We start from the raw sequence: 279543 nt of genomic DNA on the forward strand, positions 1-279543 counted from the left end.
ACACACACACACACACACAAAAAAAAAAATAGGATAAATGGCTCAAAACACTGGAGCGTATGCTTTGTATGTGTGAGCCCAGTTTCTATTTCTCTACTTCATCATATAATGTGAACCACACAGGAAGTAGCAACTAACCTTGTGTGATCCCCAAAGCAATCATAAAATAAAATTTTAATTAAAATAAGGTAAAAATACGTTTCAAAAGAATATGCACTTATTTGACAAGATCCAACACCCATTCATGATTAAAAACTCTCAACAAAATGAGAATTGAAGGAACTTTCCTCAATAAAGTCAAAGCTATTTACCACAAACACAATACTAATGGGAAAAAAAATAAAAACCTTTCCTGTAAGATCTGGCTCAAGACAAGGTTGCCCCCTCTCTCCACTTCTATTCAATATAGTACTAGAAATACTTGCTAGAGCATTTCTAGCTAGAGCTAGAAAAAGATATAAAAATATCTAGATAGGAAAGGAAGAAGTTAAGCTCTTACTGTTGGCAGATTTCATGATACTGCACTTAGAAAATCCTAACAACTTTATAGAGCTTCTGGAAACCACTTATTTTATAGTAAAATATCAGGCTACAAAGCTAATATGCAGGAGTTCGTGGCTTTCCTATATGCAAATTATGAAAGAGAAGGAAAAGGAATACTTAAAAAAAAATTTTTTTTTTTTTTTGGTTTTAGGGCCACAACTGGTGACACTCAGGGGTTACTCCTGGCTATGCGTTCAGAAATCGCTCCTGGCTTGGACTATATGGGACACCGGGGGTATTGAACTGCGGTCCGTCCTAGGCTAGTGCGGGCAAGGCAGATGCCTTACAGCTGTGTCACTGCTCCAGCCCCCATTTAAAAATATTGGGGGGGGGGGCCGAAGAGATAGCATGGAGGTAAGGCATTTGTCTTTCATGCAGAAGGTCATCGGTTCGAATCCCGGCGTCCCATATGGTCCCCCGTGCCTGCCAGGAGCAATTTCTGAGCATGGAGCCAGGAATAACCCCTGAGCACTGCCGGGTGTGACCCAAAAACCACAAAAAAAATAATAAATAGAAAATTAAAAATATTTTTAAAACAATCACATTCACAATTGTGCCTCAGAAAATCAAGCACCTCAGAATAAACTTAACTAAAGAGTTTAAAAATCTATATAAAAAATAAAATAAAGGGGCCAGAGAGATAGCATGGAGGTAAGGCATTTGCTTTCATGCAGAAGGTCAGTGGTTTGAATCCCGGCATTCCATATCTGAGCCTGCCAGAAGCAATTTCTGAGCATAGAGCCAGGAGTAACCCCTGAGGGCTGCCAGGTGTGACCCCCAAAAAATAATAAAATTATATATATATATATAGATAAACAAAACACTCCTTCAATGAATGTGGGGAGAAAGGGACTCATTCACTACTGGTGAAAATGTTAACTGGTCCAGTTTTATTTTTGAAAATCAAGATGGATAGTCTTAAAAAAAAAAACGAAAGAAAGAAAGAAAAGAAACTGAGCTTTCATACAATCTAGTAATTCCACTTCTTCTGGAAAGTCTATAGGGACCCAAAAAACACAATGCAAAAAAAGTATCTGCACTCCTATGTTCATTGCAGTACTATTTACAATAGTAAACACCCAAGTGCCCATAAACAGGTAAGTGGTTAGAGAAACTATCTACTCCACAGAATACTCCACAGCTGTTAGGAAAAGTTAAATCATGAAATTTGCATATACATAGAAAGTATCATGCTGAGGGGCCGGTGAAGTGGCACTAGAGGTAAGGTGTCTGCCTTGCAAGCACTAGTCAAGGAAGGACCTCGGTTCAATCCCCCGGAGTCCCATGTGGTCCCCCCAAGCCAGGGGCAATTTCTGAGCACTTAGCCAGGAGTAACTCCTAAGCATCAAATGGGTGTGCCCCCCCCCCAAAAAAAAGGAAGTATCATGCTGAGTAAAATGAGTCTTAGGAGAGTGACAGCACACATTTGAGAGATGTTTATAAAAAAAAAATAGTATAAGAATAATGGCAATGACAATAGAAACGAAGGTGAGAAAAAGTGCAGTTAGGTCACTATGACAACGGTAGTTAATTGGACAAGAACTCTGGACACTCAGGAAAACAACTGGGTGCTAAAAGAAGGTAAAGTGATATGAATGATACACTTTCAGTAACAGTAATGAAAATTGTAAAATAAATCCCATAGTTGTAAGATCACCCCACCCACCATATATCTAACCCCAGACAGGACTGAAGAAGCAGGATATCCATGAAGAATTAATAAACCAAGCCAGTCAGGGAGAGTCATGGAGTCATGGAGTCAGTTTGCTTTTTGCCTTGTGGAATCTATGAGCACACCAAGCCAAAAACTGATTCTTTATTAAACCAGTTCCATTCACCAGGAGGAAGAAGGTTGAGAGAAAGAGAAAGAGAGATAAAAGTACCTATCCAGGTGGACTTATACATATCAAAAAGGAGAGATTTTAAGAAAAGAGGAATGGGGCCGGAGAGATAGCATGGAGGTAAGGTGTTTGCCTTTCATGCAGGAGGTCATCGGTTCGAATCCCGGTGTCCCATATGGTCCCCCATGCCTGCCAGGAGCAATTTCTGAGCCTGGAGCCAGGAATAACCCCTGAGCACTGCCAGGTGTGACCCAAAAACCACAAAAAAAAAAAAAGAGGAATATGGGGAAGGCCTTTATTTTGGCTTAATAGCTAACTGTCAGCTAACAGCAAATCACAGTGCCTGAAAGGAAAAAAGGAAGAAGAGAGAGAAGGAGAGGGGGGTGGGGGGGAAGAGAAGAAAAGTATCTGTCAGAGGCAGGCTGGGAGGAAGGAACAGGAGTGGGGAAATTGGTGGTGAGAAATGAACACTGGTGAAGTGATGGGTATTAGAACATTATATGACTGCAACTCAACCATTAATAACTTTTTAACTCTGTATCTCATGGCGAGTCAATAAAAAATATAGAAAAAAGAAGACACACTCAAAAAAGATACCTAGCATTGCTTATAAAAATATAAACCAATGAGGGGCCAGAGCAGTAGTACAGCAGTTGTGGCATTTGTTTTGCATTTGGCCAGTAGTGATCATTCAGTGAAAACCAAGGAATGAGCCCTGAGCACCGTGACCCAAAACCCAACCACCCAACAAAAAAGTAATCAATGAAAACCACAAAAGAAATTTCTCTCTCTCTCTCTCTCTCTCTCTCTCTCTCTCTATATATATATATATATATATATATATATATATATATATATCAGATAACTAAAATTAAGACTAACATTATCAGGTATCGATGAATAGACCACGTTACTAGTATTCTACAAACACTGCTGACAAAATGGTATAGAAAGTTGGAAAAGTTTTGCAGTTTCACATTAAAATTTAATACATGCTTATCAAATAATTCAGTAATTATGTTGCTATTTATCCAAGAGAAATTAGTGTTCATGCAAAGACCTCAGTTATTTACAGCAGTCTTGCTCATGGTAGTCTAAACAGTTGGAACTATCCCGGCAGTGCTCAGGGGGCTTCTCCTGGCTCTACGCTCAGAAATCGCCCCCGGCTCAGGGGAACCATATGGGATGTGGGGATTTGAACCACCATCCTTCTGCATGCAAGGCAACAATGCCCTACAGCTGTGCCTCCTATTTTTTTTTTGGGGGGGGGCCACCCCCGGCAGCGTTCAGGGGTTACTCCTGACGCTACGCTCAGAAATCAATCGCTCCTGACAGGCTCTGGGGACCATATGGGATGCCGGAATTTGAACCACAGTCCTTCTGCTTGCAAGACAAACGCCCTACATCCATGCTCTCTCTTCGGCCCAGCCTCCTCTTCTTAACTTCACTAGGAACATCATCACTGTGACCTGGGGTACAGTTAGTGAAGTAGATCCTGCTGGAAACAGGGCTCCTCTCCCTGGGTCTGCCTGGGAGGACTCACCAGCACTTTGGGCCCTTGCAAGACCCAGGGTGGCAAAACAGGGCGAGGTCAGGCAGAAGTGAGCTGCCCCGGCTAATCGCTGCCGTTCTGAGCGTGGAAGCAGGAGGCCATGGGCAATCTGGGGCCCTTTGGCAGTGGACTGTCAGCACCTGCGGCAGCTGCTGAGATGCAGGTGGCTCTGGGCCCACTTAACTCGAAGAGCAGTTAAAGAGGCGGCCAGGTGCTCCTCGGGGCAGGAGTAGCGACATGCGGTGATTGACTGCCGGGCTTCATAACCTGCTGCGGAGGTCGGGGAGGGCGCCCAGGTAGGAACACTCCGAGGAGGCGAGTCCCCCCTTGCCCCGCGACATGAGCCGTAGCAGAGCTTGCAGCTGGGCCGAGAAGACGGCCACTGCCTCCCTGTGGGGTGAGTGAGGTCGGGGTGCTAGCAGGGCCCCCTGCGTGGGAGGAAGAGGGGCCTCGCCCTAGGACCCCCTGCGCTCTCCTCTCGCAGGCTGTGAGCTGAACCAGGACGAGCAGACTTGGACCTTCCGAAGCCAGGGCCAGGGGAAGCAGGACTGCCAGCTGGTGCTGAACACGGTGGGTGCGGTCCCTGCACCTCGGGAAGGCGGAGCAGGGGGGCTTCTCCGTGCCCCACTAGCTACCTCAGGCTCCTCTCTCCCCTTGCACTTTCTTTTTTTTGTTGTTGTTGGTTAGGTTGGGTTGGGTTGGGTTGGGTTGGGTTGGGTTGGGTTGGGAGCCACAGCCGGCAGTGCTCAAGGTTACTCCAGGCTCAGCGCTCTGGAATCACTCCTGGCAGGCTCGGGGACCATGCAAGTAGAGGCCAGAGTTTCTAGTACCCGCTGTACTATCCCTCTGCCCCCCCTCCTCATTTTTCTTTCCCCTTTTAATTTCCTCATAGATCTGCTTGGGGGAAAACGCCAAAGAGGAGATGAACCTCGTGGATATCGTGCAAGGGAGCAAAGAAGACAGGAAGGCCAAGCCCATCACCATTGCTTCTCTTCAGCCCTCGGTGCTGCCCACGGTGAGTCCTGGTGCAGTGCGTTCTGGCCACAGTCAGGAGAGAAAATGTACCGGGTTCCCTCTTGGTTCCGCTCACCCGTGGACAAGTGAGACCTGCCACCTCGGAAATCCCATTTTTCCCTGTATGCTTTCTCTCTGGGTTAGACCACTAATGCTAACAAGATTTATCTTTTTCTTATATTTTATGTTAGCGTTTTCTAGAAGATCATTTGTAAATAATTGCATCTGTGTATTCTTTTTTCCTTCAGTTTTTATTTTATTTATTTATTTATTTATTTTGGGTTTTCGGGCCACAACTGTTTGATGCTCAGGGGTTACTCCTGGCTAAGCGCTCAGAAATCGCCCCTGGCTTGGGGGGGACGCCGGGGGATGAAACCTCGGTCCTTCCCTGGCTAGTGCTTGCAAGGCAGACACCTTGCCTCTAGTGCCACCTCGCCGGCCCCATTTTTTTCTTCAGTTTTTGGTTTTTGGGCCACACCTGGTGACGCTCAGGGGTTACTCCTGGCTATGAGCTCAGAAATCGCTCCTGGCTTGGGGGACTAGGACGCTGGGGGATTGAACCGTGGTCGGTCCTAGCCTAGCGCAGGCAAGGCCTTTCCCCTTTGCGCCACAGCTCCGGCCCCTGTATTCTTTCTTAAAATCCTACTATAAGGGGCCGGAGAGATAGCATGGAGGTAAGGCATTTGCCTTTCATGCAGAAGGTCATCGGTTCAAATCCTGGCGTCCCATATGGTCCCCCGAGCCTGCTAGGAGTGATTTCTGAGCATAGAGCCAGGAGTAACCCCTGAGCAATGCCGGGTGTGACCCAAAAACAAACAAAACAAAACAAATCCTACTATAAGAGACAGGACAGAGCTTATACTACTGAAGAGAATGCTATTGCTCAGTATCCAGGCTTTGTTTTTACAAAAGAATGTATCTCCGGCGGGAGATAAAGGACAGGAAGTAGGAGCCTACTGGTATGCAGCAGATTTGGATTCAAACCTCAGCACCAAACGCACAAGAAGGATCCCTGAGTATCATTAGGGCAACATGTGGAAACAAAATACCAAACAAACAAAAACAGGGAAATAAAAGAAACAGAAAAGGAATATTTCAAATATTTCTTCATTAAATAGTCCGTATGCTGAGCTGGAGATAGTAGGCCTTAAGCACAAATGGTGTGACCCAAAACTTAAAAATCTGTATAGTGGAGGTTTGTTTTGTGTTTTCTGTGTTTGAGCTACACCCAACTGTGCTAAGGAATTACTACTCCTTGCAGTGAAGGGTATCCTATGAGGTGCCAGGAATGGAACCAAGCTCAGCCTTGTGCAAAGCAAGCATCCTATCCTCTGTGCTACGTCTTTGACTTGATACAGAGTCTGCGAAGAAAGTTCCATGGAAATCTATTTTACTTGGAAAACTTGGAGTTTTGTCTTTTTTTTTTTGTTTGTTTGTTTTTGTTTTTGTTTTTTGGGTAACACCCGGCGGTGCTCAGGGGTTACTCCTGGCTGTCTGCTCAGAAATAGCTCCTGGCAGGCACGGGGGACCATGTGGGACACCGGGATTCGAACCAATCACCTTTGGTCCTGAATCAGCTGCTTGCAAGGCAAACGCTGCTGTGCTATCTCTCCAGGCCCCGAGTTTTGTCTTTCTAATGATGAATGGCTGACAGATGCTTTTTTTTTTTCTTTATTCTTGTACATTATTTGCTCTCTTTAAAAAGTTAATGTAAGAAAATATGTTAAAGAATGATATTCAGCCAGCCTTGGATTTCTCAGATAAACAACATTTCATGTTATAAATTTTTATTGTTTTTGGTTTTGATTCTATTCTGCTCTGTGGTCAGATGTTTGCTCTGTTGTTTTTCTTGTTTTCAGTGACACTGTTGAAGATAATCTTGTTTTCTCTGGAGTTCTCTCTCCAGATCATTACTGGAGTACTGGTGCAAGGCATGACTTGTTGCTGCCGGTTTAGTTCTATATGCTTTGCCATTGGAGCCAAAGCCTGGTCCAGCCCCAAGACATTTTTTTAAACTTATATACTCATATGTGAGGTTGGCTTGTCAATTTCTTTATCTTATTTAGATGTGAAGTTGAAACTCTCAAACTGAGGTCTGAAGTGTTGAATCCTGTGCTGAGGGGGATAGAATGATAAAAATTATCTGTCTTTGAAGATCTAGGCGATCCATCTATAAAACTACTCTGCTTTTCTTTTTCCTCTTTGTCATATCCTTGCCTGACTCCTATGAAGAGTTACAAGACCAGCTATAAAAATGAAGAGTTAAATTTGTAGTATTCAGGAACCAGGTAATTCCTGGAATCAGCCTCAAGTCTCCTACATGCCCCTGTGAACTCTCTCAAGGGCCCTTAACACTTATATTTAAATCTATGCTATCCATTCATTTAAAAATAGTTTTTGTATAACATGAAGAGTGAAGAAACATTTTTCCCAAATTGATGTCTGATACTCTGGTAGCATTTTGTTTTGTTTTGTTTTGTTTTTGGGTCACATCCGGCAGCACTCAGGGCTACTCCTGGCTCTATACTCAGAAATCACTCCTGGCAGGCTCGGGGGATCATATGGGATGCCAAGATTTGAACCCACCGTCCTTCTGCATGCAAGGCAAACACCCTACCTCCATGCTATCTCTCCGGCCCACTCTGGTAGCATTTTTTTAAAAAACTATCCTTTCCTTGTATAATACCCAACACTTTAGCAAAAAATGAATTCATCATATTTTGTGCATATATACTCTATTTGTCTATCTCTATATTTTATTTTATTTATTTATTTATTTTGGGTTTTGGCCACACCAGTGTTCAGGGGTGTCTCCTGGCTTTGTACTTGGGAATTCTTGAGGTGCTCAGAGGACCATATGGAATGCTAAGGATAGAACCTGGATAGGTAATATGCAAGGCAAACACCCTACCTGCTGTACTCTTGCTCTGGCCTATTTCTGTACTTTATTTTGCTTCATTGATTTACATTTACCCTATTCCAATGAAAGACTGATTTAACCAGCCAGGGAGATACCACAGGGCTTAGAACCAGATGCTTTACCTGTCTAGAACCTTGCTTCAATCCTTAGCACTACATGACCTCCTGAACTTTGCTAGGTCTAGCCCTGCAGGACCCTGGATCACCTTAAAGTGGCCCCAGTGGACTTCTGAACCACAAGGCCTAAGCAGCATCCTTGGGCCCTTGAATCATCAGCATACTGGCCTAGTATCAGGGGAAGACTTTAGATACACTCTCTCCGCCCTCACCCTGCAGATTGAGTATTGTCTTTTTATAGTAAGTCTTTACAGTTCTACAACCTTTGGCTGGAAAGATAGTATAGTTTTCTTGTGCGCAGTCATCTCTTGGTCAACACCTGGTATTGCATGGTCTCCCAAACATTGCCAGAAATCCAAATCTTTTTCTACAATTTTGTTATTTTTTTTCCAAAGCTATATTGGCCATTCTAGCTCTTTAGTTTTGGTTTTCTTTAAAAACAGGCCTGCTGGGGTTTTTATTGAGCTGGTATTGAAACTATAGAGTATGAGGGCAGAGAGCAATTAAAATATTACTCTAAAATTACCAATAGTTGTTCATGATGAATTTATCAATTTGTGTAGGTTCTTGATAGTTTTATGATTTTCAAAGTTTATAGTTTTCAAGGCAATGATTACATAATACTTTATACAATTTATACTTACATGTTGTATGATTCAGGTTTACTACTGAAAACAGTAGTACTATGATATCATATATTCATACCATAAGCTTTATCTCTTAGAGTATATTATTTACTGATTATTAGGAAATTCAGTTGTTATCATTACATTTAGAACATTTTCATCGCCCCGAGAAGAAAATTCTGACTTCTAAGTCCCCATCTTCCACCTACTCACTCTCCGCCCTGTGCAATTGCTAATGTGTTTTGTGTCTCATTTATATGAAGTCTATTTAAATGAAATTGTGAAATATTTCCTTTGTGAACAACTTTGTTTTTCAGGTTTATCCACCTAAACATAATCAACACTTCTCCCTTTTATTGCCAAATAATACCTATTGTGTAAATCGACCACATTTAGCTAGTTCATTCAGCAGTTAATGCACCTTTAGGTTGCTTCTACTTTCTGCCTAATTAAATGTTATGAGATAGTTGTATAAACATCTTTTAATTTCTCTTGAGCAAATACCTGGGAATGAAATTGGTAGGTCACATCATAGTTTTCTGTGAATCATTCCAAGGAACTCCCAGATTATTTTCCAAAGTGGTCACACAATTTTCCAATTCCACACTTAGGAGGATTCAATTTTCGCCACTTCCACCGCTTGTCTTCACTTGTGTTGATTAGTCATCTGATGGGTATGAGTGCAGCTCCCTCTGGTTTTTATCAGTATCTCCCTTCTAATTAATGTTAAATATCTTTTCCTGTGCTTATTTCTTATTTGCATATCTTTTTGAGAATTGTTTACTCAAGACTTTATTCTTTAAAAAACTTTTGAGTTAGAGTTGGAGTTATAGTGGGTAAAGCATTTGTCTTGTATGTGGCCAGCCTGGGTTTGGTCACCAGCATCCCGTAAGGTCCCCTGAGCATCACCAGGAGTGATTTCTGAGTGCAAAGCCTGAGCACCAATGGGTGTGGCCCCAAACAAAACAAAAACAAACAAAAAATCATTTTTGGGGGTTTTTCAGGCCACACACATTTGATGCTCAGGGGTTACTCCTGGCTAGCACTCAGAAATTGCCCCTGGCTTGGGGGGACCATATGGGATGCCAGGGGATCGAACCGAGGTCAAAATCTTTCCTTGGCTAGAACTTGCAAGGCAGACACACCTTACCTCTAGCACCACCTCAACGACCCCACAAAAAATCTTTTGAGTTCAATATTTCTTTTTTTTTTTTTTTTTTTTTTGGTTTTTGGGCCACACCCGGTAACACTCAGGGGTTACTCCTGGCTATGCGCTCAGAAGTTGCTCCTGGCTTGGGGGACCATATGGGACACCGGGGGATCGAACCGCGGTCCGTCCAAGGCTAGCGAAGGCAAGGCAGGCACCTTACCTTTAGCGCCACCGCCCGGCCCCGTGAGTTCAATATTTCAATGTTTGTCTTTATACTATCAAATAATATTTTATATATCCTGCATAAAAATTCTATTCTTACCCACCCCACCCATAAAAAATTCTTATTAGACGATTTGCACCTATTTCCTCCCATCCTTTTCTCTCTTTTTTTATTTTTATTGTGGTCAAAGTGAATTACAAATCTTACACAGTGATATTTAAGGTACACAGTGACAATAAATGAGAGCCTTACCACCACCAGTGTTATCCTCCCTTCATCCCTGTTCCCAAGCATATATCCCTTATCTCCCTCTTTTATCCCCCAGAATGCTAGTGTAACTAAAAGCATATATGTTAACACTAATATAAACCACATTTTTTTTTGCAGTTCCAGATATTTTTACTAGTGGTTTCTTAAAGGTTTAGAGTCAAATGAGCACTGTATAAACAATGTTAGAGTGGCAATTATCGTTTGCATGGGCCCACCAAAGTATGGGGGTCATGGAAAGGAAAAACTTTGGCCTAAGTACAAGGAGACCCTACCCCTGAAGTTTCCCGACATAAGACCATTTCTAGGCTCCAGGCAAACTAGTTTGTCCAATCCAGGTCATTGTCTGTAGTGCCCATACAGTTATATTTTTCACCGTCTCTGTTGGTATCATGTTTCTGTATTGAAGATCCTGGAATCTGTATATCCTACATTGAAGTCAGGATGGTGCGAAGCGGCATCTAATTTCAACTCACAATTAAAGGGCAATGCAAAAAGCCCTGTCAAGTACGCAGGTCGTTGTTGTTGTTTAAATCTTCTCAGTGTTAAGGGAAGACTCTTTTGAGTAAATCAATGTCAGAGCAGCAGTAGGGTCTTCCCTGGTAGAGGATTGCTTCCAGGTGATGTCATAGACAACTTTGGATGTTTCATAGATAGCTTCTCTGGTTCAGGGGTGACTGGAAAATGCCCAAACCTCTGAGGCTTGTGCCAGGTCATCATGTCAATGTTCAGGGTGTAAGGTTCCATTGCACCACAAGATTTGTGTGTTCCTATATCTATTAGATAAGAACTTATTTGTATGTATAGTATTTTCCATTTTAATGTGCCCATGCAAACAAGGAATAATGCCACCTGGCGTTATCAGCGCATAAGGGGGCCGCAAGAACAAGTCCACAATCCCCGTGACCTGGTTCAAACATAAGCATTAAACTGAGGGACTCTTTCACCAAAATTTCTTATTGAACAGTTCACAGAAAAAAAAGATAAAAAGTGTGGAAAATACGGGCCGGAGAGATAGCATGGAGGTAAGGCATTTGCCTTTCATGCAGAAGGTCATCGGTTCAAATCCCGGCGTCCCATATGGTCCCCTGTGCCTGCCAGGAGCAATTTCTGAGCATGGAGCCAGGAATAACCCCTGAGCACTGCCGGGTGGACCCAAAAAAAAAAAAAACCAAAAAAAAAAAAAAAAGTGTGGAAAATAAACAATCTAACTTAAGACAGTGGACACAATTGCCACCGTTTAAGAAAATTTGTGTGTTCCCATCTCTATAAGAATGTTTGTATATAATTTCCCATTTTAATGTGCCTATGCAAAGGAAGAACAGTATCACATGGTGAGATTGGTGCCTATGGGGATGCTAGAACAAGTCCAATAATCCAATTGACTTGGTTCTTAAACAAACAAACAAAAAAACACATTTATATGTTTTTGGGCCACACCCGGTGGTGCTTAGGGATTACTCCTGGCTGTCTGCTCAGAAATAGCTCCTGGCAGGCACGGGGGACCATATGGGACACTGGGATTTGAACCAACCACCTTAGGTCCTGGATCGGCTGCTTGCAAGGCAAATACCGCTGTGCTATCTCTCTGGGCCCAGTTCTTATATAAATGTTAAATGGAGGGACACTTCTACAAACTTCCTTATTTAACAAATAACAAAGGGAAGGAAAGATAGAGGGGGACTCTTTCACCAAAATACCTTATTGAACAGTTCACAAAGAGGAGAAAAAATAAAAAGTGGGGAAAATAAACTATCTAACTTAAGACAGTAGACTCAATTGTCACCATTTATGGGAACTAATCAGAAACCTAGTATGGTAGCAACCACAGTTACACAATGAAAGAAGGAAGAGGCCAAGAGGCCGCTGAGAGTAAACAAGTAGGTAAAGAGTACTGGCCTCTTCCCAGCCTGAGAGTCCATCCTCTCATTTTTATTTTGAAAATATATGGTACCCCCACCCGAACTGGTCTCTGAGAGTTCATCCTCCCATTTTTATTTTAAAGAGCGCCCCCGCGCGGTTTTTAAGATGGAGACCAATGAGAAAAAGAAAATACCAGTGAATGTCACGACGTAAGTCCCGACATGCACCAGTGCTGCATTGGCCCGCCATCCACCCCATGTGTCCCCCCCCTTAGTATCGGGAGAGAAAGGGGGAAAGCCTGAGGACCACAATAGAGACCACCTGGGCCGGCAACCAGGGTAGACCTGGAGTAGGGGTATTTCCTCCCATCCTATGAGTTGTCTTTTTGCTTTTGTGTTATCATTTGAAGCATAAGACATTTGTGCTTCAGTCAAACACTGTTACTTTACTGAATTCTTATGGGACCTTCTGCAACTCTTTGCTGCTCCCTTCTCTCCTGTTTCTTGCTTTGTGAGCCCTACATGCCTTATCTTCCTGGAGTGTCCTAGTTTCAGTTCCTCAGCTCAGGGAATCCACTGGCCTCTGCTTACATTCCTCTTTTTTTTTAAAATAGGATCATCATGACTTATAGTTACAAAGCCGGCCTCTATAGCAGGCACTTTCCCCTCCACCACTGTCCTAGTGTTCCTTTCCTTAACTTATCCCCTAGCCCAATGTAAGCTTCCTATTGAAAACCACTTCTTCAGTTCTTTGTTTCTATTGCCTTTTGGCATTCTCCTACTCAGTTTTTGTTTTATTTTGGTTTTGGTTTTGGGTTACACCTGGCAGTGCTCAGGTTACTCCTAGCTCTACGCTCAGAAATTGCTCCTGGCAGGCTTGGGGGACCACATGGATTGGCGGGATTCGAACCACTCTTTCTGCATGCAAGGCAAATGCCCTACTTCCATGCTATCTCTCCGGTCACCTACTCAGTTTTTTCTTTTATATTCTCCATCTCAGAGAGATCATTCTGTCTGTTCCCCTCCCCCTAACTTCACTCAGCATGATGCTCTCCAGATCCATCCATGTAGTAGCAAATTGCATGATTTCACCTTTTCTTATGGCCGATTAATATTTCTTTTTTTTTGGGGGGGGGGGGCCACACCCGGCGGTGCTCAGGGATTACTCCTGGCTATCTGCTCAGAAATAGCTCCTGAGGGGCCGGGTAGGTGGCGCTGGAGGTAAGGTGTCTGCCTTGCAAGCGCTAGCCAAGGAAGGACCGCGGTTCGATCCCCCGGCGTCCCATATGGTCCCCCCAAGCCAGGGGCGATTTCTGAGCACATAGCCAGGAGTAACCCCTGAGCATCAAACGGGTGTGGCCCAAAAAAACAAAAAAAAAAAAAAAAAAAAAAAAAAAAAAAGAAATAGCTCCTGGCAGGCACAGGGGACCATATGGGACACGGGGATTCGAACCAACCATCTTTGGTCCTGGATCGGCTGCTTGCAAGGCAAACGCCGCTGTGCTATCTCTCCGGGCCCCGATTAATATTTCATTGTGTAGAGGTACCATAATTTCTCTATCCAGTCGTCTATTCGTCAGTACTTCAAGGTGTTTCCAAATTTTGGCTATTGTGAACAGTGCTATATAGTAGACATGGAAGTGAGTTTCTTTCCAGGAAAAAAGTCTCAACATCCATCTATCTTCTTTGGTGCCTGGGGATTATTCTTTTTCAGTGAATCCTCTTTTGATTTTGTTCATGATTTTGTTTCCTTATATTAATTTTTGGGGTAATCTGATATGCCGCATTGTTCCTTTTTTTCTTATTTTTTCTTTTTTTTGGGGGGGGGGGGAATCACACCCAGCAGCGCTCAGGGATTACTCCTGGCTCTATGCTCAGAAATCACTCCTCGCAGGCTCGGGGGACCATATGGGTGCCGGGAGTCAAACCGATGACCTTCTGCATGAAAGGCAAACGCCTTACCTCCATGCAATCTCTTCGGCCCCTTCTTACTTTTTCTTTCTCTTTTTTTTTTTTCGGGCCACACCCATTTGATGCTCAGGGGTTACTCCTGGCTAAGTGCTCAGAAATTGCCCCTGGCTTGGGGGGAACCATATGGGACCCCAGGGGATCGAACCACGGTCCTTCCTTGGCTAGCGCTTGCAAGGCAGACACCTTACCTCTAGCGCCACCTCTTTCTATTTAGCCTAACGTGATGTTGCTTATTATTTCCAGGTACTTAAATTTTATTTTGAATACTATAACTTTTCTTTTTCTTTTTTTCTTTCTTTCTTTTTTTTTTTTTTTTTTTGGTTTTTGGATCACACCCGGTAGTGCTCAGGGGTTACTCCTGGCTCTATGCTCAGAAATTGCTCCTGGCAGGCTCGGGGGGCCATATGGGATGCCGGGATTCGAACCACGATCCTTCTGCGTCTAAGGCAAACACCCTACCGCTGTGCTATCTCTCTGGCCCCACTATAACTTTTCTTTTATGGCTATTTTTAACTACCCTCAACTTGTATTTCTCCTGTTTTAACTTTATTTCATTTAAAATATTTTCTATTTTATTTCTTTTCTTAGAAAGGTGTCATTTTGGGGCCGGCGAGGTGGCGCCAGAGGTAAGGTGTCTGCCTTGCAAGCGCTAGCCAAGGATCAGGACCGAGGTTCGATCCCCCCGTGTCCCATATGGTCCCCCCAAGCCAGGGGCAATTTCTGAACGCTTAGCCAGGAGTAACCCCTGAGCATCAAACAGGTGTGGCCGAAAACCAAAAAAAAAAAAAAGTGCCGTCTCTGAGCAAAGCTCTTAGGGCATGTACCGTTTTGGTGCTAGGACACCGCCAGCGCCACACCTCGAGGTGCTAAGGGGGCCTGGTGGTGCCAACATAGAATCCAGGGCTTTGCACAAGCTCAACATTTACTTTTCCACTTGAACCATATCCTAAGACCTCATTATGATTTTTTTTAATTTGATGTATGAGTTATTTAGAAGTTTTTTTCTGGGTTGGTATATATATATATGAATAGATATGACACTTTTTTTTGGTTTTTGGGCCACACCTGGCAGTGCTCAGGGGTTCTTCTGGCTCCATGCTCAGAAATCACTCCTGGCATGCTCGGGGGGCCATATGGGACACCGGGATTCAAACCAATGACCTTCTGCTTGAAAGGCACATGCCTTACCTCCATGCTATCTCTCCGGTCCAACACTTTCTTATTTATTGAAACTTTATTTGTGGTTTAATACCTAGTGTTATAGGCTTCTCTTGGTACCCATTAAATTCTGCTCATAGTGTTCAAACCTCTTTTGGTATCAGTTACCCCTCCAGTGAATTAAAATTTCTTATCGGTATAGATTTTCAGTAGATTATCTTTATGATTTTATTATTTGATTTATGTTTATTTTTAAATTGAAGACTCTATAAACTTTAAATTTGCATATAGGTGTAAAAAAATAAAAGGGATAAAGAAATAGCTCAAAGAATGGAATACAAGCTTTGCATTAAGGAGGTCAGGTTCAATCTTCTAAAACCCCACCAGCAGCCCTATTGCTCCCGTCTCTACTCTCAACTTCTGACATGCACCATTAAAAATATTTGGTCATAGGGGCCAGAGCAATAGCACAGCGGTAGGGTGTTTGTTTTTCATGTGGCTGATTCAAGTCAGATCCTGGTTTGATCCCCAGCATCCCATATGGTCCCCTAAGCCAGGAGCGATTTCTGAGCACATAGCCAGGAGGAACTCCTGAGCATCACTGGATGTAGCCCCAAAACAAAATAAAACAAAAATTTGGTCACTTCAATAATATCGTGCAAAAGTAACTTTTCTTCCTCAATCAGTGTAATTCTCACAGACTTTCCCCCAGTTGTGCCTGTTTGCTGAGTAGCTAGCTCTACACTACCCAACCACCACAGTCCAGTCATCATCCAAAGGTAGGAAACTGGGTGACTGTGAACAGTGCCGCTGTGCACATTTGCTGCAAGTCTTCATTTCTCTGGGATAAATGCCCAGAAATGCAATTGCTGGCTGCTTCTCTGGGGATCAGATGTTGAGTTTCTTCAGCTGTGCCAACCTGTTTTCGCAAGTGCTGTTTTTACTTTTCTGCAGTGATTGTGCCTGCTGGCGTTGCTCTGCTTTCTTGGCAACATTTCCCTCACTGTTTCTCGTTTTAGCCATTCTCCTTGTCTGTAGTGATAGTGATATCTCAATGTGCTTTGAATTTTCATTACCATGATGTGAAAATGATGTTGAACATCTTTTCATCTGCAAATTTGTAGTTGAAATATTCATCAAAATGTCTGTCTTTCACCCATTTTTTTGAATGAGATGATTTGGTTACTGCTGTGTTTTGCTAATTCTTTATGTTGAACAAATATTTCCCAGTATATAACTTGTCTTTTCATCTGTTTTTGCAAGAGCTTTGACAGGACAAATATTTTAAATTTTGATCTATTATACCAATTTGGTTTTGCTAGCAAGTTCAAGAGCTCTTTGTCTAATCCAAAAATCACAGACTTTCTATCCAAAAGTTTCTTTATATGACGCTGGGGTGAAAGACAATACAGCAGGTAGGATGCTTGCCTTGCATGTGCTACACCTCTCTGGGTTCAATCCTCAGCATTCCATATGGTACCTAGAGTCCCGCCAGGATAATCCCTGAGTGCAGATCTAGGAGTAAGCCCTGAGCACCACTCGGTTTGACCCCAAAACAAAACAAAAATAAAAGTTTCTTTATTTAACTGAATTTCCAACTCTGTAAGAAATTAGTTGTACGTGTATGGGCGTCAAGGTCTCTGTGTCTCTCTGTGTCCTGACATCACAGTCTGGCTTTGCTGTAACTATAATTAAGTCACATTTACATCCTGTAGTTGATGCATATGATTTAGAGGATTACCTTCCCTAAATAAATTTTTTAAGTAACTTCCCCTTTTGCTCTTCTTGTGGTGGTGGTGGTGTGGTGGTGTCAGGAAATACACTCTTGGGACTTGAGAGATAGCACAGCAGTAGGGCATTTGCCTTGAATGCGGCCAACCCAAGAGGGATCTGGTTCGATTCCCAGCATCCCATACAGTCCCCCAGCATGCCAGGGTGCATGCAGAGCCAAGAGTAGCCCCTGAGCGATACTAGGAGTGGGCCAGAAACCAATCAATCATTTAATAAATAAATAAAGTTTTTTGTTTTTTATTTGCTTTTTTTTTTTTTTTTTTTTTTTGGTTTTTGGGCCATACCCGGCGGTGCTCAGGGGTTACTCCTGTCTGTCTGCTCAGAAATAGCTCCTGGCAGGCACGGGGGACCATATGGGACACCGGGATTCGAACCAATCATCTTTGGTCCTGGATCGGCTGCTTGCAAGGCAAACACCTCTGTGCTATCTCTCCAGGCCCAATAAATAAAGTTTTTTAAAAAAAAATTTAAAAAAGTGAATACAATCTTGGTTGTAGCAGTCCCAGGGGTCAAACTTTCTGGTAGAGTTGTACCTCATTAGCTGTGAGGCTCATGCTGCAGCATGGTTGGAAATTGCTTGTGGCACTGGGAATTGCACAGCAGAGATTCCTGACTCGAACAGCAGCACTATCTACATGGGTCCCCATTGTAGGTGGGGTGCCAGGATTGAGTCTGAACCCTAACTCTTAAATGCCTCATCAGGTATCAGGAGGGCCTCAGACTGGCTTTCATAATCATCTTATTCCTAAAGTGGTTATTGCTCTAGACTTTATATTAGCTTGTTTCCCAGTTTTCTCTCAAGATTCTTTTATTTCTATGTAATAAAACTCATAACTTTCATATAACCAAAGATACTTAGAATGAGGACTCTGCTCTCAGCTATCCATGAGCCATGAAGTTCTGGCCAAAGAAACATAAGCAGCAGTCGTATCTACAAAGTCTGCAGAGTGTACTTAAAGTGTGTTTTGGAAACAGCTTCACAGGATAGAGTATGTGCTTTGTATGCAGGACCCTAGGTTTGAGCTCTGGCACCATAGGGTTTTCTAAATGTGCTGAGAGCAACCCTGAGCTCCTCCAAAAAAGTTATCAACCATTTTTGTCCCTTCTTCCTTCTTGCTGCCAAGAATGTGGATGTGATGTCTTGCACATCACAGATGGCAGCCATCTTGGACCAGAAATGAAAGCCACTGTGTAACCTCAGGGATTACTCCTGGCTCTGCACTCAGGAATGAGTCCTGGTGGTGCCTAGGTGGTTATATAGATGACAGGGACCAAACCCGGGTCAGCTTCATGCAAGGCAAGCACCTCCCTACCCACTGTGCTATTGCTCTGGCCTCAGTTTTGCTCATCTCTTTGTCACGCATCCTGCCTTATTTCTCAGCATGCTCAGTTCACTGATTTTTGCTCCAATGGACTTGTTCTCATTCTCAGCCCTTTGTTCCATTTATTTAGTCTGATTATGTGATTTATTTTGTGTTTATCATTTTCCTGTATAGAAGCAGCTTCTGGTTCTATTTTGCAAACTATCTTTTGATTCTGATTCCTACTTCTATTTTTATTGGGTTTTCAACCACCTTTGCACTGTAGCCTACATTGACAGTCTCATCTCAGCTCTGGGTTTGTCCTACTCTTCTCTTTTGTGCTGACTCTAGCAGGATGGTTTCTTGTGCATTTTGTAATTTTAGACATTGGGTTGTTGTCCTGAAGAAATTCTAGACTCCTGAGAGCACTTTGTGTTGGGTCTGCTGTTGGCCCCAGAGATCTCACCAGCCTGGGTCTGACACAGAGGCCCAAGTCAGTTCAGACACTGAGGAGAGGTCGTGTGTGTGTGTGTGTGTGTGTGTGTGTGTGTGTGTGTGTGTGTGTGTGTGTGTGCATGCATGCATGCATGTTGGTGACCACAGACATGTGGGATCCCCCACTCCCATGTTTCCTGTTAGTCTCCTCCTGAGGCTAGGTTCTTATTTTTGGTTGGGGTTCTTCCCCATTTCTCCTTACCTGTCACTGGGCCAACCTATCATCCTGCTTGAGTGAGGAAAGCAGAGCTGTAATGGGGCTGCTCCTTCCCTTTTGTGCCAGCCTCTACTTCTGATGACTGGGGCCTCTTTCTGTTTAGTTTTGGGCTGTACGTGGCAGTGCTCAGGAGCTGTTCCAGGTGATACTCGAGAGAGATATGGTGGCTAGGGGTAGAACCCAGGCCCTCACTCCTTAAAAAATCTTCCCCAGGGGACCCCAGACTTCTGCTTTTTGATGCACTGAAACAGGCAATAACAGGATCAGACTTTCTACAGTGTGTCTGGACATTTGCACTTGCACCACCTCTGCTGCCTCTTGCCCACCTCTTGTCAGAGCTAGAAGCTTTCTGTAAATCTGTAAGGAGATTTTCTTCTCTGGAAAGAAGCAGCATCTCTTTTGTGGACTTTTGAGGGATTGAGAGAGCAAAGCAGTTACAATGTTCAGTTTGGGATATGGCACATGGAATGTGATGTGACATTATTGTTTCTCCAGAAACTTTGGGAGATTTGGAAAATGGAAATAAAATAATTACTAGTGCCAGATAGCACAGCAGACAGGGCACTTGCCTTGCATGCAACCAGCCAGGTTCAATTCCTTATATCCCATATAGTCCCCTGAGCCTAACCAGGACATGATTCTTGAGTGCAGAGCTAGGAGTGGTCCAAATGCAAAAAAAAAAAAAAAATAAAGAAAAAGTAAAAGGGAGGGAAGGAAGGAAGGAAGGAAGGAAGGAAGGAAGGAAGGAAGGAAGGAAGGAAGGAAGGAAGGAAGGGAGGGAGGGAGGGAGGGAGGGAGGGAGGGAGGGAGGGAGGGAGGGAAGGAAGGGAGGGAGGGAGGGAGGGAGGGAGGGAGGGAGGGAGGGAGGGAGGGAGGGAGGGAAGGAAGGGAGGGAGGGAGGGAGGGAGGGAGGGAGGGAGGGAGGGAGGGAGGGAAGAAGGAAGAAGGAAGGAAGGAAGGAAGGAAGGAAGGAAGGAAGGAAAGAAAGGAGAGGGAGAGGAAGAGAAGAGAAGAGAGAAAGGGAGAAGAGAGGGGGAGAGAAGAGAAAATGCAGGGCCAGATACTTGATGCAGGAGGTCTGGATTCAATTTCTATTCTTTTTTTTTTCTTTTTTTGGTTTTTGGGCCACACCCAGTGACGCTCAGGGGTTACTCCTGGCTATACGCTTGGGGACACCGGGGGATCGAACCACGGTCTGTCCTAGGCTAGTGCTGCACCTAGCCAGCAGTAAGTAGTTCCTGAGCCCCACCTCGTAGTGAACCCCCAAACAGCAAGAAAGAAAGCCAAGGACCACATTGCCATGTGCTCCCCGCTGGACCTGCCAATGTTTTTAGTGTGGTATACCCTGAGTTCTGCTCATTCGCTCCAGCTGCTCTGGCTCAGGCTGCTCCACAGATGTACATTTCTCTCAGTTCTGAGGCAGAAGTCTAAGAGGAGGCCAGAGCTGTTGGGTTGGCTGACCGCCCACTCCCTGGCCAGCAGATAGCTGATTTTTATGGGGCTACCAGAGGGCTGGGGACTAGGGGGAGGGAGGAAAAGAGACAGACAGATACACTGACAGAATGAATTTGGGTACCAAGCACTTCCTAGGGCCATTCTCAGACCTCCAGAAGGTTCGGCTCCAACTTCAACCCTGGTGCAATCAGGCTGACTCCAGGAAACAGTGAAGTCAGCAACAGTAGCATTGTACAACCACCCTGCCTGGGAAGAGCCTCTGATCCCAGCAGGAAAGGAGATGGCGTTCACACTCCTGAGAGTAGGCCCAGGGCCCTGAGAGCTCACTAAAGGGCCAGACACCCCTGCAGTATGTGTGGTTGGGTTTGTTCTACAGGATGCCTATTCACAGCCTGAGTGACCTGTGCCCTTACCTGCAGGTTGTCATGCCAGAGCTGGTGCTTTCTCCTCCAATCACCTTTCAGCTTCGGGCTGGCTCTGGACCGGTGTTCATTAGTGGCCTGGAGCGTTATGGTAAGTCCATACTCTAAGCTGGGAAATATGAGCCTCACACAGGCCCTCTGTGACCACTTGGTCACATGAGTGGTCACATGAGTGGTCAGTCTTGTGTGGTCAGAAAAAATCTAAAGGCAAAGGCATTGCTGCTAGTATAGCCCAGAAGGCCTGCGGCAGGATCCTGGCCTGAGTCTCCTTCATCTTCTCCACAAGTCCTCCCTAACACTAGGGTGACCAAACTGTTGGTTTCATCTACAAAGAGTAGTGAGAAATAACTCGGGTATCAGCTTAGACACTCAAGTCCCTGCACATGTGTAAGTCTGAAGGTTGTGGCTGTGCTGCGATGGGAAATCACCTTGGAAGGGCTTCTCCCCAGGGCAATGAACTGCTCAAAGCCTCTTCCCTCAAAATAAGTCTGGATACCCCCCAACCTCACACACTCCCCACCCCAGTGCCCTGTGACTTCCCCTACCCAGTCAGCAGGCAGGCGCCCTCCCCTGCCTTCCAGCTCTCTCCCCCCATCCTCCCTTCCACCAGGAAGGCTACACAGGGCTGCCAAGGAAGTGGGCAGAGAGGCTGCCTCCCTTGCCCATCCCCTTCCCACACCACCACAGACACTGAAGACAGATCCTGGCAAGAAGAGGAACAAGAGGAAGAAGAAGAGGGGGAAGAGGAGGAGGAGGGGGAAGAGGAGGAAGATGATGAGGAAGATGAGGATATCGAGGTGTCCCTAGAAGACTCCCCTGTAAAACGCAGCAAGAGGCCAGCAATGCAGAAGCAGCTCAGTGTGGCTAAGGTGAGGAGGGGGGTCCTCAGAGGCACCTCGAAGCCTGGACCAAGCCTCCTGAATCATGTGTGTATGACCAGCAGAGGCCCAAGACCAAGGGACTCTCCTAATGCTTGTTCTTGGTTTTCAGAAGAAGAAGATGGACAGTGATGAGGAGGCATCGAGGTAAATCTTCATGTTCCTCCATGAACTTAGCCAACCCCTTTAACTGAGTTACATAGTGCTAGCCAGGTTGTGGCATGAGGGCTGTGTTCATGTGGGTACACACAGGCTCAAGTCACTGGGTGGGCATTACCCCTTTGAAAAACATTGGGGTTGGGGCCAAAACAATAGCATAGTGAGTGAGGTGTCTGCCTTGCATGCAGCTGACCCGGTTCAGTCCCTGGTATTCCAGATGGCCCCCGAGCCTGCCAGGATTGATGTCTGAGTGCAGAGCAAGGAGTAACCCTTGAATGTTTGCCAGGTGTGCCCTCCCCAAAAAATAACATTAGGGTTTTTATCTTGTGACCTAATTTCACCAAGGCAGTCCCTTCTAAAACATCCTATGAGAACCATGGAGATTTTGTGCTCCAAGAACTCTAGCATAGCCCAAAATTACAGTGAAATAAAGTGCATTCTCAAAGTCTCCTGCGTCATAGCTAGCCTCTGCACAACTACTCATGGAATATTCCATGACACCTCTGAGAATATATGTGTATATATATATATATATATATATATATACATATATATAGTATCTTGAGAAATTCTGAGTTTCTTTTTTATTATATAAGCATATTATATCTCTTTCACTAGATCTTTATATATGAGGGTGGGATCTTAAAGGAAATATAAAAATACACCAAAATGTTAGTTTCGGGGATAAAGAAAATTATAAGTAACTTGTTATCTACTATATTTTGTGCAATGTCATTAATATCACTTTAATAATAAAATAATCACATTTGTAATTAGTAAAAACAAGTTGATAGAAACCTAGGAAAGAAAATAGCTTAAAAAGAGTCAGAAGGGGCCAGAGTGATAGTACATTGGGTAGGACATTTACCTTAAAACATGGCATTCTAGGTTTAATCCCTGGCATACCAAATAATCCCCCCAAACTCACCAGGTGTGATTCCTGAGTGTAAAGCCAGGAGTAACCCCTGAGCACATCTAGGTGTGACCCAGAGTGCCAGGAAAGATAGTTCAGGAGTTAAGGTGCTTGCCTTGCACATGACTTACCCCAGTTCAATCCCCAGCATCACATAGGATCCCTTAAGCACTTCCAGGTTTACTTACCAGGCATGTCTCCCCAAAGTAAAATCATCAGGCTCCTGGAAGGAAGCTGGGGAGGTGAATTCTGCAGCCTGCCTCTCTGTAGGCCATAGTCCTTGCTTCTAGAATCTAGAAGGTTCCAGGGTACATCTTTCCAATATAGTCAGTATTAGGGCCCAGGGCTACTGGCAGTAGACTGAATTTTCTCTCTCCCTACCCACACCCGCAGATCCAAGGACAAGAGCCCTGTGAAAAAGGTAGGTCCCACTGGAATGGGCAGGCCTTGGGGTGGTGGGGGCAGGCTGGAACTTTGTTTTCTCTCTATAGACCAAAGCTCTACTCAAGTCGAAAAAGGTGGGGTCCAAAAAATGAGGAGCCAGTAGTGCCCTGGCTGCTGTGACTTCTTGAAGGCCACCAAACACGGAGTGCTAGCTCTCCCGAGCCTGAATATGACAGTGTGGTGGTAGCACAGGAGCCTACGCCTACCCACATACCGATCGCTCTCCAGGTTCAGCAGGACCTGTAAGGAAGAACCCTAATAAAATGTGCTTTGTCAAGACCTTGTTTCTGCTGCCTCCTTCCCAGGAGCAACCTTCTTGCTCGCTGCAGTAAACCCTTCTGGCCAGGAGAGGGCAGTCGTGCACTGGCGCGCCCACACCTGCTACCATTCTGCTGCTTCACCTCCTCCTCTTCTCAGCATCTGGTCCAAAAGCCAAAAAAAAAAAAAGAGAAATGCCACAAAATCTTCCAGGCCCCTGCGACGCTTCTCTTTGCCTTTCCCAAGGCTAGGCCTAAAATGGACTCATGGGAGCTGTTTTCCCCGGGACCACAAGCTTGGGTGCCAGCGCTGAAGGCGTCAGAGCACCTGTGTGGGTGGCAGCACAGGCTTGAGCACTCAGCACTGAAGGAGGCAGCAGAAGATAGGGCTGACTGGAACCCAGGCTGCACATATTGTTGCTTTGCTTAGTTTTGTTTTGTTTCTGCCACACCAGGCTGTTTTCAGAGCTTACCCCTTGCTCTGCACTCAGGGATCACTTCCAGTGGTGCTCAGGGACTTTGTGGTGCCAGGCATTGACCCAAGTTGGCCACATGCAAGGCAAAAGTCCACTGTACTGTCACTCCCTGACATTCCTACTGCTGCCTTAATTGATGAGAGTGACCCATCAGGTGTCCATGTGAGCTTCCTAGCATCTCACACCACCAGTAACTGGGTGTCAACAAACAAGGTTGTTTTCAGAGCACCCACCGAGGACAGGGTTGTGGGTGGAGCTTGAGGAGCCTTTCAGGAGGCTATTGATGACACAGGAAGGAGCTGGCAGGGACACAGTGCAAAGAGGTCAGGGGTGCAGGAACCCCAGGTTTGCTACTGGTTCAGCATGGTCCCCTGAGCACTGCTGCCAGTGATTCCTGAGACCCGGCACTGCCAGCTGAGTCCTGAAAGCAAAAAAGTTTGCTTTTTTTTTTTTTTTTTTTTTGAGACATGAACAAGCTTAGAGGTCTGGGCAAAAAGAAAACTGGTCATGTCATGAGCAGTGGCACTGTGGGTGCCTGCCCTACAATCATACCTGGTTTAGGTGGAATTCTTGGTCCCACAGCAGTGGAGAATGAGGTTGAAAAATGAAGTTGCGGGCCTGGAGAGATAGCATAGTGGTGTTTGCCTTGCAAGCAGCGGATCCAGGACCAAAGGTGGTTGGTTCGAATTCCGGTGTCCCATGTGGTCCCCCGTGCCTGCCAGGAGCTATTTGTGAGCAGACAGCCAGGAGTAACCCCTGAGCACCGCCGGGTGTGGCCCAAAAAACAAAAAACAAAAAATGAAGTTGCACAATTCACATCCGGCATAGGAACCATCTTCACGTCTTCATGCCAGGTGACATTGGTTACTGCCCTTTCCCAGCTTCTGTGTGGCAGTAAGAGTGTCATAGGTCATCCTATGGCATCCCTGAGCTGAGCCTTAGACTTCACCTCCAAGGACCTGAGTTGTGTTGCTGCCAAGCTCACCACTGACTCCAGGCCACTTCTCCAGGGCCCTACAGGTATCAAGTCCAATAGCAAAGATGAAGTCTGTCTGCCTGACCAGGGTGCACCTCCCTGGCTCCTTGCCAGTCTGCTTTTCCACAGGAAAAGGGTGGTCAAATGAAAGCAGGTGTGACAAGAGGCAGAGTTGCAGGTGGCACCTGCCTACAGTAGCTGGGCTATGAGGAAGAGCAGGTGTCAGACACCCCAGTTAGGGAGTGTTGAACTTGGCACTGAGGTGAGGATGTCCAGGCTATTTAGCACTTATTTATCTCCTCTTTTGTGTGTGTGTGTGTGTGTGTGTGTGTGTGTGTGGTTTTTGGGTCACACCCGGCAGTGCTCAGGGGTTATTCCTGGCTCCAGGCTCAGATATTGCTCCTGGCAGGCACGGGGGACCATATGGGATGCCGTGATTCGAACCCATGACCTCTTGCATGAAAGGCAAATGCCTTACCTCCATGCTATCTCTCCAGCCCCATTATCTCCTCTTGACTCAAATGAGTGTTAATGAATGCTCTCCTCCTGCTTCCTCTTGTCAGTGGAGTTTAAGGAAAATTTAGGTAAACTGAGGCCAAATTATATAAAATCGTTTCCCCTAGTTCTGATGGTGGTCAGGACTGTTGAGGATGTGTTCTTCCCTCTGCAGCATTTCTGGCTGCATTTCCCATGGTGATGGCACTGGAAGTGACCATCTCCTTTGTATAAATTAGGAACCAGAGACCAGAAAGGTGAAGGGATTTGCCACACACAACTATAAGGACCAAGTCCAGAAGATAAGAGATAAAAGCAGGTCCAGCACTGGGACCATAGCATTGATGCAGTGGAGAGGGCACTGGTCTTGTGCCAACCCAGGTTCTATTCTCAACACCCCAGGAGGGATCTCTGAGCACAGAGTCAGTCATCCCTGAGCACCATCAGGTGTAGCCATTAAAAAAAAAGTATTGAACAAAACAAGTCTAGGCCTGACCAGCTTCCCCCACTGTGGGTGCAGGCCTGACCTTCCTGGGAGACAGGGTGCAGAAGGGGAAGGGCAAGGAGCAAACAAAGACCTGGAGGCTGGGACTAGCCAGCATAGCCATCCCCTGGCACAAACACCCTGGCCGAACCCCAAGGCCAAGTTTGCTTCTGGCATCTGTTACCATGGAAACCTAGTCTGGGGAGTTGCCAGTGACAGCGCCCCCCCTACCCGTCCTCACCACTGATCCCACACCAGCATTCATGTTCAGTGGCCTGGAGCCCCACCTGGGGCACTGCCCTCATCCCCTCCGCCCAGGGTCTTTGCTTAACCATCACTCCCAGAACTTGAACAAATGCAACAAGTGAGAAGGATGAGTAAGCCTCAGGCTGAGCAGCAGTGTGAGGTGTGGGGAGCTCCTGGACATGACACCTGGTCACCCCCATCCTGTCCCTGCCACTGAAAAGCTTTGAGGCCTGCAATGCCTGCTGTGACACCAACTGAGGTGGTCCTCAGCTGGTCCCTTCCAGTCTGATACCTAAATGGGGGGGAATGGGAAGGGGGAGGTGGGGGTAGGCAGACAACCCTGCCCCATGCAAAGAGCAACCCGGTAGCCCTGCAGGGCAGCCCTCGAGAGGGTGGAGCTGGACAGGGCCCACTATGAGGTGAGTGCTACAGGTGAGGAGGTGGCAGACAACTTTGTGGATTGATATAGCTCAGGAAGGCAAGGAGGAGGCCAGAGGTGAGAGCTCCTCCCCCTGCTGGTAAACAGACCCACAGTTTCCCTCCCTTCCTGCTCTGGGGCTCCCAGAGGTGGGAGGGCATCCATCTCAGCATCTGAGATGTCTGCTATTGGGGTCCCATGAGACCGAGGAGTTTAGACTTGGGGAAACTGCCCTCACTACCCACTAGCTTCCTCATTCAGAGAAACTCTGGGCCCACGTGCCTCAGTTCTCTCATCTGCAAAACAGGGGAATAACTGGCACAGTGCAGAAGAGTTTCAGGCCAAGCAACTGCAAGGACACACAGGACGCCCAGCTCAGAGACACTCTGAGGGGCATGGGGTGAGTTTATTCTACCTTTTGTTCACTCCTAAGAGCAGTTTTCTCAATGGCCCCCAATAATGGACAGCAGCCCCAATTCTGGGGAAGAGCACCATTGATCAGCTCTTCTGTGACCATTGGAGCAGCTGCCCAGACTGTATCTGGTCACCCACCTGGCCCCTCTAGTTGCACCCACTCTTTGCTGCTGCTCAAGACAGAGTTGCTCCTTCCAGCAAGCGAGATGTGAGAATAGGAGAAAAGGGTGACAGAGCCTGGAGGACCCCAATATGAAGGTTCCTCCTTTTAAGGCTGCTTCTAGGAATTTGCACCCCAAGAGTCAGACCCAACAGCCTCAGGCCAGGGGAGCACCTGCATGGGGGGGGGGGGGAAACAAGCCAAACCTGAGTCTAGGAGAGGCTGGCCGGGAGGGGGACAGACCCTCCCCTTGGGTGGGGGTCTGGGGGTCGGGAGTAACACAGAGGGTTCTCCACAAGACTCCAGCGCATGTCCTTCGTGGCTCAGTGGCCAGGAAGGTGGACACCTCACACCTCAGTCCCCATTCCGCCCTCCTCCCCCGCTCCTCCTCCTCCCAGCTCTGCTCTCCTCCTCCTCCGCCCCCTTTCCTCCTCTCCCCCTGAAAACCTGGGACTTGAAGAGACCTTGGCTTCTGGGACTCTGCCCACATCTGCTCCTGGCTTGGGGGGCAGGGGGGCAACGGCCCCAAGAAATCTCTGCAGTGATGGGAGCCCGCCTGCTGCCCAGCCTCGCGCTGTAAGTGTTCCTGGGGACCCATCGCCTGGGACCCCTCTCCTGAGCAGCGGGACAGGGCCTTCTCACCTGGGTCTGCCTGTCTCCCCAACAGGTGCTTGCAGCTCCTGACCCTCTGCTGTCACACACAGGTAGGTTCCCCTCTTCTCCCCACCTGACAGCTAAGGGCAGGTATCTCCTTTGGGGGTGGATGGAGGCTTCTCCAGCTTCTTCCTGGGCACTAGAGATTCTGCAGTTTGGGGCATGAGCTTTGAAGGAAGTAGCAGGAGACTGGCAAAGTTGGGGACAATTTGGGGCTTGTATCTTAGTGCTCCCTGTTACCTTGTCTGCATCTGCTGGGGTCTCTTCTCCCTAATCTTTTCTGACCGGATTGGGGAGACAGAGTGCATGGGACTGGCAGGCTTGAGGGCTGGAGCCTGGGATAGCGGGCAGAGGGCAGAAGAGATAGCCCTGTGGAGGCCGGTCCTCTGAGTACCTGAGAGGCCAGTGCTCCCAAGTGCACTCAGCACCCTAGTGTCCCTGGGCGGGAGCTTGCACAACCGGCCTGGAGTTCAGGCTCACAGTACCCAGCCGACACGGGACTCCTTACCTAGAGGGCAGTGAGGTCAAGCCGGAAAGGACAAGATTCTAGCTTGCTTTTCCTCACCCCAAGTCCACCTCCCCTGGCCTCAGCCCCCCATGCAAGGCTCAGTCCTTTTTTGTGAGTCTCCATGAAAGTGCAGCTATTAAAATGCACTGGTCCAGAACCGCTCGGGCAGCCTCGGCGTTCCCAGGCCAGAGGCCCGCTGCTCTTCATAGCCAGTGGGGACTTTTTTTGAAGGTAAATGCCTTTTCTCTGGGAGAGCAGGGGCTGCCTTTGAAGCAGTGGGGGGGTGGGAGAGAGACAACTTGCCCCCCTCCTTCCGCTTTTGCTCTAGCCCCGTTCCAGGCCTTTTGCTTCACACATCCAGGGCAAGCAAGAAGAACGCCCCCAGCCCCGGGAGGGGGGGGGGGCGACCTGTTCTGCAGGGGAGTTCGCACAATGGTGGCTGGCCCGTGTTTATGGCCTGGCTGAGGCCCCATTCAGGACTCAGAGAAGGTGGCAAAGCTGTCCTTTCCCCCTTGAAGTGCCCCCCGCACCCCCTTGCAAGGGGGGCCAGCAGGCCGGACAGAGCCATGCTTGAGGGGCCCTCTGACAAGCAGCTGTCTGCAGCGGGGGGAATGGGAGGTCCCGCTGCAGCGGGAACATGAAAGGGACAGGCCAGGTCCCTCGGGGAGAGCGATTTGTGGGCTGTGGGCTGTGGGGGGGGCGTGGGCTGCTTTTGTGCAGAGCTGGAAGGAGGACAGGGAGAGGAGGGGGCTGCAGGGGGCCTCTCTGCTCCTGACCTGAGACAGACAGCAACAAGGAGGCTGCCCGCCAAGAGGGGTGGAGGCCTGAGCCTGGGCCAGGGGCATAGGGCTGGGCACAGGCCAGACCCCACTCCCTGGCACAGACACTGGCCCCCACTCCAAGGGCTGGCCTCAGACTTTCTCAGGGTGGACGTGGGTGGGCACTGCAGACCTCGAACACTGGCTGAGATAAGGCAGTGTGGCAGGGGATGCTCAGGCTGGCAATGGGCAGGACCTAGGAAGGGTTCACCCTGAAAAGGCTCCTTGCCTCCCAGGTCCCCAACCGCTGCAGGGAAACCAGGGAGCCAACCCAGACATAGCAGTCAGGACTGTGATTTCAACTGGGCCTGGAATAAAGGATGGCAGAGGGTTTGGCAGAAGGCAAGGTCAGGGATGGAGACTCTGAGCCACCTCTCACTGCACCAAAGGCCCCTGAAGTTCTGCTGTGGCTCAGGGCAGACCGAGGTTGGGTTGGGGAGTCATCTCCCCAGTGGGCAGAGGGCAGCAAACAGCCAGGAACCCCTCTGAGCTTGCCAGAGAAGTGCCAGGCAACTTGGAATTTGGCTCTGCAAAGGAGGGCGCCCCCTAGAGGAGATAGGAGGGGCCACAGGAAGGGGGCCCATGGTTCAGAGAGCAGGAGCCCAGAAGATGGGCACTGAGCTCAAGGTTCCAGGATTTGTGTGGTGGTAAAAATGTTCCCAGGGAACATCGTTAGGTTGTGAGAACCTAAAGAGAGAGATCACAACCCCCTAAACTGCTTTCTGGAGACCTGAATAAGCACAATGCTGTGTTCCAGGGTGCCATGCAAGCATTGGGTCCTCTCATAAGCATATGCCCAGGTGCTGGGATGGGCTCCTTCCACTGTGGAGCGGGCTGTGTGGGAGATCTTGTCCTGGCAAGGAAAGCCAAGCCCCTTGCGTACTGTCAGGGAGCAAGCTCAGTCTAAAGGCAAGAGAGGGTTCTCTCTGGCTCTAATTAGCTATCCATAGGCTTGGGGTACCATGACCCGCAGGACCCCTAATCCCAGACTCATGATTTCAGGTCTACATGTGGTGTCACACCAAGTGCCCTCCCAAACCCAGGCAGCCATCATCCTCTGTGCCCCTCTCTGGCCCCCACTGTCCCAGGAAGGTCACAACCAGCACCCTGCACTTGGCAGGACCAGTGGCCTCTCTGCATCACTCGCATCTCTGTACCCCTCCCCTGCATGGACCAGAGATGGTGTCACCCAAAGCAAATTGACACTATTTTTCCCTTGGTAACCGCAAAGGGGGAGAATCACCCGTCTCCTAATTTTAACCAGTACGTGAGGGACCAGGGCGCCATGACTGACCAGCTGAGCAGGCGGCAGGTTCGCGAGTACCAGCTCTACAGCCGGACCAGCGGCAAGCACGTGCAGGTCACCGGGCGCCGCATCTCCGCCACCGCTGAGGATGGCAACAAGTTTGGTGAGACCCGGCACTCCCTCTCCCAAGCCACCACCATCCGCATCCGGGCATCCCAAAGGGACAGCAAGGAAAAGCCTCTTGGGTAGGGCCCCAAAGACCTCCTCTGCCTCCCACCCAAGTTCTGAGGCCCCACTGGTTGGGGGAACCCCTGACAAACCCATGGGCTGGCAGCCCCGATGGACAGAGGTCTCTCTCCCCACTTCCACCCCATCACAGCCAAGCTCATAGTGGAGACGGACACATTTGGAAGCCGGGTGCGCATCAAGGGGGCCGAGAGTGAGAAATACATCTGCATGAACAAGAGAGGCAAGCTCATCGGCAAGGTGAGGTCACAAGCAGGGCAGTCTTGCTGGGGTGGGGCCTTATACAGGCCCTGGCTGCACCTCACTTGCCTCCTGCACCCCACACAGCCCTAGAAACTTCACCTTTCAGCCCACTATTCAGTCCTTCACCCCCACTGTACTGAGACTCTCCAGGGCATTGGACATCCAGAGGATCCTGGGTTCTGATTTATGGACTTTCCCCCCAACATCAACCAGTGAGTGTTTTAGAACCTGTATGTGATCTTACAGGCCTCGTGTTAAGGCTTAAGTTCTGACCAGGGGAGAGTGAGATGTTCATGTAAGGTTAGATTTCCTGTAAGGTCAGATGTGCCAAAGCAGTTCAGTGAGTCTAAGCAGCAGAGGAACACAACTCACCCACTAGGGTGAGCAGTGATCATGGGAGCAGTGCTCCCCACAGTGCCACCACTCCGCAGAGTGTGTCTAGCACAGTTGTAGACCAAGAATTCCGTTTCCTTTGTCATGGGCAATCCTAGTTTCATTATCTGGTGTTTATCACCAAACCCTTACGTTGGTCAAGCACTGAGCTTCTTATTTATAAAATTAGTCCCGGTTCTCTATGGAGTTAATGCACTAGCTGCTGACAGTGATTTCCATAAAAGTTTGCCCAGACAGCTGCCACCTTCTCTTCACCCAGATCCCCAAGGTGTTCAAGCCCAGTGCTCTGATCTATAGCCTTTATCCTTATGAGCCATCTGGTGAAACTGAGACTCAGAGTGGTCAAACACTGTGTCCAAGGCACCCAATTTGCAAATGATACTCAGGTACTTAAGTTTGGATCTGCATTTTCCTCCCGTTTCCCTCTCCAATAAAGATGCTGGCTCCCAAGCCCAGTGGCTCCCTTCTCGGTCCTATCAATGAGGCCCCAGAGGCACCTGATGGGCAGAACAAACTCCCCTCCTCTCCTTCCTGTCCCGCAGCCCAGCGGGAAGAGCAAAGACTGCGTGTTCACAGAGATCGTGTTGGAAAACAACTACACAGCCTTCCAGAATGCTCGGCACGAAGGCTGGTTCATGGCCTTCACACGGCAGGGCCGGCCCCGCCAGGCCTCCCGCAGCCGCCAGAACCAGCGAGAGGCCCACTTCATCAAGCGCCTGTACCAGGGCCAGCTGCCCTTCCCCAATCACGCCGACAGGCAAAAGCAGTTCGAGTTTGTGGGCTCAGCCCCCACCCGCCGGACCAAGCGCACTCGGAGGCCACAGCCCCAGACGTAGTCGGGAAATGGGGTCTTCACCAGCTCTCCCAGACCCTTTCCCCTCCTAATCCAAAATCTGGGACGGGTGGAGGGTGGGAGTGGAACCTGAGGACCCAGAGCCCCCTCCCCACCCCTCCGCAAGGGTCAGAGCCCCCACGCTGGGACGGGACAGGGCAGACTCTTCAGGATGCCCCAGGGACCCCTTGCTGGAATAGGGCCCCTGAGGTGTAGACAGAACCCCAAGAAGGAAACTGTAGTCCACTTGGACTCAGGCCCTCTGAAATAAGTGGACAGGTCAGCGCATTGCACAGTCCACCCTGCAGGCACTGTCGGGGGGGGGGGTGACCCGGGAGTCTCTCCACCTGCCTGCTCCCAATCTCCACATCTTTCCAGGCAGACTGCAGGCAGAGAGCTTTCTTTGGGGGGGAAAGAGGGCTGGTCATTCTTCACAATTCACTCCCGGGGCCTCCACCTCTACCCCTCAGTCCCAACCCCAGAATAAAACCATTTTCCTACAAATGGGTCATCTGAAGCGGGCGGAGGGCCCCAGCCGAAGTCGGCCGGTTTCTGCGAGAGCCATGCGAGGCGCTGGGCCTGGGCGGGGGCCCTGCAGGTGCGGGCGGCGACGCGGGGCTGCAGCGGGCAGCTCGACTGGCACCGCCGCCCGCCCGAGGCCGGCGCCCCTCCTTCCCTCCGTCCCTCCCTCCGTCCCTCCGCGGGCTCCGGTTTCCAGGTTCGCGCGACGCCCGGAGCTACCTGTGGGGCCCGCGCCGCGCCCGAGCGGCTGGGGACGGGCGTGCGCGCGGGACCCTGGGCCGGGCCGGGCCGGGCCGGCCGCGGCGGGCGGCAGGAGCGAGGCCGGGGCCCGCCGACGCCTCTTTTCTGGTGAGGAGGGCCCGGGGGGCCGGAGGACTGACCGACCCGGCGGGACGCGTGCGAGGCCTCGGACCGCTGGGCCCAATGAGAGGCGCCCGGAGGAGGGGCCTCCCCACCCCAAGCCCCGTCCCCGGTGGGCTTCGCGGGCGCCTCCAGTGTGCGCAGGGGATCCCTCTCTTCCCTGCCTTGCACTTCCCAGCTTGAGGATTGAGGGGTGCCCTTCCTATGGCGGGGCGCCCTCCTGGCCTGTTTCCTCTCTGAAAAAGTGTGTGTGCCTAGTGGGGGAAGAGAAGAGGGGTGACGGCGCCTGTTCCCCATTCTCCGGGCTTGGGCAGCCGGGCACAGTGGGCTCGGGGCGAGGCGCGCACACCCGGCGATGCAGGCTGGAGGTCCCGGGAAGCGAGCGCGGCAGCCGCCAAGAGGGAGGTCCCCCACCTCCAAGACAGCCCCCCGTTCCCCTCCCGCTGGTCATAATTGCTTTTCACCAGTTGCTTTCCTTTCCCCTCCCCGCCCCCCGGCACAAAGGGCCTTAATCCCGGCGGAGGCCGGGGCTGGCCGGCGGGGGGTCTTGCTCCGGTGGGAGTGTGGGAAGGGTGGTCCGCGGTCCCTGCTGCTAGCTGGAGAGTTCAATGGGATTTTAAACGCCGAGGCCCCGCCCAGCAATTACCTGAGGACAAAGGGCCGGCCCCCAGGTGTGGGGAACAGGACTTTGGGGGACCTAGGGGAGGGACGGGGAAGGAGGTGTACTGGGAAGAGGAAGCTCTTACAATTCCTCTGATTTCCGCAGGAATTTGAGACATTCTTTAAAACTCTAGACTGCCTCTGCACCCCCAGCGGGTCTCGGGGCCACCCCCACCTCCCTGGCCGGGTGTGAGGCAGCTTCAAAGGTGCGCAGGCCTTTGTCTCGCTGGCTTTCTTCTCGGCCTTTCTCTGGCCCCTCCCTCCCCCTCCCTCTGACCTCCCCAGCTCTGCCGGCCTCTGGGGGCTAGCTCCAGAAAGCCCTCTCTGTTCCCTTTCTTGTTTTCTGAGGTGAGACCTGGCAGACAAGGACAGGGAACAGGGAAGGACGAGAAGGAGGCCGGTGCTGGCCCCAGCCTTCACTCCAGGCCGCGCCTGGCTTGGCCTTGGCTTTTCCGCTGAAATGCCAGCTTCTCAGTGACTGTCCAAGCCCAAGCTAGATACCTATGATGCTTGATGCTTCCTACTTAGGGGAAGTCCATTTAACTCATTCCCGCAGATCTCAGCATTATTTCAAAGATGCCAGAAGGAAGAAGCTAACAGACATTATCAGACTAAGACTGAACCTAACCACCCCCCCCACAGTATGCCAGGTGCCCCGGGTGATTCTAAACCAATGAGGAATGGGGGGGGGGTTAGAGCAAACTGATGACTTTTGAGGGAGGATGGGTCAGTGGATAAGGCATGAGTCACACCCTATTTCTGGTGGGGAGCACTTCGAACTCTGGCTAAGAATAGCTGATGTATTGATCTCCTCTGTCCCATCCTGTCTTGTCCTGGGCTGAGGCTGAGGGATGTGCAGGTGGACAGCAGAACAGCCATTCACTTTCGAGTCCTCTCTGCACAGTCCTGTCCCTAGAACTCTCTCCCAGGCACCTTGTGGGTGCTTAGCCTCTCAGCCCTGTGCTTTCACCCCTCACCTATCACAAATTGCCTTTTTTTCTTCTTTTTTGCTGGCCTCTTCACAAAAAAGTTCCCTGAACTTCCTGCCATTCTTTCTCTCCTTGTCCTTCCTTCTATCTCTCTATGGGATCTCAGCGTCACAAATATCATGCATAGGTCTGCTTTCTTCCCAAATTGAGAAGCTGCCCTGAATGGTGTCTGCCCTCTGGCCTCTCTTGCCCAGGCCCCACACATTTACCTGCCTCTAGCAAGGCTGTGCCTGGGCCCAGCAGCACCTCCCCCTAGGGCTCTGCCTAGCTCTGTCCCTACAGCTCCTTCCAGAGCAAGGGCAGGACCACAGCCTTGGCACCCAGCACGTGTGCCAGCCACTGCATAGATTCTACTACCTCTCTAGAATAGGGTATTATGGGTACATGGTGCCCGAACAAATGTGACCTGATCTCCCCTCTTCACATGAGGACTGTGTTACTTTCATGCTGGGTTGTGTACCAGGGTTCTCTCTACCTTTGGTGAAGTCCACACTCTCTCTCTTTTATTTATTTATTTATTTTTTGTTTTTGGGTCATATCCAGCAGCGCTTAGGGGTTCCTCCTGGCTCTACACTCAGAAATCGCTCCTGGCAGGCTCGAGGGACCATATGGGATGCTGGGATTTGAACCACTGTCCTTCTGCATGCAAGGCAAACGCACTACCTCCATGCTATCTCTCCGGCCCCCACACTCTTTCTTGAGCATGCTATCCAGTTATCCATTACTTTGTCTCTTCCTTATTCTCTCCATCCTCTTCCTGAGTAGCTCCAAATAAAATCTGCTATTATTAAAAAAAAAAAATGAAAAGGGTGTCACCAGTCTTCAGTGGCTCTGTTCCCTCTACTCTAATACCAATTTCTTCATTGTGGTGGGGCCTTCTCCACTGCTGGTGGGAGACCACCTATGCTCCCTTGCTGGTGACACATAGAACACTTCACCCACACTGCACTGATCTGTGTGTGTCCCCCTCTCATGGCCTCACATGCATCAGAGCACTCACTGTAGAACTCTGTGCAGAGGCACTGGCCAGCACCCTAAGCCAGAGCCAAGATTGTCTCCACCCTCAGCCTCAGGTGGACTTGGGCAGGGTAGGGAACTGGGCCTAACCATCCCTCCAAAGAATCACTCTTGCTCTCATGCAGCACTGTGCTAGCCCATTAGTGACAAAAATGGGGTTAAGATATTTCTGTCCTCCCCCATCAAGCACCTTTGAAACTTGAAAGCACCCTTGAAACTCCTCCATCAATCTCTAACCAGCTTACCTGAAACTTAATTGGGGAACTAAATCTATAAAAGGCAAATGCTGAGCCAGAGCAAATAGTGCAGTGGGTAGGGCCTTTTCCTTGCACAGAGCTTTGCACTCCATATGGTCCGCTGAACCCACCAAGAGTAATTCCTCAAAGCAGAGTCAAGAGTAAGCCCTGAGCACCGATGAGCCTGGAGCACCCCCAAAAGGTGCTATTTTAGTCACATTTGGGGGGAATCTGTACTATCTTCTTTCACTCTTTCCCTCTTTCACTGTTTCTCTCCCCACCCTGACAACTCCCCCACATTCTATTTTTTCCTTCCTTCCTTCCTTCCTTCCTTCCTTCCTTCCTTCCTTCCTTCCTTCCTTCCTTCCTTCCTTCCTTCCTTCCTTCCTTCCTTTCTCTCTCTCTCTCTCTCTCTCTCTCTCTCTTTCTCTCTCTCTCTCTCTCTCTCTCTCTCTCTCTCTCTCTCTCTCTCTCTCACACACACACACACACACACACACACACACACACACACACATTCCTAAAAAATACAATGAGGTGAATAAGAACTGTTGACAATAAGCCCTGCCCATGACAGAGCTCTGCAGGAGTGCCCATGAACCTCTCCAGAGAGCTCACTGGGGAGACAAGACGGTTCCTGTGTCTGGAATGGTGAGCTCAGACTCAGATAGGTTAAGACAACCACAGTTGTGGCTCATAAACAAAACAGTCTAGATGCTTCTTCAATGCCTTGAGGGCGATCCTTCTTCCTCCCTAGTCTGACATGGTAGATTTTATAGTAACATTTGGAAAGGGCTGGAATATACCTCATCCTTAATAAGCTGGATTTCAGCAATTTCTGAGTGTGAAAACCACATGAAGAGAAAGATTTTTAGCAGAAAGGTGGCCAGGGGAGGGTGAGTGGGTTAAAGCTGAAAGTTTGCGAAGAGAAGTGACCAGACAGAGGTCACTGATGGAGCTTTTGGTCTTTTTTGCTGTGGTGGCAAAGCATGAGGGGTTTAGAGGCAGGCACATGCAAGCATAGGTCACTGATGGAGCTTTTGGTCTTTTTTGCTGTGGTGGCAAAGCATGAGGGGTTTAGAGGCAGGCACATGCAAGCATAGGTTGAGCTAGTGGCAGTGTTTAGAAATGTGGGGTCTGGGAACAGTCAAGTACTGTGGGGAGGCACATGGCTTCTAAACTAGACCCTGTCCTCTTAATTCCTCTGGTCAGCTCTCTGCCACTTTCTCTTCTCTGGTGCTGCAACAACCTCCCGGAAGTTAATATTTAGACAATACAGCCCAGGGGGTGGGGTGGGGGTCCCTGGTGCCCATTGCTCCCTGAAGGTTGGTGGTAAGGCGGGGCCAGGGGTGCTGGAGTGAGACCAGGAGGAAGCAGGGAGCACAGAGAAGCCTAGTGCAGACCTTGGGGAAGGGGGCAGGAGAGCGTCCTGGCAGGACACCAGCCACCATGACCTTGCAAGGAAGTGGAGCCAAAATCTAGGTGTTTGGGCCTGGGCTCTCCTACTGTGAGGGGCAGGTCCATTGCCCCCCCATCCTTGGAATCCTGTATTTTGGAGGTACACTCTCTCTGTTCCACTCTTTGGGCTAGTCTCTGTTCTCTGCTTGGGCTGTGCCTCTTGTGCCTGTCACCAGCTGTTGGGGAGAAGTCTTTGCCTCTGATACTTCTGATGGGGAGTTGGGTGAGCCATGGGGAAGGACTTTCCAGTGGGCCTGTAGTGGGGTGGGGAGACCTTTCCAGGAGGAGGATGACAGTAGACAGAACAAGGCTTTCTGGGGATGAGGCCAGAGATGATGTGTGCATAGAGCATGGAGGCAAGAAGCCTCTTCTGGGCTGACTGTGCCTTCCTGAGCCACACACACACACACACACACACACACACACTGTGCCTTCCTGAGATACACACACACACACACACACACACACACATATATGAGCAAATATATTCCAGGGTTTATCACAGAAAGGAATGACCTTGACAACACCACTCTTCCTGTCGACAGAGGGAGCCCTAACTCTGCAGTCCCTGAGGTTCCGGCTAGTGGCCAGAGAACTTCCTGGCCCAGGTGGTTCCCAAGGACAGACCTGGGCAGGGAGGGCAGTAGGAAGGGGCCTCTTGGATGGAGAGTTGTCTCAACTCAGACTCCACCCAGGTTGGAGAACCCAAGGGGCAAGCTTGGGGACATAGGAGGTGCTCAGAGATGACAAAGGTCAGGTGAGGGCAGGCTTGTGAGCTCACAGTCACAGGGCAGGCCTGGCAGGCCTGCCAAGCCCGGAGCCTCGCTACTTCCTGCCAGACGCCTCTCGTCATCTCTCTGACCCTTGGACATAGGCCGGTTCTGCTGTTTCTATGGCAACTCCCAATTCCAGGCTGAGCTTTCTGCAGTGGGGGAGCTTCCCCAGTGCTGCTTCTCTCTCCCATGCTGTCTGCTTTGGGCCCTGAATGAGGGTTCTCCTGAGGCCATCCCGGATGCTAATCACAGAGCTTGATAAAACAGAGGGGGCACCTTGTGGAGCTCTCTGGCTCCTGAAGCTTCCCTACCTTTAGCCAAGCATTGATGCTGACATCAGGCCCCCGCCCTCCATCCCTGAGAGAGACTCTAAGAGCCCCAGCAGCGCCTCCCCCTCCTGCCTCCGCCTAGGCTGAGCCAGCAGGTTGTCTTGGCAACGGGAGGCGGAGAGGAGATGCGCCGCTGAGGGATGGAGGTGTATGTCTCCCTGGAAGCTGCCTTGCTCTTGCTCCTGCCCCACGCCCCAGGCCCTTGAAGGTACCAGAGAGTCCTTCCTCCTCCTCCCCTTTCCCCTTGACCTCCCCACTTGACAGAGCATGATGGGTCTCCCCTAGGACTGTTCCCTCCTCCCAGATCCAAGACTCCTCAGTGCTCATCCCAGGGCCCTGTCCACAGCTTCTTCCAGCCCTATCTCTGGGACCTTGCCCCGGAAGCCAAATTTCCAGGGGTGGGATCTGCTAGGGAGAGCTGGGAGAGAGTAATTACGGCAGTGAGAAAATCAGGAGGCCTGGAGGGTCTGCTGTCTGCTGTCTGGAGAAGGGGAGGAGCCAGGTGCACCTCTCGCAGGACCTGCGCCAGGACAGCAGTGGAGAGAGGCCTGTAGGATGCCAGGAAGGCCTGCCCCTCCCCACCCCACCTCAGCAAGCAGTCCTGCATTTTCCCTCACCTTCCTGCTGGTTGGCCTGGTCCTTGTTGTAGACCCCATCTTGTCTTTCTCCCCCATCTCAGCACACGACACACACACACACACACACTTCACACACATACACACAGGCACATAGACACATATACACACACACACACTTCATTTCTCCTCTCTGGGTTGGTTCTCTGCTGTCATGACCTGCACCCCTCCATCTTTCCCTCCACTCTCCTGCCTCCCAGCACTCTCCCCCTGGACCTTTCCAAACATCCCAGAGCCCCTCCCCCGATTCTGGATTGCCCCCCAGAGATAGAAGCAGCTGTGGGCAGTGGTTACAGGGAGCATCAGGCAGAGCTGCCAGGTTTGCCAGTGTACCTGGGCTCTGTCCCAGTCCCTGGAGTCACAAATGGAGGCGCTAGGCTCAGAGCACCCAGAAAAGAGAGACCTGGGTCAGGGTCCTGGGCGAGTGGTGAGTTCTCTAGGGACACCGTTTCACCTGGGGACAAGAGCTGGACTTGTCTGGCAGGGAGCTGCCCTTTTGCAAGAAAACGGGCTCCCTGGATTGCTGAGCTCGCCTTGGACCCTCTTGGTCCTGCCCTGGAGAGGGAGAACACCAGGGCATCTAATCAACACCCCTCCGTAGCCCCCTGCCCCTTAGCACCCTGGAAGAAGGGACCGCAAGCGGTTAGATGAGCAGCAGATGCAGATGCTCGAGAAACAGGGCGGGGACACTGTGGCCGGCGGGGTGCGGGTCGGGGACGGCGGTGGGTCGCCTGCGATTCCGCTTCGTCATGGTGCCGCGAAAGCTCCTCCAGTGCACGGCGGAGCGCGAGGTGAGGCGCCGGCCCACACCCAGGCCGCGCCGGCAGCGGGGCCGCGGGGTCCGACCGCGCCGCAGCGCTCCCCGCGCCGCTCGCTCCCACCCACCGGCCGGCGTTTTTCCTGTTATTGGCTCCGGGGAGGCGCGGCTGCGCTCCGGGAAGAAACGCCTCGTACCTAGCTAGGCTCTGAGCGAGAGCGCGCGGCAGCCGATCGCCCGGATCCGCTCGGGATCCGGGATCGGCCGCGATCGACCCTGGCATCCGGCCCGCCGGCCCTGCCTGGCCACCCTATCCGGGCAAAGGTAGGTGCAGGTCCGGTCCCCCTTCCGTGGGCGCTGGCCACACACCTGCGAGGCGGGGGAGGGCCCGGTGGGAGCTAGGATCCCGGGAGGGAGGCGTCCGCCCTGCTCCTCGGGCGCCCCTCTTCAGCTCCAAGGCTCTGATATCGGGATGTGCTTCCCTACTGCCCTTTTTCCTAGCCGTGCTGATGGCAAGTCCCCAGAAAGGGCGCGGGTAGGTGGGTAGGTGGGTAGGTGGGTCGGTCTAGAGTGACCCCTAAGCTCGCAGAGTGAGGGAGAGGGGGGCTGCAGGAGGAGGGTACATCGACACTCCAGATTGGAAGCAGCTCCCCTAGGCTAAGGTTAGGGCCTGGGCTAATCTGAAAGGCCCCTGTAGCCTGTCAGGAGGGGGTTATGGGTCAGACACAGGCTGAGCTGGCCTAGGGCGTGGCTGTGTCTGGGACTGCTGCTGGGGTGTCTGGAGGGGCTCTCATGGATCCTGTGGTACCCTTCACTAGCCTTGCCCCTCCAGGGGCTGGCAGTTCAAGTCCCCTTCCCCAGGACCCAGCCCAGCTGGCACTTTCCAGCTGCGACAGGGAAGCTGTTCAGAGCTGGGTCCAGGTGGGATTCTTCAGTAAGGGTCTGTATGTGTGGCCAGACACGTGTGCATGTTGGGGTTCAGCACATGTGCGGCAACTGAGAAGCCAGAAGCGGTGCCGAGGGTGAATGGGTGGGTGGGGACCAGTGGGTGTCAGCAGCGTTGTGCGTCATTGCGGGGGGTGGGGGGCTGGCTGGAGAGTGGGGGTGTGATCCTGCAAGCAGGGTGCCTGAATTCTGCAGCTGCCTCCTTGTGGGTGAGGTGTTGTGCCACGTAAGTTCTGTGGGGGGCTGCCACTTCTCCCCATCACGTGTGCCACCTGGGCCCAGAGGCCCACCTGGCAGAACCTATCTGAGAACTGTCACAGAGCTCATGGATGTGTAAAGACCAGAATAGGAATGTCCCCAGAATTTAGTAAACAAAATTTGGGGTGCAAGACCATTGGGTCTCCCTTACCCTGTCCACTCTGCTTATACAGGCCCCTCTGAAGAAAGACAGAGCAAGAATATGCTCGAGGGCTGTGCTTAGGAGCGGGTACCTGGCAGGCATGGGCAGTGGGTTCTCAGGCCAGATCCAGCTGATTTCGGCCCCACATGCTGCCCTGCCTGACACTTCACCGAAAGTGACAGGCCTGGCTCTTGTTACCATTCCAGGAGCCTCAAGCCCTGTCCTATCACATATAGGAGGGCTTAAAAATGGGGGTGGGGGGCAGGAGCAAAGCATAGAAGTGAGTCAGGACTCAAGCTTGCTCTGAGATAGGCCTGAGTCCACCCTGTTTCCACCTCATGACTTGTGCCCTCTCCATACACACATCTGATGGGATCCCCTCTCCGAGTACCTGGGTCCTGCCACTCTGCTCCTGCCACCCTTCCTCTGTTTGCTCTGGGATGCTGTTTTGGGAACTGATGACCTAGCTGGATCCTGCCTTTATTTCTGGATTGAGTTGTTGCCACAGTAACTGCAGGGGTGGGGCTGAGAGCGGGAGAGGGTGAAAGGGAAACACTGGGAGAAAAGATGAAGAAAGCCAGAGGGAATGGAAAACAGATTCAGAAGGCAGAGGGGCAAGGCAGCCCCTTGAGGGAAAGCTAGAGGCAGGAAGGAAGGGGCCAGGTCCCTGCCTGCTGCCCCCGCCCACTTGGCCCCCAGCCCCATCTCTTAGTTCCTGCACTTGGCCTCTAGCCTGGCTGGCACTTCCAACGCACCCCCCCCCCTCCTTGTGCACACAGCAGTGGTGTGGCCTTCTGGGTGCTCTGCCATAGAAGCTTAGCATGGAACACCCCAAGCTCCACGTTCAGAGAGATTCTCTGGCTGGCACTGACCTGAGATAGACCTGGGCAGCAGATCCACCTGCTCTTTATATATTGCTTTTACAGGCAGTCTTGTCATCTCTAGCTGGTTTTATTTTTAATTTGTTTGTTTCTTTGTTTGGGGGTCCCACCATTCGGTGTTCTAGGCCCACTTCTGGCTCTATTCTCAGGGATCACTCCTGGCAGGGCTTGGGACCATATGGGGTTCCAGGGATCAAACCTGGCTTGGCAATGTGCAAGGCAAACACCCTCCCTGCTGTACTGTCACCCCAGACCCTGCTCCTCATCTTTTAGTGAGGAGACAAGGCTTGTGTGGGATGGGGATGGGGGTCAGAGAGAAGAGGCAGGGGTGGAGGATGAAGCAAATACAGCTGAAGGTGGAAGGCCCAGGACTGAATGTCTACAAGCACGGGTCACTGTTGGCAACAGAGCCAGCTAGGAGGGTGGGTACCTTATCACCACTTCCCAGGAGCTGGGGGTGCAGTGTGAGGTGGGACTGGGTGGGTGGCTGAGATAAGGCACACACAGCTGAGGGAGGGTGGGGCACAGATGGCAGGATGAGCGGCTGAGGGGACCGGGGGCAGCTGAAAGGTCCTTCCGCCACCTGGGCCAGCCTTCCTCCCAGTCCTCTCCCCTTCCTTCCATTTCTCCCTTCCTGCTGCAGCCTGCTCTTTGGGTTCTGTCCCTGTGGGAAGTAGCTGGGTCCTGGGGAACAGTGCATAGGCACTGTACACTGAGATTGTGGGGTGTGGGGGTGGGAATGAGGCCTTGTGCTTTGGGAGAAAGTTAGCTTTGGGGGAGAGAGCTTCACATGGTGTGGAAACATGGGGAAACAGTGCAAACATGGAAATGCATTTGAAATAAACCAAGGAGACCCCCCCCAGTCCTCTATCAAAAACATTTTTCCAAAAAAAAAAAGGGGCCGGGCGGTGGCGCTAAAGGTAAGGTGCCTGCCTTGCCTGCGCTAGCCTTGGACGGACCGTGGTTTGATCCCCCGGTGTCCCATATGGTCCCCCAAGCCAGGAGCAACTTCTGAGCACATAGCCAGGAGTACCCCTGAGCGTTACCGGGTGTGGCCCAAAAACCAAAAAAAAAAAAAAAAAAAAAAAAATTTTTCCTGCTGCCTAAAATTTCACCATGAAGACCTTAGGCTTAACCGGCAGTTAAAATGCAGGTGCAGGGTTTGAAGGAGCTAAAAGGGCTTCTTTGTGGCACCTCATAGACCACATAGTAGGTGTGGACCAAGGCCAAAATAATAATAATGACAGCAATAGTAATAGATGCAGATGCCCCCAAGACTAAATTATTCCGCTGCAGGCCAGAGGCAGGGCCGTGAGGCATGGCCAGAGCTAAAGGGCCTTCCAGCTAGGGTTGGGGGTTGCAGAGCACCTGAAGAGGTCCCAGAGGTTGTGCTTGGCTTGTGTGAGGGACTCATGCAGTCTGGCACTCTGACAGATAAGCATTGCCTTCTCAAGCCACAGTGGTGTTCAATGGGGAAGTACAGCCACCTCGCAGACTCTCCTCCTATCTGGGAGCTCAGCCACATCCCACCTGGTTCTTCCCTCTCATTCCTGTTTCTCTGTCAACCTACCTTTAAAGTCTAACCAGATGCTCACTTTTTTTGGGAACATAAAAATCTCATTCTTGTCCTTCCCTGGAGACAGATTCTTTCTCTCTAAACCCTCCACTTAGGCCAGCACCCAAGTTGCCCCCCCTGCTGAGGAAAGAGCCACTCCTCTTTCCACAGCCTCCAAACATACCTGCTCCCTTTCTTCAGCACCCTGAAGTCAGTCTCCCTACACCCAGAGTTGGCCCTGGTCCCTCTCACCTTCTGGTCACCCCATCAGTGCTGCCACCCACATTGTTTGCAAAACCCAAAGCCAGGTCTCTTAGATGGTCTCTCAGATGCTGGAAGGGTGCCAGCAACCAGCTGACCACTGCACTGGCCGGCTCTCCACTTCTCTAGACCCTGCTTCAAAGCATTTGCTTCCCTGGTGCCCCTCCTGTCCATAATACCACATACTAGACCAGGCCCTTGGCTGAAACACAAAGAATCCCCAAATGACCTGCTGCCCACAAGGAGCTGGCTGGCCATTTCTTCCCTCTCTCCAGTTCTTTGGGTACTCTGGCTTCTAGCCCATGTGTCTCAGGACACTGCTCCCATCTTCTTTCTCTCATGACTGGACTTTCTGTCCAGGCCTCCTAGAGTTCAATGGACTAACCAATCAGCAGAGTTCCTGCTGCCTGTCTCCCTCCTGTAGCCTCTCTGTATCCACTCACCACTCTCAACCTCAGGCAAAAAGTGAATGCATCCCCCCTCCTACCCCTTTTCAGAGAGAGATCTTCAGATGGGGGCTTTCTCCCATCACCGCCATTTCTATTATTGGCTCCTTGCGCAAGTCTAGGCCATCACAATCCATGTGGAACAAAGGCCGCAGACTCCTGGTTGTAGTCCCAGGGCTGCTTGTTCCTTCCTGCCACCTCTAGGCTTTACCCTAATACCCCTTCCTAAAGCTTGAACCTGTTTCCTTTGTTTCAAAACTTTTCTGAACATCCCTTGGTCCACCACGATCCACAAAACACAATCAGAATTCTTAAGGCCTCCATCATCTGGCCCCTAGCCTCCTAACTCAAACTCCTCTTTCCTTGTGATCTCTGGAGACCAGTCATCCTTGTTGTCCCCTAAAATGCCAGTGCTTTCCATGTCCCTACATGCAGCTTCTGCTTCTTGTTTCAAGAGTCCTCTTTCCAGTGTTTGCATGACCTCCCTTTGGGCATCCCCAGGGACCACCTCAAATACCTCCTGTTTGAAGAAGACCCAGTTTTGAAAAACATTAATTTTTATTAAGGCATTGTGAAGTGCAAAGTTGTTTATACTTAGAGTTTAGACATACAATACTCCAATACCAAATCCACCACAGTGTCAATTTTCCTCTGCCACTATCTCCTGGTTCCCTCCCACTCCCTAGTCTGCCTCTGTAATGAACACTTTTTAAAGTTTGGTTATTGTACATTGTATCTGAGGCATCCTTTCTCTTACCCCTCTAACCCTCTATAATGAGGCTTCTTTCTCGCAGCCTCTCCTAGCCCCTCAGACTATTTTCACAGTTAGGAAATTCTTTCCACGAATTCTTCTTCCACTCTCTACTCTCTGGAAACATTATCAGTTTCACTGTGAAGTGCAGATTAAGTGCTGGGAACGATTAACTAACTTTCACGATGGAGTGCATGATGGGAAGGTACGTGCCTTGAGTGTGTGAGGCCCTGAGTTCGAGCCTCCACATGTCATGCCCACCCCTAGCCCTGGTGACTCCTCAAGACTATCAAGATTTAGGCCCTTCCCTCCTCAAAAGAAACAACACATGACAGGGTAGATTGTGGCTGAAAGGGTGGATGGAATTGGTGGATGGCTTAGTATGATGGGTAAATACTGAGATAACTCTCTGGAGTTAAGCCAAGATTGTTACAAGTTTCAGCATAGAGGTTACCAAAATAAAGATTGGAGAGGAGGAAGAAGAGTAGAAAGAATCTATATGAGAATTTATTCTCATAGTTTTTTTCATAACTTTTTTTTTCATAAATTCTCATAGAATTTATTCTCATGGTTCTCAGAATCTAGCATAACAAAGTTGAGGAAAAGAGATAACTCAAGAACCAAGGGTGCAATCCTAGCAAGCACAAGGCCTCAAATTTAACCTCCAGTTCTACATCACCAAGCAAACACCAGGCATTGAATCATCCAGCCCAATTTGCTCAATTTGAGTGATGCTCAAAGTCTCTTGAGCCATGTTTGGGAAGCCCCTAAAATAAAAAACACATAAAGCAGATTTAAAATGTTAAAGTATTATATTTTTTTAATTTTTTATTGAGACCATTGTGAATTACAAGTCTTTCATAGTTGGATTTCAAGCATAGTAACAGTGAATTAGAGCCATTCCCACCACCAATGTTGACTTCCCTCCAGCATGCATCCCATACCTCCACCCTAAGCCCATTGGCCTGCCAGTGTAACAGGTCCATTTTAAGTTTAGATTGTTATAGTTTGAGTCTCTTCTTTTTTTTTTTTTTTTTTTTTTTTTTTGGGTTTTGGGCCACACCCGGCATTGCTCAGGGGTTACTCCTGGCTGTCTGCTCAGAAATAGCTCCTGGCAGTCACGGGGGACCATATGGGATACCGGGATTTGAACCAACCACCTTTGGTCTTGGATCAGCTGCTTGCAAGGCAAACGCCACTGTGCTATCTCTCCGGGCCCTGAGTCTCTTCTTTTTTTTTTTTTGTTTTGTTTTTTTGGGCCACACCCGTTTGATGCTCAGGGATTACTCCTGGCTAAGCGCTCAGAAATTGCTCCTGGCTTTGGGGGACCATATGGGATGCTGGGGGATTGAACCGAAGTCCTTCCTTGGCTAGCGCTCGCAAGGCAGACACCTTACCTCTAGCGCCATCTCTCCGGCCCCAGTTTGAATCTCTTGATTCTATTGTCATTGACTTTGACTTGGGTATTTAGTTCTGACTTTTTTTTTTCTCAACCAATGCACCTGAGCCCTAAAGAATTTTTTTCTTTTTCTTTTTTTGTTTTTGGGCCAAACCCAGTGACTCTCAGGAGTTACTCCTGGCTCTGCACTCAGAAATCACTCCTGGCTTGGGGGGGACCATATGGGATGCCAGGGGATCTAATCGCGGTCCATCCTAGTCCTAGGCACATGCAAAGCAAACGCCCTATGCTGTGCCACTGCTCTAGTCCCTTCAGAATTACTTTTAAAAGTGTTGCAAAGTGAGCTTTGAGAAGGAGGATAAAACGTTGGACCAGAGTATCTCCAGGGGCACCAGAACCTTGAAGTTTCCTGAGCACCTATCTCATCAGAAATATGCTTTGGACCCGGTATCCATAAAACCTGGAGAGAGGGGCATATTCTAGTCTGTCCCCCAATATGCCTGGCAGTGCTAGCAAGACCCTATGAATTGTACTAGTGCTAAAGAAAAGTATTTTTCCTTGTAAGTTTGTTTTTGTTTGGGGGCCACTCTTGGCTCTGAGGTCAGGAATCAGTCCTGGTTGGGTGTGAAGGACCATATGTTGTGCTGGGGAGTTGAACCTGGGTCAGCCATGTACAAGGCAAGTGCCCGACCTGCTGTACTCTCACTCTGGCTGAAAGAGAATGTTTCAACTGTTCAGAACCTCAGTTTCTTTCGTGCAAAATTATTTGTTAGAGAGCCCAAGGTAAGATATAAAATTACCCTCCTAAAGTACCTGGCATGAGCAGCAATGGTTCTAGTGAGGGTTCCACAAACTTCAGCCAGCTTCACCTATCTGGGGGCGAGATTATATCAAGTCAAACATGCATGCTAGGGCCGAAGAGATAGCATGGAGGTAAGGAGTTTGCCTTGCATGCAAAAGGACCGTGGTTCAAATCCCGGCATCCCATATGGTCCACTGAGCCTGCCAGGAGCGATTTCTGAGCATAGAGCCAGGAGTAACCCCTGAGCACTGCTGGGTGTGACCCAAAAAACCAACCAACCAAACAAACAAACAAACATAAAACATGCATGCTAGGACTCAGGAAAATTTACTGGTGTGGATGGAGGGAGAGCAGCGCAGGAGAAGCCTTGAAGGGTGGGTGAGATCTGGGCATCAGGAAAGGGTAGAGTCTGTGGAGAGTCGGTGCAAGGAAGTGAGGTAAAGGCAGCGCGTGCAATGAGCTGGACACAATTCACCACAGTGCAGGAGGTGATAGAAGGGGGGCACCAAGGACCACTTTCATGTTCCTCTGCACATAGAGAATATTGCTAATCCTGAGGAAGATGGAAGTGAATGACAGCAAACACACCATACAATTATCCTTTGTTTGTTTGTTTGTTTGTTTGTTTTGGACCACAATGGGTGACACTCAGGGGTTACTCCTAGCTATGAGCTCAGAAATCGCTTCTGGCTTGGGGGACCATTTGGGACGCCAGAGGATCGAACCGCGGTCCATCTTAGGTTAGTGCGTGCAAGGCAGACGCCCTACCGCTTGCACCACCACTCCGGCCCCACGATGATTCTGTTTTAAGCATTCCACATGCTACAAGTTGTCATACTCTGACCTTCCCCATGACAGATATATCTGCCCACTTAACAGATGAGTACTGTGTGACACAGAGAAGTTAAATGATTTGCCCAGGGTCACCCAGCTTCTAAGGAGCAGAATCTGTGCCCTGCCCAACTCACTCTTGACTGTTTGTAGCAGTAACTCTGACCATCTCTGGGCTAAAGGGCCATTATGTCCAGTGGGGGGCACTGTGGGGCTGAGGATTGCTGAGGATGGCTTTATTGAGAACCTGGAGAGTAGCCACCGCACACCAGTGACCTTCTGAGGCCAGAGGACCCACGCCTAGGAACAGGCTGCCAGCCGAGGGCTGCGGGGCTGGAAGCAGCGCAACAGAGGGCATCTCAGTTGGAATATGGCGCCGGAACAAGCTTCATCCCTGGGGAACGGGGCACCTGTCGTTTCCTCCCTCGGCCTCTGGGCAGTGGCCACTCCCGCTGGGTGGAGCTTCGGAAAGGGAGAGTGTCGCAGGACAGCAGATGGAGGGGAAGAAGAGGCAGCACCGAGCCAGGGGCAGGGGGAGTGAGGCCGGATTGGCACTGGACGGAGCTCTGGGCCAGGGCAGGTGTGACAAGGCAGGGACGCGGCTGATCCGCGCTGTCATTTCCTTTGCAGCGGTAGAACAATGGCTCAGACCCAGATCAGCCCCTTCCACATTCCGCCTGGCTCTGTCCACGTGCGCCGGCTTTCCCGGAACGCACGAACGGAAAGCCTGAGCCGGTCGGGCCTCACTGGCAACGCCCCGGCTTCCCCTTGCAGGTCGGCGGCCCGGAGAGTCACCGAGGGATGAGGACGCTACAGCCCGCGGGAACGCCCTGTCTGCTCTCACGGCCCCGAGCGCACGGTGCCCCGGAGCCGGGCAGAGCCTGACGCCCGGTCTTCTCTCCTCCACGCGCACGCACAGCCCTCCGGCCGCTGACCCGACCCGCCAGCTCCCTGCTGCATGGACCGGCTGCAAAAGGTGCGCGGCGACGCCCAAGAGTCCGGGGACACCGCAGGGCACGGGGTGGGGCAGGTCGGGAGTCGGTGGTACCATCTGGTGGTTGCCAGCAGCACTGCACCCCGGATCCCTCAGCAGTCCGCAGACCCCCTGCCGCCCTTGCACACACGCACATTCCCACCCGCCCGCCTTCTCCCTCTCCCTCTCCCCAGCAACCACTGACCTCCCCCGGGAGCGTCAGCTCCTCCAGAGACTCCAGTGGGCCCGGTTCTCCCTCCAGCATCGTGGTGAGTACCCCTCAGTCACCAGCACCCGCAGGCTGGGAGGGAGCGGGCCGCGCCTCCTGGAGGAGGACCCTCCATGGTGGCCCCAAACCTCACCAGCCCCGAGAGCCGCCTGCAGTTTGGAAACAGGACAATTGAGTCACTTCACAGCGTTGCCAGACCATTCCAGATCATTCCCACCATTCCCTCCAGGCCAAGATGGACAATCAGGTGCTGGGCTACAAGGACTTGGCTGCCATCCCCAAGGACAAGGCCATCCTGGACATCGAAAGGCCTGACCTCATGATCTACGAGCCTCACTTTACCTACTCTCTCCTGGAGCACGTGGAGTTGCCCCGAAGCCGGGAGGTGAGGAGGAGGGGCCCAGGTCAGCGGCACAGGACTGGGGAGGGCTGGAGGAGCGAGGGGGGCTGGGCAGGTTCTGATTCTGCTTCCCATCTTGGCCTCCAGATCCAAAGACTTAAGAAAGGGCCCAGCTTCCATCAGAGAGGCCACCAGCCTGCAGCCAAGAGTTGGGGTTCCAGTAGAGAGGGGCGGGTGGGAGCAGAGCTCCTGAGTACAGAGCAGGGAATCTTAGGACAGGAACAGGGTGGGACAGGTCAGAAGGACACTGAGCCCAGAGATCTGGTTGAGGGGTGCTCACTTTGTACCCCTCCTGTGAGGTCAGGTGCATGAGTCCATACTCTCTTCATCCTTTCTAAAATGCCTCCAGGAAGGGGCCGAAGAGATCGCACAGCAGTAGGGCATCTGCCTTGCATGCAGAAGGATGGTGGTTCGAATCTCGGCATCCCATATGGTCCCCGGAGCCTGCTGGGGGTGATTTCTGAGCTTAGAGCCAGGAGTAGCCCCTGAGCGCTGCCAGGTGTGACCCAAAAACCAAATAAATAAATAAATAAATAAAATGCCTCCAGGAAAGCAACAGAGCAGGGTGCTGTGGGGAGGGCTGATGTGGGCCTGAGGCCCAGGCTCCAGCAAGGCCAGGCCATCTCCCAAGGGCTTCAGCACAAATACCTGCTCCTCGCCCCTACTGGGGAAAGAGGTCTCTGGGGGTTCTGGAAGAAGGATGGAGGGGAAAAGGTGGTCCAGAGACTGGCCTAACCAAGACACAGTGTGGGGGTTCAGGGAAGCTCTAGGGAAGAGGTTGAATCCTACCTGTAGTCTGACCACCTGCCTGCTCTCTGTTTACAGCGCTCACTGTCGCCCAAATCCACCTCCCCTCCACCATCCCCAGAGGTGAGTCTGCCCAAACACACCTTCTCAGGATTCACACACTTCACACACACTTCTCTCTGGAGGGCAAGGGTGGCACAGATTCAGCAAGCCTTTTCTTGTCACTGGCCTGCTCTGTGCCTGCCAGTCCCTCTGACCCCAGCCATACTGAGTATTTTCCCTCTGTGGTGGTGGTGGTGGGGGGGGCAAAGGCAGCTTTGTGAAATGAGTTGGAGTGTGTCTGTAAGATTGGGACAGACCCAGGAGCTGCCTTTCTGCTTGGCAGGTGTGGGCAGACAGCCGGTCCCCCAGCACTGTCTCTCAGGCTGCAGCTCCAAGAACCACAGGGACCCCCCGGACCAGCCTGCCCCATTTCCATCATCCTGGTAGGTTTTGCCATCAGTGATTGGCATGGCTCCACCTTTGCCCTGGGATCACTTTCTCCCCCCAGGATCCCCTGTTCTTTCTTCTCACTCTGCCCTCCAAGCATGTGCTCAACCTGAATTGAGCATCCTCCAATGCCCGGGCTACAGGGTGGCTGCCAGAGCCAGTGGGCCTGCCCCATTTTAACTCCCACACCAGGGAAGGACAGGCAGTCTCATCACTGATACAAATCCTCTACTCCCACCAACATCGCCACTACTTCTTCTCTTCATTTCTCCTTGTAGAGACCACACGCCCTGATTCCAACATCTACAAGAAACCCCCCATTTACAAACAGAGAGGTGAGCATCCCAGACACCCCTCCACCCCAGCTAGTGCTCCTGATGGTGTTGAGGGTGGGATTGAAGAGGAACTTTCTAATTGCCTGTAGCATTTGCCTGTTGCTCTTGGGACTGGTGGGGTAGAACAGGTATAATGGGGATGAAGTGACAGGGTGCAAGGGACCATTGAGGCTGATCTTTAGTACCATTTTCAGAGTCCATGGGAGGCAGTCCCCAGAGCAAGCACCTCATTGAGGACCTCATCATCGAGTCATCCAAGTTCCCTGCAGCCCAGCCCCCCGACCCCAACCAGCCAGCCAAGATCGAAACCGACTACTGGCCATGCCCGCCATCGCTGGCTGTTGTGGGTAAGAGGGACTTGTTGGGGGCAGCCTTAGAGGACACCTTCATCTTGGGTCCTGCTGAAACCCAGTGAATTGCCTTTCTCCACCGTATGCCAGATCCTCTGGTGTTTGCTCTGCTTCCATCACCTCCAACTCCAGTAGCCCCTGAAGTCCTAGAGCTTGGGTTGAACGATCCTCCTCATCAGTGTGCCTTCGCATCCCAGCATTCATTTGCTCATACTGTAAAAAAAATATCAAACTTCTGCCTGTCTCAGGCACTGAGGAGAGAAAAATGGAGGTATTGAAGCAGAAGACAGAGTACAGAGGGTAGTGTGTTTGCCTTGTATGCAGCTGACCTGGGTTCAATCTCTGGTATCCTATATAGTTTCCTGAGCACCACCAGAAGTGCTCTCTGAGCAAAGAGTCAGGAGTAAGTCCTGAGCTCTGGGTGTGCCTCCCCTCTCAAAAAATGTTCTGAATATAATAATAATAGTAATAATAATAATAATAATAATAATAATAATAATAATAAAGTTCTGGGGCTGGAGCAATAACTCAGCAGTAGTGCATTTGCCTTGCACACAACTGACCCAGGACAGACCTCAGTTCAATCCCCAGTGTCCTATATGGTACCCCAAACTAGGAGCAATATCTGAGCACATAGCCAGGAATAACCCCTGAGCATCACCCAGTGTGCCCAAAACCAAAAAAAAAAGTTCTGAGGTGCAGTGCCCACACACACACAAGGCTGTAGGCCTGTCTGGGCCCTTCATAAACCAGTGCCTGGCAGCTACCTGCTGAACGTCTCTGTCCTGTGCTTCCCAGAGACAGAATGGAGGAAGCGGAAGGCATCTCGGAGGGGTGCTGAGGAAGAAGAGGAGGAGGAAGATGATGACTCTGGAGAGGAAATGAAGGCCCTCAGGGAGCGTCAAAGAGAGGAGCTCAGTAAGGTAGAATCCCTCTTCCCTGCATTCCCTCTCCTGGGGCAGTTGGAGTGTGCTTCTGTATGAGAACATCCCATCAGAACTGAGTAGGCAGGCTGTCCCTGTCTCCAGGCATTTTAGAGGGTAACATTAGGTTTGTCTGGGGACTACATCAGGTTCAGTACTGGGTGTCACCTGATAGTTTACCAGGAAACCACACAGTGCCAAAACCAAATCCTGAGCTTCTGCATGCAAAGCTTAAGCTCTAGGCCTCCTGCCCTCTCCCCAACCCCTAGATAGTCACTTTCATTTGATTTTCTATTTGGTCTTCCCCCTTCCTTTTGGTAGTTGCATGTGTGCTTGCCTTCCTTGAGACTCACCCATTTGTCTTTCATGTTTGCCAGGGCCCACACACTTCTAGATTCCACACTTGCTCACGTGCTTGCTGGGACATGCTCCTTAGCAATGGTGCTCACACACACTTGGTGTGTCCTGAAGGTCACAGTCTGTTGTGGTGCTCAATGCATGTGCACAGCACTGAGATCAAACTCAAGGCCTAATGTCTGCAAGGCTGACACTTCTGTCTGTGGTCTTCCTCACATTACTGCTTTTCTTTTTTTTTTTTTTTTTTTTTTGTGGTTTTTGGGTCACACCCGGCAGTGCTCAGGGGTTATTCCTGGCTCCAGGCTCAGAAATTGCTCCTGGCAGGCACGGGAGGACCATATATGGGACGCCGGGATTCGAACCGATGACCTCCTGCATGAGAGGCAAACGCCTTACCTCCATGCTATCTCTCCGGCCCCACATTACTGCTTTTCAACGGGCATCTGGTGCCAGAGTAGTAGTATAGTGGGCTTGCCTTGTACTTGGCCAACTCACGTTTTATCCTCAGCATCCCATATGGTCCTCTGAGATGAACAGGAGTAATTTCTGACTTCAAAGCTAGGAGTAACCAGAGCACCTGAATATAGTCCAGAAACAAATACAATCAAAAGACACCTGAATTTCATGTTGCTCTTTGGGGACACAACCTAATATTAAGGTGAAAAACATAGAATGGTCGAGAGTGCTGTCCACCAGGAAGCAGCTGCTGGTGATGTCATAGAGCCTAGGATGGGTAGACTGATGCCATGTAGCTAGGTCCTTTTCGTAACAGGGACCCAATGTAGCAGAGCAAAGAGCATTATGGGGGCAACTGGCCTCTGGGTCCTGCTTTTGTCTTGGCCAAAGAGCCTGTTGCTAGACCTGTCCTGATGTCTCCAGGTCTGAAACGTGTGAGGGTGAGAGATGACTCTTGACTCCATTATTCTTCTTTCTTCTTTCCTAGGTTACTTCCAACTTGGGAAAGATGATCCTGAAAGAAGAGATGGAAAAGTCATTGCCTATCCGGAGGAAAACCCGCTCGCTGCCTGACCGGACCCCCTTTCATACCTGTGAGTGCCCAGGGGGAGCCACTGACAACTGGTGAAGTTGGTCATCCAGTGGTTGGCACTGTGCTGTTGGCACTAGTGGAGGAGCCAGCGAAGGGCGAGTCATCAAGAAAGGCATTCCCAAGGCTCTACCTGTCATGGGTCAAGACCAGATGAAAAGAGGGCCAGGGTGGCCAGAGTGGTGGTGCAGTAGTAGGGTGTTTGCCTTGCATGCGGTTGACCTAGAACGGACAGCAGTTCGATCCTCCCATGTCCCATGGTTCCCCAAGCCAGGAGCGATTTCTGAGTGCATAGCCAAGAGTGAACCCTGAGTGTCACTAGATGTGGCTCAAAAATCAAAAATAAAATAAAATAAGAAAAGAGAGCTGGGGAGATAGGTCAACAGTTCCAGCCCAATTTCCACATGATTCCCCAACTATTGCTGGGGTAGCACCAAAGCCCCCCCCCCAGTACCACTAGATGTTGCCCTGGTGTTCTTTGGCACTATTGGGCTCAATTATTGAACTGTTGTGCCCAGTTGACTGAGTATCACCAGAAGTAGCCCCCCAGGACTTCAGAACACTGGGAGGCTTCCCCCACCATTGATAGTATCAACTAAGAAGAATAAGTATATTTGGTTAAATAAGCACTTATTAAGTGTCATTATAGTCAAGAGATAAGAAATACAGCAGGAAAGAATCAAGTCCTGGGTCAGAACTCAAGGGGCTACAGCAGGTGCTTGCATGCAGGAAGCCTCTTTTGATCCCTGCTTTGCAAGGGCCCTGTGAGTACCAGAAGCGATCCCCCCAGGGAATGTGTCAGGAATAGCCCTTGAGCAACTCTGGCCCAAAAACCCCAAAATAAATATATAGATAGTCCTGATGGAATTGGGGAGATAAGCCAGAGAGTTGGAGTGTATGCCTGGTATGTATAAGGCCTCAGAAATGTATGACCTTCAAGTACTGCCCATCTGTCCCCCTAGTACAACAATGCTAAGGCTTGAGAACCACCACTGTATTAGGTCCACACAGTAGGAGTAACCTTCCAGAGGAATATAATTCTGTATTCTGGTAATGTCTTGGGGTACTGAGTGTTTGGGATGGTGTAGCAGATTGTGGTAGGAAGAGAATGTTAGTTTATGGGCTGAGCGAGTAGAAAGAACCTTGAAGAATGAGCAAAATGTATGGAGATCATGGACACCAGGGCAGCACGAGAACAAAGGACAAAGCGTGGCAGTCAGAGGGACACTGGGTTTGTGCTGATGAGCCACACTAGCGGGCAAGGCAAGGCTTTGGGTCCTTGCCTGGGTCACTCCATTCTAACCAACACTCCCTTAACCCCAGGCTTCTAAAAGCCTGTCTGGGAATGTGAAGCACCCTACCTTTCACCAACCTGCCATGTTCTTTAGCCAGAGTGGCTGGATGGGCCACAGAAACACAGGAAGAATGCAGCCCACTTCTGATGAGGGAACAGCCCTGAAGAGGAAGGCACAAGGAGGGAGACAGGCAGATGGGCCATTCTGGAACACAACTGTCTCATTTCCCCAGAAAAGACAAAAAATAGAAGGGTCCAGAGAAAAGTGGATGAATTGGACTTCAATCAGCTTTCTTGGGGACACTTTGAACGTGGGCATGAGGGATAAATAATTGGGGTTTTGTTTTGGGTGTTGGAACTAAGGTCTTGAAAGAAGGGACATTAGGGAAATGTAAAGAAACTAGTTTGGGGGCCCGGAGAGATAGCACAGCGGTGTTTGCCTTGCAAGCAGCTGATGCAGGACCAAAGGTGGTTGGTTCGAATCCCGGTGTCCCATATGGTCCCCCATGCCTGCCAGGAGCTATTTCTGAGCAGACAGCCAGGAGAAACCCCTGAGCACCACCAGGTGTGGCCCAAAAACCAAAAACCAAAAAAAAAAAAAAAAAAAAAAAAGTCCTGGATGGGGGCTGGAGAGATAGCACAGTGGTATGGCATTTGCATTGCATGCGGAAGGTCAGTGATTCGAATCCAGGCATTCCATATGGTCCCCCATGCCTGCCAGGGGCGATTTCTGAGTGTAGAGCCAGGAGTAACCCTTGAGCACTGCCGGGTGTGACTGGAAAAAAAAAAAAAGTTCTGGATGGTGATAGATGGTGATGAGATGGATGGAGGGTCCTTTCTCTGCCAGCCCAGGCCACATGTCTGCAACCCCCTTCAGCCGATGGGTCTTCAGGTTCAGGATAGCGGGGAACCGACTCACAGGCAGTCAGGTTTCAGGAGACACCAGCTTTATTCAAGGCCCTAGCCAACAGGTGTGGCTTCTATCATAACCTTTCAAGCTGGATCCATAATCAGCCCTGCATTCAACATGTTACTTCTCCCTCCATCCTGCAATTTCTTCTCACTCAATCTATCTTCCAAATCCTCTTCCAGCCCCTGAGGCAAACCTTTTGATACTTCCCAAAGACCCCTCCCAGAAATGGGCAGGTCTTCTATCAAGTAAGGTTATGTGGAAGATGGGGGTGGGGTGATAGGTATAGTTGGGTTCACATGGCCTGCATGTGGGCATTAGATGGGCACTGAGTTTGAATACAAGCTTGAGGGGTCACTTGGGCCTCTGATGATGTTGTAGCATCAGGTATAATAAGATCATGAGAAAAGCTGAGAGAAAAAGGAGGCAGTGCTGAGGAAGGAAAGTAGAGGCCCCAGGTATACCTTGGCTCTACTCACACCAAGAGTAGTCAAGGGCCAGGGGTAGAGCATAGCACAGTGGGTGAGGCACTTGCCTTGCACATGGCTGACCTGAATTCAATTCCCAGTTCCCCATATGGCCTCTGAACACCATCAAGAGTGATTTCTGAGTGCAGAACCAGGAGTAACTCTTAAGTATTGCCAGGTATGGCCCCAAAACAAAAAGATCAGTTAGGGGATTTGCTGGGAGGAGTTCCAGTCTTAGGATATGGAAGACAGGTCTTGCAGAGGCCTCTTTCAGAAGATAGATCAGCAAGGGTGCATGCACATGCTTGCATGTATCAGGCCCTAAGTTTGATTTCTAGCACTGCCTAGCATTGCCAAGAAAATGCCAAAAGGAAGGCCTGCTTTTCTGTGGGTTGGGCATGGGCAGTGGTCCAGGAAGTAGAGGCTGTCTGCTGAGCACAAATGAGACTTGAAGTGAGTACAAGTCTGGAGGGAAAGGGACAGGCACCGAGTTTTGTGTTTGCAGAGGAGAGCTGTACTGTTGCAGTTCGCAGATCCTGCAGGCAGGAAGGCACCTGCACTAGTCCAGAGCATCCAGGGAGTTTCATAAGGAAGGTATAAAGGGACTAAAGAGCCAGGCCTAACTGCTAAGTGCTAGAGAAAGTAGTGAATAGATCTGACCTTGGGTCAAAGCTCATGGGTCATATATTGGGAGCCTCACCTCAGGTCCCTGTAAACTTGCTCCATGATTGGGTTGGGAAGAAGATAGGAGATAGGAGAGAAGCTGCAAACAAAGGCTATGGTTACAGAAGGGGAAATCTTGGTTTTAGATGTCAGATGAGGAGCCGGAGTTTTAGCACAGCAATAGGACATTTGCCTTGCACATAGCTGATACAGGAAGGACCTGGGTTTGATCCCCAGCGTCCCATATGGTCCCTCAAGCCAAGAGCAATTTCTGAGCGCATAGCCAGGAGTAACCCCTGAGCGCTGCCCAGTATGCCCCCCCAAAAAAAAAGCCAAAAACAAAAACAAAAAACAAACAAAGAAAAGATGTCAGGTGAATGAATCAGTGTGGATGAAAGACCCAAATGGGGACTGTTTGAGGGGTGGCAAAGGTGGTATAGAAGGGGGAAATTCAAGACCTAATAGTGTTCTTCTGTGGCTAGAATATCCACAAGGACCGACAACTTGAAGGGCAACACGTCCCCAGGAGTAGACAGAGTCCTGGTCCTTTACTATGGGAGGCAAGAGGTAGAGAGACCTCTGAAGTCATAAAAGTAAAATGATAGGGCTAGAGTGAAAGAACAGAAATAGAGAGGGCATTTGACTTGCACATGGCAGGCCCAGGTACCATTTTGGCACCCTTTATGGTTGGTTTCCTGTGTCATGCTAGGAATGATCCCTAAACACAGAACCAAGAGTAAACTCTGAATCCCACTGGGTGTGGTTAAAAACAAACAAACAAAAAGGTACAATCAAGGTTCTTTTATTTCTTACCAATCAAACTTCCAGACAAAAGAATTCCCTAAAGTGCCATTTCTAGGAACTGAAGACAAAGGAATTTTGAGATCTGTCCAAATGAAGACCTTACATTCATTTAAAAATTTAAGTTCATTTAAAACCTGCTATTAAAAACAAATTTTCTTGAGTTATAATAGTTATAATCTTCGATGAAATGGTAGAAAGCTTACTTTGCATGCTCTGACCCAGGATTTTTCTGTTAATCATTTTTTTTTTTTTTTTTTTTTTTGGTTTTTGGGTCACACCAGGCAGTGCTCAGGGGTTATTCCTGGCTCCAGGCTCAGAAATTGCTCCTGGCAGGCACGGGGGACCATATGGGACGCCGGGATTCGAACCGATGACCTCCTGCATGAAAGGCAAACGCTTTACCTCCATGCTATCTCTCCGGCCCCTGTTAATCATTTTTTAATTGAATCATTGTGAGATACATAGTTAAAAAGTTGTTCATGATTAGTTTAGCTACAATATTCCAACACTCTTTACCAATGGACATTTCCTGCCACCAATGAATGTTTCCAGTTTTTCTTCTGCCTCCCCTCTGCTCTCCTTACTGCCTATTGCCTGGATTTGAACCACCATCCTTCTGCATGAAAGGCAAACACCTTGCCTCCATGCTATCTTTCCGGCTCCTGCCTGCCTCAACTATGGCAAACATTTTTCTTCTCTCTCTCTCTCTCTCTCTCTCTCTCTCTCTCTCTCTCTCTCTCTCTCTCTCACTCTCCATAAATACACACATTTATATATTATATACATATCTTCCTTTTTTTCCTTTTAGACACTGTAGTTTGTTATATTGTTACTTAAAAAGTATCATGAAAATCACTTTATCTCCTTTCAGCACCAAGTTCTTGTCCAGAGTGATTATTTCCAACCCTCATTGCCACAGTAGTCCTTTTTCTGCCCTAACTAGACTCCTCTAGCTACTCTTTGTGGCAAATTCCTACCATGCTCTAGTCCTCCTGGCCCTCTTCTCTATTGTCCGACCCAGATTTAATCTCCAGTCTCATGAGCAACACTAGATGCTAAATCAAAAGAGAGTGGGGTGGAGCCAGAAAGATAGCACAGCGGTAGGGCATTTGCCTTGCACAAGGCCGACCCAGGACCATGGTGGTTAGATTCCCAGCATCCCATATGGTCCCCTGAGCCTGCCAGAGGTGATTTCTGAACATAGAGCCAGGAGTAACCTCTGAGCATTGCCAGTGACCCAAAAAACAAAAAAGAGAGAGAAAGAGAGAGAAGGAGGGATTAAGACACCTGCCTTTCTTGCATTTATTCATGGTTTGATCCCCAACATTTGAACCCTGATCAGATATCTCCTGGTGATTCCTGGCACTTCAGAGCCCAAGCAGCACTGCATCCCTGGGAGTATCCCTTCTAAGAATCTCTTGGGAGACAACCACAATAAAGGAAAAGAAAAGAACAGAAAACTTAGTGATCTTATGAATTGTGCAAGTTGCAAACTGAAATCACATCAGATGGTACAGACAGGAGTGAGTCTGCTCCAGATTGAGCATGCAGAGAAAATTGTGTGATAGTAATCGGTCATTTCAAATTTGTTTTGTTTGAGACCACATCCTGGCAAGGTTCAGAGGACAATAATGAGGCACCCTGGATCAAATCTGGGTCTGATACATGCAAGTTAATCACTCTATCTAGGGTACTACTAGCTTTCCAGCTTCTAAAGACACTTTAGTTTTGATCATTAACATTGTAATAACAAGCTCATAATGATGCCACAGTTTTTTTTTTAGCATGTTTGTTTTTGGGTAACACCCAAAAACTGTGGTGCTCAGGAGACCATATGGAATACCAGGAATGGAACCCAGGTTGGCTGTGGGCAAGGCAAGCACCCTGTTTGCTGTACTATACTCTGGTCCTGTTTCTATTGCTTTATCTGAAACATTAAAGACTTTTTTTTGTTTATTGTTTTGTTTTTGGGTCACACTCAGCAGCACTCAGGGGTTACTCCTGGCTTTACACTCAGAAATCGTTCCTGGCAAGCTCGGGGGACCATATGGGATGCTGGGATTCGAACCACCGTTTTTCTGCATGCAAGGCAAATGCCTTACCCCCATTCTATCTCTCTGGCCCCACATTACAGACTTTTTATGGGGACTACTCCTGGCAGATCTTGACTCTTAAGTTTTCTGGTGCCTGGAGCTACCAGGGCCCTACCCAGCAGATGTCAGGGCACAGCACACCATGCTGGGATCAAACTCAGGGTCTCACATATTATGTGTTTTCCCACTTGAACTATCTCCCTGGCCCAAGACTTAGATTTGTATCCTTGCGGTGAATGTCTTTTTATTTTATTGAATCACTGCAAGATAGTTAAAATGTTGTTGATGGTTGAGTTTCATGGGATATTCCAAAGCCCATCCCTTTACCATTGTTCCTTTTCTTCCACTAATGTCCCTAACTTCCCTCCCATCCTCCCAGCCTGCTTCTATGACAGACATTTTTCTTCTCTCTCTATCTTACCCTCACCCTTTCTTCCTTTTAGATATCATGGTTTATAATTCTGTTACTGAGAGGGTATCATGCATAGCACTTCTTCCAGCATTGAGTTCTTGTACGGAGTGATCATTTTTAACTGCTATTGTCCCTTCTCTGTCTTGACTTTACTCCCCCAATCCCCTTTTTGGCAAGCTTCTTACCATAAACCAGTCCTCTTGGCCCTCATTTCTATTATCTTTGAGTATTATTCGCATATTATGGCTTAAAAATGCACAAAATGTGTGTAGTCATTCTATGTTTATCCCTCTCCCTCTGATTCATTTCACTCAGCATGATACTCTCCATGTCTATATTCATGTATAAAAAAATTTCAGGATTTCATTTTTTCTAATGGCTATATAGTATTCCTTTGTATAGATGTACCATGGTTTCTTTATCCACTCATCTATTCTTGGACACTTGGGTTGTTTCCAGATTCTCGTTATTGTGAATAATGCTGCAATGAACATCAGAGTGCAGAGGGATTTTCTGCTTTATATTTTTGGGCCTCTAGAGTATATTCTCAGGAGTGGTATTACTGAATCATATGGATCAATTTCTAGTTTCTGATTTCCAAAAAGGCTGGACCAGTCTACGTTCCCACCAGCAGTGAATGAGAGTCTCTTTCTCCCCGCAAGTGTGCCAGCACTGGTTATTCTTGTTCTTTGTAATGTATGCTAGTCTCCGTGATGAGATGGTATCTCATTGTTGTTTTGATTTGAATCTCATGATGGTCAGTGATATGGAATTTTTTCATGTGCCTTTTGGCCACCAGAGATGAGTGCCTTGATGGGGAGCCTCAGCTTGAGCTCACTGTAGATTTTAACACTCAGGCATCTGGCCCAGGTGTGTGTGCATGCACGTGGTGTGTGTGTGTGTGTGTGTGTGTGTGTGTGTGTGTTTGTGCTACACTTCTGCATTTCTGCTAAATATTATAGGGTTTGGCATGTGCCAAAGTCACAGTGGCAGAGGACCACAGGCTCTCCTGAGTTTACCTGACAGACTGGAGATGTGGTCCCCTGAGGACAGCTGTAAGAAGTCAGGTCCCTATATGACATAAAGGTTTCCCTTCCAACTTAAAAGTCATAGATGCGGGCCCGGAGAGATAGCACAGCGGCGTTTGCCTTGCAAGCAGCCAATCAGGACCAAAGGTGGTTGGTTCGAATCCCGGTGTCCCATATGGTCCCCCGCGCCTGCCAGGAGCTATTTCTGAGCAGATAGCCAGAAGTAACCCCTGAGCAACGCCGGGTGTGGCCCAAAAACCAAAAAAAAAAAAAAAAAAAAAAAAAAGTCATAGATGCTTACGGTCTTCCCTCTCTCCTCCTGCACTTACCTACCCTACTAAAATGATTTGTTTTTAAAGTGGGGGTGTTGGGGAACCAGCAGAGAAACACAACCAAAGCCTCTTCACTGTGTTGGGGCCTGGAGGCATGAGGAGAACGACCTTTTATTGTCTGTGGAAGAGTCTCGCATTTGAAATAAAACATCTCTCAGAGCAGAAAAAAAAAAAAAAAAAAAAGAAGTCAGGTCCCCAGGTCTTACTGGGCCTCTGCTGTCTTTCAGCCATGCAAGCTGGAACCTCGAAATCTTCCTCTCTTCCCGCATATGGCAGAACCACCCTGAGCCGGGTAAGGTCCCTAGTGGAGCTGCAGGCTTCAGGAGAATGTCCCCATGGGGGCCTGAGGGTCAGAGGCCATGAGGCAACCACTCCAGTGCCTCATGCCCCTGTGGCGCTCTGTTCCTTTAGCTTCAGTCCACAGACTTCAGCCCATCATCGGGAAGTGAGGCTGGCAGCCCAGGTAAGTTGGTGAGCTGGCTGGGAAAGTGGGATGCTTAGTGGGGAGGGGGCCCTGCTGACTGATTTCCTGAACAAAGCTTTTCTTTCCACAGGCCTGCAGGTGAGCTCCTCACCCAGGGGAACCCAGAGCCCCAGAAGCTGGGACTGGGAATGTCAGGGGAGGGGGGTGTGGGGCTGTGCTGTGAGCAACTGAGGACACCGAAGCTCAGGGTAAGGCTGGGAGGTCTCCCTGCCCCACTCTGGCTCACTGCGGCTTTGGTCTCCCCAGAACGGAGAGGGCCAGAGGGGGAGGATGGACCGGGGGAGCTCCCTGCCCTGTGTGCTGCAGCAGAAGGTGAGGGGCAGAGCAGAACGGGTGGTGGTGGGGCACTAGACAGGGATTGGGGGGGTCCTCCAGGGGCAAAGGAGGGGAGGGAAGTTGGGGGAGAGGAATGGCAAAGCAGCATGAACCCCAGTGGCCCCTCCAGGCTGGTAAGGACCCAGGGAATTAAGAGGGGCTAGTGGGCAGGGACCTCCATGGATAACTCTGTTTCCCCTGCCCCCTAGATTTATCCCTATGAAATGCTGGTGGTGACCAACAAAGGAAGGACCAAGCTACCCCCTGGTGTGGATCGCATGAGGCTAGAGGTACACTGGGGCAGAGCCCTGGGAAGGAGCAGGCAGGGAAGCTCTGCAGCCCGACATTGCTGTGCCCAGCTTTACCTCAGCTGCTGTGTGCCCCACAACAGAGGCATCTGTCTGCTGAGGACTTCTCCCGAGTCTTTGCCATGTCTCCTGAAGAGTTCAGCAAGCTGGCCCTGTGGAAGCGGAACGAGCTCAAGAAGAAGGCGTCTCTCTTCTAGCCCCTCTCCTGCTACTGCCCTGCCTCTGCTGCAGGACCTGGAGCAGAGGGGCCTCCATCCCGGGCATCACCTCTTGGGGAGCAGCGAGGTGGCGCAGAAGCAGGCTTGGCTCCATCCCTCAGGCCGAGGGGGAGGCAAGTCCTCTGAAGTGCTGGGTGCTGGGACATGGCCTCTCCCCACAGTGAGCTGGGCCTCCCTTGTCTTTCCTGCTGTTAATGTTGGTGTTCCCTCCCCTGCCCCAACCAGGGTTCCCAGAAGAGTCAGGAGCAATGAAGGTGGCACTCAGTGGTCAGGACTGTCTGCTGTCTTGAACAACAGAACCTTTGAGCCTGTAGAAGCAGGTGTAGGCAGGGAAAGCCCCAGGCCCCTGTGTGCCCCAACACTTCTCCTGCCCCCTGGGAAAGCACCCCTGCACTGGGCATATTTCTGCCTCCAGCTGGGGCAGCTGGGAGCCAGGCCTCCAGCAGGGAGGGCCTATGCCCTCAGCTTGCTCTGCCTTCTCCCTCTGAACCCTGAGCTTCGAAGCCTTCTGTTCTGGCTTCCGAAGAAGCCTGGGCTTAGAATGGAGACATCTCGTATTCAAACCCCAGCCTGCCATCAGCCTCCAGGCAGCTGGCTAGAGTGCTACCTTCCAGCACCAGCCCAGGTCCTTGGTAGAAACCAGGTCTCTGAGACCTGGATGGGACCATGACTACCAGATTGTGCCCATATCCATGCACTCCCACCATGCTCTCTAAAGAATGTAACTTATTGGGGCCCTCAGCTGCTTTCCTGCCCTGCTGTCTGCCTGGTCTTGATCACACGCCCAGCTTTCCTCTCTGCAGACACACATATGTATATACTTAGATATTCTTTGCCTGGGTCTGGGTTTTGTTCCTGCCAGACCCTGGCATCCCTTTCTACTTTCTGTGTGTGTGTGCGCGCATGTGCGTGTGCACGCACATGGGCATGTGTGCATATGGTAATGCTGGAGGAGGGGCCTCTGCTTGGAATTAAAGGTTGCACTGGGTCCCCTCATCTATTTGTCCTTTATGAACCACCAAATTCGGCTGAGATGGACAGGGTGAGAATAGTGGAAGTGAGGGTTCATTTGGGGCACAGAAACTCTAAGGGGTGGAGAGATGGTGCCCACCCAGATCTCCCATCTCAGGCTATAGAAGCAGGGGACTAGTCCATCAGCACCCCTTCCGCAACTCCTCTCCTCTGGGGGCTGCCTGAAAGCAGCAAAGAAAGGTACAGAGAGCACCTGACCCCCCACATGAAAGCCAGCTGGAGACCATCTATCTACTCTGTCTTCAGCCGAGGGGAGGCCTTAGGGCTTCTTTTAGTGGTCAGATTCCTCAACACCCTTCTTGGATGCACACTTCAGGCTTTAATTTGCAGGTCACTGGGGATCCCTGTGGGTCTGGGCAGCAGAAGAGTAGCAGTTCTGGTCTGGCTGTGGAACCTCCACCCCAACTCCAGGGGAATCTGATAGATGGAACCCAGCAGTGTTTGGTGGAGAACCAGCAAGGAAAGGGGAACTGGATCTTGGTTGACTTGGCTGGGCCTCCCCACCACACAGTGGACATGGATTTACCTACTTAAGGGGTGAAGGGGATAAGAATTTGGCCTGAAGTTTGGCAGCACTCACCTGACTAGCACGGAAAATTATGAGGGTGCAGGAAGAGGCCAGCAGGTGAGTTGGAGGGGTTTGTATGTTTACTAGGCTTGAAGCTGATGCCTGACCCAAGGCTCCAATCCCCAAGACTAGTTTCTAGACCCTTTGGCTGAAACAAAAACAAAGTGATAAAACTCACTCCACAGTGAATGATGATCTCAATGATAGTTTTGTGGTGTCTATAATACTTTCGTTTTTTCCAACCCCCTGCAAAGTTGCCAGGAATGACTGTTTTTATCTCTAATGAATGTGAAACCTATGGATGAGGGACACTGCCGGAAGTCCCAAATGGTGAATACAGGAACATATGCACACACTTCTTGCCAGCTGACCCAGCCCGCAATCAAGGTCAATGCAGGAGCAGCAGAGAAGGTCTGAGAGGCCTCTCCATCTGTTTCTGAACATCAGGCATTCAGCACACTTTGGAGGGTGTGGCATACAAGTCACACAAGCTCAGCATCCCATTACCATGGAGCTCTGAGAGATACTGAAGGCAGCCTAATCACAGTTTATTGGGAAACCAGAGTGGGGAGCGTGGGAGATTAGACACTAATTCCCTGAGAATTGAGTGTCCCCTAAAATAAATTATCCCACTATATAAACACAAATACACACAAAAGCAGATGCCAGATCTTGAAAAATAGTCTAGTGGTTTTGAAAAATTAAAAAAATGTTGTTTGTTTGTTTGTTTGTTTTTGAGTTACACCCAGCAGTGCTCAGGTTACTCCTGGCTCAACTCGCTCCTGGCAGGCTAGGGGACCATATGGGATCCCAGGATTTGAACCACCATCCTTCTATATGCAAGGCAAATGCCCTACCTCCATGCTATCTCTCCGGCTCCTAAAAGTTTTATTAATTTAGAGGCGTGGGCAGCACTTGGCTATGCTCGAGGCTTAAGGGTAACTCCTGAGAGAATTTGGGAGACCATTTGTAATACCAGGGATTGAACCATGATCAGCTGTGTGTAAGGCAAGTCACTCTCTCTCTGACCTTTTTCACTATTACTTACTTTTTTAAAATTTTATTTACTCTTTTAATGTTTTAGCTTTGGGACAACCCCTATTAGTGCTCAGGGGTTACTCGTGGTGAAGTGCTCAGGGACTATGCAGTACTGGAAATAAATCCAGGGTTCCTGCATACCAAGAATATGCTCTACTTCTTTAAGCCATCTTCACAACCCTCCAAACTTTTTTTTTTTTTTTTTTGGTTTTGGGCCACACCCAGTGGCACTCAGGGGTTACTACTGGCTCTGCACTCAGAAATTGTTCCTGGCAGGCTCAGGGGACCATATAGGATGCCAAGGATGGATCCCGGGTCTGTCCAGGGTTGGCTGCATTTAAGACAAATACTCTACCAGTGTGCTACCACTCCAGCCTCAAACATTATTTTTGTTTGTTTTTGGGGGTCACACCCGGCAGTGCTCAGGGGTTATTCTTTTTTTTTTTTTTTGGTTTTTGGGTCACACCCGGCGGTGCTCAGGGGTTATTCCTGGCTCCATGCTCAGAAATTGCTCTTGGCAGGCACGGGGGACCATATGGGACACCGGGATTCGAACTGATGACCTTCTGCATGAAAGGCAAAGGCCTTACCTCCATGCTATCTCTCCGGCCCCTCAGGGGTTATTCTTGGCTCTATGCTCAAAAATCGCCCCTGGCAGGCATCATACATGATGCCGGGATTCGAACCACCGTCCTTCTGCATGAAAGGCAAACGCCTTATCTCCATGCTATCTCTCTGATCCCAAACATTTTTGTTTTTAATTCAGATCTTACTATTAATAATTAGAAGAGGGTTATAAATTGAATCATGAGGTTAACCATTATTAAATCAGTGAAAACAAATTATTTTCTGATTTATTTTATTTTATTTTATTCACAACCAGCTGTGCTAAGGGCTTATTCCTGAATCACCCTTGGTGCTGGTTGGGGGACCATATGGGGTGCCAGGAATCAAATTTGGATTGGCCTGGAACAAAGCAAGCACCCTGCCTGCTGTTCTCTCTGGCCTATCATGATTTTAAAATTTTAAATTTGGGTTGGGAATGTGATTTCAGCAATAAAGTAAGGGGGAAAATTCAAATCAAGGATTATTTATGACAACTGTCCTTTTATTAATGGAGGATCTGACCTTTTGTTGCCTTTTTTATTGTTTGGGGCCACATCTATCTGTGCTCATGGATCACTCCTAGTGGTTTTAGGGGAACCATATGGGGTGCCATTGAACTGGATGGAGTCAACTGGATGTGAGACCGTAGGGAATCTAATTTATTAATGTGTTTAGGTGCACGGTATCAAGGAAATCCTAATTCACACAGTTAAGTAGTTACAGAATCGTAGAGTTTATAAATATGTTCACATACATTCATATTCCTCTGAAGAGCAGCATCTTTGTCCCAGTACTTCTTGGATCTGAGCTCAGAGGCTTGGTCCCTATAAATAGTTTTACCCTGAAGCAAAATTCCTTTTTTTCCTTTATTTAAGCTGCTGGGAAAAGAGGTGTTATTCAAAGTTATCTCAAATTAAGTAGAATTTTTGCTGTTGTTTTCATTTTGGGGCCACACCTGGAGATGCTTAGGGCTTACTCCTGAGTCTACACTCAGAGATTATTCCTGGCAGTGTTCAGGGAACCATATGGGATTGAACCCAGGTCGGAGGTGTGCAAGGCAAGTGTCCAACCCTCTGTACTATCATCTCTCAAGCCCTGGCAGTGGAATTTTCAAGTGAGTCACACTCGGGCAATGTAGTTCCAGGGAGCAAATCCAGGGTACCCTTTGTTCATTCAACCATTTTCTGAGTGGCCCTCATCTAATTAAAGCTGAATTTTATTTATTTATTTTTGGTTTTTGGGTCACACCTGTTGACACTCAGGGGTTACTTCTGGCTATGCGCTCAGAAATCGCTCCTGGCTTGGAGAGCCATATGGGACGCTGGGGGGGGGGGGAAATCGAACCGTGGTCCATCCTAGACTAACACTTGCAAGGCAGACAGACCCCTTATCTCTAGCGTCATCGCTCCGGCCCCTTAAAGCTGAATTTAAATACACCAGTGAGGGACGGAGGACCCCCACCCCCGAGCCTGCCAGGAATAACCCCTGAGCGCCACGGTGTATGTCCTACAAACAAAAACCCACCAGTGAGTTCAGCCATTTCAAGCATGTGAGTCTGTACACAGACTTTTAATAAAGAATTCTAAGTTAGGGGCTGGAGAGATAGCATAGAGGTAAGGTATTTGCCTTTCATGCAAAAGGTCAGTGGTTCGAATCCCGGCATCCCATATGTTCCCCTGAGCCTGCCAGGAGCGATTTCTGAGTGTAGAGCCAGGAGTAACCCCTGAGCACTGCCGGATGTGACCCAAAAACAAAACAAAACAAAACAAAACAAAAAAAATCTAAGTTAAGCCTGTGTAGCTGACAGGATCTACAAGGGCTCTGGGAACAGTGCCGGACCTCTTCTCTCGGCCTCAGTTGCTCTGGGATATGAACAAGTTTGGTTCTTTCCTTTCTTTGTCCTGAGACATGGGGCTCAAAGCCTCCTCTCCCTTGCCAAGCCTTCCCCACTCAGGCACCTGTTTGCAGGTGACCCATTCGGAAGCAAGTCTCCTTCCCAGCAGCTGTTCAAGTGCCGGAATCAACAGTACTGTAGCCTGGGCAGCCGCCCTGGCCCTGCGCAGGTGACTCCGAGGCCTGAGCCTGGACTCCCGGTGACTCAGGAGGAAACAGACTGCACTGGGGCATGGCCAGGGCTCAGCCCACAGGAAAGTGGGGCAGAAACCAGAAGGGTGGATCCATAAAACCCCATGACCCCGTAGAGCAGGTGCTGTGTTCTGACAGGGGCTACACCCTTCCCTGGGGTTCCCCAGAGTCCCACACTCTCATCCTCCGGGGTCAGCGATCAGTAGACACTCATGGGCCGCTCCTGGGGGCTGAAGGAACAGCAGGACCCTAAACCGGCCACACTGCTCCTGGCTGCTCTGGGCCGCCCTAACCTCCCTCTGGACGTTCCAGAGCTCCTGTGTCCTGGCTGAGACTCCGCTGCGTAACTCTTGAGTGTAATTTTCCAGGGTGTGCTCCCTCCCCCAGGGACACTCGCCTTCTGTTTCTTTCCCCGGTGCAGCAACAAGGGCAAATCCAGGCCACCGAGCCTCTTCCCGCAGCTATCAGAACCTGCGCGCTGTCGTCGCTGCTGACAGGGGCCCAGGGACGGGAGACAAGGGACACCTTTGCCCTGATCTAATAAAGTATCCTCTTCGGTCGGCCTGAGGTCCGTAGAAAGCTGGGGGCCCTTTAAGGTGCCTGTTTGCAGGTGTCTCTGCACCCAGCTTGATTTCACGCTCAACGGAGAGAACCCACAACCCTGCCCGGACCCCCACTGGCGGCCCCGCGGGATCGCGAACCTGCGAGCCCGCAGCGGGGTCAGGCCAGCCGGGCGGGCCCAGCCGGGTCGGGGCGGGCCTGCCGCGGCTCCGCCTCCCCAGCCCGGGGCCGCCTCCTCCACGCCGAGCTCCAGCCTAGCCGCCGCCGCCGCCGCTGCCGTCGCTGCCCGGAGCCGGGCCGGGCCGCCGTCATGCTGAGCCGGCTCGGGGCGCTGCTGCAGGAGGCCGTGGGGGCGGTGAGCCCGGGGCCGGGGCGGGCCGCGGGGTGACCGCACGGCCGGGGCGCGCCGGGCCTAGGCCGGAAGGGCGGCGCGGGCCTGGGGAGGAGCCGGCCGGCGGCGGGCGGAGGGCACGGGCCGCCCGGAGGGACCCCCCACCCCCGACCGAGGGGCCTCCCCAAATTGTCCAGCTCTCCCCGCGGCCGGGGATGCCCCCGGACCGAGGGAGCCAGCAGATCCAGCTCCTCTCCCGATCGCCCCAGTCCCGAGATTGAGAAGCAATCCCCAAATTGCTTCCTGCTTGGTTTCCCTGCTCCCCTAGTCTCACCCAGGTCTCTGCTGAGCGCTCTGGTCACCCCCACGGTTTCTTCCCGACTCCCCCAGCTTTTCTTCCCTCTTCCATAGCCTCCCTTCTTACTGGTCACTGATTTAGTGCGTCTCGGCCTAGGCTCTGGCCCAGCCGCCCATTCGGAATGCTGCAAGGGGCCCTGATGCCTTTTTGGTCGAGGGAGGGCCCGGGGAAGTTTCACACGGATGATGTGGCAGAGCCCCAGCCCAGCAAGAGGCACCTTCTAGCCCACCTCATTGGCACACCTCACCCCAGGCCCCCGCTCCCAGGGCAGAAGCCACTCTGGGGCTTTGGCGTTTTCTACCTTTGAAAGGCAGGTCAGCCCAGGAAGGCCCCTTCATTAGATAGGATGGGCGATGCCCCACGTTTGCAATGACTTACCCAAAATGGCAAAATAAATCTTTCTTTTATTAACAGCCCCTGATCAGTTTAGTGTATCAAGTTTTCTCGGAAGAAACCAAGGACGTGTGCCTGTCCCTCTTCCCTCCTATACACAACACCACTTCCTGAGGAGCCTGAATCTCCAGCCTCTGTGAATCTTCTGGCCCCAATGGGAGGGAGTGTTCTAAGAGATCATTCTTGACCCCTTATTCCTCCGAAATGACTGTCACCTTAGAGGGCAAGTCTAGCCAACCATTCCCACCTCTCTGAGAAGTTCTGTGTGACACACTCAAAAATCCTGTTTCTTTTCAGACGTGTGTGTGTGTGTGTGTGTGTGTGTGTGTGTGTGTGTGTGTGTGTGTGTATTTTGGATACAGAAACAATGAGATGCTTAAGGCCATTACCATGGGGCAGGACACAGGGACACTGACCTTGAGCCTCCTGCACCTCTTTGCCTGGGCACTCCTTTTACCAAGGAAGAGGTGTGGTACTACCCAGTTACATGCCCTAGTGTATGCCCTTGGGGATAGCATCTTGTCACATTTCAGGTGGCACAGTCTAAGTTGAGGCCAGGTGCTGGCCTGCCCCAGAATACCCATACTCAGGGACGGCTGTTTTCAAGCATCTCGCACACTAAGTCTGGCCTTGCACCAGCCCCACAAACCTCACTGTTCTGTGATGAGCACTTTGTGATCCTTCAAATTTATAAAAGAGTCTCCTTCCAACCTTGAGCTTGGCTTAAACCAAACCCAGTAAGAATAGGGGCTGTGGGCCGGAGAGATAGCATGTAGGTAAGGCGTTTGCCTTTCATGCAGAAGGTTGGTGGTTGGAATCCCGGCATCCCATATGGTCCCCTGAGCCTGCCAGGAGCGATTTCTGAGCATAGAGCCAGGAGTAACCCCTGAGTGCAGCCAGGTGTGACCCAAAATAGGGGCAATAGGAGTATACATGTTAATCAAAATGATCATTAGAAAAGGATCATCTGGGGCCGGGAAGGTGGCGCTAGAGGTAAGGTGTCTGCCTTACAAGCGCTAGCCAAGGAACAGACTGCGGTTCGATCCCCCAGCGTCCCATATGGTCCCCCCAAGCCAGGGGCGATTTCTGAGCACATAGCCAGGAGTAACCCCTGAGCGTCAAATGGGTGTGGCCCAAAAACAAAAAAAAGAAAAAGAAAAGGATCATCTTGGGCCAGAGAAATAGCATGGAGGTAGGGTGTTTGCCTTGCATGCAGAAGGATGGTGGTTTGAATCCTGGCATCCCATATGGTCCCCTGAGCCTGCCAGGAGTGATTTATGAGCATTGAGCCAGGAGTAACACCTGAGCGCTGCTGGGTGTGACCCAAAGACCGCCAAAAAAATAAATAAATAAATAAATAAAGGATCATCTTTTGGGCAGAGTGTCTCCCAAATAGTGCTCAAGGAAGTTGAGGACCCCTCCGGGTTTACATAGCTAATAGGATTGGCATTTCAGTTCACTTTGGTCTGTCCCTCCCTGCCTCCCTCCCTCCTCCCCTCTCTCCCTCTTTCCCTTCCTTCTTTCCTTCCTTTTTCCCTCCCACTCTTCCCTCCTTTCTTCCTTTCCTCCTACTCTTCCCTCTTTCCTTCCTTTACTTCTTCCCTTCCCTCCCTTTTCTTCCTTCCCTTCTTTTTCTTCTTTCTTCCCCCTTTCTCCTTCTTTTCCTTCCTCCCTCCCTTCCTTTCCTTCCTTCTACCCTCCATCTCTTTCCATCCTTCCTTCCTTCCTTCCTTCGTTCCTTCATTTTTTTCTACCCCCTCCTTTCTTCCCTTCCTTTCCTCCTTCCCTCCCTACCCTTCCTCCCTCCCTTACTTCCCTCCCTTTTCTTCCTTCCCTTCTTTCTTTTTCTCCTTTCTTCCCCTTCCTCCCCCTTTCCTTCCTCCCTTTCCTTCTTTCCCTCTCCTTCCTTCCTTCCTTCCTCCCTCCCTCCCTCCCTCCTTCCCTCCTTCCTTCCTTCCTTCCTTCCTTCCTTCCTTCCTTCCTTCCTTTCTTCCTTCCTTCCTTCCTTCCTTCCTTCCTTCCTTCCTTCCTTCCTTCCTTCCTTCCTTCTTTACAGTGCTACTGGGATTCAGTGTTACTTCACTCTGATAGTTTTGTGCTCTGGCATGTTGATGTACTACTCAGGCCTATAGGTCTGGGATCACCAGAGCTATACCCAGTGATGCTCAGGGGCCACCAGTGCTATTTCTGACAATGCTGGGGGAAGGTATGCAAGTGCCATGGATTAAACTCTGAACCTTGCACACTCTTTCTTTATACTCTTTCTCTTTGAACTGTCTCTCTGGCCCTGTAGCCCTGTAGCTGGTTTATTGAATATCAGATCTCAAATAGCCTGGTCTTACTCCTAGCATTTAGCAAGGTGTTTTATAAATACTAGGCAATCAAAGATCCTTACCAAATGATTTTAAAACACAGTTTACTTGTGTGACAGAGCATGAGGTAGAGAAAGATGCATCCAGGATCCCTGGAGAGGGGTTATGGACCTGGTGGTCTTGCTGGGGACTGGTACATCTCCAAAGGCTAGAGGGACGCAGGCCTCTGAGTGACCAGAATAAGGATAGAAAGGGAGGATTGAGCACTTGTGGGCCAGGACAATTTGATTATTTCTTCCTGAAGAATTCTATTCTGCAGGGAAAGAGGATTTCAGGGTGGTGAACAGTTCAAGTCTTGCTTTAGCTGAAGTCTGGAGATGGAGAAAACACTTCTGGGCAGAGTTTGCCTTTAGCGAAATCAGAACTCTGTAAGGAGCTGGAGGAGGCCTGGACAGACACAGAGATAACTAAGGAGGAGTTGTGATACACAGGATGCAACTTGACACATATAAGTAAGGCACTTTGGGGCCAGAGAGATAGTATCAAGGTTAAGGTACTTGCATGTAGCTTACCCCTGTTCTATTCCTGGCTACCATAGCCATGGAGGACCCTACACATAGCCGCAGTGGCTCTGGCAGCCAACCAGGATTGGCCTAGTTGACAAAGAATTTCTGATTATTTGGGGGCTCCCCCAAATTAATAAGGTTCTTTTTTGGTTGGTTGGTTGGTTGGTTGGTTTTGGGTTATACACCCTGGTGCTCAGTGGTTACTCTTGGAGGGCTTGAAAGAATCATACCGGATGCCAGGGATCAAACCCATTTCATCTGCATGCAAGGCAAATACCCTCCCCACTGTTCTACTTCTCCATCCCCAATAAGACCATTCTTAGTATATTAATGTGCCTTACCTAATGGAGTGATGTCTGCCTAGTCTTGAATCCAGATATTCTTCAACTGTCTTGCTCATACTTTCCACATCTTGATTTTGTTTTGTTTTGTTTTTTTTGGGTCATATCCGGCAGCGCTAAGGGGCTACTCCTGGCTCTATGCTCAGAAATCGCCCTGGCAGGCATGGGACCATATAGGATGCCAGGATTTGAACCATCGACCTTCTGCATGAAAGGCAAATGCCTTACCTCCATGCTATCTCTCCGGCCACCCACATCTTGATTTTGTCATTTAGAACTGCTCTGCTGTTTTCTCTGTACCTCTATGAAAGAGTAACCATGTTGTATTGGGGTGACCTATTTCTATTCCCCCTACCAACATTCTCTGTTCCAGCAGGACAAGGATTATGAAATCCTGATGGGCACAGTTGGAGGGAGAGATGCCTAGTGAGAGGTGTTGACATGACATCTTGTTGGCTTGATAAGGGACAGTGCATGTGTATCCATGAGCAACTAACTACCTTTGAGAGCATCGATCAAGGACCAGAGCACCATCTCCAGGGCCTACAGCCAATCTGACACTTAGTTGATGGCAGTGTCTGAACCAGAACTACTGTATTTTTCGGCATATAAGACAACTTTTGAAACAAAAAAAAAAGTCAACTGAAAATCGGGATCGTCTTATACGCTGAGCATATCCCGAAAAATGTTTCACTATGCTGCTAAACGAAAATTGTCTGAATATTGCCACAAAACGAATTTTCCAACTTGATCCTGCACCAATCACTGCCAGGCTGCTCGGACTACCTCTCTAACTCAGCCAATCCAAGCAGGCTTTTTATGCATGCAAATTAGACAATGTTTTGTACCCGAATCTACACTGTAAAAAGCCTGCTCAGATTGGCCAGAGTCAGAGAGGACGTCTATTACAGTATATAACCTTTGAACCTTTGCTTGTTGTGATTGGCTTGCTGTGGTCCATATAGTTGCAGCACAGGAACATTCTGTCTGATACAGTGAATATAGGCCTAAACCTATGTTTTAACTGCAAAATTAGGGGTTGTCTTATACTCCCAGTAGTCTTATACGCCGGCAAATACGGTATGTGTTCTGTTAGGCTGTTCCTAAGTCATGTCTTTGCTTTCTCCACAGCGGGAGCCCAGCATTGATCTGCTCGAGGCCTTTGTAGAACACTGGAAGGGCATCACAAACTACTACATTGGGAGCACAGGTAGGCCTGATCACTGGTGCTGGGGCTTCTGGAAGAGAGTATGGGCAGACACTACACAGCTCAGAGATGCAGGGTCTTGGGGAAGTGTGGTTCCACTCCACCCTGATCTTTGGCCAGTCTTAACTAGGCCAACACTGTAAGACAGAGGTGGATCCCCCATTCACTGCAGCTTCTACTTGGCCAGAGCACCCAGACATTCCACCCCCAAGTGCTCAGGGTTTTCTGATTGAAAGAAAAGAGATGGAACTAATGCCTGTCTTTCTTGAGCCTACTTAGAAGGCACCTGCCTGGGGGCCAGAGAGATAGCATGGAGGTAGTGAGTTTGCTTTGCATGCAGAAGGATGGTGGTTCGAATCCCAGCATCCCATATGGTCCCCTGCCAGCAGTGATTTCTGAGCATAGAGCCAGGAGTAACACCTGAGCACTGTGGGTGTGACACCCCCCCCCAAAAAAAAAAGAAGAAGGCACTTTCCTCTGACGATCAGGGAGGAGGAGAGAAATGACATATATATGAGATGTAATGGATCCTTCTCTCCATGCTAATTCCTAGAGAGGCTACACCAATAGCCAGCATCTGGGCCACCAAATCATGACTGAGCTTGATATGTCAATCTGCTGGGAACTCTTTCCTGTACCACTAGCTGTCCACCTTCCCGGAGATGGGCTTCCCCTTTCCTAATATTTCTCTGAAGCCTCAGAGGTCAGAGAAATCAAAGAATATCCTCTGCATACTCTGTGGACCTGTGTGCCAACCAATGTCTGGACCATAGCACTGTTGCCATTGGGACAGGACTATTCCCTGTGGTGGGGTTTGTTCTGGGCATTGTGGTGTCCACTAGATGACAGTTCTGTTTCCCCTACTGTGATATTGCAGTGGTTTCCCCCATATTATTTCAAATGTCCTCCTAAAGTTCCCATGATCACTTTAGGCCAGTGGTCTCTCTCTTTTTCTCTTCCCCTCCCTTGTTGTTTCTCTTTCTCTTTCCTGTTCTCTTTTCCTCTCTTTCCCTCCTTCTCTCTTTCTGTCCCTCTCTCCCCTCTCTGACTGATACAAGTTAGTTCACCTCAGGTTTATTCCACTTTGCTCTGGTGTGCTATTTACTGAGACATCTAAAGAAGTCTAGTTGACATTCATCACCACAATTCTGGTTTCATTGTTTTGTGATGAGAACCAAGAATTACTCCCTTAATCATTTTATGTTTGGTGCTAAAATTGTTGCTATGAGCTCAAGAGGCACCAAGTTGTGCCTTATTTCCTAAAACATGTCACAGGACAAATGTGTGGCCTCTTGATAGCTGTAGGAAGAGGGCCAGAACCTGGGCTTCCCTTGGCTCATTCCATTCATTTCCAGAATACTTCTTAGACCTATACTCTTCAGAGAAGCCAGGGAGTGCTCCAAGGCTAGTCACAAGGTACCTACAAATCCCTCTTCCCTGAGCTTGAGAACAAAGCCTCTGTGACTAGCTTCTTTCATGCCGGTGCCCAAACCAGAGTGCAGGTGGGAGTGGCAGCTCCCTTACTGTCACAGTCTCTTGTTTTTTCTGCTCTGTGAGAATCAGAGGGTTGCCTTCCCTGAATGAAAATGGGTATCATAGACTAGAGATTTTCTGTCAGTACCTGCCAGAGACCCGAGTTCTTATCAGATGCAGAGCTGGCCAGCAACCACGCATGGCTCCAGGGTTTGGAGAAAGGAAGATGCAAGCCTAAGCTGTGCAAGGAGCCTCTGGCCTCTGTTGGAAGCAAAGTGTTCCCCTGGTCCCCTCCCCATGTTGCTCTTCCTTGGACCTAGGTCTGACTCCACAGCCAGAACTATCCTCTTCACCTTTTTACTATTGTTTCCTGCCCCCGACCAGATGAAAACACTCCAGCCAAGAAAACAGATATACCCTGGCGGCTGAAGCAGATGCTGGACATCCTGGTGTATGAGGAGCGGCAACAAGCTGCAGCCAGTGAGGCCGGGCCATGTCTGGAGTACCTGCTGCAACATAAGATCCTGGAGACCCTGTGCACACTGGGCAAGGCTGAGGTGGGCTGGACCAGGAGTCTCCAGAATGTTCTGTGCGTTCCAGGGACCCTCTAGTTCTAGACTCTTCTACCTGTGCCCCACTCCATACTGTCACTGCAGCGAGTGTGGGAGCACCTCTCTGTCTCACTCAGAATACTCACCACATCCCCCTCGGCCCCTGCCCTCCCATCTTGGCCTAGGGGTCATGTTCCTTTACTCGGCCACTGTCTCTTCAGCAGAAATGTCTGAGTTTAGCCTGGTGTCAGGCTGTGTTCCAGGTATTGTGGATGCCACTGCAATAAAAACAGACCATCATGGTAGTCAAGGAGGGAGAAGCCAGATGCCAGAAGGATCCCATGTAGCCCATGCTCAGTGGTGATGAGGCAGCAGAGAATGAGCTCAGGAGGGGCTGGCAGGAAGGTGTCCTCAGACACTGTGCTGAAGCACAGACATGTGCCTGCCTGCTGCCTGCCGGTGGCACTGAAGAGGAGATTTCTGGGCAGGGTCCTACTTCTGCCTGACTGCATCTGCTTCCTCCCCTAGTATCCCCCAGGCATGCGGCAGCAGGTGTTCCAGTTCTTCAGCAAGGTGCTGGTTCAGGTGCAGCACCCACTTCTGCACTACTTCCACGTCCACAGACCTGTGCAGGTGAGGACCTAGAAGATGGGGTAGTCTGTAGGTGAGCCACCCCCTACCCCATTCTCTGCTAGCCCTGTCCCCACTATCCTGCTCTCATTCAGAAACTTCTCCGACTTGGTGGGTCAGCTCCTGGCTCTCTAACAGAGAAGGAAGAGGTGCAGTTCACCACCGTCCTCTGTTCCAAAATCCAACAGGACCCAGAACTGCTTACGTACATCCTCGAAGTGAGTGACTCTGTGAGAAACAGAGCGGCAGAACCCCAGAGCATCCTGGTCAGGCCATGTGTGACAAAAGCCTTGGTGGGTGGTGGCATGGTCTGCCCCCACACTTTTCCTCAGCCAACCTCCTTCACAGGGTAAAAAGATGGTCAGCAGTAAGAAAATACCCAGAGAGACCACTGTCCTGCACCGTGAGGCAGCCAGCACCAGGGTCAACCCTGCGCCCAACACAGCTTCCTGCGGGCCCTGGGCTGAGCCCACCCAGTCGTCTGCTGAGACGGATGAGCCAGATAGAGGGCCTGGGGACAGCAACCTGGTCACCTCCCTGCTGGGGCTATGCAAGAGCAAGGTGCTAGCTACAGACGGCATGAATTGGCGCTAGGAGGGCAGGGCGCTGGGAGTTGAGTGGTATGTCCCTGACGGGGTGCTCCTCACCCCTAGAAAGGCCGAGTGGCCCTGAAGGCCCAGGAGAACCTGCTGCTCCTGCTGAGCCTGGCTTCCCAGGCGGCTGCCAGCTACCTGGTACAGTGCAGTCCCTGCTGCCCCACCATCGTTGCCCACCTGTGCCAGCTGTACCGGTCACTGCCTGCCTTCCTAGACCCTGCTGACATTGCTGCTTTGGAGGGCATCAGCTGGAGGTAGGGGCTTGGCCAGGGAAGGCCAGGCCACTGCTTCAGGGCCCGGGAGTATTGCCTATCTGAGACATGAGTTGCTCTGGGCTTCCAGGTGGGGTGGGCTTCAAGCCTCAGAGGAACAGTCTCTGACTCCTCCCATCTCACTCCAGGTTGCCAAGTGCCCCATCTGATGAGGCCTCGTTCCCTGGCAAGGAAGCCTTGGCCGCATTCCTGGGCTGGTTTGATTACTGCGACCACCTCATCCTGGAGGCACATACAGTGAGCAGGGTTGGGCTCTGTGCATGGTACCCCCAGCCCCATGCCCATCTTGCCCTCCTCCCCCTTAAATACTGAGTAGGCGCCAGGAAGGCCCTGGTGTGCTGAGTCCCTCTCTGTTGTGGGGTGCTGTGCAAGGACACAATCCTTTCTGGGCGGGAAGTGTTTGATGGAGAACTGTGTTTTAGATGTGTTCTTGGGACCCCAGGTGGTGGCAGATGCTTTGGCCAAGGCTGTGGCTGAGAAGTTGCTGGTGGAGATTCTTCAGCCGCAGCTAGTGCATGTGTAAGTGCGGGGCAGTGCCTGAGTGCTAAGTCCTGGGCCCAGCCACCCTCACAGCCCCTCTGCAACCTGGCCACTGCCACGTCCCCACTCCCTACTCCTACTTATAAGGGGGTGCGCGCTTGGCTCAGAGCCTCGAGTCCTAGTGGGAGTTGAGGAGTAGGGCCATAGGATTGACGGGGAGTGAGCAGAGAGCACCGGGAGGCAAAGGACCCAGGGAGGGGGCTCTCTCCTCTGCCTGCAGGTCTGAGCAGACCCTGTTGACCTCCACTGCGCTGCTCACCGCCATGCTGCGTCAGCTCCGCGCCCCTGCGCTGCTACGGGAGGCTGCGGCTTTCCTCCTGGGCCCTGACCAGCCACTACCTGTGGCTGCCACTGATGACAACCCCCCAGCACTGTACACCCACCTCATCAGGCACTGTGACCACCTCTCTGATGAGGTGAGGGGGCCTCTTCTGGGGACCCACATACACACAGTGAGAGACACACTGGTTTTCTTGGTCACATACTTTAATGGCACTGTCTGTGCTACAGACCCCCTTTCTGTAGGGGTCCTTCCTTTCCACAATTTCATCCTGCAGTCTCAGTTATCTGACTTGATCAACAAGGTATTTTAAAAGAGTGGGGTCCCACTCAAGACATACTGTGCATAGTTGTAGTTGTGACTGATTGTTGATGTTAATCTCTCCCTGGGCCTAATTTAAGCTTTATCATAGGTAAGTATTGGAAGAAGTTTATGCCAGGTGTGGTGGCACATGCCTGTAGTCCCAGCTACTCAGGAGGCTGAGACCGGAGGATCACTGGAGTCCAGGAGCTCTGGGCTACAGTACACTATGCCGATTGGGTGTCCACACTAAGTTCGGCATCAATATGGTCCCCCCCCCACCCCCGGTAGTGGGGGACCATCAGGTTGCCTAAGGAGGGGTGAACCAGTCCAGGTTAGAAACGGAGCAGGTCAAAGCTCCTGTGCTGATCAGTAGTAGGATCACGCCTGTGAATAGCCACTGCACTCCAGCCTGGACAACATAGCGAGACCCTGTCTCTTAAAAAAAAAAAAAAAAAAAAAAAAAGTATTGGAAGAAGTTTGTAAAGGGTTTGCTGTGATTTGGTTTCCAGCATGCACAGTGTTCCCCTGAAGACAAGGGGGACTGGCATGTTGCCATGATTCTTGGAGGCTTGCAAGGCTTCTGTGCTATGGGAGCCATCCATACTGCAGTTGTCATTGTCAACAGAGAAGCAGGCCACCTAGCTTGGTCTTGCACACTGTGTCAGACCAGAGACTACCAGACACATTCCCAAGCCAGCACCCATCTCTTCCCCCCAAATTGCCATTGGGATGCCATCCCTCCTAGGGAGACTTTTAATGGGGGAATAATTTCTAGCTACCCCCTACAAGCAGGGAGGGAGGGACTGGGTGCTCTGCTGACCGTTTCCTGCGCCAGATCAGCATTGCCACACTGCGGTTGTTTGAAGAGCTGCTGCAGAAGCCTGACGAGCGGATTATCCGTAGCCTGGTCCTGTGCCACCTTGAGGGCCGCCCCTATGTGGCCCGAGGCTCTCCCGAGCCCGAGAGTTATGAAGATACCTTGTAAGTGTCAGTCTGTTGCCACTCCATGCCCCACTGACCCTGCCCATGGTCTGAGTCCTGGGTCACTAGTGCTGTGCTTGCCTAATACAGAGATCTGGAGGAGGACCCTTACTTCAGTGACAGCTTCCTTGACTCAGGCTTCCAGCCCTCCGCAAAGCCTCTGCCAGCTCCTGCCACTAACTCAGATGGCAGAACTGCAGTGACCGAGATTGTCAACAGGTAGGACGCAGGGCGGGAATTCTGTGGTACCTGAGTGAGGTGTGGGGATATAGGGGAAAGCAGGGCAGCCCAGGGGGCCCGCCACAACCGGGTCCTGTCCGCCAGCTTCCTCTGCCTAGTTCCCGAGGAAGCCAAGACCTCTGCGTTTCTGGAGGAGACAGGATATGACACATACGTCCATGATGCTTACGGACTGGTGAGTAGATGCCCCATCACCTCCCATTCCTTGTCTCTCTGAACAGTGCTCCCAACCATGCACCCACTTTCCTTTATGGGGGGTCCACTGTCTGCTGATGCCTCTGGCCTTTGAGCTGCTACCTGAGCTCCTCTCCTGTCTCAGTTCCAGGAGTGTAGCACCCGAGTCAGCTCCTGGGGATGGCCCCCAGGTCCCACCCCACTGGACCCCCATGAACCTGAAAGGCCTTTCTTTGAGGGTTTTTTCCTCCGAATGCTGTTTGACCGCATGTCCCGGATCTTGGAACAGGTAACCCGAAATTGGGTTCCCATGAATGAAGCAGCCCTCTGAACTCCAGGTCCAACCACAGGGTCCTGTCCTCTCTATTGCTTTGACTCCAATATATCCTGGACCCCCTGCTTTCACTGGTGGGAAGCCACGTCTCGCCTCTCCTCCACACGCCCTAACATGTTCTGGCCCTCAGCCCCAGGGAATCCATGACACACACACATCACATGACCCTCCCACCCCCGCACACGTTCATACTGGCCAGGCACCTCGCTGGGGGAGTGCAGAAATGCTCACCGCCCCCTGCCAAGCCGCCTTGTCCACCGTGTTCCTTACAGCCATACAGCCTGAACCTGCAAGTGACCTCAGTCCTGTCCCGGCTCGCCCTCTTCCCCCACCCCCATATCCACGAATACCTCTTGGATCCCTACATCAACCTGGCCCCCGGCTGCAGGAGCCTCTTCTCTGTGCTGGTCAGGGTGAGGCTGCCTGGGCTAGGGGCTGTGCCAGTGGCAGGGGTGCACGATGGAGGGAGCAGAATAGCCTGGGGCAGTTGAAAGCAGAGGTGGGCATCCAGGCCAGTGCTGGAGCTGCGGAAGCCTTGTGCATGGCCCAAAACGAATCAGGATCCCTGTGGGGGTGTTGCCACTTCTGTTTCCTTCTTAGGTGATTGGGGACTTGATGCAGAGAATTCAAAGGATACCTCAGTTCCCTGGCAAACTGTTTCTAGTTCGAAAGCAACTGATGGGCCAGGTCCCTGGGGAACAGTGAGTAACTGTGGGAGGGGTGCTTCTGAGCTGGGCAGTGTCTCACAGGCTGGCCTGCCACTGGGTAGTCATGCTGGGCACACTGTCATAACCTACCAGCCCTCACTCCCCCCTCTCCCACAGGTTGGACCACCAGACCCTCCTCCAGGGTGTGGTGGTGCTAGAGGAGTTCTGCAAGGAGCTGGCGGCCATTGCTTTCGTCAAGTTCCCCCCACCTGGTCCTCACCTGAGCCTCTCCCCACTGCCAGGCCACGTCTGAGCCAGCAGGAGCGTGACAGGAGGGGAGACTCCTGCCCACACTTCCTCCCAGGGCAGGGCTTGGCTCCACCTGCTCCTTCCCAGGGATTGTGCCTCTGCGAGGCCTGAGCTTTGGCTCCCGGGCTAACTCAGAGCCCTGGCTGGACAACAGCCTCGGACTGGGTGTTAGGAAGTGAGTCTCGCAGGTGCCAGATACCAAGGTGCCACAGAGACAGCCGCCTCCTGGCAATATGACATCCTTAGGGCCTTTGGGAGGATGGGTGATGTGCCTGTTCTGTGCCTCCTGCCCTTCTCTATTGGCCACTTGTGGCATGGTCCAGACCTGTGACTCAGTGCCAGGGGCATGAAGAGCAAAGCTACTGGCTCCAAGGCCACTCACAACCCAAAGACATGGAGGCCTGTCTCCCACCAGGTGCTGTGGATGCTGCTGAGACTTGACACATCTCCATCCAGTCTTCCAGGATGGGCCTGTGAGGAAGGGGCCGTGAGACTGATGGCCTCTCTTCTTCTTTGGCCCTCCTAGAGACGGTTGCAAAATTTCCAGTTGCCTGATGGCAAATGCCCAAAGCATGCTCCGCACCCAGGCGGGGGCAGCTGCTAATGAGAACCTTGATGCAACTGTAGCCAGGGCGGGAGAGGCCTGGGGAGCTGGGGGCTGGGTGCCAGGCTCTGGCTCCAGCTGGTTTGTCTCTGGCGCCTTCTGAACCCGTCTCGGCAGGTTGGTAACACCTGGGCAGAGGGGTTCAGAGACACGGGGTGGCCAGACTTCACCCTTCATGTCCCGCCCAGCCCCCAGTGTGGCGGGCCCCTAGGCCTCTGTGCTGAGAGAACAGGATGTCCACCTGACCACAGGCCCCCAAGGCCTTGGCTGGGTATGGCAGGGGCCAGGCAGCCAGTCGTGTTCTCCTGCATGCCCTCCACGGCTGGGGCTGCCACCCCACCCTAGCGGATCTGTCTCGACCTGCAGGAACACACAGGCAGTGCCAGGCATTACCTCACGGCAGGGCTGCAGTTGCTGGCTTGACTCCTGGGCGAAGAGGAGCAGGCCAGAGCCCCTTTCACTTCCTTTTCCTGCCCATACTGCTTCTAGCAGCCGGCCGCAGGTTGCCAAGAGGTGACATGAAAGAGAAGGAAACTCGGTGCCTTCCAGCTCTCACTCATTCCTCCAGGATGGGGAGTACTTTACTGCTCAGAGGGCCTGGGCATGTGCAGGCACAACACCCTGCATCTCTGTGGTGGTTGGGGGTCTGGAGAGAAGAACTTGAGTGAAAATGCATCTTTTCAGTTTAGAAACAGGACATGGGAGAGGCACCGCCACATGTGAGCCTCACACTGGACAGCCTGGCAATAAAACAGTGTGTTTGCGTGGACACAGCCTCCCTCTGCTGTCCTCCTCCTGGACAGCCTGGCAATAAATGGTGTTTGCGTGGACACAGCCTCCGTCTACTTTTCCACCCTCTGCATCCTTCTGCTCAGGGCTCCACTGCTAAATCGAGCCCATCTTCCTCCCCAAGGAACACAAGTTCCTTTTCCAGCACCAGACCGTCCCATGTGAGGGAGGGTATGGAGGAAGATACTGACAGATTAGACCCGAGTCCTCCACACCTCCACGAATCAGCCTTTCTTGGCAGGGTGGCACTGTTTCTGCCCAGCCTGCCTCCTGCAGAGCCAGCAAGCCTGGCAGTACAGGGAAGGCCAGACCATGACATCTGCATGGAAGGCGCTCTTTGTAAGTAGTTGGCAATTGTGTGATGTTAGTTTGTGGGCCTCACACAGCAATACATCGTGCTCGGGGATCAAACCAAGGGCCTCAAACATGCAGATTCTCCCACTGAGCCACACCCCAGTCCAGTCCTTTGAATGTATGTGCTGTTCTGCAGAGCAAATTGGAGAGAAGGTGATCAGTGCACTCTGGTGAGTCATTCGCTTTCTAAAATAACATTTATGCCATGGACAGACAATATATAGTCTTTGTTCACCTCTGGTTTCCCTGAGATTTTAGTCAAGTTTTTTTTTTTTTTTTGAATCAGTCCTAGGACCAAAGTGATGTACAGTGGTAGGGCATTTGCCTGGCATGTAGCCAACCTGGGTTTAATCCCTGGCACTTCATATGGTCCTGTCTGAGCACAGAACCAGTAGTAAGTCCTGAACAGAGTATGACCCCAAAAGAAACCAAAAAATATCATTCCTGACAAAACTCAGATGAAGAGACAGAAGGGGGTTGGGTCAGGCTTGGGCTCAAGCCAAGGCTCAAGGGGATAGGAGTGGCCAAGAGAGAGCTTTTAGGGCAGTTGATCCCATCCCTCATATACCCGAGTCTTTCTACATTCTCATGGCTCTGACCTGGAAGAAGTATACATTCCATTTTCCCTGGGGATATGGTGACATCCCAGCTGGAAGATAGGGTTTGCCCTGTCCTAGTGCCCAAGTTGGTGACCAGCAGGAAGACAGATCCAGCCCTCCATGGAAGCAGCCTGCAGGCAAAGTCTGGGTGAGTGCAGCTGGGCAACAGTATCCCTCCTGCCCACTTCTCACAGACATTTAGGTGGGGAGACAAGGTGAACAGTAGCCCTTTACTTGGCAAGGGGCTTTTCCTGGGAACGACACCCCCCAGTACTCCTGCCACATTCAGTGCCTGAAGGTTCAGAGACCAGCAGAGAAAATGATGAGTAGATGCATCTCAGTTCCTGAAAGTTCTGCCACCCGCTTAGGGAACAGTCAAAGTGTTCTTGGTGCACAGAGATTCTAGGGCTTGGAACCCTTGCTAGGCAGAAAGCACTATCTGTTTTAGTGCTGTGAGGAGACCTGGGCAACACCATATCTGGACACTAGTCTTCCCTGCCAGGTGAAGCCAGCAGACACCTGCCCAGTGCCTACTGATGAATATTCTTATCTATAAATGGGGACGACTGACGAGTCCTGAAGTCGCTGTAAAAGCTGGTGCTTTAGGTCTTCCTCCATGACTTTCCACCAGGAGAAGTTCTCTCCCTGTACCTTTGGGGGCTCTGTGTGGAGTCCTTGGTCCTGAAAAGCCACTGACACCAGCACATCGAGGCAGATGCCATCAGTCTGGTCTCTGCCCAGGTGCTGTAGTCCAAGCAGCCCCTTGGTCTCCACAGCCAAGTTGTGCAGGCTCAGGCACTCCTGTAATAGCCTCAGGATGGCCATCTTGATGCCACCCCTCTGTTCCACGGGGGTAAAGCCACAGGCCGTGATGGGCAAGTGAGGCACCCCCTCTGTGCCCACCAAAACCCAAATGGCCTGCACACTGGCAAAAGTAGCCACGAGCCGCTGACAGACCAGTGTGCATGGAAGTTCCTGGGGCAGGATGGGAGGGTGCCTGGCTTGCTGGTTGTACGAGGCAGCTAGCTCTATTAAGTGGAGGATGTCATGGGCTCGCAGTGGAGTGGGCAGAGAGGTTCGCGGGTACCAGGCAGCCTGCAGAGATTCCCCATCAGCCTCTTCAGCAGTCTTGAGAATTCCACCTAGCAGGGTTGAGGCCGGGAAGGGGAAAGGGTCTCTCTGAAACATGCGGGGCTGGCAGTCTGTTCTTGGGAGAAGAGCCTGGAATCTGATGAGGCCAGGCTTGGACCTACTAGAATAGGGCTCATCTCACGCAGTGTCAAACTGGGGATCACAAAGCAATAGCCTCCCTGACACATGCACCCTGCCACCAGGTGGGCCGTACCTGTATGCTGGGCCAGGAAGGCAAAGCGAATCCAGGCTGGGCCACGCTCCTCTACCGCCAGCAGAGTGAGAGGCTGGCATAGAAGACCTGCCTCCTCCTTGACCTCCCGCTGCAGGGCATCCACAATGCTTTCCCCAGGCTCCATCCTCCCTGCTGGCAAGTACCAGGCCCCCCGGCACTCCCTCTTGGCCTCTTGGATCAGCAGCACTTCATCCTGGGAGGAGAGATGGAGATCCTCACGCCAACACTGCAGGGTTGGGCCCCACAGGAGCCAGCAACCTTACTGTCCTATTCGGACCCTGCACCTGCAGCGAACCCCTCCAGTGGCTGAGGTCTCAGACCTCAGTGTGTGCTGGGATCACCGTGGCTTCCATTTCTCCTGGAGGGATTTCATTTCAGAAAGGGTGTGTGATTTCTGGGAGCTGCATGGGGCAGGGATCTGGGCCCAGTGAGGCCGGCACTGGTTCGAGTCTGCCAATCTCTCGTCTGCTTCCTGATTCACCCGCCTTCCTTACACCAGGCTCTGGCTTGAGAGCCTCCACCCATGACCATCCCTGCAGCTTCTATCTATAGTCCTGGCCCTGTCCAGCTGCTGCGGGAGAGGCCTGTACGGGGATCAGAAACCAAGAGAAAATTAGGTGTGGGAGCAGGGGGAGCTGAGGAAAGGTCACCTCACTGTTCAGGGGCCTCAGGCACGAGTCTGAAGCACAGAACAGCAGATCAAGAATTTGGGGGGCACGAAGGAGAACCGCCCCACCTTAAGAAAGTGGCCTGGGCCTCAGTTTCTCAGTTTCCTCTGTGTACAAAAGCAGCAGCAGGGCTGGCTGGCGTGTCCGTGCAAAGTGCTTTAGACAAAACTGGCAAGTGAGGGCGGTGGCCCCCCAGTGGGTGGGCCTGCAGGTCTGCGGGGTGCGCTGGGTGGGCTCACCTGCTCGTTGAGGAACACGGCCAGCACCACGTAGCAGACGCTCTTCCGCAGCCGGGCCGGCGGCAGCGGCTCCCCGGGAGGCCCCGAATCACAGCCCTGCACGTGCAGCCCCTGACCCCCCAGCACGGCCGCCAGCGCCCCCGCCAGGTCTGTCGAGGCCATCAGGGCACGGTGGGAGGCGGCGGGGGGCGGCCTGGGTCCGGCCGCTCAGAACGCGGAAGCTCCCAAGGAGCCCCGGACGCCCATAGGCTGCGCGGCACTTCGGCCCGCCGGGATTGGCTAACAGACCCGCGGAGGCGGAGTCTGTCAGGGCCCGCCCATCAATCAGGGCGATCGCCCGGGTTTGGTGCCGGGGTCTCCTAGCACTCCCCTAGCACTTCCGGCTCTCATCAGGCCGACCGGGGTGGCCTACCGGAGAAGTCTTGCAGCGCAGGCACACACGCACGCACGCTCTGGTTCCAACGGTGGTGTCATCCTGCTCGCAAGCTGCGCCGCTATGGCCAGAGACGATGACGTCAAGACTTGCCCCATGACGTCATGACTTGCCCCCCATGGGGACCGTGTCCTCTGCTTGGACCCGCTTTCCAGCTTTTATCCTAAACAGACCCACAGTGTTGCTCCAAATGACTGCTTCCCAAATATTCTTATTTTTTCTCACTCCTTTTTTTTTTTTTTTTTTTTTTTAGCGGAGGGCACCCCTGGCTATGCTGAAGGGTTACTCCTGGCTCTGTGCTCAGGGATTGCTCCTGGCAGGTTTGGGGACAATATGGTGTGCCAAGTGATGGAACCCGTATTGTCTGCGTGCACAGCAAGTGTCCTATCCGCTGTACTACTTCTCCAGCACAGTAGCTTTTTTTTTTTTTTTTTTTTTTTTACTTTTTGTTTTTTACTGAAATGTACTGAATGTTGCCATGGTGGTGGGTCTTAAACTTCTCATTTGGAGTGTGATCTAACTGGATGGAGATCATGGAAGTCAACTCAGTCAACTGCCAATTGATTAGTTTGGGCTGCCAGTGTGACAGGCCCTCAGAGGAGGGATGAGAGGGAATGAAATTGGGATGGTCAAGGTGACCCCTGGAGGTTAGGATTTAAGACCAAGAATTTATTAGGCTGATGCAGGCCCTATTAGCTTCTGGGCCCTGCCCACAGCCTTTCTCAGCAGTCTCTGTGCCCTTCTGCCTGCACAATGTGAACCCAGGAGAGGACAGGGCTTGGAACTGGCTCAGTTATTGCCTTTAGCATCCAGGGTGTGGATTGTTTGGGCGTTGTGACAAGCTCCTGAGTCTCTCCCAGCCTGACCTTTCCTTCCTCTTTTAAAAATATTTCTCGGGGCCGGGCGGTGGCGCTGGAGGTAAGGTGCCTGCCTTACCTGCGCTAGCCTAGGAGACGGACCGCGGTTCGATCCCCCGGCGTCCCATATGGTCCCCCAAGCCAGGAGCGACTTCTGAGCGCATAGCCAGGAGTAACCCCTGAGCGTTACCGGGTGTGGCCCAAAAACCAAAAAAAAAAAAAAAAAAAAAAAAAAAAATATTTCTTTCTGGGCCAGAGCACAGCAGGTAGGGCGTTTACTTTGCACATGGCTGACCCAGGTTTGATCCCCAACATCCCATATGGTCCCCCAAACCTGCCAGGAGCGATTTCTGAGCTCAGCGCCAGGAGTAAAATATCCTTCTTTTCTTTCTTTTTCTTTCTTTCTTTCTTTCTTTCTTTCTTTCTTTCTTTCTTTCTTTCTTTCTTTCTTTCTTTCTTTCTTTCTTTCTTTCTTTCTTTCTTTCTTTTCTTTCTTTGTCTTTCTGTCTGTCTTTCTTTCTTTGTCTTTCTGTCTGTGTCTTTCTTTCTTTTTTTCTGTCTTTCTCTTTTTTTGTTTTTGTTTTTTTGTTTTGTTTTGGTTTTGGTTTTTGGGCCACACCCAGTATTGCTCAGGGGTTACTCCTGGCTGTCTGCTCAGAAATAGCTCCTGGCAGGCATGGGGGACCATATGGGACACCTGGATTCGAACCAACCACCTTGGGTCCTGGATTGGCTGCTTGCAAGGCAAACGCTGCTGTGCTATCTCTCCAGGCCCTCTTTCTCTTTTTTTTAATTTAATTTTATTTATTTTTGTTTGGGCCACACCCAGTTGTGTTCATGATCAACTTCTGACTCATTGCTTAAGAATCACTCCTGGCAGTGCTCAAGGGATCATGCAGTGGGTTCTGGAAGTCAAACCCAGGGCTTGGGCATGCAAAGTATGAGCCAACCCTCAGAGCTTCTTTTTGTTGTTTTGTTTTAGGGATGGTCATATTCAGTATGCTCAGGGGTGACTTCTGGCTCGTACTCAGGGATCTCCCCTAGCAGGGACCATGGGACCATATGGGATGCTAGAGATTACCCCTGGGTCAGCCATGTACAATGCATTCACCTTTCTCTCTGTACTACCTCTCTAACCCAAGCTTCTTTTTGAACTTCTTCACTATCAAGAAGGCAGGACCAGCTAGAGTGCAGTGACTCTGAAGCAAGCCAATGTGAACTCCTTGGCACCACATCGGGCTTCCCTTTACACATTCCTGCTGACCTTATGCACTGCCATTTACCAAGGACAGTGGCTCAAAGGAACAGACAAAGACTGGTCTGGCTGCTGCATAACTGGCTCTGCTCCCAGACGAGTGTCATTGCTGGGTCCCATCAGGGAGTCATCTTCCTTCCTAGGATTGCTGGCAAGGCAGAAGTCATGCAAGAGGCTAAGGGACTGTCCAGTGAGCATCACTATTAAGCTCTTCCAGGCTGGTCCTCCCAGCCATAGCACTGCTGCTTACACTCAGAGACCCATAGCCATAAAATGTGTCAGCAGGTCACCATGGAATTACTCAGCTCTCAGACACACAAGATGTGCTCCCCCTCTGACCCTGGTTTCCAGTGCGTAGAAACAGGGTAGGTCACAGGGTATCTCCAGTGGGCTCACAGGCATCTGCAATACTGCTGCCCAGACCTCTCCCCCCTGAACACGTAAAAGCAGGACTCCAGAATGATGCAGTAACTTGTCAACGAATTTGCTGTGTTCATGCGTGAATGTATTTATCCCTTGGTTTTCCCATCTGTGAAGTGGGAACAGGGTTGGGTCCCAGACTCCTTTCTGCCTCCCAGGGATGATTGAAGGGAGTGAGATCATGTCTGGGCCAGATTCTGGAAGCCTCAGAGACAGCCTCAGATAAACACCAGACAGCTTAACTGCCTGAAAGAGCAAAGATAGCCACAAACCGCAGCTCCAGGCCCCCATTCTCACTGCAAGGGCTCAACTTGAGGCAAAGGGGAGCTGACCATCGCTATGGTGTGGCGCACATGAGAAGATGTAGTAGATTGTGAGGGACACACAGGCAGAGCCCAGCATAGTGGGTCCTTCTGGAAGTGGGGGCGGGCATGTCCAGTCCTCCCGAGAGCACTGACACAAAAGAAAAAATACATTTTCAAGACACTGGGAAGGACAGTAGAATTAAGTCAGCCAGACAGGGGAAACAGAAGGGGAAGAGTTGAGGGGTTTGAGATAGAAACTTCCAGAAGCAGAGACAAAGACAACTTTGCCACATTCTTCCAAGAGGCCAAAAGCACCAGGGAGAGGCTGCTTCTGCATCTGGTGGACAGAAAGACTGAGCCTGCATGCAGGACAGTGCTCCAGACTCAAGCCAGGGACCGCGTGTGTGCCATTTCTGGGCTTGTGGCACCAGGCAGACAGGCTTGGCATGGAGTCCTGGGGACAGGGACAGCCAACAGGGTGAGGCAAGGGCGCCTGTGATTAGAGGCATGTTTGAGTGGCCAACTCTGCCTCTGGAGAGGTGAAAAGGGTGAAGAGGACAGGTGCAGAGGGGGTGCTGCCACCTGTGTGGGGGCGCTTGGAGGCTGCTGCATCTGCGCTCCTGCCTGTTTGTGGGATGCAGGCATCTTTGACTCCTGAAGTGGGAAAAGGACTTTAACGGGAAACTGGTGAAAACCTACTCAAGTCCGCTACCTCCTGCATGGTGCTGTATCTGTGTCAAAGTCTGTTTTGCTCACTCTGCCATGGTTACGTAAGACAGAAACATGAGAGGAAGCTGGGTGAAGGGGAATTGGGAACTTTCTGTCCTATCTTTGTGATGTGACTGTAAATCTAAGCTTATTTCAAATTAAAAGTAAAATAATGTGCTTTATAAGGAAATAAAGTACTGGCTGCATGCCCTTCCAGCTTCAAGGCTTGGGCTGTCTGGGCAGAAGCAGACAGTGGGGCTACTAGGAGGAGCCAGGACAAGGGCACAGTGGACTGGGTCCACTGCAGGTCCCAAATGGACACTCATGCTTAATCCTCACCTAGATTGGCTTCACTCCCTGGGCCAAACTTTGCAACATGGCCTACCTGCTGTTGGTAGAGGTCAGAACAAATGTGCCCTCGTGGGTGCTGTGACAGTATGAAAATGGGGAAGGGCCAGAGCTACAGTATAGCAGGTAGGGTATTTTCCTTGCATGCAGCTGACCTGGGTTCAGCCCCCAGCATCCCATATGGTCTCCTGGCCCACCAGGAGTGATTCCTGAGTGCAGAGCCAGAATTAATACAGGGACAAGCCACATACTGCCTGGTGTGGGCCAAACCCTCCCACCACCACCACCACCAAAAATAAAAGAACTGGGAAAGAGACCAGTTGCCACGCCTTTCCTGTCTGCCAGAGGAAGGACTTGATTGGGGATTACTGGGTGACATCAGGACACAATTCCATCAGTGAAGTTTATGTTAGAGTAGGTCACACAGTGCTACTTGGAACCTGGCCAACTACAAAGTACCCATGTTGTAAGAAGAAGCCAGCAAACAGGACCATAGTCCACTAAGAGCTATCACAGACTTGCAAAACGTGCTTTGAATCCCAGTTTGGGCACCAAGTGTCAGATGGCCTTGGTAACTCACCTACTCCGCCTACCCCATCCCCAAAAAGCTGCTTCCTCTTCTGTACATAAATGAAAATAGGCATCTTTCTCCAGTAGTGCTCAAGAAGGAAATGAGAGCGATTAAATGAAAATAGTAGCACAGTAAAGTATAAGAGTTCCGTAATTTTTCTTTCTTTCCTGCCTCAAGAAAAAAAAAATAACTGAGCTTTCCAAACCATAAAGAAATCTGACTTTTTTTTCTTTTTGGGCCACACCCGGCAGTGCTCAGGGGTTACTCCTGGCTGTCTGCTCAGAAATAGCTCCTGGCAGGCATGGGGGACCATATGAGACACCGGGATTCAAACCAACCACCTTTGGTCCTGGATCGGCTGCTTGCAAGGCAAACGCTGCTGTGCTATCTCTCCGGGCCCTGACTTTTTTTTTTCTTTCAAATGAGGGCTGGGTTTGTAAATCACAACAAAATCATTTAAAATAAAGATTTGGGGGGCCCGGAGAGTGTTTGCCTTGCGGTGTTTGCCTTGCAAGCAGCCAATCCAGGACCAAAGGTGGTTGGTTCGAATCCCGGTGTCCCATCTGGTCCCCCGTGCTTGCCAGGAGTTATTTCTGAGCATACAGCCAGGAGTAATCCCTGAGCAACGCCGGGTGTGCCCCCCCACCCAGAAAAAAAAAAAAGATTTGGGGCTGGAGAGATAGCATAGAGGTAAGGCTATCATGCATTTTCTATCTGCTTGCATGCAGAAGAATGGTGGTTCAAATCCTGGCATCCCATATGGTCCCTCAAGCCTGCCAGGAGTGATTTCTGAGTGTAGAGCCAGGAGTAACCCCTGAGCGCTGCTGGGTGTAACCCAAAAAACAAAAATAAAATAAAAATAAATAAAATAAAGATTAGATACATAAAAATGACCTCAACACTGGGGTAGAAGGAAAAACCAGGACTGGAGTCATAGGACAGCAGGTAAAGCACCTGTCTTACACAAAGCAACCTGGGTTTGATTCTTGGCACCACACAGGGTCCCCTGAGCCCACCTGAGCACAAAGCCAGAAGCACCTCTGGATGTAACCAAAAAAATGAAAGGGAAGAAATCAAGGTTCCAAACCACCAATTCAATCAGGAATAAACAGTTCTTTAGAGAAAATGCTAGAAGAAAATACACCCATATATGACTCACATTTGGTTTGGGAATGAGAATATGGAGGCTTATTTTTATAGGTGACCTTTTCTAATTTTCTAAAATTATATTACATTTAGAATACAAAATTTTATTTCATAAAAAATATTTCCCCAAACACCACAGGAACAATGAGGAACAAAAGGGACGGGGACAGGACAATGGAGCAGCATGGAAGGGGGGGTGCAGCTGTCTGGGGTAGCAGGTGGGATCTGGGGTCCCATGGGCAGATAAATGGTCACGTTCCTGGGATTCCACAGCAGGTCAGAGGAGAGATGGGCTCATCCAGAGTCAAGCCGGCTGAAAGAATTGGGGCTCCCACGGGACTCCCACACCCCTGCAGCTGACACCGCCCAGGGAGGCACCCTGTCTCAGGATCCTTGTTTGCTATTACATTGGGAGCATCTTGAGGGGCAGCCCAGAGTGGGAGGTAGGAACCCAGGTGCCCAGAGAGCAGGCTGGGGTGTTTTCGATCCCTCCCCATCAGACCAAGTTGTACCACCTGTTTCTGTGCCTCTGTGCAGGTGACCAACAGGCATCGTGTGGCTTCCCAGAACCATGGCCAGTGGAGATAAGGATGAGAAGCAAGGTAAGCTGGAAAGGACACAGCTACTCTCAGGCCCAAGGTCCCCCCTCACTGTCCAACTCTCTGAAAAAAGGGCAGGAGCCCCTAGCCATTAGCCCTGCATGCCCACAGGAAGGATGTAGGTGTGAGTGTAACTTGGAGCACAGGCAGGACAGCAGGGAGGAGGAGGCAGCAGCAGGTGTTGCTGAAGTCAGAAAGTTTCCCGAGATTTCCCCCAAAGAAGAGCTTTTGGTCTGCTGGGTTAGGGTAGGGGCCAGAGGGAGTCAGTCACCCCCAAATGAGCCTTGTACCATGGGCAGAAGAGAGGCAAAGTAGGGGCAGCTTTGGTAGCACTGTGATGCTACAGGTCAGGTGTCCCAGAGTGGTGCTCCTGGGATGGATCCAAGATTCCTATGCTCGCCTGAGGCTGTTCCAGGACTGAGCACCAGCCCCAGACACCTGAGGCCCCCTATTTCGCCTCCTGCAACGTTCCCACAGCCAACTTCACTGCTTGAAATACAGCCCAGTCCATCTAGAAAAAAAAGAGAGGACAAGTTTCAAGCACACTCTGCCTAGGACACCCTGCTGAGCAGAGCTGAACGTCCCTGCCAGCCAGCTGGGCCCATGGGAAGAAGCAGCCAGCACACTCTCTAGCCAGTATCACCCACCTGGGCACAGAGCAGGTGACTGTCAGGGGGCAGGCTGTGTCCCCGATGGCAGAGTTGAGCAGAGAGCGCTGCAGTCTCAGGGGACAGGAAGTGCTGGGTGACACTCACGGTACTCACCAGGCCCTGAACCTGTACCAGGGAAGATGGGCAGGAGTCAAGGAGGCTCTGTTCACGCTATCCCATGCCCCTCGACCCTGAGGTCAACTGTCGTGAGCCACTGCCCAGATGGACCCAACACCAGGTGTCATAGACGTAGCTAAAAGCAGGTCAAAAGGATACAGTTGGCATCCAGGGGCACTAAGCCAAGTTGGGGTTACAAAGACACACTGGAGCGAGTTTCAGGTCAAGTGGGTGATATCTGTCCTCAGTCCCCTGACTGGGACATCCTGCCTGCCTCTCACTGGGGCGGGGAGTGCTCAGGCCTGGGCTGCTGCCCCACCACTCCTAAGATAAGGGGTTCCTGCAGTGCCCATTGGGTAAGCACCTGGTGAGGGGCTCCTGCAGGCACCAGCACTGCCTCTCCGGGGGCCTGAAGCAGGGTCCAGCAGTTCACGCCCCACTCCTCCCGCAGCCGTCGCCGTAGCCCTGCATCCAGATAGCAGCTTCCGGGGGTCCCAGGCTCCAGGTTGCCTGCCCCGGCCGGGCAAACCTCGAAGAAGAGAAAGGGAAATGATCAAAAGAGGATAAGTGCAGGGCTGCAGAAGATCTGGTGTGGACAAGGTCTGAGAAATAGGCCAGTGGTTAGCATCAAGGTCAGTTGGGTCAGTAGCAGAGCTGGTTGGAAGGTGCTGAGAGCCATGGATGAAAGAGTGATACTTGAATTAACTCCCTGCTTTTCCTAGGGGTGGGGGTGTGTGTGCTAATATCCTGCATAGGTCTGTACCTACAGTTTCCTATTTCAAGGGAGGGTGCCCAGCAGCCATTCTGCATGGCATTCTATGCCAGAGGCTCTCAGCTTAAGGTCCTGGGAGCACACAGCCATGTGCCACATTATGGGGGTACCTGTGCCCTGAAGGGACAGTCCCAGTGTTTAAAACCCCAGCCCCTCAAAGATCTGATGCCTGTAATGGACGGATTTAGACATAGTTGTGGGGACTTTCACTGGCCCGGACAGAGCAGAGAGAGCCTGGGGTGAACAGAGATAGCTGAGGCCAGAGAAGGGGATCCCTGGATCCCAACATCCAGAGCCAAACAGCAAACAGCTGGGTCTGCCCCTTCTGCTAAAACTCCAGCAACTGACAGTGATGGAGACAGGGAGGCAGAGCCAGGTGGGGGTGCAGGAAGCCCTGAGCAGGTGTCAAGTCCATTTGTCCCCAAGGTTTAACTCTCCTAGAGCAGAGCAGTGACTACCAGGCCACCCCAGGATGTTTCTGATTCAGGGGAATGGCGGGTGGTGGATGGTGTCTGCTTGCATGCTCTTGGAACTGATATATCCAGAAAGACTTCAGGCAGGAGGGCTGAGGAGGCTTTTTCCACCTCTCCTTGTCCTTGTGTGCATGTGTGAGATCAGGAGATGCTGAAGTGTCTTTTCCTCTAGATAAGCAGCACTCAGGGGACTTTAGCAGTCCTGGGCCTGCCCTGACCTGAATGTGGCCTCTACGCCACACCCTGGTCTCTCAGTATTTCCTGCTCCAGCTCATCCCTCCTCTTTCTTCCATGCCCCTCATCTCATCCCATCACCCACTCACTTGCCACTTCAAAAGGGGAGTGGCAGGACAGCACCCAGAGGGGCAACTCTGCCCTACCACTAGGCCCTACAGACCCCAGAGGAACACAGCCTGGTCTACCTCACAGCTAGACACAGCCTTCTTCTCTGTGCGTGTGTGCATGGTATAGGCATATGAATGCATATGGAGGACTTGTATGTGTGCATGTGTGTTATGGAGGTAAGTTGCATGGGCATGTATGTGTGTGGGCATGTGTATATGTGAGGGAAGGTATGTGTAGGCATGTGTGCATTTATGTACAAGTTTGGGTATGTGTGCATGTCTATGGGGGCATGCCTGTGCAGACATGTATTATGGGTGAGTGTGTGTATGAGAGCGTGGGAGAGAAGCAGGACTATGGGCTAGAGAGTCCCAAGGTACCTTACTCACTTCCCACCCCCAGGGCCCTTGCTAGGCCTGCCTCTCTCCTCTGGCCCTTTGTTTTCTGACCTCTGTGAGTTGTAGGGAGGAGTTTTGGGTACACACACAGACAGGAGTCTTGGGGAGCTCCTACTTGCAGGAGCTGTGAACTGAGCAGGGCTCTGGCTGCCCTCACCATCTGGAGGAAACGTCGGATGCGCTGGGCGTCCTGGGCCCGGAACACGTGCCACACGGTGCTGACCTGGCTGCCTGGTGACCAGAGGCCCTCCCCGTCCAGGCCTGAGAGGAAGTCTGGAGGAGAGAGACAGCTCAGGGGTAGCCACCAGTTGCTAGCCCCGCCCCAGACCCTGGTCAGGCACCCACCTTTCTGGAGCCGGTGCCAGGCAGGCAGTGGCGCTTCAGCACGGATCAGAATACTGACCAGATCAGTCACCTCCACGCAGAGGTTCTTGATGCCCAGGTGTCCCCGGTGTGGGCTCACCCCTACAGGAGACAGAGAAAGGACCATAGGCAAGGGCTCCAGTTACCCACAACTGGGGAGTGCTGGTGGGCATGGGCGGCCACTCACCATAGGCTGCCCACAACTGGGGCTCCAGAGGACGCAGGGCAGGGCCAGGAGGAAGGTAGGAGGCCAGGTTGAGTGTCCCCTGACGCCCGCAGTACTCCGGGAGCGGCAGGCTAGAGGCCAGATTCTCTACTCTGCAAGAAAAGTCACAGTTCCCACTCAAATAAGCATCAAAGTGCCCACTGGCACTCCCTGACACTCCCCACGGCTGCCCACTCACCGGCTGGCATCCTCGGCCCCCAGCGTGCGGCGCAGCAGGAGCACGGAGCCTTCCTCTGTCTTGGGGCGAACTAGACAAGAGACACAGGTTACTTGCCCTGGCCAGAAGCTAATTGGCCCAGATACTTATGATTTGTGGCCACAGCAGAATCAGTGTTTGTGCTGGGCTTTGCTCCCAATTGCCCCCAGCTTTCTGGGGCCCTACTGTCCACCCTCTCAGTCTTCCCACACCCTGACCACCATGCTGGAAACTCTTACTCTCTGGCCGGGAGAACCCCTCCCAGAAAGTGATGCTGCTCAGGTTTGTGGGCTGGGGCGGCCCCAGAGGGCTCAAGGCCTGCACCTGGCCTCCAAGCAACCCCAGAGCTTCCGTCTCCCACAGGTTGCCTTGCAGTGTCCTCTGAATCCCAGACACCAACACCGGCTGTTGGAAAAGGAAACAGTTGTATAGAATCATGACCAGAGCACCCTCCTACTCCAGATCAGGCTGCGAGCGAGGTGGTGCCTAGAACCACTTGGGAAGGGGATGTGTTGTTCCTGCATCGGCCAAGGACCTGGAGTGGGTGAGGGTGAGGGTGAGGGTGAGGGAGTCAGAAGACTCACCTGGCCCTGCCTCCAATGCTCCTGAAAACGGTGAAAGCCACATGGTGGTCTGGGCTCCTGCAGCCACAGCAGAGCTCCAGAGGGAGGCAGCCGGGACCGCACGGGCGGGAGGGGCAGGCCCAGACCCTTGCGCAGGCCTGGCCCCAGGGCTTTCTCCTGGATCTTCCGTTCCACGACCTGAGCGATGATGCTGTCGAGGATGTTGGTGATGCGATCATCCTGCGGGGAGGGCTGAGCGCTCAAGACCCATGCAAACCTGTAGGGGAGGTGGGCCCCACCACGTCCCCCACCCCAGCCCCTCTGGGCCCTCACTCACGCTGGGCAGGGCTGGAGTGACGGGGGCAAAGGCCATGTGGACCCTCTCGTGACCCAGGCAGAGTTTGACAGCAGTGGAGGCCAGCAGTTCACAGAGAGAAGGGCAAGGCAAGGGCCCTTGGCCAGTGCGGTCCACCCCCGGTGTCTCTGTCAGGGAGGAAAGGGGTGAGGGGGTACCCTTCGCCTCCAGGCACCAACCCAGTCTGCTCCTTTCACAGCTCCTCTGGTCAATGCCCTCTTTTTTTTTTTTTTGGTTTTGGGCCACACCCAGCGGTGCTCAGGGGTTATTCCTGGCTGGCTGCTCAGAAATAGCTCCTGGCAGGCATGGGGGACCATATGGGACACCCGGATTTGAACCAACCACCTTTGGTCCTGGATTGGCTGCTTGCAAAGCAAACGCCGCTGTGCTATCTCTCCGGGCCCCTCAATGCCCTCCTTGAGGAGTGGGCTCCTGTCTGGCTGCAGGGAGTAAGGGATGGATCCTAGATTTACTGAGAGGTTTCTCTGGAATAATTAGAGATAAGGGACAGAGATTAAGGAGTTTGGGCTAAGTCCTATCCTTGCATTCTTTCCTGCCTCCTGTACCTTGCCCCAGCAACCTGGGTGGATGGGGAGCTGCTCACCCTCTTTGCTGTCCTTGATCCTGTTGGTGTCCCCATTGCAGGAAGGTCGGGATGTTGCTGGTGTTTTCTCTGTTGGCTCCTTCTGTTAAACCCACGCCCCCATGCCCCAGTACACTCAGAGATTTTAAAGCATCAAAAGCAACACAATTACTAACAATGGCCTCCTTTACATCCTGGCATCATATTTGTAAGGAGCAAAACACTACAAAATGTTAGGTGAAAAGAAGCAGCTTGTGGGATTTACAGGCAAGATGGTCTAAAGCAGGTTAAATAAAGCACACATGATGAGACAGATTCAGGCAAAAAAGCTGCTAGGAGCTTGTCAGCCTGAAGCCAGGGCACATTGACCTCTCTCACTTGTTGGTCTCTTCCAAATTTTCCACCAGAATCTTTATTATAACATATGTGTGTATAAAACACATATATGTTTATACATACATATGTATATATTTGATATATATATTTATATATAACATGTGTGTGCGCATATATATATATAACACAACTTCCTTCCCTCCTTCCTTACTTCCCTCCCTCCTTCCTTCGTTCATTCGTTCCTTCCTTCCTTCTTTTCTTCCACTTGGGGTGATTCCTGGCTCACTGGACTTATGCTCCAAAATGGGACCCTGCAGTTCTCGAGGGTCTTCAGGGCAGCACACAGTGGTGTCTGGGACAACCTCGTGGTCCCAGCCAGGGATCCAACATATAATCTCCCTACTCCTTCTACGAGCTCTTTCTTTCTTTTTTTTTTTTAAATATTTTTTATTTAAACACCTTAGTTACAAGCATGATTGTGGTTGTTTCAGTCATATAAGATAACACCCCCCATCACCAGTGTAACATTCTCATCACCAATGACCCAAATATCCCTCCTCCCCTCCCCGCCCCCACCTGTACTCTAGACAGGCTTTCTATTTCCCTCATATATTCTCATTGTTAGGATAGTTCGCAATGCAGTTGTTTCTCTAACTAAACTCATCACTCTTTGTGGTGAGGTTCATGAGGTCGGCTATAATGTCCAGCCCTCTCCTCTTTTGTCTCTGAAAATTGTTGAGAAATGTCTTTCATTTTTCTTAAAACACATAGATGAGTGAGACCATTCTCCGTCTTTCTCTTTCTCTCTGATTTATTTCACTACGAGCTCTTTCTTAAATGAATGACTTTTGTAAGAAAAGCCTGACCTTCCTAGTTTTGTAAAATGCAGTGTGCTGCTAAGGTGGCCAAGCTCAACCTGCGGAGCCTGAGTCCAGGAGCAAAGAGGCTGCTCTGCTGATGTGGCAAGTGTTCAACCTGGCTTCAGAAAGAGTAGAAGCTCTGGACAACCAGGACATAGCAGTTCTGCTGGATGGGAGCAGGAAACAGATACTGGGGCTCCAGATATTCAAGCCCTAGGGGAAGGCAGGATGCCACCCAGCCTGAATCCACCCAGCTCCTGTGGCCCTCCAAAGGTGCAGAAATTCTCCTTGTCATGTGCCCTGTATGTCTTACCTGCTGGCTCCCATCCCCAGGAGCCCACACCCGGGCATCAGCTTGGCAGGCACAATGTCCTCGGATGTCAAACTTAACCCAGACCTGGTGCATGGCAGTGCTCAGTTCTGCCAAAGCTGCAAGCGGGAGGAGGGGAGAGTGGGGAGAGTGGGTCAGTGCAGAGGACCACAGGGAGCAGCTGGGGGGGGGGGCACTCAGGGGCGGAAGACATGAAGTTGGGCCCTCTGCCCTCTGCATACTTCCCCTCCCCTGTATGGCTCACCCTGGCTCGAAACAAACTGGGTGAGCATCAGAGAGCAGGTGTTGTGGCCGGTCTCCAGAGCACACTCCTCCACGGACTGCTGAGGGCCTGGGCAGGAAGGAACAGCAGTGGGTCTGGGAGTCAAGACAGCCTGGGGCTCAGGGCAGGCCAGGGCAGATCTCAGTCAGGAGCTTGGCCCCTCACAGAACTCAGCTTTCTCAGAGTCTTGTTTGAGGAGCCCAAAGGCTGACCCGGGGAAGGGAGAGTGGGTGTATCGTGGAGTCTGAGGAGGTCATTAGGAATACAGTGTTCTGAAATGTTTCTGACCCAGGACTCTTCGTGGCTGTGTCTACGGGAACACTGGGAAATTTCAGGTTATCGGAAGTGAGCTAACAAAGAGAAAGCTGAGAACCGTGAAAAGAACAAGACTTGAAGTCAAAGACCCAAATTAGCTATGTGACCTTAGACAAGTCACTTGATCTCTCTGAGTCTTTATATTTTGTTCTGTTTTGAGCCACATCCAGCAGTACTTAGAGGTTACTCCTGGTTCTGAGGTCTGTGATCATTCCTGGCAGTTCTTAGGAGATCATATGGGAAGCCCGAAATAGAACCCAGATCAACCACTTGCAGGGAAAGCACCCTATCTGCTGTGCTATTGCTCGAGCCCTCTGAGCCTTTCTTAACTGAAAAATAGAGGCAATGGTACCCACCTCTCAATTCTGTAAGATTTAAGGTGTGAGCTGAGCAAAGCGGGAGGCAGAGAGCAGACCCGCAGTTCCTTTTAAGGGTGGCCCAGGACACAGGCATGGCCCTCTGATCTGGGGAAAGGGAGAGGTCTGCACTAAGGGGCATTGAGCAGGGGTCACTAGGCTGGGCTGACCAGAGGAGCCTTTCTTAAGGAGACATTGCCAAGAAAGGCCCACCAACCTTGACAGCCTGTCTGAGCCCACCCCCCTGAAATCCCCCCTTAGTACCCAGCACCATCTCTACCTGCTCTCTCCTGGACCCTTCCAGCACCCAGTATGCGGCCACAGGCCACACACAGCCGGTGGCTGCAGCGGGGGCATCTCCAGTGGGTGTTGAAGAGTCCGTGGTGGCAGCGGCTACAGCAGCGCGCAATGTCTGGGCTGTCCTCCGTCCCTGCTGGCCCCTGGCCTACTGATCACAGGAGAGAACAGCATCAGAGGGGGCTGGGGTCACAGGTGTCTTGGTGGGGGGGCTCAAGAAGGAGGGCCCCAGGTAGGACGACAGAGGAGAGGGGTTTCCAGAGGGTCCCTGGGGAGGGTGGCAGGCAGGCCCTGCAAACACCAAGTACTGCACATATGACTTTCCAGGAGCCCTCCATACAATGCTCAGGCATGAGTCCTGCCTCGAGATTTCTCCATCACCCCAGTGATAATCCACAGCACTTCCAACATTGCATCTTCCAAGTACTCTGTATGGAATTGCTTCCTCCCAGTGTCAGCTGGCTACAGGGAAGTGAGCAGCAACTAGCACATTCACAGCTCACACCGAAAACTCTGGTCCTACTTGTACACAAGGTTGGGGTGGAGTGGTGTTGGGGGCTTGGAACCCTGCCCTCTCCAGCGCTCCCACCGAGCGGGCTCCTATGGTTGTAACCCTGCCATGGCTCTAGCATGAAAGAAGATGGTAAGAGGAGGGCAAGAGCAGGTCCCAGGCAATGAGGGAACTTTCATTTAACAGGAAGAGAGGAGGAAAGAGGCATTCCCTATAGCGGGCACAGAAAGGTCCAGGCCCAGAACCCAGGTACACCATGGGGAGTGACACAGGGCAGCAGAGGACAGTGGGGAGGTAGGAGCAGGCCTGGGGGACAGTGAGGAGGTAGGAGTAGGCTTGGAGAACAATGGGGAACAGTGGAGGATGCAGGAGCAGGCCAAGGGGACAGTGGCAGACAGTGGGGGGGGGGTCAGAGGCTGGGGAGACAGTGGGGGAAGTAAACAGGTTGGGGGAAAAGTAGGGGATAGTGGGGGAGGCAGGGGCTGGCTGGCTGCAGAAAGGTTGAGATCTGGCTTTCTGGGGCAAGCAGGTTCCCAGCAGGAAGAGAAGAGTACAGGTGTGGGCCGGAGAGATAGCATGGAGGTAAGGCATTTGCCTTGCATCCAGAAGGATGGCGGTTCGAATCCCGGCATCCCATATGATCTCCCGAACCTGCCAGGAGCTATTTCTGAGCGTAGAGCCAGGAGTAAGCCCTGAGTGCTGCTGGGTATGACCCAAAAACAAAAAAACAAAACAAAACAAAAAAGACTACAGGTGTAAAATTTGTAAGACCACCCTGGAGCCCAGTGGGGACCCAGAAGGATTCCTACAAGCTATTTTCTAGTCAGTTCCAGACCAACCAGCCCAGGAGTGAGCAGGTGCTCGGCCTTGCTTTCCCAATGAAGGCCTTTCCTAAGGCTGAAGCAGCTGAAATCAACATCTCCCAGAAAACAGAATATGTGGAGCCTTGGGGCCTGTGCCAGGGAAAAGGACAGAGTGGGTGGGGAAGGGGGTTCTGAATGAGCACAGGCAAGTGTGGGCCCAGTTCTGCAGGGGAAGCTGTGACTGTCAGAAGTGTTCCTCGGGAATCCCAGGACCCTCCAGTCCTGCTCACCTTCTCGCAGCGCCCGAGCTAGGGCTTCCCGCTCCCTCCGCAGCAGGCGGCACAGCCGATCCCCCAAACCACTCAGCAAGTGCTTGGCCAGGCGCAGGCTGAGCTGGGCTTCTGGACCAGACCCTCCTTCCTCCTTGGAGCCAGCGGCCAAGTGGTCCTCCTGTTGCTGCTCCTGTCCCACAGGTGATCTGGAGACAGGCCAGTGGAGAGTGAGGAGAAGCCCCAGAGCGGGGTCCTGGGCCCAGCCAAGGTCAAAGGCTCACCTGGATGCTTGCTGGGAGTGGCAGGCCTGCCCGCTTGTCTCTCCTGCTCTCTGGGCACAACTTTGGCACTGAGCAGTGCCTGCTGGGGGAGCCAAACAGGGTGTGTCCTGTAGCCCTGTGTCCTGCAGGCTTGTCTTGCTGTCCTGGGGTCCTGAGAGGACAGTACAGATGGTCAAGTGTCTGGGTTTCCTGGACTTAGGCAAACCCTTGCTTTTCTACCCAGCCCAACCACACACTGCCAACCTGACCCGCAGGCCCAAGTCAGAACCACCACCACTGACCAGGAAGCTAGAAGCTTCACAGAAAGGTTGGGCAGGTGCCCAGAAGATAATTCAGTAGCTTCAAGAGCTTTTGCCTATGAAGATCAAGGGGAGAGTCCAAACTAGTGCCATCATGTTCAATGAGGTGATCCTGGAGGCGATCCTGACAGCCCCCACATCTGGGAGGCTCAGAAGGAGAAAATAATCACTCCCTGCCTTCACAAATGCATATGGTTCTGCTGAAGTCTAGAAATGCCAATGCACACTGCGGCTGAGAGGAAAATCTGATGTGGGTGTACTGGGCCCAAGGAGCAACCGTTCTAACAAAGTGTGGGATCAACCATGTAGACCACAGTAGGTTCTGCTGAGGCTTAGAGCTGCAACTGGCTTCATGACCATATGAGGAGGCAAATCCCACATAGATGGAGGTATCGGAAGGTGAGAATGTCAAAGAGCTTTCAGCACAGACTGGCCAAGGTGCAATAACTAAAGGCGGTAGAGTGGGGTGGTGGCAGCTGGGTGGACAATAGCCTCCCAGATGGACAGAGACTTTGGAGAATGTAGCCCCTTCTTACACCTCCCCCCCCAACACATACATGCAAGTGTCTGAGCAAAGCTATGGGAGTGTGTTCCAATCAGTCCAACAATCTAGGAGGCCAAGAAACTAAAATGGCCTATAGAACAGAGGCTAGGCCAGCAGAAGGGCTGACTGAGAAGGTCACAAGACAGGGGTCCAGGATGAGCCCAGAGTCCCAACACTATAGAGTCCACACAAGTGTCTGTAACCTTGCCTCAGACAGTAAAGGCCATACATCAGACAGGAATTTGTGGCACAAATAAAGGTGTGCATTTGCTGAGCACTGACTAAGTGCCAGGAATTCTTCAAGGTCCTTTATATGAATTAGATCATCAAACCTTTGCAATTGTCTCATAAGGAGGTGAGTCCCAGTTTTATCCCCATTTTATAAAGGAAGAAACTGAGACTCAAAGAAGTGAAGGGATCAGCTCCAATCAAGACCCAGATGCTGACTCTAGAACCCGTGCTCAGAGCTAGCTCACTGCACAGCTGCAGTGTAGCCTGTGATGGGGCAGTGAATGTGACCAGAAGGGTTCGTGGGAAGCTTTGTCAGGAGGTGCGAAGGAGACTTTCAGAATCCACCCTGTGCTGGGGGAGATTTCACCTCTGGGTGTGAGTCACACCCACTGCCCTGCTGAGCCCTATCCTGGTTCTCCCCTCTCAAGCAGGGACCCCACAGGCCTCCCCTGCTCCCCCCTTACCTTTGTGGCTAGCACGTTGTTCTGCCTGTGTCTTGTTCCCAAGCGATGAATTCTGCGCCTCCTGCCAACCTCTGGACCCAGGCCCTGCACTGCCTGGGAAAGGGGCAGGCGGGCGCTTGGGGGCTGGGCTGCCCACTGCTTCCTGGTCTTCAGGGCTGCTTGCCCTTTTGAGGGCCCCTAGCGGGACATCTGGTCTCTCCTCATCCCTGCCACAGCCACCTGGGCACCCAAATTGCTCAGAATGTCGAGTGAGCCATGTCTTCTTCAGCTTGGTATGGTGGCTGGGCGGGCAGGCCCTGGGTGTTGAGGCCTTGTTAGCTTCCTCACTGGACTCACCCGGCTCACTGCTGACCAAGTCCAGGCCATCTTGGCACTTCCCACAATGACCCAGCCCTCCACTGAGAGGTGGGTGGGATGAGCAACAGCCCAGCTGGGAGCCAGGAGGCCCAGGAGAAGGGCATCCTGATGTGACTGGTGGCCCCAGCGGGTGGTGCCCAAGGCCTCCACTGCCTGGCACAGCCCACATGTTGCTAAAAGTATGAACCAGGCCTGGAGGGCACATGGGCCAGGGGGCGCGGGGAGCAGCATCTGGGTGCCCCAGGAAAAGTGGGCAAAGATTGGGAGGCTGGCCAATTCCCGGCTCTCCGTCCTGCTGATGGAGTGAAGGTCGTTCTATACCCGCTGTTCTCGGGATCGGGCCACTGGGTGCTAAACCCAATAATCCAGGTTCCACAGATGTTAGTGGCTCCTTTGCCAGCCTGAGAATGCTCGGATCCTTATGGGAAAAGCCCTGAAGAGGGGAGAAAGAACTCAGCTCATGCTGTTTCTGAGCACAGCAGGCCTGAGCACAGGTGCTTTGCAGCCATCAGGCTGGAGCTCTGTCCAGTCCCCCACTGCTCCTAGGAAAGCAGCTGCTGAAAGCTGTCACTGGGAAGAGCCCAAACATCTCCCAGACCTATCCAGATGGTTGGTTGGATGTCCTGTACCAGACTGACTGTAGAATATTTTAAATCTTGGTACAGCAGGTAAGGTGCTAGATTTGATCCCCAGCACCCCGTATGGTCCCTAAGACCACCGGAAGTGATCCCTGAGGGCAGAACCAGGAGAAACCCCTGAGTTTCACCAGGTGTGGCCCCCCAAAACAAACTAAACCAAGAAACACTAGTTTAAATTCCTGGATGAGGGTCTACCTGAAGGGGGCAGGCACAGCCACATTCACACAAAGGCACTCAGGCTTGGTCCTTGCTCCCTACAAAACAAGCCCACACTGGAGGTCAAGCTCAGCCCGGCCCTGGGTGAGTCCATGGGAGCCAGTCCCTGAAACGGCCCCATCTCAGAAGGAACTGAGTGTGGCCCACAGTTTTGAGGGCCCTGTCTCCCGGGGGTGGGGGGGGGGAGCCTATTGCTGTACCAGAGTGCAAGGTCAAGTCTCCAACACTTACCTTGCCACCTAAGCTGAAGGCAGAGGGCACTTTGGGCTGGCCCCCTGAGTGTAGCCAGGGGTGCGGAGCCAGAGGCCAGTCACATGGGCGCTCTGGGGGCAGGCCGGACACCAGGTATGGTGGCAAGTATGTGGGCACCCAGAAGGGAGCTCGCTCCAGGATCTTGGTCTCCAGAAGGAAGGGGCAGTGCAAGGGCCGGAAGGCTGTAGGGTCACTCTTGGGCTGGCTCCCACTCTGCTCAGGAATCAGAGGCCCATAGCGGGGTGGGCATGCTGCCCCACAGAAGGCCAGTGGGTGGGTGAGCACAGCCTCCTTCCAGCGCAGCCCCTCCTTGCTGCCCAGCCAGCCAGTCTTCCACTCCCCATTCCGGGAGCCATCGCCCTCCACCAGTGGGAGCATGTCCTTCATACTCTGGGGACAGCCAGGGGGCAGCCAGGACTCTGGGGTGCTCAGGACACTCCTCCAGAAGGGAGCCGGTTCTCCCAGGCACAGGGTCCCACGGCGTGGGCCATCTCGCAGTGGGCTCCCCAGCTCCTGTCCCACGAGGCCGTTCTCAGGGATTGTCTTCTCCCAGGTGCCACTGTCCTTCCGGAAGCTGGGCGTACTCTCCATCACTCTCCTGCCCTCATGGGGTTCTCCCAGAGGGGGGCCCTGCACAGACCCACCATTGCATGAACTCCTTGGACATGAGTCTCAAGAACCCTGTGCCAGGTCCCACGTGGGTACTGCCCTAGCCACACCAAGGTAGTTTGGACCTGTAAGGCAAGCGCCAGCCTCGCTGGGCTGCCTGTCACATGCAGCCTAAAGGGTCTGCCTGGGTGGAAGCTCAGAGCATGGAGGTCTGTCCCTCCCATCCCCATAAATGCCATGGATTTGAGAATCCGTGGGGGCCAGAGCCCCAGAGCAGAGAAGGCCATTCCTGGCATGATATGTCCAGACTAGGAAGGGGCAGGAGGCCAGTCATAAGCCATGAGAAGTATGAGAAGGGGGCGTGGAATCCCAAAGGTGAGCTGGTGAGAGCCGCAGGGGGAGGGACATAACAGGGGGAGTCCCAAATCCTTGACCCACTGGGCCACCCTGTCTGGACAAGTCAAGTCAAGTCACTCTCCCCAGCTCTGTGTCCTTGTGTGCAAAGTGAGACGGAAACAAGACAGTCTGGGCTCTCATCCCACGCGGTTGTCAGCAGTCCTGGGGGTGCTTGCCTGCCCATCCCACCCCTAGGCACCACCCAGACTAGCAGGGGGCGGTGTCAGACCAGCCAGGCGCTGCCTCCACACCTGGGCAGCGGCGGTGCTTCCCGCGCTCCAGTTTCTTGGCTCTCCCAGAGCAGGCAAAGTGACAACAGCTGGGGGCAGGGCTCTCCAGCGCTACCAGCCCTGGAGAGCCACGGGGACTGACTGGATGGGTTAAGAGCCCTTAGGTGGGGTGGGTCAAGCTGGCCCCAGAACAACTGGTAGTGAGTGCCAGAGCCACCAGCGGTCTCTGGAAATGCAGTCTGTCACGGGAGGACGGTGGGAGGCGGGGAAAGCGAGCGGTGGCAAGGAGGGAAAATTGAACACGCGCTGGAGGACCGGAATGACAGGTGTCACCCGCCCGCCAGCAGCGCTGTCCCTGCGCGGGCCGGCTGGGACGAGACGGGGAGGAGCGAGAGCCCGGACGGACAGGGCGCTCCAGCTTCCCACGGGGGACCCCAACTTTCGGATCTATGGGCCAGCTCTAGGGCACGCGGGGATCCCCCTCACTCGCACGGGCAGTGGACTACTAGTGGCCCCCAGAGGCGCGGCCCTGGGCCCGCTTACCTGGGCTTCACGCGCCGGGCGCTGCGCTAGCGACGGTCGTCGTGGCCGGCGCCGGGAGCCAGCTCCCCATGGGCCGGCTCCGGGGCGTCCCGGCCGGCGGGCGACGCCTCGTTTTCCCGCTCTCTCAGCTCAGCTCAGCTCAGCTCGCTCGCGCTCTCTTCCCCCCGGGGCGGCGGGGGCGCTCTAGGGCCGCAGGTTGGAGGGGTCGGACTCCGGGATCTGCAGGATGCGGCACACGGCGCGGATCGGCCGCACCAGCTTCTGGGCCGAGGCCGTGGGTTGCGCCATGGGACGCCGAGACTCCGTGCTGCGCCGCGGGGAGGGCCGGGCCGGGGCGAGGGAGCGGGTGCTCCCGGGGCGAGAGAGGGAGCCGGGCCGGGGGCTTGGTCGCGCGCCCCGGGTCGGAGGTGGCCGAGCGAGGGGCGGGGGAAGGGGGTCGTGCCGGGCAGCGGAGCCCGATCCCTGCTGGAGAGCGAGCGAGCGAGCGAGCGACGAGCGCGAGAGGCACCGGCGAGGGCGCGGCGGGGCGCGGCGCGGCGCGGCTAATGGAGCAGGAGCGCGGCGGGGAGCGCAGCGGGACCTCCGTTCGCCATCGCCAGACGCGCAACTGAGAGTGGGGAAGCTGCTCCGCCGGTTTCCTCCTCCAGCACCCTAAGGGAAACAGGAGCCCGTGATTCGGCGGCTCCGCCTGGGCCTGCCCCCGCCCCGGCCCCGGGGGCTTCCGCCAACGCCCCGGCGATGCCACCGGCTGCGCACGGGGAGAATGAGCCCTTTGTTCCCCCTCCCCCCCGCGGCACCCGGGCGCCTGCCGAGAGAGGCTCCCCCGGGGCAGCGTGCCAGCTTCCCAGCCGCCCCACCCTCCCGTGGGCCCGGCCCCGGAGCCTGGCAGGCGGGCAGCACCCCCACTATAGGTGCCAAGCCCGGGAACTGGAGCAAAGGGCGGGAGGGGCCGGACCGGGCCGTGGAGGGGCGTGGTGCCCCCCGGGGTGCTGGGGCGGAGCAGCTGGGAGGGGGCCGTGCCAGAGCTGGCAGGGGCAGTCGGGTTCTCACGGGTCAGTGATGGGCGCCGCGACCCAAGCCAGCCAGCCAGCCGGCCTAGTGCCTGCTGGACCATTTGCCTCTGAGCCTCTCCAGCACTGGCACAGGGGCACACCTGGAAGGCAGATCAGCCCTGCTTGGTGCTGTCCTAGCCAAGGGACTTCTCACGCCTCGCCCAAGCCCCTTTCCAGAGGCCGATGCACAAGATGTTGGGGAGGACCGGGAAGGCCTAACCCAGTCGGTTCCAGCCCCAAGGCCCCTGGTTTTCCTTGCCTGCCCTCCCACGGCAGCCCCCCAGCAGGTGACCCAGCACATCCTTTCCTGCTGGGGGTCTGGTCCTTCCCATCTCCAGGCTCTCAGACCCACCCATAGAGGAGCCCTTGGGAGGGCCTGGAAGGAACAGAAGAGGAAATGGGAAGCGGGGCACCCTCCTCCCGAGGAAGCACCCGGCTCCTCTCCTCTGCGGGGGTGGTTCCAGAGCGCAGACACAAACAGACAGATTCAAACACACACAGACAGATTCAGACACACACAGAAACCCACACGCCCAACGGGCGCTTCCCTTCCCCTCAGGCACCCACCTCCCACCCCGAGACTGCTGTACCTCCCGCCGGAAGAGTCCTGGGCTTCACAGGGCGGCCAGGGACTGAGCAGCACCCAAGCCAGCCACCCATCATCCCTGCCAGCCCAGGGAGGTCTGAGCCTCTGGGGCGGCCACAGGGCCAGGATGGGTCAGAGTCCCAGCATGGGGCAGGGGCCATCCAACTCTGAATAGCAGGGTGTGGAGGGGCCGAGACCCCCTGCCTTATGCTGGGTCAGTGCTGGGGCTGGCCAACTGAGGGGGGATGCCTTCGTGACCAGTGACTAATGCTTCCCTAAGGGGGTGGCACCAACTGCTATATCAGGAGGCATCCCAGAGTCCAACACAGCAGATTTCAGGCCCCAGTGCCTGCTTCCAGGCTCGCCCCAAGGTGCAAACAGGAGCTGAGGTGTGCCTGAGGCACCCTGCCTGTGTCCTCTGCTAGCAGCAGTTTAGTGGGCAGGAGGGCAGGGAGATTCCTAAGACTTGGGGCCTAGCAGATGCTGGGCCTCGGGTTGGGGGCTCTTCTGTCCAGTGGGGATGAGAACTCTGGGAGGGGGGAAAGGACAGACACTCCCCACTCAACCCCAGTCCTATATCTGCTCTTTCAGGTCCCGTTTCTGAGCTGTAGCAGGAGTCTCAGGACACTGTGAAGCACCCGGAAAGGGACCCTTTCTCCCCCTCATAGCTCCCATCAGTTCTACCCAGTGCAGGCCCACAAAGCCAGCCCGATTAGTGGCTGCTCTGAACCTGAGCCCAGAGCCCAGCCCAGAGACACAAAAGATACACACACACACACACACACACACACACACACACACACACGACTGCCTGGGTGGACTCAGTGCTGGGCACAGGGACAAAGGCCAGCTGGGCTCACCCCCAGTCCTGCCCCAACCCCTTACATTCACATTCGGACACACGCGTTCAAAGGACAAGACAAGCGCAGCTCGATAACCCCCACCCTACTGTTCCCCAAACCCCTTACCTGGACAAGCTCAGGACCCTTTGGTGGACCGGCCCCCTGCCCACGCGAGGGCAGCAGGCGGGGGTGGGGAAGGAGCCCTAAGCGAGAGTCAGGCCAAGCTGCCACTAATCCGAGAGGGAGGGGGGGCACTCACGTCAGAGCGGGGACTGCCGGTGGAGGGCATCTGAGGACAGTCCTCCCACACACGCGGCCGGCTGGGCACCCAGCCCTGCTCCCAGCCCCTCCATCCTCACACAGCTGAGACTGGCTCTCCCACCGCCCCACCTGGGGGGCAACGCCCTCAGCGAGGGGCTCAGGGGAGGGGGGAATTCTCCCAGGGCCCAAGGGGAGGGGCAGGAGAGAAAGGGAAGTACATAGATGCTTCCAGAGACAGGAGGAAGCTGGGTGCTGCCCCTTCCCCTCTCACCCACCCACCCACATCCCTGACCTAATTCCTCTTCTCAGCCCCCTAGCCCCTCCCATCCCTAGCAAACTAACCGCCTGCCCAAGCTCAGGACCTCACAGTCCCAGTCTGGTCCCCAGGATTGTCCAACCAGGGGCTTCCCTCCTCCTGGGCTCTGGTCCCCTCCCTGTTCGCCACCTGTGTGCTCCTGATGTTGGGGAAGTGGACAGTGATAGGGAGGGAGGGATAGGAGAGTCAAAGCAGCCAGGAGTCCCTCACTCTGCCTAGCTTCAGTGGTAGGAGGGGGACCAGGTCGTGGAGAGGTGCTAGCTGCAGGTGCAGAAAGGATCACCTGCTCCAGAGCTCAGGGGGCCAGATTAGGACCCCCACCAAGAAGCATTCAGGACTTCCAGGGAAGAAAGTGGTCATGAGCCCAGGGCAGGAGCAGTCAGCTATCCCTCCCTGAGCCTGACTGCAGAGGGCTCTCCATGGGGTAGGCACAAGACCTGAGAGGTGAAGCATGGGTCTTCCACTAGCTGGAAGGGATACACTGACAGGCTCTCAGTGATCCTCAGAGGGCCACCAGCCTGGAGAAAGTGCAGTCCAGTAGCCTCCTGTGTGTGAACCCCAGAATTGATCTGTCCCCTGCAGCTGCAGGGTGCCGGAACCTGAGCTGTAGCATTTCCCTGAGGTGTATTGGAGAAAGTCAGACCTGCAGATCCAGGGCAGCACTGGGGCCCTTCTAAGGCTCAGACATCCCATCTCTGTCCATCAAACAACTATTTTGTTTTGCATCAGCAAACACTATTCAATCCACAGCAGGCCTCTAGGGTGGGGTAGGGGGTAGGGGTGTGTTTCTTAGGTAACAGAAAATTTTCTGATCCATTCTGGGGAGGGAAGCTGGGAATCAGGGAGTTGCCGTGGGAGCTGGGAAATTTGGAATCAGCAGGCCCCAGCCCCAGCCCCACATTCAACAGTCTTCCCTTGGGTTAAGCCATCATTGTTCCAGCTGGGATACAAAAGGGAATAAATCAAGTCTGTTCTTTATGAAGCCACAGCGCCTTCAGGCACTATGGCAAAAAACAGAAGTCTTTGGAGAACTGACTAATTGTGGTCCGGGTAAGCATCATGTCCAAGGAGCAGACAAAGGCTCACAGGCCTTCCTGGAGACAGTACTGTAAGAATGGGAAGGATGCATCGGGTTCAAAGGACCAATAGGAATGCGACTGATGTTGCAGAGAGGAAGGCACCAGGATGCTCACAGGGAGAAGAGGATAGCAGCAAGGCCTGTGGCTCTGGTGCTCATATTGGATGAGTGAGGAGCTTGGAGCCGGGGGTGTGGTGGGGTGTCATCCTCACTAGGAAAGGTTCCCAGGGCCAGAGTCTCAGTGCTTCCACCTCAGTCCTCACTGAGACTCTGCCCCACTGCCCCTCATGGCTGGTACCAAGTCCTTCCTGTGCTGACCCTACCAGTCACTCACTGGGCAGCCCTGGGAGGAGGATCAGAGACAGGCCCTATCATGCAGCACAGTCCAGAAGTTACTTTTCCACTTCAGGTTTTCCCATCTGTAAAATGGGATGTACCATATTTGAGAGTATTTGAGGAAATCACCTCTACAAAATGTCCCCCAAGGTCAGGTCCACATTATCCTCTGATCCAGGCCAGGAGAGTGCCAGTGCCCCGTTCAGAGCCCAATTCTGTCACTGGTAACTGTGTGACTTTGGGCACATGGTTTGCCATCTCAGAGCCTGTTTGTAAATTCTGAACCTCTGAGATTATGGAGGGGGTTAAATAGATTATTTGTTGCAGCTGGAAAGGTAGTACAATAGGTAAGGCGATTGCCTTGAACACAGCCAACCAGTTCTATCCCCAGTACCCCAGATGGTTCCCCCAAGCCCCACCAGGAGTGATCCCTGAGCACAGAGCCAGGAGGAATCCCTGGGCACTGCCAAGCGCTTCCAGAAAAGTAGGTATGTCAGGAGCTAAAAGCAACAAGTCCCTTGTCAGAGTGGCTTGGAGTCATCGGTTTGCATGCAGAGAGCCCTTCAGCCTATCTGATCCTGATCCATCTGAGACTATTTAAATGGATAAAGAAGGCAGCATGTTGTCAGCCACTGGTGAGGAGGAAAGCCCTGAAGATCCCTTCTCCCATAAGAGCTTCCCCCAATGAAGTCGGGATAACCCCCTACTAGGAGCCTATCCACTGTTCTCAGGTCACTTAAGGCTCTCAGCTAGTAGTGAGGAGGGAATTCTCTCCTTCCATTCTTTCTCCCCAGGAAAGAAGAGAAGGCCTGGGGTGGGGTCACAGAAGGGTGCAGCCCTGGACACTGCACTTCCAGACAGGAGAGGACAGAGCCGGCTGCTCCAGGAAGTAGAACTGAAGGTGGAGTGAACTGAGCCAGGCAAAGAACCTGGATCTCAGAACAGAGACAGGAAGATGCTTCACCGATGAAGACAGAGCCAGAGTCGAAAGCCATCCAGTTGCCAGCCCTGCAGGGTGAGGTCCTGGCCAGTCTCCAGGCCCCGCCCTCCCCCATCTGGAAGTTGGGGACAGCCCAGTCCCTGGCAGCTGCTGCCCTCTAGTGGCCACCCTAGTAATTGCTTCAGCATTCTTAGAAACAAGCGCTCCATGGGGTTTCTCTTCCTCCAGCACCCAGGCCCACAGAGGAAGGTGATGAATCTGTGCACTGCTCCAACCACTTCCTCTTAGCCTCTGACCCCCTAACTGGTGTTTTGTTTTGTTTTGTTTTTTTCGTTTTCTGGGGTCACACCTGGTGGAGTTCTGGAAACATATGGGGTGATGAGGATTGAACGCAAGTCAGCTGCATGCAAGGAAAAGTACCTTACTTGCCTACTCTACTATCTCTCAGGCCTGTCCCTCCACTTAGGTGTGTGTTCTCATAGGTCCCTAAATCCTATGATATTCTCGCCTACTCGTTGATTGGATCCTCTCCCATAACTGGGTCCTGCTGGCAGGTGGGGCTATTTAATGTGATCATGAGGACAGAAACGTGAGCAATAGGAGACTTTTGTGTATTTATTTATCAAAACTTACACAAATCTGATCTCATTCACCAACAAGAACCATACAGCCAGACACACAGAATGCCTGAGAGAAGGCAGTCAAGTACTTTAAAGGACAGGAAGGAATTCATGTAGCCCAAGGGCTCCTGGTTTCATTTGCAAGGCTCTGTGGGGGCCTATGGTCCCAAACCTTGGAAGGCACAGAAGGGGAAAGGCAATAAATAGAACTCTGAGCCCAGCCTGTTTTGGTTCACAGCAGGCAGGGATAGCCCTGCATGGGTCCTGGTGGCCCCTTGGTCCCTGGCCCTTAACCAACAGCAGGAGGCAGGAGGGCAGAGTCGGGCAGCTGATCTAGAGAGGCTAGACTCATTGGAGCCTCCAAACAGTCCTGGTGCCTTGCAGGTCATGAGGTAAGACTGAGCCAGGTTCCACAGAACCTAGCTGTCCAAATCTGAGGGCACCGGCTTTTTTCTTGTTCGAACCTTGAGGGAACGCGAAGTGCCCTAGGTGAGAGAAAGTGGGCAAGCCATGAGCTGTGGGGGCCCAGGTGCTGGGCAGACCCCTCCTTTGCTTCTCCACCACTGACCTCCCGCGTCAGTGGCTTCCTCTTGACCAGACGCAAACTTTGGCTTCGGCTCAGAGGCTTCTCTCGGGGCCGGGCTGGTGGCTCAGCAGCTGCCTCCGTATCCAACCAGCACTCCTCCTCGGTGTCACTGTCATGCAAGCCCCCTGTACGGTATCCTGTGCAGAGGCCAAACCAGGCATTTCCTTGGACTGAAGGCCTAAAGGCCCAAGCCAAACCCTGGGGAAACAACAGCCTTCCTGGAGGAGGCCCCCCACTCAGGACCCAGGACCCACTGTCTGCTCACCGATGGGAGGCCTGTGGCGGGGCATCTGTTCCTCCAGATAGAGGGGATCGTGGTAGGTAGGGGCAGGGTCATCAGGGATGGAACGCAGGTCCTGCATGGAGAAGCTTCGCAGCCTTCCAGCCAGTGCACCTTGACTCTGTAAGAGGGGCCAATGCTGTGGAAGGAGGGACCTGAGCAGGGCCAGAGAATTCAGTGCTGATGTGCATTGATGTGCTCCCTGAGGCAGTCTCAGCATGACTGAAACTGGCAATCTCTGGCCCTTTGTGCACCAAAAGAAAACTGAGGCACAGAGAGTAGGAGGGACTGCTCAGGGCCCTAAGCATGTCTGAAGTTCCATTGCACGCTACTGTCACTTCCTTTCCCCATTTTCTGGCATGGACAGCTTCTTGGCTTCCCAACAAAGCTGAACTCTGCCTGTAAGTACTGGGGCTTGGGCCAACTTAGTAGTAGAGGCCTGGGGTTCCAGGTACCTTGGTAGCAGCCTGCACAGCTGCTGAAGCAGCGATATTGAGGCCCCGCTTCCCAAAGCTGAGCACTGTCTCATAGCTGCGCTCCTTGGCCTGCACGATGTAGGTGTCAATCTCCTGCAGGCAATGAAGGAGGAGAGGTCAGAGGGCAGCGGAGTCACTCTGGGCCTCTACCAAAGGCCTGTGTTTCTCATTGTGCCGACCATCATATCAAGGCAGAGCTCCCCTCCCCACCTCGATTGCCAGTCAGCCCAAACACCCTAAAACTAACATCAGCCCTTTAACTTGTCCCAGAAATGTAAGAAAACCGGCCTGGCTCCCCTCCCTATCTCTTCTCCCCAGCAGACACCTTCTCATGGCGGGACAAGGATGGGTGGACAAACTTGCGGTACAGCAGGCTGGACCCCTTGGTGTAGGGCGAGAGCAGCCACAGCACGAAGGCCATCTTGATCTCATAGTAGAAGGGGAACCTATCAAAGCCCAGGGGGCGGGGGTCAGCCTGCTTGGAAGGACCAGCCGCCTGCAACCTCCCATGTGCCGGGCACAGACCAAGAAATGAAGATGTCGGTGAAGATCTCCACTGCCATGAAGAGTGCAAAGACGATCCAGTACATCATCCACCGAACCTAAGGGGTGGGGCAGAGGTCAGAGCCAGTCAGCACAGCTAGCTTACCTGACCGGGGCTGACCCAGTGCAGATGCCATAGAGCCTGTCCTGCTGCATTCTCACAGCACCTAGCTGGCCCTGAAGCTGCCACTCATTCCAGTGCCACCCCAGCATGCTTCACCCACTAGTTCCCACACAGACACCCTAGCAGCCTGCCCTCCCCTCTATCCACACCCACACCCACTCTACTCAAGCCCTGGGGTGGGGGCTCAGACTCCTCCCCACATCCAGTCATCCCTTAGCCTAGGGCTGGCATCCCACCTGGGCCAAGGCCCTCTGACCACACACTCACATACTCCCGGATGTTCTTGGTCTTCACTGCCTTGTAGGAAGCGTAAGCCGGGTAGAGCATCCCAAACACCAGCCTGGAAGAACAGCCAGGGAAGCAGGACAAAGAGTCAGGGGTAGGAGCTCCGCTTGGCCACCTCCCCAGCGGGTACGAGGTGGCAGTGCCTGCCTTGTTTGTTCTTCCAGCTCAGCTTGCACAACCTGTGTCTGAGTCAGTGCCCTGGGGCCGCCTCCCCACCCCGCTGTTTACAAACACCCCAAGCCTGCCCAGGCCTGCACCCGTGGCCCATGGGTGCCTGAGGGAGACAGAGCACACAGGCCCTGCAGTGAGGAGGTGGAAGACGAGTGAGTCTCCCTGCTGGAGACATCACGGGGCTGTTCCCTCCCACAGAGATGCGATCAGGCCCAAGGCCACTAGGCCTGGCATTGCCAGGCTGGAGATAGGGATGATAGGGACGTTCAAGCCAGGGGTTGGAGAGCTAGCTGAAAGGTGACAAGCAGACCGAGCAGGGAGGCTGAGTTGGGAGCGGTGATAAGGGGAGAAGCACTCCCGGCCCACAACGGGGCAGGCACAATACACTGTGAAAACCAAGGGGCAGTGGGCAGGCTCTGGGCACCACAGGTAGCTGTGAGTCGGATGTGTGAGTCCTCCGGTGACCCCTCAGCCAGGGATGTTCGGGGAGTGGGATTCTGGTGGTGGGTGTTCCTTGCTGGGGGTCGGGCCAACGTCTGTTAACCCTTGCTGCCAGTACCGGGAACTCAGAAAGTCCCCTTTCCCACCAGATGTTCGCATCGTCCATCCCCAGGGCTTGCTGCTGCCACCGGCCATACTCACACCACCAGGCGACAAATCATCCAAGACACCATCCTGCAGCCTCAGGCCCAACGGGCCGCTCACGAGGGGGCTGCAGAAGGAAGCAGATGCGGGGGCGGCTGCAAAAGCAGGGTCAGCCCGCCGGCCCTACGACCTCGTCGGCGTCGCGAACCTGAAGAATGAGGAGGCCAGCGGTCAGGCCAGGCGGACAGCTTGGGGCAGTGCCCGCTACCGGAGCCACTCGCTCCTCCAGCCGCGGAGACCCTGCGTTCGGCCCTCGCCTCCGCCCCGTGGAGGGTCCCCGTCGGGGCGGCGGGTCCGGGCCTTCGCAAGCGTGGAGCCCCCCAAGTTCCAGCGAGCCCGGCCAAAGTACCGGACCCGGGGCGGAGTTTGCAACTCACTTGAAAGTTGCACGGAACTGCATCCTGCCCAACCCCGAGGCTCGGACTCGCCGCGCAAGCGCACTGCGGCCCCGCTGGGAGGGCGGAGCGAGGTCAGAAACGCCCCGGACCTGCTTCTTAAAGGGGCGACGCGCTCTGGGTCGTGGAGGGGGGCCCCTCAGTCTGAGTCGCAGTCCTAATTCAAAATCGTCTGAAAGGGGAGGGTTTGAGAGGAGGGTGGCAGCAAAGAAACTAGGTCACGAAATGGAGAACAGTTGGACTGCTGTTTGCAAGGCCCTTCAATGACTTCTACCTCTGTTTCTCCCATCTGTGAAATGGGAAAGGGCCCGAGATGGTGAGGGTTCCCTCTTTACAGGTTCAGGCAAAAATGGGAAGGTTTGGTCTTCTTCCAAGACCTCCAAATTTGCTACCGGTGGGCCAGCAATTCAGTAAAGATCTGGGAATGCTAAAGAAGCAGAGGAAGAGGGGACAGGCTACCCTCACACCCCTGAGTCCTGTGTGTGGAGTTCCTTTCCTGAGCTATCTGTCTGGCAGGCTGATGCATGCGGTTCTGAGGTTCTGGGGCAGAATTCCTTCTTCCAGTCCTCACCCAGAGTTGTGAAGCCCACTTCTTTCTGGGAGACAAGGCCACAGTACCTACCCCTGGGTCCCACAGTACCCAGCCTGGCATCCCGCAGACATTTATGGGCTCCTGCCCCAGATCCTCTTCCCACGCAGGAAGGACGCCCTGTGATGAACACTTTGTCCAGGGTCACCTGGTATGAAGATGTAGAGCTGGGTGACAGGCATCTGCATGTTCCATCTTCTGAGGGAGGCCTGGGTGGCTGTGTGTGTGTGTGTGTGTGTGTGTTAATGAGAATGAGAAGCACATAGCCCTCATCTCCCTCAGCCCAGAGCTGTGGGAGGGCAGCTATTACTTTTTATTAGAGTAAGTCGAGGTTTACACCACCGGAAAGGTAAGGAGGGGCAGGGAAAGGAGGTTTCTGGGGGATAAATAAACACATGGTGATTACACAGTCTTAATTATTATCATCTGTTTTATTAGTATTGCTGGGTGTGAGAGCTAGCAGTGAAACTGGCCCTCAGGAGAAACTCCCTCAGGCCCTGATGATGCTTCTCTGTCCCCTCCAAGCAGCCCCTCGCCCCCTCACTCCCTCCTGCTGGGCCCAGAAATGCTTAGGACTGGGATCCCCTCAGGCAGGTCCCATCCATTCCTGCTCTGGGCTCAGACAATGTAATTGAGGTGAGACTATCCTCAACCCTGAGCAGCCCTGGAAGTGGAGCTTGCAGAGGAGGGAATGAGGGCTTGGGGGAAGGCTCCCTGGAGTCAGTTTCCTGTTCCCTACCTGACCCTCACATGTCAGGTTGAAGTGGGAGTCCACCTGAGGATCCATCTCTCACGGAGCTGTTTTAGGAAATCTAAGGGACAAGGTTGAGAGGTCAGTTGCTGAGAGCCAGCTCAGTGGAGGGCTCTTGAATCTCACTGTCCCCCAGTTCTGGCAGAGCAAGTGAACTCTGCCTCTCACGGCCTTTGGTCCTGAGCTGTTGACATAGTCACCTGGTTACACTGGGTTGCTAGGCAGCTCTTGGACAGAGGGTGACCCCTGGGGCAGGTGACCAGGCAGCCAACAGCAGCCCCATTCCCCAGGGTGCTGGACTTTCAGGAGGATGTCCAGACCCCAGCTGTAGCAGTAGCCAGCCAGTGATATTTATCTTTCTACTGTTCAACTGAGTGTCAGCATGTCTGGGAGCTTCAATCCCTGGCAACCTCTACTGGCACTGCATGAGGGCTCATTCTCAGAACAGCGTACAGGGTAACGGTGGGGAGGGTGAGGGGGCAAAGGAGGGGGACCTGCTAAACCCAGGGCATAGGTTTGAGGAGACAGAAACCCTGTTCCCTGAGCCTCCTGTGATAAGAATGACCTTAGCAGAGGTGCTAAGGCCACAGGTCACAGGCAGGCAGGGTCCTGGAACTCAGAGACTATAGAGGAACCTTAATCCTCACACTGATGTCCCCCACCCCAGACCAGCCTTGTCCTCTCTACACCACTGTTGCTCATGACTCTCTGAACAAGAGATGCCTTTGGGCCTCTTCTAGACTGTGGGCAGAGGAGCTGGCCATAGATTTGAGCATTATCCATATTTTACAGATACAGCTACAAAGAAGTGGAGGAGCCTACATGACACACAAGTGTGAGTCAGGGCTCCACATTTGCTTTCCAGAAGAAGCAGAAACTAGGGACACAGCTGGAGAGACCCGGGGGGAGGGTTTGTGGTGGGTCTATGTGGAGAGTGAGGGAGAAGGACCTTCCTGTGGGAGGTGGGCTACAGGCTCCATCTCAGTGACACCAGAGCTCCAGGGGACACACTGGGACCATGAGAGCCCCCACTCCCACCCTTTGCAGGATGCTTGCTGCCCATGCTACCTAGCCCTGAGACCCTTAGTGGCCCCCACCAGATGAGGAGGGGCTGCCTACTTCATCTCATTCCCCCAAAAAGCAGCAGGATCTGGAGGAAGAGTTCCTGTGAGCATCAGGGACACAGGTTGGGCGCTGGCTGTCTTGCCTGAAATTGCCACTGCCTGTTTCCAACAAAGGACACTGAAAGAACCAACCATGGTGAGAGCTTTTTATTTAAAGCAAAGGAGTCATAGCATTGCCCCAGGAAACCTGGCATCCTGCCCCAGAAGGGCTGGCTGCCCCAAACTCCTCACCAGGCCCCCTGGAGCTGTCAGGTCAGCACAGCAGGGGGCAGCAGAGGGCAGCTCTGACTCTCTACATGCCCTGGGCCCTGACAATCAGCCCACAGGAGGCTGAGTTCTTCCAGGGATTGGGGCGGGGGGGGGGGGGGCTGGGGGGGTGGGGGGGGTGGGTCCCTGGGCAGAATACTCCAGCCCAACTCCACTCTTGAGCCTGCCCAGAACTTCTGCTGCTGGCAGGGTTCCTGGACTGGCCAGCTCTGCACAGCACAGGGTCTTCATAGAGGGTAGGCTCAACAGTCTGGGTAATGGAGCTACCAGCAAGGAAAGAGAAGGGCTTTTGTCACCACCAGCTGAGCTATACTTGGAGTCAGAGGAAGGCTTGGGGAGAAGAGAGATGGCACTAGAAAGCAGCCAGGTTGTGGGGGCTGCTGTCATTGCTTCCGGCAGAGGGGCTTTGCCCCCAGTAGTTCAAGCTGGTGCCCAGAGACTAGCATGATATTCTCATCCTTGTCAGCTGCTGGGTGGGAACAGCATGTATGAGGGGATGAGGAACAGGTTCTACACGCCCTCTTAGAGAAGAGAGGCAAGAAGGGAGGCTCCTTTAAGCATCTGAGTATGTGCAGGACTGGCCGGAAAGAGGCATGGGGACAAGTTTGAAAGCACATGGCTGCAGGTGTCTGTCAGGAGATGAACATGCAGAAAGTGTGGCCTGGTGAGTGTTCTTGGAGGGCCCGGGACATGGCTGTGTGAGTACAGAGTGGAACATGAGCGTCTACACAGACACATGAGCACCAACAGGAAATGGCAGGGCACGCCAGCCCCTGCCCAGCCTCCGTCCAGGACTAGGTCACATGGACAGGGAACAGGACAGCAGGTCTTCATGCGATTACAGCTGCAAAGTGACTCTCGGGGCTGCTCCAGGGTGCGTGCCCAGCTAGCTGTGGGATGTTGGTGAGGGCACAGAGCCAGACTGGCTATGTGTGTCTTAGCATGGACACGTGCTGCTCCCACAGGCTCCCACGCACGCTCCAGTGACCATCGGAAGAGCCCCAAGCCTCAGCACCCTTAGGCACTGAGATCTACCACTACGTGCCGGTACACGAGCGTCTGTCCCTTGAAGCTGGGGGCCAGGAGCAGCTGTGCATCGCCAGCTGGCATGTAGCAGAAAGCCCGAGGGGCTTGCACAGCCAGCTCCTGGAACCTCACAAACTTCTGTCTCCCTTCATCCCATTGGTAGATCTGGGTGAAGGAGAAATCGCTGCCCAGTGCCAGGTAGCGGCGGCCACCTACCAGGAAGGGTTGTAGGGCCAGTGAGCCCCTGGAAGGCAGCGCCTGTACCTCCGAGAAGCGGGCACCCTCCCAGCGCAGGATCTTGGAGTCGCCAATGTAGCGGCTGAGGCACAGGTAGCTGTCGCGCCCCGCTCGGAAGTGCTTCACGGCCTGGGCATCAGGCACCTGGGTCACTTCGCCCTGGGCTACAAACTGTTTCTGCGAGCGACTCCACTGGTAGATGATGGGCGCCTGGGAGCTGCTCGACACGATCAGTCTTGGCTTGCCCTCCCCGTCCACGAACTCCAGGTCAGTGTCGCGGTGCCAGGCGTGCAGAGCCTGGTGGGAGTAGAAGCCGTTCTGGTGCCAGCGGTAAAGGCTGGTGGCCCCTGCCTTGGAGCTGTCTGCCACTGCGAAGTACCAGTCGCCGTCAATTCGGAAGGCCTCCAGGTCATTGGGCTTGCGCACACGCTGAGGGTCAATATCCTGCAGCTTGGTGAAGCGGGTGGTGTTGGGGTCCCAGTGATAAATGTAAGAGCCACCGAACAGCTGCGCGGCGACTACGTACAGCTGGCTATCCACCACCATGGGCTTGCAGTGCACTGCGGAGGGGGCTGCCAGAGGGGGGTGGGCAGGTCAGGCAGGTCCAGTATAGAAGCATAGAAGGGCATCAGTGAAGGGCATCAGTCCCTGCAACTCTGGACCAGCTCCACCCACCACCCCCACCTCACTCCTGCTGCAGTTTCCTCGGCAGTGTGGGTGTGCCCTGCTTTTCAGTTGTCTCACAGCTATGATCAGCCTCAGCAGCATCACGCCTGCCCCCCCCCACCTGCCTGCCCGCTCCAAATAGAAACGACACTGAGCACAAAATAGGTGTCCCTGCATCTTCACTCGGGTTTAGCTATCATGTCGCTGCATTTGTGACTGTCACTATGCCGAGTGTCAAGGCTTCATTTGGAAAAGGACCCTATTATTATACTGTGTGACACAGAAAGAAGCTGAAGCACCAGATGGCCTGCATGGAGCTACCCCACTAACCAGCAGGAGAAGGAGAGTTAGAGCTAGATGAGGGATGGGGCCTCCCACACAAAGTGACACCTGCTGTATGGTCAGTTCTCCCACTTTTGCAAGGGCTTTCATGTTGGGCAAAAGCATACTTATGCTCACAGTGCAGGCACCTGGGAACACATTCTTGACCCAGCCAGGGGTCCCCAGTTACCCTCTCTCATCTCCTGACCAGCTCTGCTATACCTCTACTCTCCACTCCCCCATGTTCCCAGGCAAGCTAAGTCTGTCCTGCCTAGACGCTAGTGACCCGCACGTCTCTTCTGTGTGCTCACCACTCCCTAAGCTCCAATGGGCCCAAATTGAGTACCATTTAGATTGGAACTTGCTTCTGCAACTTTCTCCTTTCTTCTCCTGTGTTGTCACTCTGCCTCCCCCACCCACACATACACAGTCGGTTCAGTCTCCAGCTCTGTCAATCCCCATTGCCGCTCTACAGCATAATGTGAGTGCTTGACGGTGCCTCTTTAAATGTTTGCTGGATCGCACCAGTTTGCGAACCATCTGGACCTGGAATCTTCTTTGGGGAAAAGTTGTTTGTTTTGGGTTCTGTTTTGCTTTTCAAATATAACGACTTCACATTCTTTCATGGATTTGGGATGTTTCTATTTCCTGTTCCCTCCTATGTTGTTCAGTCCCTCTTCTAAACAGACCTCTCTGGCCCAGCTCCACTGGATGTCTTGGCACCCACAGGCCTTGTCCCTCCTCAGCACCCATTATGCTGCTGCTCCAGGGGTCATGTCCTAACAGCTGCAGGGGTCGTTCCTACCCGAGCTCCTTGTTCAAACCTTGTGCTCGAGCCAAACAAGCTGTGTAAAATTCAAGTAGCTACACTGCATTTGCACATCTTCTTTCAGTCGGAGTGAGGGGAGCCTCTCTCTTACAGTACTGAGGGCCACCACTGCAAAAGTGGCCTTGCAGTGGTAGTTTTTGGTCCCAGGAATTGCCCCCATGCTTTGAACCACCTTTCCTCCCCTGTTGTTTTTCTTCTTGACTTCCTCATGCTGTTCCTCCTGACCCAACACCTCCTCTAGATTTTTTTCCTCCTAAGTCTGTTTGGCCACAGAGACTAAGCTCAAGGTAATGGATCCAGAGCAGAACTCAGAACTACTCCCATTCCCCCATGCTCAATTTCACACTGATGCCACCAGTTATGTAAGCTAGCAACCTGGGCATCGTCTCCAATTTTCCTCTCATCCTTCAAGACTTGCTGTAAGTATTCCTTTAAACCAAGTAGGCTTTCTTGGTTGCTTCTGATCTGCACTCTCAGAAAATCATGCTCATAGTGCCTTCCTAGCACTATCCACATTATGTAGATGCTATCAATGTCTGTACCAGACTCTCCGCAAAGACTGGAAAGTTCTTACGGCTACATACTAGGTCTCATCTATCCCCCTATTGACAGTAACCCAGTGTAGAGGGATGATGGAGCCTGCTTCCCACCCCTCAGCAGGGACCCACAGCCAGGTGCGGCTCAGCTACCTGGGATTCTATCATAGTCTCGAAGTTGCCGTTCTACATAGTCCCACTTAAGGATGGTGCAGGAACTGGCTCCTGGCTGGGCCAGAGCCAGGTAGAGGTCGCTGGAGTAGATGAAGGGCTCAGCGGACACAGCCGGGAAGGGCAACGTCTGGTACAGCACAAAATCTGTGGGGGTAGGAGGGATGGGGATTATGCAAGAAAAGGGAAGAGAGGTGTCTGTTATTCAACAAGCGAATCTGGATGGGGGTCTGGGCCAGGGCATCTCATACCCGTGGTGATGCAGTCGAACTCTCGAAGGGGCAAATCCTGCACCTTATGCTCCTGGAAGCGGGGTGGGCTGGCGCAGTAGATGGGGGCCACTGTGGTGTTGGTGTGTGCCAACCACTCCACCAGCCACTTCACCTTGCAGTCACAGTTGAGTGAGTTGCCTCGAAGGTCCCTGGATCATGGGGAGTGGAGGGACTCAGAGGGGGATAGGCTGTGTCAGTAGCCGTGCCCACCAGCCCAGAAGGTGTTACCAGCAAGACTTCTGCTAGGCCCTCTCATGCAGCATTTCTGTGCCCATTAGCAAAGGTGCCCTTGAGGGTTCATGCAACACTGTGGATGCATGTGTGCCAGCAGGTTGGAGAGCCTCAAGCTCTGTATGCTCTTAAGAAGGTGCCTTTTGCAGTATGAAAGCTGCTGTTAAGGTTCAACTGTTAAGGTCTTGCCAAATGTCCCAATGCCAGAACCTTCCTGTCAAAATAGTGAGGAGTAACCCCGACTCTGCTAGGTCTTTAGCACATATGCAACCAACAAGCATGGAATGAACATGTACCCTGAACATTTAAAAATGATTCTCAGATTCCCTGAGAAGCCCCCCAACTGAAAGGTTCCCAATCTGTGTCATTTCTTCTTCATGATGACCCCAAACCTAAGCCCTTCCAATTCTGCTTCCCCCACCCACGACATAAGGGGCCTGATCTGCCAATGTGAGACTGGACCTTACAAATCGGACAGGATGTCCAGGGGTCGGAAGACATCTCTTGGCAGGGTCTGCAGATTATTATTGGCCAATGAGCTGCAAGAGAGAGTGATCACTGAAAATAGTGATGGGAGCACACAGCTCTGGGAAATGGGGAGTTTTGTGTATCAAGTCTTTGGGGGTCATGACTCACAGGTGTGTCAAAGATTTCAGTCCTCGGAAGGTGAACTTGGACAGAGCCCAGATGTCATTGTTCTCGATGAAGCTGAGGGAAAGAAAGCTTTGCTTCAGTACCACTCAGGGTCCCAGACTCTGCTCCTTCTGCCCCCTGGTTTCAGCCCTTGGGGTGTCCCAAGTTGTACCCTAGGTTACTATTTTTCCCCAGTAGCACACACTGATCCAGTGTTCTCTAGGGGGACCCCCTGCTTACCCTAATTAGGGGACTCCCACTCTTCCCTCCCCTCCCCTGGCCCTTTCCCACACACAGGTACTGCAGGTGGGATAGTCCCGCGAAGGCATTGTCTCCAATCAGCGTAAACTTGTTGGAGTTGAGCAATCTGCAGAAACAAAGGGACAATTCCAGTTTCTAAAGGTTTCTGCCTGCTGCCCAGTGCTGCTCCCTCCATTCCTACCCTGGGAGAGCTCAAGACCTGCCTGGCACCTGTTGTGGTCCCACAGTTTAGGTCGTTTTTGCTCAGAGGGTAAACAGAGTCAGGGCCAAGTCCTCCCATGCAACAACTCACTCCTCCCAGCCTCCCTCTGCTCATCCAGTACTCCCAGAACTGACAGTAGGACTGAGGATGACCTCTCAGTAACTCACACACACTCTGACTCTGGCTTTAAACTTAGCTACTTCTAGAATCCCATCTTTAAACCTGCTTGGCCCCTCTCTTCATAGCCTGATCCCTGAGGTCACAGGTTTCTCGGGCTTGTCCACTCCCTGCAGTCATGGAGTCACTGCACCCCACTGATTTGGTGTCCAGATGAGGTGAGTTCACTCCTAACAGTCACCAGGACACCCTATCCCATTCTTGTATGCAGCCCCTTTCTCCCTCCTTCCCTACTGATCTCCCTTCTTCCCTCTCTCCCTTTCTCCCTATGCCACTGTTCCCTAAACCCTGCTCCAGGATGCTCCACCCAGTGTCTCCTGGTCTGCCCCCATGTGCAGGGTTCCCCTGATATGCAGAGCCCTTCATGTGCATAGTCCTTCCCCTCCCCCCCACCTCCACCCCCCCACCCCTCGCCATGAGACTCTATCCTACAGAAACTGCAGCAGCGGCAGGTGTGCAAAGGCTCCGTCCTGGATCTCCGAGAAGGCAGCATTCACCAGCGTCCTGCAGGGGACACTGAGTCAGGCACAGGGCCACACTCAACCCAGAACACCCCATTTCATCATGCTGGTTTCCCTCCCAGAGTTGTCCTCCCTTCTCTCAAATCACAGCATTCTCTCAGTTCCCACAGTCCCAGAGACCCCAGACTGGGGTTTCCCTCAGCCCAAAGAAGTTTTCATTGCCCAAACCATGAGGATCTCCAAACACAGTGGATCTCCAAATCCGCGCAGGGAGCTGGCTGCTCTTGAGGGCTGGGACCCTGGAGTGAGATCCACACAGCCTCTCTGTCCCGAAGGTGCCAATGCTGCAGAAAGGCATCTGGCAAACTCTGGCAAGCATGACCAGGGCCAGGGTCCTGTGCCCTCTAAGTTAGCTCCACCCCCAGCCATCATCCTCCTCCGCCCCCAGCCACTTTGTCTTTGGTGTGACTGGTTAGGTGAGGCTGCAGTCCCTGTCACAGGCTAGCACATAGTAGGTCTCTGGGACGACTGAGAGTGATGATTCATTCTTGGCTCCCCTGCTGCTGAGCCTGCAGGCTGCCCAGCTCCCTCCAGCTCATGAGTTCTGCCTTCTCAGCAACCCCGCTATAAAGATGGGGGACAGGTTTCTCCCCACACAAGAGGTGGCTCTTGCTTTCCTCACCTTCTCTACCCACCTCCCCAGGCCAGGGCTGGACACTCACAGAGAGATGACCTCTGAGGGCAGGTTCCTGGGCACAGCCTTGGAGTCCACGCAGAAGGCGGTGTCCCTAGTGCAGGAGCAGCTGGGCGGGCAGGGGGGCGTCTTTGAGGGTCTCTTGGCACTGGCCTGCAACATCAGGCCAAAGCCCAGCATGGACAGCGCCAGCATCCAGGGCCGAGCGCCCCACCCAGTGGGCAACCGCGCCATGCAGCTTGTGAGCTGTCTGTTGGTCCTGCCGCCTGGATTGGCTGCTCTACGGTCACCTCTAAACGGGCTAGCACCTCGCGGCCACCGCAACTACTGCCGCAGCGAGGGGCCCCACAGCCAGCAGACGCGCAGAGAGCGGCTCGCCCAGGCGCGGGCCCTGCCCTGCTCGCCCCCGTGCGCGGCTCCTCTGGGCTGCGCGGAGGAGCGCGGAGGAGCCCGGAGCCAGGATGACCCGCTGGGCGGACGCAGACTGCGGCGCGGGCGGGCGGGCGGGCGGGCGCGGGGGCGCGCAGGCAGGCAGGCGGAGGGGGAGCCCAGGGCAGCCTTTCGCCAATGGAAGGAGCAGGAGCTCGCTGGCCACGGGCCGACTCCAGCGCTTCCCTGACCATCCAGGTCTGTGCGGGAGATTTTGGCGTGCAAGGCTGTGTGCGGGAACACGTGCCATCCCTGAGGCCACCTGGCTCTGCCCTGCGTTCCCTGTGCATAGGGCCCCTTGGGGTGGGGGGATCCTAAGTCACAGCCCCGTGTCACTTAGGGGACCCTCCGGGCAACAGTCTACGGGTGTCGTGCCCACTTTCACAGGGTTTCTACGGGCCGGTGAGCAGGAAAGCAGCGTGCTGACGGCGTCATGTCATTGGGGACCCGTGAGGTTCTGAGATATTTCTCACTATACAACCACGCACTGTCAGAATTAGGAAGAGTTCAGTCATCCGGTTAACACACGAGGAAACGGAGGCCACCTTGGAGGGCTGCCACATTTGCTATGCTGGCCGTTTACTAATCCTCTCGGCCTTTGAGATCTGCAAGAAGATAAGCACAGCCAAGGCGCACTGGGCAGGGGAGTCCCGGACTCGACACCAGCACCCTTGAGCACACAGAGGCTTGTCCGGTGTGGCAAGGGGAAACTTTCAGAAAATCTTTGGGCTCACAATGACTGAGAATTTTTTAGAAGTGACATGATCCATTAAGTCAGAAATTGACGGGATTTTTTTTTTAAAGATCTCACTGGTAACCTCATGTGTGCTCTTCCGTGGAGCTCCTTCAGGCCCTATTACTGTGGTTTTCAGATCATATGAACTTACCAGTAAAGAGCACTATGGCGAGGAACAGTAGACATGACCCTCACAAGCATTCTTTCCAGTCCTCAGTACTGTCTAAGAGTGTTCAGGGGCTCCTGAGACTAAAATATTTAAGTGCTACTCACAGCAGGGAGGGCGTTTGCCTTGCACGCAGCCAACTGGGGTTTGATCCCTGGCTTTTCACATAGTCCCCCTTGGCCTGCCAGGAGTACCACTGTCCCTGAGCACCACTGGGTGTGGCCCCCCCACCCCCCAAAAAAAAAGAAGTGCTGCTCTATGCTTCACTACCCAGCTCAGCTCGGTGTAACAAAACAGGGCAGCCTGGAAGTCAGGGGGCTGGACTAGCCTCATGCTCATTCCACAAGGTTCCCAGATTTCTGGTTTTGATACTGCCCCAGTTGTCTCCAAGCTCTGCCAATAGGAAATTCTCTGGCCAGAGCTTCAGTTCTGTTCCCTAGCCGGGGATCCCCCTGTCCTGAGACCCACTTCTCTTCCATCCTGCTGCCCCTGCTGTCTCCCTGGCCAGTTGGTGAGAAAAGAAGCAGCAAGGGTGGGGAGGGTGACAGGGGCAGCTGGGCCACTGTCCCCACCCGTCCCTGGCACGACTCTGCCCGACACACAAAGGGCAGAGTGAATCTTGTGCCTCTCCCGCAGCTGAGCTCCTGGCAGGGGAAAGGAGAGGCACAGACACAGGGAGGCTCCGAGGCTCACTACCCTTGAGAGGTGGAAGAGTTTAAGCCAAAGGCAGACAAAAACTGGGTGTCTGGTCTGGGTCCTTCTCTAAACTAGAGAGAAGAGCCATGCTGGGGGTAAAATAGGAAATGACAGTTGGGATGGTCAGACCTGATGTCCTTACGTTGTCCCAGCTACTCAAAGAAGGAAACAGGATGGACAGAGCTAGCCTCATTTCACAGATGAACACATAAAGCTACATAAAACACAAAAAGCAACAAAAGGGGCTGGAGAGATAGCACAGCGGTAGGGCATTTGCCTTGCAAGTTGCCAACCCAGGACCAATGGTGGTTCAAATCCTGGCATCCCATAAGGTCCCCTGTGCCTGCCTAGAGCGATTTCTGAGCAGAGAGCCAGGAGTAACCCCTGAGCGCTGCCAGGTGTTGCCCAAAAACAAAAACATACAAACAAAAGCGACAAAGGCAGAATCACTCCTATGACTAGAGCTGGCCAGCAAGGCAGCAAGGTTGGCACACCCTGAGGCAGTGACCATGTCTGAGGCCAAGAGCACCTCAGATTTGGTGATGATTTAATCCCTGAATCGGACACATTGGCTTCAGGTGTGCTGGCTGCACTGTCAGCCCCAGGGTGTGGCAGGTGGGAAGCAAACTGACCTAGGATGCTTGTAGCTAAGAAAAATGCAGAGATAAATGGCAGGTGACCATGTGGCCCAGAGGCTGACAGATCCCAGAGAAGGGATGGGCACCACAAAGTTTCCAAGGTATCAGACCCCCACACAATCAGCAGAACATCTCTGCCGAGTGCCAGAAAAAATCTGCCAGTTTGTTGCAACATTAAAAAATTAAAATTTGGGGCCGGAGAGATAGCATGGAGGTAAGGCATTTGCTTTGCATGCAGAAGGTCGGTGGTTCCAATCCTGGCATCCTATATGGTCCCCCAAGCCTGCCAGGAGCGATTTCTGAGCATAGAGCCAGGAGTAACCCCTGAGCACTGCCGGGTGTGACCCAAAAACCAAAAAAAAAAAAAATTAAAATTTGGGGATTGGAGTGATAGCACAGTGCTAGGGCGTTGCCTTGCTCACAGCCAACCAGGATGGACCTAGGTTCAATCCCCAGCCATCCCATATGGTCCCCTGAGCCTGCCAGGAGTGATTTCTGAGCGCAGAACCAGGAGTACCACAGGGTGTGCCCCCCCAAAATAAAAAAATCAAAATCAAAAAATCAAAAGAAGAAAAAATGAGCAAATGCTGTAAAGTTTATGAGAACTTCAACTTTTATGCTGGCTGCAGAGGAGGCTGAGGCCTGAGAACAGAGGCTTCTAGACTCCCAGGGGCCCCTTTCCAGCTTCAGTGGGAACAGCAAGCCCTGCTCACAATGCCTGCTCAGAAAGAGCCCCACAGCTGGACTGGATGGCCCCCGAGATGCCCACAAAGATCCCGGGATGCCTGTACTTCTCTTTGGCACTCCCACTGGCATGCTGCCCACCTGGCTCATGCCCAGTACTCGTGAGTCAGCCCATCAATCCCAGAGTTGCCAGGACAACTGGGGGTGGGAGTGGGGGCACTGTAGGCGGCTGTTGCCTACATCTGGCACCTGCACACAGCTGATGGAAGGATGAATGGTGGTGCCCTTTTCTGCACCCCCTGGCTGGAGCTTCTAGAACACTGGCTGCTAGGGGCTTAAGCAAATATTTAAAGGGCAGCTGAGGGTGGAGGCAAACACTTGCCTCCCTTTCTGTTTCCCTGAGGAACACTCATTCCAATGCTTGGCCTAATGCAACCTTGAGGCTGAGAGCTTCGGTGGGCACAGGGGCACTGGCTGGGACTAGAGAGTTGGGGCCAGCATATGATTAAAGGTCAGGGTCAAGCTGCAGAGGACAGGAAATGGGCTGAGTGTTGAGGAGAACCAGAGAGCAAGCTCAGATGAAGAGATGGGAGGAAGGGAGAATATACCTCCTCATGGATGTTTGGAGAGTAACTGCAGCTCTTAGGTTTGGATTAGTAAAACAAAGCCACTGAGCTGGTTTTAGGGGGAAGAAATGATCCCTAGTCCATGCTTGGGTGCACAGTATTCTTAGGATGAGGAAATATAAAAAGGGGAGTACCGAGGGCTAAGAGGCAGCACCATATGTCGGATCTGAGACTGGGCCACACCAAGCCCTGTTCAGGTCATCTAGGCCTGTTACGGGCTGCACAATGGCTGAGAGGGTCAGAGCATAGATTTTGCTTTCTGGAATCCTGTGTCCAATCCTTGACATCGCATAGTGCCCTGAGCACAGAAGGTTCCCTAAGTATTGCCAGACATGGACCAATAAAATAAACTGAGAAAAAGTGTCAGGCATGAACAAGCATCAGGCATGAATATAAGAAGATGCTGTCAAATGCTCAGCACTAGTGTGAAATAGCCTGAGGCCACTGTGAGAAATGGCTCTCGATTCCCTTGACTCAGAAATCCCACAAAAATCATGCCCAGCAAGAGATGCTCACTTTTTTTTTTTTTTTTTTTTTTGTGGTTTTTGGGTCACACCCGGCAGTGCTCAGGGGTTATTCCTGGCTCCAGGCTCAGAAATTGCTCCTGGCAGGCACGGGAGGACCATATATGGGACGCCGGGATTCGAACCGATGACCTCCTGCATGAGAGGCAAACGCCTTACCTCCATGCTATCTCTCCGGCCCCAAGAGATGCTCACTTTAAGAACAGTCATTGAACTGCCTGGTCATTAATGAGATATATTTGCAAATCCACCTGTTTCTACAAGACATCACTTTCAGAAGCAATATGGAGGAGTTAAAAGTGTTATTGAAGCCAGGTCAAACAGAGGGGCTGGGTACAGGGCTGAGAACTCTGAAGGTTTACGGAGCTTGCTTTCTACACAGAGCAAGCTGCCTATCATTTCCTTGTAGAGTCTAGTCATGGACACCTCCCAGTGGACACAGCCCCCAGAGATAGTCCCAACCAGACAAAAGCAGATGATTCCAAAGACAAAAGAGGAGGCTGCACGAAAGAAAAAGATATTTGAGAAGAAATCAAGGGATGAGGGACCAGAGAGATAGTATAGCTGGTAGGGCTCTTGCCTTGCCTGCAGCCAACCTAGGTTCAATCTCTGGTACCCTATATGGCCCGTGAGCACCGCCAGGAGTGTTGCATGTGTAGAGCCAGGAGTAACCCCAGAGCATTAACAAGTGTAGCCCCAAAATAAATTCATTTAAAAAAGAAATCAAAGGGGGTCTGGAGTGACAATACAGTGGTAGGGCTTTTGCCTTGCATGCAACCGACCTGGGATGGATCTGGGTTTGAGTCCCAGCATTCCATATGGTCCCCCCGACCACCCCCCCCCCCAGTCTGCCAACTGTGATTTCTGAGCACAGAGCCAAAAGTAAACCCTGAGTGCTGCTGGGTGTGACATCCCCCCCCCCAAAAAAAAAAAACCAAGAAATTTAAAGACAGAGTAGAGGGTCAGGAAATAAAATGTAAATAGAAGTAAAAACAGAAAGAAAAAAAAGCCTTCACTTACAAACAAGGCCTCCCTACAAAAAAAAAAAAAAGTTCTATCCTCCCAGACAGTTAGTAAGAAATTATGACTAGAGGCACCAGCTTTTAGGATCAGAAAGAGCATGACTGGGGGCAAGTCTGAGGCTGGATTCCAGCTGTGTGGGCGGAGGCAGAGCAGGTAGAGTTATCTCAGGAAAAATTGGCGGGTGCTCCCGGATGGCTGGTCCTGGATTCAGAACATCCCTGCCAGAGTTGTGCAGTCCCCCACCACTTCCCTCTCACTTCTGGAGTTCATCCCCTGCTTGGGGAAAATGTGCAGGACACTAAGGGAAGTTGGACCTTTGGTTGTCTGAAAGTAGCCGCCGCTGAGCAGATCAGGGAAAGCCACAGGACTGAGAGGCAGGTGCCAGCAAGAGAGGCAGGAGCGCCAGGAAGACACCCACGGTGAGAGGTTCAGATTGCCCAAGGCTGAGTGCGCTCAGCTACCCACTCCACTCTCTACAGGGCCAAAAGGACTCAGGTGCCAGAGCCAAGGACCCTTAGGCACTCTTGCAGCTTATCAGGGCCTCTCTGGCTGTAGAGGCAGGAACAAACAGGCTTCAAAGCCAAGGGCTTGGCAGGCACACAAGGGCCAAGTCCTTCACCTCTGTCCCCCCTCTCTCCAGCACATATAAGATCCTGGTTACACATGGGGGCTGAGAAGACAACGGGGCCTGCAGTAAGATGGATATGGGTAGCAAAGAGGTCCTGATGGAGAGTCCGCCGGTGAGTATGGGCAGATACGTATACATGGTGTGTAAATGTGGAGCAGATCTGCATGTGTGCAGTGGACCCTCCCTTCTCCAATTTCAGGGCCTGTTTCTGCATTTGAATTCCTCCCACCCCCATTCACTAACCCAGGACTATGCTAAGTTAGGCCAGAGGCCCTGTGGGAGATGGACATGGCAGTGGACATGAGGTCAGTGAGAGGAGAGTGGAGAACAAAGGACCAATTAAATACCCAGGCTGCAGATGCAGGGAGCTGCAAGAGAACATGACCGTTGAACTGGCTCCAAAAGAATAAGTGGTATCCAGTGGAGAAGGACCAGGCAAAGGGTCACCCATCAGGACAGCATGGGTTTGGAAGCAGGGAAGGAAAAGAAGGACTGAACATAGGTGCCAGAGCTTTGGGGGGAAACAGCAAGAGACTGGGGAAGCAGGCTCTCTGGAAACTTAATCTTGGCAATCATGTACTTATTGGACATCAGTCCATCTTCTCCAAGAAGCCTTCTAGGGTCCCTTGAGCCCTCTGCACATTCATAGCACCCATTGTTCAGAGTAGGAAGTGGGGTTGGAAGATGTCTTGTTTGTAGAGAAGAGGGAGCACCCCCAAGTCCTTACAACTGGCTCCTTGTTGTCTTCCTCACCTTAGGACTATTCAGCAGCCCCTCGGGGCCGGTTTGGCATCCCCTGCTGCCCACTGCACCTCAAGCGCCTGCTTATTGTGGTCGTGGTGGTGGTGCTGGTGGTTGTGGTGATTGTAGGGGCCCTGCTCATGGGTCTTTTCATGACCCAGAAACACACAGAGATGGTAAGCTGGCCCGGAATGGGTGGGCAGCGGGTGTGGGATGTGCCAGAAAGAGGCTAGGTGGGCAGGCAAAGGGCAGGAGTGGGGCAAGGTTGGACACCAGCCAGCAGCACTGTGCCTTCTGCAGGTCCTGGAGATGAGCATCGGGGGGCCGGAAGCCCAGCAGCGCCTGGCCCTGAGTGAGCATACTGCCACCACAGCCACCTTCCCCATTGGCTCCACTGGTCTCGCTGTCTATGACTACCAGCGGGTGGGTATGCCTGGATCACTGCATTCTGGAGCCAGGCGCCAATGACAAGCCTGTGCCACTTCAGACACTCCATCTCTCATCCTCCAGCCCTCTTGTCAGCCCTTTTGTGGGGGTGGGTGCCTGACTCTCTTCCCTGTCCAATCTAGGGGGGAAAGCCAGGGTGGAGGGTCTGAGCAAGGAGAGGTTCTTCGGAATGAACTTGGGGTGTCTGTGCCCAGCTCCTAGTTGCCTACAAGCCAGCCCCAGGGACCTGCTGCTACCTCATGAAGATGGCAGTGGAGGACATCCCCAGTCTGGAGGCCCTAACTAGAAAGTTCCACAACTTCCAGGTAGGTGTGTGATGAGAGGGGCAGGTTCTCTGCCAGGGCTCTTTGTCACCTGTTGGGGGCCAGGTGAGTACCACACTTTTGCAACTCACTACACACAGAGTCCTCCAGCTCTTCTGCTGCCCTATCTGGACCCCCTCACCTCCTAGAACCTTCTGATGCCAATATAGCTCCTCATTCCTGGTGAGGAAACTGAGGCTCAAGAGACACTGCCCAGCAGACCTGAAGTCCCAGAGTGAAGGCCACAGGGGACACAGAACCTGGTTGGTTTCCAGGCTTCATTCAGTTCAGGTGCTTTTTTTCCCAGGGCAAGCCCGAAATGCCAGCCTCCAAGCTGGGTCAGGAGGAGAGCAGTGGCTCTGGCTCAGCATCACCGGGGGGCCTGGCATTCCTGGGCGCCGCTGTGACCACCCTATGCGGGGAGGTTCCCCTCTACTACATCTAGGACCCCTCAGGTGAGGAAGTGAGGGCACACCTGGGCAGGAGGGCAAGGGCATGCACACCTTCTCGCGCTGACAGACACAGGGGGAGCCCTGGGAAGGGGATGTAGGGACACCACGTTTCTTCCTTCATCATGGAAAGCGTTTCTTTCCTTCACAGGACCCCAGGAGCCAGGGAGGAACCCCTACAGCCTCGGAGGATCTTTGACAGACACGGGAAGCTGCTCCCCGAAACCAGGGGCCCAGGAAACGGGGGTGGGGAGGGTTGCGGGGGGATTCCTACGGGCTTGGGGCTCCGTCCACGGAAAATAAAGCGGCCTGATTCCAAACAAAGGGTGTCCTCTTCCTTCCTCCCGCCGCCCTGCGTCCGTCCCGCTCTCGGGGGGGAGCCCGCGGCTAGCGGAAAGGCAGGGCCCGGGGATGCAGACGGGGCTTCCCCCATTCGATCACCGGCCCGGGCACCGCGGCGAGGGCGAGGGATGGCAGCGATCCGCGGGCTTCAGGCGCCCTCCAGTGGTGTCCCCGAGGGCCCGGGGCGACGGAGAACCGAGCCGGGCCGCAGAACGGGTCTGGAGCCCTCGAGGGAGGTGCCGGGGGGGGGGGGGGCGCGAAGGCCCAAGCGAGGGTCAGCAGTGGGCTCCGCGCGTCCCCCGGGAGCAGCCGCCGCTAGAGGGACAGCTGGAGGAGCGGCTCGGGCGGGCGCGACAGACAGACACCCCGGGCCCAGCGCCCCTTCCGCGGCCCGCCACCCCGCGCGCCCCGGGGCGCTCGCTCGCTCGCTCGCTCGTTCGCCCGCGGGCCGTGCAGGGCGGGCCGGCTCCACGGCACCGCCGCCGCCCGGGCCGAGGGGGGCCGAGCTCCGGGCGAAAACCCGCCCTCCAGCGAGCTCATTTCCCTAAAAGGGGGGTCGGGCGGCGAGCGGGCTCGGAGAGGAGAGGCCGGGCAGGGAGCGGGGAAGCGAGGCTCGGGGGCGCCGGCCGCGGGCTGCGGGGCGGGCGGGAGACAGGAAGGAGGGCCGAGCGGAGGGAAGGGGGAGCGGCGGGGAGGAGGGAAGCGCGGCGGGCGAGCAGGGGAGCGCCTCCCTCCCGGCCTCCAGTCTCCGCTTCCCCCTCGGCTGGCTCCCGCGTCCGGGCGCGACCCGCCGCCGCCGCCGCTGCCGCCGCGCCCGCGTCCCGCACGCCCGCCAGCATGCCCGGCTCGGCCCGCCTGCCGCCGCTGCTCCGGCTGCCGCTGCTCGGGCTGCTGCTGCTGCTGCTGCTGCCGCGTCCCGGCTGCCCGCTCGACTTGGCGGATTACACCTACGACCTGGGGGAGGAGGATGAGCCCGAGCCGCTCAACTACAAAGACCCCTGCAAGGCGGGTAGGCGCCCCCCATCCCGCCGCCGGACTCCGGGCACCGGCGCCCACGGGCGGGGCGGGGCGGGGCGGGGAGGCGCGGGCTGTTGGTTGGGGTTTGGGGTTGGAGGAGGACGGTCCAGTGCGGGAAGCCCGGAGCTGCCTGGTTGGCAATGCCGAGGGGAACAAAAGAAAAGAGGGAGAGAGGGAGGGGAGCTTTTGGGGGGGACTTTGAGGAACCAAGTTTCGGAAAGCCGCTGTTTGGGGGAAAGCTGCCATCGCTTCCACTCGTCCTAGGGTCCGAGAAAGTGTCCGTGTCCCCGGAGAAACCTGCGGCGAGAACGCTTTTCCTCTCGCAGGAAACTTTTCTGGCCACGCGCGCGCGCGCGCACCCGCGCGTGTGTGTCTGTCTGTCTGTGTGTGTGTGTGTCTGTGTGTGTTGCCGAGTGAGAGGACATTGGTGTTTTCCAGCCTGTCCGTCTCGGCTGCGCCCGTGTCACATCTGTCCCACGGTCGAGTTGGTCCCCAGACAGATAGTCAGACAGATACATACAAACCGTCTCAGTGGAAAAAAGAAAGTTTTTCCGGGATCCTCTGGAGCTCGTGCTCCTTTGGGCATTCCACTGAAGCTGTCAAAGTTAGAGAAGCTAATCCTAGAAGCTTCCTCTGCCTCTGTGCCCCTCCCAGAACCAAGTTGTGGTACAGAGGGGAAGGGTACAGCTCAGGTACTGCATCGCTGCCCTTTTTATAGACCTAAAGCTGAAGCCAGGGCCCTTTACTATGAGTGTAGGTATGTGTGTGCAAAGGATTGCATGTGTACAGGTGCAGGTGTGTGCATGCACGTTTGTAGATGACCATGTGTGCTTGCATCTGTTCTTTGAGCCTTATGTCACCCCTTTAACTCCTGCAGTGCTCACAGGAGTCCTTCCTTTGAAGTGACCAGATGGCACTATCAAATGACCCTAAGTGAGCTGTCTGGGACAAGAACACACGGTGCACAGGAGAGCAGAACTTTTCTTAGCTTCCTGCCTGGCTGCAGCCTATCTCCACAGGCAAGGCTGGGCAGAGCAGAGTTCCTGGAGTTGTGCATGTGTGTGCTGGATGGGGAGTGAAGGCGAGGTGAGAGGTCCATCCAGTGCTGACTCTGGGGACCCATATTGGAATGGGTGGGATCACAGCAAACTGCAGGAAAACTTGTTCTTCAACTCTGAGGTCTGTGCTCCCACCTGGGTGTCAGCCATCATCTTGCTCACTGGACATGGGCTGAGTGGGCAGTATGGGCTCTCAGAGAAATCCTGGACCTGGGCTCTTTAGCTGTGCCACCATAGGCCTGTTAATGCCCACCTCTGACCTTTGTCTTCTCACCAGTAAAGTGATGGTGATAATGTCTCTAGAGTCGGTGGTAAGGCGGAAATAAGAGAAGATACAGGAAATAGCATTGTGCTCATAGTAAGCCGGAATAAACGCTGGTATCCAACGTGTGCTTTCTGCGCTTTGGACTCCATCAGTTTTACTGAGGCTTGGTTTGCAGGGACAGGGAGTGTCTCCCTGACATGTCCCAGCGTCTCTTATTCATCCAACTGATCTACATTTCCCTAACACCTATAGTGCTAGCCAGGACTGATGCTATTGAGACAGTGAGAAGTTGGGTGGAGGGAGCTGCTTCGATTCCACAGGCATAACAATCAGCTACCAGGGAAGATGTTAAGAGCTGTCTTGGGGTCTGGAGAGATATTATAGGGGTTAAAGTGATTGTCTTGCACATGGCTCTCTAGTTCATTCACAGGTACCACATATGGTTGCCCAGCACTGCCAGAAGTCAGCTCTGAGCACAGAGCCAGTAGAAAGCCCTGAGCACTGCTGGGTGTGATTCAAACCAATGGTCTAACCAAAGAAACCATCACAGAGGGAAGCCTTCAGGTTCCCAGAGCACTGGGGTGGTGGAGATAGAAAAATGGGTCATGTCCAGTTCGAAAGATTGGGGGTATCCATGGCAAAGTTAGGATAGGGCAGAGTGTAAGAGGAAGGATGGATTTCACACTGGTTGGAAGTGAGTGAGTTTCACAATGGTGGGATCTTTCCCCCAGATTTCCTGCAGAGTTGATGGACTTGGAACCTCAAATGAAGGTTTCAGAAGGAGGTTAGTGAAGAGCTGGGTCATTCCTGGACCCACCTGGGGTGACCTATCTGACAGGCCGAGTTGCAAGTGCCATCAGGTCTCCGTCTACCTTTCTGCGCCCTCATATGCAGCCCCCGGCTCTGCTGCCATCTGCCATCTGACAGTTTGCCCATTGCCTCATCAGGCCTGGCCTGGCTCTGCTTCCCCTGCTGGCTGGACAGCACCCTGCACTTCCCCAGCCCCACTCCAGAATGCAGCCTCATGGGTCCTGTGTGGTATCCAGCTCATCAGTGGATGTGACCCCTTGCTACTATGGTTCCCCTGGGCTCTTCTGTCTTCTGGATGAGGCAGGAACAGTGGGCAGCCACCTGCCATGGCTCTGAGCTGCTTCTCTGCTCTTCTCGTGCTCTCCCTGGGGAGTCCGACTCAGCCCTGGCTGTCACACCACTAAGGTTCCTTCCCTGAGAGGCCCAGCTCCTTTGGGCTGCCTAGTGACTTGATAGACCCGAGGATCCTGAGAGTGTCTGGAGGCAGAAGGGAGCACTTCACCCTCACCAGGGGGCCCTTTGGCACAAGACTTAGACTTCAGGGAGCTGGAAAACACCCCTCTTCTCTCAGCAGATTGCATCCTTGTCAGATGGGGCTGAGTCACCCACCACCCAGGCCTCTGCTCCCTGAGTCACCTTTGCTTTTAGCTGCCCCCAGGGTGGAGGAGAGCCTCCTCAGGCCCAGAGGGTAGGAACTGAGGAACCTGAAAAAGGAGAAGCCTAGAATTGGGAGAGGAAGAGCAAGGAGTACACTCCTTTTAGACCTCTAAGGCTGTCCTGGGGAATCAGCTGGACTCTCCCTTCTCTCCCTCATCTGCTCTCATCTCTCTTCACCCTCTCCCTTTGGGGTTGTTGCCTGGGTAGTGGGATGTATGTGCATGTGATTATTTGAAAACTTGATTTACACGGGGAAGGAGCCAAATGTGCTGATGAGGAGCAGCATGTGCAGCGTTCTCTGTGCCCACACTCTCTGGTCCACTGGGCTTTGAGAGTCTCCCCCAGCATCTGGGGGAACATGTCTGTGTTGTGCGGGTGAGGCCAGCCTGGAGGGGCACAGGACTCAGCCAGACCAGCGGTCCAGATCTGGTCACAGGCAGCTGTGTGAGCATTTCTGGCTTTTGGCATCCAGAAAGCAAACAGCTTCTTCCTGACCCTGACCCGGGGCTGCTTCTGGAGCAAGAGGAACACCCAGGTCCCCTCTCTTTTTCAGGGGAAATAGCAGAAGGGCCAGCCTCAGGCCTCGTTCCTGCCCATAAGGCTCGCCTGCCCACCCCCAGCTCCCACACATTCTTCCACGGTGACATCCCACAGCAGCCCCCGCCCATTCCATGGAGCTCATGTGCTCTCTCTCAGTCCAGGGCCAGACTGGCCTGTGCTGTGCCCAGCCCCCATCCTGGGCTCTACACTTGGAAACTGAAATTGTGTTGTGAGTACTCAGGGTTTCACTCTGCTGGAAAGCCAGTGCAGTGAATGGGGATGCAAAGTTGAAAGATGAAGATACAGAGCAGTAGATGAATATGCAGAGTTGTTAGATCAATATGCAGAATTGGGAGGTGAATATGCAAAGTTTAAAGATGAATATGCAGAGTTGTAAGTAGGTGATATTCATTGCAGCCAGCTGCAATTGCTTGCTGGGCCACACTGGCTGGAGGTGCCTTTTGATTGTACTTTGTTTTGGTTTGGGAGTCATACCCAGTACCCCCACCAGTCTCTACTCTGCTCATGGTCATTCCTGGCAGTGCTGGGTATTAAACCCAAGCCTCCCTGACACAGCAGAGTGTGCTCACTTTTAAGCCATCTCCCCAGCCCTCTAGTTGCTTTACTGACACACCTTCTTCCAAGCGAGTGTCCCAACAAACAAAATCTATTATCAACTCCTTTTTATGTTAGTGTGAAGGGAAGATAGGTTCATATGGCCTGTCAGCTTGAATCTTGGTAGTTTCCAAGATTCAAAGAAAGGTCTGTCTGGTTCAAAGACCTTGTTCATAGGCCGTGTCCAGTGATACACCTAAATGTACATCTCTGTGGAGATAGCAAAGCCCATGGGGTGGGGTGGGAGCAGGAAGTGCAGTGTGTGCGAGAGGTGTGGGGACATTTGTGCATCAGTAGGCAAGTAGGAGCCCCTACTCCCTATTCAGAGAGAACTTTCTGTCCCCCTTCTTGCTAAGGGCACTCTTGATTATAAGCTGAGAAGTGACTTCTCTTGCTGGTTTATCAGTCGCTGAGCCCAAACCAGCAAGGATGGCATTTTAAGTAAGGCTCTTTTTTCGGGCCCGGAGAGATAGCACAGCGGTGTTTGCCTTGCAAGCAGCCGATCCAGGACCAAAGGTGTTTGGTTCGAATCCCGGTGTCCCATATGGTCCCCCGTGCCTGCCAGGAGCTATTCCTGAGCAGACAGCCAGGAGTAACCCCTGAGCACTGCCGGGTGTGGCCCAAAAACCAAAAAAAAAAAAAAGACTCTTTTTTCGGTAGTGGAAGATTTTGAGCTGCTCACCAGTTGATGACTTTGGACAAGTCATTTCCTGTCTTCAGCCCAACTGTTCTGATTTCTAAAATCAGGAAAGTAGGCTGGAAGTTAGCCACTCTATCTTTTCAAGAGTTTGTAATAGGACACTTCTAAGCAAATGCATTGATGGCGTATGCTTTACTGGGCATGTCCTGGGTGGGCCACGATCAAATGTGAAAGCACTAAAGACTTGGAAAGCACTAGAGACTTCTTAAGGCTCCATTTCGCACTGTTGCTAGTTTAGTTTGATGGGTTGCAGCTTGCAGATGTCTGTATGTGTTGGAGCTTGTACATGTGTGTTTTAGGACTCCCTGTGACTACAGGCATATTTATTTGTGTTTCTGAATGTCTGTTTTCATGGATGTGTATTTATAAAATACTAGAGATTATAAGACACTAGAGATTATGAATTTGAGTGTAGTGATTACTCAACTGGGAACCAGGAGGCTGGAGTTCTAGATTCAGTCTTTCAAGGCTAACAGAACAGTTCCCATTAAGATAATGTTCTATGGGTTTCAGTTTCTTTATCTGTAAATCGGAAGGTCAGCCTGGGCACTTTTGGAATCCTTTCCTGTTCTGCTGATCCAGGTCTCAGTCCCACCTGAAATATGGTATGTCGATAGGCATATGTTATAGGCCTGAGGAATATCATGTGAATGATGAACATCAATGTGAATAATGTGTCATGCCAACAAATGTCATTGTGTACATGTGTGGCTTGTCTGCAGAGGGAAGACTGCTTCTGCTAGCTCTGTTAGCAGAGGGGAGAACGCCACATCTGTATGGAACTCTAACCCCATGTGTCTGCTTCTGTGCGCATGATCACATGTGTGTGTCCACCCAGCAGGCCACATAATGAACTGCGTGTGTTTGTGCGTGTGTGTATGCGCACGCGCACCCAACAGGCCATCTGGGGAAGAGAAACCTGTGTGCAAGGCCTCAAGGTTAAAACAATTTGTGTTTGCTGCCTGCCAGGCCTGTGCTACACTCAATGAGAAGCAGATGTGTCCCTGGGCGGAGCTGCAGGGAAGCTGCTGCACCTCCGGCTCAGCCAGGCCCCCCAGCCCAGCATGAAGTACACATCTGAGCTCCTCCCAAAGCGCTCAGCTCTAGGCCTCATCTTGCTCTTGTCCTCCATGTCTCAAAAAAAAAAAAAAATTTGTGGAGTCCATCAGCCCTCTGGAAACATCAAAATGTTTCCCTAGCTCCAGAAATCAGAATAATGCATTATTTCCCCCAGTGTCTTCTCCCCAGTACTTCTCTCCTTGGGTTATTCATCCTTCAGGGAAGGAAGGGACCCAAATCTCTGAATCAGCGCCCCTAGAGATCAGTGTGCTCCTTCCCTCTTGGCTGAGTCTCGGTGTCCATTCCTAGAGTTGTATACTCCTCCCCTGCAGCGGAATGCAGAGGACACTAGCTGAGAACACTAGTGTGAGATCTGCCTGGGGCAGACACTATGGCCTTGTCCTTGTATTCCCTTCATAGTCTCCGTCTCCATCTGGAATCTGTTTGCTTGTGTATTGTTGAGGGTGAGCCCTTTGCAAACAGGGGTCTCTTCCATCTTGTGAATCATTAGAGTAATCCCTACCCAAGGTAGGCGCTTCCTTAATCCATGAGGAAGAACGATGGCGTCAGCACCACGCCCATGAGCATCTGGGAAGTGTTGGCCATTTGACGCATTTGAAAATTCAAGTTGCTGAGTGGTTGCAGGTTGTGCACACGTGTCTCAGTCTGTACTGCGTAAGAGGACTGAAGGGCCTCTTCTGTTCTTTCTAGCTGCCTTCCTTGGGGACATTGCCCTGGATGAGGAGGACTTGAGGGCCTTCCAGGTGCAGCAGGCCACAGCTCTCAGACAGCATGCCAGCCACAAGTTTTCCGCCAAAACTGCAGGTATGGTGGGTACAGGCCAGCCCTCCTATGTCCCAAAAATGGGTTCCAGCATTGGGGAATCAAGGAACTTTCCTTTTTCCAGCCAGACCCCTACAGATCAAGAGCTTGAACCCATTATAAGGTTTGTTTTCCCTTGGGATCCCTCTCTTTTTAAAAAGGGCTACTGGAGGGGCCAGAGAGATAGCACAGCGGTGGGGACGGGTGCCTTGTAGGTGGCTAGCCCAAGACGGACCTAAGTTTGATCCCCAGAATTCCTTATGGTCCCCTGAGCCTGCCAGGAGCGATTTCTGAGCACAGAGCCAGGAATAACCCCTGAGTGCCACCGGGTATGCACCAAAATAAAGCAACCCCCCCAAATATATATATATATATATATATATATATATATATATATATATGAATTTATCTTTTTTTTGTTCATTTATAATATTTTGGTGTTGACATAGTCCTTGGGAATCCCTTTATCCTGCTCCCAGAGTGCTAGCACATATTAGACATCCTTGGGAACTGAGGACTGATATTTTCTTTACTTACAGTTTATAAAGGAATTTCAAAAGTATTCTCTCAACTTGATGGGTCACAACCTAGATGAAGGACAGCTCCTGCTCTCCAGAGAATAACAGTGGGATTCAAAGAGAAAATAAGACTTGCTCAACATTGCCAACTAGTTGGGACAGAGCTGAGACCCCAAGCTCTCTCACCCCAAATCTAATATTTGAGTTCAGCACAACAAGCTTCTCTACTCTTCTCTCCGTGCAAGCTCCTCAATTTCAGAGCCCATATGAAGAGTTTCTCCTGTGCAATCTTGTTTGATTATCCCTCAGACATGACAACACCTCCATTTTCTATGCTCTCTTTCTCTATCTTCACTATTAGACTTCTTTCCTTCCCTTTTTTTATTCTTTTTGGCTACATTCATGAGTGCTCAGGGTCTTCCCTGGCTCTCTGCTCAGGAGTGACCCATGGCAGGACTTGAGAGACATACTGCTAAGGATTTATCCAGAAATCAGCTATGTTGCATGGCAATTGCCCTATCTCCTGTACTGTCTTGTTTGCCCAACCCCATTAATTTTGCACTCATCACACCATATTGCAGTAATTTCTTTATGTCTGTCTTCTGACTCATCAGTGGTCTTCAAAATCATGGATTGTTTCTTCTTCTTCTGGTTATGGGCAAATACCTAATGTGGCACCTTTTTTTTTTTTTGGTGGGGGCACACCCATTTATGATCAGGGGTTACTCCTGGCAGGCTTGAGGAACCATATAGGATGCCAAGGATAGAACCCAGATTGGCCACGTGCAAAGCAGGTGCCCTACCCACTGCAATTGCTCTGTCCCTCACCTGGCACTTTTGAGTGGGTGAGGGAAAGGACTGTGAAGGCCTGAGCTGAATCAGTTCTGTGTACACTATCCCAGCTCTGGAGCATGGGTTTGCTCACAACAGGGCTTTCTTGGCCAAAGGGTAAGGAGTCTCATATGGACACAATGCCATGGTCTTTCCTGTGCAGCATGAGTAAGAATAATGAAAGTCCAGCCACTTGGGAGTAGCAGGTGGTGGTGGGTGGCCTGCTCAACTGAGTGAGGCCTGGGAGACTTGGAGAGCAGGTGGAAGAGATGAAACACCATCCATAAGCTTCTTTCCTTTCCTTTGTGGAGGGCATGTCCCAAACAGTGTTAGGGGGGACCTCTGGGCTGTAGTTGATGAAATTCAACCCAGTGCTGTTTGTGTTCGGCCTGCTGTGGACCATGATGGTCCTGGGGGCATTTGGGGACCAGTACCATTTGATGGTCCCAGGAATCAAACCAGGAGGGCCTCTCATGCCAAGTGTACACTCTCGCCCCTTTGCATCATCCCCAACCACTCACCATATTTCCTCATACACCAGATTCACCAGTTTGACATTTGCCATCATCCCAGAGAGTCCCTGTGTCACTTGAGAAAAAATACTGGGAACTACTTCAAGAAGTCAACCAGTCCACAAATAGGGATTTGCATTAGATGTGGAGGTCATATTTCCTGTCTCAAAGCACTATATATCCTAGGGAAGGAAGGAAGGAGAGAGCCTAGTGGGCCCTTGAACAAAGGTGCACCCATCAGTCAGCATCTGTTTAGTTAGACCCTCGAGGAGGAAAAAAAATTCCATATCCAGCCAGAGCCTCTGCCCAGGTGGACGCTCTTCCGCATCATCATGGAGGAACCTAGCTTTTCCCCCAAGTTCACCAGCATCTCAGTCATCATAGAGAGGTACTCTCTCTAGGTTGACCTTGACCTCACATTCTTAACTCTGGTGGATGCTCCAACCACCTGGCAGTGGCACCCTGCCTGGGAAATGAATGGATGGACACAAATTAGAAGAGCCTTTGTTACAAGTTAGGTGATATTTCTGTGACCAGAAATGTGTCCTAGGAAGTTAACTTGTTTCTGTTATTGGTCTGTGGTAAAGGCTGATTTACTGTAGGTCATTTCACTTAGTATCACAGTTTCCAGGTACCTATGACCATACGAAGTGAGATCTATGGTTTTTTGTTTGTTTGTTTCAATTGCTGTTTATTCTTGTTCTTCTTAGCCAGAATTTTTTTTTGGGGGGGGGGGTTTGGGCCAAACCCGGTGACGCTCAGGGGTTACTCCCGGCTATGCACTCAGAAATTGCTCCTGGCTTGGGGGCCCATACAGGATGCTGGTGGATCGAACCATGATCCATCCTAGGTCAGACGCATGCAAGGCAAGTGCGCTACCACTGCGCCACCCCTTTTTTTTTGTTTCTTTTTTTTTGTCCCCCAAGTCACAATACAGACCAGGCAAAGGGCTTGTGTTGAGGTGTATATGGGTGCATTTACTGTACCTTCTCTTTCTATGCAGTCAGTGTAAAGAACACAGCCTGTGGTAAGAATTGGGAGGCCTTATCTTTTCTTTTCTTTTTTGATTTTTTGTAATATATATATAAAAAATCCTTCACCAGTGCAACATTCCCATGACCAACATCCCAAGTGTCCTTCTTCCCCACCCCACACTGGCCTGAACTCTAGACAGACTTTCTACTTCCCTCATTCAGTCACATTTTGTTATGATAGTTCTCAGTGTAATTATTTCTGTGACTGCACTAAACGATCCCTGTGGTGAGCTTCATGTTGGGAGATGGACCCTCCAGTCCATCTTTTGTCTCTGAGAATCATTACACAAATGTTTTTCATTTTTCTCAAAACCCATAGATGAGGGAGACCATTCTGTGTTCATCTCTCTCCCTCTGACTTATTTCACTCAGCATAATAGATTCCATATACATCCATGTATAGGAAAATTTTATGACTTCATCTCTTCTGATGGCTGCATAATATTCCATTGTGTATATGTAACATACAGTTTCTTTAACCATTCTTCTATTGAGGGGCATCTATATTAAGCTGAGAAGCTTCTGTACCTCAAAGGAAATAGTGCCCAGAATACAAGAACCACCCTCTGAGTGGGAGAAACTATTCACCCAATACCCATCAGATAAGGGGTTAATATCCAAAATATACAAGGCACTGACAGAACTTTACAAGAAAAAGACATCTAACCCCATCAAAAAATTGGGAGAAGAAATGAACAGACACTTTAACAAAAAAGAAATACAAATGGCTAAAAGGCACATGAAAAAATGCTCCCCATCACTAATGATCAGGGAGATGCAAATCAAAACAACTATGAGGTACCATCTTACACCATGTTGCAGAGATTGGCACACATCAGAAAAAATAAGAACAAACAGTGCTGGCGGGGATGTGGAGAGAAAGGAACTCTTATTCACTACTGGTGGGAATGCTGTCTGGTCCAACCCTTGTGGAAAGCGATATGGAGATTTCTCGAAAAGCTGGAAGTTGAGCTCCCATACGATCCAGCTATACCACTCCTAGGGATATATCCTAGGAATACAAAAATACATGACAAAAATCCCTTTCTCACACCTATATTCATAGCAGCGTTATTTACAATAGCCAGACTCTGGAAACAGCCTAGATACCCCCTTTTTTCAGAATTAACAAAATTCTTGACAGCTATATAGGAATTTTATCATAATAAAAATGGACATACTAAAAATACATGTGAATAATAAATTATTTGTGATTAGAATAGTCTGATGTTGTATATTTGTTTTTGTTTTATTTTGTTTTTTTTTGGGGGGGGCCACACCTAATGACGCTCAGGGGTTACTCCTGGCTATGCGCTCAGAAATCACTCCTGGCTTGGGGGGCCATATGGGATGCCAGAGATTGAACCAGGTCTGTCCTGGGTCAGTCGTGTGCAAGGCAAAATGCCCTACCACTGCGCTATTGCTCTGGCCCCCATAGCCAGAATTATTTTAAAGTCCATGTGAACCTGAAGAACCATAGGATAAGGGTCGAGACTGTCATGGTCACATCAGTACAGAGCCCTGCCTTCTGTGTTTCTACTGAGTGCCGCCTTCACTGTGCAGTGGGCTTATTGGCCAGGTTCTGACTGGCAATGTTGCAGTGTGCCCTGGGGGGACTTGACCAGCATATTTCCTAAGGCATATCATGCCTTCTTTACCCTGAAGGTCACTCTGTGCTGCTCAAGCACAAAATACGGGGCTGGAGAGATAGTTGATCACTTGAGCACATGCTTCCCAGGCAGGGGACCTGGGTTTAATCCTTGGCTCAGAGCAGAGCTGGGAATAATCCAGCATTCCCTGTTAGGTGTATCCAAAAGCCACAAAGAAGGCAGCACTTCATCCTGACTTCCCCCCACCTCAACACTTGAAGGATTCCAGCTTTTCCCTTTTCTGTATGTGCCAGCAGATGACCTCAAAGAGTCATGGTCATTGAGTTCCTGCATTTCAGGAGTGGGCACATCTCTAGCACCTTGATGAATGAGGACTGTTACCTTTATCCCCTCTCTCCTCCTCTCCATCACTTGCTACCTCTTCCTCTTTTGATTCCAGGGAACTCCTCTAGCCTGGACAGCCCGAGCTCCAGTGGGCAGCCTCAGAGGAGAAGCCAGGGGAGAAGGAGGAGCAGGTCCCGCACCCGACGGGCAGCCACGTCCAGGCCAGAGCGGGTGTGGCCGGATGGGGTCATCCCCTTTGTCATTGGGGGCAATTTCACTGGTAAGTGTGCTGGTGAGCAACACGGCCCCTGCCTGGAACTTGCTGATGTGGCAGTGGTTGGAGGCCCCCAGAAAAGGGGATAGCAGCCTTCTGGTCCTACAGGCAGCCAGAGGGCGGTGTTCCGGCAGGCCATGAGGCACTGGGAGAGGCACACCTGTGTCACCTTCTTGGAGCGCACAGACGAGGACAGCTATATTGTGTTCACCTACCGGCCCTGCGGGTGAGCAGGCCCCTGGACACGTGCCCCAGCAATGCCCCAACAGCATGCTAGGCACTGTGGCTTCCCCAGTTGTGTCATCTGACCCCACTTTGCTGGGGAGCCTTTCCAAGGCACGGCACCCAGATATGACCCCAATAAGCAAGCTGAGCATCTCAGGCCCAGGCCACCTCGCCCTGCTCCCCTGCCCCCCAACCCCCACAGCCTCGCCCGGCCCCTGAGTGGATGCACTCCCCCAGCTCGGGACCGCCCCCCTGAGCTGGCCCCGCCCTCCAGGTGCTGTTCCTACGTGGGTCGTCGTGGTGGGGGCCCCCAGGCCATCTCTATCGGCAAGAACTGTGACAAGTTCGGCATTGTGGTCCACGAGCTGGGCCATGTCATTGGCTTTTGGCATGAGCATACAAGGCCCGATCGGGATCGCCATGTCTCCATCGTGCGTGAGAACATCCAGCCAGGTGGGTATCGCCACCCCGCTCTGCCCTAGGTCCCTGTTGGGGAGCGGGAGAAGAAGGATCCCCACCTTGTTGGCTGGGAGAGGGAGGCACTCCCAGCTGGTGCGCTGGCTGGTCCAGACACACCACTCTAGGCATCCCCTCCAGGAGCACAGATGAGTGTGGAGTGAATGGGGGGGAATGGGCCCAGGCCTGGTTGTACCCATGTGCACTTGCATCCAGACCCCAGTGGGTTTTAGGGTAGGCCTGGGCAAGCTCTCCCAGCCTTTCTCTTGCCTCCTTCAGTCCTCCACTCCTCTCTGTCTTCTAAGGGGTTCCTCTCTTCTCCTCTCTCCCTCCCCAAGTCTCCCCAACTCTTCAATGCCTCTGTCTCACTCTGGTTCTAGAAATGGCCCTTCCTTCCCACACTCCCTTGGGCCTTCTCCAGCAAGTGCTCATTCACCCCACCCTCTGCTGAACAGATTCTTCTAGAGACCCTCCCTTCCCCTCAGACTTCCCTTGGCTACTCCCTGGACCCTCAGGTAGGGGGGCACCTCAAAAGCCTGGGGAGAACCCCATTACTACTCTGACAAGGTGGCACTGCCTCTGCATAGACAGCCTCCCCACTTCTGGTCTCCACAGGGCAGGAGTATAACTTCCTGAAGATGGAGGTACAGGAGGTGGAGAGTCTGGGGGAGACTTATGACTTTGACAGCATCATGCACTATGCCCGGAACACGTTCTCCAGGTGAGAGATGTAACAGCCTAACCCTGCCCTCTTTGACCACTCACCTATCTGCTGGACTTGGTGCACAGGACAGATGCCCCACACAGCCTGTCGGTGCTTTCTGGGTGCTTAATAGGAAGGTCTAAGCCAGCTCCCTTGGACCAAAGAGGGATTCTTTGCAGCTGGAAACTAGGCCCAGCCTCCTCTGTGTCTGCCTGAGGAAGGTGAGGGGTAGGGGAAGCATTTTTCAGAGTGAGCACTCCCTTTGCTCATTGATCTGTCTTTCTGTGACTGTTTATTTTGAGCTATCTGACCACCACCCCACCCCCCTGTCTGCTCCATATCCTGCAGCTCACAATCACACATACAGCTTCTCTGGCTTAAGATTCCCAAAAGTTACAGCCTGAACCCACAGTGCAGTGTTGGAGGTCCTGTACCTCCTCTCAGCTGCTTTCCCAGGCCTGCCTGCCCTTCCTAGCTTCCACTTCTCCTCTGACTCTCCCATACTGCCCTCCTCTTCGGGACCCACTTCCTGCCTCCGCATCTGAGGGAGTGACCCAGAGAAGGGTGATGAGATCATTCTCACCCCACAGCCCCCACAGGACCTTTCCCACTACCTTGCTGTGTTCCACCCGCTGTGGTGAGTCAGGCCCTGGGGGGGGGGGGTTCTGGGCAGCTTGTCTGTTTCATTCTGCCACCCCACCCTGATGGAAACACCCAGGGCTAGCAGGGAGAGGCTAGCAGGAGACAGTGGCAGCTTGGATGCTGGCATAGCCGGCCGTGGTCTGCTGTGGCCATGGTGGAACCTGCCCTTTGGTCTTATTCCAGGGGCCATGAGCAGCAGCAGCTACACCCATAGTGGGGGCATTGGCCATGCGGACTCCTGGAAGACACCAGTTAGCACTGAGTCAGTGGAGGGGTCTGCAGGTGCTCCCCCGCTCTGGGAGTGGGCCTATACAGCTGGGACTCCACTGAGTGCCCAGTGCATGCTGGGCTTGCCCCTGACCTCCCAGAGTTTTCCTGTGGTGTGGCTGCCACGGAGCAGGGTGGCTGCTGGTCAGTGGGCAGTGTAATGACAGGGTAAGGAGTCTCCGCCCGGCCCTGACCCTGCTGAGGAATGTCTGGGCCCGGCAGGGTCATAACCTGGAGTGCACCAGGAGGATCAGCCACCTTTCCTGCACACTCACCCAGTTGGACTTTTCCTTCTCAGGGGCATCTTCCTGGACACTATTGTCCCCAAGTACGAAGTGAATGGGGTGAAACCTCCCATTGGCCAGAGGACCCGGCTCAGCAAGGGAGACATTGCCCAGGCCCGCAAGCTCTACAAGTGTCCAGGTCAGGGTGGGAATGGGAGGCCAGGATGTGAGGCAGGTTCTACCAGCTTAGAGGAGGCCTAGGAGCTGGAGGCGGGGCACTGAGGGTGGGTGGCTAAGCCAAGGTCAAATCCAAAATGAACCACAGGTCAGGTGGTAAAGAGGTTGTGGGTAGGGGAGGGGGAAGCTGAGTCAGCCAGGGGCAACCAGAACAATTCCCATGGGGGAATGGGGTCCTCAGAAGAATCTCTGTCTTAGCTCTGGCTTGCAGCCTTGCATCCAGTCCCACTATGCAGAGGTAACCTGGGCAGAGGTAACCAGACTGTGCTGTGTGGTGGAGAAGAGCATGTGGCTTAAAGGGGTGTTTGTCCTAGACCTGTCCCCTCAGCCGTCATCTCCCTTAAAGGACTCAGGGCTCAGGGAGGGAAGCCAAAAAAGATTGGGAGGCAAGGGGGCATCAGTTAGACATCAGGTGTTCTTTTCTCTTGACAGCCTGCGGAGAGACCTTGCAAGATAGCACAGGCAACTTCTCCTCGCCCGAGTACCCCAATGGCTACTCAGCCCACATGCACTGTGTCTGGCGCATCTCTGTCACCCCTGGGGAGAAGGTAACTGCACACTCAGCTCTCTGTCAGGACCCCCAAGTGAAGACCCTGGTTCTGGGGTGTGGATGAGTACCCTGGACAGAGGCACAGCCAGCTCTCAGCCTTCTTCCCAGCTTGCTCTGGCTGGGACAGAGGAAGGTAACCTCACCCAGGGCACCAGCTCTGGGGCTATGCCCCTCTGACCCACTAGTTGATTCTTCAGATGGAGTTGAGCCTTCACCCACTCTGGAGCCTAGAGTGGCTCTACCCCAGTGGTTATTTCCCAGGTGGCTCTGAGACCAGTGTCAGGCCTGATGCAGCTCCAGCTGGTTCTATTTTATTAGGGGCCCATTGTTCAGTTCAACAGCTGACAAGACCAGTTTGAATTCAAATTAGATTTCCTGTAATGGACCTACCCCTCTGCTGAGAGCTCACAGTGTCAGCATGCCTCCTGAGCCTGCTCTTGATAGAACAAGGCACAAGCCAGAGCAAAGCCTAGAGTCTCCCACTTGGATGGCCTGTTAATTTGGGAGTGGTTATCCTACCAGCAATGACACCTCTTATGGTTACTGCCTGTCACAGGACCCCACTTGTCATGGAAAACTGCTTCTGTGACCACATCTTGGTCATCTTAGGTCCCTGATGCAGGAAGTGGTTAAGAAATGCTGATTTGGGAAGGGTGCCCTACCAAATCAAAGCTACAGTCGCCATTCTGTACAAACCTTTTGAAATAATGCAATGGCTCATAGTCATCAAATTCGTTCCTTTCTAAATGTTCTTAGACTGTCTTTTTAGTTGAGGATTGACATTTAGCTAAACAATTTGCAATTTCCAGAATCCACTCCAAAAACCCTCCCAACACACATACACATAGACACACACACACCCCTTTGGAAGGTTGGGAAAATACTTGTGTCTGATTTCTTAAGATTACAGACACTGATCACATCTGTAAGTTATTTGAGTGTCTTCTGATGTCATTGTCGAGCCCAAAGATAAAACCAATTTAAGAGGTGTTATTGCCTCTCCTTCTGTCATACTGAATTATTCCCCAACTATGCTTAGTCTATTTTTTGTAACTTTAGGGTCCTTCTTAGTTATGATGGACTTTTGTTTGGGGGTCACACCCAGGAGTGCTCAGGGGCCACACCTGTTCAAGGGACCATTTGTGGTACTAGGACCTGAACTAGGGTTGGCAGTTGCAGCCGCATGCAAGGCAAGAGTTTTATTTTAACCTTTGTACTATCTCTCCGGACCTACAATGAACTTTTGGATAATTCCATCATCACTCATGGTCAACTTTCTGCCATCTTCCCTCGAAAGTGGATCCATCCCTTCCTTGTTCTGACTCTGACTTAAAGACTACTATCCTCTGCTCTTCCTGGACTACCTTCACCCCTCTGCCAAGGGTCTTCATTCTTTAGAAATCTCACCCCAGGTAATAATAACTAATAAATGTTGAACATATTATTGACCAGACACATTTAGTTTTTATTTGACAGAAGAACATTGTAGGCTGATTCCCCCACTCAAGAAATTTGAAGAAAAAAAAAAAAAAAAAAAGGTCATTTGCCCAAGCTTCTGTAGAGCTGGAGAAAACCTAGGATTGGTTATAATGCTATGTGTATTCTAGAGTTCTGTTCCATTTCAACAATGACCAGTGTCCTTTAGTATGTCCATATGCCCACTATATATCTGGCACTGGGCATGGGAGTAGATGGGTTAGCCCCAACCCCATAGGGCATAGCATGGGCAGGGGGTATTACCTGCTTTCCTGCTGGGTTTTTGCTCGGTAGACAAACTGGCAACTGGGTAAGGATCAACTTATTTCCCAGGGACTAGCCCAATACTGTGGTGGACATGTGACCTTGCCCTAGGGGCCTCACTCTATGTTGTCCTGTTCCTTCCATAGCTTTCCCTGAATCCTCCATCTTTCAGAGGTCAGTCTGGAGCTTCTGGGAGAGAAGGAGGCTCTAATAAAAAGTCCTGGTTCATAAATAGGTAGTTGCGGAAATGCAAAATATGTTTAAAAATCCATAACCCTGGGGGCCGGAGTGGTGGCGCTAGAGGTAAGGCACCTGTCTTGCAAGTGCTAGCCTAGGATAGACCCTGGTGTCCCATATGGTCCCCGCAAGCCAGGAGCAATTTCTGAGCACATAGCCAGGAGTAAACCCTGAGCGTCACTGGGTGTGGCCCAAAAAACAAAAAAAAATCCATAATCCTTTATGAAACTATGGAGTTGAACATAAATGGACCTTAATGGATATAGAAACATTTTAGGGGGCAAGGGAGCCTAAAAGATAATGACCAGTCTGTTATTCCAAAGATATGTACTAGACAAAGTATTGGGCGTTGTCTATGTTCTTTCTCATAGTTCCTCACAATAGTTCTGCAGTAGTAATACTGGTGTTCTCATGGGCTGGATGAGCTTTTCAGGGGTGGTGGTGGTGGAGCCAGCATGCAGACTCCAAAGTCTATGCTCTTTGAAACAGCAAACTCTAAAGAAACCTGTCCATGTCAGTGGATGGACTTTGGCATCTATTTTGGCTGCTGAGAGTTTGTTTTCCCTTTGCTCCCCAGTTCTCTGCTCATTGCCAGAAAAGTGAGTGATCCATAAATCTTATCTTATATAATTACACAAGGCCGAGGTCTGTCTGACAAGAGGAAGGCAGCTTTTGTCCTTCCAAGTTTCTTGACTGACTCCACATCATTTGCAGTTGCCCTGATATGAATTTTCAGTGTTTTCCGAGAACCAAACCTGCTTGTTTATGAGCAGGAAAGTGGCTTCAGAAGATGACAGTTTGATATTGCAGAAGAACATAAAATTTATTTCAGGTTAGGCAGACTCTCCTTTCCCATTCCTACTATTTATCTGATTCAGGGGAAGCCCAAATTTCACCTCCTCTTATTGCCGTGACCCCAGCCAACGTAGGGTCCCCAATAAACAGCATGTGATCACACTTCCCCCTCCTCCACCAGGCCTGTTCTGGATCCTATCCCAGCCCCCTATTCTAGTGTTGCTCAGGGTCCTGAAAACAGGTAAAAGTGGTTCTGGTTTTTGGTGCCACCATTGGCAAAACTGACTGACAGGTCCAGGGAGGCCTGAGGTTCTAGTGCTGAGTCTCACTGACATGCTGTTTGCTGGATATGTCAACTTGGGGAAGCAGCTTAATTAACCTCAGTCCTTTGATTTTCCATATGTAAACTGGACCATCATAAACTGGGAGATAGAACCTCCCTCGTAAGGTCTGAGAATTAAACAAGTTGATACACTTAAAACAGGACTAGCGTGTTAGAACTTATCGTCATTAGCTGTGATTGTCAATCAGGTTAGCTACTGTGGACCTTTCTATACTCACATGTTAAACAAATAAACTGTGAACTTCCCTGCTGCCCGTTTTCCTCCTCCTATTGCCAAGAATCTAGTCTGAGCTGTGTCAAAACATCTTAAGCATAACTTAGAATGAACCTCCCTGAGATTTGTACACTGTTGGCATATGTGACATGTGTGTCATGTGCTGGGCACATATGATCTTCTAAAGCCACTTTTCTGCTCATCAGAGCTTACTTTGTTGCTCTGAAACACCTGGCCGAAGTCCACATAGGATTTTGTGGCCCTGACTCAGGGTGCTGCCTCCTAAAGGCAGCTGCTTCCTACCACTCCCCACTGAGACTCAGATTCTGGGCCTGAGTATATGGATTTCATCCTTCCTGACCAGAGATGAGGTTTTCGAGGAGGGAGGGAAAGTCACTGCTGTTTCAGCACAGCTAGTGAGCAAAATTGAACAGTGGGCCCAGGTAAGCCTCCTACAGGGAGGCAAAGCTATTGGCTTCAGAGCCCCGAATCCTCACTTCTCTGTTTGCTTTCATATTTCTTCCATCTAACAACTCTTCAATGATGTTTTTGTTTTTTTGTAGGTAAAAGACATATGCATGTTATAAAAATGTTGATCAATATAGAAATAATTAAGTGGTGGCTGGAGAGATAGCATGGAGGTAAGGCGTTTGCCTTGCATGCAGAAGGACGATGGCTCAAATCCCAGCATCCTATATGGTCCCCTGAGCCTGCCAGGAGTGATTTCTGAGCATAGAGCCAGGAGTAACGCCTGAGCACTGCCGGGTGTGACCCAAAAACAAAAACAAAAACAAAACAAACAAAGAAAAAGTGGACATTCTTTCCTTGATCGTCCTCCAAATTCCATTACAAAGAGCTTTGGTCAGACATGATGTGTCCGTCAGGCTCATCGTGTGTGTGTGTGTGTGTGTGTGTGTGTGTGTGTGTGTGTGTGTGTGTGTGTGTGTGTGTGTGTGTGTGTACACAAGAATTATCTACACATATGCATGGGCTTCTGGGACTTGCTTTCCCTCTAGAGCAAGGGTCTCAAACTCGCGGCCCATGGGCCGCAAATGGCCCTCCGTACAACATTTTGTGGTCCTGCCCTAGAGGAATCTTTTTTTGTTTAGTTTTGTTTTAGTTGTTTGGGTCACACACAATGTTCAAGGCTTACTACTGACTTTGCACTCAAGGATCACCCCGACTTTGCCTCCTGTGGCCCCCAGGTAAATTGAGTTTGAGACCCCTGCTCTAGAGTAAAAATGATCTCTATACATGGCAGTGCATTAACCATCTACCGCAGTTGGTTTCATGGCTGTTCAACTTCCCATCATCTTAATTTTCCTTGTTTTATCTGTTCCCTCATCCTCACTTGCATATATGATTTAAATTTTTGATATGATCAAAGGTTTTATAACAAATGTATTGAAATTTACTTTTTTTGGGGGAAAGAGTTTTGGAGACTACACCTGGTGAGTGCTCAGGTACTGCTTCCTGTTTAATCCTCAGGGGTCATTCCTGGCATTGATTAGGGGACCGTGCAGAGCTGGGTATTGAACTTGGCCCTCCTGCATGCAGAACATGTGCTCCTGCCTGTTGAGCTCTCTGGCCCCAAAAAACTTATTATCTTCTTACATCTTGATAAGTTGTCTATGTCGTAGATTCCTTAAAGCAAATTTTATTCAACAAATAGGCAATAAATGAGCAAATTAAGTGGCTACTATATATCATGCAGTGAAGAATCCCAGAAGATCAAACCTAAGGTTTATTTACAGATGGTTTACATTTTGGTGGTGGGATGAGGAAACAGACTATAAGCAAGTAAACAAATACAGCAGATCAGATGGTACAGTTGGGGAAGAAATTAGCTCTGGAAGACAGTGAGTTGTGAGATGCTCAGGAATTGGAGTAAGCCAGATGAGGTGGAACAAAAACTTACAAAAAGTGAGACATCAGGGGCCGGTGTGGTGGCGCTCAAGGTAAGGTGCCTGCCTTGCCTGCGCTAGCCTAGAACGAACCTGAGTTCGATCCCCCAGTGTCCCATATGGTCCCCCAAGCCAGGCATGATTTCTGAGCTCATAGCCAGGAGTAACCCCTGAGCATCACCGGGTGTGGCCCAAAAACAAAAACAAAACAAAACAAAAAAAAAGTGAGACATCAATTAAGCAACTAGCTGGGAAGAACTTCCAGGCCACATTGTGAGAGTCTGAGGCAGGAACAGTATTAGTATGTTTGAGGAGAGGACCAACCTGGTGTACATGTCAGTAAGTCAGGAGAGTGGAGGGAGTTGGGTCAAAGCTAATGAGGGATCAGATCAGAAATGATTTTGGAGGCCACAGTGAGTTATCTGCTTTTCCTTTGAGTTCTGTGTATTAGAGGATTTTGAGCAGAGGCAATGTGATTCAGCTGACTCAAAAGATCTATATTGGAAAGAAAGATCAAGAGCAGGGACTTTTGCACTTTTGGAAATAATCAACAGCAGGGCTAGGACTGAGAGCAACAAGAGCATAGGAGGAGGCAAGTGGGGAGCAGAGTGGGGGATAGTTCTGATGGTGCATGAGAACAGTGAGTGCTGTCCTTTCCAGAGGCATTGTCAGCATGGCAATAGCTTCTTCTCCAGCCAGAATTTCCCTTCCAGTACTAGTGCTGAGCAAGGGGAAGTCACATGGGACAGTTTGTAGATTTCAGGTGAGTACAATAAAGAGAGAAGCAAGTGAGGGGCCAGAGAGCTAGTACAGCCTGCAAGGTCCTTGCCTTGCACATAGCAAGCAAGTTTGATCCCCGACAGACACCCTGTGAAGTTCCCCAAATTGTGCCAGGCATGATCCCTGAACATAAGAGCCTTGAACATATCATAATATAAACTATCAATGTTGGTTAATGATCAAGAATAATATAGAATACTTTTCAAATTGGATTTCTCTCAATGATATCTCAGCCTAGCACAATTAATAAATGGTCCCCAAACTCAGACATACTTTAATACATGTGCAGATCAAAAGAGAGGCAGGAAAATAAATATGTGGTTCCAAACTAGTGAGTGCTGGAGTTGAAAGGCAGGAAGATACCATGGGCTCTGTGGATTGAAGGTGGACAGTAGCCTGGACTTAGTGAACAGATGGGGAGTGGAGACCTAAAATTTCAGATTAAGGATATTGACAAGGTCTGACAGCAACAGTCTTCAACCACCAGCTGGCAGACTTGTTGATTTGCCATTGTAGTAAGGTTTAATATTCACTGCCTTGTCCATTAATTGGTATGCCAGACAGTTGCCAATGTACAAAAGTGTAAAAAAGATTGAAAGCAGGTCTAGGATATAATGAGGTTTATCAAGGAAGGGCAAGGAGAGGGGGTCATGGGAAGAAGATACTGAGGTAAATGTTGAGCTCCCCAATTCTGCCAGGTGGGTGTTAGAAGGTGACTGAGACCCTACCTTTCTCTGGGCACAGCCGCCAGTGCTGGCTGGCACAGTACAGACCCACCCTAGGATCTTTTTCATCCTTCACCTTCAACTCTGTCTGCCTTGAACACTAACTGGTAAAGAGCCAGAAGGGACACAGGCCTTGTCTCTTACCCTGAAGGGAATCCAGTAGTAGGGACTGGTGGCCTCCTCAAGCTTTTTTTGTTTTGTTTAGTTTTTTGTTTTGTTTTGTTTTTTCGTTTTTTCGTTTTTGGGTCACACCCAGCAGTGCTCAGGGGTTACTCCTGGCTCTACGCTCAGAAATCGCTCCTGGCAGGCTCAGGGGACCTTATGGGATGCCGGGATTTGAACCATTGTCCTTCTGCATGCAAGGCAAATGCCTTACTGCTGTGCTATCTCTCCGGCCCTCCTCGAGCTTTTGTGTCCCCCGATGGGTCTGGAGAACCTCCCCAGAGTCTGTGTGTACGCAAACCTCAAGGCTCACTCTGGGAACCACGAAGGAAGGATTCCCTCCTAGCATCTGTGCTTCCTCCCTACGGGTGCCTGCTCACTGTTAACAAGGAGACCTGATACTGACCAGGGAGTATAGCATGCCCAGGGGCAGTTGCCCATGAATGAGGCAGAGCTGGGCACAGGGGCCCTGGCCGGAGGGGGTTCTGCCATGGGGAGGTGCTGTCCTCTGCATACGGAGGTGAGCTTCTACCTGAGTGTGTTCCCCCATCTCTCTATACTGCAGGGTTTTGCAGTATGTTTCCATGAGTTTGTTTACCTGCTACTAGTGTCTCTGTGCTCAGGGATCACTCTTGGTGGGAATTGAATCCTGGTCAGCCTCATGCAAGACCAGTGCCCTACCTGCTGCACTATATCTCCAGCCCTCATGCTTCTTTTTTACATTTGGGATATAGCCAGTAGTACTTGAGAATCCCCCCAGAACTTTTCTAGAGGTTCACTTCTAAGTAGTGCCAAGTTCCTTCCTGGCAGGAAGGAAACTCAGCCTCTGTCCCTCCATCTCCCCTTCCTTTCCAGTTTATGTCTCAGGCTCACACCTTTCTGCCACCTTCCTGTCGTATAGCCCCTCTTGTCCCAGAGAGGGTCTAATATTGTCTATAAGAAGAGAAAACCCACATAATGGTTCTTTACTGAGGAAGGGAGGGTGGGTAACCCCTAAAATGAGACCCCTGGCCTCATGTTAGTACGCAGGGCCCACAGAGAGACTTCATGTGGGGACATATGTTTTCTGTGCCAGGAGCAACTTTTTAGAGCCCCAGTTTCTCATGGCAATGCACTCCAAAAAGGTGGGCAGCTGTCCTGGTGTCACCTGGAATGGCCGGACCTGTGGGGAGCAGCTTAATCCTCCTCTGCCCCGTCTCCCCAGATCATTCTGAACTTCACGTCCATGGACCTGTACCGAAGCCGCTTGTGCTGGTACGACTATGTGGAAGTCCGAGACGGCTTCTGGAGGAAGGCGCCCCTCCGAGGTAACAGCATGACCTCCATCTGCCTCCTCCTCCTTCTCCCCGTACCCAACACTTGGTCAGGCCAAACCCTGGCAGTGGGTCCAGGAATCCTGCAGGACCACTGAGGGCAATTCAATTCTGCCCTGGGGGTCTCAGGGTCTTGTAGGCTTGTGGACTCTCTCAGAAGACAGCTGTTCGGGTTCATGCTTGGGGACACACAGGTTGATAGAAGGAACCCGCCAGGGTATCCCCACAGCTCTGGACTTTCTCTTAGCCGTCTTAAAGGCTCTGTTTTCTGTCAGCAATGAGCCTGAGGCACTCTGGGGTTCCCCATGAATGGTAAAGTGGCCCAAACTTGTATGCACAGGATGCTTTGTTCCTGGTGGGGAGGGCATGAGTAAATGGGGCATGGCTGACTAATAACCTTCAAAGTAGGCACCAAGAATTGACATCCCAGGAAGGTAAGTGCAAGCTTCCAAGGGGCTACTTGTTTTCTTCCTCCAACAGCCTCACTGGTTGCTTGGGAGTTTTAACATCTCTGATAGCTCCTCTGACAGGTCTGAACTGTGCCTGAAGTTGATTAACAGATTCTCCCTTTCCTCTCCCCTCCTCATTCTACTATAGAAATATTTTATATTAGTCACCCAAAGCAGCTGTCATTACAAGACTGCCTCTGCAGATGTGTTAGTGTTTCCAACTTTGCAACTTCTTTCCCATAATTTACATTTCTTGGGCTGTACCGCCTGTCCCTGCTGGGCAGTGGGAAACACTCAGACTTATTAGGAACTTATTATAAACCCTCCCTTGCCAATTCTTTTTGTTTGTTTGTTTGGTTTGGTTTTGGGCCACATCCAGCAGCGCTCAGGATTTATTCCTGGCTCTGTGTTCAGAAGTCACTCCTGGCAAACCAAAAGGGATGCTGGGATCAACCCTGAATAGGCCCTGTGCAAGGCAAACACCCTACCCGCTGTTCTATCGCTCCAGTCCGCCCTCACCAATTCTTGACTATGCAGCATCCCACACATGGCAGCTGGCTCAGCTTATGTAGGTCCCTGTCTGGTTTTATTTTGAAAGGGGACATTTTCAGACACAGACCCCAGATTGGAGGATTTATTTGCAGTCATGGGGTTTTCCTTGCATTTGATCAAATGCAAACAGTTTCTAATATACAAAGAAAGCCATGTTTGTTCCCGATGATTACATCTACCTGTGGCATCTGAGATAACAGTGGTGCATGTTGGGGGGAGCCTTTGTCATTGAGAAACAGACCCATGGCCTCTCCTAGAAGGAGCCTGAGATCCTCAGAAAGTGTGTTATGGCCCTTCAAGACCAAGCTGGACCTTGGGCCAGACTCTGGCCAGCTGGAGGACATGCAGTCTGTGTGCCAAGTGCAGCCTGCCAGAACTCTGGGCCTGAGAGAGGCACACAAGCTTGGGTGGGGAGGGGGTGTCAACCTGCTACATGAGTTGAGGAGAAAGACTCACTTATGACATTACTGCTCCATCCACAATACAGGTCGCTTCTGTGGGGGCAAACTCCCTGAGCCTATTGTCTCCACTGACAGCCGCCTCTGGGTTGAATTCCGCAGCAGCAGCAACTGGGTTGGGAAGGGCTTCTTTGCCACTTATGAAGGTACTGGGGCAGATGGATGGATGGATGGATGGATGGATGGATGGATGGATGGATGGATGGATGGATGGATGAATGGATGGGTGGATGGGTGGATGGATGGATGGATGGATGGGAGGAAAGAGATTGGGGTGCCTGAGCATGCTGGAGCCACTGCTGCTCTATCCTGACACCCAGGAGCAAGACTGAAGTCCCTCAGAGGGAAAGTAGAGATCCTGTTTGGACTGGGGTAGGAGAACTGAAAAACTGGAGAGTCTGGGAAGGACTGGAGGACAGAGGGACTCTTAGCAGCCAGAATATTGAGACACTCCCCTTTTGTCCACCTCACCTTTGACCCCCACAGCCATTTGTGGGGGAGATGTGAAGAAGGACAATGGCCACATCCAGTCACCCAATTACCCAGATGATTACCGGCCCAGCAAGGTCTGCATCTGGCGGGTCCAGGTGTCTGAGGGTTTCCACGTGGGCCTCACCTTCCAGTCCTTTGAGGTAGGTCCATCCATGGCCCACAGTCACCTTCCTGCCCTCTGCCTCCTGTGTGCTGGGCCTGCAGCCTGAACTCTACCTCCTCCAGATCGAGCGCCATGACAGTTGTGCCTATGACTACTTGGAGGTCCGTGATGGCCACAGCGAGAGCAGCACCCTCATCGGGCGTTACTGTGGCTATGAGAAACCTGATGACATCAAGAGCACGTCCAGCCGCCTCTGGCTCAAGTTTGTTTCTGATGGCTCCATCAACAAAGCTGGCTTCGCGGTGAACTTTTTCAAAGGTGCCTTCATCCACTCCTCTATCTTGTATAAAGTTTTGTGCTAGGAGCCTAGTGTGGGCTCTGCCCTCAGATCATTCTGCCCTCAGAGCACTAGTGGATGCCTAGAGTAGAACCATAGATTTGTGGCTCTCCTTGTAGACTCAGACTTTCTGCCCTTTCACCCTGTTTCCTTCCTATCACCCTTTCCTACTGTTCCACTCTACTACGGTGACTTGGGTTATTTTATTTGTATATTTATGTTCATGTTTATTTTATTATATATTTATGTTTATTTTTAGTTTGGGGCAACACCTGACTGTGATCAGGACTTTCTGTTGCTCTTTGCTCAGCGATCACTTGTGGCAGGGATCTGAGAACTGTGTGTGGTCCTGTGGGTTGAACCCAGGTCTGCTATGTGCAAGGCAGATGTCTTCCCTGATGCACTGCTGCACTCTCTCAGCTCTCACTTGGGCTCTCTTAGGTGCCTCAGATAGTATTTGCCTTTCTGTAATAGCCACATTTTCCTTCCTTTCCTGAAGTACATTCATGTAGTCACCCAAGGTAGAATTTTCTTCTTTAAGTCTGAGTAGTATTCCACGGTGTATATACATCTCATTCTTCTGGTTGAGGTACATTTAGGCAATTTCCACATTTTAGTTATTCACAGTAGTAATGTAATGACCTCAATCTTCTGGTGTCCTCACTTCCTCCAGAGACTTTATGAAGAATGTGTAGACCCTGGCACTCTCTACCCTTGACTGAGGAACTAGTAAGAAAAATCAGCACCACTGAAAAACCGCATGCCTCACCAAGTTCATGACAAACTATATCAGAGGAACTAAGGAACTTGACTATGAATTGAAATGACAGTCCAAAAGTTGTCAAAACTTAAAGATTGTACAGGAGACATACCAGTGAGATGTAGGGACAGGTGAAGTGTTACTGAAACTCTGGGAGGAAGCAAGGTGGCACAAGCTTTCTATCTTTGTGGCACTGGTCAGGGTGTACCCCTGGACCCCATTTCCTATCAGTGGGGACAGCCTTGTCTCTATCACATGCTTCCTATCAGTAGTGAAGGAGAAATGAGAGAATAATATAGGAAATGGCACACAAGGGACCAGTGGATGATGGTGGCTATCAGACCTGCTTTTGTGGTCAGGAGGAGGGCCCTGTGGGGTCTGCCAGCCCCCCTTTAATTTTCTAGTGTCTTTTTGAAACTCCCATATGTGGGGTTCTTGAGATTGTGTGCTTCTGGCTATGGGAGGGAAGCTAGTGACCTCAGGGCAAAATGGCCCAGAGCTGCCTTCCCCCTTTCATGGGATTTGGGTCATCTCAGGAATCATGAGAAACCCTGCCTTGACCTTCAAGCTGAGGAAGGAGACAGAGCCTGGCCTGGTGTCTCACACTTTCTCCCCCTGGCAGAGGTAGATGAGTGTTCCAGACCCAACCGTGGAGGCTGTGAGCAGCGCTGCCTCAATACCCTGGGCAGCTACAAGTGCAGCTGCGACCCTGGGTATGAGCTGGCTCCGGACAAGCGCCGTTGTGAGGGTGAGTCTCCCCGCAGGGTCTCAGGACCCTACACACCCCACCCTAGACCCAGCTGGGATCCTCGGGCTTTGGATAGGCTCCTTGGAAAATCTGGGGCTCCCTAGCACTTCCCTCACCAATAGGAACAAGGACTGCTTTTATTCTGGTCCCCAAACATGCTGTTACCAGGTGTCAGGCACTCTGCCCTTTGTTTTTCATTCCTGTTCTTTCTCATACTGATCTTGACCTGCTAATTGACTTCACCACCCACCAGAAGGTCGTGAACCGTAGGGTGGAAAGCAGTTCTTTGACAGGCATGTTTGAGTCTTTCCCTCCACAAGTGCAAGCTCTTGGCTCAGCCAGCCTTCCAGCAGCTCCTCTTCTCTGGGTGGCCTCTTTAAGCTCTTGACCCTGTGCACCACTGAAGCCCCTGCCCTGTCCTCTCACTCTGCCTTCTCCCTTCTGGCACACAGCCTCAGTGAACTGAGGGCTGTGTTTACTCATCTCCAACTCCCCTGCACTACTAGAGTTGGGTTCCTGCTGTGATGCCTCCCCATTTTTTCCCTTAGCTGCTTGTGGTGGATTCCTCACCAAGCTCAATGGCTCCATCACCAGCCCTGGCTGGCCCAAGGAATACCCCCCAAACAAAAACTGCATCTGGCAGCTGGTGGCCCCCACCCAGTACCGCATTTCTCTGCAGTTTGACTTCTTTGAGACGGAGGGCAATGACGTGAGTGCCTGCCTGCCTGGGATGTGGGTCCCTATACAGCAAGGTCTGAGTATGGTTGGTGTAGTTCAGGGCCAGCTTCCTGCGCCACATGATGGAAGAGCATGTGGAGTTGGGGCAGGGGGCTGAAGGAGGAGGGTCCTAGAGGCTGCACATTGGGGAGTCAGTGGAGCAAGGGTCTTGTGTGGGGGACTCAAGTGTGCCATAGGGACATGGCGACTCCTTCATGAACTGTTAGCTTTGGAAAGCAGGTGACCCAAGGTAGAAGGATCCCAGACCAGGGCGTGTCATGGAGTGGGAATGCTGAGGAGGTGCTCCCGGTGCTGTGTTGTCTTCCAGGTATGCAAGTACGACTTCGTGGAGGTGCGCAGCGGGCTTACCGCTGATTCTAAGCTGCATGGCAAGTTCTGTGGCTCCGAGAAGCCCGAGGTCATCACCTCCCAGTACAACAACATGCGTGTGGAGTTCAAGTCTGACAACACGGTCTCCAAGAAGGGCTTTAAGGCCCACTTCTTCTCAGGTAGCCCCAGCTCCCGGCTTGCAGTGCTGCCTCCCCAGAGGCATGCTTAGTCTCCTGCTCCCCAACCGGGCCTCCCCCACCAGGCCAGCCCCTCTGTACCGAACCTCTTATTCCTGAGCTTTCAGGGCTGCCTAGGAGCAGTCTGAGGATGGCAGGTCCTAGAAGTTCAGGGTAGGAACTTTCTGCCCCCTGTGGGATACAGAGGCTGGCCCAGGCACCAAGAGTTGGGCATAATAAGAGCATGTGGTGACTGTGCTGATGTGGGAGGCCTGAGGCCATGGTGCCATCTTGACCAGACCCTGCAGAGTCCTCCATACTCCAGCCAGGCCTCCTAAGAGAAGTTTCCCCTCATGTGCACTCATGCCAGCCTGTACAGGGCTCAGCTTCTGATACCTTGTGCTAGAAAGCTGTAATTGAGGCCTTTAGTGGCCACAGTACGAGGCCTTGCTTTCGTGTCAGCCATCACTCACAGACTCAGGTTAGCAGGTCCTGGGACACAGGCAGTATAGGCAGATAACCATGATAATGAGCCTGGGAGAGAGGGGGGAGGTCCTCTCTAATAAGAGCAGCTGGTTTAGAGACTAGGGGACCTAGGGACCCCCATCCCCAGCATGCCTGGTGGGCCGGTCCTGGGGCAGCAGGAAGACTGGATGGCCCTCGCTGAGCCTTTGCTGCCTTCCTTCCCCGCCTTTCCCCAAGGGGCTGCATTCAAGTGCTTCCCCAGGGACCTCCCTGCACCCTGCCTGCCCCCTGGATGCAATGCTCTGTCCCTGTGTCCTGGTTTCCCACTTGGTACTACCCTCCTCCTTGCTTGGCTTAAAGAGGCCCCAGCAACCCCTTGCCGCTATCCTAGGCCTTCCCTTGCCCTGAAATTTTCTCCCGTCACTTCTATACCTGGAGCTCCCTGAGGGCCAAGGGCGCATTGCCCCACCCATTACCTGCTTATTCTTGTCTCTTCCTGCCCTTCTGTCACGCCCACCCTGGAGGAGGGAGCACACATCAGGCTCAACACCTGCGCTCTCCATCCAGGCTTATGGTCCCACCCCTCATGACCCTGAGTGCCCGCAGCCCCACTTAGAGATGCACACACGTAATCTACACACCTGGGCACTCACTCCTGCATACCAGGAACCTGCAGAGGGCCCGGTGTGGGCCAGGTTCAACCTGCCTGCTGGGGGGCTTCTGGTCCTCAAGAGAGGGCTGGTTGGCATTTTGGGACTCTCAACGTGGAGACCCTAAGGCAAGAAGAAGGAAGAGCCTGAAGACCTCAGTCTGGCCCTGGCCACCTCCCAGGGCTCTTGGCACTGGAGGGTGAGTGCCATCCCCTGTCCAAGCCTGTGCCGACCCACTCCTACTCTCCTGCATCCTGCTGGTCTGGCTCCAGGAGAAGCTGTCAGTCTTACCCAGTGCAGCTCCAGTGGGCTTTCCCACTCCACTTTTTTTTCACCTGGCGTGCTCATCCGCACTCAGCCCTTTATTGTGAGTAGCCATTGCCCCCTCTAGTTTACCCCAAGATAAGGCGACTTGCTCTACTGTGCCTTTCAAATAGAAAACAAGGAAGGGGTGCTGGAGTAAGTACAATACATAGGGCACTTGCCTTGCATGAAGCTGACCCAGGTTTAATCCTTGGTATCCTATATGGTCCCCCAAACTCATCAGGAGTGATTGGAATAACCCCTGAGCAGTACTTGGTGTTCCCCCCCCTCCAAATAAAGAAAAAAGGAAGGCTTTTGTTCAGTTCATGGACTCAGAGCCCTGAATGATCTACAGTCCCAGAGAGCTCCTCGGGGGAGCCAGAGACAGACCTACAGGGCTGGTGTAAAGGTGGGTGCCCACAGTCATGCCCCTATGCCACATGACCCAGAAGGTCACTTCTAACAAGGGAAGAGGTTGGGGAGGCCTCCTGAGGTTGGGATCCTGCAAGTACCTGGGGGTCTAGCCCTTTAAGAACAGCTGGAATTGGGGATCAGCCTTCTGCCCCTCCTGAAGGAAACAGGACCGAGCTTCCTTGGTACAGACCATTGGAAGGTGCACTTGGCAGCTTCCTACCTCAAAGTTCATCTCTAGATTTTGGGATACCCTTCACACCACCTAATCTCACTGAAACCTGAGAAGGCCACAGCCCTCATTGCGACCCATGGGGTAGAGTGTGCGTCCCAGGGCCTGCAGTCTCAACTGGACACACGTGGGCTCAGAGCACACATGTGGCTGCTGTACTTGCCTTGAGCTAGTTAGTGACCATGGGTATCAACCAGTGTGCACGATCCAGACGTGCGTTGAGCATTTCTGGGGGTGGGGGTCCATGTCATAATGAACATACTCCAGAAGACTACTGGTTATGTGTGTGTGTGTGTGTGTGTGTGTGTGTGTGTGTGTGTGTGAGAGAGAGAGAGAGAGAGAGAGAGAGAGAGAGAGAGAGAGAGAGAGAGAGAGAGAGAAGCTGCTGCAGCAGTAGACAGCCCAGGTCTCCCTGGGACTCCTTCTACCCCTGCTTTCCCCGTGCTGGGGGGCCCTCCACCCCTTCAGGCCACCCTCATGTAGGCACTCTGTCCCCTCCCTGCTGCTAGCCATTCGTGACCTGGCTGCTTGGACATGGCCTGCATGCGTGTCCCCTGGCCTGCCTGCCCCGTGGCTAGGCTCTGAGGCTGGTTTTCACTGCTCTCCTTTCGTCCCTGCCCCCACCCCTTGGTCCCTTTCTCCTTGTCTCTCTCGTTTCAGAAAAGAAGCCAGCTCTGCAGCCCCCTCGGGGACGCCCCCACCAGCTCAAATTCCGAGTGCAGAAAAGAAACCGGACCCCCCAGTGAGGCCACCAGGCCTCCCAGCCCCTTGTTACTCAGGAACCTCACCTTGGACAGAATGGATGGGGGGGCCATGCCCGTCTACCCCACCTCACACTGCCATCCCGGCCCCTCCTCCCGCCGGACAGAATTGGTGCTCTCCGCTGCCCCTGTCCCACCCATTTTGATGGTGTCTGTGCCATTTCCTGTTGTGAAGTAAAAGAGGGACCCCGCGTCCTGCCCCTTTCTCTCGCAGTCTGCTTGTCCGTGTGTCTGTTTTTCTACTTGTCCGTCTGTCCAATAAGCAGGTAATGGTAGTGGGTGCCCGGTGCTCAGCTCCAGAGCCTGGCCTGCCCTCCCCCCACCTTCCTTCTCTCCCTGCAACTGGGCCCCCTTCAGCCAGCCTTGCTTGATGCCAAGTGCAGGACCCCTGGTCCCCTCAGCCCCACCTTGCCCACCAAGCCCCATTCCCAGGGTGCCCAGTATCTGCCCTGCACAGACCCAGTACCCTTCTTGCCCTGCAGACAAGGACGAGTGTTCCAAGGACAACGGCGGCTGCCAGCAGGACTGTGTCAACACCTTCGGCAGCTATGAGTGCCAGTGCCGCAGTGGCTTTGTCCTCCACGACAACAAGCATGACTGTAAAGAAGGTAACGAACTGACTCCCGCAGCAGCTCTGCCTTTCCTCCCGTCTGCAACCCAAGGTTGGGAACCTCAGGTCAGAGGTGTCACTTTTGGGCCATGTTGAGATTCAAGAAGTTGCAGAGTCTGTAAGGTCAGTTTTGTCCATCCTGCTGGTCCCTTGGACATCCACCCCTACTCTTGGAGCCAGCTGGACTTCTGCTGTCTCCTGCCACATCTGGACAGGAGACTCTCTCCTGCCGAGATGCCACTTCTCAGCTCTTCTGTGACAAAGATGGTCTTCTGGCAGGTAGGCAGGACAGCACAGGGGCAGCTGAGTGACTTGGAACCCAGTTACCTGGCTCATTCCTGCCACTTAGATGCCCTCTATGCCTGCTTCCTCCCTGGTCACAATAGATGATAATATCTCCAAGTTGTTTTTTTTTAAAACTTTATTTATTATTGATTGATTGATTGAGGCACTCAGGGACCACTCCTGGCTCTGCACTTAGAAATCGCCCCTTGTAGGCTGAGGTACCATATGGGGTGCCAGGAACTGAACCGGGTCCCTCCCGGATTGGCCACATGCAAGGCAAATGCCCTACCGCTGTGCTATCTCTCCGACCCCCCAAGTTTGTTTGTTTTATTCTTTAATCTTTTTTTGGCCACACCTGGCAATGCTCAGGGATTATTTCTGGCTCTGCACTCAGGGACATTCCTGATGGGCTGAGTACCATATGGGATGCTGGAAATTGAGTCTTGGGTCAGCCGTGTATAAGGCAAATACCCTATCCACTATACTCACCACTCACTCTGAGAATGTCTCCAAATATACAGGATGTAGCAGTACCTGTCTCAGAGCTACTCTACCCATGTGACTAGCTATACTTTAGAATCCCAGCACATATAGAGCAGGGATTCTGTCCCCCCTGCCTGGCCAGTATTTAAAGGCTGCCCTCATGCCATCACTGCTGTATCCCAGCAGCTCTGGACCTGCCTTACCCCAGCCTTCCCAAGTTGACCAATCCATCGTGACCTGTCTGGCAGTCTTGCTTCAGCACTGTGTGTCTGACTGGGTGAGGTACCTCACCTTTTTGAGCTTCACCCATGAAATGATAAAAGTGTCCTCCACTATGCAGTCCTCTCCAGTATTGACCTTGCTTTGAGCCCAACACATTGCCCGGCAAATATCTCTTCCCAGCATTACTGGAGGATACGAAGGTGCAGCCAGAATAAACAGAATGGGGAAGCTGTAGCATCACTTACCGTCAATCACTTCCAACCCAGTTATCCCCTGCACCCCCTACCAAGTGGAACCTTTCACATCCTTGAGGAAGGCAACCTTCCACTGCTGTTGTCTAAACTGCATTTCATCTTTGTAGTAACTGTAAAGGAGGTTTTTGCTCTTCTGTGCACTTCAGCAACATCAACAAGAAGCTTTAAATTGCTTTCTAAGAGGGCCTGAATAGTTTTAAGTTATTTAAAAGCACACATGCTCCTTGCTCAAGCTTGGGACTAGTCACAAATCCAGAGCACCTGCTCAAATGAGGATATACAACACAGTACAGGGACCATTGAGGTTCATAAGAAGAGGGGTGGCCTGCTGCTGAGGAGAGCTTAGTCCAGTAGAGGGGGGTGGGAGTATGCACCAAGAAGACCAGGGCAGAGTTGGGTGGGCAATGAGGCAAACTTGGGAAACAGCAAGTGGGTGATGGGAGCCGCTCCCAGGGTCCATGTGAGTGAATCTGCTCCACCAAAGCACTGAGCATCCTGTGGGCCACTGTCCCCCTGAGATTCCCACAATACTACACAATCTTGACTGCAGCCTCATGCCCTTTTCTCTCCAACCCATTGATGCCTTTGCTGCTTGGAAACCATGGATGGGATTTTCCAATATGATGCATCAGAAGTACCCAGCATTTTGCTGCAGCATCAGGGTGATCGGCCACATGGCCCAGCTGGACAGGGAAGCAAATGAATTTAAGGATCAAGATCCTGGAGATCTCTTTCAATTTTAGAGTTGGAGAATCATTAAGAGACAGTGAGGACCTGAGCAACCAGGATGAAAGGGCCACAGAGAGGGTGATGGATTTGTAGCATCCAGAAATGTTCACAAAGTCAAGGTGAAGGGAGACTGGAGGGACCATCTGTGTATTTGATGACATCACCTGGGATGGACAGAAGAAGGGTGGTAAGAACTGGGTCGGGGCCAAAATCTTGAGTGGATGTGGAGGCCTGGCTTGATACCAGAGGAAGTCGGTGCTACCCTGTACTGGAATTCCCGGCATGCAGAATTGAGTGGCATAGGTGTAATTCCTACCTTTGTCCAGTTTCTCAGTGGGGCATAGGTGTAATTCCTACCTTTGTCCAGTTTCTCAGTGGGAAACTTTGTCCAGTTTCTCAGTGGGAAACAAGAGACAGAAGATGGGAAGAGGGCAGAGGGCTCCCTGCTGACACCGTGTCCCTCACTTCTGCACAGCTGGCTGTGACCACAAAGTAACATCCACCAGTGGCACCATCACCAGCCCCAATTGGCCTGACAAGTATCCCAGCAAGAAGGAATGTAGTTGGGCCATCTCTAGTACCCCTGGACACCGAGTCAAGCTGGTAAGTTGCCCCAACCTGTGCTTGTGCCGTGACTCCTCTGTGTACTTGGCCATCACCCACTTCCCATTGTCACCTCTAGAGCCAGGGTCATTCAGAGGATTGCTGAAGGCTGAGTTCACTAGGCTACCACTCCCGTGAGAATCCCTGAGATTGGTAGAAACAGAGACTCTTCTCCAGGATATATTGGGGATGTCTTTTCTGATACCCAATTCCTGGAGTTGCCCTTGTTACCATCCACCAGCTGGAGCCTTTCTCTGCTATCTTTGAGCTGAACTTCAAAGCCCTGTCTCAGGTTTTGTCCCAGCCTCATTCCTAACTCTTCCTGTGGGCCCCCAGACCTTCATGGAGATGGACATTGAGTCCCAGCCTGAGTGTGCCTATGATCACCTGGAGGTGTATGATGGCCGTGATGCCAAGGCGCCTGTCCTGGGGCGCTTCTGTGGGAGCAAGAAACCAGAGCCAGTCCTGGCCACAGGCAGCCGCATGTTCCTGCGTTTCTTCTCCGACAACTCAGTGCAGCGGAAGGGATTCCAGGCAGCCCATTCCACAGGTGAGGTGCCAGGCCAGGAGCTGGGCACTGCCTTCTTTCTGGGCACTCTACAGCTCGGGCTCTGAATGCGCCCTGTAAAGAGCAGCAGGTGCAACTGGGTGTCTAGGCTGTGTGAGAGGCTACAAGGTGTGCAGGGAAACAAGGAGAAAGGCTAGGGTCATGGAGGAGTCTCAGGGGTCAGACACCCATTTGCACCTCCACTCTTCTGCATATATTTATAAGCATGTTACTTGTAGGATGCTGCTTTTTTGTTTGTTTGTTAGTTTGCTCATTTTTTGTCTTGGGTTTGGGCCACACCCGGTTGTGTTCAGCGTTTACTCTGGTTCTGTACTCAGGGATCACTCCTAGCAGTGCTCAAGGAACACATGTGGTACCGAGGACTGAATCTGGATAGACCATGTACAAGGCAAATAAATGCACTATGGCTTCAGCCCCAGGAGGCCACATTCTGAGTGATTGTGAAAAGGAACCAAGTAAATAGCCTGGTCCTCAAGGCTTTGTAGCACCTAGGCTCAACACTTTTTTTTTCTGAACTCAAATTTTCTTCTTGAGTTCGAGTCCTCTGCAAGAAGAGTTCAAGGGATACCCAGAAATAAATGAGACTTGGGCCCCCCATACTAGCCCCCTACAGGAATTCAGACTCCAGAGCGAGATAAGATATGACCAGATAATCACAACAGTGATAAAAACAAACAGTCACTGGTTACTCTGGCCAGGCCCGGCCAGGCTCCAGAATGGCTCCTTTAACTTGGCCAGAGCAGTGGGTATGAGGACAGCAGTGGCGAGAAAATTGTGGCTGCAAAGGCTGATTCATGGGGGGCCTTTCGGCATCCTAGGGTGGCTGCCTGCCTGGTGGGGTTCTGTAGCTCTTGTTGGAGGCCTGGGTCTTAACAGGGTCTCCCTTCCTCCCTTTGCCTCCTCCCTGACCCCTTCAGCCTGGATAAGTGAGCCCAGGTGTAGAGACAGTGTCCAAGGGTGTTGGGAGGAAGTGACCGCCTGCCCCCACTACATGCTTGTACTTCCCCTCCCAGTCCCCAGCACTAGGTTCCAGCGAGAGACCTAGAATGCCATCTGGCCTCAGATCTGCTATGTTTGGCCCATGCTATGTTTTTTAAAAAATCAAGCCAATTAAAAAAAAAATCAGGGGTTTTCTTTTCAATTTCACTCTTAAGAATGGAAGCTCTGGGGCCGGAGAGATAGCATGGAGGTAAGGCGTTTGCCTTTCATGCAGGAGGTCATCAGTTCGAATCCCGGCGCCCCATATGGTCCCCCGTGCCTGCCAGGAGCAATTTCTGAGCCTGGAGCCAGGAATAACTCCTGAGCACTGCCGGGTGTGACCCAAAAACCACAAAAAAAAAAAAAAAGAATGGAAGCTCTGGCAGTACATCGCCCACATTCTTCTATGACTAGCCGTGTCCTCTTTGGGCAGGCAGGCCCTCCTGGACCTTGATTCTGAGCTGCTCTCCACCCTGCTGCTGCCTGGGCCTCCATGGACAGCTGCCCAGAGCAGAGCAGCTTCCTTGGACCCCAACTGGGCCAGTGCATACCTACATATCCCCAGGACCGGTGGTGGGGAGTACCCAGCTTGCTTCCACCATGCTCAGGAGGTCCTTCTTGTCACCCTCAGAGTGTGGTGGCCAGGTGCGAGCAGAGGTGAAGACCAAGGACCTTTACTCACATGCCCAGTTTGGCGACAACAACTACCCTGGAGGGGTAGACTGTGAGTGGGTCATTGTGGCCGAAGAAGGCTATGGCGTGGAGCTGGTGTTCCAGACCTTCGAAGTGGAGGAGGAGACCGACTGCGGCTATGACTACATGGAGCTGTTTGATGGCTACGACAGCACAGCACCCAGATTGGGGCGCTACTGCGGCTCAGGGGTGAGGCCCCTGGGGATGGTGCCCAGCTCTGACCTTCATGCCTGGTGGGCGGTTGCTCCTGATGACCCTGCAGGAAACCTGGACAGGCCCTTAGTTGATAGCAGCTTGACTGTCTGGACAGTACTGTTGGCCCACCTCATTCCCACCTCATGTCCCAGAGTAGCTCAACAGGCCTGACTGGGGCCAGAGGCAGGTGGGCCAGGCAGTCTCCCTTCCCCTCAACTGTCCCAGGTCACTGCCCTCACTGGCCCTGCTTCTCCCTCTCTACGAGGTGATGATGAAGCCTCCCCTTCTTTGGCAGTGGGTGCTCTTGCTGGGTGGGGCTTGAAAGCTGCTGCTGGGAACCACAGAGGTGAAATCACTTTCCTTGGTCAGGAGCTTGAGACTTCTCTGTTTTGTTTTCTTTCTTGTTCTTTGACCGCCCACACAGCCCTCGGGGGACCCTCAGGGTCACTCCCACTGATACTTGGCCAATTGGGCAGAGTGATTATATGCTCTGGCCGAGCATGCTCCCTGGGCCCTGTAGTGCTGGGGACTGCCAGCGCCAACCCTGACCACTGTGCTGTTGCATTGGCTCCATCTCTTCTTTTGGTTCTTTTCTCCTTCAGAGAATACCCTCTCTCTTTCACATGTGTATACACAGCACACAGACATGTTGACCCCCCCACCCCATCATGCCCCTAGACCCTGCCCTGCCCGTGGCAATGCTCAGGGCTGAACTTCTGGGAGCTGTAGTAGCTGCTGGACCCAGCTGTGACCTCGCCTTCCTATAGGCATAGAGCTTGAGGTCTTTTGAATAGCAAAACCCTGGCAGGACAGGGATGTGAGGTAGATAGTTCCCTTGTCGTCCCGTCCAGCTAGTATCTCTGCCTGATGTGTTTTATCGTCCACATTTGGTGATTCATACACCAAATTGGGTGTCTGAGGAATGTGACGGACACAGCAGTGGAGCCTAGGGGGAGAACTGGGGAGGGGACTTGTGCTATCAGCATTACAGGACATGGCCCAGATTCAGGACAGATCTGTCTATGCCCAGGCATCCAATGGGAGATGTGGACAACAGAGTACCATGAGGGGTCACGGGGCCAGAGCCAAGCAGGGCTAAGGCCCATGACTTGGGATTTGGACAGGACAGTGACAAGGTCTCCATCCCCACCTCCTCCAGGACCCAAGTCTAACCCCTGCTTTAAGTGGTTGGGGGACCCATGAAAGTCAGGAGGGGACACTGGCTCAGCTTCAAGCCCTTCTCTCACCCCCAGCCTCCTGAGGAGGTGTACTCGGCAGGAGACTCTGTCCTGGTGAAGTTCCACTCGGATGACACCATCACCAAGAAAGGGTTCCACCTGCGCTATACCAGCACCAAGTTCCAGGACACACTGCACAGCAGGAAGTGACTGCAACCAGTGCTCACAGATGGGGACAGGACCCTGCTGCCCTCAGCCACCTGGACAGAACAACAAGAGCAGGCAGGAGTTGGGCACCCAGCCCTGGCCCCTGAGGCTGCCTGCAGAAGACAGGGACTCCTTCCAGAGTGTACACACGACCCTTCAGGCCTCATGTGCCGGGAGCAGGCGCACGGCCAGAGCTCTCACTGACACACTTGAAGTGGCCCTTCCTCTGGGCCACTGCGGAGAGGGCACTGTCAGCTGCATTGTGTATAGCTACATTGTACCGCGCATGCCTGCCCTTCTCCAACCGCCATGTGGTTCTCTTTTAAGCCTCCATGACCCTCTGTTTCCAAGAGCATGAGACCCTTTCCATGCTCCCTTGGAATGAGGGTGGGGAGAAGTAAGGGTATAGGGGAGGGGAACGACAGGGCTGGGTGGCTGGCCTGCCACACCAAGGCACCCAGCCAATAAACTGAGTGTTACAGCCACGCTCCTGTGCCAGACGCTGTCAGGGTGGGGCGGACTGCGTGGCTATGGCTCCAGATGTGCTACTCCACGTGGGCCTGCAGCCAGAACACCTGGTCTTGCTGGCCGCTTTCCCCTCCCTGCACTCCAGTCCCCCTGAGGGTGTGATTTCACACGCACATCAGCACAAACAGGCACGAGGGTCTTCTGTACAGGGCTGCTGGGCAGGAGGAGCAGGATGGGAAGGTTGAGTCAGGCCTATTGGTGCCGCTGGAGATTTCTTTCCATGTGTATGGAAAAGAGGGGTGGGCTGGGCAGATGCCCCTAGAGGTGGTGTCTGTGTGCCAAATACCCAGTGTTGGCAAGAAAGGGTCTGCTCATGGTCCCAGAGCCAGCATTCTTGAGGGTCAGGCTGAGCTCCAGCCCCCTCAGCCCTCCTGGCTCATGGAGACAAGAAGCAGATGCCCACCAAACAGACATTTCTGCTCCAACATCTTCTTGGAGGCAGCCCAACATGGGTGCGGATGGTCTCCTTCCTGCCTTCATCTTCCGCTTCCCCAGCAGACAGAGGAAAGTCTGCCATGTCCTGCCCCTTCCCTGCACATGAACTGCACAGGGAAAGGAAGTCCAGAGGCACACGGAGTGTCCTCCGTGCTGGCTTCTTGCAGATTCCAAAGAGCCAGCAAGCCAGAGCCTTGAGAACTTAGGGAGGGACTGGAGCCTTGACTGGCTAAGCTCCTCCCTATACTGGGACAGAAGTGCCCAGCATGCATAGGCCTGGGGCTGGCATGAGCTCTGCAGCAGAAAGTGATGGGTGGTGGAGTGGGATGTGCTCCTGGCTGGTCACATCCCTGAGCTCCATCCTGGCTTCAGCCAGGTCTGGAAGCCCAGCAGAAACTTCTAGGGGCTCTGAGTCTTGCTCCAGTGACATTCTGGCTACCTTCTCTGTCCCCGCACTCTGACTCTGGTCCGGTGCTTAGGACTGTAAGGGGTTTGCTCAAGAAGAAAGGAGAGATCTCCCACTACTACTAGGCCTCTAGCACCTAGACCACTTAGGCCCCTCTCCCACACTTTGTCCCCAGACCTCATCCTCAATGGCAGAATTGTGTGTCAGTGATCATGTGCTCCTCACCAGCTCCTTCAGTTCCTGAAACTCAGGACCACCCTGGGGCAGACCCCATTGGACAGCCCAGGGAGTACCCAATCCTGCAAAACCATAACAACAGTTCAGGGAGGTCCCTTGCAGCCCTCTGGGCCATGGTCCCAGAACTCTTTGAGCCCTGAAGACTTGGAACCTGCTCTCTCCTCCCCTGGGCTCAGCATTTGGGAGCCAAGAGGGAGAGGCAGGTGTAGCTTGGAAACACACCCCAGCTCTTGAATCGCTGGAGTTCTTGTGGGGGTCCCAAACACATCAGGGGTCTAAAGACCCAGAGTAGTTCAGGGTCCTCTACAAGGAAACCCAGGAAGTGGGGGTCATAGCCTCTGTCAGGGCTCACTCCAGACCTTTCCCTCATGCAACACAATACCTGAGCACTGGAGCACTGATGGCTGATGGCATTGATGGGCTGGGAGAAGAGGCAGGGGTATAGGAGAGAAGAGGAGGAAGCAGTGCTGGCATAGGGAGGCTTTGGATGGGCTGCTGAGACTGTCCAGAGGTCAGTGTGTTCTCTCTGGCAGGTTTCTCCCTTCAGGCTGCTTCAAGGTTCTGAACAGACCAGCACCATCATGGTTCCAGTCACCCCAGGCATTCAGTCTGAGGAAGGAGCCCTTTTTTTTCTTATCTCCACTGCAGTGCACAGCACTACAGGTTACAGCTGTGGACCCAGTACTGGTCTCAGCCCTGGAGAGCATCTCTCCATTCCCCAGGACAGGGATTAGTCCTTCCATGCTCAGCAGTTCTGTTGGTGGGCTGCCCCTTTCTTAAGCCTCTGTTTTCTGAACTTGCTGCCCTCCTGCCAGGCTGAGGATGGGAGAATCCTACAGCCTCGTGTCTAGGCAACCAGAAATGGGGGTAGGGGTGGCACCCCCTGGAGGGTGGGAGTCTAGATCAGCAGTAGGGAAGTGGGCGCCTTGTTTCTCTCCCTCCATTTCCCTACCTCCACCATGGACTAGTTTCTCATGAGAAGACGCAGGCCTGAAAGCAGAGCTGATCTGGTGCACGGGCCAGGCACTAACTTCTTTCAGGGAGTCACCAAGCCTCTCAACACCTTCATTTGGACACATGTCATGCATGGATACACATCTGCCTCAGTTTCTTCATCTGGACGTGTCGCGTGGCATTGGCTCCCTGGGTTTGAAGAAGAAATGAGATGAGCCTCTCTGAGCCTGTCCCAGTGACTGACTGGCAAACAGAAGTCTCCCATAAATAGACCTTTCATTTCCTCTGCCACACAAGTTTCCAGGAGCTGGACTCTTCTCTGCTGGAAGGAAACTTCTGGTACCCTCATTGCCAGCCAGCTGAGGAGCTAAAGGAGACAGGGCCACACTTTACCCACATCAGGGCAGGGCTTGCGGGCAGAAGGGACATATTTCTGGCTAGTGGGTGGCTTTTCTGGGCACCTCCAAAGACATGCCCTGTGCTCGACTGTCACTGCACACAAAGGAGATTCTAGAATCCATGAAAAGCTTCACTGCTCCAGTTTGTAAAAATAGTCATGCCTGACTTGGGAGTTGGGAGACAGCAGCCAGATGTTTTCCCAGGAGACCTAGAAGGCCCCATCCCAGATTCCTGCTGACCAGCCTGCCCAGCTTGGGGGTATCTCCACCCCCCATTCTAGGATAGCTGGATCCAATCTCCTGCTCATGCTGTGACCAGGCTGTTTAATGGTCACTCACCTCAGCTCTGCTTCCTAAAGGCGCCTCCATTGGGGAAGTGGTCCCACCCCATTCCTTTTCTGGGCTCTAGATACCTTTTTACCTAATACAGAGAGGAAACATGTGAATTAGAAGCCAGAACCAATAGTGAGGGTCTTTAGTACTGGGACCCCCCACTCACAACCCTGGACAGCCTAATCCACTGGGTCTGACCCAGGAGGAATGGAAAAGGGAGGCAGGCATGAATGTAGGCCTGAAAGGAAGAACAGGAAAGGGAGAAAGAAGGAAGAGAACGAGGAGGAAGGGATGGGGTGATATCAGAGGTAACAGGAAGAGGAAGAAGGAGGGAAAGAGGGAGGAAAAAGAAGGGAAGGAGAGGAGAGGGAGAGTGGGAGGAGGAAAGAGGAGGAGTGCAGGAGGGCGTGAACACATGTCTGCATGTCCACGTTGGCACATCTGTTGCATCTGTGTGGTGAAACACCCAGCCATAACCCATGAGGCCATGGCCTTTTTCCTCTCCCACCATGTACCAGAGCAGACTTGGCTCTGGCTTCTTCCACTGACAATGGCAGCTACAGGCCCTGTGGTCTCTCTCCTTGCAGGGAGGTTGTATTCTAGCTCTAACCAGGGCAAAGGGGGTCTATGAGGACTCTTTCCTTCCACCAGGTTAGGATAGAGGAACATGTCATAATGAGCCGTAGGCAGATACCAGCACATGCCTACACCCAGATCTGTCTGACCAGCGTCCAGCAGCCCACACTGGCCATTGGAGAGGTGAGAGGAGTCCTGCAAGCAGCCCACCTTCAACTACCCCATCCCCAAAAAAGTAAGAGCCAATCTCTTCTCCTAAGGAATCCAGAAATATCACCCAAAATGACTGGTTTGTCACTCCAGGATTCTCATAAGACCCTGAGGTCAATGCAGTGGGCTGTGTCCAGACAGACCCTGAAGGCCTTAGAACTGGGGTCTCCAAGCTGGTGCCCACTCTATTAAGAGTAAGCCTCCAGGACACCTGCAACTCCACAGCGCCCCCTGGTGTCACTCAGAGGTATGGCCTAGGTCAGCAATGGTACTGTGAAGGTCCTGCCAAGTCACTGTCCCCAGGGCCCCTGGTGTATAGTGGGGGGTGGAGTGTGTGTAAAACCATCAACTGGGAGAATTCTCTCTGCAGAAACAAATCCTGGGCATTGAGCCTGCAGTCAGACATGGGCAGGCCTACAGCCTCACAGCTTTGGTCTCTTCCTGCTCAATGAGAGAGATACAGCCTGGGTACTCTGAAGGTGTTGGCATGTGCAGAGCAGCCAGCCACATGCTGGCACAGAAAAGTCACCAGCTCCCTCCTGGTGTCCTTGCTGGCCCCAACACTGGTTGGCACATTGGGCCTAAGTCAGGCAGTGTCAGTGAGAACTGGTTTTCTGGAAATTTCCCTCTAGCAGAGGCTCACGGAATCTGTCCGTGACAACAAACAATAGTGACTCAGATCTGCTGGGGTAGGAGAGACACTGAGATCTGGGCCATTTGAGCCTGAGGCCGTGGCAGGATGCCAAAGGGAGCCTTGAATTCTGGTTGGGCCTCCAGAGGGTCTTGGGTTCTGCCCTGAGAGGCCTCAGTTTCCCACCTGCCAGTGGAGGGAAGCACTGAAGAGGCAGGCAACTGATGCAGTGCAGTTTGGTGACCCTCTGAGTACACAGCAAGCAACCTTCCTGGGGGCCACCCTGGCGCAGCCCACCCCTCCAGACACACACAGAAGCATGACTCAGGCCTTTATTGTTGCGGGTTGCAAGCACAGCACAGGCGGGTGCCCCAGGATTGGGGAGGGCAGCCCCCAAAGAGATGCTGACTGTGGCTGAGGAGAGCAGGGGTGCCCAAGTCCTTTCACTCCTCCTCCATGCAGCTAGCGAGCGCCCAGACCTTCTGTGCCTGCTGTGGAGACAGCCTGTGCCCTGTTCCCCACTGTTCCACTTGCCTTGCCCAGAACTGGCCTTGTTGGCCTGTCAGCCCTGTCTGTCTGTCACTCAGGAGTTTGATCTCCTCCACCCACATGTCTCCCATCAGGCCCACACCTCCCCATACACTGAATCCCAGGCCCTACCCTCAGGACCTGGAAGGAAATGAAAGAAAAGGCAGAAAGGAAGGCTGGGCCTAGTGGGACTGCCCCAAGAACTCCCCAGGGAAAGTGGTCTTGGCCAGGCAGGGCTGCTGGTGGGCGGGCACGGAGCAACAGTCCAGGTCACACACGGGCACAGTGCTTAGGGGCCATGGCAGAGCAGGAGCAAAGCACGCAGCCAGGGGGCACCAGGGCACAGGGGGAAGACCCCACTCTCAAGCCAGCTTGAGCCCTCCACACCAGGCAGCGGGCTCCTGGTGGAGAGGGCATCTCTCTGGGTCTCAGGGGTGTCCACCCCCCTCCTCGACCCCAGTGGCTGTGATTCCAGATCCCAGGACTCTGGGTAAGGGAGAAGGTGTGCCGCAGTAGAAGAGAAAAATTTCTCTTCTTTAGGTAGAAGACAAAAATCCCAGTGAGCTGGAAACCCCAAAGTAGAGTGGGCCTCCTTGTTGGGGTGGGGTGAGGGACTCTCCCCATGCAGGAAGAGGGTGAGGGTGCTGCGGCAAAGGGATGCCGGGGTCCAGCGGTGCAGGAGACTATTTATAGAGGGAGAGGCCAAGGGACCCCTTTTTCTTCGGGGGGGGGGCCCTGTGAGGGGTGCAGCTCAGGAAGAGCACCCACAGTGCTCTGCTCCTCGCCTGGCGGCAAACAAACACCACGCGGACTTCCCAGGGAATCTGAGGCAGCAGGTCTCCCTGAGATGGGGCCTGGGATGAGGCAAGAAACAGTGGGACAGGAGACCAGAGGAAAGGGGGACATCTCCAGCAATGTCACACACCTCCCCCCTGACTGAGTGGAGAAGCCTTTTTGACTCCCCTCAGGGCATGAGCTAGCGGTGCCCACCTTAAGGCCAAGCTCTGCGGCCTCTAATGCCAAGGGGTGGAGAGGGGAGACTAAGGTGCACAGGGAGCAGGGGGCAGGAGAGAGAAGCCAACTCCCAGGATCTGTGCCGCCCATGCCGTCCTGCTGGTAGGTCATCTCCCCCTGCCCCCCAGCTCCCCAGGAACCCCTAGCGGCCCACGCTGATATTGCAGGTCTTGCAGCTGGGGTCTTTCTTGGCATCAGCAGTGGACAGACTCATGAGCTGGTGCCCACTGATTTCCCCCAGTGTGCCCAAGGACAGGTCGACCGGCTCGGTGTAGATGATCTCCAGGATGAGGTCCTGGGCGTGGCGGAAGACCAGCTCCCCATCCTCCACGTTGCAGGTCAGGAACTTGTTGCAGGCAATGTCCAGAAGGGGCAAACGGTCACGGCAGAAGCGGTCTCCCAGGGAGCCCTTGGGGGCCAGCACCAGGATGGCATAGTGGTAGGCCGTGTACATACAGTAGAAGTCTGCAAAGTAGAGGTTGGTGCTGGGGTTGAAGAGACGCTGGGCAGGGATCTGGAAGCGCCAGCGGCCATAGGGGGAGTCCTGAGGGGGCTGGCCTGTGTTGAACTCCGTATTGCAGCTGAAGAAGACCCCATGCAGCATGCCGCTGGTCGGGGAGCCGTGGCTGCCGCTGTTGTCCTTCAGGTAGGGCCGCAGCATGCTCCCGCAGTGGGTCCTGACATGGGGGGGCAAGTGCCCAAAGGAAGAGAAAATGCTGCCCGTTAGCTGAGCTGAGGCTGCAGTGGTGCAATGGGGCCCAGCTCCCAGCTCTCCCACCCGCTGACGCCTCCAACAGTCACAAATAGAACATTCCCGAGTGCATGAGCAGAGATCCCTGAGCCGGGCTGATGCAGCCCACTCGTTGAGGAGGGATCTGAGCATGCCACTCCCTGGCTTTGACAGGATTTGCATGAAAATCAAGGCCACCGGAGCTGGTCTTTCTGGCTCCACCTCTCTCATCTCTGACCACACCCAACTCTGACCTGCTGGGCCAGACTCTCTCCCCAGCTCTTCCAATAAGGCCTCTGCATTGCTCTTGTCACCTTCTCCACTAGACTCCATTCTTCAAGCCCCAGCACAGCTCTCCTCCTGAAGTTTTAGGTACTTGCCCTCAGCAAACCGCCCTATCTACATCCAGGATATGAAATTCCCCACAGCACCTGCTGGTTACACTGTGTCTGGGCCATAGATGACCTAGAAAGGCTGTGTCTTCAGGTGGGCCTGTGCCTTTATTCCTCTTCCCATCCTGGCACATGTGTTCCCTGGCTCTCACTGGCTTGCTGGTAGGAAAGCCAAGTACTCCTACTGTAGCCTCACTGTCTTCTAGCATAAATACCAAGACCCATTGTGGTGCCCTGCATGGTTGAAATGGCCTCTTCCTGGATTCAGAGTGAAAGGGGCCATGCCAGCAGGCAGTGCTGAGTGGAGCAGGAGCAGGTCCTGGCCTGGTTCTGAGAGTGTTGATCTCAAATTTTTTTTTAGAATTTTCTGGCTTTGTTTTGGGGCCATACCTAGCTGTACTCAAGGATTACTCCTAGCGGAACTTGGGAATCAAACACTACCTGCTGTGCTCTCTCTGACCCCATTTTTGGGCACTTTTGGAATGCCCAAATTTTTTTTTATCAGAAAAGTGATATATAGTCAAGCCAAAGGAAATAAAACATAAGATGCACTGGTTGAATGACAGACGTGGGTGAGTTGGGCCAGACCCACCCAACTTCATTCTCTAACTTCCTGGCCAGTCGCTGTCATCCAACACCACTCTAAAGGTTTCCCTTGAAGCTTCCTTGGTGTGCAGGTTTGTAAACTAGGAACTTTACTATCTGCCTTTGGGATCCAGGCCTGAGCAGAAAAGGACACAGCCCTTCTGAGTTATAATTCAGTAGTGCTGTTCCAAAGGAAGGCCAAACTCAGGCCCATGGTATCCAAGAGCATCATCCTGAGCCCTGGAGACTGATTCCCAGCCACCACCTCACCCTGGAGCCAGCCTGGACTCTAGAGGAGAAGCAGCTGGGCACAATGGGTATGTGGAGAGAGGAGCTGCAGGAAGCAGGTACCTGGCATGCTGGAAGTACTCCTTATGGTGGTTGCGGTAGAAGACAGAGAAGCGGAGCATGCGGCCTGCGATTTGCTCCGCCTTCTCCTGCAGCTGTGCCAGATGCTCCTTGGCGTAATCTGCAAGAGTCCTGGGGATGAGCTGAGGGCCAGGTGGGGAATTATAGTCTCCACGCCTCCACGCCCAGACCCCTCCTCACCCCCCTGCCGATTTTCCCACCCACCCATCTCTGTCCTCAGCTCAGGGGAGCCAGCTGGCCTGCTTAGAACAAGAAGAGCCAGCGCATCTGTCCTCTGTAGCACTTGGGGTAAGAGACCATGGTGGGGCTCCCCAGTTACAGTCATGGCAGGGACCTCAAGGCTGAGTCTCAGCATCCTTGTGTTAAAGGAGGATCATCAAGAAAAGGATTGAGAGGGGAATATCTGAAATCCTTCATAAGCAGCCCTGCACAGGAGGGCAGAGGCTGTCCCCTCTTTGGCTGTCACTACACAGGGAATTGGCTGAGCCCCACAGAGGTGAGTATGGAGACAGCAGTGACAGCTTCCAACCCAGAGAAGGCTAAACCCTCACCTTGGACAGACCTGGACAGTGCCTGTGCACAAATCAGGAAAAGAAGTCTCTTTTCCTGATAATAGTTTTCTGGCCAGTAGGCAAGATTAAAGCCACTCCCAGCTTCCCAGTTTGCAGTCTTGATGGGTTAATCCAGAGGCTTTCCCACAAGATGAAGCACCTCTGGAGAATGGGATTTTGCCACAAAGAAAGAACATTGCTCCAAAGTTGGGGGGAGCTCAAAGAGAAGTGGGGCAGAGGACAGAGCCAGCAGCCTTAAACTAGAGGCAAAGAATGTTCCTTCTTTGTGACAAAGAGCACCAGAGCAGTCTGTGTGAACACCAAAAGGACTGAATATAATCCTGGTTCCTCCATGACTAAGCACACACAAGTCAGCTGTTCATGCCGATATTTTCGAGCTAAATTCTGCTAAGAGCCTACAAGACCAGAGAAGACAGATAATTTTCCAAGTGTACATTGACAGAAGATCAATAACAAAGCGGGATCGACAAGCCCTGTGTGATATTACTGAATCTCAAAAGAAAGGAAGCTCTCCCAGCCACAAAACAGAGGAGCTGAAGCCATCACATTAATCAGATAACCTAGCCAGAGAAGCACACATACTGGAAGAATTCTCTATGTGGACTTCTCAAAGCAGTCAAACTTATGGAGAAAAGCAGTGAAATGGGGCTGCACCAGTTGGTAGGCATGGAGAGAAAGGAGGGGTGTTGTCTAGCAAAACTTAATTTGGGAAGATTCAAAAGTCCTGGAGGCCTAGGCAAAGAAGTATTTGTTGGGTAGCATGGACCTGTATCGTAAGTGTGGTGTGGTGAAGACAGACCAGAGGCACTCTACCTTCTGGAGCTGATAGCACAATGTTGAAGAACAATGTCTCCCCAAGTTTCAAATATTCTGAAAGGCCGAGCTCAAAGGGTTGGAGTACAAACACTAAATGTAGCAAGACCAGAGTTCAATTCCAGACATTGCAACAGCACTAAATCCTGTTAGGGAGTTGTCACCCCCTCCACCCCCAATAAAACATTCTGGAGATTGATTGCATAAGAATGTACATGAAGGGGCCCAGAGAGATAGCACAGCGGTGTTTGCCTTGCAAACAGCCAATCCAGGACCAAAAAGGTGGTTGGTTCGAATCCCGGTGTCCCATACGGTCCCCCGTGCCTGCCAGGAGCTATTTCTGAGCAGACAGCCAGGAGTAATCCCTGAGCACCGCCGGGTGTGGCCCCCCCAAAAAAAAAAAAAAAAAAGAATGTACATGGAGGGGTGGAGTGATAGCACAGTGGTAGGGCTTTTCCTTGCACACAGCCAACCCGGGACAGACCTGGGTTCAATCCCCAGCATCCCATGTGGTTCCCTGACCCTGCCAGGAGATATTTCTGAGCATAGAGCCAGTAGTAACCCCTGGGGCCAGAGAGATAGCATGGAGGTAAGGCGTTTGCCTTGCATGTAGAACATCAGTGGTTCAAATCCCGGCATTTCATATGGTCCCCCGAGCCTGCCAGGAGCGATTTCTGAGCATAGAGCCAGGAGTAACCCCTGAGTGCTGCTGGGTGTGACCCAAAAACCAAAACCAAAACAAAACAGTAGTAACCCCTGATTGCAGCTGAGTGTGACCCTAAAACAAAACAAAAACAAAACAAAACAAAAAGGGTAAATATGCCTAGCACTATTTGTACACAGAGAAATGATTAAATGATGAGTTTTATATTACATGCCTTTACTACAATCCATAAATTAAACATATGCTTCCCAAGCTAGAAAAGTCATTCCACACCTTTATAGAAGTGGGATTATCAAAGGATCCAGTGCTCACATCTGCTACAAATGCCAATCTGTTGGGTTGCCGGGGTAGGTCTCCCATTTGTATCTTCCCAATGCCTAGGCCTGGCATACTACAGGCACTCCCCAGATGAGCCCTTCATGACTACTAACTACTAAGCCACTGTGTGTCACAGTGGCAGGAGGCAGGCCTCACCTCCGGTGCAGAACTCCACAGTCTCGCTCCAGCCTGACACCAGGTACTCCCCATCACTCTGCTTCACTGCTGTCTGCACCGCCACGCTGTACTCTGTGCGGGGGCTCAGGAACCAGTGACCTCTCACTGTCATGGGGAGTGGCACAGCCTTGGCCACCAGCTTGGTGGGAACATCCTAAGAAATGGGATGCAGTTATAGAACCTAGGGGCAGACTAGGGTACAAACACCCAACTACACCTTACATCTGATGCCCAACTTCCCAAGTGAACTCCGACCCTCCCAAAGTGGGCCAGAGTGCCAGGAGTCCATGGCCCCTCATCCTTTCACCACATTCCTGCAGATGCTAACAGCAGCTCTGAGGAAGGTATGAGGGACATTCCCCTATCCCCAGACCTTTTGCTCCCCATAGAATATTCTCTTGGAAACTAGGGAGAAAGGCCACAGGGTGTAGGGCCACCAAGTTGCAAGCTGAGAGACCTTAGGTTTCGAGGGAGACTTCGAGAGCTGCGCACAAGGCAGTGCAGTCTCCTAGGCAACAGCGAATGCTGAGAAGCCAGGGAGGAAGGGAAAATATGCCTTATTCTGGGGCGGGGGGACTCTAAGGGGGTGGTGTTGAACATTCAAGTCACCGTGGCAACTGGCCTGCCAAAAGACACCCAGATCGGGAGAGCCAGTTCCAAAGAAAGAGGGGGTGAGTAACCCACATGATGCAGCAGTCGTCCTGGGAACCAGCTCCTTCCCACCTCACTCTCCCCCTTCCTCTGCCAGCTGGGTAAGGGAGAGCCTTCCTCCCACCCACTCCCATGCTGGCTTTAGCCCAGGGAAGGACACTCTGGCCAGTGGGTGGAGACATCACTCAGTCTTTTTTGAGACCCTTGATGATAAAGATAGGTGGGAGGTCCACAAGGGCTCGTGCAGGGGTCACAGAACACCAAGCAAAGGCCCTTATCACCCACCAGGTGAGTTGGGGGCTTTGTGAACCCTTTGAGGTAGTGTCCTCAGATGTGCTTGGTGTTTCAGGCTGGGCTTCCTAGCCCTCTAAAGCCAAAACAATGTTTGCTATACACGGGCTCTGAGTCAAGCACCACACAAACACTACCTCAAAGAAACTCCCTCAGAGCTTAGGGGGCACAGACGAGATTCCCTTTTCCCAGTGAAGACCTGGTTTGGGAGAGGCCAGGTGAGGTGATGGCCAGCACTTCCCAGAGAGTAAAGTCTGGATTTCTGCCTTACTCCCACCTCCCACAGTCAATCCATTCTCCTTCCTCCTTCTAAACAAGGCAATGGGACAGGCCTGGTCACCCCAGCCTCACCCGGTGCTTGAACTTGTTGGAATTTTTGTTCTCCTTCTTGTTGAGGTCGATGAAGTAGTGGGTGACTCGTTCCAGGTCAGTGTTCTCCATGGTCCAGGAGATGCGAAAGGAGTCACAAGTGATGTTGTTGACCTCGATGCTGTGGGGCGTGGACAGCAGCTCCATGATCCCTTCTGGTGTGGCTCCTGCAGGGACTGAGAGGAAAGGAAGAATCACCACCTCCTCTGCACTCCAGAACTTTCTGGAACATACTGCTCCCAACATTCCTTGAAAGATAGAGCTCTGAGGATCTATGGATCGTTCCTACTTTGTCAAACTTGATGGGAAGATTGCAGGGGAGTCTGGGACCAAAGGTGGGCTGGCTGCCCTGGGTGGTTCTTGTCTCTCTTGCAGGGGTCCACAGAGCATATGGTACTTGACAGGTGGTGGCCCCAGTGGGAATGCTACAAATATGGGGTGGGACAGATTTGCAGCAGATGGAGTCAGGGCGGGGGCCCTCAGCCAGCAGGCATGAAGAGAGAAAGTGGGGAGAGAGAATGGTATAAGGAGAGGCATGAGAGAGGTAGGAAGCATCCAGTGGGGGCTGTATGTAGGGGTCAGGGTGGGCAAGGGTGTCTGGCCATGGGACTCAGGCCTCCCTTCTCTTTGAGTGTGACTCCACAAGAGTGCCCCTGCTCAGGAGAGTGCACATGCCAGAGAGCTGCATGTGGATCTGCAGATCTAAGGCACTTGGTGCTGGACCACAGTCCCACTCAGGTTTCCCTCACATGTTGACTCTGCTCTTCAGCAGCCTTCATGGCTTGACTCTTACATAATCAGTTTTACTGTTGGCATCTAGTGTGGTCTAACTGTGCTGTTATGTTCATAGCATCTCATATAAACCTCACACAGGATGGTTCTATATCATCCCCATTTTACAGATAAAATGACTGAGGTTGAGATGCCAAAAGTCACAGAGCCAGCACATGACTTGGGTTTAGTTGAGTCTACTGTGGAACTCAAGCTCTTTCTCATGAAGCAAATATTTCACACCCTAATTGCTTACGTGAATATAGGTATGGAATGTAAACACATGTGCATGTACATATGCACATATGTGTGGCTCAGGCTTCTCACCACTATCTCTTTTCCCTCCCACCATCCTCTCTCATCCATTCTCTCACTCCTGTGCTTTTACCCTTGGGTGCTCTTCAGCTATGAGGGGCCCCAATACCCCACTTTGGAACACAGCAAGGAAGAACTGACACTTTGGTGCTGCAGTCCTGGGCTCTGAGGGTGGGGAAAGGGCCTGCTCAGGGGTAGACGGGGAGTGAGGTTGAGCATTGGCTTCATACCCATTTCTCATGCACCCTTAGCCCTCTCAGAGCTCTCCACACACCCCACTCTCCCAAGATGTCTGCTTTTTTTCCCTCTTGCCCAGGAGCTAAGGGTGAAGATACCTTGTGCTTCCAAAGCAGGTACCGCTATTTAAAGCTTCAATAAGATCCAACCCACACTTTCCTGTCAATTATGCTATAATCTAGAGCCTGGCACCTCTCAATTAATCCGTGGGTGGCAGGTACAGGGCAAAGGTATAGGTGATGGTCTTAGCTATCCCACTTTGACATCTTGGTCCTTTTCATCTTAACTGTTTCCCCCAAAAAACAGCTTATGTGCCTGCTTGTTGGGAGGTTCGATCAAATGCCAGCAGCTTTATGCAAAGGGAAGTAAGCTGGAGATGCTACCAGGTATACCCCAAAATGAAACAGAATGTAACTGGGTGTTAGGAAGAGGGGCTGGAATAATAAACCCCTGTGGCGTAGTTCTGAGGGACAGAAGCCATTGCCCCTCTGCTCCTAGGTGCAGCTCCCCATGAAGACATATGCAGGCCCCCACACAGCACATGCCAACACTTACCCCCCACAGGACCAGAGTGGCTACGCCCCCACAGTCAGTACCCAGTCCCACCTCTGAAACAGAGGCAGCTGCTGCAGCTGTTGGGGGGGGGGTGGTCCTCTGGACCAGCGTTGCCTTCTCTCTCTGTCCCTCCAGGAGAGCTGAACCGCACCCCCACACTTGCTGGGGAAAGTGGCAGTATTTGAAGGGAGGAAACAGTCACAGTTCTTCAAGGTAGGTGGTGTGAAAGGGCAGGGTGAAAGGGACAGGTTGAGGCAACACCTGAGGAACACCCGTGAATCCACCCGAGACAGGAATCCATACACCCACACACAGGCAGGCAGGCACAGGCGCCCAGAGATGCCCACACTGGGCTGCTCGCAGCCCACACTCACTCCCACCCTCACCCCCTTGCCACGCAGGCACCTTCTACCACCTGCCACATTCTAAGAATGTTCCAGTTTCCCCTCCACAAGCTCCACTGCCACCCAGACCCACAAGCTCTCATGCACTTGCTCACGCACTCTCAAAGGCTCACACACACCTCACAGCCTTATTTGGAGAAAAGGGGAAGCTGCAGGCGCTTCATGCCTCTGTGCCACCTCCACAGAACACATGCCAGGAGCCAGCCAGCTTGGACATGCATGTCCACTTACATACATGCTCACCTCAGCGCTTGTTCTCGCTCATGTTTTCTTTGAAAACATGCCGGCGTTGCCCTGATGCCAGCACTGACACCCCACCTCTTCACATGCCAACAGGTTTGCACATCTACGCAGGTCTGCCTGAAGACAACGACTCTGCCCACGCTTTCCACCCCTGCTCTTCTGTCTGGGGCGGCATCTCCCCACACAGAAACCCTCTGATCACATACACCCCCACATGATGGGGGATTTGGTCGCCCCATAAATAGACGCCTAGCAGTACTACCGCCTGCGCACGACCACTCAGAGAAGTGACCCCCACGCAGACATGTCCTCACGTGTACGGGGACACCTGTTCTGACATGGCACACAGAAATCTGCAAAGGAGCACACTCCACACACACACACAGAGCTCCCATACAGGCAAGGCTCCCTCCTCGGCACACATATAAGGCACACACCATTCTGGGCCCCTGGCTGTTGGGAAAGCCCCCCCACCCCCACCTCGTCCCTGCTGGCATTGTTGACTGCAGCAGAATGGCCATGGGGTGACTAACCCTGGTGCCCCAGAGACTGAACCCAGCTGTTAATCCTTTCACCAAAGGCTTGGCTGGGGAAAAGGGGACAAGGTCGTTCCCTGGGTAAGCAATCCTGGTGGGCATTACTAGCAGTGCTAGGACCCTGGTGCCCCATTTCTCAGCTTCTGACCATTCAAGGCTCCTCTGTACCCTCGTAGGATGATCTGGGAAGCAAGGGAGCAAGGACTCTCACCTGGGTCCAGCAGCTCTGCAGTGAAAGACTGGAGGAGAGGGAGGAAGAGACAGTCGTCTGGGCTACCCAGGCAGGACAGCAGCTGGGGACTGGGACCCTGACGCCTGAGTCAGTGCCGGCTTGGTGCTCTAGGTATTCTCACAGATGCCAAAGCAGCTTCTTCCATGCCCTGCAGGATGCTTCTGTCAGGCTCTGCAGTGCACTCTGCTATCCCCGGGAGGGTGAGTTATTCCCTGGTGAGCAAGGAGAGAGGCAAGAGGAAGATCAGAGCAGCGTGGAGAAGAGGGAGGCAGAGAAGGCGAGAAAGAACAGAGAGCCAGACCGAAATCCAGCTCCACCAATGGGATCAGCGGCTGCCCAGTGTCAGGTGACAGCCAGCAAGCTCGGTCTCTGCTTGGCTGGGCTGGAGGGAGGAGGAAAGGGCAGAGGGCTCCCTGGGGCTGCGCAGATGCCCTTGGAGACTAGGATGCGGGTACTGTCCTCCCAGCCCTTCTAGAACCGGCTGCCCTCCGGAGCCCCTCCAGAATATCCTTAGTAGAAAATCTCTCATTCAAATGCAGCCCCCAAACTTTAGGATGCTGGGAGAGGGGTGGGGCTTGCCTGTAGGCTTCTGAGCCCCAAAGGCAAATTTTTATTGGAAAAAGGGGAGGGAGGCTGTGAGAAGGGAGCCCAGAGGTTTCTGCTTTCATCCTACCAGGAGGGCTCTGGATCCCTTTTCTTACTTCTGCCTGGAAACTCTGGCTGCTTAGGGGTCCCCAGGGTTATGGAGCAGTCAGGATGTGAGAGGCAAGAAAGCTCTCAGTGCTCACAACCCAACCAGGAGGATAGCTCCAGGAGCCAAACCTAAACCTGGCCAGAGAGAGGACAGTCTGCTCCCCTCAACAGGGGCTCTTCTGCCACTAGGGAGCACAGACTCCAGGTCTTTATGAGGACAACACTCCAGGAAGTCTCATTCTAACAGCCATAGGAATGCATGTGGGCTTGAAAATCATGCTGTGCAGTCAGACACACTGGGTTACAATTCTCACTCTGTCACTTTCTAGCTCGGTGACCCTAGACAATTCATCAACCTTTCAGCTTCAGTTTCTTCATCTGACGAATGGGCCAGGTTCACTGGCATTCTCTTGTGAGATAATTATATAAACCACTTAGTGTTTGGCTGGCAGATAAGTGCCTATCCTTTCAGCCACAAAAGAGGAGACCCCAAGAAGCAAAATCACAGGCAGACCAGTAGGGGGAAGCAGGAGGGAGTGTCCTAGAAGGTCTGAGCTGAGTAGGCGAGCACCTCAGGGGCTGCTGACAGGAGGTCAGAGGAGGCACCAGTGGACAGAAGAACAGTTCACAGAGGCAGACAAGCAGAAGCCAGTTTTGCTTTAGAAGGGTGTGGAGAATTGAGCTAGTCTGGTCAGATCCTGAATCCCACAGAGGATTAGCCACTCCCTTGGCCAAACAGGAGGTGGCCCGCCCTCACACACCTCCACTGATGTAGAAACTCCAATTTAAAAAATAGAATCTCAGGAGATGGCCATCATGGCACACAAACCAAAACACACCCTACCACCATCCTGAGGGTGACATGAAAGGAAGTTAAGTCCTCTGTGGCTGTTTCCCTTCCAAATACCTGAACCTTTTCTTCCTCCTCCTTTACAGAAGGCATGCTGAGACCTCATGAGCTCATGTGTCCCAAGCAGCAGACAATGTGCTTTTGTGGAGTTGGGTGTTGGTGTGAGGTGAAGACACAGTTCTCTCATCCCTCCACCCCTGCTTGCTTACAGGACCCACCACAGGCACTTGAGAAAACATCTGGGCACAGGAGCAGACTGTGCCCCCAAGATGAACTGCCTCAGCTTCTTTTGTTTATTTTGTGGTGCCAGGGATCCAGGGTCTTACACATCCAAGCCAAAAGCTCCAGGGAGGAGCTACGATCCCAGCCATGTTTCCTTTTAGCTTACTTTTATTTGTCCTTTTCTTAGTGAAGTAGTTAATTTTATTAAGGAACTATGATAGATGAGAGGGAGAGAAAATGTCCCATAATGTATAGGAAGAGAAATTCTGTACATCAAACTGGCATATAATGATATCAGAATGGAGTACCACATCTTTAGTTTTAGTAATTTCTTTTTTTTTTTAATTTAAACACCTTGATTACATACATGATTGTGTTTGGGTTTCAGTCATGTAAAGAACACCACCCATCATCAGTGCAACATTCCCATCACCAATGTCCCAAGTCTCCCTCCTCCCCACCCGACCCCCGCCTGTACTCTAAACAGGCTCTCCATTTCCCTCATACATTCTCATTATTAGGACAGTTCAAAATGTAGTTATTTCTCTAACTAAACTCATCACTCTTTGTGGTGAGCTTCCTGAGGTGAGCTGGAACTTCCAGCTCTTTTCTCTTTTGTGTCTGAAAATTATTATTGCAAGAATGTCTTTCATTTTTCTTAAAATCCATAGATGAGTGAGACCATTCTGCATTTTTCTCTCTCTCTCTGACTTATTTCACTCAGCATAATAGATTCCGTGTACATCCATGTATAGGAAAATTTCATGACTTCATCTCTCCTGACAGCTGCATAATATTCCATTGTGTATATGTACCACAGTTTCTTTAGCCATTCGTCTGTTGAAGGGCATCTTGGTTGTTTCCAGTTTTAGTAATTTCTTTTTTTTTTTTTTTTTTTTTTTTTTTTTTTTTTTGTTTTTTGGGCCACACCCGGCGGTGCTCAGGGGTTACTCCTGGCTGTCTGCTCAGAAATAGCTCCTGGCAGGCACGGGGGACCATATGGGACACGGGGATTCGAACCAACCACCTTTGGTCCTGGATCGGCTGCTTACAAGGCAAACGCCGCTGTGCTATCTCTCCGGGCCCCCAGTTTTAGTAATTTCTTATGACAAAAGCCATCCACAGTCATTGCAGAAAGATGAAAAGGCTTAAGACCAAAGAGATAGCACAGCAGGAAGTGTGTTTGCCTCCCATGCAGCCAACCTAGGTTCAAGTCCTGGTACCCATATGGTCCCCTGATCCCTGCCAGAAATGATCTCTGAGTGTAAAGCCAGGAGTACTTCCTGAACTCAACCATATGTGTATGTGGCCCAAATAAAGAAAAACTGAAAAAAAGGAAAGAAAAATGAAAAGATTGAATTACAATTTTTTTGTTTTGTTTTTGTTTTTGTTTTTGGGCAACACCGGCAGTGCTCAGGAGTTATTCCTGGCTCCAGGCTCAGAAATTGCTCCTGGCAGGCACGGGGGACCATATGGGGCTCTGGGATTCAAACTAATGACCTCCTGCATGAAAGGCAAATGCCTTACCTTCATGCTATCTCTCTGGCCCCCCTGAATTACAAATTTTAATAGAATTATATTCCCTTATATTCTACTATTGAGAAATACTTTATTAACAAGTAGAACAATAATATAAATACTATTTTATAGTCTGCTTTTTTCACACACTAATAATGTTCCTATTAGTTACAAGCCATTCCTATAACATTTTACTATATAATGTGTGTTCTATTGCCACCCTTTTCTTTAAAGATAATTCTCTCATTTTCTTGATTAGGATTTTTTTTTCTTTTTCTTCATTCTAAACAATACTACAGTAAACATTTTCATTTGTTTTGGGGTCACGTTCTACAGTATTCAGAGCATATCCCTGGTAGGTTTAGCGACCAAATGTAGTACCAGAGATTGAACCCAAGTTGGCCACAAAAAAGACCAGTGGCCTGCCCTCTATACTAATCTCTCTGGCACAATTTAATTTTTTTAAATCTACAGTGAGGTACTGTAATTTACATTATTATTAATGGTGGCTTCATACATATATCATCCCAACACCACCCAACACCAAAGTATACCCAGTTCCCTCCACCAAGTTCCCTCAGGCCCCTCCCATTCCACCACTTTTTCCAAACTCAAATTTGTGGACCAACTCTTCAGTACTGTTGCTTTTGGTCATTTGTTGCTCCCTTAGTATGTATCTTTAAATCTCACATATGAGAAAGATCATTCTGTAGCTATTTCTTTCCTTCAATCTATCACACTGACTTCACTCAGCATGATATTCTCTAGTTTCATCCTTGACATGGCAAATTGCATTTTAACTTTACTTAGAGCTTCATTATGATTTGATCCACTTATCTACAGTTGGGAATTTGACTGTTTTATCTTGGTTTACCACACTAAGCACTGCAATGAATATAGGTATGCATATATCCTTTTGAATTGGGATGCAGTTTTTGTGTGTTACAGGTAGATGACAAGAGGTAGTATTGCCATAGAGTCATACAGAATTTCTATTCTTGTCTTTTTTGAAGAATCTCTATATTGCTTTCCAAAGAAGTTTAACCAGACAATATTCTCAAAAACAGTGTGTTAGGGTTTCTTTCTCACTGTCCCCTGCACAATGGCTGTTTCCAGACATTTTGATATGCACCATTGAAATAATATCTCAACATTGTTTTGATTTGCTTTACCTTAACAATGAGTGATGATGAATAATTCTTCTTCTTCTTTTTTTTTTTTTGGTTTTTGGGTCACACCCGGCAACTTTCAGAGGTTACTCCTGGCTCTATGCCCAGAAATCGCCCCTGGCAGGCACAGGGGACCAAATGGGATGCTGGGATTCAAACCACCATCCTTCTGCATGAAAGACAAACACCTTACCTCCATGCTATCTCTCCAGCCCCAATGAATACTTCTTCCTATGTCTATTGATCATTTGTGTGCCTTCTTTGGGGAAGTGTAATGAACATAATAGTTTTTTTTTGGTTTTTGGGTCACAATCAGTGGCGCTCAGGGGTTACTCCTGGCTCTATGCTCAGAAATCGCTCCTGGCAGGCTCGGGGGAACATATGGGATGCCGGGATTTGAACTACCGACCTTCTGCATGCAAGGCAAATGCCTTACCTTCATGCTATCTCTCCAGCCATGCAATGAACATACTTGATGCAAAATCTTTCACATTTTAATTATATTTCCAATAAAATATTTAAATATTAAAGGATATAGACCTTATTTGGCTGCTTACTTAAACTCATACATATCTAAAGTCCTATGAAGGCAGTAGGATGTGAGGCCATGCATGATAAATCACATGCATTCCATATGGGAATGCCAGGGATCAATCCTTCACTGCAAAAACAAACAGAAAACTTAAATGGCATCTGGCAGATGTTAATACTAGCTTGATATTTGGTAATATATTAGATAGGATATTTGATAGTATATATAAACTACTAATTTGTAACAATATTTTATTCTTTTAAAAGAATATCCTTTAGGGCCAGGAGATAGTACAGCAATTAGAGTACATATTTAGCATATGTCTGATCCAAGAGTCCCAGGTCTACTTAGTACCCCAAACACTGAAGAGTGTGTTTTGGATTCCTGTAGTTCCCCAAGCCTGCTGGGGTGGCCCAGATAATGCCCAGTATAGTGCCACAAGGCCTGAACAGCATCACAACTTCAGGATTTTTCACTGAACCAGTTGTTTGATTGGCCCTAGGATCTCCTGAGCACTGCTTAGGAGATACTTAAAAATAAGAGAGGAACTGGAGTGATAGCACAGAGGTAGGACATCTATCTTGCATGGGGCTGACCCAGGACAGACCCAGGTTCAATCCCCAGCATCCTACATGATCCCTAGAGCCTGCCAGGAGCGACTTTTGAGCGTAGAGTAACCCCTGAGCACCACCGGGTGTGGCCCAAAAACCAAAAATAAAATAAAATTAAAAAGAGCACACCCTTCAGAGATACATATTCATAGGTACTGTTTCTGGATAGCTTAATATTTGTGATTTTAAAAAATAATCTGGGGAGGGATTATAGAAGAAAGAGGGATGGGAGCAAAGAGATAGCACAGTGGTAGGGCGTTTGCCTTGCAAGTGACTGAGACCAGGACCAATGGTGGTTCAAATCCCGGCATCCCATATGGTCCCCCCTGCCTGCCAGGAGCGATTTCTGAACAGAGAGCCAGGAGTAATCCCTGAATGCCACCAAAAACCAAGAAAAAAAAAAGAGTGGAAAAAGTGAATATTGCTGAAGTTGTATACTAAGATTCAGTAAACTCCTTTCTCTACTGTGCGCAAGCTTAGACGGTTTCATATTAAACCTCCTAGGTAATCTAGGAATACAGTATTACCAAAATATTTTATGCCTGTGATGCTAGGCATGTGATTTTCACACCAACTTTGTAAAAAATTAGATGACGGCAAATGAGAATCTGTCCCTCAGCAACAAAACTAGATTCATATTCTGGTCTGAGTACAGAGATTGGAGTCCTCATGGCAAAAGGACACAAGGCAAATAAAGATTCATGTCACAGGGAATGGCTTTTTAAGTGACACAAATATAGTCTTAACATTGCTTATCTACTTTATGTTTAAGTGCACTTGCCAAAATGTTTATGTGCATTTTCCTATATTTGAACTAAATGTGATGTCATGAACCAACTAAAGCACAAATGATCAGTCCACAAAAGCAACTTGTTCAACTAGTGTAGTGACCCCAATTATAATAAGTGATTTTTTTTTTGTTTTTTGTTTTTGGGTCACACCTGTCAGCACTCAGGGATTACTCCTGGCTCTATGCTCAGAAATCACTCCTAGCAGGCTCGGTGGACCATATGGGATATCGGGTTTCCTTCTGTATGCAAGGCAAATACCTTACCTCCATGCTATCCCTCCGGCCCCTATAATAAGTGATTTTTAAAAGGAGCTTGCTGGAGTTGGGATGAGGAGAGGGAGGGAACTTTGGACAATTAATGACACTGATGGTGGGTTTGGAATTAAAACACTGAACACCAGAAACTGTCATCAATAGTTGATAAATCAGGGCCCGGAGAGATAGCACAGCGGCGTTTGCCTTGCAAGCAGCCAATCCAGGACCAAAGGTGGTTGGTTCGAATCCTGGTGTCCCATATGGTCCCCCGTGCCTGCCAGGAGCTATTTCTGAGCAGAAAGCCAGGAGTAACCCCTGAGCACCGCCAGGTGTGGCCGAAACCCCCCCCCCAAAGTTGATAAATTACATTAAATACATTTTTTTATTTTTTATTTTTTTAGGGGCTGGAGTGATAGCACAACAGAGAAGGTGTTTGTCTTGCACGGGGTGGCGAACACACGGCTCTCGAACTGCATGCAACTCCCAGCCAAAATGCATGCCTCTTATCATTATTTCGTATACTGTGGCTCTTTGCCAAGTTTGGATTTTGTTCTGCTGCTTCTGAGGAGGAACCTCTGAGGAGAGATCTCTGAGCGCGTAGTCCCGCCCCCAGGCTCCCATCTCCCCTCCCTCGGAAACAACTGCACGGGCCAGAGGCGGGGGCACCCTTGTGTCACATGTTGTCTCATATCTTGCCGTTAGTTCTTAGTGTGGAGGATGCAGCACACTCTCACCATCACTGCAGGATTTTTACCCTCACTCAAAATGGCAAAATGCAATATGTGTTTAATAGATTATTGTTAAAATTAGATGCTTTTGTGTGTTTGTTTTGGCAGGTCACTGTGTGGTGTGGCTCTCTGACTCTCACAGTTTAAAATTTTGGCTCTTTGTGTTGAACTTGTTCGCCACCTCTGGTCTTGCACATGGTTGACCTGGGTTTCGATCCCTGGCATCCTATATGTTCCACCAAGCCTGCCAGGAGTAATTTCTGAGTGCAGAGCCAGAAGTAACAAGAGCACTGGTGGGTGTGGACCAAAACCAAAGGAAAAATTTAAACCACTTGTTCGTTTATATGGGTTGATAATACAGGAGTGAGCAATGACCATTTACTGGATATTGGTTTACTGGTCCTACCCTAATCAATATTTGCACTCCACCCTAGGGTGTGATCTGGTGATGGGATATTGGATTATTCCCTATTTCGTATTCCTCTCCAGCCCTGATTCTTGACTAAAAAAAGAGGGGTCTGAGGAGGGCAGAGGCTCATTCTTAGGTCTTCTTTCACTGAGTTATGTTCCTTCTTAGAAGCAGAAAGCTTGGGTGGTTGAATTCCTTGCTTAAGTGCTGGATTTCCTGAACTCATTCTTGTACCTCTTCCCTGTATGAATTATTTACTATGTCAATGTTTGCTTCCAGACCTGCTCTCACCAGATCCTCGTTTTGGAGCCCTAGGTTCCGATAACAACTGGACAGGCTGCTTGGTACTTACATAATCCTGAAATCATGTTTAGAGATCCTCTAGCCCTCATTGGGCACCTATTTTGAACTTACTTAAAAGTATAAAGAAGTTAGAACTAGAGGGTGCTTGCCTTGCACCTGACCGACCTGGCATCCCTTTGGTCCCTCAAGTTCTGTCAGGAGTGATATCTGAATGCTGAACCAGGAGTAAGTCTTGAGCACTGCCAAGTGTGGCCTCAAACAAAAACAATTAAATAAATTTTTATAATGTGAACATTTTTGAAGATGCATTGAACTAAATATGATTGTATATAACATAATATGGTAAATATATGATACATAATATAGAAATTGTATAACCTTTAGACTGTGTTAAAGATTTTAAGATTAAAAAAATGCTGGTTTAAATTTTTTGGGGTTTTTTTTTTTTTGGCCACACCCAGGAACGTTCCTGGAATTACTCAGGAATTACCCCCTAGAAGTGAGTGGGAGACAATATAGGATGCCTGGCATTGAACCCAGGTTAGCCACATGCAAGGTAAGTGCTGTATTATTGCTCCATCTAGTTTTATATTTAAAAGCCAGTGAGCTGGAGCAACAGATGATGTAATATTGAAATGTTGAAAGGTCTAAAGAAATTGAGAAAGAAGTTGAAAAGAATGAAGGAGGAAATGTGAGTGAAATGAAAAGTGGAAGAAGTCCTCTTAGAACTGCAGCCTGGGAGAGATTCCTGAGTGCAGGAATAACCCCTGAGCACTGCCAGCTGTGGCCCCCTCCCCCCCCCAAAAGCAGATTATAGGAACAAATAAAAAAAGCAACTTCAGGGCCCGGAGAGATAGCACAGTGGCGTTTGCCTTGCAAGCAGCCGATCCAGGACCAAAGGTGGTTGGTTCGAATCCCGGTGTCCCATATGTTCCCCCATGCCTGCCAGGAGCTATTTCTGAGCAGACAGCCAGGAGTAACCCCTGAGCAACACCGGGTGCGGCCCAAAAAACAAAAAAAAAAAAAAAAAAAAGCAACTTCAATGGATACATTAAATTTTATTCTTAGGGATTTACATTTTTTCCAATTGTGCCACTAAAATATCTTTAACAAAACAACAACCAAAACAAACAAAGGTGTTGCTGTAAGCCCAATGATCTAAGAGTTCAGAGAGTGAAATCAGCATTTTCATCCAGTGCTCCAGACAGAATCTTGGACCCTGTATTGCACAGCTCTATAAGGGCAGGAAGGACTTTCCTTTGGTCAACTTTGTTTATTAAAGTCACTAAGGAGAAAATAAGTTTTAAAAAGTCTAGCCATAACGGGCCCGGAGAGATAGCACAGCAGTGTTTGCCTTGCAAACAGCCAATCCAGGACCAAAGGTGGTTGGTTCAAATCCCGCTGTCCCATATGCCTGCCAGAAGCTATTTCTGAGCAGACAGCCAGGAGTAACCCCTGAGCACTGCCAGGTGTGGCCCAAAAAACAAACAAACAAACAAAAAGTCTGGCCATAAACCAATAGGTAGCATTAATATATTAAAAGAGTATTAAACGGGCAATAAATAAATAAATAAATAAATAAATAAATAAATAAATAAATAAATGGGGGCTGGAGCAATAGCACAGCAATAGGGCATTTTTGCCTTGCACGCTGCCGATCCAGGACGGACTTGGTTCAATTCCTGGCATCCTATATGGTTCACCTAACCAAGAGTGATTTCTGAGCACATGTCCAGGAGTAACTCCTGAGCATCACCGGGTGTGACCCAAAAACAAACAAAAAAAATTGAAACAATTTTTCCCATTCTGCTATTGTTGTTGCTATATATATATATATATATATATATATGTGCAGGTCATACTAACTTAAGTGTAGAGTTTACACTCTAGGTTATGGTGCATGAGAGATCACTCACTTTACTGTGAAGCCAGGGATCCCAAAGAGCAGTCTCTGAGATCTCCTTCAGGCATGTGTGAAATATCAAAATTACAGAAATAGAGAATAGATTAATGGTTGCTTGGGGTCGGTGGGTGGATGGAAGGTCCAGACAGACCCAAATCCAGAGAGACCCTTTAATGATAGAAATGTCTTGAATCTTGACTCCATCAATTTCAGTATTCTGGTAGCAATATTATACTCCATTTTGTGAGATGTTACTATTGGAGGTAGCTGAGTAAAGGTTACTTAAAAATCTTTGCATTATTTCTTACAATAATTGCATATGTTCATACAAAAACCTCAAATTTTCACTTTTTTTTTGGGTGGGCGTCACACCCGGCAGCGGTCAGGGGTTACTCCTGGCTCTACGCTCAGAAGTTGCTCTTGGCAGACTCGGGGCACCATAAACCAATTCTTCAACCCCAATTTTTCACTTTTTTTAACCTGTACATCTTCTAGTTTTTTTGGTTTTGGGGCCACACCCGGTGACGCTCAGGGGTTACTCCTGGCTATGCGCTCAGAAATCGTTCCTGGCTTGCGGGACCATATGGGACGCCGAGGGATGGAACCGCGATCCATCCTAGGCTAGCGCGGGCCAACTAAAGCAGCACTGCTCCGGTCCGTCTTCTAGCTATTTTAACAGGTCTGGAAAAAAAATCTCTTCTAGGGATACAATGCAAAAGAAGTTAAAGTGTTAGCAGTGTACATGCCCTATAGTCACTAGAATTTTTTTTACAATAAAGCAAATAACTAAGTGTCTAAACTGGAAGACAGGCAAACCATGAAACAGCCACCTGAGAACCATATAGTAGTTTGATCAAACAATTATAAAGTATAGTTAGATTCATGCTGGTGGTACAATATGACAGCTCTGTGAAAAGGATGGGAACAGTATAAAAATTTTAATAGTATTCTGTGGGTACTATATAGATAGTATATTTTGAATCTTTCCCCAGGCACAGGAGCTACTTGCCTATAAGCAAATAGACAAGAGTTCGCATAAACACACATAGAAAACATATAACAAGAAAATATCCTTCTACCCAGGTGATGAGGGCTGGGATGCATGCGTCTGTATGCATCTGAAATGACCAACGCTGGCGTCCCATGAATGTTCTTTACATTCGTCCCTCCCGGTTGAGCAAACTTGGTTTTTCAGGTTCTAGGCTTCGACTGCAAGTGCACACAGAGATCACAGTCACGAACCCAGGGTGGAGGGAGGAAGGCCACAAAGCATCCAATCCGTTCACTTGCAGCGGCCCCGGCGCAGCTCCCGCGCTGCATCCCAGGTCCATCCCAGGAATCCAGGGAAAGGACCAGCGTGGAAGGCTGAGGGCGCGGGCGCGCTGACCACGCCAAGGCCAGCATCACACATGCAGCCGAGGCCCAGCCCTAGCCCTTGCTCTAGCTTCTCGGCTTCGAAACTGGGGGGGGGATCTAACTAAGCTCTCTGCCCTCGCCCTCTGGTCCATTCCAGAACCGCGACCCCAACAACTGCTCCCAGAGGCTCGGGCGAGGCGAAAGGTGTGACCTCTGGAGGCTGCCACAGTGCCTCGACGCGAATCAAAACCCCTTGCTTCGAGCTAAGTAGGACCCAAATGCCAGCTCCCGCAGCACCCAGGCGTCAGGCAAACCAGACCGGTCCCCGCTTCCTTTTTCGCCCTCTCAACCCAGCTTTTCCCGACTCCGGGAAGAACCGGGAAGAGAAGGCGGAGGGCAGCGCGGCGCCGCCGAATAAATACTGTGACCAGGCCACGCCCACCGACGTCACATCCGCCCCGAGTCAAGATGGCGGCGCCCGGGCCCTGCCACGCGCACTTCCGCCAGGAGCCTGGACGCGGGGCTGGCGGCGGGTGAAGGCGGTGGGTGCGTGTGGTGTGGATTACAGAGCGAGGTGGGCTGAGCTGAGCCGACGTGCATTCCTTCCCGCGTAGGGCCCGGAGGGAGGGGGGGGCTGCGCGGCGGGAGGGGCAGGTCGGGTGCCCGGGGGTCTGCGTGTCGGCCCCTCGGCCGCTTGCATTCTAACCCCTTTCCTCCTCCTCCTCTCCTAGGCAAAATGTCGGAAGGAAACGCCTCCGGCGAGCCCAGCGCTCCAGGAGGACCCCGGCCCCTCCTCACCGGTGCCCGGGGCTTCGTCGGGCGAAGGCCCGCGCCCCCACTCACTCCCGGCCGCCTTCCCTCGATCCGCTCCCGGGACCTCACCCTCGGGGGCGTCAAGAAGGTACTTCCGGGCACTTGGCCCATCAAGCACAGAGCAGCCTCAATTCCAGCTCCTGGGGTTCTTGTCGTGTGAACGCAGGGACTAGTGACTGTTGTGGTTGTGTTTGTGTCTGCCCCTGGCGTCTTGGCCGCACACCTCCTCTGAGCTCTGGCCCTGGCTGTCAGATGATGCGTAGATGGTGCTCACAGATGACTGGTGGCCAGAGGGTCCCTAATCCTAGACATTCAAAAGCTGGGGTGTTTTAGAGTGAGTGACTCTGTGTGTGTGTGTGTGTGTGTGTGTGTGTGTGTGTGTGTGTGTGTGTGTGTGTCCAAAAGCTGGGGTGTTTTAGAGTGAGTGACTGAGTGTGTGCGTGCGTGTGTGCGTGTATGTGTGTGTGTGTTTCTAATTTAAGACCAGAGGGTCAGAGTGAGTGAGTGAGTGAGTGTGAGAGTGTGTGTGTGTATTTCTAATTCAAGGCCAGAGGGTCCCAAATCTAAGACATTCAACAGCTGGGGTGTTTTAGAGTGAGCGACTGAGAGACAGAGACAGTGTGAGTGAGTGAGTGAGTGAGTGAGTGAGTGAGTGAGTGAGTGTGTGTGTGTGTGTGTGTGTGTGTTTCTAATTCAAGGCCAAAGGGTCCCTAATCCAAGATATTCAAAAGCTGGGGTGTTTGTGAGTGAGGGATTGAGTGAATGAATGAGTGTGTGTGAGTGAGGAATTGAGTGAATGAATGAGTGTGTGTGAGTGAGGGATTGAGTGGATGAATGAGTGTTTGTGTGTGTATGTGTATCTGTGTGTCTGTGTGTGTTCCTGATCTAAGATATTCAAAGGTTGGGGGAGGTAGAGATAAAGTGTGATTCTAATTCAAAAGCTGAGTCAATTTACTGTGCGTGTGCCTACCCTTTAAGCATCTCTGCTTGCACTTTGAGAGCGTTCTTAAGCCCGAATGGCATTAGAGACTCAAATTCCCACCTTCTGTGTCTACCACTAAGAAAACAAGGGTGACAGGATCATAAAGCATATGGTTGTTGTTTTTTTTTGGTTTTTGGGCCACACTCGGTAACGCTCAGGGGTTACTCCTGGCTATGCGCTCAGAAGTTGCTCCTGGCTTGGGGGACCATATGGGACACCGGGGGATCGAACCGTGGTCCGTCCAATGCTAGCGCAGGCAAGGCAGGCACCTTACCTTTAGCGCCACCGCCCGGCCCAAAATTCTGACTTTTTGTTTGTTTGTCTTTGCTTTTGGGCCACACCCGGCGTTGCTCAGGGTTTACTCCTGGCTGTCTGCTCAGAAATAGCTCCTGGCAGGCACGGGGGACCATATGGGACACCGGGATTCAAACCAACAACCTTTGGTCCTGGATCAGCTGCTTGCAAGGCAAACGCCGCTGTGCTATCTCTCCGGGCCCGGTTTTTTTTTTTGTTTGTTTGTTTTTGTTTTTGTTTTTGTTTTTGGGTCACACCCGGCAGTGCTCAGGGGCTATTCTTGGCACCATGTTCAGAAATTGCTCCTGAAAGGCACGGGGGACCATATGGGACTCCGGGATTCGAACCAATGACTTTCTGCATGAAAGGCAAAAGCCTTACCTCCATGCTATCTCTCTGGCCCCTTAAAGCATATGGTTTTTTTTTTTGTTTTTTTTTTTTTTTTTTGGTTTTTGGGCCACACCCGGTAACGCTCAGGGGTTACTCCTGGCTATGCGCTCAGAAGTTGCTCCTGGCTTGGGGGACCATATGGGACACCGGGGGATCGAACCGCGGTCCGTCCAAGGATAGCGCAGGCAAGGCAGGCACCTTACCTTTAGCGCCACCGCCCGGCCCCAGCATATGGTTTTTAAAGAATTTTTGCCTTGAGAAATTCTGCTGGTACTCTGAGGACACACTTTTGTGTCTTACCTTGAAGTTTTATCTTTGGAGTGTAGTGGATCTACACTTAAATGACAAGCTGTGAGAAGTCCTCAAAGCTCTCCCTTTAGAGGAAGCGACTGACTTCTAAAGTGGTGGCGGGTGCCCCTTCTTTGAGGGATCCCTCCCTGCTGCCTAGCATTAAATTTTCTGGGATGTGTAGAAGAGAGCCAAGGTGATCATGGTTCACAGAATATACATTTGGTGGAAGAGAGGCTGTTTTTTTTTGTTTTTTTTTTTTTTTGCCTTTGGGTCAGAATTTACCAAATCACTGTCTTTTGTATTTTACTTTCAGAAAACCTTCACCCCAAATATCATAAGTCGGAAAATCAAAGAAGAGTAAGTAACTAGGCCCTCTGAAATCTGTGCCTTTTATGCTTGCTCTTAAATTGGAACTTTTGGAGAAATAACTAGGTATGTGGTTCAGAAATTTAAATGTATGGGCCTGAGTGATAGCACAGTGGTAGAGCATTTGCCTTGCGGAGCCAATGCGAGATGGACCTGGGTTTGTTTCCCGATATCCCCAGGAGTGATTTCTGAGTGTAGAGCCAGGAGTAACCCCTGAGTGCTGCTGGGTATAGCCCCAAAACAACAAAAACAAAAAGGAAATAAAGGAAATTTAAATGTATATTTAGTTTCACTGGTAATTTTTCAGCATTAGCACCTAGGTGATTTTAACATACAAGTGAAATGATGCCTGGGAGTCCATCCCTAGAAATTGTGACTTGTTTGCAATGGAATGGATGGAGTGATTTTTTTTTTTTTTTATAGACAGTTGGAAGTCAGTAATTAAGCAAAAATGGCAAATTTTCCCTTAAGCTCTTTCTAAACACCCTGCTTTCAATCTGTACAAAATTATATATATATAATATATGTACATATATATTATATATATATATATTTAGAGCCACTATAATTCACCGTTTAAATTCTTTTTAATAGTTCTTTTTTGGGGGAGGGGGAGATGGGGGTCAGACCTAGCCATGATCAGAGCTTACTCCTGACTCTGTGCTCAGGGATCATTCCTAGTGGGTCTCGAGTGATCATATGAGGTACTAGGGATTGAATCTGGATAGGCTGTGTGCAAGGCAAGTGCCCTAGATGCTGTATTATTACTCTGGACCTACTTTTGGATTCTAGTTCTTATCACTTTTCATCCAAGAAGGTAAAGTAAAGCAAGCTAAAAAAACTGCTTGCCTCTTGAGATATAATTATTGGCTCATAAACTCATTTCTCAGGTGGATTGAGAATTGTCTCAATCTCTTTGGGTAATGTCCCTGTGTAAGAGAATGAAAACTGTTTTCTCTGGTGCAGTAGTTTTCCTGAATCAGTTTTCTTTTCCAGGCCCAAGGAAGAAGTAACTGTCAAGAAGGAGAAGCGAGAAAGAGACAGAGATCGGCAGAGAGAGGGCCATGGGCGCGGCCGAGGGCGTCCAGAAGTGATCCAGTCCCATTCAATCTTTGAACAGGGCCCTGCTGAAATGATGAAGAAAAGGGGTACAAAGTTTAGGAGATCTGGGAGGCGGCAATCAGTGGATTTTTGCTAAACTACTCCAGAAGAGGGTGCAGTCCCTCCCTTGCTGTGCATTTAGTTTTCCTCTTCCTTACCCTGTGAACTGGGTGATTTTCCACAGGGAACTGGGAAAAGACAGTGGATATGTCGGACATGGGACCGTCTCATATCATCAATATCAAAAAAGAGAAGAGAGAGACAGATGAAGAAACAAAACAGATCCTACGTATGCTGGAGAAGGATGATGTAGGTAGCTGGGGGGAGCTTCTTTGTGGCTGTTGGAAAGGATTTTCGGGGGTGGGGGGGAGAAGTCATTAATATTCTGGAATCCAGGTGAGTTCCAGAACTTCCTTAGAAAAGGTCTAAGCTAGACTGGAGTTCAAGTTCTTATGTATGCTGGACAGGCCTCCAGACCAACTTCTCACACTCTTTTGCAGTTCATTGATGACCCTGGGCTGAGGAATGACACTCGGAACATGCCTGTACAACTTCCTCTGGCCCACTCAGGGTGGCTTTTTAAGGAAGAAAATGAAGAGCCTGACATGAAACCTTGGCTGGGTGGTCCTAAAGAAGAGGAGATGGAGGTCGACATGCCTGCTGTGAAAGGTATGTGAGGGCTGCAACCTTCTTGGCTCCTTTTCCATGGTGGCTCCTAGGAACTTGTTCACTGCAGGAATAAGCCTCCCAGACTTCTACACATGAGCAGACCTCTTCCATTTAAGTTGTAAGGTACCGAGATGGTAAAAGTCCACTCTCAGAGGGGTCAAGCGCTGACAAAGATGCTCAGGTCTTGACTAGCGCTTTGTAAAAGATAGTCCACAGCTCCTATGTTCCTCACCTAACCAATATCTGCTTCTAGCTGCCTGATAGCCTGGAGGGAAAAATAGGACAAAGGGATGGTGCCATGAGGTGGCATAAAGGGTGACCATTTGAAGACATTTTCATTTATCCCAGTGAAAGAGGAGCCACGAGATGAAGAGGAAGACACCAAGATGAAGGCTCCTCCCAGGAGAGCCAGAAAGACCCCTAGTCTCCCGAAGGACATATCTGTGGCTGACCTACTCAGGGACCTGAGCCTCACCCAAGAGGAAGAGCTGTTATTCCTGCAGCTACCCGACACGCTCCCTGGCCAGCCACCCACTCAAGACATCAAGCCTATAAAGACTGAGGTGCAGAGTGAAGAAGGACAGATGGTGGTTATAAAGCAGGAAAAAGACCGGGTATGTTAAGGATTGAGTTCTGAAAAGTGCAATGAACCAACGAAACAGTCATGACATGAGAGGGGAATCCATGGTGCCACTCAGCTGAAGTTGGAGAATTAGATCCATTTGTTCTCTTTACCCTCCAGGGATATGGGCTTTATTCTTCAGCCTTGCATGTGTGGTGGGTTTTGTTGTTGTCTTTTTTTTGTTTGTTGTTTTTGGGCCATACCTGGCAGTGCTTGGGTTACTCCTAGCTCTGTGCTCAGAAATCACTCCTGGTAGGCTCTGGGGATCATATGGAATGCCAATGATCAAACCAGGTTCGTCCTGTGTCGGCTGCTTGCACAGCAAATACCCTAATACTGTTCTGTCTCTCCAGTCCCGCTTGTGTGGTTTATACTGAAAAATGTTGAACAAAAACAAATGAGCATATAGACTGTTGTGTAGCATTGTCAGCAGTTGGGTCATTTTGCCCATTTGTTGAACATGTTGCACATGTTGCTTTTGGGTCACACCTAAAGGTATTTAGGGATTATTCCTAATTCTAAGCTCAGGGAGAACTGGTGGGGTGCAGGGGGACGATACTGGATACTGGTTGCCAGGATTGAATTCTAGGTCAGTCACATGCAAGGCAAGTGTCCTCTCCTGTACTATCACATCAGCCCAGATTTATTATTTATCTTTGTTTTGTTTTGGGGCCACACCTGGCCATACTCAGGTTACTCCTGGCAGGCTCAGGGACCATATGCGATGTCAGGGATTGAACCTGGCCAGCTGCATGCAAGGCAAATATCCTACCCGCCTTGCTATCACTCTGGCCCTCAGATTAATTTTTTTTTTTTTTTTGTTTTTGGGCCACACCCGGTAACGCTCAGGGGTTACTCCTGGCTATGCGCTCAGAAGTTGCTCCTGGCTTGGGGGACCATATGGGACGCCGGGGGATCGAACTGTGGTCCATCCAAGGCTAGCGCAGGCAAGGCAGGCACCTTACCTCTTGCGCCACCGCCCGGCCCCAGATTAATTTTTTTTAAGCCCTATGAAAAGCCCTTTTGGAGGAACATTTTTTAACATTTGCTGCTGATGCCTGACATTGGGAAAGGGTCATTCCTGAAGGCTGGTGGAAAGAACTGTTACCATGTCTGCATTCCCTGATTCCACAGGAAGCCAGACTGGCAGAGAATACATGTACCTTGGCTGACCTGACAGAGGGTCAGGTTGGTAAACTGTTAATCCGAAAGTCAGGAAAGGTACAGCTCCTTCTGGGCAAGGTGACTCTGGATGTGACCATGGGGACTGCCTGCTCTTTCCTGCAGGTGAGTGTCCAGGGGCCAGGTGGGTTCAGTTCCTTTAGGGGAGAAGGGCTCTCAGGGTTACCAATTAGCTAATTGGCATTGTGGTTTCGATGCTTATCACTGTTTTTTGTTACTTGGCAGGAGCTGGTGTCTGTGGGTCTTGGAGACAGTAGGACGGGTGAGATGACAGTTCTGGGACATGTGAAGCACAAAATTGTATGTTCCCCCAATTTCGAGTCGCTCCTGGATCACAAACACCGATAAAAGGAACAGATGGAGGATGGTGGTGATTATTGTCGCTGCTGCTACCAGCCCTAGAGGTGTTGTTCTCAATTCAGTGCAACGAAAAATGGGTCAGTTTAGCCCACCCAGTGCAGAGCCTTCGTTCTGGCTTCCCTCCTGTCACAGCAGTGAGTTGCAGCATGGATGCAATCCATCCTCATTCTGGGACTTTGTCGGTCTATTTATTTTTCTATTGTATCTTCTCTCCAGCGGATTGTAGCCTTGATGGAGGGGGAGGTCTGTAGATGGTCCAGGCTCTTTGTCCTGGGGCCACATATTGGTGCTCAGGCCTCGAGTGGAATCACACCTGCTGCTTGCTCCTCCTGAGGCAGTGGCAGGGAGACAACGGGGAAGATTTGACTCAGACTGTGTCCCAGCTGTGTGGGACATTGGTCAAACTACCTAACCTTTCTGAGCCTCCTATTCCTCATCTGACATAAATGGGGATTCTCCTACCTCATGGGGTTGTTGGGAGTCTTTAAGAAGTATTATAGATGAAAAGTCATCTCTGGGCCAGACATAATGGTAGGCATTCAATAAATTTGTTTTCTTTTGCCTCAGATTTTTTCAGAAAGACAGCTACAGATCTCCCAGAGACAAGTCACTCTAAGTCAAGGGCTTTTTGTTCACAGGGGTTAGGCATTCCTACGTCTTCTCAAATAAGCAGCATCCTTGGCACTCTGCAGAAAAAAGATGAGGCATGTCTGCTTTCTTGGTTATTGGTGCCTATGCCAAGGCTGCTTTGGGTGAAGCTGTGGAAACCACTTCTGGAGCAGGGACAAACCACACAGGCCCAGTCAAGCTGCCTCCTCCTAACAGTTCAGTGGTCCCAGAGGTTTTGAAGGGATACTTGTCCCTTATTTTCTCACTTTCTTTCCCCACTGAGCCCTTTCCAGCATGACTGGGACTTAGCTACACTGATCGGTGTAAGCTGCCCAGCCAATAGCTATGAGAGGGACTGAGGATTGAATCCCCTCGTTGCCCGCTTCATAACTCAACACCCTAGGGAGCTGTTGGGAAGTGTGGATCTGGGTGTTCTTTCCTTGCTGTGGAAGGAACACAAATGTTCCTTGGAGACATGTGCCCTGGAAATCCTGTTTGTTACAAACTGTGGTTTGTTACTTCAATACTTGTTTCTCCTTTTGACTGGCAGGTGCACTACCAGTGGATCTCCACTGTGAGTCTCTTTTTCTACTCAGTTTGGTTCATGAACATCTTTCTGCTGTTTTGGCCAACTCACAGACCCTTGTTAGATGTTTGGTAGTTTTCAGTCTTTTAGGTCTTTGACTTCCAAGAAAACTTGAGGAAGAGAATGCATTACTTTCATTTTTGCCAATTACCATTTCAGGTATTTGAATAATTAAATTTAATGACCCTGCATCAGAGTCCTCATGATCCTATGTCTGTGTTGCTCAGATTGAATGTCATCAATAAAAGTGTAGATAAAAGATGAGGCATGTCTATTTTCTTGCCAAGCCTCCAAAGCACACATACATTCCCAAAGATCAGTTGTATTATCTATAAAACAGATTACTTGTTTTTCTTTGTTTCTTTGTTATTTTTGGGCCACACCTGGTGTTGCTCAGGGGTTACTTCTGGCTCAGAGTTCAGAAATTACTCCTTGGGCCAGAGAGATAGCACAGGAGGTAGGGCATTTGCCTTGCATGCAGCCCATTGGGGTTCAATCCCAGCATCCCATGTAGTCCCTCAAACTTGGAGTGATTCCTGAGTGCAGAGCCAGGAGTAACCCCTGAGTGCCACCCGGTGTGGCCCACAAAGGAAAGAAAAAAAAAGAATATTATTTAAGATCTCGGGGGGCCGGGCGGTGGCGCTGGAGGTAAGGTGCCTGCCTTGCCTGCGCTAACCTAGGACGGACCGCGGTTCGATCCCCCGGCGTCCCATATGGTCCCCCAAGAAGCCAGGAGCAACTTCTGAGCGCATAGCCAGGAGTAACCCCTGAGCCTCACAGGGTGTGGCCCAAAAACCAAAAAAAAAAAAAAAAGATCTCATGGTTGCAAAGCTTTAGCCATTGCACCATCTCCTGGCCCTAAAGCTATTTCTGTTTTTTTTGCAGTGTTAGTGAACAGACCAGGGTCTCACACACAAAAGGCAAATCTCTACAACTGAACTACATTTTTAATTCAAAGAATGTTATAATATGACTATTTCAAGAAGGGGGCTGTCATATTCTCTATAAGCCTTAGGTCAATCTGCTTTTAATTTTTTTTTCACCCCTTCAATGCTAAGAATTGAATCCAGGGCATATGATGCTTGCTCACTTACCAGGAGTCTCATTCTTAGCCATTAGTTGATACATGCCAGTAATAATAGTGCTTGCCGTAGGTCTGCAGTGCTCTCATTCTTGCTCTCCAAGGGTCATGCTTTCTGGGCATGGTGCTCCTACATTTTTTTAACCTTTCAAGCTGGCCCCTCAGCTGTTACTCTTGATCAGGAATTACTCCTACCCATTTTCAGGGGACTATATGGGATACCAGGTATTGAACCTGGGTAAGGTACATGCAAGGCAAGTGCTCTACATTCTATTCTATCACTCTAGCCCCCATAAAATATTTTCAGTGTCAAGTGGTACTCAAATCTGTATGAAAAGGGATAAATTTGCATTCAAAATAGACAATGGTTTCAATATTGGATTGTTGTCCTTTGGTAATTTCATAATCTTGGCAAAGTTTTTCTGCAGTGTCTATAATAGAAAGTATGTAACCTCATTCAAAGATGTGACTCAACTAGAAGAGAACACGCCTGTACCTGCAAGCCCCTGGGTTGGATCCAAGCACCACTGACATGGCTCTGGTGGACCCTGAGCACCATTCTGGCCTGAGACTGCTGAAGAGTGTCCACATAATTAAGGAGGAAGAATATAAATCAAATGCTACATAAATGCCAGCATGAGATAAGAAATGAGTATCACAGTGTCCAATCTGATTTTAAGGTTTTGAGAAGCAGTGCAATACCCAACACATCCCACTGGTATCGAATTTAAGTAATCTCGGGCCGGAGAGATAGCACAGCGGTGTTTGCCTTGCAAGCAGCCGACCCAGGACCTAAGGTGGTTGGTTCTAATCCTGGTGTCCCATATGGTCCCCTGTGCCTGACAGGACCTATTTCTGAGCAGTTAGCCAGGAGTAACCCCTGAGCACCGCCGGGTCTGACCCAAAAACCAAAAACCAAAAAAAAAAAAAAAAAAAAAAAAAAAAATTAAGTAATCTCTATTAAAATTAATAAAAGTTGATGTTATTTTATTAATTAATACATTAATTGTAAGTATATAGATTATACTTATTTGGATCTGGGGAAGTGCTAGCCATACAATTAAGCAAGAATAAATAAAGTAAAGGGCCTTTACCCAGGTCATCGAAGGAGGATTTCCCTTCCTCATTCCCCTCCTGCTGGTTAACAAACCCCTTTCCACACCTCCTTTACCCTGAGAGAAAAGCCTAGCTCTAAGCAGTGCTTCAGCTCCTTTGCCTCTCCCAGTCCCACATGAATCTCCTACCTACCATTGCTTCTGCCATTCCCTCGGTCCACACCACCACACAGTTTTGCTGCACATCAAGATTATTGAAAGAGGGGCTGGAGACATAGCATGGAGGTAAAGTGTTTGCTTTTCATGAAGATGGTTGGTGGTTCAAATTGGCATCCCATATGGTCCCCTGAGCCTGCCAGGAGTGATTTCTGAGCATAGAGCCAGGAGTAACCCCTGAGTGCAGCCGGTGTGACCCAAAACCCCCCCAAAAAAAAAATATTGAAAGAGGTGGGCCAAAATAGTGGTGCAGAATATCCTCAGAATTAGAGCATATTCAACAGAACACTGAATGGCCTCACAAAGGAAGTAGGCAAGAGAGACCAGCAATAAGCTCTGGGAGTGGAACCTTGAATCAAGGAGTTTGAATGATGTGGACCTAAGGTTGTGGCAGATGGATGCAGAGGAAAGAAATAGAAGACAGGAAATCCACCCACTGCCTCATACATCCACTTGTACCAAGGTCTGAGCCAGGGCTAGACTTGAGCCTGGCAGAGCTCCAAACAGCTCCAAGGGGGCCACACAGTTGTAACCTTAAACATGCAGGTGAGGGCTGGAGAGATAGCATGGAGGTAAGGTGTTTGCCTTTCATGCAGAAGATCATTGGTTTAAATCCCAGCATCCCATATGGTCCCCTGTGCTTGCCAGGAGCGATTTCTGAGCATGGAGCCAGGAGTAAAAAAAAAAAAAAAAACCATGCAGGTGACCTACCAGCATTCTGGGCCAGCAGGAATTAATGAGAAAAATCTCCAGAATGGTACATCGGTTCTGTGCAGATACTCAGACTCAGAGGCCATACAATCCTGGATATAAGGAAGATTTGTTCTGTATGTGCATCTGCATAAATTCAAAGGGTGAGGCACAGAGAGCTAGAGAGCAGGAAGGCAGTGCAAGTTCATACTGCAAAGTCAGCAGTGGCTAGGTACAAAAACTCAGCTTCATAGGCTCTGTGTGGGATTGATGAATATGAACCGTATATCACTACCCAAGTATGCAAAATTAACAGACCTTCACTCCTAGCATGGTAGACAAAAAAAAAGAAAAAAGTGAAGGAGCCCACCAGAATGAATGGATGAAGAAAAAAACCCAAGATTTTACCCAATAGTGATATAACCTCTCAGATGAGGACTTCAAAGTTGGAAGTTAGTTAAGTGAATTGAGGGAAACAATAGGACTCACCCCAAAAAGAAAACGAGTGAGAGAAGATGGAGAAAACTGTGCTCAGAAATTGCTAAACTGAATGGAAGTAGGTGAACTAAAATGCTCATTCAATAGACTTGGATGAATACAGGAATGAATAAATGTACTGAAGAATAAGATTCAGAAACCTAGAAAGATAAGACAGAGGCTAATGCCATTCTAGGTTCTGTCTCTGGCATCCCAATTGGTTCCCTAAGCCCTAACAGAAGTGATCCCTAAGTGAAGAACCAGGGGTAAGTTCTGAGCATCACTAGGTGTGGCCCACTACACATGAGTTCACAGGGGAGGCAAGAGAGACTTCTAGAATACAGACCTGAATATAAGATATAAAGAAAATTTTGGCAGGACCGGAGAGATAGCACAACGGTATTTGCCTTGCAAGCAGCCGACCCAGGACCTAAGGTGGTTGGTTCGAATCCCGGTGTCCCATATGGTCCCCGTGCCTGCCAGGAGCTATTTCTGAGCAGACAGCCAGGAGTAACCCCTGAGCACCGCCGGGTGTGGCCCAAAAACCAAAAGGAAATAAAAAAGAAAATTTTGGCATAATTCCCCCTGATATTGATACTAGAGTTATCTTTGATTATTCAGCTTCATTGTCAACGAAAACAAAAGCAGAAATAAACAAGGACCAGAGAAATAGTACAGGAGGTAAGTAAGACAAAGGCCTTACATGCAGCTTTCACAGAGAGCCTTTGGTCCAAGTATCTGCTCTGGGCCCGGAGAGATAGCACAGCGGTGTTTGCCTTGCAAGCAGCCGATCCAGGACCAAAGGTGGTTGGTTCGAATCCCGGTGTCCCATATGGTCCCCCGTGCCTGCCAGGAGCTATTTCTGAGCAGACAGCCAAGAGTAACCCCTGAGCACTGCCAGGTGTGGCCCAAAAACCAAAAAAAAAAAAATAGATCCTGGAATCTGCACATCCTACATTGAAGTCAGGCTGGTGTGGAGTATCCTCTAGTTTCACCTCACAATTAAGGCGCAATACAGAAAGCCCTGTCCCGTAAGCGGGTCATTGTTGTTATTAAGTCTTCTCAGTGTTAAGGGAAGTCTCTTTTGAGTAGTTCGATGTCAGAGCAGCGGTAGGGTCTTCCCTGGTAGAGGATTGCCTCCAGGTGATATTATAGACAACCTTGGATGTTTTGTAGATGTCTTCCCTAGATCAGGGGTGGATGGAGAATGCCCATTCTTCTGAGGCCTGTGCCAGGTCTTTATGTCAATGTTCAGGGTGTAAGGTTCCATTGCACTACAAGATTTGTGTGTTCCCATCTCTATTAGATAAGAACTTATTTGTATGTATAGTATTTTTCCATTTTAATGTGCCTATGCAAACAAGAAATAAAGCCATGTGAGATATCAGAGTATATGGGGGCGTAAGAACACATCCAACAATACCCATGACTTGGTTCAAGCATAAGCATTAAACTGAGGGACTCTTTCACCACATTCCCTATTGAACAGTTCACAAAGAGAAGAAAAGATAAAAAAAAAAGGGGGGGGGGAATCATCACTGTATAAGAAAATATTCAGCAAGAGTTATAGCTGTCAAAGAAAACACACATAAAATGCTGAAAAGACATATGTGTCCTTTTTATACCTTTTGGAATAGTTGAGGGGGGGGGTTTAAATCCAGGGCACCTCTTGGTCTGTGACTTAGGACTCTACAGTACTTAAGTTAAAAAGGGTAAATGTGGAGTAATGATGATAACGGGTGAGAAAGTTAAAGAGAAAAATGATTTTTGTAGGTGTGTGCGAAAGGGCAGAGTACAAAATGGAAATTCTGCCTACATAAAAACATGATTCAATGATAGTGAGTACTATTAATGGATCTTGTGCCCCCGCGCGGTTTTGAAAATATAGACTGGTAAGAGATTACCAGTGACTGCTTCAAGAACCTGGGAGGCCAGAAGTTCAGGGCCCCCACTCAGCCCCTCCCTAAGGAGACAAGTAGGAAATGGGGGAAAGCCTAGGGTACCTTCAAGCTCCACCAAGGGACCCACCTCGATGGCTTGCCCAGGCATGTGGCCCAGGAAAGCCCTGGAGATCTGGAGCAAGGCGGTAGAGGAGTGCTGGGGTCACCCAAGTCCCTTACCCCCCCAGGCCTGGTTAAGAAGGCCTCTGGCATGGCGGAGGCCTGCTGAACCCCATGCTGGAATGCATGATATTATTAAAGTAATTTTACTTCATGATACTTTTGTCATCATGTATCAAACATGTTAGCCTTAAGAAAGCTTTGTCGGGGGCCGGGCAGTGGCGCTAGAGGTAAGTTGCCTGTCTTGCCTGCGCTAGCCTTGGACGGACCACGATTCAATCCCCCGGCGTCCCATATGGTCCCCCAAGCCAGGAGGGACTTCTGAGCGCATAGCCAGGAGTAACCTCTGAGCATCACCGGGTGTGCCCCCCCCCCCCAAAAAAAAGAAAGCTTTGTCTATAAGTGTGAAATCCTCATTGGTTCATGTATACACTTTGAAAGTGCTTTAAGTCTCTCTCTCTCTCTCTCTCTCTCTCTCTCTCTCTCTCTCTCTCTCTCTCTCTCTCTCTCTCTCGGTTTTTGGGTCACACCCAGAAATGCTTAGGGGTTACTCCTGGTTCTATGCTCAGAAATCGCTCCTAGCAGGCTCAGGGGACCACATGGGATGCCGGGATTCAAACCACCATCCTTTCGCATGCGAGACAAATGCCCTACCTTCATACTATCTCTCTGGCCCCTAAATCTCTTATTGTCTGTTTTTTTTTGAAATCTCAGTTCTAAGGATTAGAATTAGTTTTTTTGTTTTGTTTTTTGTTTTTGGGTCACACCCGACAGTGCTCAGGGGTTACTCCTGGCTCTATACTCAGAAATCGCTCCTGGCAGGCTCAGGGGACCATATGGGACGCTGGGATTTGAACCACTGACCTTCTGCATGAGAGGCAAACACCTTACCTCCATGCTATATCTCCGGCCCCAGGATTAGAATTCTTAGGCAAAAGCCCTACCGCTCTGGCCTCAGGATGAGAATTCTTAAAGATGAGTATATTCTGGTTAAATTACAATGTGGATCAAACTTGCTTGCCAAGTGTAGTATAGTATAAAATCTTTAACCATGAGCATCCTGATATCTAATTTAATGTTGTTGTTGTTGTTGTTGTTGTTTTAATTCAGGGATCTTACAAAAGACTAACAAATACTGTAAAGTACAATATTTTCATGCTAGATGAGATGAAAGAATGTTTAACAACTGGTTTCCAAATTTCTTGAGAGATCAAGCTTACTAAGCTCAGTGAGATAAAGTTAAACCTATAAAATGTGACTATTAGGAATATAGATGTATATTTTATACAATAAAGATAACAATGGAGATAAGATTATTAAAAAAGGAAAGGAATTTCGGTAAAGTGAAGTTGATTGATTCTGAATTGGAATTGAGAAAAGTTACAGAGCAAAATGAATGTAAACTAATGTATTAAAGTCCTGAGAATTGTGTTTTAAGGGGAAAAAAAGAAAGCTTTGTCTATAAGTGTGAAATCCTCATTGGTTCATGTATACACTTTGAAAGTGCTTTAAGTCTCTCTCTCTCTCTCTCTCTCTCTCTCTCTCTCTCTCTCTCTCTCTCTCTCTTGGTTTTTGGGTCACACCCAGAAATGCTTAGGGGTTACTTTAATCTTTAAATTATATCGGCAGAATTGTTCCTTTACTTTTGGTGAGGTCTATGTCAAAGGATCTTAGATGATTCAGATTCATGTTACAGTGATCTTAGAATATTGGACACATAGAAATGATAGGAAATCAAGGTTTTCCACATGGAACTAAAAAACAAAAATATATAAGTATAACTTATTTAAATGGTATGTTCTACTTCGACAGATAATCACAATGCTTCTTTTGACTAGACCCCAGAGCAAACAGGTAGTCTGAATCATATTGTGAGTAAAGAGTGAAATATTTGATTTTCTCTCTTCTTTAAATTTTTGTTTTGTTTTGTTTTTGTTTTGGGGCCAAATCCAGCGGTACCCAGGGGTTACTCCTGATTCTATACTCAGAAATCGCTCCTGGCAGTCTCAGGGGACCATAGGGGATGCCAGGGATGGGACCTGGATCTGTGCCGGGTCATCTGTGTGCAAGGCAAATGTCCTACCACAGTGCTATCTCTCCAGCCCCCAAGTTTTTTTTTTAATTTATTTAAACGCTATGGTTTACATAGCTGTTCATAATACATTTGTTTCTGATATTCCATGTTCTAACACCAGTCCCACCATCAGTGTAAGATTCCCTCTCCCATTGTCCTTGGATTCTCACTCAATCCCTTGTTTGCTCCCGCCATTTGGTATGAAATTATTTTATATTGCTTTTCTCTCTTCTTGGCATTTCAATATGTTCTCAATGCTTCATGGCACTATGTTTGTTTGCATAAATCCAGATGGGAAATTTTTCCTCTCTGTAGGAAAGCTGCTCCTCATACAAACAGGAAATCTTAAAAGCCAACTAAGGGACCACTCAGTCCTATTGTAGGGAAATAGAATTAAAAAGGGATGAGGTTAAATGACAGGAGCAGGTCCAATAATAACAGGGAGAGGTACAAGTACCTTACTAGCCTCAAGGAGACCCTAGATGCAGGCCAGCCCAGGAAAACTAGAAATCATCTCTGCTTTGAAAAATGAGCAATGTCCAGATCTGCAGATCTGCAACAACTGACCACACCCTGGCCCCTGCGCTCAGCATCAAGAGAAACCCTGAAGAGGCTGGAGCAATAGCACAGCGGTAGGGCGTTTGCCTTGCAGGTAGCCGACCTGGGACAGCCCCGGGTTCAATCCCTGGCATCCCATATTGTCTTCAGAGCGTAACAGGAAAGATTGAGCTCAGAGCCAGGAGTAACCCCTGAGTGCCTCTGGGTGAGGCCTAAAAACAAAAACAAAAACAAAAACAAAAAAGTCCTGTGAACCTGGATCTCCTAATCATAGAGAGGGATGGAATGGACTCCCTCTGCCAAGGTACTCATACAGAAGTTGAGAAACCCATGTCCACCCCCAGTTCCCTAAGCCAGCGTTTTTCAACCACTGTACCACGTGCCACGGCACACTATATCGTCTGGGGTGTGTGGGAAAAATCCCAATTTCATCCATAACATGTGGCTTTGGCTCACAAATAAACCAAATCATTATCATCATTTATTGTTTCATAATAAAATATTATAAAATAATTTCTTTGTGTTTATTTGATTTCTATTCAAGAAAATTACTTTATATAGTCAATATAGGCACAAAGTTAAAATTTTTTTTAACGTTTTCTTTTTTTTCTTTTTGGGGAGGAGGGGGAGGGGAAGGGAAGGGAAGGGAAAGGGGAGTGGAGGCGGGGAGCAGCGGAAGAGAGGGCAGAGGGGCTGAACAGGGGAGGAGGGGGAAGGTGGGGAGAAAGCAGATCGCTCCTGGTACTGCGGTTGCGGCCTGGGCCTCCCACTCGCAGGTCCGCCCACGGCCCCCAGACCCACGTCTTTTTAACATTTTTTTTTTTTTTTTTTTGGTTTTTGGGCCACACCCGGTAACGCTCAGGGGTTACTCCTGGCTATGTGCTCAGAAGTTGCTCCTGGCTTGGGGGACCATATGGGACACCGGGGGATCGAACCGCGGTCCGTCCAAGGCTAGCGCAGGCAAGGCAGGCACCTTACCTCCAGCGCCACCGCCCGGCCCCTTAACATTTTCTAATGGTGGTGCGCCTTGTGATTGTTTTTCATGAAAAAGGTGTGCCTTTGCACAAAAAGGTTTCTTTAGCTACTCATCTGTTTTTGGGCACTAGGGTTGTTTCCAGATTCTGGTTATTGTGAATAGTGTTTCAATGCGGCAAACATTAAAAACAAAACAAAACAAAAAATCAAGAAAACCTGAAACAAGATTAAAAAAAAAAAAAAAAAGAAAACTTGAAAATCAAAGCTGTGGCATGTGAGAACAAGTCAAAAAAAAAAAAAAAAAAGAGGAAAGCTGAACAAAGAGGCAGAATATAGAAAGAAAAATGTGGAGAAATAGAGATGCTGATTATAGATTTCTCCACAACCACTGGTTTACTCAGGAATCAGTAGCTTATAAGTCTTTTATTTTAGTTTTGTATTCAATCTCTCATCATTGTAAATGAGGTGATGAGAGACTTCTGACTTTATTTTGAGGACTTAACATACAAATTGTAGAAAGTCTCCATTGTCTTCAATTGTCTCCATTGTCATTCAGTAGCTTCTTTGGGGATGTGTGCATGAAAATATGTTCATTTACAGAGTTATAGACTAATTTACAGCTTCTGTTGGGTTCTACAATGTTTGGGGTTTCTTCTGTAATATTTGACTAGTTGTCCAGCCTTCTCCTTGAGTTGTATCCATACTTTTTGTCCATATTACTGGGGTGGAGGAGAGTGGGGCTGAATGTTAGTAACAATGGGTTGGGTGCTTGTCTTGCATATGGCCAACCCAGGTTCAATCCATGACATCTCATATGGTCACCTGAGCACAGCCAGGAGTAATTTCTGAGCCCAGAACCAGTAGAAATTAACCCCTGAACACCACCAAAATTTTTCTAAATCATATTGAATCTTTTTTGCATTTCATTGTTTGTTTTTTCTTTATATATATATATATATATATATATATATATATATAAAATTAAAATTTGGGGGGAAGAGTCAAACTGGGTTCAATCTCCAGATCCTCATATATTTTCCAGAGCCTACCAGGAGTGAACTCTGAGCGTAGAGCCAGAAGTAACCCCTGTGTATAGCCAGGTGTGTGGTCCCCAAACCAAAAACAATAATAACAAGACAAAACAAAAACCCAAATAACCAAGATGTAAAGACTTGCATTTGGTGAAATAGGTTAATATAGTGTATGTGTTGGCAGACTGCTGTCTATACTTTACCTATAACCTAACACTGTACTAGTGTAAGATAGGTAAGTTGTATGATAGAAGAATTGATACCATCATAATGAATGTTAAATAACACATGTAAATAGCAAAGGGCTATCTTGTCAATTCTTGCTTTGGAAATCAATAATTACCAGGGGCTGGGGAGATGACTCAAAGCACTGGATCACATTGGAATACAGAAACCCTGGATTTGGTCCCTAAAATCAAGCCAGGTATGGTCCCAAATAAACAACAAAATTATAATCTATTTTGAGTTGGGTACCAGAGAAGAGCCCTTGAATTTATGAGTGAAAATAAGATGAAATAGTTAAAGCTTAAAAAAGCCTTCTATAACCCTATTCTATTCAGGTCATTTGCACGTCGATAGCATCTATATAACAGAAGTTGCTAAAGGTTGATCCCCTCGACCCCCAACTATCCTGGAGATGGGGAAAGATTGCTATTTGCCAGAATGGTTGGAAGAGGGGCAGAATCTTATAGATAAAAAAAAAATTCTATATAAAAATTTTCTGTATTTGCAGTATTTGTTTTGCTTGGGCCCAAACCAGCTGTACTCAAGGGTTACTCCTGGCTCTGAACTCAGGAATTACCCCTGACTGTGTACAACCTACCTGCTGTACTATTGGTCCAGCCCCTGTATTAATCACCAATACACAGTGTAAAGTAAACTTTCTTGACTGACAGACTCAGACATCGCAATGCTTGGTAACTTACTTTTTGATAAGAAACTATTATTTAACTTTATTTTTCTTTTCTTTTCTTTTTTTTGAGGGGGGGTCACACTGGGCATCGCAAAGGGATTACTCTTGGCTCTGTGCTCAGAAATTGCCCCAGCACGCTTGGAGGGCCATATAGGATTCTGGGAATTGAACCACCATCTGTCCTGGGTTGGCCTTATGCAAGGCAAACGCCCTAATGCTGTGCTATCTCTCTAGCCTCTTAACTTCATTTTTCTTTTCTTTTCTTTTTTTTTTTTTTTTTTTTTTGTGGTTTTTGGGTCACACCCGGCAGTGCTCAGAGGTTATTCCTGGCTCCAGGCTCAGAAATTGCTCCTGGCAGGCACAGGGGACCATATGGGGCGCTGGGATTCGAACCGATGACCTCCTGCATGAAAGGCAAACGCCTTACCTCCATGCTATCTCTCCGGCCCCAACTTCATTTTTCTTAAAAATATTGTCTGTATGGGGCTGGAGTGGTGGCGCAAGCGGTAAGGCGTTTACCTTGCATGCACTAACCTAGGATGGACTGTGTTTAGATCCCCCCATGTCCCATATGGTCCTCTAAGCCAGGAGCGATTTCTGAGCGCATAGCCAGGAGTAACCCCTGAGCATCACCGGGTGTGGCCCCCCCCAAAAAAGTATGTGTACCAAAGCAGTACTACAGGAAATCTTCCTTCCTAAGAATTTGGGAAGGGGAAGGAAGGTGTGTTGGTCTTACCAGTTGAGCTCTTCCAGCTGTGAGCTCAGAAGTAACCCCAGTAATGCTGGTAGACTATATGAGGTTCCAAGGTTTCAAATAAGCATTTGACATGGTCTAAGGATTTTACATGGATTTATGTTATATTTCCATACCAGCCTATTATTTATTTTGATTATTTTACATATATGGAGCATGAGGTGTAGAGATCAGACTTTTTCTTTTCTAAGCATGGTTTTTTCTTTGTTTTGTTTTGTTTTGTTTTTAAAGCACACCCAGCTGTGCTTAAACCTAACTCCTTGCTTTGCTCTGGTCCCTATAGTTTGAATTTTGATCTCAAAACGTCCCTAAGAGAATAGGCACTGGTGAAAATATTTCCACCACTCATGCATAAGCCTTTTTTTTTTAATGCATAAGTCTTGTAGCTCCTCAGGAAATAAAAAATACTGATGGCTTCAGAGTGACCACGATTTCTGGGTAAACACTTCAACCTTGGGTCACAGCGTTTTGAGATCCAGGTTTTAGGTTATTTGAACATCATTTTTCCATTTAAATTGCCTCTATGTTACTATAACCTCTAACTGGTAGAGACAAAACAAATCTGTTTCTATGTGGGTTGTAAGGCTAAAAATCCGTCCACAGCAGTTAGTCCCAGGCACAAAAAAAGGAGTCATTGAACTTTAAGAGTGGAGCACGATCCACTACTCGGCCTCACACCTAAGACTTCCCGGCAGGCATTTGGAGCATCGGTCCAGGTGCAACGCGCTGAGTTGGGATGATTAGAGGGCGGGCTCTAGGAACCGGAGAGCCAATGACACAGCTGGCTCCTCTGAGTGGCACCAGGTTTGACCAATGAGTTGAAGCCCCGAGATCTCGCGAGAAGACCGGAAATGGCGGCTTGGAGCTTGTAGGCCGAGGCTGGCTGGCCATTTCCTTAGGGCCGGAGTTGTGGTGGTGAGTAGACGCAGAGCCCGGTGTGGAAAGCTGAAGTAACTAAAGTCACCCCGCTGCTGGCCGCCAGCGGTGGGACGTTATTTATTACTGACAGGTGTGTTCAGATTCTCTGAGAACCTTGACGGGAGGATGGGGGAGGTCGGGCCCAGACGGAGAGGCCTGGTTTGGGTGGCCTCGTGACGCCATTGGTGGGAAAAGGGATTTTCCTGGCGTGGGAAGGAAGGAAGGGAGGGAGGAAGGAAGGAAGGGAGGGAGGGCTCCTTAGGCCCCATCTTCGAATCCTGCATCCTTCACGGAGGTGCCACAATGGGTCCTTCCTGCAATGGCCTTCCCCGAGGCGCCTTTAGACCTGGCGAGGGCCCCAGGGAGGCTTCTTGGAGGAGGTGCAGATGCTAATATGATGGTGCCCCGAAGCTGGTTATGCCTGATTACTCTGCCTCGCAGATGGGGATTAGGGCCACACCCAGTCCTAATCCCCCAAATCTTGCCTCACGGGTAAGGGGCCCCAACCCTGGCCTCCTGTATGTGCTCTAGCCTTTAGTGCTCACTTGACAACCTCTAAGAACAGCAACAACAAAAGTTGAATTACCGTGAATTGCAAGGCACCAAGTTATTCATGATTGAGTTTTAGGGGTGCAGTTTTCCAACTGCACAATCCCTTCACCAATGCCCATTTCCCTCCACAAATGCCTCCAGTTTTGCTTTCACCTGCCTCCCTGCCTACCACTGTGGCAGGTACTTTTTAATATTTTATTTTTTGGCACCACACCTGGCAGTGTGTTCAAGACCTATTCCTAGATCTGCATGCAGGGAAATCATTCTTGGCAGTGCTTCAAGACCTAAACTGGGTTAAGACTGGGTAAGGCAAGTGCCCCACGTACTGTACTAGCTATTCCTTGAGCTCCAGCAGGCTCTTTTTTATTTATTTATTTTTTAAAGCTGCCCTTAACGCTTTGAGAATCTGTCTTGAAGGAAAAAGAAAACAAATGGAAATGTTTGGGGTGTCAAACCAGGCTTTGTCTAAGGATCATCCTGGTGAAATTTGGACTATATGGGATGCTGGGGATTGAACCCTATTGGTACTTGAAAGGCAAACCCTCTGTACTGTCTCTTCTGCCCCACAACTAGCAATCTTTAATTTTTTATTATTTTTTTTTGGGACACATCCTGTGGTGCTCAGGGCTTATGGCTCTGTGCTCTCAGGGATCACTTTTGGTGGACATCGGGGACCATATAAGGCAAACACTCTACCCACTGTACTATTCTCCTGCCTCTCTTTAATCTTCCTAAAATAGGGGCAGCTAACAAGTCAGAGCAGAACCTCAGCAACCTGTCATGGATCCTGTGCGACCATCTCTCAGAAGTCCCAACCCTGTGGGCTCTTCTCTATGTATGCGAATGCCATCCCCTTGGCCACAAGCCCCCAAACCTTTGAACTCAGCTCTTGGCAGAGGAGGACCTGTCGGCAGAAGCCATGCATTTCAAATGCCAAATGAACCAAGCTCACAGAATGGACCAGCAAGAAAGGTAAGACCATGAAGAGTAGCTTCATGCAGTTTATCATCAATTAAATAATGGATAATAAAGTTCTGTGAGACTGATAAGCCCTCTGAGAACAAGGGCTTTTTTTTTTTTCCCCTCCTTTAACAATAGTTAGGTATTCTTGGGGTTTGTTTTAAATTCTAAAGTCTAGGAAAAAGAATTCAGTGAACATTAAATAGATTTGGATAAATACCTTAGCCCTCTAGCTTCAGTAAATAAGGTTTAAATACATACATAGGTATTAGATTTATAGATAAGCCCCTTAAACTTTTCTAGTATTTAGATTTTCAAAGAATGGCTTCTTTGGGGCCAGATCGATAGCACAGCAGTAGGGTGTTTGCCTTGCACGGGGCTGCCGACCCAGGACAGACGCAGGTTAGATCCTCAGCATACCATATGGTCTCCCAAGCCTGTCAGGATCAATTTCTTGAGTGCAGAGCCAGGAGTAACCATGGAGTGTCACAGGGTGTGGCCTGAAAAGCCACCCCCTCAAAATAAAAATGGCTTTTTCAGAAGGCTCTTAATGTCTGTTAAAAACAATAGAAACCCAGATCTTCATTTGCTACTGCTGTGTATATATCATATACACTCGAGTATAAGCCGACCCCCCTAATTTTACCCTAAAGACTGGGAAAATTTAGTGACTTGAGTATAAGCTGAGGTGAAAAATGCAGCAGCCACTGGTAAATTTCAAAAATAAAAATATATACCCAGGGGGAGGGGAGAAAAAATATATATACCCCCAAAACAGTTACAGTAATTGAGGAATCAGTAGGTTAAATGTTTTTCAATATTTATTGCTAAAGAAAAACTAAAATAGAAACACTAAAATTTCAGATAAAGTACAGAAAACCATAGCTTAACGGTAATCAAGCTAAATCCCCTTCAAAACTGGATTCCTCCTCTTCATCATTTGTATGTCCAAACAGAGCTTCAGCTGTGTCTGATGTGAGGGTATCAGCATAGACTTTGTCATCATCACTGAGTTCACAGATATCATCATCATTGCTGTCTGTCTCATACAAAGCGCAGAATGTTGTGAGTTAAATAGTTCAGTGGCATACAGTTCAGGTCAGCTGCCTACCTCTTCAGCTCAGCCTTGACTTGTGGACTGAGCTAAAGCACCACCCCTCCGGCAGGCAGCAGGAGACAACTGGAGACTACATGTATGACCCAAGTATAAACCGAGTTTGGGTTTTTCTGGATTAATTTTGTGTCTAAAATCTCAGCTTATACTCGAGTATATACGGTACTTATATATGAATTCTTAATTTTTATTTTGCATGTGTGTGTGTTTGGGTCACACCGGCAGTACTCAGGGGTTACTCCTGGCTCTCTGCTTAGAAATCGCTCCTGGCAGGCTCAGGGGACCATATGGGATGCCAGTATTTGAACCACCTTCCTTCTTCATGCAAAGCAAAAGCCCTACTTCCATGCTATCTCTCCAGCCCTGTGAATTCTTAATTTTAAGAACAACCTTTTTTTTTTTTTGTGGTTTTTGGGTCACACCCGGCAGTGCTCAGGGGTTATTCCTGGCTCCATGCTCAGAAATTGCTCCTGGCAGGCACGGGGGACCATATGGGACACCGGGATTCGAACCGATGACCTTCTGCATGAAAGGCAAACGCCTTACCTCCATGCTATCTCTCCGGCCCCAATTTTAAGAACAATTTTTGTCTATGATTAACACATCACAAATTATAATTAGAAAATATAAGAAGAAAAAAAAGAAAATATAAGAAAAACAAACAAAAAAAAGGGGGGCCAGAGAGATGGCATGGAGATAGGGCATTTGCCTTGCATGCAGAAGGACAGTGGTTTGAATCCCGGCATCATATATGGTCCCCCAAGCCTGCCAGGAGCGATTTCAGAGCTTAGAGCCAGAAGTAACCCCTGAGCACTGCTGGGTGTGACCCAAAAATAAAAAAAATAAATAGATAAATAAAATAAAAGAAAAGAAACCCCCCTCCCAAAAATGTGTTTTTTAATAATTTCAGAAAAGGCAGTATCAAATGTAAGAACTTATAAAATGAAAAATGTGGGGCCGGTGAGGTGGCGCTAGAGGTAAGATGTCTACCTTGCAAGCGCTAGCCAAGGAAGGACCACGGTTCGATCCCCCAGCGTCCCATATGGTCCCCCCAAGCCAGGGGCAGTTTCTGAGCGCTTAGCCAGGAGCATCAAATGGGTGTGGCCCAAAAAAAGAAAAAAAAGAAAAAAGAAAAATGTATGCTAACGATCTTGTGTTTTTACTCAGATGACTTGTTTGAGTGTTGTATGGTAGCTCTATGGAGGTTGTTAGAAAAATGATAATTTGAACCTGATGCCCTTAAGTGGTCCAGTTATTTTTCCAGACATGCTCAGGGCTTACTTCTGGCTGTGTTCAGGGATCACTCTTGGTGGATGTTAGGGTGCCAAGGATTGAACATGCATAGCAAGAACTTACCCTTTGTGCTTGCTGTCTGCTTCTTTTCTATGAATATGGAATAACCAGAACATTATTTATTTCTATCTTGGATGCATAGAGAATAGAAAAATGAAAAAGTTAACTTTGTTCTGTTGCAGTGTATTATACTATCAAATATGGACTTGCATGCTTAAAAAACTAACTACTTACTTGTTTTTAATTCAGACTACATGGGATGCTGGGGATTGAGCCCTATTGACGCTTGAAAGGCAAACCCTCTGTACTGTCTCTTATGCCCCACAACTAGTAATCTTTAATATTTTGTTGTTGTTTTTGGGACTCACCCAGTGGTGTTCAGGGCTTATGGCTCTGCGCTCTCGGAGATCAATTTTGGTGGACTTGGGGGACCATATGGGGTGCCTGGGTCAGCTACATATAAAGCAAACACTCTGCTACTGTACTTAATGCTTAAAAAACCACTATATAACTATAAAACAAAAGTTTTTAAACAATTTTGTGGGTGATTTTGGTACACATCCAGTGATGTTCAGGGACCTACTCCTTGCTTGATGCTGGGGTTTTGGCTGTTCTTAAGGGAATCATGCAGTGCGTATCTTCAGACCTGGACCTCCTGCCTTCAAAGAAAGGGCTTTGGTTAATTGAGCTGTACATCTGCCCCTAAAAACATTTTTGTTTTGTTTTGGGGGCACATCTGTTGGTGCTCAAGGCTTAGTCCTAGCTCAGATCATTCCTAACAGAGCTCTGGGGACCTATTTGTGGTACCAAAGAACATAGCTAGGCTGGCTGCTTACAAGGCAAGTGCCCTGCTTGCTGTACTGTCAATCCAGCCCTCATTTCTGTGAGATTTTTTAAAATTTTTACAAAATGTATCGAATTTAAAGATGATTTTTATTATTTGCTAAGACTTTTAAATACCATTAATGTTTCAGGGATTGTTTTTACTTGGGTGGGCACAGCCGACGGTGCTCATGGGTTACTCCTGGCTCTGCACTCAGAAATCATTCCTGGCAGGCTTGGGGGACCATATAAGATGCTGGAAATAGAACCTGGGTCTGTCCTGGGTCAGTTGCATGCAAGGCAAACACCCTACTGTTGTGCTTTCTCTCCAGCCCCTGTTTCAGGGATTTTTAGCTAAATTTTATAATAATACTATTCATTTACTTTCCATAGGAACCCGGAGGGGGTTTGGTTTCTATGTTCCGAGGTGTGGGTCTTGAAGCAGTTCCCCGGATTCCTCTCAAACAGGAAATGCCTTATTTAGGTATGTGCAAAACTAATGAGAAAAATATAGTTGTTGAATCAAATAATTAAGGATGGAGAAGGATGGAAGTGGATGGTGAAGGATGGAGGCCTTTGTCCTTAGGCCCCGGCCACGTGGCTTCATCCCCCATGAACCGGCAGATCTGGGGTTCAGGAAAGCGACGGGTATTGAACTCACTCACAGGCAGGCATCAGGAAGCATCAGCTTTATTCATAACCTTTTAAGCACTCAGCCATTCTTAGCTAGCCCTGCATCATCTTAACTCCTTTCAGCCATCTCCCTTTGACCTCCATGCTGGTCAAAGACCAAAAGAGGCCAAGACCCAAAAGCCAGAGGGCCCAGCAGGGCAGACCCCCTAATCCCCTGGCTCAAAGGCTTATCTACCTTTTCCAAGACCCCTCCTAGGAATGGGCGGGGTCTTGCAGGTAAGGTCACATATAATATCTGGTTCCCAAGACCCCTCCCAGAAATGGGTGGGTCTCAGGTAGCTACACCTAAATCCAGGGTGGAGTTACATATAGTAACAGGTATGATTGGTTTGTTTTTAAATTTATGTTTTAAATCTTCAGAAAAATAACTGTATAACATATTTGACTCATAGTTATAGCTGAAATTTGGCTTTTTTACTCAGGTAGAGGCATTTTAGGTCGAGGATTATCTACCAGTATGGTACACAAGGATAAAGAAGAATCCTATTCCACAGGATTTCCAAATTCTTCAGTATTGGCAGCTGGGGATAGCAAGATGGCAGAGGCCTCTGTTGTTTGGAATAGGTGGGTAAAGTTACTATCAAATTCAGATGGAATATTTTTATGGCTCCAAAGAGAAATTCTGAAAAGAATTTTATTACATCACAAATATTGCATGGTTTTATATTAAAAAGTGCCTATTTCCCAAGACTAGTCAACAGCAGCTGATCCAGTCACATCATTTGCTCTCTTTAAGAAGTTAACCTGGAGGGGCCGGGCGGTGGCTCTGGAGGTAAGGTGCCTTTGCCTTGCCTGCGCTTGCCTAGGACGGACCGCGGTTCGATCCCCCCGGCGTCCCATATGGTCCCCCAAGAAGCCAGGAGCAACTTCTGAGCGCATAGCCAGGAGTAACCCCTGAGCGTCACAGGGTGTGGCCCAAAAACCAAAAAAAAAAAAAAAAAAAAAAAAAAAAAGTTAACCTGGGGGCCAGAGAGATAGCATGGAGGTAAGGCGTTTGCCTTTCATGCAGGAGGTCATCAGTTCGAATCCCGGCACCCCATATGGTCCCCTGTGCCTGCCAGGAGCAATTTCTGAGCCTGGAGCCAGAAATAACCCCTGAGCACTGCCGGGTGTGACCCAAAAAAAGAACAACCACAAAAAAAAAAAAAAAAAAAAAAAAAAGAGAAGTTAACCTAAGGGCATAGCACAGCGGTGTTTGCCTTGCAAAGGTGGTTGGTTCAAATCCGGTGTCCCATATGGTCCCCCGTGCCTGCCAGGAGCAGACAGCCAGGAGTAACCCCTGAGCACCGCCCCCCCCCAAAAAAAAAGAAGTTAACCTAAGGGACTGGAACTATAGCACAGTAGATTGGGCTGAGCTCAAAGCCAGGAGTAACCCCTGAGCACCTCTGGGTGTGGTCCAAAAAGAAAAAATATGTAAGTGGGCCAGAATGGTAAGTGAGTAGGGTGCTTACCATGCATGTAGCTGACCTGGGTTTGAACCTTGATATCTTATATGGTCCTCCAAGCCCCATCAGGAATAATTCCTGAGCTCAGAGTCAGGAATAACCCTGACCTCTGTAAGGTGTGGCCTAAAACCAGAAAAAGGAAAAAGTTAAGCTAAGTCTCTTTGCAATAGTACATACACTAAGAATTTAGAACTATAGGGGCTGGAGTGATGGCACAGTGGTAGGGCATTTGCCTTGCATGTGACCGACCCAGGACGGACTGCGGTGTAATCCCCAGGCATCTCATGTGGTCCCCCAAGCTAGGAGGGTTTTCTGAGCGCATAGCTAGGAGTAATCCCTGAAGATTACTGGGTGTGGCCAACCCCCCCCCCCCAAATCCCAAAAACAAAAAAAAAGAACTTAGAACTTTATAGAGATTAGCAGGTTTCCTGTGTAAGGATGACATTCCAAGTTATGAAGTGTTTCACATATTTATACTTCTTTTAGTTTTCTGAACTACTTCTGTGAATGCTCAAAAAAAACCTTAAAAATTTGTCTATTCGGGGGTTGAAGCGATAGCATAGTGGTAGGATGTTTGCCTTGCATGCGGCAGATCTAGGATAGACCTGATTCGATCCCCAGCATCCCATATGGTTTCCTTAGCCAGGAGCAATTTCTCGGCGCATAGCCAGAAGTAACCCTTGAGCATCACTGGATGTGCCCCCCAAAACAAAATTCAAAAAAAATTTGCATATTGAGTTCAGAGCAATAGTACAGTGTGTAGGGAGTTTGCCTTGCATACAGCTGACACGGGTTGAATCCCCAGTATACCATATGGTCCCCCTAGCCTTCCAGGAGTGATTTATTTTTTGCGGGGGGGGGGGGTCCACACCTGCAGTGATCAGGGATTATTCCTTGCTCTGTGCTCAGAAATCAATCCTGGCAGGCATGGAGGACCGCATGGGATGCGGGGATTTGGACTATCCTGGATTGGCGCGTGCAAGGCAAACACCCTACTGCTGCTATCTCTCTATCCCAGGAGTGATTTCTGTGAGCAGAGCCAAGAGTAACTCCTGACTACTGCTGGCCTTGGCCCCAAGCCAAAAATAAATAATAAATAAATAAAATCAATTAAGGTGGCAGACTAGGGTCAGTGGTACTCCCCCAGTGTTGAGGTTGAGTGGGAAGTTACCTGGGACTCTGGTGGAGGGAAAGTTGACACTGATGGTGCTGGAACATTGTATGTCTAAAACTCAGTTATGAATATCTTTGTAGATTATGGTACTTTGATAAAATAATATATTTTTCGGGCCACACCCATTTGATGCTCAGGGGTTACTCCTGGCTAAGCGCTCAGAAATTGCCCCTGGCTTGGGGGGACCATATGGGACGCCAGGGGATCGAACCACGGTCCTTCCTTGGCTAGCGCTTGCAAGGCAAACACCTCTAGCGCCTCCTTGCCGGCCCTGATAAAATAATATTTTTAAAAAAGAATTTAACCTAAGGGGTTGTATAGATAATACAGAAGTTAAGCATTTGCTTTGCATGTGGCCAACATCTATTTGATCCCTACCATCATTTACAGTCCCCTAAGCATTACCAGAAATGGTCTCTGAGTACTACCAGGTATGACCCCAAAACAAATAATTGAAAAAATTTAACCGGATTTGTGGCTCAGTGGTAAAATACATCTGGGTTTGATTTTTAGCACTACAAAAGAAATAAACCTGATTATAGTGTTTTTTTTTTGTTTGTTTTTTTTTGGTTTTTGGATCACATCTGGCAGTGCTCAGGGATTACTCCTGGCTCTACGCTCAGAAATCACTCTTGGCAGGCTCGGGGAACCATATGGGATGCCGGGATTCGAACCACTGATCTTCTGCATGCAAGGCAAACGCTTTACCTTCATGCTATCTCTCCAGCTCCGATTATAGTGGTATTTTAACCTGAATGAGTCAAACTTGATTTTGGTATGATGGAACTTGGTTCTGAGAGTCAGGTTTGTGTGTGTGTGTGTGTGTGTGTGTGTGTGTGTGTGTGTGTGTGTGTGTGTGTGGTTTTTGGGTCACATTTGGCAGTGCTCAGGAGTTATTCCTGGCTCCATGCTCAGAAATTGCTCCTGGCAGGCACAGGGGACCATATGGGACACCAGGATTTGAACCGATGACCTTCTGCATGAAAGGCAAATGCCATACCTCCATGCTATCTCTCCAGCTCCCTGAGAGTCAGTTTTAATAGTAATTGGTGAATGGATCAAGTTAACTTATCTCATATAGAGAGAATTATATTCATGTGCTTGACTCCTTTTGCTCAATCCTCCAGGTAGTGAATGTTGATGGGGATGGGGGTGAGGCAAGGTGGGATATAGTAAAAGGTATGATTAAGAAAGTCCTGATTTGCCTCTTTTCAACATTACAGAGTTCTTGGTAGAGGTAATTCAGATGGTCCTTTATTATCAATCGGAAGAGCAACTGGTGGTTTAGGCAGAGGAGTATATAAACCTCCCAAGACACTTGGCCAGACTTGTCAGGATCCTACCCAGGTATCATCACTATCACCTCTGCTTCAGTCTTCACTGCACTCTGTGGATCACTCTCCACTTGGAAAAGGAACTGTAGAACACAAGGAAAAGTAAGTTCTGAACACTATCTTCTGCTTGGTATATGAGTGAGGCCTTCTGATAGCATTGTCAATGTTATTTAAAGTCCTCCATGGGTGATATATATTGCAGGACTGTTTATTGTCTTGTGGGTATTTGTTGTTGTTGTCGTCCTGTTTTTGTTCTTTGGGTCACACCTGGCAGCACTTGGGTTACTTTGGTTCTGCACTCAGGAATCACTCCTGGCAGGTTCCAGGGACCATATAGGATGCCAGGGGTCAAACCTGAATTCATCCCTGGTCAGCCCTGTCCTACTGTGCTATGGCTCCAGCCCTATTGTCTTGTTTTTGAAACTTTTTGTTAAAGGAAAGAATGACTAAAGAAGGGGCTGGAGAGATAGCATAGCGGTAGGACAGTGGTTCGAATCCCAGTATCCCATATGGTCCCCAGAGTCTGCCAGGAGCGATTTTTGAGCGCAGAGCCAGGAGTAACCGCTGAATGCTGCTGGGTGTAACCCAAAACCCAAAACCCAAAACCCAAAAAAAAAAAAAAAAAAAAAAAGAATGACTAAAGAGGTAGGACAATTCCTGATGAAGTGAAATAGAGCTAACAAACGAATACAACCAGGGCCACAGCAATAGCACAGTGGCAGGGCATTTGCCTTGCATGTGGCCAACATGGGACCAACCCAGGGTCGATTCCTGGCATCCCATATGGTCCCCCAAGTCTGCCAAGAGCTCTTGCCAGGAGTAATCCCTGAACACTGCCGGGTGTGGCCCCCTCAAAAAACAAACAAAAAGAATACAACCACAGAGTAAATTCAGATTTTTTGGGGGAAGGGCACACTTGGTGACTCTCAGAGGTTACTCCTGGCTCTGTGCTCAGAAATTACGCCTGGCAGCTTGGGGCACCATATAGGATGCTGGGGGTGTAACCGAAGTCAGCTGTGTGCAAGGAAAATTTACCCACTCTGCTATTGAATACTTTGGCCCTTACTTATGACTTTATAACATTTCCTTCCCAGTTAAGAATTTAGACAATTTCTTATGTTAGAGAAAGGTTACTTAAAAATACTGTTGTGAAGAAAAAGAAAAGAAAGGAAAAAAGAAAAAGAAAGAAAAAATACTGTTGCAGGACCTATTGTACAGCTGGTAGGGACCTTGACTTGGATGTGGCAACTGTGTTTGATACCTAGTACCCCATATGATCCCTGAGCTCTCCAGGAGGGATCCCTGATTACAGAGCCAGGAGGAAACTGGACACTGCCAGGTATGCCCTCAAACCAAAATCTAAAGTAAAAAAAAACAAAAATCTGTCTGCCACATGGCTGAGATGGCTGAATATTGAGAACATAGGCTTATTCTGTTGGAAACTATGGCTTAATATCTGCCACTACAGGTTATATTCACCCCCCTCCTTTTCCCTCCCTCTCTTTCACCTTTCCCTTCTCCTCTCCTTCCCTCTCTCTTCCTTCTCCCTCCTTCCCTCTCCCCTTCTCTCCCCATCTCTCCCTCTTTTCCTCATTTTGCCTCTCCACTCCCCTTCTCACTTTTTCTCCCCCTATGCTCTCCCTCTCCCCCTTTCCGAACTTCCTTTCTCTTCTTTTCTCCTTCCTTCTCTCTCTCTTCCTCTCTGTCCCTCTTTCCCTTTTCCTCCCTTTCTGTCTCTCTCCTTCTCCCTGGCACACAAATATCTCTCCCCCCCCCAAGAAAATATACTATTGCAGTAATTTTTTTTTGGGGGGGTGATTATTTGTGCCACAGTGCTCAGGGCTTACTTCTGGCTCTCTGCTTAGGGATCACTCTGTAGGCTCTGAAACCATATGGGGTGCTGGAATCAATCAGTGCCAATTTGTGCAAGGCAAGTACCTTACCTGCTCTACTATCCTTTCTAACCCCTAGAACTAATTCTTAAGTTTATCTAATTTATTCCAGTTAAGTTATTAGAAGAGGAGGTAAACATTCTTCTTCTTTTTTTTTTGTTTTGGTTTTTAGGTCACACCCGGCAGTACTCAGGTTACTCCTGACTCTACGCTCAGATTGTTCCTGGCAGGCTCAGGGGACTACATGGGATGCCGGGATTCGAACCACTGTCCTGCATGCAAAGCAATGCCTTGCCTCCATGCTATCTCTCTGGCCCCTAAGGTGAACATTCTAATTAGAAATTGCAGGGTCTGGAGGGATAGGGCATTTGCCTAGCATGCAGCCAACCTGGGTTCAAATTCTGGCATCCCATATGGTTCCCTGAGCTTACCAGGAGTGATTCCTGAGCACAGAGCCAGGAGAAACCTCTCAGCACTGCTGGGTGTAGCCCAAGGTAAACAAAAAATTACAAACAAATTCATTTTCTAACCTTTAAAGCTTGTTTTCTTTTTTAAATTTGATTCTTGGCTTGTGTATCTGTGAGCAAATAAATATGTATGTATGAAATATGTATGAAAATGTGTCAAATATGCCCCAATCTGTGTGTGCGTAGGTAGGTTGATTTGGTTTTGGTTTTGGTTTGGGCATATGTTGGTTATTTTGATTATGTCATTGTAAGTGGTGATGGCGTGTATGTATAATAAAGACCATTCCCAGAACTTAAAACATACAATGAAAATGCTCTGAAATACATTCCTGGCCTTCTTGTTTTTGTTTTCTATTTTTATTTTCCAGAGAGATTTTTGTGAAACAAGGATCAAAAGGAACACCTCAACTTTTAGGACTAAATCTTATCAAAATACAGTGTCATAATGAAGCAGTTTATCAATATCATGTGACTTTCAGGTAATATTCACACCTTTCTTTGCATTGTTCTTTGCTTGGAGATGAGTAGTAAAAGACTGGGAATAATAAGGATTTTTGTTTGTATTCATGTAAATTTGTAATGGTCACAATAATACGTGTCCTCAATTCTTTGCAATAAATTTAAAATTAACTTTATTTTGTATTTATATATATATATACATATATTTTTTTTGTTTTGTTTTTTGGGCCACACCTGGCATTGTTCAGGGGTTACTCCTGGCTGTCTGCTCAGAAATAGCTCCTGGCAGGCACGGGGGACCATATGGGACACCGGGATTCGAACCAACCACCTTTGGTCCTGGATCGTCTGCTTACAAGGCAAACACCGCTGTGCTATCTCTCCGGGCCCTATTTTGTATTTATATTAACAACTAATGTTTTAGTGGGTCAGTAAGTATATTGATACGTTAATAAAAATTAAATTTAGAGTCTTTTACTTGATTTGCTGAGGAAAAACTAGATTAAGAGAACAAAGGACTAAGAGTGATTCTAGTGGTAACTTAGTCAGCAAAGTGTATGACTTTGGTGAGCTATGCACATACGCACAACCACCAAGTTTGAATCTCCCAGACTCCACAACAATAACTAACAAATAATGATAAAATAACAAAGGAGAACATAGGCTATTTGTAAAAATATTATGATGAAAGGAAAGAGAAACTAAATGATACGGAGGGTTGCTTTAGAGCAGGGGTCTCAAACTCAATTTACCTGCGGGCCGCAGGAGGCAAAGTCGGCGTGATCCTTGAGTGCAAAGTCAGTAGTAAGCCTTGAACATTCGGGGGTGTGACCCAAACAACTAAAACAAAACAAAACAAAAAAATATTCCTCTAGGGCCACGAAACGTTGTACGGAGGGTCGTTTGCGGTTTGAGACCCCTGCTTTAGAGATTTCCTAGCATGAGAAAGGATAGCTGACAAATCAGACTTATGTGATGAATTAGAAGATAAAATCTCCACAGAGAATAGTGAGAATGGGTCTGTTCTGGAATCTAAGGAAGAACCTGTTCTCTGGATATGAATTGACAATGAAACAAAATTATGAGGTTTTGCAGGTTTCTGCACTGAATTGGGTTATGGAGAAAGCTTGGATTCTGTATAAAGATTTTAGATCTGGACTTTTGAAGCTACAATATGAAGAGGATGTCAGACCATTAATACTGTTGAGAGGTTGTATTATAGTGACCTAGTATACTTCCACATACTTCATGAAAGGGCTCTAGAAAGATTTATTTATTTATTGTTTGAGGGTATAGTACTTTTATGTGTATAAGTATCTGTATAATAGTAATTGAGTTGTAACAGAAACTGGATATTCTATAAAGACATTTATTACTTTTCCCTTAACAGAAAAAAAAAGATAACCTGGTATAATGTCTGGAAGAATAGAATCTAACATTAAAGACAGTTGTATTTGGATAATGGAATTAGATTCCTTTTTTTTTTCTTGTGGGCCTCTGAAACAGTATGATACAGCTACTCCCTGTGAAACTAAATCCAGCCAGCATTTCAATGCTGGGGTCGAGGATATGGCGCTATTTTGATGCTGTCAGGGATCACCAGGACAGCACTGTGTTGCTTGGACTCATATTAGTTATGCTCAAAAGTTTGGTCCTGGATGATGAAATTAGGTTTTAGTTTAATCTTTTATAATTTTTTTAGTGGTCACACTGGTTCTGCACTCAAAAATCATTCCTGGCAGGCTCAGGTGACTATATGGGATGCTGGAAGTCAAACCTGGGTCAGCTGTGAGTAAGGCAAATGTCCTGCCTGCCTGCTGTGCTATCACTCCAGCCCCATCTTTTTTTTTTAATTTAATTTGATTTTTTTGTTTGTTTTTGGGTCATACCCGGCAACACTCAGGAGTTACTCTTTGCTCCACGCTCAGAAATTACCCCTGGCAGGCACCGGGGATCAAATGGGATGCCGGGATTCAAACCACTGTCTGTCTGCATACAAGGCAAATGCCCTACTTCCATGCTATCTCTCCAGCCCCTAATTTAATTTTTTAAATAATATCTTTATTTAAACACCATGATTACAAACATGATTGTAGTTGGGCTTCATTCATAAAAGGAACACCCCCTTCACCAGTGCAACAGTCACACCACCAGTGCCCCTGAACTACCTCCTCCCCCATCTTGTGCCTGCATTCGAGATAGTCATTCTACATCTCTTACTCATTAACATTGTCATGGTAATTGTTAGTGTAGTTATTTCTCTAACTGCATTCACCACTATTTGTGAGCCATTCCTCCGGCTCTCATCTCTGGACATTATTGCAATAATGTTTTTTTTTTTTCTTAAAACCCATAGAAAAGTGATACTATTCTGTCTCTCTCCCTCTGACTTATTTCACTCAGTATTATAGTTTCCATGTCCATCCATTTATAGGAAAATTTCATGACTTCATCTCCTGACAGCTGCATATTATTCCATTGTATATATGTACCAGAGTTTCTTTAGCCATTCATGTGTTGAAGGGCATTTTAGTTGTTTCCAGATTCTGGCTATTGTAAATAGTGCTGTAATGAATAGAGATGTGAGGAAGGGATTTTTATATTTTGTTTTTGTATTCCTAGGGTATATCCCTAGGAGTAGTAAAGTTGGATCATATGGGAGCTCAATATCCATTTTTTTGAGGAATCTTCATATTGTTTTCCATAAAGACTGGACTAGAAGGCATTCCCACCAGCAGTGAATGAGAGTTCCTTTAACTCCACATTTCTGCCATCACTGATTGTTCTTGTTCTTTGTGCCAGTCTCTGCGGTGTGAGATGTTATCTCATTGTTGTTTTGATTTGCATCTCCCTGTGATTAGTGATGTGGAGCATTTTTTATGTGCCTTATGCCGTTTGTATTTCTTCTTTGAGAAATTGTTCATTTCTTATCACCATTTTGTGTGTGTGTGTGTGTGTGTGTGTGTGTGTGTGTGTGTGTGTGTGTGTGGTTTTTGGGTCATACTTGGCAGTGCTCAGGGGAAACTCCTGGCTCCATGCTCAGAAATTGCTCCTGGCAGGCACGGGGGACCATATGGGAAGCTGGATTCGAACTGATGACCTTCTGCATGAAAGGCAAATGCCTTACCTCCATGCTATCTCTCTGGCCCCTTTTATCACCATTTTTTGACAGGGTTAGATTTTTTTGTCTTGCTAAGTTGTCAGTACCTTGTATATCTTAGATATTAGCCCCTTGTCTGATGGGTATTGGGTGAATAGTTTCTTCCATTCTGTGAGTGGCTTTTGTATCCTAGGAACTATTTCCTTTGAGGTGCAGAAGCTTCTCAGCTTAATATAGTCCCATCTGTTTATCTTGCTTCCACTTGTTTGAAGAGTGCTGCTTCCTCCATGAAGATCCCTTTAGTCTCAGTGTCACGGAGTGTTTTTACCTATGTGTTGTTCTATATACCTTATGGTTTTGGGTCTGAAATCAAGGTCTTAAATCCATTTGCATTTTTTGCAAGTGGCTGACCAGTTGTCCAACACCACTTATTGAAGAGACTTTCCTTGCTCCATTTTGCATTTCTTATCAAAGATTAATTGATTTATGTCTGGGGAACGAATATTCAAGTTTATTGCACTACCTGAGGGTCTGCCTTTATTCCAATATCATGTTGTTTTAATGACTATAGCTTTGTAATACAATTAAAGTTGGAGAAAGTGATGCACCGCCCCCCCCCCCATATTTCTTTTCCCAAGGGTTGCTCTAGCTATTCGCAGGTGTTTATTGTTCCAAATGAATTTCAGGAGTGTTTGATCGACTTCTTTGAAAAATGTCATGTGTTTCCTTACAGGGATTGCATTAAATCTGTATAATGCTTTGAGGGGTATTGTACTGACATTTTAATTATGTTAATCCTCCCAATCCATGAGCCGGATATGTGTCTCCATTTCCTTGTATCCTCTTTTATTTCTTGAAGCAGGGTTTTGTAGTTTTCTTTGTATAGGTCCTTCATCTCTTAGTTAGGTTGACTCCAAGATATTTAAGTTTGTATGACACTAATGTGAATGGGATTATTTTTAAATGTCCATTTCTTATCTATCATTATTGATGTACAAGAAAGCCATTGATTTTGCTTGTTAATTTTGTAGCCTGCCACTTTGCTATATGAATCTATTGTTTCTAGAAGCTTTTTGGTAGAGTCTTTAGGGTTTTCTAAATACAGTATCATGTCATCTGCAAACAGTGAGAATTTGACTTCTTCCTTTCCTATCTGGATGCTCTTGATATCTTTTTCTTTTTTTCTCTTTTTCTTTCTTTTCTTTTTTTTTTTTTTTTTTTTTTTTTTTGTTTTTGGGCCACACCCGGCAGTGCTCAGGGGTTACTCCTGGCTGTCTGCTCAGAAATAGCTCCTGGCAGGCACGGGGGACCATATGAGACACCAGGATTCGAACCAATCACCTTAGGTCCTGGGTCGGCTGCTTGCAAGTCAAATGCCGCTGTGCTATCTCTCCGGGCCCCTTGATATCTTTTTCTTGCCTAATCTCTATGGCAAGAACTTCCAGCACCATATTGACTAGGAGAGGTGAGAGAGAGAGAGAGCAGCCTTGTCTTGTACCACAGCCCCATCTTTTTGAAGTTTTTTTTTAAACCACTAGATGGAGCAGTAGTTACAGGTGACCATCTTTTGCAACTTTACTGCTCTGCAATGAAGTCTGTTGTTTGAGTGAAATTGTAGTAAAATTCCTTTATTCTTTCCTAGCCCCGAAGTGGAATGCAAAAGCATGAGATTTGGTATGTTGAAAGATCACCAATCTGTCACTGGAAATGTCACTGCTTTTGATGGATCCATTCTCTATCTGCCTATTAAGCTTCAACAAGTGAGATAAAAATAAGTTACTTTTTGGGGTAAAAAAATATAAGAATGTTCTGATGATGAGAAGTCGTAATTTCTGGAACATTATTTGAGTTGTACTTCGAGATAAGGCAGATAAAATGATAAAACTTTTATATTTTAATTCATTAAAAAGTCCCTTCTCTCAGAAGTGGGGTTGAAATCTTTAACCTCAGTGACAGATGATTTTAAATTTTAATACCCTATGGAGCTGGAGAGATAGCACAGCAGCGTTTACCTTGCAAGCAGCCGATCCAGGACCTAAGGTGGTCGGTTCGAATCCCGGCGTCCCATATGGTCCCCTGTGCCTGCCAGGAGCTATTTCTGAGCAGATAGCCAGGAGTAATTCCTCAACACTGCTGGGTGTGGCCCAAAAATAAAAAAAATTTTTTTTAATACCCTAATCAGTGGTCCTCAAACTATGGCCCACGGGCCACATATTGTATTTGTATCTGTTTTGTTTCTTCATTGCAAAATAAGATATATGCAGTGTGCATAAGAATTCGTTCATAAGTTTTGTTTTTATTATAGTCAGACCCTCCAATGGTCTGAGGGACAGTGAACTGGCCCCCTGTTTAAAAAGTTTGAGGACCCCTGCCCTAAATTTTAAGATTTCAAATTTAAATTTGAAATTTAAGGGTATGTAAAAATTGCTCAATGGGCTGACATGTTCTTTTGGGGGGTGTGCCAAACCTGGAGGCTCTCAGGGGTTACTCTTTGCTCTGAGCTCAGAAGTTACTACTTGGAGGCTCAGAGGAACATATGGGATGCCAGTGATTTAACCTAGGTTGTTCATGTTCAAAGCAAACACCCTAATCACTGTGCTATTTCTCTAGTCCCAGAAATAATATTTTTCCTGGTTCTATCCCTGAGCCACATAGTCTCCTGAGCATCACCAGGAGCAGGCTTTCATTGATCACAATTTCATTAATAAAATTGATCATTAATACCTCAGCATCATTGTGTATGGCTCAAGGACCTCCCCAAAAAATCAAATTTGTAGCAATCTGTAGCTACTTACCCATTGAGTTTCAATAATTATCTCCTTAAATAATTGTTGTCATGCTATAGTTTTCCCATTGTGGACAGCAAAATTTGGGAGAAATAAAACATTTTAAGGTATTTTAAGAGTTCTGTAAAAACAATTGGATTAGATTAAATTTTAGTAGAATTTTATTTTATTTAGGATAAATTTATCTTTACATGCATCTACTTATTTTTAGATTCTTGAGTTAAAAAGTCAAAGGAAAACTGATGGTGGTGAGATCAATATTAAGATTCAGTTGACAAAGATTCTGGAGCCTTGGTCTGACTTATGTATTCCCTTCTACAATGTGGTTTTCCGTCGGTGAGAAAATTTTAACCTATACTCTAAAATTTTTTTTACCTCAGCTTTGTATTTGTATATTCTCTTCAAGAAGTATAGTTGGTATTAATTACATTAAAGTGTATATTTATTTGTAGATAAAAATTTGGAAATATTAAGTATGCTATTGAGGCTAATTTACAAAAAAATTATCTCAAATGATTGACCAAACCTAGATAGACAAAAGTTGGTTTAGAGGTAGCTTGATAAGGGGGATGGATTCCTTTAGATTTATCATTATTATTATTATTATTATTATTATTTTGGTTTTTGGGTCACACCCGGCTGCACTGAGGGGTTACTCCTGGCTCTCTGCTTAGAAATCGCTCCTGGCAGGCTCGGGGGACCATATGGGATGCTGGGATTCGATCTACCATCCTTCTGCGTCTAAGACAAAAGCCTTACCTCCATTGTATCTCTCTGGTCCCTCCTTTAGATTTATTTAAAAAAGTTAAAAGCATCTATCTATTGTATATATTTAATGTTGTTAGGTAAAGGGTGACTTGAAGAGGTAGTATGCAAAAATTATTAGTAGAAGCACTTTTTCTAGACTTCAATGAATTATAGAAATCTTTTAATATTTTTTTTACTTAAAATTTTATAATTTTGAGGGCTAGATAGCACAGTGGTAGTGCTTTTGCCTTGCATGTGGCCAACCCAGGACTGATGGTGGTTCGATTTCCAGCATCCCATCTGGTCCCCCAAGCCTCCCAGGGGCAATTTCTGAGTGCAGAGCCAGGGTGTGACCCGCCCTTTTTTTTTTTTTTTTTTTTTTTATTTTAGCAAGACGTATAGGGCTGGAGAGATAGTATAATGGGTAGGGCGTTTGCCTTGCACACAGGTGAGCTGGATTCGATTCCTGGTATCCCGTATGGTCTCTTAAGCCTGCCAGGAGTTATTCCTCAGTGCAGAGCCAGATGTAAGCCCTAAGCCCCTAAGAACTGCTATTATAGCCCCAAAACCCCTCAAAAAAGGAAAAGAAAAGATTCTTATACCACCTTTTATTCTGACACAATAAACCTAGCTGCTATCTAAATTCTAAACTGTCAGTAACAAACATAACTTTCTATGCCATATTGGTACTTAGAAATGGATAAATACTCTTGAGATCTTTTTATTTAATGGTAAAATTATATATATATATATATATATATATATATATATATATATATATATATATATATATATATAAATTGAACCTTGGAAATCAACCCATTCTGGCCCCCTAGGTAAAAAATTTCTAAAGGTAAATGTAGCAAAGGATAGAAAGAAAAAGCATGATTTCTTTTAACGTTTCTCATGAAAATTTTGTTCTTTGTTTCAGGGTAATGAAACTTTTAGATTTGAAGCTTGTAGGGAGAAATTTCTATGACCCTACAAGTGCTATGGTACTACAGCAGCATAGGTTGGTAATGTTTTCCCTTTTCTTGCTTTTAAATGTTTTGGAAGAAAATTTTTTCATCACCATATGTTGGAGATTTATATTTTTCTTTATGAAGTAAATATAGTTTATTTAAATATCTTCCATCATTTGTGTTTACTATGTTCCAATAATGTTGATTTAATTTAATGTGATTTCTGATACTTTCTCATTATGATTAGGGAGGACAAAACGTATTCAAAGTACTGTTTGAAGTTGGGTACCAGTGGGAGTTTTTGTGCTGCTTTTATAAAGATCCATAGCTAGAGCCCCTCTTTTTGTTCAGATTGCAGATCTGGCCAGGCTATGCAGCTAGCATTCGTAGGACAGATGGAGGTCTTTTCCTGCTAGCTGACGTCACCCATAAGGTCATTCGGAATGATTCTGTACTGGATGTCATGTGAGTGAATGACAAGCTCTACCTCTAAGAAGCTGATATTTCTCTGAAAAGTTTAGTAATAACTATTGACAAATACAGATTAGCCACTATATATTTGGGTTTTAAAATGTATACCAGATTAAGAATACTTGGGCCGGAGCGATAATTTGCCTTGCATGTGGCCAACACAGGACAGACCCTGGTTTGAATCCTGGCATCCCATATGGTCCCCAGCCTTCTAGGAGCAATTTCTGAGCACAGAGTCAGTAGTAACCTCTGAGCACTGCTGGGTGTGACCCAAAGTCAAAAACAAAAACAAAGAAAAGTACTGTTGTATGCTTATTCCTTTTATCCCACAGAGATAGGCATTTGAACAGAGAAGTGCTGAGCTTTGGAAAGAAATTATATTTAAGTCTCTGATTAAGAGACTTGAATTAATATACAAACACAACGAGTTTTGTTTAAATGTGTTGCTGTAATAAATATTTACTATAGTAAATATATGTATATAATTTGTAGACTACATGAAATCTCATCTTACATAAATCTATACATCTCATTTTAAATTATATACTTAGATTTAATAAGAGGGCTGAACATATTACTTTATTTTTTTATTTTTATTTTTTTGGTTTTTGGGTCACACCCAACAGTGCTCAGGGGTTACTCTTGGCTCTGCCTCAGAAATTGCTCCTGGCAGGCACGGGGGACCATATGGGATGCTGGGATTCGAACCACTGTCCTTCTGCATGCAAGGCAAACACCTTACCTCCATGCTATCTATCCAGCCCCATATTAAAGACTTTAAATAAAAACAGTATAATAAAGTATCTTAAATATTTTTAGTACATCATATATATATAAGTATCTTAACTATATAGACAAATTACCTCCTAGTAGACTTATTTTATTTTTTCTGTTTGACATTACCAAACTTACAAATTTTGATTCTATGATAATTTTATTCCTTCAACATGTATTATGAAACTTTAGCTAAACAATTTGTTTTATAATAAGTTGTTTTTAATACAATTGTTTGAGGCTCTCAACAATATTGTTGCTGAAGGGCTATCATACATATCACTTTCTCTCCTTTCAACATCCAGTTTTTGTCCACAGTGGTCATTTCCAACTATCATTGTCATAGTGGTCCCTTTTCTGCCTAACTGCACTGCCCCACTATTTGTGGCAGTCTTACTACCATACACTGGTTCTCCTGGCCCTTGTCTATTGTCTCTGGACATACCATATTATCTTATTTTTCTTGTTTGTTGGTTTGTTTTGTATCCCACAAATGAGTGCAATCATTCTTTGTCTATACCTCTGCCTCTGACTCATATTGCTTAGCATAATACTCTCCAAATCCATCCAGGTATAAGAAAATTTCATGATTTCATTTTTCCTAACAGCTGTGTAGTATTTCATTGTGTAGATGTATCACCTTTTTTTAGCCATTCATCTGTTCTCAGGCTCTTGGGTTGTTTCTAGGTTTGGATATTGTGACTGTTACTGCAGTGAATATAGGAATGCAGAGGGCTTTTCTGAAATTTGTTTTTGGGCTGTAGGGTATTTCCCTAGGAGTAATGTTGCCGGATCTTATGGAAGTTCAGTTTCTAGTTATTTTTCAGAATATGCAGATTATTTTCCAAAAAGGCTGGACCAGTGAACATTCTTTTTTTTTGTTTGTTTTTGTTTTTTGGGTCACACCCAGCAGCGTTCAGGGGTTACTCCTGGCTCTACACTCAGAAATCGCTCCTGGCAAGCTCGGGGGACTATATGGGATGCTGGGATTCGAATCACAGTTCTTCTGCATGCAAGGCAAATGCCTTACCTCCATGCCATCTCTCCTGTCCCTCAGTCGACATTCTTACCAGCAGTAAATGAGAATCCCTTTCTTCCTGCCTCCATGCCATCACTGGTTGTTCTTTTTTTTTTTTTTTTTTTTTTTTTTTTGTGATGTGTGACAGTCTCTGTGGTGTGAGATGGTATCTCACTGTTGTTTTAATGATGTGGAGGAACTTTTTTATGTGCCTTTTGCCCATCTGTATTTTTTCTTTGAGGAAATGTCTGTTCATTTCTTCTTCCCACTCTTGGAGGGGGTTAGATGCTTTTTTTATTGCTATGTTCTATCAGTGCCTTGTATATCTTAGATACTAACTCCTTTTTAGATGGGTATTGGGTAAATAGTTTCTCCCATTTTGTGGGGAATTTTTGTATCCTCTTAGTTTTCTTTGAGATGCTTCTTAGTTGATTTCCTTGGTCAGTAGTAGAGAAACTTCTTCCTTTTTTGGGGTGGGGGCATACCCAGCAGCATTCAGGGGTTACTCAGAAATCGCTCCTGGCAGGCTCATGGGGACATATGGGATGCTGAGGATTGAGCCTGGGTTGGTCCTGAGTCGTCTGCATGCAAGGCAAATGCCCTACCTGTCCTATTGCTCTGGCCCTGAAACTATTCTTTTTATATTGTGGGTAGATATATAAAATGTTTCAGTGACTGTTTTTGACTGTAATTGATTCTTTTTTTTTTCTTATTGGGCCACACCCGGCAGCACTCAGGGGTTATTCCTGGCTCTGTGCTCAGAAATCACTTCTGGCAGGCTCAGGGACCATATGGGATGTAGGGAATAGAACCCAGGTCCATCCTGGGTCTGCAGTGTGCAAGGCAAATGCCCTATCACTTTGCTATCTCTCCAGCCCAATAATTAATATAATTGATTCTTTTTTTTATAATTTTTTTATTTTGAATTATGAGAACAAAAGATGCAAAGAAAGAGGATAAGGTAAAGTTACAGTGGAAGGACAATCACCCATAACATAATTATCAGAAGAAGTCCCCTTGCTGATATCTTAACTTTGAACTTTCACCAAAGAAAGTTAAGATAAATAAAACAGAATCCATGTGCAATTACTTTGTCCCTCAAGTCCCCAGATTGTAGCACATTATAATATTTCTTAACAGCACACAAGGCAATCTAAAGCCATCAAACTTACGTAACTCCTTAAACATTAGAGGCATAGTATTTTTTACATTTCCATGTACATGCATATTAGCTTAAGTTAACCTCAAATTTTAAGTGGGTGCATTTTAAGGATTAGAGTCAAAGGAGCACAGTAAAAACGGTGTTAGAGTGGCAATTGTTGTTTGCATAGGCCCACCAAAATATGAGAGGCATGGAAAGGAATAACCTTGGCCTAAATACAAAGAGATCCTACCCCTGAAGTTTCCTGGCATAAGACCAGCTCTAGGCCTCAGGAAAGTTATCGTTCGATCCAAGACATTGTCTGTAGTGCCAACACACTTTTCACACAGTCTCTGTTGTTGGTCTCATGTTTCTGTATTAAAGATTCTGGAATCTGCATGTCCTACATTGAAGTCATGATGTGGAGTGCCTTCTCGTTTCACCTCACCATGAAAGGGCAATGCAGGAAGCCCTTTCCTGTAAGCAGGTTGTTGTTGTTAAGTCTTCTCAGTGTTAAGGGAAGTCTCTTTTGAGCAGGACGATGTCTGAGCAGTGGTAGGGTCTTCCGTGGTAGAGGATTGCTTCCAGGTGATGTTATAGACAAACCTCACAATTAAGGGGCAATACAGCAAGCCCTGTCCAGTAAGCAGGTCTTTGTTCTTGTTGTCTTCTCAGTGTTAAGGGGTGTTTCTTTTGAGTAGATGTCAGAGCAGCTGTAGGGTCTTTCCTGGTACAGGAATGCCACCAGGTGATGTTATATACAACCTTGGATGTTTTGTAAATGTCTTCTGTAGATCAAGGGGTGAATGGAGAATGCCCATTCTTCTGAGGCCTGTGCCAGGTCTTTATGTCAATGTTCAGGGTGTAAGGTCTCATTGCACTACAAGATTTGTGTGTTCCCATTTTTATTAGATAAGAACTTATTGGTATGTATAGTATTTTTCCATGTTAGTGTGCCTACACAAACAAGATATAAAGCCACGTGGTGCTATCAGATATATGGGGGCATAAGAACATTTCCAACAAGACCCATGACTTGGTTCAAACATAAGTATTAAACTGAGGGATTCTTTCACACCAAATTCCATATTGAGCAGTTCACAAAGAGAAGATAAAAAACATGGGGGGGGTGCTGGAGAGATAGCATGGAGGTAAGGCGTTTGCCTTTCATGCAGGAGGTCATCGGTTCGAATCCCGGCGCCCCATATGGTCCCCTGTGCCTGCCAGGAGCAATTTCTGAGCCTGGAGCCAGGAATAACCCCTGAGCACTGCCAGGTGTGACCCAAAAACCAAAAAAAAAAAAAAACCAAAAAAAAACATGGGGGGGGATCATCACTGTATAAGAAAGTATTTAGCAAAAGTTATAGCCGTCAAAGAAAACACCCATAAAATGTTGAAAAGATATGTGTCCTTTTTATGCCTTTTAAAATAGTTGGGTGGGTGTTAACTCTAGGGCACCACTTTGGTCTGTGACTTAGGACTCAACAGTACTTAAGTTAGAAAGGGTATAAAAGGAGTAATGATGATAGGAGTTAAAGAAGTTAAAGAGAAATATGAACTTATGAAGGGGTATGCAAAAGGGCAGAGTACAAAATGGACATTCTGCATACATAAAAACATAATTCAATGATAGTGAGTACTATTAAAGTTTCTTGTGAGAGTACTATTAAAGTTTCTTGTGAGAGTACTATTAAAGTTTCTTGTGAGAGTACTATTAAAGTTTCTTGTGAGAGTACTATTAATGTTTCTTGTGAGAGTACTATTAATGTTTCTTGTGAGAGTATTATTAATGTTTCTTGTGCGCGTGGGGGCAATAGCCCCCACGCGATTTTGAAAATGTAGACTGGACAGAGATTACCAGTGCCAGCCAAACCTCCTCCTGCTAGACTCCCGGCTCCCAGGAAGGAGAGATCCTTCAAGAAGCTGGGAGACCAGAAGCTCAGAGCCCCACCCAGACCCTCCCTAAGGAGCCGCATGGATAGTGGGGGAAGGCCTAGGGTACCTTCAAGCTCCACCAAGGGACCCAACTCACCGGCTTGCCCAGGCGTTTGGCCCGGGGAAGCCCTGGAGATCTGGAGCAAGGCGGCAGAGGGGTGCTGGGGTTACCCAAGTCCCGCACCCCCCCTAGGCCTGGCCAAGCAGGCCTCCGGCATGGCGGGGGCCTGCCAAACCTCCTCCTGCTAGACCAATATAATTGATTCTTAAAATGAAATATATAGGACTAGGATGTTGCTATTTGTGATGCCCAGAGTTTGATTCTCAGTTATAAAAAAAAAAAAAAACCCCTAGAGTGGGGCTTAGGGGGTGGAGTTTGATCTGGTGGGTGGCAGATAGCTGCTCAGTTATACTCAGGCTGTCACTGGAAATTTCATACCAGTCTACATTTTGCAAACCGCTCGGGGGCTAGCGCCCCCGCGCGAACATTTGCTTCTCCCAACCATCAGTACCCCAGATTTACCCTTCTTAACTTTAGTAACACATAGTTTTAATCTCTGACCTAAGACATACAGTAGTTTAACAAATCCCAGAACTATTTAGAAGGACACAAATTGAACACATATATCTTTTGAATATTTTATGGTTATTTTCTTTAACTGATGTAACTTTCTATATATTTTTCTACCATGTTTCCATCCACTTTTCATCTTGTCTTTTCTTTGTAAGCTGTTTAGTAAGGATTGTTGTTGGAACTGTCCCTCAGTTTGATGCCTATGATTGAACTATGTCATGGAAATTGCTGGTCTTGTTCCTATTGCCTCCAGATGCACCAATAACGCTTCATGGCATTGATCCTTGTTTGCATAGACACATTAAAATGGGAAAACACCATACATATAGATAAGTTCTTATCTAATAAATCTCAGTACAATGTACCTTACACCCTGAACATTGATATAATGAACTGGCACAGGCCTCAGAAGAATGGTCATCCATTCACGCCAGAACCAGGCAAGCTATCTACGAAACATCCAAGGTCTTTTATAGCAACAGCTGGAAGCAGTCCTCTACCAGGAAAGACACTACCAAGGGTCTGACATCGACCTCCTAAAAAGAGACTTCCGTTTACACTGAGAAGACTTGACAACAACAATGACCTGCTCTACAGGACATGGTTCTCTCTAGTACCCCTTAAGGGTGAGGTGAAACGAGAGCATGCTCTGCACCATCCTGACTGCAATATGGGATATGCAGACTCCAGGATCTTTAATACAGAAGCATGATACCAACAACAGAGACTATGTGAGGAATGGAGGTGTATTGCCACTACAGACGATGACTTGAATTGGACAAACTAGTTTGCCTGGAGCCCAGAGTCAGTCCTGTGCCAGGAAACTTCAGGGGTAGGGTCTCCTTGTATTTAGACCATAATTTGTCTTTCCATGTCCCTTATGTTTTGGTGGGCCTATGCAAACAAATGCCACTTTAATACCGTTTTTTGCTAAGTTCCCTTGACTCCAATCCTTAAGAAAAACAACCCACTAAAACTTTTGAGGTTAACTTAAACTAGTAAGCATGTGCATGGAACTAGAGAAATGTACTTTGCCCTCAATGTTTAAAGAGTTACATAAGTCTAATGTCTTTAGATTATAATGTGTGCTGCTAAGAAACAGTATGTACTACAACTGGGGATTTGAGGGACAAAGTAATTGTATTGTACATGGGTTTAGTTTTGTTTTTCTTAATGTTCTTTGGCTGAAAGTTCAAGGCTGGGATATCATCGATGGGAATACCGTGAATTTTGTTTATGGGTGATTGGGCTTCCACTGTAACTTTACCCTTTCCTCTTTCTTTGCATCTTTGTTGTCATAATTAAAATTAAAAAATAAAAAAAATTAAATTAAAAAAAAAACCCAAACTAAAATGCACTATATGATCTTGCTATTGACCATTTTCACAAAGAAATGAAAATTTAAGCGTCACCCACAACTGGTACACAAGTGTTCAGAAACAGCTTTATTTGTATAGCACAAAAGTAGAAAGAAAAAAATATCCTTCAGTAAATGATTAAACAAACTGGTATCCCTATAAAATGATAAATACTACTCAATAATAGAAAGGGATATGCTGCTCATGCACATAATAATCTGATGATTCTCCAGTATGGTTAATGAAAAAAATATCAGTCTTGAAATATTGAATGGTAAAATCACGTTTATGACAACACTATAAAGGGAGAAAACATTATTTTTTTGCAAAAAGATTTAGTGTGTTCAGGAAAAAGGAAAAGGGGAAGAATATGAATGGTGAGATAACATGAAATAGTTGCTTTGTGGTGATAGGAAACAGTTATGTGGCTACTAGTAGATATGAGTCTATAAATTAAATAAAATTGCCTAGACCAAAAGTTTTTACAATTGAATAAAGTATGTATAGTCTAATAAATTTAAAACTGTGTACCATTATCAATCACATAATATATATGTAGGGCTGGAGAGAGTACAGAGGGTAGGGTGAGATGTTTGCATGTGGCTGATTTGCGTTTGAATCCAGCACTGTATATGGTCTTCTTTTTTTGTTTTTTACTTTTTTGGACCACACCCAGTGATGCTCAGGGGTTACTCCTGGATATGTGCTCAGAAATCACTCCTGGCTTGGGGGACCATAAGGGACGCTGAAGGATCAAACCCTGTCCATCCTAGGTTAGTGTGTGCAAGGTAAATGCCCTACTGCCTGTGCCCCATCACTCCAGTCCCATGTCTATGGTCTTAAAGCCCTATCAGCACTGAGCCCTGAGCACAAAGCCTGGGGTAAGCTCTGTGTGGCCCCCAAACAAAACAACAACAAAGGGTAGTATTACATGCAAATTCTATAAGTTTCCATGAATTTTATAACTATTTGAAATAATTTACCATTTTTTAATGCCACTAAGTTCTATATCATCATAATCTTGATGTTCTAACTTTTAATTCTCCTCTTTCCATTGTTTTCATATCGAGGGTTACATAGCTTGGGTGTGATTTCTCAGGTTTATACTTGTGGCATCAGGCATCATATTTTAAATTTGAACTTACGCTGGTGCCAGGCATTGAACCCAGGTTGGCTGTATGCAAATTAAGTACCTTACCCGCCGTACTCTCTTTCTGGCCTCCTTCTTACTAAAATAACTGTCATTTTTTTTTTACCTATCTCTTGTTTCTGATGGAAAAGGCTAGGGCGAAAGTATTTGGAGATAAAATTGATATTATCACAAATTTTCTGGAGTGATTTCTGAGTGCATAGCCAGGAGTAACCCTGAGCATCACTGGGTCACTGGGTGTGGACCAAAACCAACTCCCCCTCAAATGTTCTGGAAATAGTACGATAATTACCTAAATATGAATTCTATATTAGTGGTTACTTTTTACTCAGTAATTATTTACAGGTATATACATAGGTGATTTCATTTATATAACATGTTATATACACATTGAATTATTTTTAATTCTTTATATTTAAAATAATAGATAGGACAAAGTGAAATATTTACATGGGCCTTGTTAATAAGCCAGTTCTAATAATTCACAACATAACAAATATAGAGTATATATTTTTGTTACTGTTACAATATTAACAGAGATTTAGTAATGTGGGACAGTAGCAGAAATTAACTCAGACTCAGAACTTCACACATGACAAAGCATGAGCTCTTACCACTGAAAATCCCCAGGCCTTGTATCTGTTATGTAGTAAGCCCTATGATGATTGTGGTGATTATGGTGACAAGAGTCAACATGGTTCTGTCTCTTATCTTTGTTTCTCATATGTGCTTTCTCTGAATTCTCTAAATCACATTGTTAGTGATTTTACTTCTAGTTTCTTAAATTGTAGGTTATAAAGACTGGAGTGATAGCATAGCTGTAGGATGTTTGCCTTGCATGTGGCCGACCCAGGATGGACCTGGGTTTGATACCTGGCATATGGTACCCATATGGTACCCCAAGCCAGGAGTGATTTCTGAGCTCAAAGAGCCAGGAGTAGCCATGAGCATCACTGGGTGTGGCCCCAAAACAAAAACAAAAACAAAACAGAACAAAAACAAAAGTTAAAAGACAAGAGTCACCTGAGGATAAATTTAAGGTAAATACATATTTACCTAAATATTCTTTTTTTTTTTTCTTTTAGCAGTGGTTGTAACATATAGAATAGATTTGACTCTTTAGACTCGAGTCTTTTTTTTTTTTTTTTTTTTGGGTCACACCTGGCAGCCCTCAGGGGTTACTCCTGGCTCTATGCTCAGAAATTGTCCCTGGCAGGCACAAGGGACCATATGGGATGCCGGGATTTGAACCACTGTCCTTCTGCATGAAAGGCAAATGCCTTACCTCCATGCTATCTCTCTGCCCCCCCCTTTTTTGATTCAGCACTCTCTTCCTGACTATTTTTAATGACATAAAAGGGACATGCATATATGAATATCCTAGATGTATTCCCTTAACTGCTGTAACTCTTATTGAATATCCCCTTATACAGTGACAACTGTACCCACTGGTTTTGTTTGTTTGTTTTTCTTTCTTTGTGATTTGTTTAACATGGAATTATGGTAGAAGAGTCTTTTCCTTTAAAATTTATGTTAGAACCAAGTTAAGGGGATTGTTGGACTTGTTCCCTCAGCTCCCCAGAGGCACCAATAATACATTATGGCATTGTTTCTCTTTTGCATAGGCACATTAAAATGGGAAAATACTACATATGTAAACAAGTTATTATCTAATATATATAGGAACACAAATTTTGTAATGCATTTAGGCCTTATATTCTGAACACTGGCATAATGACTTGGCTCAAGCCTCCGAAAATGAGCATTGCCCATACACCCCTGAACCATTGACCATCTATGGAAACGACCACAATTGTCTACATCACCAGGGAGACCCTGCCACTACCCTGACATTGACTTCACTCCAAGGAGTGTTCTCTTGACACCCAGATGACTCAGCGACAGCAGCAATTTGCTTGCCAGGCAGGACACTCCACATCTGATGGTGAGGTGAAACTGGAGGACTCTCCACATCCTGACTTTGATGAAACACAGAAAACAGAATCCTTCTGGCAAAGAAACCAGAATCTTTACAGAAATCAGACAGCTAATGTGTGAAAAAATTTCACCACAGAGAATGACTCCGGTTGGACAACCTAGTATACCTGGAGCCCAGAGTTGGTCTTATGCCAGAGAACTTCAGGGATAAGGTCTCTTTGTATTTAGGACAAGGCTTTTTTCCCATTTTACCTATATTTTGCTGGGCCTATGCAAACAACAACACTTGCCACTCTCACACCGTTATTGCTGTATTTTTTTTAACTTATCGTGTGTGTGTGTGTGTGTGTGTGGTTTTTGGTTCACACCCGGCAGTGCTCAGGGGATACTCCTGGCTCCATGCTCAGAAATTGCTCCTGGCCCGCACTATGGGATGCCGGGATTCGAACTGATGACCTTCTGCATGAAAGGCAAACGCCTTACCTCCATGCTATCTCTTCGGCCCCTCTTATCCTTTTTTTTTTTTTTTTTTTTTTTTTAAAGAAGAGCTTACTAAACTTTCTGCTGGTGCTTTAATGAACTCATTGTGAGTCAATACTTTTCAGAATTATTGGGGCCGGGCGGTGGCGCTAAAGGTAAGGTGCCTGCCTTGCCTGCGCTAGCCTTGGACGGACCGTGGTTCGATCCCCCGGTGTCCCATATGGTCCCCCAAGCCAGGAGCAACTTCTGAGCGCATAGCCAGGAGTAACCCCTGAGCGTTACCGGGTGTGGCCCAAAAAACCAAAACCAAAAACAAAAACAAAAAACAAAACAAAAACAAACAAAAAAAACCAGAATTATTCTTTCCTTTCTCTTCCATCTCTTTAGTTTTTCTTTCAACTTTGTATTTAAAAAAAAAAACAAAAAAGCATGTTGCTTTGGTCTTCCTAAAAATGTACTATTATCAGTTATGTCAACTATGTAATGCATTTTCTTTAAATAAATTAAAAAAATTATTCCTGGCATACTTGAGGATCATGTGGCATGCTGGAAATTGAATGTAGGTCAGCTACATGAAGGCAAATGCCCTGCCCACTGTGCTATCACTCCAGCCCCACCATTGGTATCTTCTGATAGTAATTAACCCCTTAATCAGGAAAGAGCAAAAGTAGTTTTTTTTTTTTTTTTTTTGGGTCACAGCCTGCAGCACCCAGGTTATTCCTGGCTCTGAACTCAGAAATTGCTCCTGTCAGGCTTGGGGGACCTTATGGGATGCCAGGATTCAAACCAGGGTCCATCCTGGGTCAATTGCATACAAGGCAAACATCCTACCACTGTGCTATCACTCCGCACCCCCCCCCCCAAATAGTTATATTTTAAAATTCTTTCTTGTTCTGGGCTACAACGATAGTACAGTGGTAGGGCACACTTGCTTTGCACACAACTGACCCAGATTCGATTTTCAGCTTCCTACCTGGTCTTGTGTACACTGGAGGTGATCCTGAATATAGAGAGCTATGAGTAACCCCAAACATCAGAGGGGCTGTTTCTAATAATGATTATATGTAACTTCAATGATTACCTCTATCAGAGAATGTATTACTATATAATGGATTTTTTTAAATGATACCTGGTGACACTCGGGTTACTCCTGACTAGGCACTCAGAAATCACTCCTAGCTGGGGGCAGGGATCATATGGGCCATTGGGGATTGAACCTAGGTTCGTCCTGGGTCAGTCATGTGCAAGGCAAACACCCTACTGTTGTGCTATCACTCTGGCCCCTATAATTGATGTTTTAACATGATTTTTTATCTTTTTACTATTTATTTTCAGTTGTCACTTTTCTATTAAGAGTTGAAACCTTTTGATGCTATATACTATGATCATTCTCCCTTCTTATCTCCAGGGTTTACTTGTGTCCCATATTCCTTTCACATTGCTGTCTGTATCTGAATGTGATCCCAAAGTTTCTCTCTTTTTCCAAAGGCATGCCATATATCAGCAGAACAAAGAAAGCTTCCAGGAAGAGTGCACTAAGCTTCTGGTTGGCAATATTGTTATAACACGATACAACAATCGTACCTATCGAATTGATGATGTGGATTGGAATAAGACTCCAAAAGATAGTTTCACAATGTCTGATGCAAAGGAGATCACATTCTTGGAATACTACAGGTAAGAGAAAGAGATTCGGATTTACAGGGGGAGCCTAGTTTCCCATTCCCTAACAGGATACTTACTGAGCTACATACATACATACATACATACATACAGCATGGTACTTCTAAAAATTAGAATGAAAATGTACAAAGGGTTGAAAAATTAATTTACAGATGATCATCTATAGTTTCTTTTTCTTTTTCTTGTTTTTTTTTTTTGGTTTTGGTTTTGGGGCCACACTGGTGACGCTCAGGAGTTACTCCTGGCTACGCACTCAGAAATCACTCCTGGCTTGGGGGACCATATGGGATGCTGGGGGATCAAACCATGGTCGTACTTGGTCACCCACATGCAAGGCAAATGCCCTACCACTGTGCCATCACTTTGGCCCCTATAGTTTCATTTTTAAGTACTTTTGTAAATAATTTCATTAATTAATTCAGGGTTTGAATTTACATTCTGCTGGTTTTATTACAAGTTTGGTTGAAGTCACTAATCATTAACTTACCATTGTCCTTTAACTTCTGACAAACCCTTTTCTGGACTATTAGTCTTTTCTATACTCAATTACAACAACTTGGGCCTCATTTTCTACTTAAAAATATACTATGTTGCTCTCTGATCCGGGAGGCCAGCTCTTCCCAGGTATGGAGTTAGGGGACACCCCACACCGGAGGCCTTCTCCCTAGCTTGGGGGTTGTTGGGAGGCCTGGTAGGCCCACTGCCATTCCCCTATTTCTCCCCTGGACTCCAGGCCTTCTCTGGGTGCCGGCTCAGGTGGACTCTATAGTGGTCCTCAGGCTTTCCCCTTTTTTCTCCCTCCTCTAAGGGGGGGGCGCATGGAGAGGAGGGCGGGCAGATGCAGCACTGGTGTATGTTGGGACATTCACTGGTATTTTTTTTCCTCATTGGTCTCCATTTTAAAAACTGCGCGGGGGCCGTGTACCTTATATATTGAAAAGAAAAATGAGAGTATGGACTCTCAGGTTGGGAAGAGACCAGTACTCTTTTTCTACTAATTTACTCTCAGCGGCCTCTTGGCCTCTTCCTTCCTTCATTGTGTAACTGCAGTTGCTACCATACTAGATTTCTGATTAGTTCCCACTCAAATGCATTTCCCTACAATGGAACTGCGAGGAGTCATTTTGCAGACTCCAGAAGGCTAAATCACAGACATAGGGTGTGTCCAGGATTCAGCACCCTCCTCCCGACTATTTCTAATGACATAAAAGGGACATGCATATCTCCTTTCAATATTGTAGATATATTCCCTCAACCGCTATAGCTATTACTGAATATCCCCTTAAATCAGGGGTCTCAAACTCAATTTACCTGGGGGCCACAGGAGGCAAAGTCGAGGTGAGGCAGGCATAAGGGATTTCACTTACCAAATATTCACAATAAAAAATCTCATTAGTGGGGCCGGGTGGTGGCGCTGGAGGTAAGGTGCCTGCCTTGCCTGCGCTAGCCTAGGACGGACCGCAGTTCGATCCCCCGGCGTCCCATATGGTCCCCCAAGAAGCCAGGAGCAACTTCTGAGCGCATAGCCAGGAGTAACCCCTGAGCGTCACAGGGTGTGGCCCAAAAACCAAAAAAAAAAAAAAAATCTCATTAGTAAGAAAAAACATCGCATTAAACATTTGCATACCCTGAACGGAACTGCTTGGGGTATGCGAATGTTTAATGCAATTTTTTTCTTACTAATGCAATTTTTATTGTGATTAATACTGCGATATTTGAAGGCCAGCTGCGGGCCACAAAATGTTGTACAGAGGGCCGCAAATGGCCCACGGGCCGCGAGTTTGAGACCCCTGCCTTAAATGGTGATAATTGTGTCCACAGTCTTATGTCAGATTGTTTATTTTCCCCACTTTTTATCTTTTCTTCTCTTTGTGAACTATTCAATAAGGAATTTTGGTGAAAGAGTCACTCAGTTTAATGCTTATGTTTGAACCAAGTCACGGGGATTGTTGGACTTGTTCTTGCGTCCCCTGTATGCACTGATAACGCCATGTGGCATTATTCCTTGTTTGCGTAGGCACATTAAAACGGAAAATATTATACATACAAATAAGTTCTTATCTAATAGAGATAGAAACACACAAATCTTGTAGTGCAATGGGACCTTACACCCTGAACATTGACATAATGACCTGGCACAGGCCTCAGAAGAATGGGCATTCTCCATTCACCCTGGAACCAGGGAAGCTATCTATGAAACATCCAAAGTTGTCTATGACATCACCTGGAAGCAGTCCTCTACCAGGGAAGACCCTACTGCTGCTCTGACATCGATCTACTCAAAAGAGTCTTCCCTTAACACTGAGAAGACTTAACAACAATAATGACCTGCTTACTGAACAGGGCTTTCTGCATTGCCCTTTAATTTTGAACGGAAATTAGAGGATGCTCTGCACTATCCTGATTTCAATGTAGGATATACAGATTCCAGGATTTTCAGTACAGAAACATGATACCAACAACAGAGACTGTGTGAAAAGTAAAACTAGTGGCACTACAGACAATGACCTGAATTGGACAAACTAGTTTGCCTGAAGCCTAGAGTTAGTCTTATGCCAGGAAACTTCAGGGGTAGCATCTCCTTGTATTTAGGCCAAGACTTTCCCTTCCCATGCCCCCCATATTTTGGTGGGCCTATGCAAACGATAATTGCCACTCTAACATCATTTTTACTGTGCTCCTTTGACTCTAAACCTTAAAAAACAACTTAAACTTTTTTTTTTTTTTGGTTTTTGGGCCACACCCGGCATTGCTCAGGGGTTACTCCTGGCTGTCTGCTCAGAAATAAATCCTGGCAGGCACGGGGGGCCATGTGGGACACCGGGATTCGAACCAACCACCTTTGGTCCTGGATCGGCTGCTTGCAAGGCAAATGCCCGCTGTGCTATCTCTCCGGGCCCACAACTTAAACTTTTGAGGTTAACTTAAACTAATATGCATGTGCATGGAAATGTAAAAAAACTACTGTGCCTTCAAGTTTAAGGAGTTACATAAATTTTATGGCTTTAGATTGCTTGGTGTACCGCTAAGAAATGTTATAATGTACTACAATCTGGGGACTTAGGGACAAAGTAATTATACATGGGTTTGGTTTTATTTTTCTTAATGTTCTTTGACTAAGTTCAAAATTAAGGTGTCAGCAGGGGGATTTCTTCTGAGAACTCTGTTTTTGGGTGATTGTCCTTTCACTGTAACTTTACCTTGTCCTCTTTCTTTGCATCATTGTTCACATAATTAAAAATAAATTAAAAAATGAGAACTTTATAATGAGTTCTTATTTTAGAATAAAAAATACTATGTTGAGGGGCCGGGTGGTGGCGCTAAAGGTAAGGTGCCTGCCTTGCCTGCGCTAGCCTTGGACGGACCGCGGTTCGATTCCCCGGTGTCCCATATGGTCCCCCAAGCCAGGAGCAACTTCTGAGCACATAGCCAGGAGTAACCCCTGAGCGTTACCGGGTGTGGCCCAAAAACCAAAAAAAAAAAAATACTATGTTGAGAGGCCGTAGAGATAGCATGGAGGTAAAGCATTTTGCAGAAGGATGGTGGTTAGAATCCCGGCATCCCATATGATTCCCTGAGCCTACCAGGAATGATTTCTAAGCATAGAGCCAGGAGTAACCTCTGAGCACTACCGGGTGTGACCCAAAAACCAAAACACACACACACACATACACATATACTATGTTGAGTCCAGTATAGGCGGCAGCCTCATGACTCAGTCCCAGGGGATTGGTGATATATGGGTCTGGAAGCAAACACCGACAACTGACACAGGAAATAATCCATACATGGGTAAGGAGATTAAACAGATTCAGGAATTTTCATTGCAAGCCTTCTGTTCCTAGCACTAAGACTAGCAAGTAGTTAACTCTGTAGTTTTCAGAAAAACCAAAACTGTACACTTTCTCCTTGAGCTTTGGAGGGAGTCTAGTGAGAAGTGAAAACACACCCTAGGATAGAGACCAGATAGGGTAAGGCACCAATCCAAAAGGTACTTCAATTCAAAGGTGCTTCCATTCAATGAGTAACACGCATCAGCAAAGAAGAAATATCCTGAATAGAATGGAAACTGGTTAATCCAATATCCTTAACCAAGCATCCACTTTGAGTGGATATTTATTTACCTCAAGTCCTTGTTATGAGTAGGATTTATTGCTGTAAGAGTAGAGATGCTACTACTGAAATCTTTTCCTTCTGCTTTAGCAAAAACTATGGGATCACAATTAAGGAAGAGGACCAACCACTTCTGATCCATAGGCCCAGTGAAAGACAGAATAACCAAGGGAAGGTGAGTGTGAGGGGAAAGGGGAATGGGGTAGGGCAGAGAGTGTTGGGCTTACACTGGAATTTAAATTCCATCCTACCAGCCACTCCTGCTTTCTTCATGTCTCTGGGAGTTGTGGAGTAATGTTTATATCTAGGGGAAAAGATATGCAGAGTTAGTCTATCATTTTTTTTTGTTTGTTTGTTTTTATTTTTTCTTTGGGCCACACCTGTTTGATGCTTAGGGGTTACTCCTGGCTAAGCGCTCAGAAATTGCCCCTGGCTTGGGGGGACCATATGGGACACAGGGGAATCGAACCGTGGTCCTTCCTTGGCTAGTGCTTGCAAGGCAGACACCTTACCTCTAGCGCCACCTCACCGGCCCCTAGTCTATCATTTCTAATCAGTGGTATATTCTCATATATTTTTGTTCTTATTTTGGGTCACACCTAGCAATGCTCAGGGCTTACTTCTGGTTTTGCTCAGATATTACTCTTGGTAGGCTTGGACGACCTAAGGGATGTTAGTATTCCGTCCCCTCTCTTCACACTTTGAAGTCCCCACAATGAGGAGCTTTATAAATGCATGATGATTGAGTTAGTTTAAGGAATTAGAATTTATTCTTGGGGCTGGAGAGATAGCATGGAGGTAAGGCATTTGCCTTGCAATCAGAATCCCGGCATCTCATATGGTCCCCTGAGCCTGCCAGGAGCAGTTTTTGAGCATAGAGCCAGGAGTAACCCCTGAGCGCTGCCGGGTGTGACCCAAAAACCAAAAAAAAAAAAAAAAATTATTCTTAGGGGTTGGAGTGATAGCACAGCAGTTAGGGTGTTTGCCTTGCATGTGGTCGACCTGGGTTCAATCCCTGGCATACTATATGGTCCCTTGAACCTGCCAGGAATGATTTCTGATCACAGAGCCAGGAGTAACCCCTGAGCACTGCTGGGTGTGGCCCAGAAAGCAAAAAATATATATATTTTTTTGTTTCTGAAGAATAAACAACTACTGAATCTGTATGGGAAGATAAAAACACATTTTAGCAGACTAGCAACCAGAGGAATGTCTTGACTCCAGACATTTTGTCTGAAATAGGAAGATCAAAAAGCTAATATGGTTGGAGGCGTAAGATTTTATATTATTTGGTTTGTATTCATTAGACTATTATTTTTAGTTTGTAGGAATGTTTAGAAGGACAGAAATTTTGTTTTCTGAATTTTTCTCTACTTTTTTGTTTGTTTGTTATTGGGCCAACTGGTGGTGCTCAGGGATTTACTCCTGGCTCTGCATTCAGGGATCACTCCTGTCAAGCTCTGGGGACCATATAGGATGCCAGGGATTGAGTCTGGGTTGACAGCATGCAAAGCAGTCAACTAACCACTGTGCTGTGGCTCTGGTCCTCCATCTACTTTCTTTGTTTTGTTTTGTGTTTTGGGCCCCATCCGTTGACGCTCAGGGGTTACTCCTGGCTATGAGCTCAGAAATTGCTCCTGGCTTGGGGGGACTATATGGGACGCCGGGGGATCGAACCATGGGCCGTCCTAGGCAAGTGCTTGCAAGGCCTTACCTCTAGTGCCACCGCTCCAGCCCCCTCCATCTACTTTTGACAGTATTAGTATTTTCCCTTTTACTTTATGTAACAAACAAGCTAAGGAAAGGGGTATTTATACACTGTTTCACTGCCCTCTTCAGAGTTTTATAATCCTTATTGTGCAGGACTAGCCTGGGTATAGTATATTTTGTGCATGTCAGGGAACAAGATACTCCTTTACTGTTTTATTTTCCCCTCTGTATTCTGTTTTTTTAGCTGCTTAAAGGTGAAATCCTATTGCTGCCTGAGCTTTCTTTCATGACTGGAATCCCTGAGAAGATGAGGAAGGACTTCAGAGCCATGAAGGTTGTATGCCTGCTTTGATCGAAAGTGTAGCCAACTAGAACTCACTTAAAATTTGAGGTTAACTTAAGCTAATATGCATGTATATGGAAATGTAAGAAAATACTATGCCTGTAATGTTTAAGGAGTTACGTAAGTTTTATGGCTTTAGATTGCCTTGTGTACTGTTAAGAAATATTATAATGTGTTACAATCTGGGGACTTGAGGGACAAAGTAATTGTACATGGATTCTGTCTTGTTTATCTTAATGTTCTTTGGCTGAAATTTCAAAGTTAATATATCAGCAAGGGGACTTCTGAGAATTATGTTATGGGTGATTGTCCTTCCACTGTAACTTTACCTTGTCCTCTTACTTTGCACCCTTGTTCTCATAATTAAAAATAAAAATTAAAAAAAAAAAAAAAAAAAAAAAAAAAAAAATAGAATTTATTTATAAATAAATTTATTAATAAATTTATGAATTAATAAAATTAGTTTTATTTATAAAAAAAAAAAAAAAAAAAAAAAAAAAAGAAAGTGTAGCCAACTGAGCTAAAATTTGGCCAGGCATTATAATTACCGGACAGATAATTTCTTTAAGCTCCAGTTCTGCTCTTTAAAACATAATCTCTATCCCTTCCACACAAGAAACAAGCCATTCAAAGCTTCCTTTTGAAGACTGTTAGAATAGTAGAATGGCTATATTATAAGGTAAAAAGAAACAATTCGGTCTTTACCTTTCATCAGCCAGAGGATAATGTAAAGTAATCAGGTGATCGAAGATGAGGTTACTTGAGAATATGAATGTTTAAAAAAAAGGTTTCAGTGAGCATTCAATTAACTGAATAAGTAGAGGACATAATGTTTTAAAAAAGAAAAGTCAATAGGCCAGTGGGTGAACGTTTGTATTGTTTTTGTGATGTTGGGCTTAGTTCCTTTAGAGTAGTTCAGGTATAGAGGTGTATGGCTGTGTCAGTTCCAACCCCGAGAGCTTTGCCTACACACTGTGTATTTTTTCCTTGCTTCCCTAATCTTTGTCTATCTTGCCTTTATATTTTGTTTTGGACCACACTATACAGTGCTCAGGGTTTACTTCTGGCTCTGTTCAGGCATTACTTCTGGCAATGCTTAGAGGAGCATGTGTGTTGCTGGAATCAAACTGGGGCCATTTGCATGCAAGGCAACTTTAACACCCTATATTATATCTCTGGCCTCAAAGTTAATGTTTATGTTTTGGTGCCATACCCTGTAGTGCTCATGACTATGTGTTCAGGGATCAACAAAGACATATGCATGCCAGGAATTGTGCCTTGCTCTATGTTCAGGGATTACCAGGGACATTTGTTTGTTTGTTTGGTTGGTTTTTTTGTTTTTTGTTTTTTTTGGGCCACACCCGGTAACGCTCAGGGGTTACTCCTGGCTATGTGCTCAGAAGTTGCTCCTGGCTTGGGGGACCATATGGGACACCGGGGGGTCGAACCGCAGTCCGTCCAAGGCTAGCGCAGGCAAGGCAGGCACCTTACCTTCAGCGCCACCGCCCGGCCCCACCAGGGACATTTGTGATGCCAGGGATTGAACTGGGGTTGACCAGTCTGGCCCTTGTCTTTTTTGTTTTGGTTTGATTTGGGCCGCATGTAGTAGTGTTCAAGGGTTGGTTATTCCTGACTCTGAACTCAGGAATAACTCCTGGGGCCGGGAGTGATAGCATAGCAGTAGGGCGTTGCCTTGCATGTAGCCTACCTGGACATACTCAGGTTTGATCCCCAGCATCCCATATGGTTCCCCAGCCTGCCAGGGCAATTTCTTAGCGCAGAGGCAGGAGTAACCCCTGAGTGCTTCCAGGTGTGGCCCCAGAACAAAACAAAAAACAAAAGGAATAACTTCTGGCAGGATGTATCTTACATGCTGTACAATTGCTCTGTCCCTCTGGCCCCTGTCTTATATTTAGTCTTATATTTAATTTGATTTTTAGGCATTAGCTATATGTGCTAAGGGTTTACTCCTGCTTAGGAGTCACTCCTGATGGTATTCAGGGGCTATATATGGGGCCAGGGATAGAACCCAGATTGATGGGCCAGAGTGATGGTGCAGTAGTATGGCGTTTGCCTTGCAGACAGCTGACCCAGGACGGATTGTGGGTTGATCCCTGGCATCCCATATCATCCCCAAGCCATGCGTGATTTCTGAGATTTCCTGAGTGTCATGGTTTGTGGCCCTCCAAAAAATACAAAAAAAAAAAAAAAAAAAAAAAAAAGAAAAAAGAAAAAAAGAAAAGAAAAAAGAAAGAGAAGAAAAAAAAAAAGAAACCCAGATTGGTTATCTGCACATCAGGTGCCTTATCTGCAGTATTGTCTCTTGGGCTGACTTATCTTTTGACCTATACTTTCTGAGGTGCCCACACATTTTAAATTCTTATTTGGGGGGAGGTGGGGGGAATCATACCTGGTGGCGCTTGGGTTACTCCTGGCTCTGCACTCAGAAGTAGGTCCTGGCAGGCTTGGGTGACCATATGGAATGCTGGGATTCAAATTGGGGTCCATCCTGTGTTGGCTGTGTGCAAGGCAAACACCTTATGGCTGTGCTATCGCTCTGGCCCCCATTTTTTTTAAATATTTTAATCATACTCAGTGATGTTCAGAGGTTACCCCTAACTCTGAACATAGGAATTACTCCTGGCATTACTCAGGGGTCCATATGGGGTGTAGAAGATTGAACTTAGGACGGCTGCTTGTAAAGCAAGCCCTTTAAAGACTTGCTAAAAAAGTAAAGCTCTGAGTGCAAAAATCGCTCCTGGCAGGCTTGGGGACCATATGGGATGCTGGGATTCGAACCACAGTCCATCCTGAACTGGCTGGTTTATTGATTTATTCTTTATTACTTTATTGCTTCAGTCCCACCAAACATTATTTTAATTTAGAGCCTGGGGTGAAGCTTAAAACTCCTGTAAGATAATTACGTTTGTCTTTTGATATCTCTCCTTTTATTAATATTGTCATTTTTTTAAACTTTATTTATATATTGATTGATTATTTGGTTTCTGGGCCACACCCAACAGCACTCGGGTTACTACTGGCTCTGCACTCAGAAATCATCCCTGGTAAGCTGACCATATGGGATGTCAGTAGTTGAACCAGGTTCTTCCCTGGTTTGGCCGAATACAAGGCAAATGCCCTACCGCTGTGCTATTTCTTCGGCCCCTATTTTGTTTTTCTTGAAGGCCTCCCCAGAAATAACTCCTGGGCTATACACTCAGTGTTTCCTTGAGGACATGTGGTTCCAGGAATTGAACCTGGGGCCCTGTGCATTCCAGACATGGGCTCCAGTCCTTTGAGTTACCTCTTTAGCCTCAGATACCTCTGCTTTTAATATGTAGGTCAAGACTCCTTCCTTACTGTTCCTAATTACATAATAACTTTATTATCCCACAGCTATTTATATAGCTCCATAGACTTCCTGACCCAGAATGCCTTGCAGGAAATAACAGCTGTATAATTAGTCCCAGAAGAGTAAATGAAGAAATCACTTACATGATTTATAATGTATATATTCTTTTTAGATACCAATTCAATAAATATAAAATACTGATTATAAATTGACTTTTTGCACCAAAAAAAGGTCTTACAATGACATTAAATGACGAGACTAGTACAGAAAAGTATAAGACTGTATGTGGTTTTTCCATTCTATTTTTTTTGTTAAGTACCTGACATAGTGTATTCTGCCCCCACCCACTATCTCCTCCAAATATTCATTAGGTGTAACCAAATTTCCTTTGCTTGTGTTTCTTAGAATATCGTTGGAATTTTTAATTCAGAACTTACTTTGAGAGAGAAGATTTACATGTTATGACAGAAAAATAATATTTAAAATTATTTAATTATTGAAAGTTTAACTAACATTACACTCCATCTAATATCTCTGAGAGGTATTGATTTAAATCCTTGGCTATAGATGTCAGTGTGAAGTACATCTCTTAGGGAAATATATTAGAAAAATTGGGATTTATATAACCTTATAGTAGTATAAGTAGTAATCAACATCTCAATTTTAATTTTACTTAGGAGTTGACCCAGCAGATCAACTTAAGTCCTAGACAGCACCACAGTGCTTTGGGATGCTTGCTCCAGAGAATTTCAAAGGATGAAAGAGCAACCAATGAGCTGACACGTTGGGGACTCTCTCTGCAGAAAGATGTACATAAGGTAAAACAAAGGCTTAGAAAAAAAAAGATAGCACAGTGGTAGGGCATTTGTCTTGCACACAGCTGGTTCAGAATGGATTGTGGTTCGAATGCCAGCATCCCATATGGTCCCCTATGCCTGCCAGGAGCGATTTCTGTACTCAGAGCCAGGAGTAACCCCTGAGCAGGGTGTGACACCCCCCACCAAAAACAAAAACAAAAAAACAACCCAACAAACAAAGGCTTTAAGAGGGAAGGAAATTGCTCTATCCCAAAGGTTTTAGAGCTTTGTGATACTTAAATGATAACCTCCTTTATTTGGAAGTTTTGTTTTATCATCAAAGGTGTGTGTGTATGTATTAAATCAGGGCCTCACACATGCAAAGCAATTTCTGTTAACTGACCTACATTCTCAGCTCTATTACTCTTTTTTGGGGGGTGTGGGACCCACACCCAGCAAGGCTCAGCAGGTATTACTCCTGGAAGTGCTTGGGGACCATATAGGATGGACCAAATATGGGTCAGCAGCATGCAAGGCAAATGCTCTATCATTGCTTTGGCCCCTATTATATTACTTTTAGGAGAGGTATCCTAGTCATAATACTCTAATATTTTAAATTTCTTGACTTGTTTATTTTTGGTTTTTGGATCATACCCAACCATGATCAGTAGTTACTCTTGGCACTGCACTCAGGAATTACTCCTGGTGGTGCTCAGGAACCAAATGGGATGTCGGAGATCAAAGCTGGGTTGGCTGTGTGCTAGGCAAATGCCCTAAGTGCTGTACTATCACTCTGGTCTCTTTTGTTTTAACTTTGCTCATTTATGTTGTGAATTTTTGCCTCTGTTTGTTAGGGATTTGAGTTAATTTTGAGTCAAGTATAGTAAAAGATATACTGACTTAAAATTTTTATTGATTTTCTTCCTATAAACTTTATTTCATAAAATTTTGATTTATTGTATATTTCTCAAGAAGTCATTCAAGTGTTACAGATTGAACTTGGAACCCTAGTCAATCAGACAACTGCCCTAGTCCTTTGAGTTGACATGAAGTCCATGACTTCATGATACACTTTTTTTTTTGTTTTTGTTTTTGACCACACCCGGCTGTGCTCAGGGGTTACTCCTGGCTCTGAGCTCAGAAAATATCCCTGGGGGATAGCATAGTGGTAGGGCATTTGCCTTGCATGTGGCCAACCCAGATGGTCCCCCAGCCTGACAGGCGATTTCTGAGTGCAGAGCTAGGAGTAGCCCCTGAGCACTGTCAGGTGTGGCCCCAAACCAATCAATCAATAAAATAAATAAAGTTCTATAAAAAAGAAATCATCTCTGGCAGGCTCGGGAACCATATAGGATACCGGGGGTCTGGGTCCATCCCAGGTTGGCAGCATATAAGGCAAACACCCTACCTCTGTGCTATCACTCCAGCCCTATTCTTAACTTTTGTTTGTTTCCTGTTTGTATTTGTGATTTCTCCTTCCCAGTTTTCTCTTGAATATAGTTTATATTTACACTAAGAGAATTCTCCCTTAGTGTAACCAGAGATGCCTAGTGATAGATCACATAAGTCATATGTATGAGGCCCTTGGTTTAATCCCCAACACCACCAGAAAAGAGATAGACCAGAGAGAGAGAGTCTAGCAGGTAAGGTGCTTGCTTTTCAAGTTCAAGGCTGGAAACCAGATATGGTCCCCTGAACTCTTAAAGGAGTGATCCTTGAGCACAGATCTTAGGAGTAAGCACTGAACATCATCAGGTAAGGTCTAAAAAAAAAAAAAAAAAAAAACAAAAACAGGGCCAGAGTGGTGGGGCAAGCAGTAAGGCTTCTCTGCCTTGTGTGCACTAGCCTAGGAGGGACCGAGGTTGGATACCCCGGCATCTTTTATGGTCCCCCAAGCCAGGAGCGATTTCTGAGTGCATAGCCAGGAGTAGTGTCACTGAGTGTGCCCCCCCCCAAAAAAACAACAAGAAAAACAAACCCAAAAACAATAGCAAAGAAAAAAAATAAATATTTCTCTTTTAATTTTTCCATTAAAGTAATTTAAAAGATGAATAACTTGGGACCAGAGAGATAGCATGGAGGCAGGGCATTTGTCTTGCATGCAGAAGAACGATGATTCGAATCCTGGCATCCCATATGGTCCCCTGAGCTTACCAGGAGTGATTTATGAGCATAGAGCCAGGAGTGATCCTGAATGCTGCTGGGTGTAACTCCCCCCCAAAAGATGAATAACCTGTTAATTTTTAAGTTTGTTATTTTAAAGACCTTCACTGGTTTCTTTCTTTCTTTCTTTCTTTCTTTCTTTCTTTCTTTCTTTCTTTTCTTTCTTTCTTTCTTTCTTTCTTCTTTTCTTTCTTTCTTTCTTTCTTTCTTTTCTTTCTTTCTTTCTTTCTTTTTCTTTCTTTCTTTCTTTCTTTCTTTCTTTTCTTCTTCTTTCTTTCTTTCTTTCTTTCTTCTTTCTTTCTTTCTTTCTTTCTTCTTTCTTTCTTTCTTTCTTTCTTCTTTCTTTCTTTCTTTCTCTTTCTTTCTTTTTTCTTCTCTCTTTCTTCCTTCCTTCCTTCCTTCCTTCCTTCCTTCCTTCCTTCCTTCCTTCCTTCCTTCCTTCCTTCCTTCCTCCTCCCTCCCTCCCTCCCTCCCTCCCTCCCTCCCTCCCTCCCTCCCTCCCTCCCTCCCTCCCTTCCTTCCTTCCTCTCTCCTCTTTCTCTCTTTCTCTTCTTTCTTCTTTCTTTTCTTCTTTCTTTCTTTCTTTCTTTCTTTCTTTCTTTCTTTCTTTCATTCTTTCTTTCTTTCTTTCTTTCTTTCTTTCTTTCTTTCTTTCTTTCTTTCTTTCTTTCTTTCTTTCTTTCTTTCTTTTTTTTTGTGTTTGGTTTTTGGGTTACACCCCAGCAGCACTCAGGGATTGCTCCTGGCTCTATGCTCAGAAATCACTCCTGGCAGGCTGGGGGGACCGTATGGGATGCCAGGATTCGAACCATCGTTCTTCTGCATGAAAGGCAGACACCTTATCTCCATGCTATCTCTCCAGCCCCACCTTCACTGGTTTTAAGACACTATTTTATTTTATTTGTTTTTTGGGTCATACCCGGCAGTGCTCAGGTTACTCCTGGATCTGCACTCAGAAGTCATTCCTGGCAGGCTTGGGGGACCATATGGGGCTGAGATTCGAACCAGGGTCCATCCTGTCTTGGCCACATGCAAGGCCAATGCCTTATCGCTGTGCTATCGCTTCAGCCGCTAAGACATTGTTTTCTAGTCTCTTTCTTGGCATACCATGTTGGAAGTGTCTGTAATGAAAAAGCAATGCCTATAAAATATTTATGTGCTCAGAGTTGTATTGCATGGTGTCTTGTAACTAGTAGCTTCTTTCTGCCATTCTCAGAAGTTAAAATGGGCTTTTAACTGAATAGGTCTCAGACAGTAGCATCAATATTTTGTGTGTATGTATATGGAGCCAGGGATTGAATCCAGGACATCACACTTGTAAGGCAAGTGCTCTATCACTGAAATAATATATCTCGTTTTTCTAGTGGAGTCATGTAATAGGTGCTATATTTTTTGTTTAGATTGAAGGACGTGTTCTGCCCATGGAAAGAATTAATTTACGAAACACTTCATTTATTACATCTCAGGAACTAAATTGGGTTAAGGAAATAACCAGAGAACTTTCCATCTTGACTGTAAGTGATTCATGAGTAAAGAAAGCACTAGTAATAATTTTGTATATTATTGTTGAGCTAGTTTACTAATAACTTTTCATTCTGAATAATTAATAATACATGGTCCTTCAAAAAAGCAAGTTGATGAGTAATCCTTTTGCTTGACCCATGGACTTAGAGAAGGAAAATAAATTGCTATGGGAATATGTATAGTACCAACTTATTATTCATTCTTTCCTCCTTCCTCTAGCTTTCTCCATCTTTTTATTCCTGGAAATTTCTGGAGCATATTTTTTTTTATTCATGAAAGAAATAAAATTAGAGACTTTTCCAAATAAAGAACATTATGGTGTATGCTTTTGTGGGAGAATTCCCTAACCAGTGCTCAGGGATCCTAAGCCACTCTGGTGATGCTTGACCAATAGGGCCAGGTGGTTTAATGTTAGAACCTGGTAATGCTGTGCTACTAGGGATCTCCTAGTGTTGCTGGGGGCTGCCATGTGGAGCTGTACATTAAACTTTTTGTATATAAAAGTTTGAGCTGCTACCCTTTGAGCTGTCTCCCCAGTCTTTATGTGCACACATCTGTTTCTAAAACTTTTCATTGAAATACAATATAAGAAAAAAAATTATACCTAAAGATATATAGCTTGGGCCAGAATGAGTACTGTTAGTAGGACATTTATATTCATGGCATCCAAAATGCCCTCCTGGGCATTGTCAGTATTGTTGGAGGTGGCCCAAAAATAAGACAAAAAAGATATATGGCTTGATGAGTTTCTACAAGGAAGTATACCAATGTAATCAACACCAAAGCTTAATAACAGACTTGACCAGCACCCCAGAGGCCCTTTGACCTACTAGTTACTGCTATCCCCATCCTTATTCTCATACTCCCCCAAAAGAGCCACTACCTTGACTATAATCACATATGTTCATGGAATCATGAAGTATATGAACTTTCACATTTGCTTTATTTCCACAATTTTCTTGCTAAGTTTGATCCATATCATTAAATGTATATACTCATTCCATTCTTACTGATATATATTCTCAGGCTGTGACAAAATTTATGTGTGTGACTAATAGATATTAGATCAAACAAGACCCTAGAATAAAATCTGATTGAATTTAAAGTTGGGGAAAGTACTAACAATTGTTTGTCATTATTTCTAGGTTCCCATGCATTTTTGGGCATTGTTTTACCCAAAGAGAGCAATGGATCAGGCCCGAGAACTGGTTAACATGTTAGAGAAGATAGCTGGCCCCATTGGCATGCGCATGAGTCCACCAGCCTGGGTTGAACTAAAGGATGACCGTACAGAGACCTATATCAGAACCATTCAGTCCATGCTGGGAGTTGAGGTAGTTAATTTATAGGATTAATTTTTTTAATTACATGTCTATTCTAAAATCTGGATTCTTGTTTTAAGATGGGTATCTATTACTGATGTTTTTCAAGCTCCTGTGAACTTCTGCTTATGTGCATGAAATCCTGTTTTGTTTTTGTGGTTTTTGGGTCACACTCAGGAGGGCTCAGTGGTTACTCCTAGTTCTACACTCAGAAATCGCTCCTGGCAGGCTTGGGGGACCATATGGGATGCCAGCATTTGAACCATCATCCTTCTGTATGCAAGGCAAATGACCTATTTTCATGCTATCTTTACGGCCCCCTGAACTGTTTAATTTTAATTTTATTTCCTTTGTTTTGTTTTACGGCCACACCCAACCTCCTATAACTTTTGCTTTTGTGCATGAAATCCTGAACTGTTTAATTTTGATGTTGTTTCTTTTCTTTTCTTTTCTTTTTTTTTTTTTTTTTTTTGGTTTTTGGGCAGTGCTCAGGGTTATTCCTGGCTGTCTGCTCAGAAATAGCTCCTGGCAGGCACGGGGAACCATATGGGACACAGGGATTCGAACCAGCCACCTTAGGTCCTGGATCGGCTACTTGCAAGGCAAACGCCGCTGTGCTATCTCTCCGGGCCCCGTTGTTTCTTTTTTTTTCAGCCATACTTGGTGACGCTCAGGAGTTACTTCTGGCTATGCACTCAGAAATCGCTCCTGGCTTGGGGGACCATATGGAATGCCGGGGGATCGAACTTTGCTAGCGCACACAAGGCAGACACCTTACTCCCTGTGCCACCGCTCCAGCCCCTTAATTTTGTTTCTTATTCAGTGTTGGCATTCTCACTTTAGTGTTCTGTCTCACAATTGGCTAAGAGAATATCTGACTTAATTGTAGTTTGTTATCTATATAGAACATGTTGTGCTTAGGTGGCCACAGCTTGGCCACAGTGCCATCTTGCACAAATCATTACTGAGTAGTCACAGTCTGACTGGGATCAAGAATCAGATTGTTCTAATACTTGGCAGGTGGCCCATCAGTGCAGGCCTGATAACTAGTTGATCAGGGTCACTATTGCTGAACAGGTCATATCTCTTAACCACTCAGTGTTTTTGTTTGTTTGTTTGTTTTGGTTTTTCGGTCACACCTGGCATCACTCAGTGGTCACTCCTGGCTCTACACTCAGAAGTCACTCCTGGCAGGCTCGGGGGACCATATGGGATGCCGGGATTCAAACCACCATCCTTCTGCATGGAAGGCAAACGCCTTACCTGCTATCTCTCCAGTCCCTAGTTCTTAATTGTACAAAAACAACAAAACAAAATAAACTGAAAACAAAACAGAAGAAGAGGGATGGAACGAAAGCAAAGGAAAAATTTCAGAAGTAATTTGGTCTTAGACTGAAGAGTCAGTATTTTGATTTACGATCAATCCTGAAGTTACCTTGACATCATAACTGTCTTTTGTTTCTTTTTGGGGGAAGTCTGGGTGGAGTTTCACCTGGCTGTGCTCAGGACTTACCCTGACTCTGTGCTCAACGGTGACTCTTAGAAGTGCTCAGAGGACCATATGTGGTATCAGGGATTAGATTTACATTGGTCATATGCAAGGCAAGTACCTTACATGCTATGCTATATTAGCTCTCTAGCCAAGATGTGTTTTGATACACAACTCTGTTATATAATTTATAGTGCTTTCATATCTCTCTCTTTCTCTCTCTCTCTCTCTCTCTCTCTCTCTCTCTCTCTCTCTCTCTCTCTCTCTCTCTCTCTCTCTCTCATTTCCTTCTGACTTCTCATGACTGTTTCTGCACAACTTTCCCCAAGAACGTGTATGATTCCTAAAGACTAGCCCACTAGCAGTAATATCCTGGTAGATAAGATACTAGTTTGATCCCTGAATACACATATGATCCCCTGAGCCATACCAGGAGTAATCCGTGAGCAAAGAGCCAAGAGTAAACTCTGAGTGCAGCAGGGTATGATCTGAAAAACAAACAAAAAAAGACTAATCAAGTATATCACCTGTGAATGAGCTTCCTAATCTAACAAACCGCCGGGTGTGGCCCAAAAACCAAAAACTAACAAATCATCTTATGTTCTCTTTACCATACTGCCAGCAGTTTTTATGCAGCATGGATATGTGCTTCATTCATAATGTCTACCATACAACTCACATTGGTGTTGCAGTCTGTCATCTATTTTTAATTATCTTTGTTAAGGGACAAAAATAAATGTCTATATCTTTCTGTATCTATATATCATTAGGAGTTAGATGAATAGCATGAATGAAGTGACAGTACTGGGGGCCTGTAAAAAACTAAAGAAAGTAAACTCCCATGAATACATCATTGCCAATGTGATTTTAAATTTGTTTGCTTTTTAGTAGAAGCAAAAAAAAAACCCATGGATTTGCCTTATGTATGCACATCCCTGTTTAAGTGTTAACTTTCAGAAAACACCTACAAGATGCTTATTGTATGGTTTTAAAAAAAATAACCACATTTTGCTAGATCCAGCCCTTAGTTTACCTGGATGCAGTTCGTGTTCTACGTGACAGGAAGTTCTTTGATGTGATTGTTGGAACATGTGTCCTTCAAGAAGTCTTAATCTAACATTAATCTTGATTTGGAATAGTGTACTAGTCATTTACCATTTATAATCATTTCTGTAATAATGGACTGACAGTTTCATTTGAGTGCTGGTTTTTAAAATTAAGACTTTGAAAAATGTTCTGTTAATATTGAATCTTTAAGCAGTGAAGAATAGAGGTTGCTGATATGAAGTATGCTGCTGGTATATATTCTTTCTCCTACTTGGAGAGTAAGGTAGAAGTGCTTATTTAGCAGTCATTTATTTTCTTCTGTATTTTTCTCTGAGTCATTTCCTGTGGTATCACATACTAATTTTTTCAAAGGTCTATGGTATGAGTATTAAAAGGTGCTTAGTTTTCTGAATAGAATGGTAAAACATAGAAATGAAAGCAATAGGGGCCAGAGAGATAGTATGGAGGTAGGGCATTTGCCTTACATGCAGAAGGATGGTGATTTGAATCCTGGCATCCCATATGGTCCCCTGAGCCTGTCAGGAGTGATTTCTGAGCGTAGAGCCAGGAGTAACCCCTGAGTGCTGCCAGGTGTGACCCAAAAACCAAAAAAAAAAAAAAAAAAAAAGAAATGAAAGCAATAATTTAATAACTTATAAATAATGTGGTTTATTTATTTTGTTGTAGTTGTATTTGAGTCATCTCTAGCTGTACTTAGGACTTATTACTGGCTTAGGGTTCACTTCTGGCAGGTCTTGGAGCCTATATGGGGTGCTGGGGATCAGACCTGGCTTGGCTGCATGCATGGCAAGTACCCTACCTGCTCTGGCCCCATTTACGTGGCACATTTTTAACTTAGACCTCTTTGGGTTTTCATAAGTCCCCCAAATATGAGATAATTAGTACCAGCTTTAGATAATTTATGTTAACATTCTATTATTTATTAAATTTTTTTAGAGGTCACTTACTTTTTTTTATATTTTATTTAAACACCTTGATAACATACATGATTGTGTTTGGGTTTCAGTCATGTAAAGAACACCACCCATCACCAGTGCAACATTCCCATCACCAATATCCCAAATCTCCCTCCTCCCTTACTTATTAAATTTGTTGTTGTTGTATTTTGGGCCATATCCGGTGACGCTCAGAGGTTATTCCTGGTTATGCACTCAGAAATTGCTCCTGGCTTGAGGGACCATATAGGACGCTGGGGAATAGAACCACTGTCTGTCCCAGGCTAGCGAGGGCAAGGCAGATACCATACCAGCTAGCCGCTGCTGTGTCCCCTGTGGTAACATTTTATATCTATACAAAGAATCATTGAACTAAACAAGTGTTCAGGTTCTTTGTTACAATATCTTTGTTTCAGTCCTCATCTACCTTAAAGGTCCTATGGCCTTGCAGATTCTATACTGCCCAGATGAATCCCTTTGTAGTCCCCTAAGACTTCTAATGACTGATTTATGCATACGTTATCTCCTCAAGGGCAAGATACAGATGGTTGTTTGCATCATCATGGGTACACGTGATGACCTCTATGGGGCCATTAAAAAGCTATGCTGTGTGCAGGCTCCTGTTCCTTCTCAGGTGAGTGAGAGTTGGATAGGAGGGAGAGATGGAACCTCTAGCTTCCCTTAAGGCTTGAAAAAGATGGACACATATTCAAAAATATACCTATTAGAATGTGTTATATTGATTAATCTGGTGATTAGTAGATATTCTTCATTCTGAGAGTATATGCTTTATTCTGAAATTGCTTTACTATGGCAATACTTTTATTGCTCGGTAAGATCCTCTTAAAACATTTTGGTATTTTTTTTTGTTTGTTTGGGGCTATGTGTATGTGTTTGCACATGCAGATGGTTCCATGTCTAGAAACCCTAACTCATAATTTGTTAATGCAGAATGTATGTATGATAAATGAGATGCCTTAGATAGGTATAGTTAACTGAGAATTATTAATATTTTCTGAAGATTAATAGTGTTCATTCCCCCCCCCTTTTATTCCCTTTTATAGGTCATCAATGCCCGAACTATTAGTCAGCCCAACAGGCTTAGGAGTGTGGCCCAGAGAATTTTACTTCAGATTAACTGTAAATTGGGTGGTGAGCTCTGGGGAGTAGATATTCCCCTGGTAAGTGATGCTAAGATACATCTTCAGCTCCTTGAAGAATTCTTTTTTTTTTTTTTTTTTTTTTTGCTTTTTGGGTCACACCCGGTAACACTCGGGTTACTCCTGGCTATGCACTCAGAAATCCTGGCTTGGGGGACCATGTGGGACATCGAGGGATCGAACCACGGTTCGTCCTAGATTAGCACTTGCAGGGCAGACGACCTACCACTGTGCCACCGCTCCAGCCCCTGGACTCTTAACATTTTTACTTTGAAAAATTGTTTTAATAAATAGGGAGAAGAGGGCCCGGATTGATAGCTCAGTGGTAGGTCGTTTGCCTTGCATGTGGCTGACCCAGGGCGGACCTGGGTTTAATCCCTGGAGTCCCATATGGTCCTTCAAAGCCAGGAGCGATTTCTGACACATAACCAGGAGTAGCCCCTGAACGTCACCAGGTATGGCCCAAAAACCCCCCAAAAAATAAAAGAGAGAAGAGGGCCAGAGTGATAGTACAGCTATTAGTGTTTACCTTGCATGCTGCTGACCTGGGACATGCCTGGATTCAATCCCTGGCATCCCATGTGGTTCCCTGAGCCTGCCAGGAGCAATTTCTGAGTGCAAAGCAAGAAATAACCCCTGAGCACAGTTGGTATGGCCCAAAAACAAAACAAACAAAAAACAATGGGGAATAGAAATGAACAGACATTTCCTCAAAGAAGAAATACAGATGGCCTAAAAGGTACATGAAAATTGTTCGTGGCCGGAAAGATAGCATGGAGGTAAGGCATTTGCCTTTCATGCAGAAGGATGATGGTTCGAATCCCGGCATCCCATATGGTCCCCTGCCAGGGGCGATTTCTGAGCATAGAGCCAGATGTATGTAACCCCTGAGTGCTGCCGGGTGTGACCCAAACCCCCCCTCCCTAAAAAAAAAAAAGAAAAGAAAAGAAAAAATGTTCCACGTTACTAATCTGGGAGATCCAAATAAAAACAATAATAAGGTATTATCATGCCACAGAGACTGGCACACATTACAGAGAACAAGAACAGTCAGTGCTGGTGGGGATGTTGGAAGAAAGGGACTCTTATTTATTTATGTTTTTTGTGTGTGTGTGTGTGTGTGTGTGTGTGTGTGTGTGTGTGTGTGGGACTCTTATTTATTGCTGATGGGAATGTCTTCTAGTCCAAGCTTTCTGGAAAACAATATGGATATTTTTCAAAAAGCTAGAAATTGAGCTCCCATATGACCCAGCAATACCACTCCTAGACATATACCCTAGAATAATAAAAACATAATACAAAAATGCCCTCTGCATGCCTATATTCATTACAGTGTTATTTATAATAACCAGAATTTGGAAACAACCCAGAGGTCTGGGCCAGAGTGGTAGCACAGTGGTAGGGTGTTTGTTTGCATGTGGCTGACCCAGGACGGACACAGGTTTGATCCCTGGCATCTATGGTCCCCAGGGCCAGGAGCTATTTCTGAGCGCAGAGCTAGAAGTAACCCTGAGCAACCTGAACTGGGTATGTCCCCTTGTAAAAAAAAAAAAAAAAAAAAAAAGAAAAGAAAGCAACAATAATGCTTTTTAATGTGAAAAGTAAGTGAAATTTAATTTTAATACCCTTAATACAGTTTTATTGAGTACATTCATATTTCTTTATAACAATATTCGTGACTATAATGGTGAATTGAATTGTTCCTATAGAAATTGTATGGTTCACAAAGCCCAGGTTTACTTTTAGCCTTTCCTATTCTAGTTTTCTTTTTCTTGTTTGTTTGTTTGTTTTTAGGTCATACCGGGGTCGCTCAAGGGTTACCTGACTCTGCACTCAGAAATCGCTCAAATCGATCCTGGCAGGCTTGGGGGACCATATGGATGCCAGGAACTGAACCTAGGGTCCGTCCTGGGTTGGCTGAGTGCAAGGCAAACACCTTACCGCTGTGCTTTCACTCTGGCCCTATTTTATTTTATTCATGATAGTTGATAGCAGTATTTCTCTTCCTTTTCCTGAATGTTTTCTTATGTTGTTTTAGAATCAGATAAAAAATAAAGTTTCAGAGATGAATTTATTGGTTTTTTACCTTGCTTTTTATTTTCAAATTTAGAAACAATTAATGGTGATTGGAATGGATGTTTACCATGACCCTAGCAGAGGCATGCGCTCTGTGCTTGGCTTTGTTGCAAGCATTAATCTGTAAGCATTATTATAGTTCCATTTTGTTTGGCTACCTTATTTTGTTGCTTAATTAAAGAAAAACAGCAAATTTTGTGAACTAAAGGACAAGACCTTTTATATTTCTGTGATACATTTTTATGCAAGTATTTGTCAAGCTTATCACATGTTAATTTGTTCCTTGTTGCAGTCTAATCTTCAAAATGGGATTTGTGGACTGCAGAGATAGTATGGGTGGGTAGGGCACTTGTTTTGCATTAAGCTGACTTGGGTCAGATCCCTACCAATCTATGAGGTCCTGAGTTCCTCTGTTAATTACCCCTGTTGAGAACAGAGGTATCCCAGAGAACATTGGGCGTGATTCAGGGGAAAAAAAATTGGTTTATATTGTTGATAGTGGTTCTTTTCCTAGAAATAAGGGGTTTTTTTTGGTTCTGATTTTAAAATAGCATTTATTTATCCAAATATCTAAAATTTAGAAAGTGAAAACTATCTACATGGTTCATTTATTAACCATTGCCTTTAAAAATTTGGTGCCCATTCATGGAACATATTCACACAAAAAGGGACAAAGTGAGAATACAGTAGGTAGGGTGCTTGCCTTGCACATGGCTGACCCAGTTTGATCTTTGGCATCCCATATGGTCCTCTGAGCACCACAGAAGTAATTTCTTAGTGCAGAGTAAGGAGTAACCCCTGAGCATCACTGGTGTGACCCAATAAGAAACCAGAAAAATACATGCACAGAAACAATACATTATTATGCATATTAATCCTCATCTTTTTCTAGGCCCTTATGGTATATAATATAAATTAATAAATAATATGTTATTTATAAATATATAAAAACCAAAGTTTTGAGCTGTGTGTATCACTTCTGGTGGTGCCCAGGGAGGAGGGGGCAAAGAATCAACCCAGGTCAGCCATGTGCAAGGTAAACTGATATACTATTGCTTTGGCTATTCAATTGCAAGTTTTATAGCAAATGCAGTCATGGTCATATTTCTATGTTCTATGGTAATTAAAATTTTATAGCAGATGTAACCATGGTTATATTTCTATATTTTTATGGCCTTTCCCAATTACTATGTTGTCTTTATATGTAACAATATATGGGGCTAGGGTGATAGCACAGTGGTAGGGCATTTGCCTTGCATGCAGAAGACCTGGACGGATCCAGGTTTGATCCCCAGCATCCCATATGGTCCCCTTAGCCTGCCAGGAATGATTTCTGAGCACAGATCCAGGAGTAACTCCTGAGCGCTACTGGGTGTGGCCCCCCAAAAATAAGAGGGCGACAAAAAACAAATATATATGCTTAGTATGTTCTTGTTGACTGGGGTACGGAAAAGCCTGTAAACATTGACTTTTTAGTCTGTTTGCTTTCCTCTATAAGTATGTTCATATCTCTTCTCTCCCCCCCCCCTTTTTTTTTTTACCAACTCCATCCAGCACCCTCACAAAATGGTATTCACGAGTGGTCTTCCAGATGCCTCATCAGGAGATTGTGGATAGCCTAAAATTGTGCCTGGTGGGCGCCTTAAAAAAGTTTTATGAGGTGAGGAATATAAATGATTAGGCATCAGGGTTTTTAATGACTGCATATCAATAAAATAAAGAAGTCTTGAGAGGGAACCCAAATTGACGGTAAGTCTCAGCAGGCTAAGGTTAGTAATTTCTGAACAGGCAGCGCACATGGGACTATTTTCAGGCTTCTGCTTGTATGGAATAGCTTAATGATCACAATGCATTGGGTTGGGGTGTTAAATAATGATTATTTCCTGGATTATTTCTCTAATGCCTATAGACATAATCTTTATACTCTTATCAGGAGAGTTGGAGGTATATTTCAGTAGTTAAAGCAGTATATGATTTTACTCAGCTTTTTATGACTGTCATTAGTTGTTGGCTCTTTTCATTTTGTTTCAAGACAAATGTGTCTCTGTAAATCACCCCTAGAACTTCAGAGAATGCTGACCACAGAAAATTGCTGTCATTAAGCTGATAATGGGTTTGGAACAATGAGTAAGCAAAGTACTAGTTTTTGCTTTGGCCAGTACATCAAAGAAAAACTGATAAGTAGCTTTCATTTCCTAGGGTCAGAGTTTTAGTAGTCCTTATGTAGAGATTAAATAGCACAACATTTAATGAAGTCAGTTTTTCTGTTTTCATCTTTTTTTCTTTAGTATTTTGTTTCCTGTAGTGTGCTTCAAATATTTTGATACTGTTCAGGTCTAAGAGATTTTTAAAAAAAGTTGAATTTTGGGGCCAGATTGGTGGCACAGTGGTAGAGCGCTTGCCGTGCACGTGGCTGACCAAGGACAGACCGTGGTTTGATTCCCTGGCATCCCATATGCTCCCCCAAGCCAGGAGTAACCCCTGAGCGTCACTGGGTGTGATCCAAAAACCAAAAAACCAAAAAAAAAAAAAAAAGTTGAATTTTTTTGGGCCAGAGCAGTGGATAGGGCATTTGTCTTGAGTCAACCCAGGTTCTATCCCTGGAATCCCATATGGTCCAGAGCCTCCAGGAGTAATTTCTGACCACAGAGCTAGGAGTAACCCCTAAGTGCCACCCAGTGAGGCCCCAAAACGAAAACAAAAGTTGAGTTTTTATCTTTTTGTCTTGGGATCACACCCAGCTGTGTTCAGAGCATACTTTTGGCTTAGAGATCATATATGGCCATATGGGATGCCAGAGATCTAGTTTAGGTTGGCTGTATACAAGGCAAGTGCCCTACCTGCTGTGCTTTTGCCCAACCCCTTTTATTTATTTTTTCAAAATTATACTTTTAAATCTTTATGTTAGTTCCTAAGAGCCTCCCCGACTGGCAATGGTGAGATTCACAAGGCCAGAGGATATTTG

At 49.0% G+C, this 279543-nt stretch overlaps 14 protein-coding genes and 1 non-coding gene across 25 annotated transcripts in view; 8 read left to right on the plus strand and 7 right to left on the minus strand.

Moving 5' to 3' along the window:
* The first annotated feature begins 4275 nt into the window (after positions 1–4275).
* On the plus strand, positions 4276–23650 carry NPM2 (nucleophosmin/nucleoplasmin 2). The gene is made up of 8 exons (XM_049770825.1): positions 4276–4333; positions 4421–4506; positions 4829–4951; positions 20922–21015; positions 21612–21793; positions 21915–21949; positions 23268–23295; positions 23624–23650. Exons 1-8 carry the CDS (start codon positions 4276–4278, stop codon positions 23648–23650), a joined length of 633 nt encoding a protein of 210 aa, XP_049626782.1.
* A 4138-nt stretch (positions 23651–27788) lies between these two features.
* FGF17 (fibroblast growth factor 17) lies at positions 27789–32188 on the plus strand. Of its 2 annotated transcripts, none has more exons than XM_049769488.1 (5): positions 27789–27820; positions 27912–27948; positions 30456–30633; positions 30850–30956; positions 31895–32188. In XM_049769488.1, exons 1-5 carry the CDS (start codon positions 27789–27791, stop codon positions 32186–32188), a joined length of 648 nt encoding a protein of 215 aa, XP_049625445.1. The 2 variants fall into 2 exon arrangements, with proteins under 2 accessions (XP_049625445.1, XP_049625446.1); XM_049769489.1 differs by having other exon boundaries at positions 30489–30633.
* Positions 32189–32985: 797 nt separating this feature from the next.
* DMTN (dematin actin binding protein) lies at positions 32986–64363 on the plus strand. 9 transcript variants are annotated; one of them, XM_049769465.1, is made up of 16 exons: positions 32986–33054; positions 48966–49167; positions 49359–49433; positions 49623–49778; positions 50619–50663; positions 50926–51025; positions 51308–51364; positions 51559–51711; positions 52513–52637; positions 53938–54043; positions 62270–62334; positions 62454–62505; positions 62582–62604; positions 62773–62838; positions 63051–63131; positions 63233–64363. In XM_049769465.1, the coding sequence occupies exons 2-16, from the start codon at positions 49150–49152 to the stop codon at positions 63344–63346; spliced, it is 1236 nt and encodes a 411-aa protein (XP_049625422.1). In that variant the 5' UTR covers positions 32986–33054; positions 48966–49149; the 3' UTR covers positions 63347–64363. The 9 variants fall into 9 exon arrangements, with proteins under 9 accessions (XP_049625422.1, XP_049625420.1, XP_049625419.1 ...); XM_049769463.1 differs by lacking the exon at positions 32986–33054 and adding an exon at positions 38607–38736; XM_049769462.1 differs by lacking the exon at positions 32986–33054 and adding an exon at positions 39973–40244.
* A 5157-nt stretch (positions 64364–69520) lies between these two features.
* FHIP2B (FHF complex subunit HOOK interacting protein 2B) lies at positions 69521–83522 on the plus strand. The gene is made up of 17 exons (XM_049769443.1): positions 69521–69612; positions 74690–74768; positions 76623–76795; positions 77318–77422; positions 77515–77637; positions 77768–77980; positions 78073–78269; positions 78416–78524; positions 78730–78806; positions 79048–79243; positions 80246–80391; positions 80482–80610; positions 80716–80806; positions 80951–81094; positions 81412–81552; positions 81740–81840; positions 81964–83522. The coding sequence occupies exons 1-17, from the start codon at positions 69568–69570 to the stop codon at positions 82097–82099; spliced, it is 2205 nt and encodes a 734-aa protein (XP_049625400.1). The 5' UTR covers positions 69521–69567; the 3' UTR covers positions 82100–83522.
* A 563-nt stretch (positions 83523–84085) lies between these two features.
* On the minus strand, positions 84086–86966 carry NUDT18 (nudix hydrolase 18). Its single transcript, XM_049769478.1, has 3 exons — positions 86715–86966; positions 85787–86000; positions 84086–85583 (listed from the first exon to the last, which is right to left on the minus strand). The coding sequence occupies exons 1-3, from the start codon at positions 86874–86876 to the stop codon at positions 84988–84990; spliced, it is 972 nt and encodes a 323-aa protein (XP_049625435.1). The 5' UTR covers positions 86877–86966; the 3' UTR covers positions 84086–84987.
* Positions 86967–93061: 6095 nt separating this feature from the next.
* On the minus strand, positions 93062–107925 carry HR (HR lysine demethylase and nuclear receptor corepressor). The gene is made up of 19 exons (XM_049769432.1): positions 107798–107925; positions 105999–106649; positions 104557–105346; positions 103019–103169; positions 102756–102943; positions 101135–101299; positions 100166–100252; positions 99904–100019; positions 98416–98497; positions 97794–97939; positions 97478–97696; positions 97133–97298; positions 96876–96945; positions 96659–96789; positions 96454–96573; positions 96266–96381; positions 94488–94652; positions 94004–94132; positions 93062–93867 (listed from the first exon to the last, which is right to left on the minus strand). Exons 2-19 carry the CDS (start codon positions 106608–106610, stop codon positions 93805–93807), a joined length of 3516 nt encoding a protein of 1171 aa, XP_049625389.1. The 5' UTR covers positions 106611–106649; positions 107798–107925; the 3' UTR covers positions 93062–93804.
* A 47-nt stretch (positions 107926–107972) lies between these two features.
* On the minus strand, positions 107973–110495 carry HRURF (HR upstream open reading frame). Its single transcript, XM_049769499.1, has 2 exons — positions 110404–110495; positions 107973–108448 (listed from the first exon to the last, which is right to left on the minus strand). The coding sequence occupies exon 2, from the start codon at positions 108083–108085 to the stop codon at positions 107981–107983; it is 105 nt and encodes a 34-aa protein (XP_049625456.1). The 5' UTR covers positions 108086–108448; positions 110404–110495; the 3' UTR covers positions 107973–107980.
* Positions 110496–113809: 3314 nt separating this feature from the next.
* REEP4 (receptor accessory protein 4) lies at positions 113810–117045 on the minus strand. Its single transcript, XM_049769482.1, has 8 exons — positions 116936–117045; positions 116105–116177; positions 115696–115772; positions 115496–115616; positions 115150–115263; positions 114680–114815; positions 114397–114551; positions 113810–114313 (listed from the first exon to the last, which is right to left on the minus strand). The coding sequence occupies exons 1-8, from the start codon at positions 116965–116967 to the stop codon at positions 114248–114250; spliced, it is 774 nt and encodes a 257-aa protein (XP_049625439.1). The 5' UTR covers positions 116968–117045; the 3' UTR covers positions 113810–114247.
* Positions 117046–120431: 3386 nt separating this feature from the next.
* On the minus strand, positions 120432–127213 carry LGI3 (leucine rich repeat LGI family member 3). The gene is made up of 8 exons (XM_049769451.1): positions 126810–127213; positions 126059–126130; positions 125282–125353; positions 124990–125061; positions 124821–124892; positions 124102–124271; positions 123833–123997; positions 120432–121899 (listed from the first exon to the last, which is right to left on the minus strand). The coding sequence occupies exons 1-8, from the start codon at positions 127013–127015 to the stop codon at positions 121082–121084; spliced, it is 1647 nt and encodes a 548-aa protein (XP_049625408.1). The 5' UTR covers positions 127016–127213; the 3' UTR covers positions 120432–121081.
* A 5785-nt stretch (positions 127214–132998) lies between these two features.
* SFTPC (surfactant protein C) lies at positions 132999–135098 on the plus strand. The gene is made up of 6 exons (XM_049769492.1): positions 132999–133043; positions 133690–133848; positions 133973–134095; positions 134314–134424; positions 134729–134876; positions 135022–135098. Exons 1-5 carry the CDS (start codon positions 133002–133004, stop codon positions 134864–134866), a joined length of 573 nt encoding a protein of 190 aa, XP_049625449.1. The 5' UTR covers positions 132999–133001; the 3' UTR covers positions 134867–134876; positions 135022–135098.
* Positions 135099–136040: 942 nt separating this feature from the next.
* On the plus strand, positions 136041–174753 carry BMP1 (bone morphogenetic protein 1). Of its 2 annotated transcripts, XM_049769435.1 has the most exons (20): positions 136041–136221; positions 142645–142758; positions 147700–147864; positions 147967–148084; positions 148358–148536; positions 149155–149260; positions 150450–150574; positions 151045–151160; positions 159267–159369; positions 160864–160980; positions 161321–161466; positions 161552–161747; positions 163149–163274; positions 163823–163983; positions 164320–164500; positions 167802–167927; positions 170378–170505; positions 170842–171055; positions 172683–172933; positions 174193–174753. In XM_049769435.1, exons 1-20 carry the CDS (start codon positions 136050–136052, stop codon positions 174325–174327), a joined length of 2979 nt encoding a protein of 992 aa, XP_049625392.1. In that variant the 5' UTR covers positions 136041–136049; the 3' UTR covers positions 174328–174753. The 2 variants fall into 2 exon arrangements, with proteins under 2 accessions (XP_049625392.1, XP_049625393.1); XM_049769436.1 differs by lacking the exons at positions 167802–167927; positions 170378–170505; positions 170842–171055; positions 172683–172933; positions 174193–174753 and adding an exon at positions 167219–167416.
* Positions 145529–145660, minus strand: LOC126005235 (small nucleolar RNA SNORA51). Its single transcript, XR_007494404.1, has one exon. It is a non-coding gene; the product is annotated as a small nucleolar RNA SNORA51 (small nucleolar RNA).
* A 4597-nt stretch (positions 174754–179350) lies between the features above and the next one.
* Positions 179351–190129, minus strand: PHYHIP (phytanoyl-CoA 2-hydroxylase interacting protein). Its single transcript, XM_049769477.1, has 5 exons — positions 189778–190129; positions 186488–186681; positions 185174–185348; positions 182633–182750; positions 179351–181251 (listed from the first exon to the last, which is right to left on the minus strand). The coding sequence occupies exons 2-5, from the start codon at positions 186650–186652 to the stop codon at positions 180717–180719; spliced, it is 993 nt and encodes a 330-aa protein (XP_049625434.1). The 5' UTR covers positions 186653–186681; positions 189778–190129; the 3' UTR covers positions 179351–180716.
* An 11708-nt stretch (positions 190130–201837) lies between these two features.
* On the plus strand, positions 201838–209661 carry POLR3D (RNA polymerase III subunit D). Its single transcript, XM_049769471.1, has 8 exons — positions 201838–202038; positions 204221–204264; positions 205270–205421; positions 205559–205683; positions 205875–206043; positions 206392–206657; positions 207800–207952; positions 208073–209661. Exons 1-8 carry the CDS (start codon positions 201874–201876, stop codon positions 208193–208195), a joined length of 1197 nt encoding a protein of 398 aa, XP_049625428.1. The 5' UTR covers positions 201838–201873; the 3' UTR covers positions 208196–209661.
* A 13875-nt stretch (positions 209662–223536) lies between these two features.
* Positions 223537–279543, plus strand: part of PIWIL2 (piwi like RNA-mediated gene silencing 2) — a 74491-nt gene continuing 18484 nt past the window's right edge. The window contains exons 1-19 of the mRNA XM_049769440.1: positions 223537–223728; positions 227339–227429; positions 228061–228202; positions 231481–231693; positions 234319–234429; positions 239152–239269; positions 240507–240631; positions 241974–242054; positions 242356–242469; positions 254332–254520; positions 258730–258814; positions 260594–260683; positions 264722–264862; positions 268405–268518; positions 269674–269862; positions 273875–273976; positions 274407–274523; positions 276613–276701; positions 278133–278238. Of these exons, the coding sequence (XP_049625397.1) occupies positions 223537–223728; positions 227339–227429; positions 228061–228202; positions 231481–231693; positions 234319–234429; positions 239152–239269; positions 240507–240631; positions 241974–242054; positions 242356–242469; positions 254332–254520; positions 258730–258814; positions 260594–260683; positions 264722–264862; positions 268405–268518; positions 269674–269862; positions 273875–273976; positions 274407–274523; positions 276613–276701; positions 278133–278238 (2409 nt within the window). The remainder of the gene's footprint in view (positions 223729–227338; positions 227430–228060; positions 228203–231480; positions 231694–234318; positions 234430–239151; positions 239270–240506; positions 240632–241973; positions 242055–242355; positions 242470–254331; positions 254521–258729; positions 258815–260593; positions 260684–264721; positions 264863–268404; positions 268519–269673; positions 269863–273874; positions 273977–274406; positions 274524–276612; positions 276702–278132; positions 278239–279543) is intronic.

This window comes from Suncus etruscus, chromosome 3 (assembly GCF_024139225.1).
Source record: "Suncus etruscus isolate mSunEtr1 chromosome 3, mSunEtr1.pri.cur, whole genome shotgun sequence".
NCBI lineage: Eukaryota > Metazoa > Chordata > Mammalia > Eulipotyphla > Soricidae > Suncus > Suncus etruscus.

Coding starts and splice junctions, on each gene's coding strand:
- NPM2 (XM_049770825.1), top strand. CDS start 4,276: ATGAGCCGTAGCAGAGCTTGCAGCTGGGCCGAGAAGACGGCCACTGCC. Junction 4,334..4,420: donor GGCCACTGCCTCCCTGTGGG/GTGAGTGAGGTC, acceptor CTCCTCTCGCAG/GCTGTGAGCTGAACCAGGAC. Junction 4,952..20,921: donor AGCCCTCGGTGCTGCCCACG/GTGAGTCCTGGT, acceptor CCTTACCTGCAG/GTTGTCATGCCAGAGCTGGT.
- FGF17 (XM_049769488.1), top strand. CDS start 27,789: ATGGGAGCCCGCCTGCTGCCCAGCCTCGCGCT. Junction 27,949..30,455: donor CCCTCTGCTGTCACACACAG/GTAGGTTCCCCT, acceptor GTAACCGCAAAG/GGGGAGAATCACCCGTCTCC. Junction 30,634..30,849: donor TGAGGATGGCAACAAGTTTG/GTGAGACCCGGC, acceptor ACCCCATCACAG/CCAAGCTCATAGTGGAGACG.
- DMTN (XM_049769465.1), top strand. Junction 49,779..50,618: donor AGTTGCCCCGAAGCCGGGAG/GTGAGGAGGAGG, acceptor CTCTGTTTACAG/CGCTCACTGTCGCCCAAATC. Junction 51,365..51,558: donor CCCCATTTACAAACAGAGAG/GTGAGCATCCCA, acceptor TACCATTTTCAG/AGTCCATGGGAGGCAGTCCC.
- FHIP2B (XM_049769443.1), top strand. CDS start 69,568: ATGCTGAGCCGGCTCGGGGCGCTGCTGCAGGAGGCCGTGGGGGCG. Junction 78,807..79,047: donor CAGCCGCAGCTAGTGCATGT/GTAAGTGCGGGG, acceptor CTCTGCCTGCAG/GTCTGAGCAGACCCTGTTGA. Junction 81,095..81,411: donor TGTCCCGGATCTTGGAACAG/GTAACCCGAAAT, acceptor TGTTCCTTACAG/CCATACAGCCTGAACCTGCA.
- NUDT18 (XM_049769478.1), bottom strand. CDS start 86,876: ATGGCCTCGACAGACCTGGCGGGGGCGCTGGCGGCCGTGCTGGGGGGT. Junction 86,001..86,714: donor CCGTGTTCCTCAACGAGCAG/GTGAGCCCACCC, acceptor CTCTCCTCCCAG/GATGAAGTGCTGCTGATCCA. Junction 85,584..85,786: donor CTTCCTGGCCCAGCATACAG/GTACGGCCCACC, acceptor CAACCCTGCTAG/GTGGAATTCTCAAGACTGCT.
- HR (XM_049769432.1), bottom strand. CDS start 106,610: ATGGAGAGTACGCCCAGCTTCCGGAAGGACAGTGGCACCTGGGAGAAG. Junction 97,299..97,477: donor AGCATTGGAGGCAGGGCCAG/GTGAGTCTTCTG, acceptor CTTTTCCAACAG/CCGGTGTTGGTGTCTGGGAT. Junction 94,133..94,487: donor CTGCAGGAGCCCCTCACCAG/GTGCTTACCCAA, acceptor TCCCTGGTACAG/GTTCAGGGCCTGGTGAGTAC.
- HRURF (XM_049769499.1), bottom strand. CDS start 108,085: ATGGCGCAACCCACGGCCTCGGCCCAGAAGCTGGTGCGGCCGATCCGC.
- REEP4 (XM_049769482.1), bottom strand. CDS start 116,967: ATGGTGTCTTGGATGATTTGTCGCCTGGTGGT. Junction 115,617..115,695: donor ACCGACATCTTCATTTCTTG/GTCTGTGCCCGG, acceptor GGGCTTTGATAG/GTTCCCCTTCTACTATGAGA. Junction 114,314..114,396: donor GGAAGCCACTGACGCGGGAG/GTCAGTGGTGGA, acceptor TCTCTCACCTAG/GGCACTTCGCGTTCCCTCAA.
- LGI3 (XM_049769451.1), bottom strand. CDS start 127,015: ATGGCGCGGTTGCCCACTGGGTGGGGCGCTCGGCCCTGGATGCTGGCG. Junction 125,062..125,281: donor CTATCCCACCTGCAGTACCT/GTGTGTGGGAAA, acceptor TCTTTCCCTCAG/CTTCATCGAGAACAATGACA. Junction 123,998..124,101: donor GTTCGACTGCATCACCACGG/GTATGAGATGCC, acceptor CTACCCCCACAG/ATTTTGTGCTGTACCAGACG.
- SFTPC (XM_049769492.1), top strand. CDS start 133,002: ATGGATATGGGTAGCAAAGAGGTCCTGATGGAGAGTCCGCCG. Junction 134,096..134,313: donor CTGTCTATGACTACCAGCGG/GTGGGTATGCCT, acceptor GTCTGTGCCCAG/CTCCTAGTTGCCTACAAGCC. Junction 134,425..134,728: donor GAAAGTTCCACAACTTCCAG/GTAGGTGTGTGA, acceptor TTTTTTTCCCAG/GGCAAGCCCGAAATGCCAGC.
- BMP1 (XM_049769435.1), top strand. CDS start 136,050: ATGCCCGGCTCGGCCCGCCTGCCGCCGCTGCTCCGGCTGCCGCTGCTC. Junction 147,865..147,966: donor CATTGGGGGCAATTTCACTG/GTAAGTGTGCTG, acceptor CTGGTCCTACAG/GCAGCCAGAGGGCGGTGTTC. Junction 170,506..170,841: donor CTGGACACCGAGTCAAGCTG/GTAAGTTGCCCC, acceptor GTGGGCCCCCAG/ACCTTCATGGAGATGGACAT.
- PHYHIP (XM_049769477.1), bottom strand. CDS start 186,652: ATGGAGCTGCTGTCCACGCCCCACAGCATCGAGGTCAACAACATCACT. Junction 185,349..186,487: donor CCAACAAGTTCAAGCACCGG/GTGAGGCTGGGG, acceptor CCCATTTCTTAG/GATGTTCCCACCAAGCTGGT. Junction 182,751..185,173: donor TGTGGAGTTCTGCACCGGAG/GTGAGGCCTGCC, acceptor GGACTCTTGCAG/ATTACGCCAAGGAGCATCTG.
- POLR3D (XM_049769471.1), top strand. CDS start 201,874: ATGTCGGAAGGAAACGCCTCCGGCGAGCCCAGCGCTCCAGGAGGACCC. Junction 204,265..205,269: donor AGTCGGAAAATCAAAGAAGA/GTAAGTAACTAG, acceptor TTTCTTTTCCAG/GCCCAAGGAAGAAGTAACTG. Junction 206,044..206,391: donor CGACATGCCTGCTGTGAAAG/GTATGTGAGGGC, acceptor CATTTATCCCAG/TGAAAGAGGAGCCACGAGAT.